Source organism: Homalodisca vitripennis, chromosome 2, assembly GCF_021130785.1.
Source record: "Homalodisca vitripennis isolate AUS2020 chromosome 2, UT_GWSS_2.1, whole genome shotgun sequence".
In the NCBI taxonomy this organism is placed as follows: domain Eukaryota; kingdom Metazoa; phylum Arthropoda; class Insecta; order Hemiptera; family Cicadellidae; genus Homalodisca; species Homalodisca vitripennis.
This window is the reverse complement of record NC_060208.1, coordinates 209,056,010-209,335,000: the sequence shown is the minus strand read 5'-3', so window position 1 is coordinate 209,335,000 and position 278,991 is coordinate 209,056,010. Positions and strand designations below refer to the sequence as shown.

General features: G+C 33.0%; 8 protein-coding genes across 11 annotated transcripts; 6 read left to right on the top strand and 2 right to left on the bottom strand.

The window, feature by feature from the left end:
* The first annotated feature begins 11,530 nt into the window (after positions 1–11,530).
* LOC124355370 (serine protease inhibitor 88Ea-like) lies at positions 11,531–30,018 on the top strand. The gene is made up of 6 exons (XM_046806486.1): positions 11,531–11,732; positions 23,536–23,826; positions 24,729–25,022; positions 26,117–26,252; positions 27,364–27,599; positions 29,575–30,018. The coding sequence occupies exons 2-6, from the start codon at positions 23,536–23,538 to the stop codon at positions 29,845–29,847; spliced, it is 1,230 nt and encodes a 409-aa protein (XP_046662442.1). The 5' UTR covers positions 11,531–11,732; the 3' UTR covers positions 29,848–30,018.
* A 20,880-nt stretch (positions 30,019–50,898) lies between these two features.
* Positions 50,899–128,070, top strand: LOC124355367 (cAMP-dependent protein kinase type II regulatory subunit). 2 transcript variants are annotated; one of them, XM_046806484.1, is made up of 9 exons: positions 50,899–51,443; positions 91,337–91,425; positions 100,944–101,022; positions 101,658–101,662; positions 102,643–102,749; positions 104,102–104,360; positions 108,997–109,155; positions 115,395–115,497; positions 120,472–128,070. In XM_046806484.1, the coding sequence occupies exons 1-9, from the start codon at positions 51,224–51,226 to the stop codon at positions 120,600–120,602; spliced, it is 1,152 nt and encodes a 383-aa protein (XP_046662440.1). In that variant the 5' UTR covers positions 50,899–51,223; the 3' UTR covers positions 120,603–128,070. The 2 variants fall into 2 exon arrangements, with proteins under 2 accessions (XP_046662440.1, XP_046662439.1); XM_046806483.1 differs by lacking the exon at positions 101,658–101,662 and having other exon boundaries at positions 100,944–101,027.
* Positions 88,758–89,301, bottom strand: LOC124355369 (V-type proton ATPase subunit F-like). Its single transcript, XM_046806485.1, has one exon. The coding sequence runs from the start codon at positions 89,215–89,217 to the stop codon at positions 88,822–88,824; it is 396 nt and encodes a 131-aa protein (XP_046662441.1). The 5' UTR covers positions 89,218–89,301; the 3' UTR covers positions 88,758–88,821.
* Positions 128,071–140,783: 12,713 nt separating the features above from the next.
* LOC124355366 (farnesyl pyrophosphate synthase-like) lies at positions 140,784–163,215 on the top strand. The gene is made up of 8 exons (XM_046806482.1): positions 140,784–140,990; positions 149,741–149,915; positions 151,421–151,561; positions 154,235–154,435; positions 155,570–155,725; positions 159,235–159,312; positions 160,561–160,698; positions 162,270–163,215. The coding sequence occupies exons 1-8, from the start codon at positions 140,890–140,892 to the stop codon at positions 162,462–162,464; spliced, it is 1,185 nt and encodes a 394-aa protein (XP_046662438.1). The 5' UTR covers positions 140,784–140,889; the 3' UTR covers positions 162,465–163,215.
* Positions 163,216–174,705: 11,490 nt separating this feature from the next.
* LOC124355365 (charged multivesicular body protein 4b) lies at positions 174,706–192,079 on the top strand. Its single transcript, XM_046806481.1, has 5 exons — positions 174,706–175,001; positions 181,891–182,068; positions 186,997–187,111; positions 189,629–189,770; positions 190,728–192,079. Exons 1-5 carry the CDS (start codon positions 174,821–174,823, stop codon positions 190,781–190,783), a joined length of 672 nt encoding a protein of 223 aa, XP_046662437.1. The 5' UTR covers positions 174,706–174,820; the 3' UTR covers positions 190,784–192,079.
* A 9,549-nt stretch (positions 192,080–201,628) lies between these two features.
* On the bottom strand, positions 201,629–235,479 carry LOC124355364 (bromodomain-containing protein 7-like). 2 transcript variants are annotated; one of them, XM_046806480.1, is made up of 12 exons: positions 235,125–235,479; positions 232,521–232,762; positions 230,018–230,147; positions 228,704–228,978; positions 223,515–223,798; positions 222,825–222,939; positions 219,002–219,164; positions 215,621–215,756; positions 212,566–212,846; positions 209,951–210,109; positions 209,451–209,656; positions 201,629–204,240 (listed from the first exon to the last, which is right to left on the bottom strand). In XM_046806480.1, exons 1-12 carry the CDS (start codon positions 235,192–235,194, stop codon positions 204,085–204,087), a joined length of 2,217 nt encoding a protein of 738 aa, XP_046662436.1. In that variant the 5' UTR covers positions 235,195–235,479; the 3' UTR covers positions 201,629–204,084. The 2 variants fall into 2 exon arrangements, with proteins under 2 accessions (XP_046662436.1, XP_046662435.1); XM_046806479.1 differs by having other exon boundaries at positions 219,002–219,185; positions 235,125–235,478.
* A 3,681-nt stretch (positions 235,480–239,160) lies between these two features.
* Positions 239,161–278,032, top strand: LOC124355362 (adenylate kinase isoenzyme 6). 2 transcript variants are annotated; one of them, XM_046806477.1, is made up of 5 exons: positions 239,161–239,364; positions 253,604–253,755; positions 268,057–268,202; positions 271,100–271,303; positions 274,770–274,907. In XM_046806477.1, exons 1-4 carry the CDS (start codon positions 239,328–239,330, stop codon positions 271,293–271,295), a joined length of 531 nt encoding a protein of 176 aa, XP_046662433.1. In that variant the 5' UTR covers positions 239,161–239,327; the 3' UTR covers positions 271,296–271,303; positions 274,770–274,907. The 2 variants fall into 2 exon arrangements, with proteins under 2 accessions (XP_046662433.1, XP_046662432.1); XM_046806476.1 differs by lacking the exons at positions 239,161–239,364; positions 253,604–253,755; positions 268,057–268,202 and having other exon boundaries at positions 271,164–271,303; positions 274,770–278,032.
* On the top strand, positions 239,358–241,308 carry LOC124355363 (V-type proton ATPase subunit F-like). Its single transcript, XM_046806478.1, has one exon. The coding sequence runs from the start codon at positions 239,620–239,622 to the stop codon at positions 239,992–239,994; it is 375 nt and encodes a 124-aa protein (XP_046662434.1). The 5' UTR covers positions 239,358–239,619; the 3' UTR covers positions 239,995–241,308.
* Positions 278,033–278,991: the final 959 nt, after the last annotated feature.

Below are 278,991 nucleotides of genomic sequence, written 5' to 3'. Positions count from 1 at the left end.
TTCCAGGACTCAAAATAGTTTTTGTCTTTTAATTAAACTAAAACGCGCGCGTTCATTTTTCTAGGCATAAATCGATATGTTTTACAAAATAGTACAAACCACATATCTCTATAAACTGTGGTTCACAAGTTATGAAAGATTGAATTTTAACTTTTTATGAAACCTAATTAACAAGTACCGTGATACAGATTGTCTGATTTTTTTTAGAAGTCTAAAACCACTTTATAAATAAGTTTTATAAAAACGTTATTCAAGTTCCATCATATATTGCTAATTAGTTAAAAATTATAGTAGCCAAGATTAGATAGTATAACGACTGGTTAAAAATGCACAATCTATATCTGCGTCAAAATGTTTTTAGGATTTAATTTGTATTTTAGATAAAAGAAATTATTGAAAGTATGACTATCCAAATAATGAAATAGTCTAAGATTTGTCTCGAAACACTGAGAAATACGTCTGACAGAAAATCCAACATATTGAATTCTAAAATGCCTCAGTAATAGTAGGCCTACAATAAATAAGGACTTCGCCGAAGATGATAATTAGATGCTAAATCGAAAATGAGTTTGCCTGTGTTTTCTAAAAATTTTAACGGTTATTAGTAGTATATTTTATTGTATTTTGTTCTTTTTAAGTTAGTTTTTTGTGCGTTAGTTGTAGTATTTTAATAAATTCAATACTTATAATTACATCATTTTTGTGGTTGAACAATTTATGTATGACCCATTGATTGGAATTTAATTTTTAAGACCATGAATAGAATTAACAAAACCTTGTTTTCCTATTTACTTGCAAATATGTTACCATGTTTACTTTAAAAATACGTCAGTAAAGCCATAGTCGCCTAAAAGTTACTGATAGTTAAATTAAACACAAAATGTTGAAGTAACTGAAGAAACTCTCGAAATGTACAGTTAACCCAATTAGTGTTAAACAGAACGTCGAAATCTTTTCCAATTTGATGTAAACCTCAACCAGAAGAAAGGATTTTATAAGCTCCCGACTTGTGCAATTTTCTTCCTGAAAGATCCCTTCCAAATAGTATGTGTTACCTTCCAGCACACGAGTCATAGTCAGTTAGTTCATCGTATGTTTAAACTCACGGAGTAACGAACTCTTAACTCAAGAAGTTGCTTTTCAAAACGATTACAAAATCAGTATTTTGAATTAGAACTTTATACAGAGTGAAAAAGTCCCGCACTGGCTTGGTAACTCCTGAACCATTAGAGATAAGCAATACAACTTGGTACCTCATTACTGCACCTGTAAATCTACTTTTTGAAGTGGCCCGCAAAGAGTAAGAAGAAAATCTTAAATAAGGTCGGGTAGTACATCAAATTAAAGGTCTTTATTAGTAGAGTACAATGCCTCAAATCCGGCCTCCAAGAGTTCACCTTTTACAAAATTACTGATTTAAAGTTTAAAATATTTACAATGTAGGTCCTGTTCTAGGTGGTTTAATATTCTTGTCTTGGCTCAAGTTGTGAAAGTTAAACTTAGGTAAATGAATACTGGACTTAAGAAATAGTTTTATGGTAGTAGACATCTAATGGAGAATGGTCTACAAGGGGTTTTTACCATAATCTAAGCTCTAGATGTAGACTATATCATTATAAAGGGGTTGTTTAGAAGATGAATGCTGAAAGTAAACACCTGGTATCACTTATTATAATAGAAAATTCTTAGTTTTAGGTTGGGCTTTGGACTTCACTTGATGATCTTACATTACACTTAAAAAAAAAAAATACATCTTGAGCTATACTTTATTAAATTTTTTTGGCGAAATCCTTGTAGACCATCCTCCATTGGTTGTGAAGAGTCGCTAACTACCTTAAAAACTATTTCATAAGTCCTGTATTCATTTACTAAGTCTAACTTTCACAATTTGTGCCAAGACAAGAATATTAAACCATCAAGAACAGGACCTACATAGCAAATGTTTCAAACTTTAAACCAGCATAAGTTTTTAAAGAGTGAACACTTTGTCGCCGGATTTGCGGCATTGTACTCTACTAACAAAGACCTTTAAATTGATGTACTACTCGACCTATGCTCTAATTTAAGATGTACTTCTGACTCCTTGCGGCTCACTCCTCTAACATGACAGAAATATGGTAGTTACTTCACAAAGTACATTTACAGGAGCAGTAATGATGTACCAAGGTTTATTGCTTTACCTGTAATCGTTCGGGAATTATCAAGCCCGTGCGGGACCTTTTTACACCCTGTATATTGTAAAATCAACGTTCATGTTTCTTCGATAATTTTGTTCTATGAATAATTTCTGATGACTTACTAATATTGTACCAACCACGCCCTTTTCGATCATTCAACAAAATAGCCACATCTATAACGCACAAGGGCGAGCAATAATTGGAATAGAAATAGGCTTTTATTGGAAACACAAAAGCCAATAACAGTGAATACGTGCAACACCACTGCCCCAGCGGATATCCGCTTATAATCTGGTGGCAATATGTTTCCGGTAAACGGGCTGCAAGGGTGACTTTTCTATTATCGCGGACAGTGGAGGGAGGGCGCATGTTGGTGAGGGGGAGGGGGAAGTCACGTGTCCGCGAGTGAGCCGCAAATTGCGCCAAATCCCACGCAAGTACGAGCTGCGCTGATCTGTGTGTGCGCGTGCCGCCGCTGTGTGGGGGGAGGGGGAAGTTAAGCGGCTTGGCGCGCTTGGACTCACGGACAGTCGCAGATAAGAAGAGATAACCACCCGTGGAGTCGGAGTTCACAGAAAAACGCCTTTAAAGTTGGTGCAATCTAGTTTGGGTTTGTAAACAATTTATTGTGCTATATCCATAGCCTTCAAGATAATAATTCCCTTGAATACATAAAAGGAAGAGCCATTTTTTGTCACTTGTCATGAAATAACAGATACATAATAAAGTAGAAAATCCTGACAATGTTGTAATCAGGCAACAATAAAAAAAGACTTGACCTAAAAAATGTGCATGCGTTGTATGTTCATGGAGTAACCAATTTTTTTTTATTTATGACTAGCGGAAATTATTATTTTTTACTAACTATAATATAAAGAAAATTATATGTTTTGATATTTTTCCTTTTTAATAAAAATAAATTTCTTTTAATAAAGGACTTATTCCCTGAAGCTATAAATGTGAGACCTTAACAAATTTCTCATTTTATCTTCACCTATTTCTATTTGCCCATGGTAACTTCTCTTGAAATTAAAGATATACAATAAAGCAGGAAATCCTTACAATGTTGTAATTAGGAAAAAAAAAGCTATACCTCGTATTCAAACTTTACAAATTTCACATTTTAATCTTCAGCTGTTTCTATTTGCGCCTAATTACAAAATGCCTAAATTCCTTCTTTAAATACCTATATTTCACGTGGTGTTGTAAGACATCTTTTTTCTGTATAAGGAAGTTAGCTTAAATAGCTAGCTACGAATGTAACATAAAAATATACTTTCCAAACCCAAAATCAATTACAGAGATTGCATCACCTTAAACATTTTTATAAACTACCCTTAATGTGTTGTGAAATATGGCTGTGATACCAATATTATTATGTATTATTGGTTTGGAGATTAATTTATGTAAAATAAATTGTATAACCTGCAACACATGTTCACTAATACACTCTTAACGCTTTCAAAAAGGTTATAACTCCATCATCTTGAAGTCTTATATATCGTTATAAACTGGTAAAATGGTCGTTAAAAACCTGAATTGATCCGGTTGAAATCAATTAAAAATTATGTTTGTCAGCATATCCACTTGTAATGATTCACTGTTATTGTTTACTTCTTAAAATGTGTTACAGACGCTTTATATAACTTCACCATGCAACATACGCTGTAAATGGCCTGAGCGTTCTAAAACACATTTACGTGTTGCCATACAATGAATGCCTAATAACAGATAGAACCATTCAATTTCCAAGCTTTGAGTAGTCACCATCTTGAAACCTTAAGACATACTGAAAATGTACAAGAACAATAATGTGATTAATATTGCTGCACTTTTCTAAAACACGTATCATTGTTGTGTATGTCATAAAATAATTTAAACACAAAATTTCAATGTTGAATGGTCGCCATATTTAACTTTTAATTGGTCAACACGGACTGAAAATTTGATCTGTCTTTGTTTTTTAGTAGAGTATAACTTATTTTTCAAATAATTATTATATGCATTATTTTTTATCAAAATAATTTGTATGTATCAAATATTTGTAGTATGTACCCAATAACAAGTGTATTAGCTTAAGAACTAAAACGTACGAATTCCATGTATCAGGCTAGTCGAAGAGGAAAAACAAATAAACATAAACCTTATGAAGCCTTCTATTAATATAATGAATTTCTAAGATATACTGCAAATGTATTTACATGTTTGAATTTTGTTTAAACTGTGTTTCTGATTATGGTTGATTTGAAAGGAAAACAGGATTCCGGGCATTTGCCATCGTTATGTGTTATAAGGATAGAATAGTAATAACGATAATTAGTTGTACAAAGATAACGTGTTTGAGCATTGTCTTTGTACAAGTTTTGTACGGTTCAATTAGAACTTACAACTTCAGTTACATTTAGAGACCTCTAGTTGACCTTCAAAACAAAGTGTCATTTAATAGGTATTCTTTTTAAACAGTTTTGACTTGCCGCAAAGTATCCAATTTCTGGGGGGAAGTGGGGAAATGTGTCATTCGTAAAATCTCCTCGATTTCTTATTTAAAAATTCCCAGAAGTGGATCTCTTTATTTACCTTTATAAAAAATGTGGAACTGGGATTTGAAATAATATGTTAACTGTTGAATTATGGTGGTTTTGGGGTCTGGGGAACAAGATCGTTGAAAATGTATATTCTCTCTCGAAAATTCCATCGTGGCCGTGGTCGTGATTTCAAAAGTCAGATTTCTATTAAATATAACAAATACATTCTTGGCGGACTTGTATACAAAATTGGCATATTGCAAATTTTCTTCTGGTAGTACTTAAGAAATATTCACAGATAACTTCATTGAACAAAAACCCTAAGAGGCCAAAATGGCCTCTATTCAAAGTTATGCTAACATTTACATATACACACTTACATATATTATATTATTTGTATACTTTATTTATTTAGCTATGCTATATAAAAGTAAAAGTAAAGTAAAGATGTCTTATTTTACCAGGCGAAGTCAGGGCTAAGAAGCCCTCTTTAACACTTAACCCGGGGACCAACGGCAAAGGTGACTTCCGAACCACCACCAATGGTCGGGCAGGCGGGCTGCTTGCAAGGACTGGATCTCTCAGCGGTCACCCATCCAAGCAGCAGCCACGCTCGACGTTGCTTGATCAGGTTATCTTGCGATAACCGTCCTACCCGCTACACAGCGCCATTGGCAAATTATATATATTATATATAACGTGGCTTTTGGAAACGATAACTGCCCCAAAAAGCCCAAACAAGTTAAAAAACTTGGTAGAAATTTATCTTATAAATAAATTATTCGACAGTATGGTACGCAATTTCGCGACATTTAAAGATGGCAGGCGTTTGAACAGTGAAAAAACATGATAACTTCGTTATTTCTAGACCTAGAAAAAAGTTTAAAATGCTCTGGATTGCTCGTATTATGTAATGGAATCTTTTTGTAATTCACGATTGTTTTGTATCTCGAACGGTTTTCGATACATCGATTATATATAAATCTCGAAAGAAATCGATTATTCACATTCCTGTTGTCACAAAATCCACCCACTTCTTCCTACTGACGCGTAAAGAGTTTTTAATTACTCGCCACATGTTCGGCGAAGCGACCGGTTGACAGACATGAGAGCAGAGACACCAGATACAATCAGCTGATATATTCAGTGACACTGTTGTGTAAACATGAACAATGCAGTGAGCATGCGCATGTCAGCTGACTAATTGATAGCCGAGGGGAGGGATGAGCAGTCACGTGACTCTCTACCCCTCCTCTACTTGTTTATTCACTACAGCTCTCCAATATCAATAGAGGGATTAAATTAATACGGTGATTGAAAACATTTCAGTGTGTGAATCTGTCACCCACTGTGTTTGGATTCTAACTGTATCTATGTAACTTATCTATCGTTTCTAAATTACTTTTAAGTGATTTTAAAGAAATAAATTTAACTAAAAAAATAGCTTTTTTAATACTACGGCAATTGCAGAACTCTTGAATATATAGTTTGTTATAAACTAGATAAACATTGTCATTTCTGTTGCATGTAGTTATAAATACTGTTGTTGTTATAACATAATGTTTTATTTGTGTTTATTAGCATCTATTTTGTATACTTCAGTATGGTACAAAGGTAGGTAGCTTATCATAACAATTCTTGTTTTTCGTTATCTTATCTATTGTATGCCAGAGACCGGTTTCGATGTGGAAACAGCTTTATCAGCCAGATTGTAGGAAGATATAAACATTTATTTCCTCTCCAGAATCGTCAATGATGTAAAACAGTAGAAATATTTTTAAACCGTAACTAATATTATAAATGCGAAAGTGCCTTTGTTTATTTATTTTGCTTTCACGCGTAAACTATTCAACCGATTGTACTGAAATGTCGATTGTACATGAGCATCTAAAGTCCCTCTGGGCTACGCCCCAGTGATTTCTAAATTAATTCCCACCTTGGTCTCTAAAGTTGCATACATCAAACAAATTTTATTAATTGAAAGAGCCTGTTAAATGTAATCAACTTTTATGTGTAAACATAGTTTTATGACAGATTGACCTTATGTGTAGTTAATTTAACCACTAATTTCAATTTGTTTACACTTATAAAGCGAGAGTAAATTTGATAGTAACAACACTTCTTATTTCAACCTTTTCTGCAACGCTGTTGAGCACATATTAAGGAAATATCAACACAAGAAAAGGAAACTATTTAGTCAAAATATACTTTTAACTGTACATTTTAGTGAATATTAAGTATGCAGTGTTAGTGAATACTGTAATGTAGATATAAAAGAGAAAGTTACTATCTCACTTTTACTGAGTTTAGCTCCAGTTCACCTTCGTCTTAGTGCAACGTCTGAATCTGACGCTGTCACAGACTTGACTCCTGGAATCTGGAGTCATGTTCGTCTGAAGAGATCCAAAAAAGTCGATGACGAAAAAGCTCGAAATGAACTCTTATTCTATAGAATAAGATCGCAGTAGGATTTTGATCGAGATACTAGCTATCGGAGGTTTTCTTGAATGAATTCCTCACTTCTTTCTTTTTTCGGTAAAAGGGGGAGGCCGATCCCTTTTAAGACTTATTCTGTCCGTCCCCATGGGCCACTGGCCTGTGTGACGATCTCATCAAACAGGATAAGGAGGAGAGTCTATACAGTACAAGGTCGATGGTACTGACAAAAAGTGCAACGGTCACATACAGTATTCGAACCTTCGCTATCTCTAACTCAAAACTCACAGTCCAACGTCTTAGACCGTTCTGCCATCGGCACTTCGATATAAGAGCGGTTCGTTCACTGTAACCGCGCATTTTAGCAATGTTATATGTTGTCACTCACTTAACTTCATATTATAGCAGAAAATATACGTTAATCTGGCCAATACTGGCAAGAGACTGTAATTAGTAAACAACTGATATCAGTTCAAGACTCGGTCAATTTACAATGGTCAGAGTTCACTTGAGGATTGACGTTGAGTTTTGGAATTTCCAAACGATGTTTGTTAGTTTAAATGTTGTCATAGGATATATACAGAAACATCTGGCTGGCGCTGTTTTTGCCAAGACCTTCAAAAAGAGGGATAACAATGTTGCATTTAAGAATTTTGAGCTGCTACAAAATTTCTAATTTTTAGGCTTAAAATCACATTGAAACATGAATAAAAAGTCATTTTTATGCCTAATAAATACATTATTAATTTTCATTTTACTACTCCAACACACTAAAGATTTATTCTGGATGCCTCAGACTTTTTAATTGCCTCTTTATTGGAAAAGAAAAAGAACATAAATTGAACAAGGTTATAAAGTAAAGGCAACAGCCTAGCATTTTAAATGTTAATCTAGGAATCTTTAACAATAAACATTCTGTTAACTAGGTTAACTAGTAAAAAAAGGAGAATTTTAAAAGTAATGGCGTAAAAACTACCGATTGTGATAATATTAATACAATATTTGGCAGTGAATGAAACAACGGACTGTATTCATTAAATAAATTAATAGGAGAGATTCTTTCTTTGGAAGAATGTTAACAATAAGGTAATACTAACATAAAATATATAACGCACCACGTCGAATCAACGTTAAAACAAATACATTCTTAAAATATTTCGGTCTGACTGTGGAGAAGCGTCTATTGTAAACATATATTAAGGCGAAACTGCCAATAAAACTATCTGCTTATAAAGGTGAGTTGCAGGGGCGGAGCTGTAACGTGTTTGCCTGCAGCTTGACTAATCATCGGGCGCTCTAAATGAAGATGGAATGAATGATTGATTAACCGCATTAGAAAATATTCACAATGAATGAAATGGACATAGGAAATGAAAGAATGAACAGGTAGTACTTGTATAATCAACTGACCATTGAGAATGATCTGGTCTTTTTGCATTCTTGACATTTTGCGATCTTTACAGGGTTGGAATGTACAAGATGTACAAGATTGCCACTACATAGGACAAGAACTACCTACAAAAAGAACAGGATACATGCTAATTATACACTAAAAACAACAGAGAGGGAAGACAAATAAACTCATTTGGTCACAAGAGAATGTCAAACAATAACTAAAAACTAACCACCATAAAGTTGCAAAGCTACGAAAAGTAATTTTGTTCTTCAGTTGGACACGATAACACAGTATGAAAACTAAAATACAACTGATGTCACAAATAATATCAAAACAATTAATATTGGCTCACATTGTTTAAGAGCAAGACTCAGACATTCCAATACGATATGTAATACATTTGCTGAAAGTAATTACCTAAAACGATCTTCTAATAACTTTTATTTGTATGTCTGAAAGGGTTTTCGCTGACTATTTGTTGACGATATCTTAAAATCTGGAACAGGGGAAGTATATCAATAATAATCACTCGATACCAAAAAGTTTTTAAAATAACTTTTGCTTGTATGTCGGGAAAAGTTTTAGATGATTATTTGTCGACATTTATTTTTAGTTCCACGGTCAGTCAAGATAATTTGGGCTATCCTACTAAATAGTAGGTTTCAATTAAATATATAAAGAAAGAAAAAACAATAGCAGAGTGGAAATCAATGGTATGTCAGTCAACGCTCTTTGTAGTTCCCACCCTAGGTCACAGAAAACTGGAGGCCTTATTTTCTGGTACTTAATTAATAATAATTTTGTCGACTTTGTAAACATTTCGTTCATGGTAGGTAAGTTTCATTCAATTGAATTTTGAGTTTAGCTCCAGTCCACCTTCCTTTTATTGCAGCGTCTGGTATCTGACGCTGTCTCAGACTTGACTCCTGGAATATGGAGTCATGTTCGTCTGAAGAGATTAAAGAATGACGACAACAGAGAAGCTTAAAACGGAACATTTACATCGCTGCAATAAAAGGAAGGTGAACTGGAGCTAAACTAAAAATTCAATTGAATCAACCATTCCTACCATGGCTATGTTATGTGTACAAAACTCGGTTGCTCCACCGTGCTTAGAGATCGTGTCTATCATATCGTAGTGTACTCAATTGTATACCTGATGAGACAATGAGACTACCACTTCAACTATTTATAGGAGTCTCTGATGTCGAAACGATGTAAGTGTCTCCAGGAGTCAAGTCTGAGACAGCGTCAGATACCAGACGCTGCAATAAAAGGTAGGTGAACTGGAGCTAAACTCAAAATTATTAAAGTATAATATCAATCGCCATCCAACAAAAAAGGGTTAATGACGTTCAGTCGAAATACATGGTTGGCAATTCACCATTATAGAATTCATTCTTGTCTAAGTACAAATCATGCAAAAAGACTCAGACGATAAAAGCCAAACGATCATTACAGCCAAATTTAGAATTAGGTGGAATTAGAATTCTTGTGATGAATACAAATTGACATATTATTTCACATACCCGGATTTTGCCACAATGTCATTGCTGTAAATAATTAACACTCCCTCGATGTGAATTTTAAAATGATACCCAGAAATTAATAATCAAACTAACTTCTTTAAAAATATGAATTTCCACTCCTTATTCTCAATTTGGATTTTCCTAGAGTGCTATATCAAGACACTATGACGTAGTTTTGTTGCGTTCGAAGTAAAACTATCTTTCTGGGGGAAAAGTAATGACGTTATCATTTGTATCGACCTTGTGATTCCTGTGACGCAAACTATGGTGAAATCTAAGCGGTAGACCACAGCTAAGTTTAGACTGGCATTTTTTGATGAAAAGATGGTTTGAGAATGGCATTTCTAGATTTTAAATAAACTAATAACATTGTTATTATGAAACTTTTGTGAAGTGTTCACTAAATTCCTAACGAATAATATAAAATTTTGAAAAATTTATTTTGTATATACGGCTAATAAATCATGCACACTTTCAGCTAAATTAACCTACTGATTGTAGGTTTTTAATTTATTTCAGGGAAGCTTGACTGCGCTTTTGAACAAGACAACTCATACCTATCAATGGCCTGTAGTAGAAGAAGCCTTACTTCTATTATCTTCTACTGATCTTTGCGCCATAGGAATAAAGCAATGAAACTAAACAAGTTGTACGGTACTGAAGTTTTATTGCTTTACCTGCAATCGTTGGGGTATTATCAAGCCCGTGCGCGACTTTCTTTTACACCCTGTATATTACATATGCAAAGTACGATAGTTACGAGATTTTGTTATGACATCGCATCATAGAAGCCTACACATACGGGCATATGTTCATCAAACGTGACGTGTTAACTAAACATTCCTTCTAGTTGAAGACTCTTGGAGCAATTGGAAAATGTTGTAAATAGTACTAAATGTTAACAAAACAATACTTTTCCAGATGGTTTATTTTTTGGACGAAAGAAACCAAAGGTCTCATCATCAGGCGACTCCACAAATAAATATTTACATTATTTTTATTACAATTAATATTAATACCATATGGTGTAAATATGCATATACAAAATTCCTTTTAGTACATATTATATTATAAGTTTGGCCGCCAAACTCAACCATTGTCTTTGATAAAATAAATTAGTAGTAAATCGAATAAGTCAACTAATATTTTACGACATGGAATAATTTCGAGACTAAACCCACTTTGTAATGTAAATGGCGAAAAGAGAGTTCAGTATTTATGCCAACATTACACAAACGAGCTTATGAAACGTCAGCCGCCAATTTATTGGAAAGATAACCTAAACAATGTGACGTTAGGCTACTATTAAATAGGTAAGGTCATATGATAAAGCGCCGTGCAAATGAGTTTCCGCCGATATGCAAAAAAAACATTCGTAAATTACGTCATTTCCAAGCAACGTTTCAGAGTGTGGCAGAATGTAAAACCGTCAAGTCGTCAAGAGGAGGAATACACAATCCAAGTTTTTCTGCGGCTAGGAAAAGCTGTCTTGATTAAATAGGCCGCGACCTCAGTGATATCAGATACAGAGGGCAGTCAGTAGCAGTGGTTGCGTTTGACGAACGACGCGACGCGACGCTTGATTGAGCAGGCCGTGGATATTGCTTCGCAGTGGCAGTAGCGGAAGACTTGTTTACGTCTTGCTTTGTCGAATACCATATTTTAAAACGTAAGTACTTCACGAAACTTTGTAGACTTTGTTCATTCAGTACTTTAGATTAGTGTCTAACCGGAAGTGTAATCATTGGGAAGAACAATAAATTACAAACTGATGATTTTTAATTGTTTTATTCTCTTTGTAGCGTATGACCTGGATAAACCAAAACTTTACAGCTGATTTTCCTAATCTGCTGTAAAGATTTGGATTTTTTACTTAGTTGTAAAGTTAGTTGATATGATTTTATTCAACACAGTAGCCTACCACGAGCTAAATAATCAAACAAAATGAATTTTTTAACAGTTTTTCAGATCGTAAATATTTTTTAACCTTACGTTTAATATTATCACGCTAGTTTGCTTACACAAAACGATAATAGTGTAATTCACTTCAGCAACACAGTTTTTGAAACAATTTTAAATTGTGTTTTCAAGAATTTGTATTATTTTATCACAGCTTAGAAATTTGTAACAAGTTACATGAAACAGCATTATACAACAGGAGCGGAAAGTTTAAAAAAGGCTTTTTACTCATAACATTAAAAAATATTGTGTAATTTTGAAATTTAAATTCTGTATTGTGTTTCAAAATATTAATTGATTCCTATCACGTAACTATAATTTTTTTTATTTACGGTACTGAGACAACTTACAAAATTAAATAAATTAAATTTCAACGATTATGGAGAAGGAGCTGTTCATTTTTATTCAACAACTGTGTCACCTCTACGTGCAGGTTCAACGGCGTGGATCCTATCTTTTATTTAATAGGTCAAATATGCACCTAATCGTATTTGGGGAGAGCGACAAATCCAAAAATACGTCTATCAAACTTTAATTAGTTTTGTAAAATTTCCTTAGAGTTTTTATTTCTTGTTTTTACTTCGGCGAACTTAAAAGTAGAGTTCACTTTACTTTCAATCGTACACAAGGAACAGTCGTACTCGTATTGCCTGATAGCTAAGCCACTTGTGGGGCTGAGCTGGAGAAATTTAATTTCAGTCTATCTGTCTGTCCGAAAGAGACTCAAAAACAAAATTTAGACAGGAAATTACCCATGAACCTTCATTTATATATGAGAAACACTCAGTTCGATCATGGTAAGTTACATGTCACTCCATTGGGTTTGGCTGAGCGTTAGCGAATGCATTGGCCGCCCATATCTTTCGAGTTCTCAGAATGTCCGCACCCTACAGAGACACCGAAACATTCCACTGCCTGCCCTACTCAGGGTTCCCGTTTTAGGCCATGAAATAGTAAGTGCAAAGTTCAGGGTTTTTAAAATGCCGGTTACGGCTGCTTGAGAAGGTGATAGTACGATCCTAGTAGTACAGTAAATCTGTCACGAAAAAGGTCTGTATTTGGGGCGACTTACCTAAGAGCTGTTTTTTGCGGAAATGGATAGAAAGGCATCCCAAAAGCTTAACTCCAAAAAACTCGGGATGGTTTGTCAAGACGTTTTTGAGAAAACTCAAAAAGTTTTTGGATTTGATATATCTCGGAAATGGTTGGTTTTTTCGGAAAACTGTTGAGGACAAAAAATGTTGGGGGCAATATTATCTACAACTTTTCTCATTGGGTCGATACGCTGCGATGAAAAAGTACAATTAATAGATGGCGCTAAAGTACCAAAAAAGCGTTTTTTTTTTTTATTTTTGACAGAGAAAAAAATTTTTTAACGCACAACTGTCAATGAGAAAGTTGTTCATCTCAAAAGAACCTATAAAATTGATGCATAAATTTTTATTTTCCGACTTACCGTTTAGAAGTTATAGCGTGACAAACCTGTCACGCCGTAGATTTCCCATTGCTTCCGACGAGGGCGATGTTAGTTCGGGTACATAATAAATCATTACTCTAAACTGAACAAATAATCTTTTTGTAAGTAGTGAATTGTTATTATAAATTAATATTTATTACTATTACTTTCTTCCAAAAATGTTCTTTTGAGATGAACAACTTTCTCATTGACAGTTGTGCGTTAAAAAAATTTTTTCTCTGTCAAAAATAAAAAAAAAACGCTTTTTTTTGGTACTTTAGCGCCATCTATTAATTGTACTTTTCATCGCAGCGTATCGACCCAATGAGAAAAGTTGTAGATAATATTGCCCCCAACATTTTTTGTCCTCAACAGTTTTCCGAAAAAACCAACCATTTCCGAGATATATCAAATCCAAAAACTTTTTGAGTTTTCTCAAAAACGTCTTGACAAACCATCCCGAGTTTTTGGAGTTAAGCTTTTGGGATGCCTTTCTATCCATTTCCGCAAAAAACAGCTCTTAGGTAAGTCGCCCCAAAAAAAAGTTACAGATTGACTGTACTATAGGATGAAATGATAAAATCCGAGTGGAAGAAGTGTGGTTCAGAAGTAAAGTAAGTACTTAGTAAACGTAGACATTTGATGTACAAGTTACAACACAATATACAGTATAAGGAAAAAGGATTATTTCCGGACATTTGAGATCGTTCAATGAAACAAAAAATCAGTAACACTACGTTTCGAGATCTAGTAGGTGGTTGGTAGACGAATGCAGACGTATTTGTGACCTGTATTCTGTAGTTCAGTTTTAATGATTAGTGTTGTGTATAGTCTTTTAAGTGCATGTTTTAGAGTTAGTGAAGTTGACACACAACATGGTGGTTGTGATTCCTGACTTAGGCGTGTCACAACGCTCTGGTATGATTTGTTTATTTTAACCTAGTTTATAATTATGTGTTAGATTAGTTATTTACCTGAAGAAGAGATCAGATTGCAGACCTCGAAACGTAGTGTTACTGATTTTGTTTTGTTTCACTAAACGATGGCAAATGTCCGGAAAATTAATTTTTCCTTCACAATCCTTCCATCGTAAAAAATTAATTTCAAACGAAAATTCAGTATAAGCTAATTTAATGAATGTAAAGAAGTACAAAGAAAATAATTTCATGTCATTGATTTTTATTTGCTAATAGTTTTCAATACTGTTTAATTTTTTTCCCTAGATCAACTATCGTTTTTCGTTTTTATGCAAACATATATTTCGTCTATTCCAGATTATTACGAGCGCCTTCAGCTCCACCATTGCTAGAACAAGCGGGTTAGTTTGTTTGTGCAATTTCTTTATCGTACAATCAAAGGTCAAATGGATTATTTTTATCTTCTTATCTCAACAGAGTTTCCTGGTTTGGTGTGTGGTTACGTTCGATTGTCTGTTAGGAATAGACAATCTGGTTTGAACCGGTGTGACTCTTTCGTTGCTAACAGCTTAATAAACATATAAGAGGATCAAATAAACTAACCATAATTCCAATAGTATCTTCCATCATTCTGCGGATTATCACTTCACAGATTTATTCCATTCAAAATTACTTATACCCATATTGCATAATACATTTTCATGCAATATCACTTATGGACTAACAAAACAAACACAAAGATGTAATAATTAACACTAGAGATGCAGAGTAGCATAACTATCGACGTTAGATCTAAAATTTGGCTGGCTCATTAACCTATCGGCAAGGACGTAGTTAGCGAGGGGGTCCAATGAGTCCTAATTCCCTCCAAATTTTCATCTTTTTCAATAACTTTATTATCAAACAATTATTATTATTATTTAAATAATTAAGTATTACTGACATGTACTGCTGAAAGATCGTTCTCAACAGAGTAACGGACCAATAACTTTTTAAGGGACAAAATGGGGAATGAGCTTGACTGCACTTGTACTTTCTGTCCACTAGAGGAAAATATCTGTCGTCTTGACCCCTCCCAATTTTTTTTCTAACTACATTCTTACCTATCGGCTAGTACCTCTTATTAAGTATCCTAAGCCTAATTGGGGTTTATACTTAATTTTGTCAATTGTACTATAATAACGACCTATGATGTAATTCAATATTGAATTTTCAAATCCACCACTCGAATTCCCTGAGTATGTGCTTTTAAATAAAACCGTGTATATTAATTTAATACTTTGTAGCTCACGTTTATTTATATTGTAAGAATTTGGTAGTTCATTACAGTTGGAATTGTGACTAAAGTATTATTTAGGTGCGGAATTGTGACTAAAGTATTATTTAGGTGCGGAATTGTGACTAAAGTATTATTTAGGTGCGGAATTCAAGTAAGCGTAGCCAGAAATTTCGTTCGGGGGGGGTCCGAAAACCGGGGGATCCGGGGGACGTTTTGTGTGTTATTTGCCAATGAGTTCACTGGTAAAAGGTAAATACCAAACATATGGAGCTTTAGTAACTACGCCTTATAGAAAGTGGAAAGACGTAATAGGCAAATTAAGCTCTCACAGCAACTCTAAGTACCACAAATGTTCTTGTATAGCTACAGAAACTTTAAGAAGATCGATTCTGGCCAAGTAGAAGGCACCAAAGTGATGTTGGATTCACTGGGATAGGAAAGAAAAAGAACAAAACAGAGCTTCACTCAAGCGTATAATTGACACAACTATATTCTGTGGAGAAAAATGAATTACCCCTTCAGGGACGTTGGGCCACTGACGGCCGAAAACCCTTTAGAAAAGGAGGGCGATTTTCGAGCGTTGCTCGGGGTACAGATCAAAAACTAACGGTCAGAGAAAAATGCACTGGAAAAACTCTACTAATTAGAAGTTCGGCTACTTTGGATTTCACTGATTGAGGTATTTGGAATGAGTTATAATGACGATTTTTTGTACCATTACACTGTAGACGAGTATATAATTATCGGAAAAAATAAAAAAATTCACTTTCTGTCGGAAATAAAAATACACCTGAAAAAACTCTAATGATAAGAACTTCAACTACTTCGGACTTCGGTCATTGAGGTAAACGTGGTATTTTTTTGATTGAGTTAGGACGACGACTTTTTGTTATCATTAAACTGTACTCGAGTGCCTATATAATTATCGAGAAATAAATCACTTCCGGTCGTTAAATACCGAAGAAAAGCTCTCTACTGATTCAAGTTTTGACGATTTTTGATTATTCACTGGTTCAGTGGTTGAGGTAAAAGTAGTAGGCTACTTATAATTATGTTTATGACATTGATTTTAGGTATTTAATTCAACGCCGACTAATAAATATATAATTATCGAGAAAAAAAAAACAAAAATAATCACTTCCGTTCGGAATATACTAAGGAAAATGAAATAATACCTAAGTCAGTCAAATCCAAAGTAGTCGGAACTTCTTATCAGTAGAGTTTTTCCGGTTTATTAATCGACCGGAAGTGATTTTTTTTCGATTTTCCTTCTATAATTATATAGGTATTAGTCGGCGTTCAATTATATACCTAAAATCAATGTTCTAACATAATTCTAAGTACCACTTTTATCTCGACGACTCAATCAGTGAAATCCAAAATCGTTCAAAATCTGAATCAGTAGAGGCTTTTCTCGGTATTTTCCGACCGAAAGTAATTTAATTTTTTTTCTCGATAATTATATATGTATTAGGTCGGCGTTGAATTAAGACCTAAAAATCACCGTTCTAAAATAATTTATAAGTAGGCTACTCATTTTTACCTTAACCAGTGAAATCCAAAATCGTCAAAACTTGAATCTGTAGACAGCTTTTTTCGGTATTTACCGACCGGAAGTGATTTTTTTCTCGATTATATAGGTACAGTGTACAGTTTAATGATAACAAAAGTCGTCGTCCTAACTCAATCGAAAACACCACGTTTACCTCAATCACTGAAGTCCAAATTAGTTGAAGTTCTAAATCAGTAGAGTTTTTAAAGTGTATTTCCGTGATTTTTTATATTTTTTTTCGATAATAATTTACACGTTTACAGTTTAATGACACCTAAAATTCAACGTCGTAATTAAGCAGTCATTTTACGTCCCCAAAAACGAATTTAAACGAAGTGGTCGCTAATTTAAACTGTTCGCCGTGTTACGGTTCAGGTTACTTTGCGACGTCACGTGGACCGCGCCCTATAGAAATATCGTTGATTACACTACACTATCCGAAAGGCCGAGCCCAAAAGTACTTTATGATTTAACGAAAGGACAATTATGTTGTTAACAATGGTCACTTCAATCAATTAAATTCAATCAATTTAATGTTTGTAGACATGAGTAACGATAACTCTCCTTTTTTCTCCTCCTCCATGCTTTATTTTTTAATATATCTTAAAATTTCGGGGGGGTCCAGACCCCCTGCCCCCTCCTTCGCTACGCCACTGGCGGAATTGTGACTAAAACCTCCGAGCGAGATATCACACGCGAGCACTGGCTGGTGCGAGAACAAATTCTAGAAAAGCCACCAACGTCAAGTATTCTCTGAGAAGAAAACCACAAGAGAAAAATAAACTGTGGTTTTCTATAGTAATGACGTTGTAGTACTCAAAACCTGAGAAAATCCATTTCATGCGTTGTGCAAGGACGTAGCACAACGAGGGGGTTCAAGGGGTCCGGACCCCCCAAATTCTCAATTTTTTAAATTGCTTTTTTAGTAAACAATTATTATTATTTAAATAATTCAGTATTACTGATTTGTTCTGCTGAAAGATCGTTCTCAACAAAGAAACAAAAACAAAATGGGGCCTTACTCTGTGTCCACTGCGGGAAAATATCAGTTGTCTGGACCCCCCATTTTTTTTCTGGCTATGTTCTTGGTGTTGTGCTAGTAGCATAGTAGTAAATTCAGCTGTGAATTATACTTAGGCTACATCTTAGATAGGACAAGACAATTGTTCATAGAAGACAATCATAAATGCGCTAAAAATCTCATACAAGGCTAACGATTCTATCTGTTAAAACAATCAATTTAAATGTAATTAGTTACTACTAACAATTTACAACGGTTTTCATTCTAGATTTATTACTAACGATAAAGCGCCTGCGGACGACTAAGATCAGCTTGTGCTGCTACCTGTGAGAGATTATATAAACTAACAGATGGGCTAAGGGATCTGCGCGCGCCGACTTATGGATGGGTTCTTTCCAAAAACATTCGGCTTTCCCTTAGAGCCCTTCATTCGGTATTCTCGTGACCCAGATAACAAGAACTGGAATATTTACTGATATATTCAGTCGCCTCGTGGTTATATTGAAATAAAAAGTGTTCGGATAGTTCAGTGCTTTTAACTCAATCACAGAATGACAGTGTCAATGTTTTGTGAATGGCTAGTAGAGCCTCGATCCATCTGTACAGTTGGAGGAATTTAGCTGTGCTCGTACAGCCCAAAAACTATCCTTTCAGCAAATAAACGCTATCTGTGCGGCGGGTTGCGTTTACTTGATAGCCGCTGAGATGAAGGCGCAACAATCTCTTTAACGAATTTAAACTCACGATTTCGTTTTGCAGATTAATTTTGACAAATACGTTATTTTCAAAAACACGTTAAACAACACTATGAAAACTGAAAAAAGTATAAGTCCTATTATTGCTATTATTTGGTATTCTCTTATTATTTAATTCCACCACAATCAGCACTGTCACGAAACAGACTGACTTAAGCGAGTGTGATGTGTTATTTAGGCCAATACGATTCCTGAAAGGGGAGTTTTACCCATGAGTCACAGGAAATGTTTTCGGGACGCAGCGCATAATGCTACCCCGCCACCCCGCCCGACTATCATCACACACACTCAAGGTCACGCGCGCAGCTGAAGTCCTCGAACTGTACTTTGGGTGTCGATGACTTGCTCTTCTGCCTGCCTGAGGAAATTCTAAAGCGTGTTCCGGTTCAAGATCTGTCGATTGAAAATATCCACAGCGAGACCGAACATTTTATTGGGTCAAACATGTTTCAAACCGTATATTCTTGACAAGGGCAAGCAATCGTTAAAAATAATGTAAGACATTAATACTAACTCCATTGATAAATGGGTATTGGATAAATGAATACAGCCTATAGCAGAGGTTGTCTACATGGGGGGTCGTGACCCCCTGCAGGGTCGCGAAAGGCCACGTAGGGTGTCACTAAAAAAAAAGAAAAATCAAATTAAATCACATTTATTTCCACAAATTACTGAAAAACAGAAGTCAATATTATGTTGATAAAAAAACAAATGTAGGATTTGGATATCTAATGGTAATAAAATATACAATAATATTCAAATAATACAATTCAAAATAGTTAACATTAAATAATTTAACGCTAAATAATATTGAAAAGCCTTATAACACAAAGAAATAAATCCATTATATCGAAATAAAGAGCATTTATGATTCAGTTGATTTTCCACCTAATATGTGTATAATTAAAAATAACATGGGAAAAGAGCCTACATGGGCCAAATGGCCTGTGCTCGAGTTGAAATTTTTAGGACTAGAATTTTATCTTGAGCAGTGTGTAGGTTAATTTCATAACATTTTAATTGAAAGAAGTTATCTGGAATAGAAGTTATGACTTAAGAATTTTGATAATTAGCAATATTGGAGAACAATTAAACGAAACAAATACAAATATTGAGTGAGGAAACATTAGTAAAAATATGATAATTACTTAGTGAAACGGATGTTTCTATCTTTAGTTTGGAGAGGAGAGGAGAGGGGACAATCCCGTCAGTCAGTTGTCAGTCAGTCTATGTCCGTCTGTAGTCAACAGAGATAAGTGACTCGGCCTGCTCACTGATGATGAGAATCAAAAACTTCTTGACATTTGTCTTTAAAAACAGCAAAATTACTTTTTTCAGAATTACTTTTTTTCCATATCGATCGTATGATAATGATATAATGATTTCGTAGGATAATATGTATCTAAATGGTTGTTTTACACCAGAGCTTGCCCATGCAAAAAAAACAACAACAAAAAACAGTGAACCCATTTATTATTAGGCATGATGATTTTCAAACTTGCAATCAGTTTACTGTTTTTAACATTGAGAGCAGCATCACCATCACTGAATATTGAAACTCATTTACCCTAATCGATTTTAAAGGGCTCAGTAGTTTTTACGAATAGATCATCCATGCATTCTCACATTGTGTGACAAGAGATTGGCTTTCAAAAAAGAATGTTTTCATCGATTGTTTCACTCATTTTATATCGGATGAAATACAACATTTGAGAACAAACGACAACGTTGCTCGATTCGTCAATTTGAAGAAAACTTAACTATGATTTAGTTTGTTTCTTAATTGATCCTTGACGTTTTCAGCCATATCGGAAATTCTTAGTCCTACCGAGTCATTTGGCAGTGGAATGTTTTTAACGTTAAAGCTTCTTGGGAACTTATCACTATCGGTGTATAATAGAACATTAGCCTATACATCGATGGTGATAAGTCGTTCTATTATACATCGATGCTTATCACTCGTGAAACCATATCAATACCAATAGGAGGTAGGCCTATCACTTCTGCTGCTATTGTATGGGGTTTGGGGCTTTAGGCAATTTTGACTCATATGAAGAATGAAGAGCATTACTCATTTTCCAATTTGAATCCTCAGAGCCTGACATTTTTGTTCAAAACAGCTTACCGGTTGTCCTTCCATCGGATCCATGATGTTTGGTTACCAGATGACGTAACATTTTCGATAATTTCTTTGATTCATCGGACAGTATTTCACCATACACTGTGGTTCATTTCCAAGAGGCGTGACCCAAACTGTAAATAAAACTCGTGTTATTTCTTGCACTTATTGTAAGAAATTTAATCAATAAAATGTTGAACTAACTCAAAACAGCAAAATAAACACGTGAAGATTAAGAAACTTTTAGGTTAGATCGGGCAGACCGAAGATCAAGTCAGCGGCACACTGAATTAGTTTCTAAAATCTCCCACAGGTAGCAGCACAAGCTGGTCGCGCTCGTCCGTATGTTTTATAACGTGGTCGAAAGGTACTATATCTTGATGTCGTTTTCACGTTATGTATTATAGGCTTTACTGCAATGCTTTTATTAGTGGAAGAATGAATTTAGATTTTATTTGATATTTAATGAGGGAATAATATAACATAAAACCACAGTGTTTTACAGAATTCTAGTCCTATTTATTTAGTGGTGTTGAACGATTCACACCCCCATTATAATAACGGTCGGGGGTCGTCTAAATTTTAGACACAAAAAGGTGTCGTTAAAGTATTTCTACAAGCAGTACATCTCCATAAGATTTTTCGTTTTAAAAATTAATTAAATACTAGAACTTCGACTTTTACTTTTGTACTTCCTGTTAACCCGCAAATGTTCCAAAATTTGGCCACAGGTTGTATAAACTGGATTTTTACTAGATTATTCGATTTATAGAATATGCTAAAGTAAGTAAACAAGATTACAAGTAAACAAGTAAAGAAATAATAATGTCATGCGATGATAATTTTATTTAATATAAACAATAATTAACTCCTAGTCAGTGGTGTGTGCAGAGCTGGAATAAAGTATGTTCGAGATTGTCAACATGTACATTAAAGTGATACAAACAATCAGTAACACTACGTTTCGAGATCTATAATCTGATCTCTTCTTCAGGTAAATAACTAACCTAACACATAATTACAAACTAGGTTAGAATAAACAAATCATAGCCTACAAGAGCGTTGTGACACGCAAAAGTCACGAATCACCACCATGTTATGTGTCAACTTCACTAACTCTGAATCAAGCACTTAATTAAATACAAACCACAACACTAATTATTCAAACTCAACTACAGAATACAGGTCACAATAGTTCTGTATTCGCTGATCAACCATCTACGACGGTTGATTAGATTGCAAATCCCGAAACGTAGTGTTACTGATATTTTGTTTCACTAAACGATGGAAAATGTCTGGAAAAATCCTGTTTCTTTCACAATCCTTCTATTGTCAAAAACAAACATCAAACCAAGGTATTCGCCATTTTATGCGACATTTATATACGTCATTTCTTATTTGCAAATTAAATGTTAAAGGGTTTGGTAGTTAAAAATCAACTATTTTAGTCTAACTCTGCATTGTTTTTATTTTACCATTTTCTTACTCTTGGAGCAATTGAAAAAGTTTTTAAATATCGTAGTACTAAAGGTTAATAAAACAATACTTTTCCAAATGATTTATTTTTTGGACGCGGCATTTCGAAACCAAAGTTTTCATCATCAGCCGTCTCAACAAATAAATATTTACATTATTTTTATTACAATTCATATTAAAACAAAACACCATACGGTGTAATATGCAAATACAAACATTTTGGAAATAAGTTATTTCTGCCAGTATGAAAAAATAAATAAGCCTACACTTTTAATGTTTGAATAAATTGAGAAAAAAGACGACTGGAATTAACAATAGGCCCTTCTTCATTGTTTATGAGTTTTTCTTTATTTCTGCTATGTAGTGCAATGTGTAGTGTTGTTTCCCAAGCATTTAAGTTCCACAATAATTTTAGATTTTTAATGTATGTTCTGTGTCCTGACTCGATGCAGTGCTTGGCTGCAGCAGATTTGTCAACTCTTCCAACTTCTGTGTGTGATAAATGCTCTTTAAGTTGTGTTTGTATTGTTCTTATTATTCAACATAAATATTGTCACAGTCATTGCATCTAATTTCATAAATACCTGATTTATCATAATTTGAAATTTTGTTTTTATGGTTTCTTAAAATTTGTTTTCAAAAATTAAACTGTTGACATATCTAATTTTTCATACTGATTGAAATATTTCCAAAATTTTGTATTTGAATATTAACACCGTATGATATTTTAATATCAGTTGTAATAAAAATATTACAGTAAATATTGTGATAAATATTTATTTGTGGAGTCGCCTAATGATGGGTTTGACGCCTTTGGTTTCAAAAGGCCTCAGCCAAAAAATAATTATTTGGAAAAGTATTGTTTTATTAACATTTAGTACTATTTTCTTACTGTGTATTCTTTCTCTATGATTATTTTAAAAAAATCTTCTGCCCAGATGTTTGTAGCTGTGCTGCTTCTGGCGGCGTATTTGCCTCTGAGCAGGCCACAGTGCCTGACAGCCAATGATGACGTGAGGCGGATTAGTGCAGACGCCCACCAAGCTCTACTGCAGGCCGAGCAGCATTTCTCTGCAGACCTCCTGCAGACAATTGGCAATCTCCATCCTGAAAAGAACGTTTTCTTCTCTCCGACCAGCATATTCAAGACCATGCTTCTCGCCTACTTCGTGTCCGCGAACCACACCGAAGCCGCCATCAAGAAATCCCTGCATCTGCCAGAAGACAAAGTGAGTTATGTGATCTAGAGGGTTGATTTATCGAAGGTCAAGGAGCAAAGGATTTTCACGTGTTATTTCTTAAAATACCTCCAAAATCCATACACTTTAAATAGAAAAAACATAAATGGCATAGATCAGCCGCTTTGAAAGCGACCTGCGCGAAGATTTCTTGCGCATAGGGGTAGGGAGTAGCAGGAGCTTTACCACGCCTACCGCTACCCCCTCTTTCACTACTCGATCTATTTCCTTTACAAGACACAAGTGGGAACCGAGTAGTGCTTTGCTTTCCTGCGTAGGTGTTTTGGAGCATCACGCTAAGTTTTGTTATTCTAGTTGTTGTGGAATAAGAAATATTAAAATCAAATATTATTATTTATGTTAAGAATAGTCCATTGCATCTATCTAATGTGTTAGTAAATTAAGAAGTATTTTAACAAACTTTTATTGTTAACAACTCCCCCCCTCTCTCTCCCTCTCACAATCTCTCCTTCCCTCCGCCCTCCCGTCTCTCAGTCTCTCTCTTCCCCTCTCTCTCTCACTCTTTCCCCGTACCGTTCACTTAACAGGTCGCTTTCAAAGCGGCTTATTTATAGATAGTTAAATTAATACATATTTACTCGATTGCTTTTAAGATGTCAAATTTATTTATAAACTTTACTTTTTTCGTTGTAAACGCCTATACCACCCTTAAACTAAGTTTTTCTAGCAATCCTAGTATAGCTCGACTTTCATTGTTTCTAAAAGTATGTCAATCATTAAAAAACATTAGTCTGTTATTGATCCCTTAAAGAGAGAATTATAAATTATTTAAGTATTCTTAAACTAATTAGGATCAAAACTGAAAGTGCCTTAAGTAACAAATTGATCGAGGATGGCGTATCAACGATAACGAAAATGTTTTAAAATTGTAGGATAAAATGGACATGATGGGAGCGTACAGCCTGGAAAGCTACTACCAGAAACTGCGCAGTATACAGACAGACTACGAACTCAGTAGTGCCAACCGTATATACGTGTCCAGGTACTTGCCAGTCAGCCATTGCATGAAGGTGCTCTTCTCCGACGAGATAGTCCCAGCCAATTTCCAAGATAATCTAAACCATGTACTGAAGAAGATCAACCGCTGGGTCGCCACTCAGACCAGGGATGTCATCAAGGGCTTCCTCTCTGATGATTCTGTAACTTCAGACACGGAGTTAATCCTGGTATGTCTTTTCTCAATATATAAATTTAATATAATCCACACTAACTTTATGGAACAAGATGCAACAGACGATACCATAATGATAAACCCTTACTAGTTTCTATTGATGATTCTTAAAGCAATTTACATAGCGGCTCTATAAGGTAACTTAAAAATAAAACTGGTTCAAAGGCATAACCTTGAGGCAACCCATGTCACTTATATGTTTTTCACTTTTGCAACACTCTTATTACATTATAAGCATAGACTCAGCTGTATATAGGACACTACCGATACCGATGCTAAAAATGTAAATATATTCATATAACAACATATTCATATCCATTGTTTAAAGTTTGTTGTTGTCGATGGGGGGTTTGAAGGGATAACAGGATTTTAGAAATTTGCCATCATTATATGATACCTTTTGTAACATATAACGATGAAAAATGTCTGATGAAATCCTGATAACAATATATATTATTGTTACTCCCCCAAATTATTTACGTATACAACGAAGCCAACTCGTCAGTCAATATTGACAGTGTTATGTCAACGCTAAAATTTAACTCATAAGTTCAGATCCTTTATGCAACAAGATAAATTTAAATTGATTGACTGAAACATTCAGTGGAAATAATCTGCAAATGACAAACGGAAATGGCTAAATATGTTTGATAGGAACACGTTACAATATATTAACTATTTTTATTATTATTCACTATGTTTACTCTTTAACTGTAGTAAGGTACACAATACTTTTGTGAAAATTCCCTTTATATCTTTACACTAAACCTCAAACATATCTCCAACATCTATACTTGCTTAAACCGGAAGACGTTATCGCATTCTTTTATTGGTCTTTTAGTATTCGACATCAGAAGATAGAGCAGTTCTCGACATTTTTCATTTCTGGTTCAGTAACTATACATTAGCAGATATACAAACTCCTGATGTACTGTCAATATTACCCGTTGTCAATGATGAACCAAAACAGGGGGATCTGGAGATAGGAATATTAGAATCAGTTCGCGTATTACTGTTAGTCGTGGAAATTAAAAAGGAGTAGAGTATAATGACTTGCACAGTTTTTACTATAAAGGCTCTTTTGTCCAGGTAAATGCTGCATACTTTAAGGGGTCGTGGAAGTTTATGTTCTACGAGGAAGATACCACAGAAGGAACATTCCATCTCAGTAACGGAAATTCTGTGCCTATTCCTATGATGTACCAGGAGAATGAATTCCGAGCTGGTAAGTCCAGAGAGGAAATAGTTTACATCCAGAACTGTTTTGTAGAACAAGATATCAGTACGCCACAGCACGTGTCGCGTACACACTTCGCTTATAAGTAGACAAACCGCTTACAAAAAGACACTGGGCGATTTTAGTTCACGCAGGGTGGGGTAAATACCCCTCCGCCGCTGTGATGCCGCCCGATCTCAGTATCCCCACCACTGCTCGGCACTCGCCCGCTCACTCTATCCCCTGACCTGGCCACGGCCACTGGCTAACCTTACACCAAAACGCAAGCTCCCTGGATACATCTATGGCTACTTTAGTCTGTTCAATAGTTCACGCTTGTATAGGCCTGCACACAAAAACACAATATACTTATAGAATAGGTAAGAAACTGATGTGTATACAAAATTATGCGAGCGAGACACGATCCACACAGCTGATAAAATCGAGACGAGGAGATGCGTGTCCTATTCCCCACCACTGGTGGGAGGGGGGTCCCTCCTGCGCGTGGCTGCTCAAATATTTGCTTCTGCGTAGGTTTCTTTGCGAGCGGTTGATCTATTCTATAGCATGCACACTGTCACATCTATAGCCCATCTCATTACTGACATGTCCTGCGGACAAATAAAGAGGCAGACAATCATAAGAAATGTTTAGATCCCCTCCGGCAGGCAAAATAGAAACTGTGTCAGCCTACTGAGTGTAGCCTTCGATGACGCTCTGACAAATTACATGGTTCGACATGCACCATCATAGAACCCATTCTTGCCTATCTAGAATTAAATTTTAATTAAAAGTTTGCATATTAAATCCTTCTCGGGATATCTTGCCACATGATACAAACACACATTTATTCACTAAGTTAGGTTTCATAGTAGTGTTCAAATAATAAGCTCACACACCAAGTCATCATGAAATGTTATATGTGTTGGAAAGAATGGAAATAAAAATGGAAAAGGCTATTATAATAATTATTATTGCTTTACTTTTTACCTGTTACACCACATAATACCTTAGATTTTCAAATAAAAAGTGACATTGTACAATCTGTGAAACTTAAATTGCATAGTAATTAATGTAATGTTGTTAAAATATGTCTCATTCTTGATTTGTATGTGAGCAGGGTTGGACATGGATCTTAGAGTGGAAGTGCTGGAAATGCCGTACGCCGGGGATGACATCAGCATGATCGTCCTGCTTCCACTGAAACCTTCCCCGTCGGCTATACCAGAGCTAATAAAGCTACTTAACAGCCAGACTTTGCAGAGGACTTTTAACAAAACGGCTTCCCTAACCCCTCATAGGATTACTGTCAACTTTCCGAAGTTCTCCATAGAAGAGGAGATCGAGCTCACACCGGTTAGTCATATTATATACCTGTACAGTTGTATCAAGTACCTATTAATGGTTGTATTGTGTTGTATTACTTTTGAATAACGTATATATATTATAAGCAGTCGTTACTCATTTATAAAATCTTTAAATCTCATATACCATTTAAAGAATAGAAGACCCTTTGTGCACAACTAACAGAATACAGTGGTAGGCCTAGTTGTAATTTTGAATCTTAAGCAACCAATAGAAATGTCCAAGATATCAAACTATGGAAACAGTACTATTATTGTATATCAATGTTAAGGAGCAGGGACATTTTTGAACTATCCAATTCCTGTTCAAATTAGAAATTTTCGACTTCATATTTTAAAAAAAACCTATAAAACGCCATTTAAAGAATTTATCTGACACACAATCGGCTTTCTTTCCGGCCATACTCCCAATGCTATACCGCCTTCTGTCTAACAATGTAAGTTTACCTGCGTAGACAGTATATTCCCAATTCTACCTTGGGGTTAATGCTCTACGGTTTTCAGCAAATTACTCATCTCGCATTTGCTGAAAGAATAAGAGATTGCCTGGATTACCTCTCTGACTCCAGGTGACTTTCGTGATCTAATTGCTAGTAAGTATATTTCCAGTATCGTATAGAAGCTGTCGACAGATGTTCGCAGGCGAAGGAAGTATATTCACAATACCACAGTGACTCTAGCCAACACTTGTGACGCAGTCCTGTGAACCAGCTACTCGGAGGCCAGGAATTTGGGGCATTTCGGATGAAGAGGTTTGTTTCATCACATTGTCTGTAGGTTTGATAAACATCTAGCCTACATAAGAGAAAAATAGTCAACATAACCTATGACAGCATATTTAGAAAAATATTCCTGCTCTTCTTCTTTGCATAACTTATTGGTACATACTCAGCAGGGATCGCTTGTTTGGGAACCCTTTCAGTTGAACCTACCACTGGGAACATCAAAAACCGATCTATCACTTTGAATGTGGGCAATCTTATGGATGTCCAGGAGCGGCACATCACTACCCGCTAATGTCGAGATTCTGGGGTGAAAGGGTAATAATAATAGATGCCATGATAGGAATTATGGGCTTCAAATGATTATAGGTGTATGTAGAATAGTGAGTAAGAGTTTTTGTCCAGACTTATTTTGTAGGCTCCAAACCGTTGTCAGTAATGCTGAGTGAAATGTAGGAGGACACAGCAGCAACAAGAGATGGTTTCACATGTGCCATTCTGTAATCTACGAGGGCTAGTTCCAAGAAATACTTGGCAATTGAGTGTTGCAGTGGAATCGCACATGCAGCCTTGCTGTAACGGCATAAAAATTGCAAGGATATCGGCCGGCCAAATCCAAAGTCCAGTTTGTGACAAATATACTTTTCCACGGCATGGATTTCTTCCTTTGAAAAGCTGGAGTCTGTGATGTAAACAAAATCAGATATGTCAGGTGAATACGTCTCTTCGTACTTGCAGGCAACAAGCATAGCAGAAACTCCAACCAATTGCAGCTTTTCGCTTGTAACCATGGTAACTTTCTGAAAAACATGTCCAGGATTGCAACCCATGTATGCAATGTTTCAAGGAACATGTAATACGATAGATCTAGTCTACTGCGGGAATTGAATGTTTGAGTTACCTAACCATCAGAGGTTCTTGCTAGCCTCAACCAGGGTGTGCCACCCCCTGCTTGCTCTGACTGGAGAGGCTGGTTCAGAGCTGGCCTCCCCTTCTTCCGGGGGGGGGGACATGACTTTGAGATTAGTGCCGTAATCCTTCCTCATGGATCTCGATAGGAGACGGCCCCTGCTCCATAACCTTATCCATCCTGAATATCGTGTCACTCCGGAAGCAGCGCTAAGGTTTTTATAGGACTAAGTGCAATTCATAAGCTTCTTGTCCTAAGAGAACAAAATAACTTATTGCTAAAAGGAAAGAGTAAACATTCTTTCGTCAAATGTTAATTGGTTCACCAATTTCCAGATATTAGAGTCGATGAATGTGGGAGACATGTTCCAGTCGACTGCTGACCTCAGCACGCTGACTGAGATCCCTAGAGGACTCAGTTTCAGCGGTGCCATCCACAAAGCGAAGATCCAGGTGGACGAGCGAGGAACTGAAGCCGCGGCTGCGACTGCTGTGATCTCAGCTCGTGTCGGCGTCGATTCCTTCACCGCCGACAGCCCTTTCGTTTACTTCCTCTACGACAAGCTCTCTAATACCGTCTTGTTCTGCGGAGTATTCAATTCACCTTGATACATTTCTGTAAATTGTGTAAAATAAGTTGAAATCTTATTGCTTGTATAGTTCTAAAATTAAAGTATTTCACGAGATTCGTGTCTGTAAACAAATGTAGAACAGAGCTATTGTAGCCTATCATTAAATAGTTAGTATTTATTGTGCTCAAACAACATTGCTTTAAATATACTTCCAGCTTATTTATTTTGCTAACCCTTGCCTTAAAAGGAAGTTTTACATAAAAGTGGAAGGCGAAGTCAGACCTCATACATGATCACTCAAATTACGTTCAAATACGTACAGTCTGAGTAAGAGGCATTGTCCTTCTCGAAATTCTTTCCCCAAGAGATCCTCAGAGATTATACTGACTATCACTAGGTTGGCCAATGCCTATAATAATAGATGCCATGATAGGAATTATGGGCTTCAAATGGTTATATGTGTATGTAGAATAGTGAGTAAGAGTTTTTGTCCAGACTTATTTTGTAGGCTCCAAACCGTTTTTAGTAATGCTGAGTGAAATGTAGAAGGACACTGCAGCAACAAGAGATAGTTTCACATGTGCCATTCTGTAATCTACGAGGGCTAGTTCCAAGAAATACTTGGCTCATCAGGTACACATATCTTCTGCTCACGTGACTTTCCTCGATCCCAAAGTACTCATAATCGGACGTCTAAAGTATCTGCATAAAACCTCAAGTATCCGATTACATAAAAGTTCATAAATTAAATGTATTAAAATATAAAACAAAACTTTCAGTTTCGCTATATCAAAATGATTACGAGAAATCGATATTTCTAATACGGTTGTGAACTGAATTTCATAAAATATTTACTATCTATATATAGAACGTAATAATATATGGAGTCACAACTTGCTTTGTTTCTCTATATACAACAGCTGTAAATAAACTTTATATAGTATTTTACCATCAATATATATAACGTAATAATATATGACGCCACAACTTACTTTGTTTCTCTATGAAAAACAGCTGTAAATAAACTTCATACAGTATTTACCACCGGTATAGAATGTATATGTGGCGTCGCAACTTGTTTTGATTCTCTATGTAAATCAGCTGCTAATGACAACTAGATCGGTTTATTGTCAGGCGAATATTACGTTGTTGTTTGGCGTGTTCTAGTTATGCATTATTTACTTTACGAATAAAGATTTTCCAAATTCATTTTATGTAGTATACTCCATGGTGGTTATAACGGAATAGTTTTGAAAGGGAATTTTAATTAAGCTACAACGAAGCATGTTGAATTACAACTCAACAACTAAAGAGTATGACTTATTGTTGTGATTGAAATACTGAATACAGTATACTTTACAAGAGAATGGCATTTTTATTATGTAAGCAATAAATATAGCAAATCCCTATATGCATGTATAAATATAGTGGTAAAACTAAGTGATAAGTAAAGTTTTTTTGTATATGGCACGTACGTATCTATACTTGGTTTGAAGATACAATTAAACATGATTTAGTTTAGGTTATTTTTTACGATATGTATTTTATATTAGAAATGTATTTTTATTTAGGACGAGCATTACTCTGTAGTATGTTATTTTTGTATGAAGTATGTATTAGAATAATCATCACGTTAGTATGTCTCCAAACAAGAAATTAACATGTGTATATACCTGTATGCGTATAAATAGGACAACAGAAAATCAAAGAAAATGTCTAAAATGGTACTTTGGGATTATACCGACTACACCCAGACATGAATCGTTATTTGACATTTTGCTTCTACTGATTACTAGATTAGCGTAGAACAATATTTCGTCAATATAAAACAGGAATTGTCTTATCGCAAACCCCTCCCCATCCTCAGACAGAGGTCAAAGTCGAGCGGTCTAGTAGATAAAGTGATTGCAGAGTCTCACCGCCCTTTCAGCTGTTGCGTCGCTTTGTTGTACTTCCGTGTTTTACCCCTACATTTCTCCAAACACAACAATTCAACAAAAACAAACATTACCAAACAAAAACTAAACTCTTTATTGAAAAAACACACAAAACTTGTTTTTATTCTTGATCACACTCCGCCACCCAAAATGCGAGTGCCTCCTTCGTTGCTGCCCCGCGCTGATGTCAACTGAAGAAAAACGTCCCTCGAGATAGTACCTATCAGAAAAATATCAAATTATAGAGGTGCTGATCAGAAATATAAATTGAATTGTAATGGAAAGACAATTATGTACCGTGCAAAAACTTAAATAATCATGTGATGCCGCGCGGCCTGCCGTAATCGGGATTCTCGAGAAAGATAAGATAACAGCGACAACAATACCGATCACAATACCTGGAAATGCTTGTTGATTGATGGAATGTTAGTTCTGTTACTCAACTACATCGTTTTATAACGTTCTAAGTTCATTGAAAAAAGTTTAAGCGTTGGGGGGCATATAACGGAATCTGACCCCATTAACAATTAATTGATAATCGTTGTAATTTTGTAATAAAAGAGTTGTTTTTTCGTTCTATCATGTTTGTTTCTATAAATTTATATTTTTGTGTTCTTCATACTGGTGTGGTCGGTATAATCCCAAAGTACCTCTAAAATACTACAAACAGATCTACAAAAACAAACAGAAAGTCGTTTAAAAACGGATGCACAATCTATTTATTCGCATACAAACTCTCTTAAAACACAATGAAAAAATATTTTACAGATAAATGTACAATCAATGAAGAAAATACAGAAAATCTGTTAAAATAAAATCTTGTTTTGAATTAATATTTTAATTTGGGTCATCTTATAAATTAATGAATACTAATTCTTTCTGAATCGAATTCAGTTCAAATTCATGAAAAATCTTCATTCTTCAAAGTTACTAGTTAATATTTACACATTCTTTATCTTTAAAGATAGTTTTTTCCAATAACCATTCAATGTAAATTTTTATCATCCAAAATATGTAACAATCTATTTTGTAGATGAACTTTAAAATGTTTAAAACTTCTATAATTTTTTTTAAAAATTTGGTTTAATTTTTCTTACTTTAAAGTGTTATATTCTTATTGTCGTCCAATTCATTTAACTTGTTATATACTGTTTATCTAAATTCTCCAAATCGGTATAACACACAAGTCCATTTATTAAGGAACATATTTAATTTTTTTATTTTTATTTATAAAATAACTTTTAGGACTCCTCTTAATTGTTTCTTAAAGTGAAAAATCCACTACAGTTCTATGAAAATTGAAGAAACAGCAATGGAATTTATAGTGAAGATACATTCAATTTGCGAAAATTCAAAATGTTTAAAAATATTATTACAAAATTCTATGATTATTCCCAACATTTATTAAAAACAATATTGAAAGTTCAACAAAATTTGTTTCAAAATCTCAAAATATTTCAAAATTGTTAAAACATTTTATGAAATTTAAAAGTGAATGTCCTGAATGTATGGAATCAATCAAATTCAATAAACTTCTTTCAAAAATGTACCAATCTTAAAAAGAGTATATTAATTTTATGAAAATTAAGTCTAAAAAAATAAATTATAATATTAAGTACGGTAGTCAAATTTAATGCTAATAAATGTTGAACGAAAACATAAAATGTCCAATTTATGATATAGAAGTATTTACGATAGACATTATAATAAATTGTAAAAAATCTCTAAAATAAAAATAACTAGTTTAATCATTTTTAAATGGGCAAAACTTAAGACAGTTTGTAACTCTATAAAAATTTTAACTTTGAAAGAATAAAACATTTTAATTAAGCAATCTTTCACACAAAATAAAAATAATTTAAATTTGAATAAATAATAATAATACAATCTAAATATTGAAAAATTGAAAGATATTGCTGGAAAACTTTCTCTTTCGAAATTGAGGGTTATTGAGAAGCTGTTTGATAAAACGTATAAACATTTTTCAAAAACTCCAAATTGTCTTAGTCTTAGAAATACAGAACATAATCAACTGTTAACTATTCAAAAGGTGTAAAAATTGCTAAAGTTTGAGGTGAGAATTAATTTTTGAACTATACAAAGTTTTAAAAACATCCTACACACTCTCCGGAAACCAAGGAAAATATTGTACATGTTAAAATCCTATCCCCTATTAAAGGTTACTTAAAAATATGTCTTTTCAAATTCAGACGACAAATTGTTAATATTTTTATATCATTAGAATCTTAAAGAAGTAAAACATAAGGATAAATTGGAAATATGTTAAAAAACATAAAAATATTGAAGGTCAATTAGTTTCCAATATGAGTGTGAGAATATATCTGAATATATTTGTAAATTTTATGTTTTTATTTTTAATCGATTTGAAAACAAAATTATGATCAAAATAATCATCCAAATAAAGGATATGGTTAGATTTTGTAAGATGTTTTCAAATAACTTAGACATAATATGGTTCTGATATATAACGGATCATTTATGGATATAACGCAAAAGTGATCGCAGGGTAAAAATATAAAAGCCTGTATGACTGTTAAAAATAAATATGATATGTATTTATGCTATTCCATATAATGTTGAAAAGCCCGAAAAATGCTGATAGACCAATACATGTTTAAATAATGAAATATTTTCTGGATTTGACTATCTAATTGTATTTAAAGATGTAAAATTGTTTGAAAACGAAGCTTATGTATAAGCTTATACAATGTTTAAGTGATTTTTATAAATCAGGAGATTTAGAAGACCATTTATAAATTTTTTAAATTATGAAGTTTTTAAACCAATTATGCCATTTCTTGATCAAACAAAAAACCTTTTCAATTACCAAAAGAAATGTAATCCTTATCCTTTTAATTCTGTTGTCATTTGTACGGATTTTGAAAGTATTTTAGAAAAATCTAAATTATAAAAATAAATATAAAAACTTTTACTACATAAATTCTTAATCATATTCCTTACAGTTTTACAGTATACTAGCAGTTACCCGCGGCTTTGAACGTAATTTCCTGTTAAAACATATACATATACATATTCATGTATGATTTTTCTATGACATTTCAAACGCTCCTGAGATCATTGTCAGTCACTCAAAGCTATTCCAATCTCCTGATCCATTTTAGGACCCTGACGTCGTGGAGTGAAACAATTTTATTTCAATTTCCCTTAAAAATTCCACGATAATTTGTTAAATTGTTCCGACAATTTGAGTAACAATTGAACTATTTAAGGCCAGTGTGGAGGAATCCTTAAACCGAAGACAATAGCAATTAATGATATAATGCATAGTAATGGTGATATAGTACATAATGATATACGGCATTCTGTGCAGTTTAGGAATGGAATTAAGCTTATCTTAGATAATATATATATATATATTAATATATTTATATACACTAATATATATATATATATATATATATATATATATATATATATATTATGTTGGTGTCCATGTTACTTTTATGCTTACTGTATGCTTTTAAGACTATAAATAGCAATACTTTTCAAAAGGTACTTTATGATTGTGTTGTAATATTATCATGTTTACATAGAACAGTTGATTGCTTTATGCCAGGTTCTTTTAATAAATAAAATGTATTTGCTGCAATCCATTTCTTATGGAAATTTTCACAAAACTTGATCACCAGCCCTGATGTCGTAGAGAAAAGTTATTCCTTCGTTGGTACATAATTCAGGACACTTCCTTTACAGAGATAAACTAAGTTGGTTATAAAGAATCAAGTTCCGCCTCTTTAATTAAATTCACTTTGTTATTTTCAATACCATTGTAGAGTTTGCCTTGTGCACCGATCAAGAAAAATATACCAACGGAAACCAACTTCGGTCATAGAGCGTCTTCTTTCGGCTCTTTTAATTTACTTTCGATCAAAAAATTTTCAAGTGACAATAGTGCTTTGCCTCTAAGAAAATATATAACTTAGTACTACTTAAACGTTAATGCGGTCAAAAAGAGTCAGGTCCGTCTGATTAAATTCATTTCCGGTCTAATTTATTTACTTGACCTATAAAATATATACATATGTTGGTTTTCAAGATCTCATTGGGCCAAAAAGCGTCTACTACCAGCACTTGTAATCTAACTCCGGTCTAAGACATTTCAAGTGTTATAGTCAGGCCCGTAGCTAGGCTGGGCAACCGGGGCATTGCCCCGGGGCCCCCGGCCAGGGGGGCCCCCAAATGAAGGTGGAAAAATTGAAAATGAAATTAAAGTTTATGTGAAATTTATTGATTACTGTAGGGTCGTAGGGATATTTCATCGAATCATCAAAATGTCTATATAAAAAAATATTTAAATAGTTTTCAATATAAAAATAATGGACAGATATTGTTCTCACAGAGATTTCGTAACAAAAATAGACAGACTAATCATTCAGCCTGTCAGTTGTTACGCAATTAAAGAAATGCAGTTTGCACTTTTAGTTCACCTTACTCCCCCATCCCCAAACAGTAATAAACTCGTCCTGACGTCGACGTGACGTAGACGGCTCCGTCTGCCGACTGCCTCTGCCACAAGCTGACAGACGACCAGTGAGAGTGACTACGACTAGTGAGCTAGTGACAGACAGCCCGGATAAGAGTTATGTTATGTTGATGGTAAACTAACACCAAAAACTGACGTTTTGGCGTTCGTCCGTTACTCGTTTTGTTACGGTGTTAAAGTGTTATACAATTTGTATTCTTATTCTTGTATTTGTTAAAATGAAAAGAAGCTATCAAAGTGGGGCAAAGAAAAGGCAAGACAAGAAGAAAAGAGAAGAGGATGCTTCAAAGTATTCTTCCACCCTATCTGCTTGGTTATGTCCTACTACTAGTACTACTACAACTAAAAGTACTAATGTCACATCTACATCTAGTACTGGAAACTAGACCAATAATTGGTGAGTGGTTTGAATTTAGATACGGTATTTAGGCCTAATTAATTAGCTTGGCCAATAACTATATAATTAATATCTTAAAAATTTAACTATGTTAAAATTAACTGTGTTAAAATTTAACTAGAGTTTGGATGTTTGATTGAGTTTAGACCACTGTGTCTGACTCAGACTGCAATCTATTCTAATCTAATAAGCAATGTTTGTTTGTGAATTTATCACTATTCATATATAGGGCTACATAATTACCTACTATTGTGTAGTGGTCATTTAATTTTTTATGGTGATTTTTTATGATTCCTTTGGTTTTCTACTTCTTTCTGTGTAGGTATTTTATTTGTTTATACATCACAGCAGCACAGCATGAATATCTATCATAGTAATTTTAATATCTTTTTGTGAATAATATGATGTAAAAAATGCACCACACTCGCTTGCACATTCATTATTTATGAGGCCATGTATCTACTCTTTTTATATTTTTTATATATATTTTTATATATTTTATATATTTTATTATATCTTTACAATGTTATTAAAATTGGCTTTAAATTATATGTTTATATGTAACTTAATGTTATTTTGACTTGCTATTTTTTATTGCAAGCCTCAGTCCCAGGAAATGAGATTGAAGAGGAAGTTTACAGCTCAAGATAACGCTGAAGAAAGTATTGATGAAGAAGTAACATGCCTAGGGCTAGGGCATCAACAAGAAAATTGTGCCAAACCTCCAACAAGTCCTACGTCAAGCAGTGAACTGATCGGCGTAAAATGATCAAGTAAGTAGACATGCCAAGTAACAGAATACTTATATTATATTTTTCAACATAACAACATATGCTGTTTTATCGCCCTAAACATGGAATCCCTACGATAAAATATTTCCATGGTTACATGGAAGTAAACAGTATTACTTCCATGTAAACATGGAATTACAGTAAGTCCCTATTGTTATGATCATGTTTGTAAAGAAAAAAAATACTAATGCATTGCAATCTACTTACAGGTGGAATGTAGCCGGGACGAATAAAATTAATGAAACTTGTTTAAACAACCGGAGAACCCCATTTTCCAGACCAGATCATCGATCCAGAGGTGAAAAAAAAACGAATTTATTGAATTAGGACTAGGACCCTATCAACCAGTTGGGCCCATTTCCATATGATGGAAAACAAGGTAGGTCCTTTTCAGACAATTATTTTACCCTGAAGTCAAAGTCTGGGCTCAAACTGAAAAGAACTTGGTTGTGCTATTCGTCCAAATTGGATTGTGTTTATTGCCAACCTTGCTGGTTGTTTCCCCAGAAAGGACCTGTAGGAGGATGGGATTCAGGATTAAGGGACTGGAAACATTTGTCTGATCGCATAAAGACACATGAGAATTCACAGCACCATGCTGATTCCTGCTTGGTTTATGAGCAATGGCGACGTCATGGCTCAATAGACCGATGCACTAGAAAAAGGTTTGAAGGAGGAGCGGAATTTTTGGAGGAAAGTTTTGAAGAGGGTCTTAGATGTCTCCCTTATGTTGGCAACATGCAACTTTTCCTTTTCGTGGAGACAGTTGGCATATCACTGATAGAAATAAAGGTAAATTTTTCTATCATTGATTGAATTGCTGTCAAAATATGACACTATCCTAGAAGATCTAATTACAAGGCCAAGTGGTAACTGTTAATTATCTCAGTCCAACAATTCAGAATGAAATTATTCTCTGATGGCTAGTGAAGTGCTTAGTGGAATTAAAGCAGAGCTTTTGAGTGCGCCTTTTTTTCTCCATAATTTACGACACAACACAAGATGTAAGTAAAGTAGATCAGCTAAGCGAAGTTTTTCGCTATGTAAAGATTGACCATGACCAACTCGGAAAACCTTGTGAGTTGAGAATTTGTGAAACGTTTACATCTTTCACAGCAGTTACTGACCAAACCGCTTCGGGGCTAGAAGACGTCATCATAAAATCAATTTCAGAAAAAGGCCTTGACATAACAAAATGCAGAGGACAAGGATACGATGGTGCATCGGTCATGAGTGGTGTGTATAATGGAGTACAAAAGAGAATCCAAGAACTTGCACCCCATGCCTATTTCATTCACTGTGCCAGCCATAATTTGAATCTGGTTCTTAAAAGATTGCCATTGAATGCAATCGAGAAATAGCACAATTTTTTGAGACGGTGCAAAATATTTACAGTTTTTTTGGCCACAGCATTGTTCGGTGGCAAGAACTAAGTCGTTTCTGGTTGTACAGAGAATCCGAAGGCTCCTGTTCCTAAAGACAAGGTAACATTAAAGACTTTAAAACCCTACACGTTGGGCAGGGAGATATGAAGCTGTGTACGCTTTAAAGGAAAGGTTCGGTGATGTAATGAAAGCCTTAAATAAAATAATTTTGACAAGCAAAAAGCCAAAGGAAAGGAATGAAGCTGAGGGGCTCAAAAAAAGGTTAGAATCTTTTAGTTTTGTTTTGCTCTTGACTGTCCAGTGCAAAATATTTAGGGCAAATAAACATTGCCTCAAAATCCTTGCAAACGGAATCTATTGATTTAATGACAGCGTACGATCTCCTAGGCAATGCTTTATTAATGAAAGTAACCGAACTTCGTTGGATCCCTTTGAAGAAGTCTGTAGTGAAGCAGAAGAAGTTATGTTCAAAATGGGGGATTACGATTACCCATGAATTTATTGGCCAACGTGCAAGAAAAGGTAAAAAAGCACTTTGATGAACTATTGTGAAGACCAAAGACTGACAGATTCCTAAAAGCCAATTTCAGAGTGACAATATTCTTCCCAATGGTTGATACTATAGTGTCACAAATTGACAACCGTTTTAAAGGCATGAAGCAAGTGATTGATGCCTATAAAATTGTTCACCCTTCTTTCCTGGCCTCATGTTCAGATGAAGAACTGCGTCTTGTGAAGCTGATAATTTTTGTAAGCAGATTTTCAGATGATGTAACGCCATTGTTCAAAGCTCAGATTTTATCAGTAAGGAATGCTTTTCAATCCAAATTAAAGGATTTCAAAGAAGTAAAAGAAGTTGCAAATCTCCTACTCATTGAAAACAGTTCCCTAGCATCAACCTACCCGGATGTACTAACAGCATGCTTTATGTACCTCACAGTCCCCTGTGACAGTAGCCAAAGCAGAGAAATCATTCTCAAAATTAAAACTCATCAAAAACTACCTGCGAAGCTCCATGTCCCAACAACGTCTCACTGATTTGGCTCTTTTGTCTATTGAAAATGACAGAGCCCGAAAAATAGATTTTGACCGAATTATTGGATGTTTTTTGCTAGTGTCAAGTCAAGAAGAAAGTCTTTTTAGTAAGTTCAGTTTGCATTCTCACTATCAAACTAGTTGGGCAATTTTAAACTTGAGAATGAGTGGGTATTACCACCATTGATCATATATAATTAATGGTATTACCAGTATTACCATAAAACACCATAAATAAATATACAATATTTATTGTGTATTTTATTGTGTATTCAAAGGTATTACATAATTAATGATAATTACTTGTATGTTTATCTCTACTAAACCTACATTTGCTTGGATGTAGGCCTAAGAAGAGACTAAAAAGTTTTAAGACATCAGCACTTATGTCTTTAATTTATTTATTATCTATTGTGAATAAAATTTGAAAAAATAATTTATGTTTTTCATTTTCCTTTCAGCACTATAAATAGAATACCAATCACAATGGTAAGCTGAAAAAATAATGGCTCTAAAAACCAAACTAATGGCACCAGGGCCAGGAGTCATACAAATTTGCATATAAAATCATTACCAGTTTATGACTTTACCGTAGACATTTGTAAACATAGTTTAAGCAAACAATTAAGTATTATAGATTTAATAAGAAAAAAAGGTAATAATAATAATAATAGGATAATAATAAAAAAAATGCACATAAATTCTAAGCCTAAAGATCCAATTACTGTATGCTTATATCTATTAATTAAAAAAAGTGCGAAATATATAACAAAGGGGGGCCCCGAATGGACTTTCTGCCCCGGGGCCTCCAAGGGCCTAGCTACGGGCCTGGTTATAGTCACATATTTGTCCCAACGACGAAAGTATATCGTACAACTAAAATGTCTCTGCGGTCAATATGAGTCTGTTCCAATCGTTTATATTCACTCCCGGTCTAATTTATTTACATATCCACAACTGAATTATACTGTTCCACTAACAAATAAAATGATTGCATGTGTTGATTTTGGAATCCAACTTAGATTAATATCTGGTGCTGAATTGATTTTGATGTTTCTACTAACCAAGAAATATATATATATATATATATAAGGGCATATGCTTCTGATATAAGGGGAATGTTAACGTTTGCTTTCCTTTCACTACAGTAAAAATGCCATACACAATGTCAAGGGAGCTAACCAGATTTTATTAACTTATGTGCAAACATTCACAGCTTTTTACAATAAGATATTTTTTATAACAGCGATTAAATGATATTTCCATTTAATTAGATGGTTTATTAATCATTGGTGCAATTTAAATTTAAAATTAGATAATAATAGTCCTAAAATTATATTTAAAATTAAATTTTAAATTAGATAATAGTCTTTGCAATCCGCATTACACTACTGATCAAGCACTTTATAATAATTTAATTTGTTTCTTCTGTAATTGTTAGCTCTTGACTAATAGGCTTCGGGAAATCCCATGCCGCATCAACGTACTATTTGATTCTTGACGTAGGAGTCTTGTAAGGATCTAGGATAACTTTTCGCCAAGGTCCACCAGTCTTCATTGGATGAAGCCAGTTATCCAGTTATAATTTAATATTTTCTCAAATTTAAATGTAAACTGTCCTCCCCGTAGACTAATGGTTGTAGTCTCAGCTCTCTAACTGAGAGATCACGGGTTCAAATCCCGGGGAGGGCCAATAATGTATAGACACGAAAAAGTGTGTGTAATTTGAAAATAAACCATTGCACATCGAAGCCTACATAGCTGTAGCTGAGGCTTAAAAGAGAACAAAAAAATGAAAACTGGTGTTTCTGCCTGTTTGATGAATTTCAGCTGAAAGTGTTAACAGCTGTAAAGTATCAGTTCACATTTTATTACGTGTCGTAGCGCAGTCTGCCGAATCCATTGTAAGACATTATAAAATCAACAACAATCTATAAATAAAAAATTTAATTAAATAAGCATTTAAATCTAAACCTTTCTTGAATCCACCTGAAGACACACACCACATTTTATCTAAATCGATCCAGTCGTTTAGGAGGAGTTCAGTGACATACACACGCACTCAAGATATATATTTAAAATATATACATTGATACTAAACATATATATATAGTCTAAATATAACAAATATACAATCCTACAAGCAAAATATAAATAATTCAAAATTTATGGTGGCAAGTATATTCTAAAAACAAAACCTATAAATTTCACTGAAAAAGTAGTTTTATATAAAAATTCTGAAATTTGTTACATTTCTGAGACTGTAAGGATACAATGGTTAAAATTAAAAACAATCGTGATTACTAACTACCATTTAACTGGAAATTGTAGAGGCGCAACTCATAATATATCTAAAACTCGCCTTCGGCTCGCTGGGGGCTACGCCCCCAGGCCCCCATGATGTACGCTTGCAAATTCGGGGATGAACGGTTAAATTCACGCTTGCAAATTCAGGGATAAGAAAGATTTGGTGATTGTTATAATTCGGACAAGAGGTCATGCCAGGAAATTCCCTGGGGGGGGGGTTTAATGTTACTGGGGGTTAAGACATCAGGGGGTTATCTGGTTATACCAGAAACTTCCCAAGGGGGGTTAAGAGATTTGGTGATTGTTAGAATTCGGACATGAGGTCATGCCAGGAAATTCCCTAGGGGTGGGGGGGTTAATGTTACCAGGGTGGTTAACACATCGGGGGGTTTAATTTACTCAGGAGGTTATATGGTCATACAAGGAAATTCCAGGGGGGTTTAATGTTACCTTCGCTAACGCTCAGCCAATTCAAGATGTGCTCCAGTAGACGTATACTAGTCAGTCGTTTACGAAAGTAAGGTGGTTAATTTTAACCAAAGTTTTGATTTAAAGAGCATTTTACGGCTTAACCGTTAGAGATACAACAAAAAGTGACCGGACCTTTCTTGTCGGAAATTTAATTTTGAGTTCCGTTTGTGCCCTCAGATTTGATCTACGACCTATGGTTTAGTCGGTACAACAATTGGCATAAAAGTCTGCACTGGTCAGCTATGGTGTAAACAGATTTAGTGTAAATAAATTAAAAACTACCTTTATCAGATTATTAAGTTGATCAGGGGGTTTAATTTAATCAGGAGTTCATCAACCCGGAAATTCCCGGAGGGGGGGTTAATGTTATCGGGGGTTATAAGAACGCGTGGTACTTTTCTGGGAAATGTGGGTCTGTGCTACGAGAACATGTGTACAGTAATTTTTATCAAAATAAAACGTTGATCAATGGGTTTACATTACTTCGGAAATTATCATTCCACGCCAGAGTTTTGACAATGAACTAATATTTCATAAAAATAAAACACACTCTGTCCCTATCTACTATTGAAGCTTCACTAACGCTCAGCCAACTCCCGATGTGGAGGGGGGTTTTAGTCACTCGTTAACGTACTAATACAAGGTCAATCTGGAACCAGCATGAATCGCACTAATTATAGTTGCAAAATTTAATACACCTAAAAGTGACGACAAAGAATTAGCCATTTTGAGCATTTATCAGGCTTACGGAAAGATAAACGATAGAAAGCTGCTGGGCCTTTTTTTAGATCCTATCAATAGCTACTTACAAAAAGTTTTACATTAAGGCTAGGGCCAACGGTTCGGCCACTATCGAGCACGAAAAGTAAGTATTTAAGTAAAATTTTCAATATAATCACGTTTCACGGCTAAATCACGGAAGATAGAGTAAAAGGTCACAAGACCTTTTGTATAGATCGCATTATTTTGTATTAAAATCAAATTTTTAATCTGGGCTAGAACTAAGATTTTGTCTGAAATAGAACCCAGAAAACAAAATCTCACGTAAAACTCAAAAAATCAAAACTTTAAAACGCGTTATGCGGCCAAACCGTTGAGGATAGGGCAAAATGTTACTGAAATTTTTTTGTAGATCACGTGATTTCCTAAATATGATTGTCAATTTGTTTTGAGCTACGACGAACCGTTTAGCCGCTATAAAGCCCGGAATGTAAATTTGTAGGCGAAAATTTCCAAATATTTTCAATTAATCGCGTTTTGCGGTCAAACTAATGGAGATATGGTAAAAAGTCACTTAACCTATTTTGTAGATCTCCTTATTTCCTAAATCTAACCTTTGTTTTATTTTGACCTCCGACCAATTGTTTCGCCGCTATCGACCCCAAAAACAAAGTTTTCACGTGAAAATTACAAAAAAATTGCACATAATCACGTTTTTCGGCCAAACAAATGGAGATAGGGCAAAAAGTCACTGAACCTTTTCTGTAGATCACGTAATTTGATAATTTGATGGGTCAATCAGATTTGAGCTACAACCTACCGTTCGGCCGCTATTGGGCTCCAAACATTATTGTAAGCGAAAAAATCTCTGGAATGTCAAATATTCGAGCGTTTTGTCGCTTAACCATGAAAGATAGAGCAAAAAGTCACTGAACCTTTTTTGTAGTTCACTTCATTCCTGACTAACGATTTTTCGTCAGATCCGAGCTAACTCCAACGGTTCGCCTGCTATCGGGCTTACAAAAAAGGCATACAAGTGTTAAAAATGCGCGTTTTTTTGCGAATTTTTTTGAGGGGTTTAATATTAAAAATTCCCGGTTTTCAGACTTTTCCTGTTGGTTATACGGCAAAAGGTACCTGCGTGCCAAATTTCAAGTTTCCAGCACTTCTAGAACTATGTTAGAATTTGTATCTATATATCAGTCAGTGAGTCAGTTACACATGCGGCTGTATAGTATATTAGATTTCCTCAAATATTCCATTTGTATATAAAACAATTAGCAAAACAATTAATTAAGTACCGTACTCGCAAATAATAATGAAAAATATATAAATGAGTTAATTTTTAAATTTTAGCTATATATATATATATATATATATATATATATATATATATATATATATATATATATATATATGAATTTGAAGACGATGATAATGAAGAAACTTTATAAAATTTTCGTTTGTAGATACAGTTTGCAGATTTATAGCTTCATCTGTAGAATAAATTCACAAACAGTTTAAAACAAAGATTTTGTTCATACTAATAATTGTTTGTGGTAAAATTTTAAATGGAATATTAGTAAGGCAACCAAATAATGAAAAATACATCTTTGAAACCACTTCAGGTAATTTCAGGACTATTGCATTTCCTTAAAATTATTCCTAATTATATCTAAAGAATTTTAACAAACAAAAAGATACAAAATCGCATAAATGTAAATTTATATTGATAATGATACCATTCTTTGAACCCGAAATATTTGTCACACATTTCGTTGTATCAATAACATAAATTTGTTAATTTCAATCAATTCTTTTGGATTGTAATACATTTCCATATATTTGCAGTAAACTTTCTTAAAATCTTGATACATCTCATACATAACTTCTAAAATTTCTCCGGAAATGTTTACACTATTTGTATCATAGGCTTCCACATGGAGATTGTACTGAGATTGGACTAATACACAGTAAAATTGTAAACATAATTGTGAACATGGCAATTTCTGGTATTTCTAACGTATAAGTAACAGTGATTGAAAATGACCTAAGAATTTTAAAGTATCTTTCGATATTGTTCTATGGAGAATAATAACAGATATATCCAGTCACTTGAATAGCGTATCTCGAAACCATTAGAGATATTTTAAAATGTGTATCTATAAGAGTTATTTCATGTTATTTTATTTTCTATGAAACCTTTTTCTGTGTTAAAGATAGAGAAGATACAACATTTGTAAAGACTGCGTGCGCGTAATACCGCTTTTATTACCGAGTTAAGTTTCAATCGGCTAAAAATTACAGTAATTATAGTGTTCTCCGCTGTTTCCGCAAAGTTACTTATAGCATACTGGGACACTTTAGCGTGGATTAACCCTGAATTTTGGCTAAGTACTGGGCACTAACATAATATAAGAGCTACGTGGACATTTTTGGAAGGCAAGGAACGATTCCCAAAACCACTTCACCATGCCGGGACGTTTAGAGAGCGGGCAGCCAGCTTTGAAGAAGTATGTGTTTTGTTTCTGCCCACGGCATTTCTTCAGCACGTCCTCGCTCAATCGTATCAGAGAAGAGAGCGAGAAAAGTCTATACCTGATTAATCTTCAAAAGCAACAAGTACTACAATCTACAAATACATCCAGCGGGTTAGAAACCTAGCAATAGCATAATGGCGAGCTGTTTGCTTAGTGAACCAATGAACGTTAACGCGCAAGCACGCGCGTGTGTATTTCGTTACGGGTGTGTAGCGTCGGTCAAGGGTAGAGGAGTCAACTGTGGTCGGCTTCGACAAAACTTGGTGGTGCTCAATAATTCCTATCCCTTCCACAACTCTAACAGTTTCCCTCACTACAGCGGCTTCAACCGATCTTACCCGAAACGCTCCTCGCAAATCATCGTAAGCGATTTCTGGTCTGTAGTAAATTGCATTCTTAATGCGATATCCCCATAAGATGATTTTACTGTTAGAATTCTGCAGAGGCAAAACTGGCTGTGGCATGCCCTGCCTTGCAGCCAAAGATTAGATAGAAATCCACGAGCCGCATTGCAACGCTAGAAATAATTCCCTCCCCAATTCTGGTAACTGGGATTTTAAAAAAAGGTTGCCTCCCCTCCCTATCAGTTGTTCTGGCATGCGTGTGTCGACCTTGAGTTTGACTGTTGTTGATTGGCTAGCACCCGACCGGTGATTCGCAACATGTTCGTAGTGCTGATTCACGGTGTATTGTCAGGATCCCAGTTCTCTCACTGAGGCCAACCAGCGGATAAGCACTGCTAGCCCCACGGGTGCTTTCGTGTAGCTGCCCCATAGGCCACGTCCTACCTTCAGTAAAGAGCGCGAGTGTCGCGAGTGTCTTTTGCGCTACAAGCGCTTCAAGTTACAAACAGTTTATCGCTCAGTGCGGACAACAGTGCCAGTCGCCCTTGTTAGTCGCGTCGCTTTTGCGTCCAGCTAGCGACGGCGATTTCTCGCCTTAGCGGATAAATCTAGCTACAATCAGTGTCGATAATGAAAGCCACGTTAGAATAATTCCTTTTTTTTCCTGTCATAGACCAAAAATAAATAGACTCATACAATATGGTAAAGACATGTATTTTATCAATTTCAATACAATTACTACGTTTACCGTTTTCAAATATTGTATGATTTTAAAAATATAACTTATAAACACATAATTAAAACATTCTTGAAGTTTGTTTTGGTTATTAAACAGTTCATGAAATAAAATAATCAAAGTTACACTAGCTACACGTATGTTAATTATTATGAACTTGAATTGTCCATAGGGACACATTTTAATTAAGTAGAGGAATTTAACACAAAATTCAAATAAGACTCGAAGGACTAGATAAAATGAAACAAACAGTCTAATGGTACACAAGTATTGTATATTTTCAATCCATCATGGTTTTCTACACAACAAATATCGTGATTTTGCTTTTTAAATATGATTGATATTTTATATTTCTCTACATTTCAAATGGTAGGATGTACTACAATAAAATTATAAATACATACCAAATGCATTGTTTGTATAATATTATATAATAAAAAAACATAAATGTATGATACATTTGAGTAATCAATTATCTGAAAAATCTCTCTTATAAAAACATTATTTTAGAAAAATTTTTCTTACAATCAATACAATTTGATACAGAAACTATATGCTGTCTAATTTACATTCGCCAAGGTCTAAAAGTACAAATGAATAGTTAAATAAATATGATATCTATACATTATAGAACTATACAATGCAAGAGATAAAAAAATAAAAATTCTCATGGGTACATTAAAGAAACAAGCCTAACATTCTTAATGCGATATCCCTATTGGAGTCTTCCATTTAAACAGTGAGGACGTTATACTTATTGAAATACAACAAACGTGTTGACCATTGTTATCAATAAAACGTTGATTTGGTGGTAAATAACCTTAAAGAACGTTTAAAATGTTATAAAAACTATTACACAGTAACAGCTTTAAGATATTGAAATATCTGGAAAGAATAGTTCATGGTGTTTAATATTCAGTCTTCTAATATGTTAACGCCTTTTACGGCAGGAGGAGCTGGAGCTGTTCAATATTTTCTGTATACTGAAAGGCCTTCATTTTGAACTTAATATTAGGAAAGGAGTAAGGTCCAATAATACATGTTATATCTTCGTTGTCTTATTTAGAAATGGAGAAATGAAGTCATTACAGCCATGTTCTTCCTAGCAGCTCAATAAAAAATACTTCTTACATCACAACGAAATGTTTTTTGTCATAGTTGGGGAAGTTCTGAGCAATAAACCAAATGCCTGGAGTCCATATCTGTAATGTTGCACAATGGGCATAGCGGTGATGTGCAACACCCAATTGGTGGCTATATAAAAAGTGGCCAGGAACCATCCCGTAATTGGTCACTATAAGTTTTGGCAAGCGCGGCTTTTGGAACGGCTGCATAAGAAGTAGTTTCCACTGCTTTCCATCGGTTAATTTTTCGGAATCCTTCAGTGGTTTTTATCTTCTTCTTTGGCCTTATTTGTTTTAAAGTGATGGTTCTTGATATGGTGACATGTTAGTTACTCTCTTTGCAAATCCACTATTTCATAGTCCATAACTTCACAGTATAAGGTAACCAATTCGCTATCTATCCTGTATCATAGGTTTCTCTGTGAGCATCAACACCTGCTGCCTATCTGGTGCTTCTGGAGAACAAAAGTGCGCTTTCTGGAAGTAATATATTTGTTGGGTTCTGCAATAAATCATAGAGTAACACTTCCATCTCTATTAATGCGAAGTTTCTCGTAAAAATTCGTAGATAAGGAGGTTAATACAAAAATAACATTAAACAGTCCTAGTGAATTCAATCTAAAGCACATGTTCGTCTTCGATCTGAGTTACTGGGGCCATAGATTGTGGCCCAAGATTACACTGGATAGTTCTGATTAATTGTCTTCAGAGAACGGACTTAAATTGCTGCTCTTCGTGGTAATAATCCTCATTTCTTATTATTAGGTGTACAGATAGGTTGGAAGCTAGAAGATTTAGATCTAGCTTTTATGACCACGAAAGTATCATGTGTTGGCCGGCTCAGACCATTTTTATCCTGGAGATGCTGAGGCCCAATGTGAACCGTAGGTAGTCGTCCACTTCTGAACAGTATGATATTTTCAGCAAACTTAAAAGTAAGATTACGGTGAAGGATGAGGATTACTAAGAGTTAGGTTACTATTTTAGTCTGAGCCTTCATCGCTATTTGTGTGGACTTGGCTGCCTTTATAATACATCTGAGTGCCTTAGTCTAGAGTCTATCAAAAGTCCCACATTTTATGGTGGGTGTGATAGGTGATAGAAGTTTTAAACCTTAATCAAGAGTAGGGTGAACATAAATTTTATAGGTAGAAGGTGAAGTTGCCGTACCGCTAGCACTAAGTTGGTCTTATTGAACAAATAAAGGAAGTTATTGATAAAGCTGATTTTCGTAATTTAATCCATTTTCGTTCCAATTAAGCACAAAAAAATATTTGAGAGTCAGTTTGGATTTGACAAACAACCATTAATAGCTTTGAATAGAAATACATTTGCTGGAGAATAATTTTTTCAACTGCACTGTTAAAACTTTGACAATGTTATTTATTGTTTCTGATATAGAGATAACATAACCTTTTACTAAAATATTCGTCTTATCTCTCAGGGTTCTTGTATCTTATCTTGGAATTGACGACTTACAGATGAGTTTCGTTAACTCAAAATAACTCAAAACTTTTTGTTTAAAGACGATTTCGAAATTTAGGACCGGGCTTGTCAGATATTCTGTGGACTCATTTGTTTTGATATCACTTAGGAACGTGATAATTTCTAGTTGAGAAAGGTTTTTGGTGAATATTTGATTTAAGCTGGATATCCTGGAAGTATTTATAACCTTAAAATCTGAAATTTAGTCACCAAAACAGGTGAAATAAACAGGTTTAGCATCCTGGTTTAGTTCCCCCAGTAACTCATAGGGGAAGTTACTGTAGACATGGGACACAAAACATCCAACACATCTTATGTTCCTTTAATTTGGGCAATACGGAAGGCACTAACATGTGGTCACTAATATGAGGTTTTTCTAGAATTTTTAACATATTTTGTTGTAAAGCACATATTCATCCAACATGAGTTAAAGAGTTAGCGTAGTTAACAATTAGTCGCTTTTTTGGATACTCAAAGTCGTCATTATCCGGCAGTGAAGTATTCTAAACGTCTTCCAAGTATCACACAGTATGCTGTGCAGCTCCCAAGACACTAACTGTAGAAATCGGAAGTTCTTTTGCTGAAGCACTCGTATGGACCTCCCACAAGGCAGTGTTCTTGGTCCCACTCTATTCCCCCTTAACATCACTGAATTATCAAGACACATCCCTCGGCAAATAACAACCATGCAGTATGATGATAGTATGAAACTAATCTGTAGCTACAAGGAAACAACTCACATTAATTATTTATTACAAAATGCATTTAATAAAGTAGAGCGTTTCTTTGAACCCCTCCCACTACAACAAATCTAACAAAAAAGTCATTAGTATTTTCCAAGAAAAGATAAATACTTTACATACATTAAAAAGTAAATTTCTTGTTATTTTGGACATGAGATAAAGAGACAAAATTTGTATTAAATCAAATATATTTTGTATGTTATTTATATTATATCAGTTATATGTTGCTTAGTCCATAAAATTACATTTTTAATGTTAAATAAGGGGTCCTTTTATTAAAAATCAAGGTAGATGTAAACTCTTTGTTGTCTGTGGTGAATACAATAAATACAAAATTAATAGTTATAATAATTTATAATATTATGCCAAATAAATTACTGGGAAACTTCAATAAAGATTACTAAAACACTATTTCATATAAGTTTGGTTTTGATATTGTTAGTAGTTTTAGTATAGTATTAATTAGAATAAGAGAGAATTTTTGGTTTCCCATGTTTAAAAACGTTCGTCTGCACCACCTCTCTATCCAGCCAGCCAGCCATCCTCCTGATCCCGGAACGGGTAGACGCCATCTTTGAAGTTAGGACAGATAGTTCATTGATAATTAAATGAAGAGGTAAAAGAAGATTATAGTGATATTTTGTGTTATTTTGTGTGTTGTTGTCAATCTTTGAAATAGTTGAAATACTTATTATCGAACAAAGGTGCAATGTTATGTGTTTAAGTGGCAGAAAAGGGGTTTACTCGCCTTTTCTTTTAGCCTAGTAAATTCACTATCTGTCGTCTGTTCTGTGTACTATTAAGGGAATTTGTGTGCAGTAACTTATTTTGTGGAGAACTTTTACTGAAAATTCCTAGTGTGTTACTGTTATAATGAATCGGCAACCTTCCGCGAAAAATAATGTGCCGGACGAATTACGTGATGTTTTATTAGAGTTTACAATTAGTTATCTTTTGGAACAACCTCCTGATGTTCTTGATTATGCAGTTGAATTTTTTACTAAACTGAGAGACAACAGGACGACCATAGTAAGACCACCACCCAGAGCAGCATCACCAGATGATTCTGTAATATCTAATGAAGAAGATGATGGTAAGTAATTGAGCTTTACTATGGATTTACCACAACCTTATCCACATTAAAATTGGCTCATTTATCCTAGGCTGTATACTAAGTTCCATAGCCTAAGTGCTGATTGACACTTTGATATTATCATTTACCTTTGTCATCTTTATTCTTCATTCCCATGGTATCTGCCAATTTAATACAACAATAATATAAATGCGAAATAATTTACAAAAAATGAACAAAATTATATAAAACATTAATAACAATATTCATGCAATATACAATGACATTTCTCTAATAATAAATATAGCTTAGTCTTGGAGAATATTAACAAGGATAGATATTACAAAAAACAATGCAAGCATTTGCAAAAGCAAAAAATCAGTAACAAATAATCGCAACAAGGGCATAGTTTTGCACTAACAATTAAAGCAATAACAAAGATAACCACAATTAATTGAGGGTGCATTAACAATAATTAATAGTGGAACATGATTATCAGAGTTTGTGGTTTGTAGATGTGTGCGTGTAAATGTATCTTCTTGGCACTTACGTTGCTATTAGCCTCTAGTGTAATTTTTTTATTGTAAAGGAGAGATTTTAGCAGTTCATTTTCATTGAAGTAACGTAGGCCTACTAAAATTTCAATTTACATGTCTTTCTACTGATGGAATCATAGGTTTGGACTCATTTAATTCAGATCGTAGGTAATACTTTGCAACCACTATAGGTCTACATAGGTGAAATATGCATATATCAATTCTCTAAAATAATTTTCTATGTTGTTTATACTATACGAATAAACAGAATAGTATTATTGCTAAATCACTGGCAGAAAAAAAGCATTTCACCATGTCATGCAGATAGCTGACTGTTAAAACATTATGTATTGTTTCTCAGCCTTAAAATTGGCCTAAAAAAAATATAGCAGTCGGCTGCAGTATAATAAGGGTTCATCACTCGAGTTATTGATATCATCGATATTCATGAGTAAAGAATCCTCGCTACAACTACTCAAACCAAATAGTAACACTGGAAAACTGTTGTTTCAGTACAGCTGGGCTGGGGTAGGGTACGATAAGCGGCCCGGTTTTTTTATATCGAAATTGGCAATTATGATATTACTTAATTTAATCATAACCATCGATATAATCAATCGATACTGATTGAACAATTAACTTAAATAATCTATATCAACAGCTGTAAACACTTTCAAATAATACACGTAGGGTAATATTTCAATTTTACATAAGTAACATTAAGTTAGATTATTAAAAATGGCAGTCAATTAAAAAAAAAACTGCACGACATTGCTTTGAAAGATGATAAGACATGTTTTTCGTGGCTTCAACATGTTGGACTCGTACCGATAAACCCATTATGTAAAATTTGTGGGAAAGAAACAACTGTAACTGTGAGAGGAGCAAGTATGGTCGTCTTCAGTTTTCCTAATTTTGGTTATAATAATTTGTTTGATCACTGTAAATATTAAATTTATATTTTAATTTAAAACATACAATTGTTATTGAAGACTATAGAGACTTTTATATCGATTGATAGTCTAGGATTTGAGATAATGTGAATATTAGGTATCGATGATTACATTCTTCGATATAAAAAACCGGGTCCGCTTATCGTACCCTACCCCTGGGCTGTTCTCATAACAATTTTTTTATTTTGGGTTACTCAGTAACCAGAACAGCCGAGGCCATTTCGTGTAAGCAGTGAGGCTAGGAACGGAAATTTACACTATGCAATGTTATTATGCGTTATAAGCAGATTTAGATTAGGCTATCGTAAATAAGTTATTAGTTGTACCAAAGTTGAACACAACCTCTATAAAACCGCTTATGTGATCTGAGCTTCAATTTGGGGTACTATCACGTGAGCGCTTGTTAAGGTTATCTTTAACTTTTTATATTAATAATACGTACATATGTAAAGCCTAATAACAAATAGTAGATAAGGACTTTGTAGTACCAAATAATTGTGTTGTATATTCAAATTTAAATGAACCTGTTTATAAATTTATTAGTTTATCAGTCTATGATACATTATAGTCCTAGTAAAATTTTTGTATACTAATATGCTACCACGTTAACAGTTTACAGCAACGCAATAACTCAACACGTTATTTTATAATACATATTTACAAACAGTATTTCCTCGTCTCTAGTGGCCATTACTCAAATACTATACACATGATTTTACTTTGTTTAAATTACTTTGCTACGATAATGTCAAACTGAATTACGTTATAGACTTTTAAGATTTATTATAGTGAAGCTATAGAAGCTATATTTTTATTGGCAAAGAGATATATGCAATTTAGATGATAGAAAATAATACAACTTTGTTTAAACTAAGTTAGAGCAGCATAGTACTTTACAATTTCTTAATAGTGTAATCATGTCTGACAGCATTTAAATCGTTATAATTGATGATTCGATATTATCGATCACTCAATTGTTGGTCACCTATACTGCAGCCAATGGACAGAGATGATTATGTAGATAACTTATTGTGCGCTTGAGTTGGCAGAAGGTGTTTCACAAATTAATCCATTGCCTTGTAAAATTGTCAAGAAGATTTTGATCATTTCCTCTAACATTTACTAGACCTAAAAATAGATTACACATGTTTCCTTGTACCTTAAATAGCTCCTTTCGTGATTAGTACACCTCTTTTTGCGTTAAGTTCTTTTAGGACAAAAAGCTTATAAATTGCACTTAGGTCTATAAGAACCTTAGCGTAATATCCAGGATAGGTATAAGGTTAGGGGATAGGGACCGCCTCCTATTGAGATCCATGAGAAAGAATTAGGGCACTAATCTCAAACATGTACCCCATGAAGAAGGGGAGGCCAGCTCTGAATAAGCCTCTTCAGTCGAAAGCAGGCATGGGGTGGCACACTCTTGTTGAGGCTAGCAAGAACCTCTGATACTTAGGGAACGAACCCTACCAACTCCAACAGTCATCTCCTGCAGTAGACTAGACCTATCGAATTACCCTTGTACCCCAGAATCTCGACCTTTGCGGTTAGTGATGTGCCACTCCCGGATATCCATATAGTTGCCAAGATTTAACTGAAACATCGGTTTTTGCTGTGGCCTGTAGTAGGTTCAACTGGAAGGTATAAACCAGTCAGAAGTGATATCTACTGGGTACAAAAAGCACACACTATAAAAAGTTCAAAACAACTCTTAGTAAATAATATTGGGTGTCTCTAAATTAACTAAGTGACCTATTTTCTTTGTATTAACACTTCCAAATAAAGTTTTTACAAAGTTTCATGGATACAGAACAATTTTGTTAATGTAGAAAACGTCTATACCACTTGTGCGTCTAAACACAATTAATTAGGTAGCTCGTCTATGGCGGATTCATTTTATCTTTATAACCCTTTAGTGTAGTCCTCATGTCATGGATTCCAAAACCTGAGGGCTGTGAGAACTTGCCTAACTCCTGATCAATAGGTACTGACGGATATGAGTGCCGCTTAACAAAATGTGGGAAAGGGAAGATTTAAAGTGATGAAAACACTATTTCACAATTCTGTCTTTAGTGTACAATTACATTTCATGTAAGATTTTCTTATTTATAATTTTTTGTTTTGTTTTATTGAAAAAAGTATTTTAGAATAAATTTAGGCCTAAATCATGAAACAATCTCAAAATAATTAATTTCTTGTTATAAAAAGGTTAATTTTTACCACTCAAAACATCATTTTGTAAAAACTGTTATCATTATTAATCAATTATTCCTAAAATAAAATACTTTATAATTTTCTAAAATATAAATCATATCTTTTATATCTTATAAAGAACTAAAGAATGAAATACTAATTGAAGGATTAACAACGGACGTTATTAACAATTACACCGTGAACGAAGAATTGGCTCTTGCCCACTGCATCTCTGAGGATATTTTAACAGTGAGACACAAATGAGTGCTGGAGTTGCAGTGGTATTTAACACATTAAATCCCAGTGATGCCATGTGCTGGTTGGCGTCGTGCACTCACACCACTAGTACTGACGTTGCTCAGGGGTTAAACCACTGAATTCTTTACTACTTAATACTAAATTGTAATTATTACCATATTAAACGTTTCTTTCAATGTTAAAATTACTAAATGGACTTTGGTTTCCAAAAATCAGTCTTCAAAGTATTGATTATTTGTTAATGTTTACAACTTGAGTGTCAGATTATTTGTAGAGCCATTCTGACTAATCGACACAATTCTTACCAGTTGCTCACATGTTTCTGTTATTTTTAGCTGGCTCAGATTCCCGCTATTTTCTTACATGTTTCTCTATTATTATTTAGGAGAATATGACATGTCAACACCATTGACAACTGTGTTGTCAGAGTACTTTTTATTGTAAAATTCTTTGTACAAAAATGATGCTATTTAGTAATGTTATTACTGTATTCACCTGTATATATTATATAAAGAGTTTCAAAGGAAATATTTGGTCACTACGACATGTGTCCATACCATTAGTTCCAATGATGCCATGGTGGTGTCAGAGTACTTTTATATAAAAATAGTTATGTTCATAAAATGTAATTATAATCCCAAATGAATGTAATTGGCCAGAACATTAAGTTTGGAATTTAAAGTGCTATACCCCGTAATTGGACTGGGCTTGAAGAGTAAGAATATATTTGGGAGACCTAAGAGATCTGTCTTAATAAATACTTTTTTGGACAGAAAATTAATAATGGGGCTACAATTTATGGACTATTAATAAAACCGGTATTATTGTCATAAGCTATAATTTAAAGATTATAGGTTTTCTTTAAAAAAATTATTAAAAGGTTTAGAAGAAGTGCTCATCAAAGAGATGTGTTCGTGACAATATCCATCTGGAACATTTTGTACTTGAAATAACAAAACTCCAGCCTAACACAAGAGCACTTGAGAAGATAATTATTTATGATGAAAAGGCATCTAGGTACATTAAGAAATGGTCTCACATATCTTGCACTTAAATTGCATCTTGGGCAAGTCATGTCTGTACAGTCACCTCATTGTGGGCAAGCCATATCTGTACAGTTACCTTAATGTGGGCAAGCCATGTCTGTACAGTCACCTCATTGTGGGCAAGCCATATCTGTACAGTTACCTTAATGTGGGTAAGCCATATCTGTACAGTCACCCCATCGTGGGCAAGCCATGTCTGTACAGTCACCCCATCTTGGGCAAGCCATGTCTGTACAGTCACCCCATCTTGGGCAAGCCATGTCTGTACAGTCACCTCATTGTGGGCAAGCCATATCTGTACAGTCACCCCATCGTGGGCAAGCCATATCTGTACAGTCAGCCAGCTGATCAGCCACGTTAGCAGGTACAGAGACTACTGAAGCATTACCTACGTTTGAAACGAACAGATCAAGAAACTACAGTAATACCTAGGCATTTTCATCGCGTAACTAAAACTTTGAAAAGTCGCATTTTGATCTCGTTGAAAACGTATAATGTTTTAAAACCAACAATTAATAAGTGTTCTTTACAAAAATGTAAGAAACTTATGTTACAGTTGGTTTCAGGAGAACATCTTCTGTAATTTGACTTATTAAAAAATATATAATATTTTAAAAATTGTTTTATTAAGTTAACACTGTTTATTACTAGTTAAGTAATATTACTTAGATGAACTAAATAAACATATTGTGTATCTAGTTAATATCCAGAGTTACATCTATGACTGGCTCTCGCTGTAAATTAAGGCGTTGTAAATGATTTTGTATAGATCCATAAAAACAAATAAAGGATTTTATTATTATTATGTCTATACTGTTATTTTGAAGAAAGGTAAGCATACATTTTTTGTTCTGGGGAAAGAAATAAATAGTCCGTTTATTGACATACATAGCTTAGTTCATACATCATATTTTGTAAAAAACTGTTTTACAACATTTTATTTATTATTTATGATTTTATGATTATTCTTCAAGGTTATTGCTTATCTTTATACCTTGAAAAATAAAATAAGTTGCAATATCTTAAGTAACATCTTGCATTTTATGGACAAACACATGGGTGTATTTTTGCATATATAACTAAAATATGCTTGGTAGTAAAAGATTTTTAAATAATTAATTTTTTTTTTAATTAATAAAGTAACTTTAGGTATATTCCAAATTTGTACATTGTATTTATATAGACTCCTGTTAAGAGAGTAACTTTATACTCTCATTCATGTGTTTCATTCATGAATTTAGGTTTAATAACTTGTACAAGAATCATATCAGCGACAAGCAGTTATATTAAAGTTTCAAAATAAAAATTATTTTAACTTGATTTAATGCAACTTTTTTGCGATGTTAATTCAGGAAGACAGGCAAACATAACAAGCTGGACACAAGAAACACATTACGTTTTAATCACTTAAACCATTAGTTCACCTTTTAATTAAAACTAATGTACTACAAATAAATGAAATTTTTGAAACTGTAAATAAGGTAGACCTGGTTATTTGGACTTCTAGAACATCAGGCTCGGTCCCGGAAACAATTATAATATGAAACAAGTAAATGGTTAAAAAGAAATAAATGCTTTCTTGCTTTAAAGTTTGTCTACTGTCCATTAAAATGACATAAACGTGTACCAACAAAGGATAGAGTTTTAACTGTCCATTAAAATGACATAAACATGTACCAACACAGGATAGAGTGTTAATTGTTGTCCAGCCTGCTAGCAACCACATTAGGCCAAATGATCTTTGCAATTCAAAGTAATTTGATAACATATTGATTTTCAATTAGATTATTCACACCATCATTTTAACGCTTCCTCAAATTTTATAAATGATAGTTCATAGGTATTGTGGGGAAGGTCTCTCATTTCAGCGTAATTGCTTAAGTAATAGAGTTAAGACTTCAAAGGCAATTTTCAGACACATGCTGCACTGTAATTACTCCGTTAACTTGAAACGAACGTCTTGTGTCGGAAAACTGTTATGGTGACAACCTGTTAACAGTTTTCCTGATACTCGATATTCAATCATCAGTGACAAGTGAATACTTTTACATCTTTCACATTTACACGTGTAGGCTTCATACCCACTTTCAGTTCATCATCTGTTGACTGAAACGGCTCTTCATAGTGAAGCTGAAATATTTCAACAAGTTAATTGTGTAAGCAATGTTTCAACATTGCGTGAACTAGGAAACTTTGACGTTAGTTAAGTGGTTATGGTTTAAACAAAATTTGGTACTTTCGTACTAACTGGAGGCCACTATTTTTGGAACAGTTTTCTTACCAGATATCTAAAAAATTACATTATTAGAAAGAACAGACTTTATTTGACTTAGTGTGAAAATTACATGTAATTATATTTCTGTTTTGTTTAGTAATTCCTATTATAACATTTGTTTTCAATAATATAAAAAACATCCTAATTAGTTAACACGTTATTTGATCAAACACTAGGTATAGAAGTATAATATTGTTGTTGTTTTGTTACAATTAATTGATTGTGAAGAGAGAATAAACGTTTAATTTCATTTTATGATGATCGGTTTTTTTTTTTGTTTTTTGTTTTTGTTTTTGCCTTCCAAAAGGAACCAATGTTGGCAAGCAGTAGGCCACTCTTATCTTTCAATTTCAAAAGAAACACACTTGTAAAGTGTAGTAACAACGTCCAAGCCTATATTTCAGATGAATTGTAACACAAAATTAATTCATGCTATTTATTAATTATTAATCAGATATTACATTTGATCATTTGTATTTCCAAGTTTTAAAAGAATATACATAATTACTTCAACATCTACTTCAATAATAATAATGGTTTATATTGTTTGAAATTGGTGTTATTTAATTATTACTTAATAGAATAGCAGTGTATTATGTACCTATCGTGTGATGTAAAAATATGTGTATGCAGTGATAGGGCGATACTACAGTAATGTGTAATTTATTTATCTTATAAGGTTTTTCGTTATCTATATTTGCCTCATTCTTTTTTTAATCTTGTTTATTTACTCCTATATTTATTCATATATCCTTTAGCTATTGATGAACGTTGACTAGTTGATTGCCTAGAGTAGTCTATTCAATTAATTAATTATTTATTTGTAAAGTACAGAACGTCAAAAGTATAGAATGTACAAAAATGATATAATTTATGTATGAAATACACAGTATACAGAGTGTGTAAAATGTCTGGCAACACCTTAATATTTTTTAAACCATAACCAACAAAATCTACAAACTTTGAAAAACAGTTTATTGCTTTCTTAATTACATTTTTATGTAATAACCATCGTCGGGGGGGGGGGGGTCGGCCCATGAGGAGTAACTTGGAAATCTTAAATGCAAGCCTAGGTTCTTTCAAATGCCTATATCATTTTAAAGGTCCTTATTATAAGAAGATAATGCCACAAACCAGACTTCGTAAACTTTATTCATTACAAAATGGCGACTGATGAAATAAGATCAATATTGAACATTAAACAGCCACTAATTTGTATAGGATAAAATATGTTTTAGGAATCACTCTATCAGAAAATAGAGCACTTTGAGTATTAAAAAGGATTTATTTACGTGTTGTTTCTAAGTATTAGAAGTATTACTAGTATAAGAAGTATTGGTTAAACAGAAGTGGGTGTGGTAAATAATTGATGTTGATCGATGTTTAAGAAATATATTTATGAGAAAAGATTATATAAATAGTGAGCTGCAAAGATACGGGGTTTCCTAGAATGAAACAATGCTTCTCGTGTCGTAGTTTATTTTTTCCAGCTAGAAGGAACAATCCCAATTAATGTTATAAATGCCAAAGTACCTTTGTTTGTTTGTTTTGCTTTCACGTGTAAACTGGTCATCCAGTAGTACTGAAATTTTACATGGACATTCTTAAGGTCCCTGGTATAAACATAGGCCTATTTTTATTTTGAAAATCCCTTCCGGGCTATGCCCCACTGGTCTCCAAAAGTGTGAAAAATCCCATCTTTAATTGAAAGATTCTCTTAAACTTAACTGTTTTATGTAAACTTTGTATCACAGTGAATGTATCATATGTTTGAATAATTTAATTCCAATTTTAAATGTGAGTCCATTTATGCCATATGTCCATATATGAAATCGGTGAAACAAGCCAAACTCAACCATGGCGTCAAAGATATAATTCATGTGAATCAGAAGGGCACATGGGCATAGCCAAAAATAAAAGCCATTTCCCTTAACATCTGACCCAAAATATGTCTACTTCTGTTTCAAAACTTTATAGAGCCTTATCATTTATATCATCATTAGAGTGTTTGCTAAATAACCAAGGAATTGGACTTTACGATTGCTCTACAATGGTCTAAAACAGCTCAATTGTTACTGAAAACGTTGTAGCTGGTGGGGAGATTGTGTTAAAATTTAGGAAAAGTCCTGTTTTTAGTAAAAAAAAAAACATATTTTACCAATTTGTCTGTTTAATGTTGATTGTCCTCATAGTAAATGTATGTATGTATTTAAAACTTTTAAAGGTAGCATGGTGGGCAGATCCATGTAACTTTGTAACTTCTTGAACATATGTGCAGCAATGCTTTGTAATCAAACCCGAGATATTTTTAGCCTGAAATGAGGTTAATTAATAAAATCATTTTGTCTCTGTGTTTGTATTTTGTGTTTATTTCCAAAATTACTAATATAATAATATTTATATTCATGTAATAAGTCCAATGATATTCAGTTATAATTTGTGTATAAATTTTAAATCAAAATCAAGGCTCAATGTATTACTGTATGTTTCATTGTGTGGTAGCTGTTGTTTATTCTGAGGTATCACATGACACTGCCTCTGCCGCAGTCACATTATACTGTGTGTCAGATAATTACAGTGACCTTGGGCCTGTGTTTCGGCTCGTCACTTACTACTTCCTACAAGTTAGTACTTGATGTCGCTTCCACTGCCAGTGTTGTTCCATTCAACCTATCATCGTATAACTTTGTCAGATGTCATCCAACAATATCATTGTCATTGAAGAAAACTTTTAGCAACGTCTGCCTGTGTGATTTTCAAGTTCTTAGAATATCATACTGTATTCTTTTAATGGTTTTATTCATCTATTGGCATAAAGGGTGGGATTAATGGAAGATTTAATGATGTTAATGTTATCTGTTACAAGCTTGAATGTATAATTCTTTGATTTTATCATTGAAATAAGGCAAGTCTGTATCTTGTATCACTCAGATTTGATTTTATCACTGAAACAAGGCAAGTCTATATCTTGTATCACTCAGATTTGGTTTCATCACTGAAACAAGGCAAGTCTATAATTATCTTGTATCATTCAGATTTGGTTTTATCACTGAAACAAGGCAAGTCTATATCTTGTATCACTCAGATTTGATTTTATCACTGAAACATGGCTAGTCTATATCTTGTATCATTCAGATTTGGTTTTATCACTGAAACAAGGCAAGTCTATATCTTGTATCATTCAGATTTGGTTTTATCACTGAAACAAGGCAAGTCTATATCTTGTATCACTCAGATTTGATTTTATCACTGAAACATGGCAAGTCTATATCTTGTATCACTCAGATTTGATTTTATCACTGAAGCATGGCAAGTCTATATCTTGTATAATTCAGATTTGGTTTTATCACTGAAACAAGGCAAGTCTATATCTTGTATCACTCAGATTTGATTTTATCACTGAAACATGGCAAGTCTATATCTTGTATCACTCAGATTTGATTTTATCACTGAAGCATGGCAAGTCTATATCTTGTATAATTCAGATTTGGTTTTATCACTGAAACAAGGCAAGTCTATATCTTGTATCGCTCAGATTTGATTTTATCACTGAAACAAGGCAAGTCTATATCTTGTATCATTCAGATTTGGTTTTATCACTGAAACAAGGCAAGTCTATATCTTGTATCACTCAGATTTGATTTTATCACTGAAACAAGGCAAGTCTATATCTTGTATCACTCAGATTTGGTTTTATCACTGAAACAAGGCAAGTCTATATCTTGTATCATTCAGATTTGATTTTATCACTGAAACAAGGCAAGTCTATATCTTGTATCATTCAGATTTGGTTTTATCACTGAAACAAGGCAAGTCTATATCTTGTATCACTCAGATTTGATTTTATCACTGAAACAAGGCAAGTCTATATCTTGTATCACTCAGATTTGGTTTTATCACTGAAACAAGGCAAGTCTATATCTTGTATCATTCAGATTTGGTTTTATCACTGAAACAAGGCAAGTTTATATCTTGTATCACTCAGATTTGATTTTATCACTGAAACATGGCAAGTCTATATCTTGTATCACTCAGATTGTTAAGTGCTATACAGGGTGAGGCAAACCACCAATGCGCGATGTATAGTGGCTGAACCAAGAAACCTACCATCTTTGTTTTAACGATAACCTCCATATCTCAACTCAAAGAATTCACCCCCAAAATAAACTATTTAAACTATTTAATAAACTATTTGTAATTTTTGACACCCAAAATAGTACTTTGGGGGTGGGGTGTGAGGAGTAGGTCTCGCTGATCATTTTGAAAAAAAGTTTGAATTTATTTCACTCTTGTTGGTTATACAGGGTGATCTAAATATCAAAGTTGTAGGGTTTCACAGTTTTGTTTACTGAACGTTACCTCAATAAAAAGTTTAGCAAATCGAAATTCTTATCCAGGGTTACCAAAGAAGTCTTTTTTAAAAATATGTTATAGTTGTCACTTTTCAACTGCACATATCCAATTTTTTCAAATTTTTCTAATGTAGAATATTTCAAACTTGAAAAAACTAAAAAAAATCTCGTAGCAAAGTATGTGTCTCATTACACCTATCAATGCTCTCATAAAAGCTAAATTTTGTATATTAGTTTGCCTTATCTGGGATGGTTAAGAAATGGTTAAGTAAAACCAACAATTTACAAACCCATGAATTCCTAATGGCAATTAAACGAGTTTCCATAATTTCAACTACTTAGATTCAGCAAAATAAACTTCTTTATTTTTTAAAATATTTTTTTACAGTATTATCATGTAATATGATTTATATAAACACAACTTGTCCTTAACAGATTTTCCTAAAAATATTTTTCAATATTTATAATATATTATATATAAACATTTATAAAGCCAAAGTCTTTCTGTAAAGCAAAATCGATCTACAAATGGTCTAGCAAGATTTGAAAACAAGACAACACACTGTACTTTAAAGTTTCTTTGATCTCTTTTTTTCTGTGGAGTCTCATTTTCTTCCTTGTAGATCTTAAAGATGTTTGAATAAAAACTATTATATTCTGTAAATTATAGTTTACTAATTGCTATGTTATCCTTTCACATATATAGAAAATCAAAGTAGTACCTATAAATAATATGGCCTTGTACCTTAGTTAACAAACTGCCTTTGTTTTTCAAAATTAAATTTAATTTAGTGACATATGATGTGGATTATTTTACTACGTCAAACATGTTGCTGCAAACCGTTTTTACTTATCTTTTTCATTCTCAACATAAGTATTTTTTTAACAAAGAGAAGTCAATAAATTTTAAAATAAGGACAATTTGAATTATACTTTGCAGTGTATTATTTCTTATGAGATAGTTGTCTATCAGATTTTATTTCTAAAAAGTATAAAAAATGCCCTAATTCTTATTTTGTTGTAAGTCAGCATGCACATCACAGCAGGAGGACAGTTTAACAGATACGTACTGACTGTATTATTAAATATTTATAGTTTATATAGTGTATCTTTTGCAAACATTATGGTATTTTGCAAAATTGTAAACACTATTTTATTGGTTATAATATAATCGTGGCAGAGTTTATTTTAAACAATTGGATTTGTTTGAAATATTAATGCAGAACAAAGATTGCGACCAAATATGTCAAAATGAAGTATTTAATACTAAATAATGTTTGGTGCTGCTTTCGGTTTTGGAAAAATTTAAACTTAAGAGAAGAAAGCTGTAAACGATGTTTATATTAAAATACTAACACTGGAATTAATTAAATTAAATTTGAAATCCATTAATGACTGTTGAGGTGATATAATAACTAAAACTTACTTTGATGGACTGTTTTATTCCTTTTAACAGTAATGTTTCCAAATAAATCACATAATTATTACTTTTCCACTTCCTCCAATGATGAAATGTATTTAATAATTAACATTTTAGGGTTAAATTTTTTAATCAACCTGAACTTTACATTTACTAATTACTATGTTTAATTTAGTCTTGGAACTGTGTGACATATCAAAATAAAAATGATCAACTAGCCATAAAGAAACATGCAATGTTTTGCAATGCCGAAGGTTATGGGGTGCGGAAGGTCCATGAATAGGGCAGGGGTCTCATCTAGTAATACTTATTTAGTCAATTTTGTGTGTCAATAAGAAGCTATCACATTAGAGGACATTACAGTTGCCAATTTCTCTTACTTGTGACTGACCTGATTACCTTGAAGTCCCAAGTTGAGGTCAACTAGATGTTATGTTGGTTCATTGACAGCTGGACGGCCCTAATTAAAATATTGTCAACAGTTACGACAGTGTTTTAGAAGTTTTTCGATTTAATTCGAGACACACTAAAGTAGTAGTAGTTCCTTCATAGTTTTTTGGTTGTATAGTTGATATTCTGTCTTTGATAACGATTCAACGAGACTATTTTGTAGATGTGAGGTTTTGATAAACATCTAATGGCGTATTATTGATAGAACTGTTGTCAAAACGATTACAATGTTTTTAAAAAGTTTTGATTTATAAAAAAATAGTTTTAGGTGATTAAAAGTGTTCTATACATAGATGTAAATAAATAAACAAAACACAGTATACTTGCCAATACCTGCATGCCAAATTGGACATTTTCAAAATCCCAAAAAAATTTAAGGATAATGAAATTTTTCAAAAGAAGAACTTCATGCAAAGGGAATATTTAAAGACTTAAATCTGTTAACTTGTCCATCGGTTTATGTGCTGAGATGCTTATTGTTTGTAAGGCAGAATTCCAAGCTCTTTTTTAAAAATCACTATAACCATAATTACAGTACAAGAAATAGAGATATGTTGCACTTTCCAATTCATAGACTTTGTTTGTTTGAGCATTCACCACAATATTTTGGAAGAAAATTATACAATAAGTTGCTTGCTGGATTTAAATCAATACAAAAAGACAATTAATTTAAAATAAAAGTTTCAGATATGTTAAAAGAAAAAATATTTATTTGTGTATCTATGTGATACAATAATTTAATAACATTATTAATATAAATACATAAATTTAAACATTTTATTTTTTACTTTTATAATTATAATAACATTTTACATATTTAATTGTATAACATTATACTTAATTAAACTTTTGAATTTGACGATGTTTCATAACTGATAGTAATTTTAAGTTCTATTTTATATCTTGACAATGTCACCTGTTCTTCCAGCTGTTCTGGATTAAAAGAATGTATGTTATGTAAACTGTGACAATAAAGAATTTGAGTTTGAAATTTGTATAAAATAAGCATTAGGGTATTCGTGTTTTAGACTGTCTAGTTAAATCTTTGACTGCCACTACCAACAGCCCTGTATTCTGCCATTTACGAGTATAATAAATTATTCAAATCTTTGTACATTAAGTTGTGTCGCAAGTTTTTAAAATCAAGGTAACATTTTAGTAGTGATAGGTTTTTTCCTTACAAAATGTTTCCAAAAAATCTTAAGTCATGAGAGATGAGAGAGAAATGGGCGGCAAGATCTTAGATCTGTCGACTCGCGGGTTTGTGACTGAAACTGCACCATTTCTCACCATAATTGACTGGTTTCCCGTAAAAGGAATTCATTAAATGGCCGACAAAGAACTACTTCCAGAACTCCTTAGTTAAGGACAAACTAACTTTCTTTGGGAGAATTTTGTAGACTAAGTTATAGCCCGATTTATACACGGAACACAAATAACAATTTTGATGTTTTTACATACAATAATTGAATGTGTTGTTGAAGTTTTATTGAATTATTTACAGTTTGTTTTTTAGAGTAAAACATAAGGAATTAACATTTAAGAAACATTGCATGATTTATTAAAAAATACATAATTGCTTGTAGATAATTTGAGTGATTGTAGTCTAAAGACTATTATCTATTGAGACGAGCTGTCTGGCTGATGTATTGTGAGATCAGTTACAGCTTATTTATAGTTTTCTCAGTCGTGTTTTATTGCATTCTAAGTTTATACTCTTTTATACTATTATAATAAGAATAAGAATATTCATTTTCTCTTACACACAAAAATAATTTGTTCAAACAAACAGAAAGAAATACAAAAATAATCATTACTTAAAGAAATTAAATTAAAATAAAATAGTACTCAGTACTATAAGCGAGTATCATTAAAAAAATTACCTTTTTCAAGTAAAATACAGGACATTTAAATACAATTGACTTCTTAATTACTTCTCAAGCCTGTTTAGAGGTTCCATTTTTATCTTTACATATTACATTACTGAAATTGGCCACGCTCATACATAACTAAAAAAGAAACATATCAGTGCTAAAATAATAGCATCAATACTCTTATCGTTCAACATCATTATACCATTTGTATTAAATTAACATTGGTGAAATAAAATAAAATTACACAAACATTAATTTTTTTATAATACATAAAAAACAAGAAAAAATCTATTTTATACTTGAACATTCATAAGACTTTCAAGGTTTTCAAAACGTAGTAACCACTCTTTAAGTTGTTTAAAAATAAATATTTACTATTTTATGTTTTTATATAATCAGGAATTTTGTTATAGAATCTAGGTGCTAGAAAATTGTAGGTTTTCATAAAAAATGTTATATATAAGTACAGTTTGTAATAGGCTTCGTTTACGAAACACTCAATAAATATGTAGTTTGGAATACAGTTTACAAAACACTGTAGATTGAGACCTACGTGAATGATACAGTGAAAGAGTAGTACATCACCTAGTATTGGTATCTACGGTACCGAGGCTATTTATACAAGCCTGGCACCCACCTGTCTGTCTATATATCCGTGTCACCTCGCTCAGATAACAGCATGTTGACACGATAAGCGTTCACCACTCTTAGTTTGTGCAACTAATTTAAAATTGATTTTTTTATTTCAAATGTTGAATTATAATGTATGTAAATAATGAGTTCAATGTGTTAAAAATAATTTTTGGAACCGCTCCGAAATGTTTAATAATGAGCATCTTGTAAGTGCTAATTTTATTGCTAAGAAAACATGAATGTAAGTTAAATTAAAATATATGAGCCAGCTGTTGTAAAATGACCTTGACTTTTACACCTGTATCTTAATTTGTACTCTTATGACATATATCTCAGTTTAAAGATATCATTTACACACATCCAAAGGTTTTTAGTTTTTTTTAATATTTTTATAGGTTATTCAGGGAAAGATTTCAAACTTTTTTGTACTTCGCTGTCAAGCTGTTTTAAAAGTATAAATTTTACAACAACAACAAATGTTTGTGGATGTGTATTAAATAGATCTTTAAAATCTCTCATAAAAATACTATTAAAATAAGGGCTTAAAACTGCATGAGGTTTGAGGTTTTGCAAATTGAGAAAATAAAGAATTTATTATTATTATAGGTTTAACTTATGGGTCATTGTACTACAGCCTTGGCTCTTATTAGACATAGGGATATACAAGTCTGGAAACATATACCGTAATGACTTTTTATTGATTCAACTTTAAAAAAAAAAACAGAAACTCTATACATTTACTTAAGGCCTAAAGTTGATATTAACCCAGATGTGCCTTAGCGTCCTACATGTAGTCCACATGACAGATGTTTACTTTGTAAATTTTTTCATGTAGTTTGTTGACTCTCTGCTAGAGTGCAGCATCGTACAGTCCTCCAACAGGTTCCATTGAGGTTATAGTCTACCAGCCATTTTAGTTGAGCACTGTGTTTGTCTGTAGATGGAGTTAAGTTAACCTCAAAATAAGTTATGGAGTCTTCAGCTTGCACCAACAATGAAACGTAAGTAATTTATTATCTATTTATCAGCTTTTTGTAATGAAAACTATTAAGTATGATAGAAAATAAACACTTCATTACATTGGTACAAAGTTATGAGTTTTTTCTTTCATATCAGATTTATAGGATGGCTGAAATTTATGGTGTCCTAAATGTAGGACAGTAGGCAAATATAACACATTACTTTATGGTGGTGAATTTTAATTTTTTATTGTATTATTTATATGTTTTGCTTATATTTTTTGTTATCATAATGTATATAAAACTAATTCTTTTGTTGGTTTTCAGTTTGTCATTGGATGATATTTTAACTCTACTGGAAGAAGAAAAATGATGAAATTCCTGTAGGAGAGGACAACGATATCAATATATATATATATATATATTCAGCCACCCAACAAACGCTAATGAAGATCTTACAGATGAGGATTTCTGGTGAGGAGGATATAACTACTATTCACAATCTCCCAGGTAAACAACTAATTGCACCAGCAGAAATATCTAGCATAGGCCTAGATTCTATATCGGACCTAACCACACAGTAGTAGGCCTACTGACATCGATTGCGAAATAGATGAGGCCCTGAAAAACAGACTAGACTTGATCCAGGCCTATCACAAAAAAATGTGCACGCTAGTACTCGAGGGAAAACAAATGCCAAAAATAAACTAAAACCACCTATTGGTGTGATGTCGATTTGAAGCCTGATGAGACTTCCTGGTCTAAAAGATATGACGTTTTACAATGACTTGAGTCCTATGGAACAGTTTTTTTTACTATTCAATGAAGGAATTATATCTCTTCTTGTCGATAAAACCAACAGGTATGCTGCATTACGTAACAGGACTTGGGGATGTGTCTGAGGATGAACTGAAAACTTTTATCGGGGTACTTTTGTTGAGTGGTTACGTTCAACTACCCCGAAGGAGAATGTATTGGGAAAGCTGTAATGACACTCACAATAAACTAGTTGCTAAACCTATTTCTAGAGATAGGTTTGAATTTATTTTGACCAATTTACATGTTTTGTGACAATGACAACCCTTGATAAGGCAGATAAGTATGCCAAAGTTAGGCCATTATTTGATATGCTAAACGAGTCATTTTTTGAAAACGCTCCTCATGTTGAGCACCACTCTATTGACGAGTCAATGGTTACCATACTTTGGTAGGCATAGCCTAAAACAGTTTATTCGAGGAAGCCTATACGTTATGGCTATAAAAATATGTGTTGGTGCTTCCACACAGGGATATGTGGTTTGGAAAGATCCTTAATCAAGGAAAGTCTCAAACAATTGACCCTGCATACAAACAGTTTGGATTAGGTGCTTCTGTTGTGCTAAAACTATTGTGATGTACTTCGAAAAAATGGTGATTTCTCTTACTTTTTATTCTTTGACAATTTCTTTAAAAGTTTGCCTTTGTTACAAGAGTTGAAAAAAAGAAACATTAGAGCAACAGGGACAATGAGAGAAGACAGAATAGGTGACCTGTCCCTTTAGAAGATGCTAAAACAATTAAAAAGAAAGAAAGGGACACACTACAATACAAAACTGAACCTAAAAAAACTCATTGTTGCTCGATGGAATGATAACAGTGTTGTAAACTGTTGGTTCAAATGTTTCTGGCATAGAACCAAAAGTTCAGGTAAAACGATTTTCTCGAAAAGAAAAAAAAACATGTCAACATCCCACAGCCATTTCTAATCAACCCAGTATAATAACAAAATGGGAGGTGTTGACAGAAGTGATCAAAATATGAGTCTATACAGAATTCAAATTAGGGAGGAAAAGTGGTACTTTCCCTTGATTTCTGATTGTATTGATAGTGCCAAACAGAACACATGGCAACTTCATCGAAATTGTGGAGGTAAACTTGATCACTTGATATTTAGACGCAGAATTGCTTGCAATATCCTTGAAAGTTACGGAAAGGGAACTAGTTCAAAATCGGGCAGACCATCAAAACAAAGTAAAATCGACTCAAGATTTGATCGTCTGGACCATAATGTTATCCCCCAGGACAGGCAAATACGGTGTGGACACTGTCATGCAAAATGCACAACTCGATGCCATAAATGTGATGTTGGACTTCATGTAAAAATGTTTTATTGTGTATCATACTAAAGTCTAGAACTTTCTTAATGCCTAAAAATGTTTAATTGTACAATTTTCTATCTAATGTAACAATAAATATCGAGTGTATGTATGAGTTTTTATCAATGCCCGTAACCATGTTACATTTGCCTACTGACCCTATATGTAGGACACCACTTTTTTTCAATGTTAGCGCTAATTATTACGAATTAAATGTCATAACTAGTTATTATACCTTTATAACAAACCTAAATAAACAGTCAAACAAACAAAAACAAAAAAAAATTAATTCAGGCATATCTGGGTTAATAAAATAATAAGGCCTAATTCATTATACAGGGTGTTTGAAAAGTATGGGTACGGCTTAATATTTTAAAAACCATAGGAGATAACATCTATAAATTTTGCACAGTGTCATATGGCTATGTAAATTATTTTTTCTTCCTATTACCATGACATGCCAACCATGGGGGGACGGCCCACAGAGGAAAACATGGAAATCTTAAATTGAAGCATGGGTCGAGTGATACCTCATTTGAAAGAGCTCACTTAGTAGAGTTGAATGCCGCAAACCGCATCTCAAAAGGTTTATCCAATCAGAAATGGCGGGTTGTTTTAGGTACACATTGTGAAGTACATTATGCGCTGCCATTTCTGACTGGATCGTCGTATTCTGATGCGGTAGGCGGCGTTTCACTCTACTAACCGTTTCACAATAAATAAAAACTAAAAAACATCGGTATTTATTGTGTTATAAACTTATGACATAATTTGCTAATTAATAAAAGTCAGTGAAAGCCCATTGGGTAGTAGAGTGAAACGCCGCCTATCGCATCAGAATACGACGATCCAGTCAGAAATGGCAGCGCATAATATACTTCACAATGTGTACCTAAAACAACCCGCCATTTCTGATAGGATAAACCTTTTGAGATGCGGTTTGCGGCATTCAACTCTACTAAGTGAGCTCTTTCAAATGAGGTATCACTCGACCCATGCTTCAATTTAAGATTTCCATGTTTTCCTCTGTGGGCCGTCCCCCCATGGTTGGCATGTCATGGTAATAGCAAGGAAAAATAGTTTACATAGCCATATGACACTGTGCAAAGTTTATAGATGTTATCTCCTATGGTTTTTTTAAAAATATGAAGCCGTACCCATACTTTTCAAACACCCTGTATTAGTGGACCATCTTAATATAACCTCTTTGGAGAATGGATTGTGGAAAATCTTCAACCCCCTTGTTATTTTTTTTGCAAAGTTTTGTGGGGTGACCTCAATCTATATGCATCTATGAATTTTTAGTTTAGTTAGTCATATTACTGATCGTCATGTAATCAAAAATTCAAATATAATTAGAAAACTCAATTCTGAAAAAAAATACTACAAATTGTACAAAATGAGGCAGATTAATGCGTATTGAAGTTTTAGTCTAGAATGTTTAAGCAAATTTTCTTAAACTATCCATTTATTTAGTATTGCATGTGGATTCAAGGTGAATTTATATTTTTCATTATTTATATTTAGAAATAGTTAGTTGAATTTCAGAAATATTTGCTATCAGTGTTAGGAATGGGAGAATAAGTTGTATGGAGTCAGGAATTTCTCAATAAAGACTGATGCAGAAAATATACTGTCTCTGCGTGGACTGAACCTAAAGCTCTTACTTGTAAGGGAAATAATAGATTTATTTATATATGCCAATAAAAATGTGTTCATAAAAATATTATTGATTGTTTCCAGTGTAGTATTAAAAGAAACAGTGAATTTTGATAATTTGATGACATGGTTTTAAACTATTCACTGTTTTATTTTAGTATTACAGCACTACCATCAACAACAACAAACTAAATTTAGGTAGATTGGATAGTTTAACCTTCATCTGACAGTTTACTATTCTTTGTTTGCAAACACTACAGTTACAGTAAATTGTTTGTTTAAAACACAAAGCAACCTTGATTACATGAGAAGCTGCTATGTATTTTCTCAGAAATCAGAAACTTCAAAGTTGTTGAATACATTCGAGAAGCTCTTTTATTATTGGAATCATTTATAAATTTAAAAACAAACACTCCAATTATATACTTTTTATTTTTTTATTAAGTATATTATGGGAGTGTTTGTTTTTTAATTTACTATTAAATACAGTTTCCATTTCAATAGACACTAAGTTCAATAAACTATACAGTAAAATTTGCTAGCCTAACAGGCCTACTTAAATTTACAAGTCATATTAGATTGTCCACATTATCATCTTCAAACCTTTCAATTCAGTAGTAGGCCTTACTTTTTTCATATTTTTTATAGTTGTTTTAAACTTTCATTAGGGCGTGTTGTATCTGTAGGACACTGGCAACCTATTAAAAAGTCAGAATCAGAATCAGAATCAGAATCATTTTTGATACACACCTTACAAGTCTTACACCTATATGAATTAGGCTAGATTCAGATTTCTCTAGACCAATAAAATTTTATCTTGTTCTTGTATTATGTTTATGTACATCAGATCTTAAAAGTTTATAGTGTTAGAGAGGGCTTCTTAGCCCTAACTTCACCTGGTAAAATAAGACATCTTTACTTAACTTTTTTATTTTATTTGTTAAAATGGTCTTAGACATAAAATTAAATATACAAGGTAAAGTAACAATATTTAGGCTAATGATGTGATTATTACATGATTCTCTATTTTATTCACTCGTACAATACACGACACAAAAATGAGTCTAATTTTCCAAGTTACCGTCTGGAGTTCTACAAAAAAAAAACAACATTTGCAGGAAATAAATTTTTGAAAAAGTTACCAGAAGAAATTAAAAAAGAGGACAATTTGTAATATATTTAAGAAAAAGTTAAAAGCATTTTTGACAGGTTTAGCTTTGTACTCTATAGAGGAATTTGAAAAGGGTATTTTTTAATAATAACAATTGATTTTTAGATTTAGTTTTGGATGTAGTCTTTATTTTATATTATTGAAACTTGACACTATTCTAATGTAAGAAATGTACTATATGTTTTTGAATAAAGAATATTTGACTATTGACTATTGACTATTACTAACACCAGTGATGACTGATTACTCTCTTCTACCACGAAAAATAAAACTTGGCCCAAAGAGTTATACCATATGATAAATGTACTTGGAAGAAAGCATTTGAGCAAGTCCTCAGCTTTCATGTCAAAAAAATAACTCTGGCAAGTCAAATATGTAAGTGATTGGTATTTTATACCCAGGACAGCTTACTATTTAAAGTCATACGTCACAGTTTCACAAAAGGAGATTCGTGTTTACTTACACAAAAATAATTTATTCAGTTTTTTCAGTATTAATAAGTTTGTTTGTTTCCAACCAGAAAGAAGCTGGATCGTTCAGGTGAAGTTTTCTTCAACCCATTAATTGCAGCTATATTTCTGTGAGCTAACAGGAAGGTTGTCTAATCTGCATACAGAATGCTCTTAGTGTTTACAAAAACAGACAATTCATTAATATATACTATAAAGAGGAAGGGTCCCAAAACAGAACCTTGAGGAACCCTACTTTAAACCACCAAAGGCTCTAATCTGAGATCCTGAAGTTTGATTATTTGTTTTCTGCCAGACAATTAAGACAGCAGTAGATCTAGTTCAGTGCCTAAGATACTATAAAAAAATTTCTCTATCAGGACAGTGTATGAAACCATGTCAAAAGCCTTGCTTGAATCTAATAAAACTCCACAAATTGCTTTCCTATTTTCAAATCTATATAACTACATCTTCAACAGCTTCTCTGGGCACACTACAGAACTATTTTATGACAAAATCTAAACCTTTGGTTGAAATTGATTTTGTTTTAACTAACTACTGGTTGTGGTCGCAATGAACACGAATTCATTTTGGGCTTTTAAGAATTATGTTTGAGGGATTTCTGACGAAATTCATTGTACCACTTTATCTCAAGTACACTAGTAGTGTTGTACTACACGAGTCTGAGTAGTCAGCTATCTCTGGACATTGTATGGTAATGTCTAGAGCCCGGCTAGAAATTATCACGATTGACTCACCACAAGACACCACTTAGAGTCTCCATGAATTGCAAATGGTTCACAACGACACCTTCGTGGTGCTAAACAAATCTTTCGACGTTAGACCTTAGTCTCTAACTCGTTTAGACGTTGGCTCGATTTTTATATTTGGCTAGTGCTTTATTTATCTGTGTATAAACGTGAGGAATGACTTTTAGTTGTAACACCACACCTCAAACACTATTACATTGTTATATGTGGTCAAAGAATCCAGGTTGATATTATGCATTCAAACATGTGTAGTTTTTATAAAAGGTATAATTATTGTTGAGTATTTAAATATTAAAGTACAAAAAGGTTTGAAATTTTTTTATGGAAAACTAAATATAACATCAAGAGATTAAAAAAAAACGTTTGGATACATATGCATATCTCATGTAATAACAAAAAATAACGCTGTAAAAGTACAAGAGGTTTAACATTGTTCTTATGGGACTAAAAATCAAGGTGGCCACCACAGCTGGCTCTGAAAGCTATTTACTGTAGATCCTTTTAGGATTTAAAATGATTTAAGTAACATTAACAAGCGTAGTTGTTTGAATATTGATATATAGTGAAATATTGGTTTGATTGTAATGCCGTTGAACTAAGTTCAAATGTGTTTCATGGGAAACTGTGTGAATGACATTAAGGCCAAGTATGGATTTTGTGGAGATTCGCATAAATGACATTCTAATGATTTAAACAATTATTTTCATTCAATACCATTATATGTATAAGCCATATATAGTCAGTGTGGAATCTCAAACCTTATTTTGAATTTCAGTGCTAACAAAGAAAATATTCTATTCCCTTTAGAAAATTCTGATAGATCCAAAAATCTACAAATAACAACTATATCTTTAACTTCATCCCAAACGTCATCATTCATAAAAATTGTTGCAATAAATAATAACATTATCACTGATTCATCTACCTGTGTAATTGAATATTATTCATCAAAGGTTAAACTGTCCATAGTTCAAATTGAAATTGTTATGGGTATATTATACAATAAGATTAGTTACTTACCAAAAACCAACTGGACTGTCATGATATTATATTTTCTATCTTAAATTGTTTTTTGTACAATTTAAATGTGACAAAAATTGAAGCAATATATCTAACTATCTGTTCATAGGATTTCTGATCATTTTTCTGTTTATCACAGTTGATTATTCTTGATTTCTAACTCTTGCAAAGTAGTACGAACAACGTTAATTCATTCCTAACCCTAATAAACCTGAATGAGTTATCTCTTAACTCAATCATCCTTCTTCCTATTGTTTCCAAATTGGTTGAGAAATTGTTAATAATACATTTGAAACCATTAATTACAGATAACATTCCACGATAGTAAAGGTTCACAGAATTGTGAATGATACAAGGCACGGGATTCAAAATTTAATTGCCTGAAAATCTGTGTTTGTAAGATTATTGTAAATATATATATATATATATATATATATATATATATATATGGGTAAACTCGAATATAGAGAGATGGAAATGTTTACGTAACGCAATTTATTCATACTCATAGTAAACAAAATGGATATTTGTCCACCGAGAACATGTAATGAAACTCCTTTGTACAAAATTCGGACATTTTATAAGAATTATTCTCAAAAATACTGACATGAGAATGTTTTATATTATTTTAATAAATATGGCTTAAGAAATATTTGTCAGATTATGTTTATTTTAGAACATAAATTTGTGAAAATATCAGAAGCTATTTTTTTGCAATCAATAACATAATATCTGATTGTACTACTGGAAATCTTGGTTTTAATCTCATAGTAACAATCAGAACTAAATTTGTGAAAATATCAGAAGGTATTTTTTTTACAATCAATAACATAATATTTGACTGTACTACTGGAAATCTTGGTTTTAATCTCATAGTAACAATCAGAACCATAAATTAGTTTGATTCCTTATTTTTGGCCATGTTTTTGTAAGATATCTCTTTTAAAGTTACAAGATTCAAGATCTTACCTTACTTTGTGATATAATCATTTACTTTAAGATACTTTTTATTTATACAGTCTTTTATTTATATAATCCCTTAAATTATTATGTGGAGATTGAAATTTAAATTATATAAAATTTCAAAATTTTCCAAAAATCTGTCACTATTTTACAGTCTCAATAGCTTATTTGTATGGAAGATATATATTATTAACATGAAAGTAATTAATTGATTGTCAACACTAGTCGTTTTAATCTATTATTGTTTTATATTCTGTGTATTACTCTATAATGAAGGGATAACAAGATTAGAGGGATAACAGGTGTTTCTGTTGTTGTGTCATTTAACGATGTCAAGCAATTGCCCTTAATCCACTGAGCCTTTCAACCGTTTTAAATAATGAACTTTAGACAAGAAGTATTCCCTAATAAACATAGCAAATATCAGTGTAATATCTATTGGTATGAGTATCTTCTCGGATTAGCAATTGTTACTTGTATGTAGAGAGGAGAGAATCACTTGTCATCCTGAGGTAATTTTCCCACCAGAGGCGGAGGCAAGCACAACAATATCCTCAAGGGTGAAATTCATTCTCGTGATACGCAAACAAACTGCGCATTTAGGCCTATTGTTACATTGATCTTCTGTAGTTTTAAATAACACTTTAAATTCTACTATAGGCTCAATAGCTGCCGAATGTTTTTGTTAGAAGTTGTTACGAATGTTCCAGTAGGTATGACAATGAAACAGCTATTTTATTTCACTTATCTAGAGGTAAAAAATATCAACTTTGCAAAGCAGATGAGGAAAGGAATTGAATCGATTTAATAAATGTCTGTAGATGAAACTTAATTTAGACTTTTATAGTTATTGTTACAGTACATAATTTTCTTTTTTTTTTAGTTCTGTGCCTCATGTACATATTGCCTCAAAATGTAAATTTTCACAAGATAGTTCAAACTTTTTATTAATAAATGTTTGCAACTTGTTTTTGGTTACCTTTTCCCACCACAACATATATTTAAAGTGGTTGGTTGAAGAATTGGCGAGATTTATGTTAATCTATTGGTGAAACAATTCCGTTTATTCCATAGATTACTCAATGTTTTTATTAAATTCCAACTGAATATTAGTATAAGTTCATAATTGTTATTGATAATGAAGTTGAAGCAACTTTAATACATTCAGTGACTAGATTTTTATTTGTAAAGTGGACCTTTTCATAAACCCTCACCTCTGTTGAGATTGTATTTTGTACAGTAACTGATTACCATTATTTAAAAATAAAATATCAATTACATATTACTAATTGGAATATTCAATTTGAACTAGCATGCAAGCTTGTATTCTCTGACTTCACTGTGTATCGTGCCAGCATAAAATACCAGCCTTGTGAAAGAATTCCAGCATTCTCTGATTGCCAAGGCAACAGAATTTGAATTGTTTTGTAATTCATTTTCAACTTGAAAATCTTATTTTTGTAAACACCCATTTGTGCTAAATAGCTTTTCTTTACTTTGTAGCCTTCTAAATTTCTGGAATATTACATTTGAACTAGCATGCAAGCTTTTATTCTCTGACTTTATTGCGTGTTGTGCCAGCATGAAATACCAGCCCTGTGAAAGAATTCCAGCATTCTCTGATTGCCAAGGCAACAGAATTTGAATTGTTTATAATTTATTTTCAACTTGAAAATCTTATCTTTGTAAACCCCCATTTGTGCTAAATAGCTTTTCTTTACTTTGCACAGCCTTCTAAATTTCCATATATATAAATAAAATCAAAAACATTTTATTTTGTAACATTTTAGAAATAGTATCTAAAACCCACTTTAGGCTTTATCAACGTTATAATTTAGTTAAAAATGCATATAAACCTGCGGCAGTGATAACCAGTTCATCCACATACTGTTTATCAGTGCAGGGTTTATCTGTGTCACTGTGTTAAACATGAGTGGGGAGTGTTGTCACATGAAACTTGTAATTGTCACATTATCTAAACTGTGTGCGAACGTTACCTCCTAATTACATCAAGATATACTGTGTTCTTTTTTTGTACAGTACACCACCGTCACGTACAGTCACGTGTGTACTTTCCTCAAACACTTTGTTTTCGGTATGAACTCGTTTATTTCGATCCACATTAATGGATTGTACAGGAAGTATTAAATGTTCCCTAAGTGAAGTGTAGCATGGCATTCATCTCACTAATGTATACCCTCACGACCGCTCCATTTATAATGCAGTGTTAATTTTTCTAATGCGCTCATCTGGTGATTCAAAATGTTTTGAAAAGGACTTAATTTGTTGTTTATCCAGGCTAGGAGGAGCTTGGAAATAAATGTTTTTGGTTCCAAAACTCTTACATCTTTTCACACACCTGTTTCTCCACATTCTTAAATAACAAACTATACCTCGATGTCTTAATTAAAGCTTATAGAAAACTATAAATTATGGCAAAACTTTTGACCAGATTTTTCCTTGCTGCACTAAAAAATAAACGTTTTGAAGTGTTATTCTTTATTTTATTTTGAACTTGGATCAATTCAGTTATATAAACTATTGTTTCTCTTGTTTTAATTATACTATGATGTTAATTATTTTAGAGCAATTCAAGTTCTTTTATGAAGTTTATCTAAGTACTCATCTAAACATTTATGACTACATTTTTAATAATATAATTATTTCTTGAAGTGTGCTGTTACGAGAAACCTAATTAATGTAACTATTAACCAAAAAGTGTGTTTTTGTTTTATACTTTCATAGCTGGACAAAAATTACTATTTTCATCATAACTTCCAATTACTAAAACAATCAATTTTTAATTTATATTTCTTGTTTAAACATAACTGATAGAAATAGTTTTGTAAATAAATTGATAAACAGTAGATTTCTGTTTTCTCAGAGCAGTAGGCCTATCAGAGTTTATATTGCTTCAAATGAGCAGTCAGCTCGGAATCTACACTAACCTGGCAAGGTTTCCCATATCAACTGAAATCAGTATATTTTTGGAACCAGAACAGCTTGCCTGCTTCAGCTTGGAGCTTATCTTCATCACTGAGGTTGTTCGTAAATTCTATTTACAATACTGAGCTTTACACATATTTTAACTTTTCTATAATTAATCTTCATCACAATAATTATATTATCATGTTTCTAGAAAAAATGTGCCTAAAATAAATATAAAAAAAACTTAAGCTATTGATATATACATTTTTCAAATATTTTAAATTAAATTATTTAAAGTTATGGTTAAGTTTAAAATTTATTTCAAAATTGACAATATCTCTCTGGAAATTTTGCCATTTGTAGGTAATTTTATTAAAATTATACCAATTAAATTATAGTGTTCATCACTGTATCAATTGCGTTTTACATTACAAAGAAATTATGTCTTTCTTTATAGTCATGGGATATACATGGATATTGTCATTATAAAAAAATAAATAAAATCATAAAATGTGTTTCCAATGTTAAAAAAAGTGATAGAAACTGTTTTGCTATGGATAACCTCTGTTTCTCTGACTGTAATCCTGATGAACAGGTTTGGTGCAAAGTAATAATTGTCGTACTGTACGGAGCTGATTTGTTTGTGTGTGGGTGCTGCAGTGCTGTACCTGTGTGTGCTGCAGTAATGTACCCGTGTGTTCTGCAGTACTGTACCCGTGTGTGCTGCGGTACTGTACCCATGTGTGCTGCAGTACTGTACCTGTGGGTGATGCAGTACTGTACCCGTGTGTGTGCTGCAGTATTGTATCCGTGTGTGCTGCGGTACTGTACCCGTGGGTGATGCAGTACTGTACCCGTGTGTGCTGTGGTACTGTACCCGTGGGTGCAGTACCCATACTTAGCTGTTACCGTTCTTGCTTAGGTCTCTCTCTTGTATCACTAGACAGAGGAGAAAGTGTACTTTTCTTGTAAGTGATAATTTCAGTCCATAATTCAGTATTTTTATTACTTAAACCTATAATGCTTGTTTATTGTGTTGTACTTTTCTCTTTATAGTAATACTAATTTCAAAAGAGACCCTATTTTTACCAACTTTAACGTACTGTTTGTAGTATGAATATAAAATAAACCTCTTTTTAATAAAATTTTCATGGGGATTTGAAATACAGTTTTTAATTATGTATTGGGTAAATAAATAAGTATTTATCAAAGTAAAAATTAAAAATTAACTATTTAAATAAAATCATGTTTTATTGGGTGGAATTTTTTGTAATAATGTTATAACTCGTATTTATAAGTTAGACTTAGAATTCAATAAAATTCATACCATAATATAGTGTTTGTCAAGGTTTCCATCGTATTTTACCTAAAGCAAAAATTTCATCTTACAATTATTTATCAAAAAGTTAAGAGATGTTTAGTTTGAGCTATTTATTTAGACACCTTTGGGCTTTATATTTATTTAGTAATTAATATAATTAAAATATTTATTTTTTTAAGAAAATCATTTCTTTTACTAAAATGTCCTTTTTGAATAAAAATTACAACAAAATTTAAAATTTAAAAATCGATTAGAAATTTACAAGTAATATTTGTAATTTACAAATTACACACTCAAAAGAATTTACAGCCGTGCATTTGCAAAACTATTTGTTTATTTTGGTGGTTCCAAAATAAACACTTCTTCTGAAATCAAAAATTCAATTTTTTGGAACATTATTATACTAGTCTATTAAAGGAAAGAAATTAAATAAATTGTATTAATAAGAAGCTGGAAGTCACAGAACTCACGATGGTATCATAAAATACACTAAAACTAATTATATTTAGTTTTATCAATAGTAGCAGAAGAGACAGGAAATGTTAGTAACAGCCAATGAATGACAGCCAGACTGTTCTGGCTTGGAAACCTGTCAGTTACCTGCAGTAGTTCTTTCTCTAGACTTGTTGTAATTGTTTGTTTGAGGAAATGGTCTCAACAATGACGAGATATCGAGTGAGAGTGAGCGGGGAGCGTCGGCTGTAATCATATAACCGCCAAGTGCGGCGCTGCGCGGCGCAGTGGCTGAGTGGGTGGTGAGATGTGGGCAGGCAAGTTGTTACTGCCCACTTGTCCCAGGCTCTTAGTGCCTCATTCTTGGGTCTAACTTTGATTCATTGTCCCTGATGTTGTCGGTAAACTGGTTAGTGAAAGTTTTGTGTCACACTGTCGTGATGGCCATCAACTATCCTGTCACACCCGTTTAGCAAGAAATACTAGATTCATAGGTCCATTGTAAACATAATTATCAAAATTGTAGTAAAAAACCTATTTAAAAGTACTGTAACTTATTTGTTTTAAAATAAACTAAAATCTAAAAATGCAGTACTGTACTTCTAAAAACATTCCGGGAAATTGTGGCATTACATCTACAGAGAAAGAATTTTAAAATCTATTTCTATGTCTGAAACCAATTAAATAATTTTATCCAACATTTGGGTAAGCCTGTGGAAGGTAGTAATAATTGTGTATATTTTTTTGCCCTTTCTGAACCCAAATTGGTGTCTGCTCTTGAAAGCAGATTGTGTTTGTTTACAAATTGAAGCATCTGCATAAGTATTAAAAAGCTTTTCAACAGCAGTTATATTTATGAGTTTTAAGAAAAAACTCGTCAAGAAAATAGGTATTCATGATTCCAAATTTCATAATTATTACAGAATAAATGGATTTTTTAAATGTTCTCTCGCAATCTGAAATGTGATTTTTGATTAAACTTTCTGAATATATATGCCATAAATCTGCTGCATTAAAATTCAAACTAAATTCAAACTAAATCAAAACAGATTTTAGTTTAAAAAACATTATACTCAGTAGATAAATTAGAGTATCATTAGCATTGTATCTCCCGTGTATTATCACCCCCTCTCCACGAGTCCCGTGTATTGTAGAACTTGTATTATTTTGAAATTATTATTATAAATATAACGTCAGATTGTCATATTATACTATAAATTACATTTAGTTCATTTAATTTAATTAAAACATAACTGTATCATTTGTTGTTAAGTTATATTACTGTTATAATTGTATTATGATCTTGCTAAAACCGAATCTTAACCGTGTCATTAATGTACAACCCCCCCCCCTCCGTGAGACCAGAAATTAAATATTAACTACCTAAATAAAATCATGATTTATTGGTTGTAATCTTTTGTAATAACATATAGCACTTTGAAGATATTTATAAATTTGACTTAAAATTCATACCATATAGTGTATGACAAGGTTTCCATCGCATTTTTGGTCCCACCACAAGGCTGGTGAGGCCAGAAAATGAGGCCAAGATTTAGGCCGATTTAGGTGATCAAAGTAAACTAAACAATTTCATTCAAACAACAACACAATAATAAATATTTCCGAAAAAATAAAAACTCACATAATGTAAGAAACTTAAATAAGTAGACAAGCACTGTCAGAACGGAACGTATGGAACTGGAACTATCTTGCGAAACTAGCTACGAGCCTGGAACGTTCCGGTCGGAACGGTATGGCACACCTCTAGTGGGTAGAGATGGGCGTTATCTAATGTAACAGGATCAACAACAGTGTTGCTGCGCGGACACAGTTGTCCCCGCAACGTGTTGCGAGAAACTCCCTGTTAATTTGACACCCGTAATGACAGCGAACAATGAGTTGTTCGTTTCATTGCCGGCAACGGTAGGCTTGACCTGGAAACAGTCTGAAGCGGAAGACTCCCAAAAAGGTGTTAAAAATATAATTTTTTAAATAAATTGTTATAATTATAAAGAATTTTATGAATAATGTGAGATTAATTTTGAAAGTTTGTTCTTACCCATACCAAATTATAGTTTTAATAATCTCAAAATACATTATAGTAGTAATGAGACTAAGCAGATTTAACGGTAGAGTTTAAATACGTTATTATAGTAAAAAATTCCATGTTTTCGTAATTTATTGTATTTCAATAATGTTCTATTAAGCAACAGCCATTGGAGAATGTTATTCAAAAAACGTTACGCAATGGATAGACAGATGATCGTTCCGCAAATTTTAAATCAGCAACGGTTACTGAAATAAAACGTTGCCGCAACCTGTTGTCGGCTGGCAGATAAACGCCGCAACGCGTTGCCGCTAAATAACGACAATTCCCGTCTCCAGTAGTGTTGGTTTATCGTCGTTAGTGTTCTGCCGCTGTGTCGCAGTCAGCCTTCAAACATGTGACACTCCATTGGACAACTCGGCCACCGATCGTCTCGGGCTTCGGCCACTGCACGAGCGGTAGTGAGTGACTGCGGTACAGACGGTGTTTTCTGCGTGAGTTTCATTCAGTCACCGAAATGGTCCTCCGAACGAAGTTGTCCAACTACTAATCTTTAGGGGAAATTGCATTTTGAAAGGCGTTTGTTAGATAAGATGGCGCAGACATAAAATGTACAGTGTTAACTCTTGGCCCGAACAGGCCTAGAATTCGGTTCGGTGAATATTATAATTTGTTTGGTGGTTTTGAGTACACCAGAGTGGTCTGTTGGGTTTTTACCATACATGATAAGACACCTTTTGAAGAAAATGGTGAGTCTGCAACAACAAGTAAAGCCGAGAAGGGGACATTTGTTACGACACGATGCACAGCAGTACAGACAGAGCTGGGGGCTGTGCAGCAGGAGAAAAATGTCTGAAATTGGCGGCGGACCAGCGGCACCGTGCGATTCCTAGTGATGGGAGAATCGAATAGTATTCGAATACAGCCCGGGTATTCACATACTTATTACCTCAAAAAGAATTCGAATAAATTTGAAATCAATACAATGTCTCTGGAAGAATCGAATTCAGACCTAAGGTATTCATTCGTTTGGACAAATAGTATTCAAATGAAATATTCAAGAGCTGTATTCGTATTCATATACAATTATTCGTTGGAGGGTTTATATATATATATATATATATATATATATATATATATATATAAATAAGTAATTACAATTTTTAAACTTGACCAATGTAAAATTAATTGTACAAATATTCAATAAAATTAATAAATACATTTTTAAACAATAAAGACAAAAATTAATGTTTATTTCATGTTGTTTTGTACAAAAAATATAATTGATATGGTTGAGGTTTTTGGGTTCAATCTATTTCTACGATCATTGGTGACAAAACCTGCAGTAGAAAAGAATCTTGGGACTGAAGTAGCGAGTAATAAACAAATCACATTTTTTCTGAAGTTCAAAAATCATGGGTGTATGACATGTTTGTAGGAGGCACAAAAAGGCAAAGATGGATTTTCCCACCTTTTGGCAGGACAATCCTAAATAACCAATAAACAATGGGTTACGGGAAGGAAGTAAGACAAGTCTAGACTTGTATGTTAGAAATACTCAACGCAGATAAAGTATTCGAATACAAAGGTGCTTTTGAATACACCGTATCCGATTCTTTTAAGTATTCGATTCTCCCATCACTTGTGGTACCGCATTGCCTTCTCATGTATGTCGTGGCCAGTGTCGATCATTCTCGTGTACAATATAAACATTGAACTTGAGATCGGTGCTATAACGCTCGTAATGAGACCGAGGCCTCGGCTTGTCTACGGACGATTCTTCCTCACCAACACGTTCCGACTTGACGTCAGATTACTTAAGTTAAAACAAGGAAAGTGGTGTTATGCTATAATATCACGGTCACATCCAAACCTCGACTAGAGTTGCTGCGATTACACTGGCAAAAAGTTGCGCAGGTTTTGTGTCCGACGGTAATAACCGTTAAGTCTACTGGCGCAAGAAATCTCGCGAGCGCTGCTGCAACCAGTGTCGGACAGTTGTCTGCATGCAAGAACTGAGAGCGGTGTCGGCTATTAAAATTTCAATTATAAACATTCCAGACATGACGTCCGTATGTGAACAGACTCCGTATTTACTCCCGCAACAACCTGCGATACACCTGCAGCAAGTACTCGCGACAGTTCTCGCCAGTAAATTGCTTATCTTGGCCACATTATGCAACAGTAGTTAGTTGCACAAAGTTTCTCGCCACTTTACCTGCCAGTCTAAACGCAGCTTAATATTGTCACCAGTCAGCTGATGGACAACTGCAGAATCTACCACGCAGTCTGCGGACGTGCTCCACGCAGTCTGCGGACGCACACCTGCAGAATCTACCACGCAGTTTGCGGACGCACACCTGCAGAATCTACCACGCAGTCTGCGGACGCACACCTGCAGAATCTACCACGCAGTCTGCGGACGCACACCTGCAGAATCTATACCACGCAGTCTGCGGACGCACACCTGCAGAATCTACCACGCAGTCTGCGGACGCACACCTGCAGAATCTACCACGCAGTCTGCGGACGCACACCTGCAGAATCTACCACGCAGTCTGCGGACGCACACCTGCAGAATCTACCACGCAGTCTGCGGACGCACACCTGCAGAATCTACCACGCAGTCTGCGGACGCACACCTGCAGAATCTATACCACGCAGTCTGCGGACGCACACCTGCAGAATCTACCACGCAGTCTGCGGACGCACACCTGCAGAATCTATACCACGTAGTCTGCGGACGCACACCTGCAGAATCTACCACGCAGTCTGCGGACGCACACCTGCAGAATCTACCACGCAGTCTGCGGACGCACACCTGCAGAATCTATACCACGCAGTCTGCGGACGCACACCTGCAGAATCTACCACGCAGTCTGCGGACGCACACCTGCAGAATCTATACCACGCAGTCTGCGGACGCACACCTGCAGAATCTATACCACGCAGTCTGCGGACGCACACCTGCAGAATCTATACCACGCAGTCTGCGGACGCACACTTGCAGAATCTACCACGCATGTCAGTTATCGTCGTCACAGTGGCGTGAACGATAGACGGTAGAAATCCCGCCAGTTCTCCGATCATCTGAACAATATCCCCGAGACTTATTGTGTCGTAGTCCATGACTAATCTAACGAACATGTTATGACTTGAAACACGGCCTTTCCTGTCTTTGTTTATTTTGTAGTTGTGTTGTGGTAATGGGGATGAATCTATTCTTGTATTATCTTGAAGGGCAAACAAAATATTTCAGAGCCAGTAATTGATAACATTAGTTGTGCTCTTTGGGCAACTATGTAAGGTACTCTTCTATACTAGCGTCTATTTTCTAAAGCATTCTTCATTTGTTGGCCGGCAGTGGTAATTTATTCAGAACTACGATACTTTTGGGGGACTGCAACCAGGGCTGCTACCAACGATGGTCATCTGTAAAAACGTAAATTGTGCATGAATTTCGGGCTCCCGAAGAACGTGCGTGAATTTTTATAATTTCCCTGGAACTTTTACTAGAGATAGATCGATTCCGATATTCGATACTCGATACCGCGGCTCTTTCCACTCGATATCGATACCAACAGAAGTGCTTAAAATACGCTTGGAAACTTACGATTTCACAGTGTGTGGAAACCGAATCTCGAATCTAAATAAGTTAATTCGCGGATGACAGCTGATCGGCAGCAGTACCGAAATTACCGATTGGTAACACATTTTTTACTACAAGTATGTAAAGATGTAGGTGGTTAACCAAAATAACAAATTATCGCTGTTTAACAAATAATATTTTTTAAAATTAGTAGTCTCTATATTTATTTTGGCGCATCGCCACAAGTCTACTGCGTCTATTCGTGGATAACTGATTGGCAGCTAAAACGCTTGTTTTGTAGTTCTTTGTGTATAAAAACTATTTAAAAACACACAGTCACAAAATAACTTTATTTATAAACAATATTTTAATTGTCAACGCCAGTGTGTCTGCTAAAAATCGCTAATTTTTATTTTATTTTCATACGTTGTACTTTGTGTTGTACATAAATAGAATCTCAATAATTATGTATCCATAATTTGTTTTAACAGAATATATTTTGGAAGTTTATCTTATAAGCTATCATTTATATTATTAGCGCTGTGTTGTTAATTGTTTATTCTCTTTATTTTCACAAACATCACATAAAGGAAAGTTATTAGGTATATACAATGTTACGTAGACACATTAAAAGACACAGAGATAACTAAGGAGCGGTATCGTTGAATCGTTACCGAATTTCGCACATGACGGTAGCGAAGTTATTCAGCTTCTTGGCATTTCTTGCAAATACAGCTGGTGGCAATAAACCTTCATCTTTCCACTCAGCTCAGGGGTTAAATACAATATTACAGTTGTTTGTTTGACTTGAAAATGGACTAGGGAATCGGAAATTTTCGATCGGGAAAACCTTGAATGAGAGAAGAGGTTTTGTGTGACACACTGAAGTTGTTTGGTCTAGTTGTAAAATAGCACAATTGGAATGATTATCATCTTGAAACGTTTTATTAATTGATACTGGCTAACGCACATCCAAGAATGTGTACTAAGGCACTCTGTACCAAGTTTAATTTAAATCAGTTTTTTTTTGTTCTCTACTAAGGACAAGAAGCTTAGAAATTGTACTTAGTCCTATAAGGACCTTTGTGCTGCTTCTGGAGTGACAGGATATTTTGGATGGGTAAGGTTGGGGGTAAAAGCCGCCTCCTATCAAGATCCATGAGGAAGAATTTAGGGCATTCTCAAATCATGTCTCCTCGGAAGAAGGGGAAGCCAGCTCTGAACCAACTTCTACAGTCAAAGCAGGCAGGGGGTGGACCCTTATGTCTAGGCTAGCAAGAATCTTTGACACCTAAGGAACGAACCCCAACAGTCATTTCTTGCAGTAGACTAGACCTATCGAATTACCTCTCAAGATCCATGAGGAAGAATTTAGGGCATTCTCAAAATCATGTCTCCTCAGAAGAAGGGGAAGCCAGCTCTGAACCAGCCTCTACAGTCAAAGCAGGCAGGGGGTGGACCCTTGTGTCTAGGCTAGCAAGAATCTTTGACACCTAAGGAACGAACCCCAACAGTCATTTCTTGCAGTAGACTAGACCTATCTAATTACCCTTGAACCCCAGAATTTCAACATTTGTGGTTAGTGATGTGATGCTCCTGGACATCAATAAGGTTGTCCAGATTTAAGTGACACATCGGTTTTTGCTGTGCCCAGTGTGGGTTCAACTGGAAGGTATGAACCAACCAGAAGTGATCCCTGCTGGGAAAATAATAATGGGTTTTAATCAGTTAGAAATAAAGTAGTTTGTTATCGTGTTGATAGCTTTCATTCACTATACTCTTATCTTTCTTTCATATTTACCTTCATGTTTTTTTCTGTATGTATACTTGGATGGGTGTTGGTTCATCAGTGTGATATTTGGTGCATACAAACTACTGAGTACTAAGAAATGTTGCTTTCTCTGAGCCAACCTTTATTTCACCACAAACATAGAGTAGAACAGAGCTAGGTGATATCTGGTATATCTTCTGTCGCGTTGAACATTCCGTCGCGTGCTCTTTTCACGATAGGATCTTTCGTTATATCGTACGGATGGTCTTTGGAGGGTATCTCTAACACTGCGGGGAGAGTCTGTTTGTAGGCGTTGAGTACATCACGTATCTTGTCCGCAGCCGTTAACGTTATCAGAATAACTTCAATGCTGCCCCGTTTGGTGAAATCTCTAAAGGCATCCTCTATTTCACTCTTTTTTGTGTCTTTATAGACAATCAAGAAGTTAGCTTTTTTGTCTCTGATTTCTCCTACTCCTGCGAGCAAGAATCCGACACAAGTGTCTTCGTCACCAATCACTGCTATCAGTCTGTCCGAAGTTGATGGTTGATGTGTCATACGTCTTGCCATGTTATAAATATTACTTGAAATTTGATGTGTGCTTGATGTGTACTTGAAATTGTGAACTTGAATATTTGTAATACCATGGAAATGTAAAATTAATAGTGGTGAATTGCTAATTTATAATTTAAACATTCAATTGATAATTAAACCACGTTTTCTTGAACAGGGAGAATTTCAGTTAGTGATTTTTGAAATCACTTCAACATAGAAAAATTTAAAATGATTTCGCAATATTAAAACTTGAAACTGTATTTCTAAGTAAATATGATAAAATATAAAGTTTAGGGACACCAGCATGAATACATCTAGACAAACTCAGATCTAACAAGGCTACAAATTGATGCCATCTTCCTTACCATTTCATGTTTTTGAAATGTTTGTTTACTTACTCAACATTCATTTTAAAACACGGTCAGTACCTGGTATTCACAAACAGAAAATAAATCCCCTTATATTATCACAATCAGGGGTAACTAAAAATAAATTATTTTAACCACATAATGTGACGCCTTGTACTCAATGATACTCATTTATTACTGGTAAAAATTACATACATTGTCACATTGAAAACACAATATTGTACATTTCAATTTTAAGAGCAATGCAATCCTCCAGTTCGTCCAGATCTTTAAAAGAAGTAATATATTAAATAAATAAAAATCAATTAATTAATTAAAAACTAATTACAACACAGATCAAAGAATCCCCAAGATTTCCCAAGATCAACAATAATTATTCAATTCATGATTAATCCCAAAAAACTCATCCACTTCATAAAATGGGTGTTCCAAAAGGAAAAGTCCAATTTGTCTTTTGAAAATACCAAATAGCAGTGATATTAATCTATTTGGCAGTACATTCCATAATTCCACAATGTTTGTAGAAATTTCTCTTATGTGTAGAAGAATGTTTAAGGAGTCAGCTGGCAAGCCTTTTCTAAATGACATGCTGGTTAAATCCTTGATGTAGTCTGGGCAGTTGTGTAGATTTTCTCTATTGCAAGAAGGGTCCTTTTCTGTTAAATCAATCTGTGGATTGGCAGGGTATAATAGTTGAGCCTTATCGTGTATTACAAGGAATAATAAAAATGTTTTCCTAAAGAGGGAACCTCCACGGCTAAGTAAAACACATCTAAAAAAGAGGTATATGGTTAGTTTTTAAAAAAATTTTGACTCATAAAATTATTTACTAATAATATTATATTGTTGGAGGCATCTAGTTTTGTGATAGTTGTAATGTTTATGTTTAATGTTTCCACACTATACCAACAATAATATTATTTATATTATTTTACTTGTGTTCTTATACATATTGATGATAAAAAAGAATCTGTATTCTCTGATTTAAAGAAGACTAGCAAAAGTACTAGTTTGGTTCATTACTAAACATTTTTTTCAGAAGACAGTTGAATCACATAGAATAGTATCTGAAATTTGCTGATTGCTCTTCAAATAAAATTTAAATCTTATTTAATATTGTTACAGTTAATTTATGGAAAAAAATCAATATAACTATACTCATTATAACAACTTTCGGGACTTCTAGCACAATACTGTAGATAAACCGCTTACAAAGAAACCTGTGCAGAAGCAAATATCTGAGCAGTCACGCGTAGGAGGGGCCCCCTCTAGTGGGGGGGGAGTGGGACAATCATCTACTCATCTCTGTTTTATCAGTTGTGTAGATCGTGTCTCGCTCACGCCATTTTGTTTATAAGTGTACCTGTTCTATAAGTGTATTGTATTTCTGTGTGTAGGCCTATACAAGCGTAAAATATTAATTAAAACACTCTAATGTAGCCATAGACATATCCAGGGAGCTTGCGTTTTGGTGTTAGGTTAGTTGCTAAGTGGCAGTGGCCAGGTCAGGGGATAGAGCAAGCGGGCGCATTCCGAGCAGTGGTGAGGATACTGGGAGAAGGCGGCATTACAGTGGCGGAGGGGTATTTACCCCACCCTGCGTGAACTAAAATCGTCCAGTGTCTTTTTGTGAGCGGTTTACCTATAATAGTTTAGAATACAGATCGGCCAAATATTTTAAGTATTTAGCAGCTAAATTAATGAGTGCCATAAATTGGTACAGTTGCCATTTACAAGTCTTCTGATGTTAACGGTATTGATTGCAGAACCCCCGGTACCCCGATTTAACACCAGGCGGAAGTCGGTGTTTGCAGAAGCGTATGACCCAGAAGCTGACGACGATGACACACAGAAGGTGAGTGCTCACAGTCATCAATAAAACTTGATACAATAAAGAAAATAGTGCAGAGAGGAATTAGAAAATTAAAGATAGGTTGTTTTGTTTGTGTTTTGTTACATTACTTACATTTTATTAATTTCCAAGTTAGAGTAAGTAAATATTATTGTACCTTTTCAATACACGTTGGTCATGATATACATTAAAATATTTGAACATACTCCAGGTCATAAAAAGAATGTTTGACCTAATTGAAAATTTACCCATGATATATACATAAATTTAAAAACAATTTGATACATTTAACTTATTGAAATTCAAGTTTTTATTATATGTCATAATACATTTCTGTGTCTTCCATTTATTGTTCTTCCAGTATTTGTAACACTTTTGAGTACCTGTGTCACTACATTATGGGAACTAATATTGTGGTTCAGCCAGCTGAATTACTAACAAGTCCTTTCAACGTAACATTTAATGTTTTTACAAAATACTTTAACCAGTTGAAAATATAAGGCGTTTTTTATGTAATTACCAAAAGTGTTTCGAATCAACTAGATGGTATAATTTTTTGTACAAATCCATTACTTTCACATCAAAAACGTATTTTTTTCTCAACAGAAGAGCAATGTAAATATGTTTTGTATTGAACATAAATCAATAAAATAAATGTAATTGTTACTATTAAAACAGTGTAAAAGTTGGTATGTATTTTCAGTCTAAAACAATGATTTTTGCAAATAAATAAAGTGTATATTTGGAATGTTTTTCCAAGACAGCTTTTGTGCAATAAATGACAGTTAAACAAATGCTTGCAAAAAGTGCAATATTGCCCTTGATGTTCATTCAGTGGCAGGACAGCTGCAGTAGCATGTGGCGCTTAGTGGATTAAATGAATATTTGATTTCTCTCCTGCTACTAAGAATAATGGGGTTGAAGTTCTAATGGCAACAGTGGTCTCTTTGTTTCATGCATTAGCGAATGTATCAATGCAGACAATTTAATTATATATCCTTGAGAATGAGTTCCATGTGTTTGTGGACCTCAGATTGCAATAACAGATATTAAAAAAAATTCAAACATGCTAAGTGATAAATTTTCTTTAACTAACTTTAGTAATTAGTGTATAGTATTTTGTCACCATTATTAAAAACGTTAATCTTTTTGTGAACTTAGAAAATATATGAGCTCATATGGAAACAAACCAGGATTGGGGTTTTATACATTTTGCTTCCAATACTCGCCACATCATCATCACTCTAAAAAAATATTATGTAGAGTTTAGTGTCATAAGAAACGATAAAATACTCCCAAAGAACTCAAAGTAACTCCTAAGAAGTGTGTTATAGAATACTTGTCAGATGAGCTTGAATTCAAGATTATTTTATTGAATGTTTGCAAAAAATGTCTAATTAACAATTAAAATATAACAAAGCCCAATATGTGTTTTACTAAATTTTAAACGTCTGAAAATGTATTGCAATTGAAAAAGCATTACTGTCTTACGTCTCCTTAGCTACACATAAGTTTACGGTTTTAGTAATTAGAAATATTTTTTATAATTCTTTTGTCTAAAAGAAGAGTTGTTCCCATTTGTGCTTGGATGGTATACAAATCGGTGACATTTTGTAGTAGTGTTAGTTTGGCATAGCGTAGTTATTGATCTAGAAGCTATTTTTACTTGGCAATTGTTGTGCATTGATTCAGACACTGTTGCATGGTGTTGTTCCGCTTAATCTCCTCTCAGAATGTTCTATTAGCCTATTGTATCAGTTCACCCACACTTGTGTCAATGTGATTGCACCCAACAATCCCAACACCTGCTCCCATTATGATTGCTCACTGCTGTGTAAATGTCAACGTGAATGTTTCAACCTTCTTTAATTATGTAATGCTGAAGGTCATCTATCAGAAGTGATTCCTCCGAGTCAACGTATCACAAATCTGATTCAGACACTGTGTTGAATGGTGTTGTTCCGCCTAATCTCCTCTCAGAATGTTCTATTAGCCTATTGTATCGGTTCACCCACACTTGTGTCAATGTGATTGCACCCAACAATCCCAACACCTGCTCCCAGTATGATTGCTCACTGCTGTGGAATGCCAACGTGAATGTTTCAACCTTCTTTAATTGCATAATGCTCAAGGTCACATATCAGAAGTGATTCCTCCGAGTCAACTTACCACAAATCTGATTCAGACACTGTGTTGAATGGTGTTGTTCCGCCTAATCTCCTCTCAGAATGTTCTATTAGTCCATTGTATCGGTGTATTTACCCCACCACCCTGCAAATTCATTAATATCAGTGTGGTTGTATAATTTCATAGTAGATAACATTACTATCAGGAACGCACATTTTTTCAATTCATGTGACTACCCAAATATTTATTAACACTCTCTTAACTTTGTGTAGATAAGGCCATCCATCACTTAAACATCATGTATACTGTCATGTTGTCTCAAGATATAAAATAAATTGAAATCTGTACACAAACATCTTTGAACTGACATGGGTCTTAAATTAAACTTCTACTAAAGAGTTAGAACATTGTTAAATTAAGCAATTATTAAAAACCCCTATCCTCAAAACTGAAAACGTTTTACAATGTAAAACTATCGAATAACAGATTTTAATGTATTAAACTTAAGTTTTACTTCTTATTTTTAGAGGAATTGACAAAATTTCATGTATTGTATAATTTTTAACATTATTTGAATCGAATTAATTGTGTTGCACATAAAATCACGTTATATGAAATAGAAGAATGATACACAGTGGTTATTTTTGTATAGTTTAAAAGAAGCTTAAAAAGGATTTTATATTTCCTTTATGTAAACCTGTTTTGTTTTTCACACAAGATTTAACAAACAAGTTTGAGAATATCGTAGAAGTTTGAGATCAAAACAAATTAATTGTTTGTCATTTCGCATTAAGTCAGGCTCACAACTATGTTATTAATGGTCCGTCGTCGTTCCCCTTGTTTTTGTTTTCATCGTCAGTTCCTGCTACGGTGTAGATGTAATAAATTACAGCATGAAAACTGTAATTTCCTGTCTGCTGATTTTGATATTTACAGTTCATTCGCATTAGTCAAACTTCACTTTTTGAATAAAAAAGTCATGCAGAATACATCACATATGTTTAATGGTGATAAATAACGATATGCAGTCAGTTGTTATTAACTGCTTCAGCCGTTTGTGTGTGTTTTTAGGACCAGGAGTGTTGGAGGTACATATGAGACCTATAACTTACAACACAAATGTATAAAACCTTTCTTTGGGCCGAATTTAAATATAAATATACTATTGAAAACAGTTTTATAATATAAATAAGTACTTTATCTTCCACAATATTGAAAGTGCAACACAATTCCTAAAATTTATTCATATTGTTATAACATTATATGTTACTTTTACTGCTTTTTGAGTAAAACCATTTAAGTATATATTTGTGTTAAGGTCAGTATTTTCACTTATTTTACAATTTTGCCTTGCATGTGAAAATACATTGACACACACAGTTGCACAGAATATTCACTAAAACTTCCTCTTTGGCTTAGAACTCAAAATACCTTGACACCACTAAAACTTCCTCTTTGGTTGGACACGAATATTGACACACAGTTGGACAGAATATCCACTTTCCTCTTTGGCTCAGAACACTCTAAATACATTGACACACAATTGGATAGAATATCCACTAAATCCTTCCTCTTTAGCCCAGAACACTCAATACATTGACACATACAGTTGGACAGAATATTCACTAAAACCTTCCTCGTTGGCTCAGAACACTCTATACATTGACACACACAGTTGGACAGAATATTCACTAAAACCTTCCTCGTTGGCTCAGAACACTCTATACATTGACACAGACAATTGGACAGAATATTCACTAAAACCTTCCTCGTTTGGCTCAGAACACTCAATACATTGACACACACAGTTGGACAGAATATTCACTAAAACTTCCTCTTTGGCTCAGAACACTCTGTTAGCTCACTCAATACATTGACACACAGTTTGGACAGAATATCCACTAAATCCTTCCTCTTTAGCCCAGAACACTAAATACATTGACACACACGGTTGTACAGAATATTCAGTAAAACTTCCCCTTTGGCTTAGAACACTCAATACATTGACACACAGTTGGACAGAATATTCACTAAAACTTCCTCTTTGGCTTAGAACTCAAAATACATTGACACACACGGTTGGACAGAATATTCACTAAAACTTCCTCTTTGGCTCAGAACACTCAATACATTGACACACAGTTGGACAGAATATCCACTAAATCCTTCCTCTTTAGCCCAGAACACTAAATACATTGACACACAATTGGACATAATACCCACTAAAACCTTCCTCTTTGGCTTAGAACACTCAATACATTGACACATACGGTTGGACAGAATATTCACTAAAACTTCCTCTTTGGCTCAGAACACTCAATACATTGACACACACATTGGACAGAATATCCACTAAATCCTTCCTCTTTAGGCTCAGAACACTAAATACATTGACACACAGTTGGACATAATACCCACTAAAACCTTCCTCTTTGGCTTAGAATACTCAATACATTGACACACACAGTTGGACAGAATATTCACTAAAAGTTCCTCTTTGGCTTAGAACACTCAATACATTGACACACACAGTTGGACAGAATATTTACTAAAACTTCCTCTTTGGCTTAGAACTCAAAATACATTGACACACACGGTTGGACAGAATATTCACTAAAACCTTCCTCATTGGCTCAGAACACTCAATACATTGACACACACAGTTGGACAGAATATTCACTAAAACCTTCCTCGTTGGCTCAGAACACTCAATACATTGACACACACAGTTGGACACAATACACACCAAAGCCTTCCTCTTTGGCTCAGAACAATAGCCTCACACTGTTTGATACACATCGGGTTAGGCCTATTGATTTCCAGTGTTAGAAGAGTTCCACTGAGCGTGAGATCAGCTGACTCAAACTGTTTCTGTAAAGACAATCATGACCAACACTTGTAACCACCGACATAGTTTACAATAGTATTGACAATTTGAGAAATGTTAATTTTTAGCTTGATCTTCGTATTTGAACTGTGCCTGGGATAAACATATGGATGAAATAGTATACAAAATTAATTCTGAAAAATATTAAAGAGGAATAATAATTTTGTTTTAATGTATTTGGTAATATTTTTATTTTATGATAAAAGCAGTAACAATAATTTTAAATTTTAAACAATGTGTCTCGGTATAGTATTTCTTTTCAAAACTAAATGTTTAATAATCTACAGCTTGTGTATTGTGTAATGTATGATGTATGATACACAAAATAATTTAAATTGTTGATGCAGCATGTACTATACAGGGTGATTCAAAACTAAACGGCAATCTCTCGAGAGCTTATTCTATAGCTAAAAACAAGTAAAAAAGTTTATATAAGAAAAAATTAAGAAAAAAATGACCTTTATTTAACATTTATGGAAGTAATCTTACGTTAAACACAAAAATGTGTTATTTCTTTGCACCAATTCTTGTGTTTTACGTAAGATATCTCTGAAAGTATTGCATTTACAGCTCTGGGACGAATTTTAATAAATTTGTCAGATATAAAAAACATAAAAAACAATCGTATTTGTATCTTTGTAACTACCTTTACCATTTTTATACGGCCTGACTTCACCAAGGGTTCTGAAATCCGGGCGAAATCTTTCGCTAGGCGTAACTCGCTAACGAAGCGTTTCCGGGCATATGGTTATATGAACTTTTTTACTTGTTTTTAGCTATAGAATAAGCTCTCGAGAGATTGCTGTTTAGTTTTGAATCACCCTGTATAGCACTATGAGTAGAGATTTGTAAGGTTATAATACAACCGTACATATAATTAGGTATTGTGGGAAGAGTTGACTCAATGCGGATGTTGATTCACTAAGCGGAAAGTGAATCAGAGCCAAACTCAACATTCACATTAGAGGCTAGTCTAAACTTAACGTAGGTTATCCTACAAGAAAACCAACTACTAAAGACTAAAATAGAGAAAATAATTTTTTTTAAATATTGTATAAACTTTAGGCCTACTGATTTACTAGGTAATATGAAGTATATACAAATGTTTAAATATTGTATTATTTGATAGATTTTTACTCCTTTAACCCACTTTTACTACCGTTTTTACTAACTTTTATCGTGGTGGCTATATTAAGACAAGTTTCTGGTTAAAGGCTTGGCAGTATGTAGTTAGTAATTTGCCTGGTAGTGAAAGGAGATAATCAATTGTTTGGAATTACTTGTGTGTATGTAATTTAATTTAACCTTTTGCTCCAGATTGAACTGTTTTGTTAATATTATTTTAACTATTGAATAATAAATTGATAGAAATGGCAGAAATGAATAAAGATTATTTCTCTATTGTTAGTTAGTTCTGACAAAAGATAATGCCAGATTGAGTGAAAATTGTACATGTGTTGTATCCATTTACTACTCCTAACAGGTATAATGAGGAAGTAAAAAAATAAATTTAGAATTTCACCTTATCCAGCTTAGTTTATATTTAGTTTTATTGCTTGTAGTGTATTGGATATGTGTAATGAGTTGCTACTACATTATGAGCACTACCCAGAGGATGTTTACTAATATCAGGAGCAAGCATGAGCGATATATTGCCAGACATTGTCTACAGTTGGCAGCAACATCTTTCTCTCCAGTGCTGCCAACACAGCTTTATCATAATTAGTGATTACATAAATAGAATGCTACTCTTTGGACATGATAATTACGCAATACTGTACTAAAATTAAACAGTTGCACAACAATTTGTGCGCTGAATTTTATGAGCAAATTAATGTAAGTATTAACCCTTTTACCATCAACAGCCACTTTTTTATGTTGAAAACTAGGCCTATACGTTGACATAAATGGCCAGCCAGGGTACATTCTTTACTTTTCTTTTGGACTTTTTTTAGTATTCTGTTCTGTTAAAGTTTTACAATAAAAAGGATTTATAAATGCTTATGACTAAATTATTGTTGTGAAAAATAATTATTTTTGCATAAAATCGTCACTCTTGAAGAATTGTGTAATTTTTTAATTTCTGTATTTATTAGTGTTCTAAACATTTTAATACCGTTTCTAATATTAATTTCATTTAGAGAAAACAAATGTAACTCTTACTGTCTGTACGGTACTTATAAACAATACGTGAGAGTGAGAGGTAAAACTGCAGTGTTTTAAACTGGGTTGGCAGTATGTAGTAAGTAATTTGCCTAGCAGTGAAAAGGATGTAATCAATTGTTTGGAGTTACTTATGTGTAATTTAATAAGACTTGTCAAATATGTAATCTTGGTGAGAGCAAAATAAATATATATTTCAGCCTATGAATATTTTATGCACTGTTATACTCCAAGGTCGTTAGCAATTAAATTGGTTAACAAAAAACAACAAAAAATACAAATTGATCCAGTCATTTTGTGAGTATAGTTTTAAATATTATGTCTCTGTTGATGATATCAGGTCCAGGTCATTTGGTTGGCTCATTTAACTCTTATTTGGAGCAATCAGTTAATTTGTTATTTGAAATAAATCCAAAAATTGACCTTGAAGAACCTTGTAATAGGAATGTAAAGAAAGCAGACATTTATCACTGGATTGTACTGGTCTCCTTATCAGTATTGTACTGGTCTGGTCTTATCAGCTCAGGGCTGTTATCTGTGTTACAACAAGTTAACTACATTGATGTTTAATCATAATTGAGGCTATAGCAGTTAAATTCCTGTTTTACTCTAGCACATTACACAGTAAACGGCCTATCTATGTAAATAAGGTCAAAGCACTTGGGAAGCAGTATAGCCAAAGAGTATTGGTTATGTTATTACTTTAATTCCTGTTTCATTGGCTCCATTTTTAAAGTTTGGGGATTGTAAATATATCTTTTGGAATGTCTAATGGTGTTTATGTATAAAAAAGGAGTAGACTGTAAACACTGAGTTTACTGTGTACTCAGTAAAAATTGGGATTGAGGCTTAATGTTGGCTGCAAATATAAACCTTCGTTTTAAGTTATTTTCCATTATAAATAACATTGATTCTACCATTATCTCAATTAATAAAACCATCAAGATTTTAAAAGTCGGTAAAAGTAAAATGAATCTTTAAACCGTGTACTGACAAAATAAATATCTCCTGTATGGGAGGTTGAGAATTAATTTAATACATTTGATATATTTAAATTTGAATCTACAAAAACAGCTTACTTTGCACTAGTGAAAGTCATCTCAGGTATGGAATAGCAGCATGGGGAGGCACAACTCAATTTAACTTATTGAAATTCCTCAAAATTCAGAAGACAGTAATATAGTTAATGGGCAAACTAAGACATACAGAAAGTTGCAGAGCTACTTTTAAAGAATTAAATATACTGACAGTGACTTCTCTATATAAGCCTATTCTGGAAACGATATTGTACTTCTTATCAAGATACCTTCCTCATAATGGTAATACCTCCACACAGATTAGCTGTGTTTGAGAAAAACCCAACCTATGTTGGGAAAAAACTCTAATGCTCTGCAGGGAGAAATATAACAAAATCAAGACGGCCACATGAAAATGAACACAGCAATAAAGAACTGGCTCTTGCAAAAAACCATCTACACAGTGGAAGAATTTTACTTGTGGAGGCAGACATATATGGGAATAATATGTGTTGTATTCATAAACATTTAATACCTTTAAATAATAATTTACTAAAAAGCATATAATTTTCTTTAATACATTATAAGTAGATAATTTATATTATTCTTGTTTATAATTTTTGATATTGTTTAGTATTACAGTTATTGTCATCGCTCACAAATATCATCATGACAAATTACTTTACTTACAGAGCACATGACGCGTATTATATATGTAGCTGCCATAACACTGATGGTACTTTAAAGGTTAAAGTATACTCGTAACTCTTTCCAATATGTATAAACCCCCAAATATTCTGAGTGTTTCCATAATTTTAAACCTTACAAGACAAACATCATTATAAACACAAACGTTAGTTTTTAAAACTGTGCGTTTGATTTAATTAAAATCAGTTGGAAATTATGTTTGCAAACATATACTTATAATGATTCAATGTAATTGTTAAACGGCTGCCATTTTGAGACTCTATGATTTGCAGAAAAATTAGTAAGAATGATAATTGGAAGTGCCTGACAGTCTTACAAAAAATGTCAATTTTGATTTATTTTGTGAAATGCTTCATATAAAAATGTTGCGCAAGTGAGAATGGTTGTCATGTTATTGATTGAGACTAGCCGACAACGCCTAACAATATGTAAGTTCTATCTTAGCACTAAGTTTTGTTTTAATCGACTCGGTTTCACTCAAAATTTTGTATGCCCACTATATGGAAACCTTATGAGATATCAAACAACATGGAACAAGAAACATTATTATTAATGATAGTTTTCATTTTTGTTACTAATAATTCTGTTGTCAGAAATAAAAATAAATTGTTTTGTTTCAGGTTGTATTCCCCAAGTCTGACGAGCAGAGGCAAGGGCTGGCTGAGAGTGTCAAGAAAATATTATTGTTCAGGTCTCTAGATAAGGTGAGAACGAATTGTTCAGGTCCTAGATAAGGTGAGAACGAATTGTTCAGGTCCTAGATAAGGTGAGAATGAATTGTTCAGGTCTATAGATAAGGTGAGAATGAATTGTTCAGGTCCTAGATAAGGTGAGAATGAATTGTTCAGGTCTATAGATAAGGTGAGAATGAACTGTTCAGGTCTATAGATAAGGTGAGAATGAACTGTTCAGGTCTATGGATAAGGTGAGAATGAATTTTTCAGGTCTCTAGATAAGGTGAGAATGAATTGTTCAGGTCTATAGATAAGGTGAGAATGAATTGTTTAGGTCTATAGATAAGGTGAGAATGAAATGTTCAGGTCCTAGATAAGGTGAGAATGAATTGTTCAGGTCTATAGATAAGGTGAGAATGAACTGTTCAGGTCTCTAGATAAGGTGAGAATGAACTGTTCAGGTCCTAGATAAGGTGAGAATGAATTGTTCAGGTCTATAGATAAGGTGAGAATGAACTGTTCAGGTCTCTAGATAAGGTGAGAATGAACTCTTTAGGTGTCTAGATAAGGTGAGAATGAACTGTTCAGGTCTATAGATAAGGTGAGAATGAACTGTTCAGGTCTCTAGATAAGGTGAGAATGAACTGTTCAGGTCTCTAGATAAGGTGAGAATGAAGGCGATATTCCCAACCAGTTTTAATAAGTCATTTACTAGCTTGTAACATTTATTTACTATTACAAATTTTAATAGAAAACAGGTGCCTTGTTATAAAATATAACTATGAACGCCTGTGTAAGTTATTTAATTTTTTTGTGCCTCTAATTTGGATTTAAGAATATTATTTTCTTTTTCTTCTTCTTTTGTTTTAGCCAATTCATTTTGTAATAATAAAATATTGGTTTCCACTTCATTTAAAAAAAATTAAAAGAAACTCATTTTTTTCATATACTAGTTGGTTGATTTTTTCGAACAGTTCGACAGATAGTGCGACTTGCTTCTGAATCATCCAAATATCCTGAGTTTGTTTCAAAACTGTCCTCATCCTGAAATAAAATCTGATTTTTGTATACAATTTGTCAACTTTATCTATGGCGGAGAATTCGTTTTTGAATTTAATTCTTTTTTTGTTTGGAGTTCGGTGTGTTTAGGGAGTACAGAATAAGGTAGCAATAAAAGAATAAAAATGTTTGTCACCTAATTAGGGAATATTTTAATGATTTCTATTTACTTTCCAAGTTGTTTAAATATTCATGTAAAATTTACATACTCACTTTTAAAAAAGGACCAATTTCTAGAATATTTATTATTGTATAACTATTATTGAAGTGCGTATAGAATAATATTTTATTTCTAGAAGTGAACCTTTGAGTGAGCTATTTAGTTTAGCCTACATGTTTTCAGTAAAATTGTACCCTAGTAATAAAAACATCTATGTGGTATTACTTTGAGAAATATCCAGAAAGTGGTCTGATGTCAGTCAAAGAATGAAGTAATAAACTAGGATGTTGAGTGGCATTCAGATATATTGGTTAATCTTCTGTTAACACTTTAGGTGCCTGGGTGCCTCTGTAAGATCGATATATTAATTACTAGCACCTAGAGGTTTAGTTAACTGCAGATGTAACACTGGCTGGTACGTTGCAGGAACAAATGCACGAAGTGCTAGACGCAATGTTCGAGAAGAGGGTGAAGGAGGGAGACTATATAATCAAGCAGGGAGATGACGGTGACAACTTTTATGTCATACAGACGTGAGTTTACTCTCCAAAATATACATTGAATAATATACAGCATGAATGTTCTATTATGTTAAACAAAATAATCTTGCATTAGGTTAAGTTCAGTGCCATTGATGTCACCGGTACATAGCAAAAATCTTATAACCTTCTTTACGTTTATGTCATTGTATATGGATCAAAATAAAAGAATGTTTGTACAAATTGTAATTTTGTGATCCTTACTAATGTTGTACATATTGGAGATCATAAGATAAATTTTAAGCATTTGAAAAATAATCATAAATCGAAATAAAATATTAGAAGAAAGTATCCTGTGTATGAACAGTTTTTAGTCAGATTTTTTCAAGCACTTAACGCAATACTCCATTGATAACTTTAACTCCCCTCCCCCTCTCCCAACGTAAACAAAATCATGTTTTGATATCTTTATTTTTGATGTTAAATATTCTTGATAGAAGTTTGTCCTGTGTTTGTATCTGAAAAGTGCAATAAAGTAATAGGAATTATTATTTATGATCAATTCAATTCTGATTTTGTTAAAATTTCTAAATAAATGACACAAATAAAAATTTTTGTTTTGTGCCAAATTTCTTAGTTATCAAAATTGTATTGCCAATAATGTATTAATGGAAGATCACCATAAAAGAATTTGATGAGTGCCTCCCCTCTAGCAAACATTCTTAACTATTTTGAATGTGCCGAAAGATTCTACCAATTAACCTAGAAATATTAACCTAGTTTCTTTGTTTAAAGTTTGTTATTGACTATGGAAGGTTTGAAAGGATAACAGGATTTCGGACATTTGCTATAGTTATCGGTTATAAAAGGTACAACATAATGTTTTGAGGATTGGAATCTATCCTCTTAGTCAGGTGAGGGAGATATTAATACATACAAAAATAACAAATAGAAAGAAGTAAAGAAGGGAAAGAAAAGGATTCAAGCTGTTTAGAGTCTGGACTGGGTTTGTTTTAACTCCTTTCTGTTCTTTATTTTTGTATATATTCAAGATTCAAAATTTTATTCATCATTAAACATACAGTGATGCAATAGATTTTGTAAATAGAAATATAACATAATTTTGATGTATTAATACCTCCCCTGCCTGACGAAGAGGATAGATTCCAATCCTCGAAACGCTGTGTATTATTTTTGATAATAATAATAGGTTCCTTTTATAACCTATAACTATGGCAAATGTCCGAAATCCTGTTATCCTTTCAAACCTAGTTTCCTTGTTCTGCATGCTTTATTAAAAAGTTAACTTAGGTCGAACTTTTGATCACACGCTTATATTTAATCGTAGTGTTTAATGAAACATGTAACCTGTGAGAAGTAACCTTGCACAATGTTGCCTGCCATAGAGGGACTTACCACGCGTACGTGAAGCTGGACGATGGGACTCAGAAGCTGATACACACGTACCACGACAAGGGCAGTTTTGGGGAGCTGGCACTGTTGTACAACCAGCCTCGGGCAGCCACCATTCAGGCAGGCTCCGAAGGCTCTCTCTGGGCCCTGGATCGTCAGACTTTCCGCCGCATCATTCTCAAGAGCGCATTCAAGAAGCGGAAAATGTATGAGTCACTCATCGATTGTGTGCCAATGCTCAAGACACTCCAGGTACAACTTAAGTTGCTTGAAATTTATTAATTCTATATTTGGTACTTTAAATCGTTTATTGCTATGGAAATGTCAGAAAGTGAAATCAAATACAATGAATGTTTTTACCAAGTCATTGCCTAAACACTAGTCTTTACTGTATGATTCTACTGTAGATTTTCATAGCCAAAACTGCGTTTTGTGCTTTGTGTAAATAAAATTGAACCGTTTTAACTTTTTCTCATCAATATTCGTACTGATGCAAGTTAAGTTACTTCTATAGATTGAAGGCCATATGCGAATAGCAATCAGTTGTTTTTCAAGCACTCTTGCTCTCAGCAATCAGAATTATGTTTGCAGCAGAATTATTACTAGTACAATAAAAATTATTACAATAAAAATAACACAAAACATTGGAGTATAATTATATTGAACAATAGTAATCTCATGTATAATGTGTTTTAAAAGTTTAAATTAAAAAGCAATACTTTTCTAATAGATGAATACCACCTAGGAAGACGTAGGAGGTAATATGAAAGTATGTGTTGTACGTATGAGTCTGTGTGTTGACGCTACTACAACACTGTGAAGTAGAGATAAAGTTATCTCTTGCAGAACATTTAAAACTATCTAATATCAACTACTTGGTGTTCCAACATGAAACAGAAGTTAAAACTATATTTAAAAAAATTTTAAATTTATAATTTTTATTTTATTGTTCTAATATTGTTCTGTACATATATATATATATATATATATATATATATATATATATATAATAAAGCATAATATCTTTGCTGCAACCCAAAAATACTAGGTTTAGGCCTCAAGCTTTTCGCAATGCAACAGCTGATGTATCACTTGTGTAGTGCTCCTAAGAAAAGAACACTACATTTCAAAGATTGGAATCTGTCCTCTTCTTCATGTGTTAGAAAACCTTATACATAATTTTAACCCAGTCAAATCGGTGTGTGTGTGTGTGTGTGTGTGTGTGTGTGTGTGTGTGTGCACGTGCGTGCGTGCGTGCACACTGATTATCCCAAGATTCAGTCAGTAAAAGTAAAATGAATCTTTAAACCTAGTACTAAGGAAGTAAATGTCTCCTGTATGGGTGGTTGAGAAAAATATGATTGTTATTGTGGAAAAGTCTACTTGTCTTTTTTTACAACAGCACTTATTGCAAATCTAATTAAAAAATTAATACATATGATTATTTCACAGAAGTTTTCACAGTTTTATAAAGCGTTAGGTGGTGGAATCAATATTCAGTTGGGATGTTTTTTGTCAATTAAAAAAAAAATATATTTTCTAGTCATAGTTCTCTAAGAAACCCTTTCTGAAGATAGAAAAAGATTTTTTTTATTATTTCATGAGGATTTGTAGGCCTTTAAGTTATAATTCAATGACACCAGACCTAAATTGAAATGTTTTAAGATACGAATATGTATACAAGAACGTGAGATACATGTATGAGAATATTCTGTTTTATTATTTATAAATATTTTATATCTTTAAATAATCATTTATTATATATCACGTAATTTTCTTAAATTATATTTTGTTTTAAAAATGTCCCTTTTTACATCATAATAAAATCACTTCCTGAAGCTTATACGCATACTAAAAAAACATAGTTTACTATTATATAGTAGACATTATTGACATTAGTGTAAATCATTTATATTATATACTTGTTTATATTGTTTTTTACTTACATACACACACATACATATATATGGACAGTATCAAAGTAAAAAAGTTAACAATAGAAAAAGTTGTCCTATTGTAAATTTTTTTAATGAATTCATAACCAATTATTGATTTCTAGTTAATGGTTTTTTTTACTTGTAGTTATTAGGTTTTTTACACCTTTTTATATTCTTTTAACACAAATATACAGATAGCAAAAGTTAAATATCCGTTATTTTTCAAACAATCCATCATCAATATTACATTTCAAACAAAGAATTGTGCTAAACTAATAAAAATTGTTACGTATTTAAGAAACACTTTGTTTTTCAATTCAATATGCGCGTTGGTGGTTGAACAGTGTAAATAACATAGGCTATTTAGTTTATTATTATCCATTTTACAAAATGACACACTATTGCAAATGACTGTTTGAAACGGTCAAAGAGTATAAGGATTCACATCAAGGGATTCCGATGTATTGAGTTTTTGTTATTTGAGCAGGCAATATCAATAATAAAAATAACATTTTTTTTATGTACCATGTGCTGGGATTATACATGCTGTGATATCAAATTAAATGCATAATTTTATCTGACATACCAACCTATTGACTATCTATTAAAATTCTAATATTTTTACCCACAGGTACTGAATTAATTTTTCATTTTCCAATGAAAATCATTTTGTGGGTGCTTAGGGTCAATTAAAAATATTAAACAACCATATAACATGTTAAAATCGTTAACATGTTCCGTTAACATGTTCCGTTAACATGTTATATGTTAAGTATTTAGTTGCCTAGCTACAATTGGATTTATACCAGATCTACCATTAAAATATAAAAAATTGTTTCATTCACTTGCCTTAGCGAATCCCAAGTTTTTGAAGGTCAGGCAATTTCTTCATCACCACTTTCACTCAAAATTTCGTCATCAAAGTTCCATCACTCACTTCATTTTTACTTTCATTTGTATGTTCTTCACACCATTACTACAACTTCCAGAAAAGACTACGTCATTTTACCGTAACAGTGTCTAATCAAAACCATCAACAGATGAAACGGTAAACAACAATTGATTTCGAGAGTCGATCAGCTTTAAAAATCTAACATGTTATATTTTAATCGATATAACAGTATATAGAGAAATGTCAAAATAATCAATATCGGAAATATATTTTGACTCCAAAATTATAGACTTAGCATGATGGGCAGTGCCTGTTATCGGTAGTTACGCCGATGTTAAACTGATGATGAGTAATATACGTCATTGGTAGCCAGTGGGTTAAGTTGGCTACTATAGTTTTATTTTAATTTGTCTGACTATTATACAATACCTCATGTAAGAGTGATTTACGATATTATACAGTGTTTTTTTTTTGTGTTTTAACGAAGAAAATCTGAGTTCTTATTCTATTGAAGAACAATCGACTTTGTAAGTGAATGTGTTAAATGGATTCAAGAGACAGTTCATTTGCCTCTAATGACGGTTAGTTCAATGCTCTCTAAGACTAATGGCTGTTCTCGGATCATTGAGTCTTTAACTGGCCATGACTGTGTTGTATTCCCTTTGTATAAATATTTTATTATTCCACTTTACTGTTTTCAGATCTTTAAAAATATAAAATTGTTGCTCGGCTTATTCAATTTAGTTTATTTACCATCTATTAATTTTAAAAATTATTATTTTGAAATCTAAAGTGGGGGCTTGTAAAATTACTCTACAGTCTGTCTGTCCGTTTGATAGCTCGAGAAAAAATTAACCTATAGACTTGAAATGTTGCATGAAACTTAAGTTTCTATATAGGCAACATCGAATTTTATGATGGATGTCATTCCATGGGATTTTCCTGAGCATCAATGAACAATTTTATATTGGTCTTATGGTTAACCGTGATGGAGAAAAATCGAGATCAACGTACAGACAAACAGATTTGTAAACAAACCGATTACATTCGTGTACATGTGACTTAGTAACACATGTGACCTATTTATCTGCAAGATATCTTGATAAAGATTTCATACGTAGACCGTAAATGTTGCAACTTCATTTCTACATAGACGAGAATGAGTTCAATTTTGGTTGTTGTATATCCATGGGATTTGGTTGAACGTCATTGAAGCCTATCACTCAAGTAGATTGGTCCGGTTTCTTTTTTGTCTGCTGAGGGGTTGTAAAAATGTCTTTTGTATGATTGTCTGTCAGGCTGTCTGTCCACAGGATATCTAGAGTATGAAAACACCTATAGGCTTGAAATATTGCTTGCAAATTTCAACAAAGCCTGTTACACAACATGTGATCTAGCATACCACCACCTTGTTATATTAGTCAAGTTTAAATGTTTCCAATAAAAATTTCTTTCTTGTTATGGAAAAGTTGCAGTTTCATAAAAAAAAATAGTTAGGAAAGGTAATGTGCCATTACGTGTAGTCAAGTAGTCAGCTGCAGTCGAGATTAAATTATAACTAATCTCAAAATGTTGTGTAATTTCATCTCCAGGTCAGTTGTACGATTTGTCACTGCCAAATAGATTATGTCTAGTGAACAAGAACTATGTGAAAACTATATGTAACTCACTGTATGCTTCCATTTAGGATGTTCCAAAAATCCTTATGACACTGGCGAACGGTACAAAAATGAGCAGTATGTTGGTTCTCAAATGCAAAAAATTTCATTTTGTAATGTACCGAAGATAAGTCTGAACATAAGTGGAAATTTTACCACCTATTTTATCAGTTCACTATCCAATCCACTTACTGTTCTTCTAAGACGTAAATTTCACCATTTGAAACCAGAAGCCATTTATGCCTTGTACTGCATTGGATCATCTTTCAGATAGATAATTTTTATTACAACTGTTGGTCACTTTTTATTACAGCTTTTTTTTTTAAGAATCCTGCATATTCCGCTCTTAGTTAGGTAAATGATGACAGCTGTATGACAGAACCTGTGTTTGTCTGTGACAGTCGTACGAGAGGCTGAATCTGGCAGACGCTCTGATTCCTCGCACCTACGAGGATGGAGACCTCATCATCAAGCAAGGGGACGCAGCTGACGGTATGTACTTCGTGGAGGCCGGAACCATCAAGATAACCATCTTCAATGAGGACGGAAAGGAAGTACAGGTAATTTTATGCCTTTCAGATGTGTAGTTCAAATAGTTATCATAATGATGAGGATCATCTGTATGGCTGGAATATATGATTGTCATTGTAATTTGTGTGTGATTGGAAAATTAAATTTTTTTTATGTACTTGTACGTTGTTAGCTAAAAGATGGTTTAAACCATTAAAGTCAAGTTTACAGTTGAGCTATAAAATACTTGTGTGACCCTTACCTAGCCAAGATGTAATTTTCAGAAATTGCAGTCACAATTTACACAAACAACTACAGTTGAGCTATAAAATACTTGTGTAACCCTCACTCAGCTAAGAATATAATTTTCAGAAATTAGCAGTCACAGTTTACACAAACAACTACAGTTGAGATATAAAATACTTGTGTAACCCTCACCGAGCCAAGAATGTTGTTTTCAGAAATTAGCAGTCACAATTTACACAAACAACTACAGTTGTGCTATAAAATATTTGTGTAACCCTCACCGAGCCAAGAATGTTGTTTTCAGAAATTAGCAGTCACAATTTACACAAACAACTACAGTTGTGCTATAAAATATTTGTGTAACCCTCACTCAGCTAAGAATATAATTTTCAGAAATTAGCAGTCACAGTTTACACAAACAACTACAGTTGTGCTATAAAATACTTGTGTAACCCTCACTCAGCTAAGAATATAATTTTCAGAAATTAGCAGTCACAATTTACACAAACAACTACAGTTGAGCTATAAAATATTTGTGTAACCCTCACTCAGCTAAGAATATAATTTTCAGAAATTAGCAGTCACAGTTTACACAAACAACTACAGTTGTGCTATAAAATATTTGTGTAACCCTCACTCAGCTAAGAATATAATTTTCAGAAATTAGCAGTCACAGTTTACACAAACAACTACAGTTGAGATATGAAATACTTGTGTAACCCTCACTCGAGCCCAGAATGTTGTTTTCAGAAATTAGCAGTCACAGTTTACACAAACAACTTACAGTTGAGATATAAAATACTTGTGTAACCCTCACTCAGCTAAGAATATAATTTTCAGAAATTAGCAGTCACAGTTTACACAAACAACTTACAGTTGAGATATAAAATACTTGTGTAACCCTCACTCGAGCCCAAGAATGTTGTTTTTCAGAAATTAGCAGTCACAGTTTACACAAACAACTACAGTTGTGCTATAAAATATTTGTGTAACCCTCACTCAGCTAAGAATATAATTTTCAGAAATTAGCAGTCACAGTTTACACAAACAACTACAGTTGTGCTATAAAATACTTGTGTAACCCTCACTCAGCTAAGAATATAATTTTCAGAAATTAGCAGTCACAGTTTACACAAACAACTACAGTTGTGCTATAAAATATTTGTGTAACCCTCACTCAGCTAAGAATATAATTTTCAGAAATTAGCAGTCACAGTTTACACAAACAACTACAGTTGTGCTATAAAATACTTGTGTAACCCTCACTCAGCTAAGAATATAATTTTCAGAAATTAGCAGTCACAATTTACACAAACAACTACAGTTGAGCTATAAAATATTTGTGTAACCCTCACTCAGCTAAGAATATAATTTTCAGAAATTAGCAGTCACAGTTTACACAAACAACTACAGTTGAGATATGAAATACTTGTGTAACCCTCACCAAGCCCAGAATGTTGTTTTCAGAAATTAGCAGTCACAGTTTACACAAACAATTACAGTTGAGATATAAATACTTGTGTAACCCTCACTCAGCCCAAGAATATAATTTTCAGAAATTAGCAGTCACAGTTTACACAAACAATTACAGTTGAGATATAAAATACTTGTGTAACCCTCACCGAGCCCAGAATGTTGTTTTTCAGAAATTAGCAGTCACAGTTTACACAAACAACTACAGTTGAGCTATAAAATATTTGTGTAACCCTCACTCGAGCCAAGAATGTTGTTTTTTCAGAAATTAGCAGTCACAGTTTACACAAACAATTACAGTTGAGATATGAATACTTGTGTAACCCTCACTCAGCTAGAATGTTAATTTTCAGAAATTAGCAGTCACAGTTTACACAAACAACTACAGTTGAGCTATAAAATACTTGTGTAACCCTCACTCAGCTAAGAATATAATTTTCAGAAATTAGCAGTCACAGTTTACACAAACAACTACAGTTGAGATATAAAATATTTGTGTAACCCTCACTCAGCTAAGAATGTTGTTTTCAGAAATTAGCAGTCACAATTTACACAAACAACTACAGTTGAGATATAAAATATTTGTGTAACCCTCACCGAGCCAAGAATGTTGTTTTCAGAAATTAGCAGTCACAATTTTTGTGTTTGAAAGTTTTTATGCATTGTATTATTTTGTTATTTTTTATACATTTAAATAAGTTTTTTCAGTATTTTTATTTTACTTGAACTGAATGTTCTAGGTAAATAATTTAAAACTAAAAATTTGTTAGATTTATGTGCTTGTTGTTTTATTTTAAACGTTGATAACATTCTGGAATTAATTTTTTTATATTATATTAATAAAAACTGTTGTAGATTTATAATTTTTCTCTACATAAGAATTTTATTTTTACAAAATATGGAATTGTAGAAAAACATGTAGATTTTCATGTGGCTCGCAAAGGACTAAACACATTTTCATATAAATATTCTATTCTATTCTATTTTATTTCTAACTAACATCATATATAAATTATTACATTGTTGTTAAATGCATATTCAGGAGACCGGTGCTATGGTAAGGTGTACTTATTTTACCCTCCCTCCTCCATCTCTCTCTCCCTCTCTCTCTCACACACACCACATCACATCACCTTCCTCATGCAGATGATTGTGTGACTTTACAACGTTGTATTTACATCAACATGCTGGACAACTGTTAGTGTGTGGAGTGAAGTAGTTTTGGTAGAAGAGTAACTTATGATCGAGTAGTGGTCACAATAGTCAATTATATTGTCATTGTTCACAACAGTAATGTATTCAGTAAGTAAACACCGTAACATATTCAAACTACATTTGCGACAATACAACTATTCAGTCTTCTCTTGGCATCACTTATAGTATTTTTGTTTGTTTATTTATTACAAAATATTCTTAACAGTACAAAACGGTAACCAATTTGTGCAATTTATAGTGAGTTATGAGTAATAGAATGAGCCAATGTTTCATAGATTCCTTTTTATTCCAAGGATGCACCTTTAGTTATTATTATCATTCGTTAAAAAAAACTAACATTCTAAATGCATTTTAATGAAATAATGCACTCTAAATAAAAATAATTAATTTTCTAAATAGATTTTGTGACAGTTTGTAAATAAGGTCTTTAACCCTTAGAGGGCTAAGAGTTGATCCATCAGCCTATAGCTTTTTTTCATAGATAAGGACCACTGGTAAAAAGCGCCAGCTGTTTTAGTTTTTGTTACTTGGACCTAGAAATTATTGAAATAAATAAAAGCATTTAACCCTTCAATGGCAGGTTGCTGTGCCCTAACTGGTAGGCTGTTTTCGGTGATTGCAGACATTTTTTATAAAATGTATAAAAAATAATTTTTTCTTTTTAACGTACCTATATTTGATATCACTATTCTTACGATGAACTAAAGAACACTGTGATATATAATGCACATAATAAAATAAATATTTAAAAATTGGTGCGATAAGTCAAAAATAAAAGTTCTAGTTGTGATATGATAAAATAGGTTATGTGTATACCTAGGAAAGATAGTTAGTTGTGTGAATAAATTTAAAATTCCAAGGTATTGAAAATGTCCCAAATTGATTCTACTGTTTGAAAATGTATAGTTATATATGGTTTTATATGAAAACATTATTTTTATTTTAGAAACTGTGAACATAGTAAGAAAACAATTTTTTGCAACCATGGAAACATAAATTTTACAAATTTATAAAACAGTTAAATTTAGGACAACAGAGTTTTATAGTATACTAAAATCTAGTGAAAGATTTGGTCTACAAAGAACATATAATGAGTTGATGATTATCTTGCATTTTTCATAGAGTCAGCTTAGGATTACTGTGGAATTCTAGCCAAGTTCTCTGGTGCCGAGAAATAGTGGATAGATTATAAAAGTTGAAATAATTTAAACAATTAATATGTTATTATATAATAAAGTATACTCTTCTGATGCCTTACATAACATTTTGTCAATTGTGGTTCACGGAAAGTAAAAAATTATAACAAAAAAATCTTTGCTAGACAAAAATAAAAGTAATGTAAAGTTGCCTTAGTTCGTCTGACCTGTCGTAGTAGTTTTTGACATTGCTAAAGTTAAGTAGTCTCTGCAAAAGCTTTAAGATATGTATTTTATTTATTTATAGCCATAAAATATAACTATAAATAAGTAAAAGCCTAATAAAACTAATATTGGATCTTATTAGCAATATCCTATACAAGGCTACAACTATCTTCAAATAAATAATCTTTATAGAACTTCACTAATTATCAAAATAAATTGTTCAATATTCATTGAAACTATTTCAATTAAGCACTAATCAACGCAATATTGCCTTAGAAAAAGCTTAAATAAACGACAATGCTACTAAGGAAATTACTAACCATCACTTTTGTAACATTATTCTGTGATGTCACAGTTGACATAGAGAAATAAAATGACATTGCAATGTTCAGCATTTCTTCCCATCTCCATTGGTATATAAATCACGTTGATAACAGCCCGAATATATGACTAGAGCGAGAACAACAAATTAACAGAACCTCCGTTGATGCCAATTGGGAAATGGCATGATTAATGTTTTTTTTTTTTTTTTTTTTTTTTTTTTTTTTTTTTTTTTTTTTTAACTTACACATTTAAATAAAATAATAATTTAAAGATGTACATCATTATAAAGTGTAAGGTAAGATGAACATCAAGAAAAGTCCAAAGGCCAACTAAAAATAAAAACCTTTTATCGTAATAAGTGATACCAGGTTTTTCCCTTTATTATTCATCTCTGTTAAATAACCCCTTTATTAATGAGCTATGCTTATGTAATATTATTTTTACCGAACTCCTTGTAGACCATCCTCAATTGGATGTGAAGAGTCACTTAAAAACTATTTCTTAAGTCCAGTATTAATTTACTAAGCTTAACTTTCACAACTTGAGCCAAGGCAAGAATATTAAACCATCTAGAACAGGACCGATATTGTAAATGTTTAAAACTTTAAACCAGCGTAATTTTTTAAAGAGTGAACCTTTTGAGGTCAGATTTGCAGCATTGTACTCTACTAATAAAGAACTTTAATTTGGTATACTACTCAACCTATGCTCTAATTTAAGATTTCCTACTGACTCTTTCCGGGCCATTCCCCCTGACATGACAAAAATTATAGTTACTTCAAAAAAGTAGATTTATAGGTACAGTAATGATATACGAAATTTCATTGCTTTACCCGTAATCGTTTGGGAATTTTCCAGCCCGTGCAGGACTTTTTAAACACCCTGTATGATAACTTAATAACTATTAAAAGTGACTATAGTTCCCTTTTCAAAGCTTGTATGTTAAAGTAAGAGTGAAGAAACAAATTTCTCTTTTCTCTTTTAATAAGAAAAGTATTTATTCTGCAAATAGGACAGAGACAGTAAGCATCACTTCATTAACAACCAGTAATATGGTACTCAACTGTAATACCATCAAATTACAGGGGTTCTGTTTATCAATTGTTCTGCTTTCCACAGTATATTCAATGTTTTAAATATTTAATTTATTATAAAACAAAGACACAGATAAAATATTGTGATTTTCCAAGCGAATTTTAAACACCTCTTCATTTTATTTGTATATTTTATGATAAAATACATACTTGGAAAATATTGTTATCGAGAATCCTTTATATCGCTAAGTATCAAGGTATTCAAGTATGGAGTATCGGAATCGTCCATCCCTAATAGAATAATTATATCTTCATTCCTATTAACAGGCACTCAGCTGTTTTTATAACGGAAACTCCAAGGACATTTCTCTACAAGTAGCTCTTGTTGATGTTATTCTACTTGAAAGTTAAAAAGGAAGGAAAGAACATATTCAGAACTTGATTTTCCATTTTAATACTATTTTAATTCTCCAATAATTTTATTGGAGAATTGTGACTTTTCGTTCATCAATTATTACAAAGTAGTGTATTCCAATAAGAAGAGCTCCTCCTTCAATGAAGTGAGATCGTGTTTTATTATACGTTATGAAGTAAACTCGCAAGGTGTGATGTGTTGAAATATTTTTGTCGTTGCAGGTAAAAGAGATCAAGAAAGGCGGGTACTTCGGAGAGTTGGCTCTGGTCACCCATAAGCCTCGAGCCGCGTCTGCGTACGCTGTTGGCACCACCAAGTTGGCATGTGAGTTCTGTTGTCAAGCTTAAAATATATATTCAAATGTATATTCAGTTTAAGATCTCAACTCCTCATCAGTGTATGGTACTCTGTTTAATCTAAACGTTTTAATTATCTTTAGATTTTTAAACTATATTTTAGAAGTTTAATATTATTTAACAAATAATATTATATGCAAAAGACACAACAGCAATTCCCAAATCCACTTCTAGTATTGCCCTTCATATGTTGGTTGATTCAAGACTTTCTTTTTTTGAATTATCAAGATGGTTTACAGCCAATGGTTTAAAATTGAATTCTACTAAAACTCAATTAGTTGGTTTCCAAACTGTTCAAAGCCAGAACCATCTTGAATTTAACTTCAATTTAGAGTCAACGCATTAAGGTTTTGAAATCAACAAGGTTTTTAGGAATCCATAAGAGACTCAAATCTAAAATGGACTGAATGTTTTTCAAATTTTGGGAAGAAAGCTTAACCCTTCAATGAATTGCGACGTACGTGTTACATTTACGTTATTCCAATGAGCTCACACCGCGACGTACGCGGTACGTTTTGTGACATTCGATCGTTCGTTCAGCAAATAACTGGTTATTTTTAGACTAATATATTCTAAACGCATACTCGTTTTAAAGCTACTGAGTTGAAATATCGAATGGTTAAGTTATATATTGATTTATTGTTATCGATTCCGTTTAGCAAAACAATCGATAGTGGGTCAGCTGATGACAAATAGTCACTGCGCAGTTCAAGTGCTGCCGGCTAAAATAGTCGGCCCGCGTGGGATGACTATTTTTATAACAAAGAAAAATATAACAAAGAAGTATTGAAACCTGCAGTTGTTGTTGAATACAACAAAAATATGGGTGGAGTGGACTTGAGGGACCAAATGCTGGAAAGTTATTTGATGGAAAGGAAACGGGGCACAAAATGGTATCTGAAAGTGTTCAAACGATTACTTAATATAACAATTCTAAATTCCTATGTAATCTGGAAGGCCAAACACAGACCATCTCTCTTTTAGATTAGGTTTGATCAAAGAAATTATCGAAAAATATCAACCTGGTGTTCCTAAACAAGTACATGGTAGGCCATCAACCGAGCCACCTCCGTCTCGTCTTACAGAAAGGCATTTCATTGAGAAGATTCCTGCTACTGGGAAAAAATTCAAAAGAAGATGTGTGGTGTGTAATAAACATGGAAGGAGGAGAGACATAGTGTATTGGTGTCCAAATTGTGAGGCAGGCCTATGCCTTGGAGAATGCTTCAAGGTTTACCACACTACCACTAACTTTTAGTGTAAGTAACCATGTTTTGTTATATCTCGGTCAGGATAAATGATTAAATTAACTTATTTTATCACTAAATAGGTTTTTTCTGTTCATAGTTAATGTAAAAAATTATATAAAATATCCCTATAAGAGTAGTTTTATAATTTTTATTGTCCTTATAGTAAAAAGAGTCAAAATAAAGGATAACGGGTAAAAAAGTGGTGCATACTGGGTTGGACTGGACTTTTAAAAAAAATGCGTTGAAGGGTTAACTCTGCTTGTTTCTAGATGTCAATCTTAAGAAATGATGTTGACTTCAAAACAAAACTTATTATTTATCATGCTATGTTTGCTTCAGTCATGCAATATGGCATTGGGTTGGGGAAATTCTGGCAGGTTGGCAGACACTTTCAAAATCCAAAAGAAAAATTTAAGGATTATGACATTTTCCAAAAGGAGAACTTCATGCAAAGGAATATTTAAAGACTTAAATCTGTTAACCTGTCCATCAGTTTATGTGCTGAGATGCTTATTGTTTGTAAGGCAGAATTTCAAACTCTTTTTTGCAAATCATTAGAACCATAATTACAGTACAAGAAATAGAGATATGTTGCACTTTCCGATTCATAGACTTTGTTTGTTTGAGCGTTCACCACAATATTTTGGAAGAAAATTATATAACAAGTTGCCTACTAGATTTAAATCAATTGAAAAATACAATGAATTTAAATAAAAAAAATTTTGATATATGTTAAAAGAAAAAAATATTACTCTATTGATATTACTCTATTGAAGAGTATCTATGTGATACAATAATTTAATAACATTATAAATATAAATAGATAAATTTATACATTTTATTTTTATGACTATTTATAATTATAATACAATATTGTACATATTTAATTGTATGACATTATACCTAATAAATTAAACATTTAAATTTGATGATGTTTCATAACTGATAATAATACGAGGGTCCTCCAGAAAGTAAAGAACGATTGCGCATCACGGGCGGCGCAGTTCCCCCACCACCGCGGTAGATAGCTTGTTCGTTAGCCACACCTTCTGCCTCAGTGTGAGCTGAGTAGCGGTACCGTGAGGTCACGTTTGCATCTCCTGTGAAAGTTTAAAATGGCGGCGTTAATTGAAAATCCCGCCAAGTGTGAACTGCGTAGTGTGATACGGTTTCTGAATGCACAGAATGTTCGACCTATTGAAATTTATAGGCAAATTAAGGCAGTTTACGGTGACAATGCGATGAACGAGTCATCAGTGAGAAAATGGTGCATTCAATTTAAGGAAGGTCAAACTAATGTGCACGACGAGGAACGAAGTGGAAGGCCGTCACTCGTTACTGACGAGTTGGCAGCGAAAGTTGATGGAAAAATTCAACAAAACCGTCGTTTCACTTTGAGTGGTCTAGTGGAATTTTTTCCACAAATTTCAAGGTCGCTTTTGCACGAAATAGTGACTGAACGTCTTGGTTATCAGAAAATGTGTGCTCATTGGGTGCCTAAGATTCTTACTGATGTCCACAAGACTAAACGGATGGGAGCAGCTCTTGAGTTTTTGACTCAGTATGACGAAGAAGGTGATGCGTTTCTTGACCGCATCGTAACGGGTGACGAAACTTGGGTTTCCTATCGAACCCCGGAAACAAAGCTCCAGTCAATGGAATGGCATCACTCGAATTCACCAACAAAAAACAGGAAAGAAAAACCAAATTTGAACACCAGGAAATTGATGGCAACAGTTTTTTGGGACCGAAAAGGCCTAATCCATGTGGAGTTCATGCCGAGAGGCGAAACAATCAACTCAGAGGCCTACATCGAGACCTTGCATCGGCTTCGCCGCGCTATTCAGAACAAACGACGCGGAGTGCTGTCGTCAAAAGTGGTGCTGATCCACGACAATGCTCGGCCTCATTGCAGTGCACGAACCAAAGCAGAACTCAATTCTTTCAAATGGCAAATCTTCGGACACCCTCCGTATAGTCCAGATCTGGCTCCGAGTGACTATCACTTGTTTCCAAAGTTGAAAGTGTTTTTAGGCGGAAAAAACTTTTTGGGTGACGAAGACCTCAAAGAAGGAGTAAAAACGTGACTTCATTCCTTGGCGGCGGAACAGTATAACGTCGGTATAGAAAAACTGGTGCCACGCTACAACAAGTGCCTTGACAGTTCCGGCGATTTTGTAGAAAAATAGAGTAAGTTTATAAGTATTTATAAATAAATTTTCATGCTCTTATCTTTTGTTTTTATTGACTTATAACAAAACGTTCTTTACTTTCTGGAAGACCCTCGTATTAAGTTCTATTTTATATCTTGACAATGTCACCCGTTCTTCCAGCTGTGCTGGATTAAAAGAAAGTATGTTATGTAAATTGTGACAATAAAGAATTTGAATTTGAATGAATAGTTTAAAACTTTTTCATGCCACTTTTGGGAGGTGGGTCTGTTTGGTGATTTGTACCACACGAGAGAAGTCACATGAACATGGTTGGTCACATGTTTGCTAAATAACAATGCTCTTTTATTTTTAATTTTTAATTTCCAAAATCCCTTGGATCTTTTGTACCTGTGATCTGTGATTTTTTAGGTACAAACAGGAAATAACAGCACTAGTTGTAAAGATTTATAATCACTTGAGATATATATATACATATTTTGTCAGCTGATTGTTACATATTGTAACAGATTCAATTCAATCTTTTCTTGACTGTTTCTATATGTTGTACTGTTTCTTCTGCCAAATAAAATGGAAATAGACATAAAAATATTAGAGCAGGAATAAGTTTGTTCCCTACCTATGTGAGGTTTTATTTCTAAAACATAGTTTAGAAGGAATTTTTAATTTTATACAAATAAACAGCGTAAAACATTTAATTGATATTCAAGATTTTTACTATAGTGCTGCTTTTATGTTAACACTATTTTTTCTTTCAGTTGGTTATTAAATTTTTGTCATTCACTGATATCTAGTAGTGATTTCCTACTGGAAATGATTTTCTACTAGAACTTTTGGAGACGGTCTGATGTCTGTTGCAGCCCAATAGACACTTAAAACAATGTCTACTCTTCAACTTTTAAAAATTTTATAAATACTCTTCCTTTCTTTCTGGAACTTGATTTATAAATCGTCAAATATTTCCTCTTGCAATTCACTCCTTACTATATAATATTTTAATACTAATAATCTGAAACGTAAAGAAGATAAATATCTAGACAATTGATCGGTAAAATTAGTATCTCAATTTTCAACAAAAATGAATATATAAACAATAAGTAAATGTTCTTTATCTTTTATTGCAATTTTTTCAGCAACATTTTGTCCCAAATCTATATATTTTTTTTATTTCCACTAACATATACACTGCATAAACAACTGCTGAACTTCTGATTTTTCTCAAGCAACAAATACAGAACTTTAGTTCAATCGTCTACCATTTCTAATCACTTTAATTCATTTAGAAAATATATTAAATCACTTTCAAAAAGTAATTTTAAAGCTTCAAAAATTATTTGATATTTTTTTACTCAGATACTACGGATAATCCACAATGTGGATAAACCACCCATGGATAGGCAAGAGTTTTACTTTATATGTTCTTACTAATAGAGTTTTCTTATCCTGTGACCATCAAAATGTATTTTGTTTATTTTTCACAGCAATTAGGAATCATAACTAATACACGTGATTTTATTACAGTCCTAGATGTTGAAGCGTTTGAACGGCTACTTGGCCCGTGCATGGAGATTATGAAGCGGAACATAGACGACTACGAGAGTCAGCTGGAGAAGATATTCGGCTCCAAGCACAATATTACCGATGTGCGATGAAGTCGCAGTCTCAGCCCCGCGTAGACACCCACACCACTGACAGACAGTTCCGGTTCAAGTTTTCACCAAATTAGTGTCATCATATCAAATCTGTTTAGTTAAATGTTGGATTACCGGTCTCTGACCACTGTTTGAGTTGATGCCTTTTGTAGCGTCTTTTTCGTGTAGGATGGCGTTGTTCGTGAGGAAAATGTTTTTGGACTTAATGTCCGTAACGTTGAAAATAAATTAATTTTACAAATTGTAAATAAGTTTATTTGTAGTTTTATCATAATTTTTAGTTGAAAATTATTTAAAACAGGAAAGTAATTTAGAGGGAAATCTTCAGTAGGCCTATCTGAAGAAAAATGGACAAAATATTTAGATGGAATTACGATCAGACTTGTTTCTTGCCTTATGTAAACATTTATCTGATTTTTCGGTAAATATACAGTATAACTTCATTTATCTGAAAAAAATAATTGAACTATTGAAACTATTATCAGACTAAAAATATGACAATTAGAAATATGATTTTAATTTTTTTTTATTTCTAAAAGAAAATAATACAAGTCAGAACGGGTATGAAATGAATTACATATTGAGTGAGTGTGCTGCCCTGTGTAGTCTTGTTACTATATAATTTCAACCGATCCTTAGAGAGGTCGTTAATTAATCGACTGGTCACCATAGAAACTAAGAAACCTACAGATTTATGTGGAATCTGAACTACTTACACAGTAGTCTGAAAGTTTGATACTTCTCTAGTAGTGTTCATGGTGATTGACGTTTGTTAACATGTAGACGTTAGAGTCAATCTCTGTCATATCAAGTATCTAGCTAACGTAGTAGCTTTAACTTGTTAGCCTGCTAGTTAACAAACCCCTGAACCACAGATGCTGTCCACATTTCACTAGGAAAAGTAGTGCATGCATTAGTAATGATATTAAATCTCTCCCTGTGATCAGTCCAAGTGTATGCAGTTTTATTAATTTAATAATAATAATAAAACCTTACGTACAAAAGTGTTTATTTCTCAATAATGAAATAACTATACTTGTTTACTTGAAAGACCAGTGTGGGGGCACATACTAGGGTGTCTGTTGCCCGCATTTTTACTGAATTTACTAGATGACTTGTTACTCGCTGACAACAATTATATGTCAAAATTTGCGTTGAATATACTGTCAGTTTTTTTATTCTGGTAATTATTATGTAACCAGTAAAGCACGTAAGAGACAGCACGGTATTTTCCTGAGAGAAAATCGTCTTTGTAATTCATTTAATCACTACTCGCTAGTACTTCGTCAGCTCACATCGTTCGATTGGAGTTTTAGGAGAGGAGGCCAAATCTTTGCAAGAATCACCGCCCCACGTTATCTCGGCAAACACTCACATAGATATACAATTGATTTATTTTCAGACGACAACACCGTGCAGAGAATGTAATCATACTCTAAAAATATGTTTTTGTTGGTTGAATTATTGTTAGATGATTTTGCAGGTTCAGATAAATGAAGTTTTACTCTAGTCACTTTTGAAGTTGTCTTCGATTTCCTGTGTTTCTGTATTTTTCAAAATAACTTCACTTTACAAATTGCCTCAAGATCAAATTTATCACCAGCGTTATGAGCAAAACAATTGCTAAAAACTGTATTTCCTTTAAAAAAAATCCAAAAATATTTTCCGACCATCCAACAAATTTTAAAGCTTTAATGTATATTTTGTTCAAGTCACATTACACTATGGGTCAACAGGGCAATGCAACAGTTGTAGTGTAAGTTCTTCCTCTATTTAGGTGCTAACATGAGTAAGCATCATCTCGCACGTCTACACCGTAGAAACATTCTTGGCTCACGTGCATCGTAGCTTCATACTTGCTGAGCTGCTTTAAACCGTTTGGTTCATTTATTAGGGAAACAAATTCAGCTCTGTACTTCTGCGTACTTTTATAAAAAACATGATATCATCTCATTTGTATTTGTTAAAAAGTAGTGAAAAAGTATTGTTATTTGTGTACGTGCAACCTGCAATCTGATAACGATAAAAGACTATAACAATAATACCACAGTGTGATTCCTAGGCCGTTGTATAAAACGTTGAGTTTTCCATTTGTAATTGGCCTCTGTTCACATTCTCAATGTATTCTGCCCAGCAATACATACATTTTTGCTATGAACAGTACATTTATATTGTGTTAATCAGTGTCTTTTAGTGTTACATTTTCAGATAAATGATAATGCAAATTTAAATGATCAAAGTGAAAGTGAAAACAAGTATATTGTTTATATATAATTCGTGTTTGTAATGTTTGTATCAATGTGGAATAGTCGTCGTCTTCTGCTTGATGTTAACCAGTATTATATTTTTATTCTAAACGATGAATGCTTTAATCGCAGTTTAAATAAAATGCAATCGCTGGATTTTGCGAGGTATATTCGACAGGACGATGTGGTGAATATCTCAAACTACCAGTTACGGCCGTGACCTACAGAACGATCTGGTCAGTTAAAAATATTAACGCCTTTCGGCCCAGAAACAGAGTGAGTACTCAAGATCCTATATAGAGCCGCAGTAATGGTGATAAAGAAAAATATTTATTTGTGATTATTTCTGAGTTACGAGAAAGTGTATTGCTTGAAGTCTGGAGCAAATAACGTTGAAAATAAACGTACAAATTCAATATTAGGGATAAGAGGATTCTCAAATAATTAAAGATATTTTTTACTCGGGTTTTGCTGGAAAGAATGTAGAATTTATCTCGAATAAAATAAAAATTCTAAAATGATTTGAGATTTGTTCGCTGACAGTTCAGTGAAGAATGAATTCAGCCGTGAAAACAATGGATACTATTTTATAAACGTTAAATCTAGTCATGATTATTCACCTAACTAAATGTTGTTATCAACTATTATATTTTATTTATTTGTTAAAGAGTTTAAATATTTTATTACTTGAGAATAGTGGGTGTGTGGTACAAGTGCAATTCTCATGTATTATGTGTCTGTTTTTTATGTTGTACCTTGTATTCTTCTAATAATTATTTTAAGTAATCATCACATATAATTTATGGTGTTTAAAATGTAAATGGTATAATTTAACCTTTGAATATGTGGTATTGGCTGCTTTGATTTTATACATATTTTGAACTACTACTTAGTAATAGATTTTATTTTTTCTCACAGCTACTCATATAAATAGATATTGTAAGTGAATTGACTTAGTCTGATCCGTATTACGCTGTTTGTTGTTTTCAGTCAAGGTCAGATTATGTAATGAGAATATATATAGACAATCATCCCACACACCTGCGACTTCTGAGTTGCTGTTAGCTTATGTTGTTACAACTCCTCGAGCGCTGTTGTTGCTTAGTTCCGTAGTGTGCCACTCTACTTGTGCGGAACTGTTATAAATACTGATGCACAAATATTCAGTAGTGGTCATTTCAGTTTTGGCTGCTTCCCTATAACAATTTCCTGCATCGTTTTGTAAATACATTTCAGTTGAGACGTCTCCAACGGCATTACTTTTGGCAGCCGCAGTGAAAATTGTGTTTCATCCTAGCCTGTAAAATTTGTGTTGTATGTATCAATAAAGTATAATATTTTTACAAATACCCGAACAAGAGCTTTATAGGTGATAAACTATCGGATCTGTGAGCGTTGAAGTGGACTGTTTTCAATTTTTAGTCTGTGTCCTTATTTAACTATCGGAACTACGTTGTTTAGCTGAACAGTATTACATTAGCACCAGTGAGTTGTTCCAAATGAGTAAGCTGCACAAACCAATGAGACGAATGCACAATAGCACAAATTTTATTTGTTATTCGTTGTTTTAGAACGTAATGTTTACTGAAAGTGAGAGAGAAAAGTAAATTGTATTTAAGTTGTTACTATTGTACATATTTGTATTTCCAGTGTTGTTGTCAAGAACATGGTTGTATGACAAATGGAAAAGAATGAGATGAGCTTTGTTTGAATGAGACAAAAACATATTTTTTTAGATTACAGATTTTAGTTGGTTTACATTATATCTAGTAAATTTATAGATTTTAATTCTGTTATTTTTTAAAATGTACGTTTATTTATTTATTACATATTGGATTATTTGGTATATACATATAAGCTCATGATGTTAATTCGTTTGTGTATGTGGATTTATTGTTTGCTATTGATTTTTTGCTTGGCATAGTTCAAACAATGAGTGTTTTCTAAAAATAATGAAGATCATTATTTAAAATATTAATTTAAAAGTAGTTGCGTTTCCAAAACATTACAGCAGATTAAAAACTTTATCGTTGCACTATTTTGAACTTTCATTTGAGACGAGTTTGTAATGTTCTGTATCCGATTGTCTCCCAAGGGTCCAAAAAGCATTGTACGTATCTCAGCCGAGACTGTCGAGTGTGCGTGCGTGAGGTGTGAAGTTATCGTGTTGTTGTGCCATCTCTATAATCAAAATACGTGTTAGAGTAGCTCCGTGTCTCGTGACTGTTCAGCACATTAGCTGCGTGTCCGTGTCACGACCTGTACCTCCCGACAATGTTTAAATCTCTGTTTTTAAGTTGATCTTACATCTGAACTGATTTTTTTGACAATGAACTTTAATTTTGGTATGAATAATCCAGTTTACAAAGTTTTAATTAAACACGTCTGTAGTTATGAAACAGCACGTATGAGCATTCAGAAAGTGCATTATTTTGTTTGGTGTAATGAGAGAAGTAGGGAGAAGTGCATTTGATATACGCATTGATTCAGAGGCAGTGCGTTTGATATACACGTCGATTCAGAGGCAGTGCGTTTGATGTACGCATCGATTCAGAGGCAGTGCGTTTGATATACGCGTCGATTCAGAGGCAGTGCGTTTGATGTACGCATCGATTCAGAGGCAGTGCGTTTGATGTACGCATCAATTCAGAGGCAGTGCATTTGATGTACGCATCGATTCAGAGGCAGTACACTTAGTGGTTTCCAGTTTCTATCTAATAATAGGCCACTCGAAAATACATTTTGATTGTAAAGTTCCTGGGTGTAAATGTTTTGTGGTGAAACCTGACAGCAGTCACAATGAATTGTGAATTTGCCATTACAAAAACTCTTGTTGGTGTACGAATATTGTTAGTTTGTGAGGCAGCTAAATATAATGATTGCTGATATAGTTATTCTGTGAGTCCAGCATTGGGTTAATCTAATTTTCTATTTCTAGTTTCTGTTGGTTGTATTTAAAAAATTGAGATTGTAGCTTTTCTTCATTTTAATAAATAGCCTCTCAATATTTTTAATTATTATGAACATAAAGTTAACGTTTATGTATTTTTTTCCTCACTGTCATTTTCATTATGAATTGTTTTTCAAATTCCCTTTTGGAAAAGGCCATGATAAACTTTGATTGTGCTTCGAAGCTCATCATATTTATATTCCTTGTCAATATTTAACAATTGGAATACTAATTTCATCACAAAAATGAGTTGCAAAAATAATTGTGACAGCAGTCGGTACGAGTAATTTAAAGAGCAGTCGTATGATTCTATAAATAATGACATCCCTCCTCCATCATACTACTTCTCTCACTGCACTGAACCTTAATTCACTTTCTGGAAAAACAGGCAGTAAGATCAGTCTAGTTTACGATTGACTCGTTTGATTGATATCGGCAAACATTGACAATTAAGAAAGAGAACATTCCATTTCTATAAATATTTTGAAATGCAATATAAATTAAATCTTCAATTACTAATAATAGATATAATTTTATTAAAATAAAGTTACTACTAATCATTGTACATAGTGAAAAGTGTAATTAAAAATTTTATTAATTTTAAAAACTGCCTCATTCTAATAGAAATGCTTTAAATTGTGTAACTAAGTTTAGGTTAGTTCAAAATTTCATCTGACATAGCTTTAAATGGTGCTTAATTACAGTTTTATAGTGATGTTTTAATACAGATTTGACTAGACCATAGTCATAGTTCTTAGTGACAAAATCTGTACAATTTTGAAGCATTGATAACTAGTATTTCTTATCTAACGTATCACTCATGTTATATCAGCCTTTTGATGTTCACATGTAAATTTTAATTGTTTAAGTTATTTATTGGCAGTTGTTATTTATTTAGTTCTTAGCTAGTTTTTAAGAGCGGATCATCTTCTAAACAGAATTGTTATATCAGCAGAGGATCTAATTGTTTAATTCCTCTTGAATAAAAAGAGTTGTACAGCTTTATAATTCGGTTCGGTTGTTGTGTTTTAGTTGGGTTACTAACTGCCTCGGTTATGGTTTCCATTGAGTGATGACTGATCTGTTCAGTTATAATGTGCCATCATCAGATCTGCCCATCCTTTGGAATCTGTTGCTTGTTACTATATTTTATCACATTAGTGTTAGTGTAGAGTTTTCATATTAGTTAGTTCTTGAATGCCTTTACTTACAGTACCTGTGTTGATTGGACCCAGGGTGGCCGATGGGATAGGACAGTCGGGACAACCGCTTAATATGTGTGGAGATGCTGCAAACATACGCAGGCGTTTGTCGGTTTTTCTTTCTTAATTCAGTATGTTTTCATTTAATCTTCATTGACATTTTAGTCTTCCTTGAAAAAATGTGCTAGCACAAAAAAAGCTTATTACCACAAATAATTTTTCGATAAAATTTAGACAATAATAATGTAAAAATTTAATAAAATCTATTTCTATAACAAAACTTCAAAAAATCTATTATTGTACTGGAATATTTGTTTGTATTTCTTTAGTAATCCTTTCAGTGCCATGTATTTTTCCAAAATATTAGTCAAAGATACTAGAATCTTTTTAAGGTGCTGTACAATATTATCAAGAAAAGCCATAACTTGTTATTTATTTGTCGAATTTCTTAATTCCTTACTAATTTTCAATATGTCTTAACAACTGTCTACAAAAATTAGGAAATGATAACACTTTACAAAGTCACTTAAGTGTTTGTGCATGGTTGATCGTTAGCTATTGTGATTAAGCTAACTTTATATATGTTTAAGGAAACAGTTTATTTCATAGATTTAAAGTCTGGAAAACTATTTGATGCATTTCCTTAAAGCACCCAGCTACGTACACGTAGGTACTGAAAAGGTTACTTAATCTCTTAGGGAAAATTTATAATTCCGAGGTCAGCACGGAGTGGCCACCCTGTCACGATATCCCTGATCAATTCAAGTGTAAAATATCGCTACGCTTAAGCTCCGATGTTGTGTTCTCTTCCGTCAGGGAAGTGCTTATCACATGCCTGTCGCGGAGATACAGATACCCAAAGTAATAATAAGTATAAGGCAGTTACGAGATATATTATAAAGTTTTGTTGTTAGCAGAGGTAGTGAGTGTTAGCTGTACCCCAGGTCTCACACATCACTACGTACCGTACGTTACATCATCAGTTGTAGTATTTATGTATATTATTTCACATAGTTTCTCCTGTACAGTATGATGCGTAACAAAAAGATAATAAAATGCTTTAAACACTCGCCTTGCTTGATTTTAACCCTTTTATGACTGAGTATATGCATAAACAGAATAAAATAATGTATTTGTAACTAGCTATTTACTGCGGCTTCGCACGCTTTGCCTGTATATGAGTACTTCTGGTTGAAGTGAATTATATTTCCAACGTCGAGTTGCCACGATCAAGAAAATCTGTAAAAAGTGTATGTTTATAGCCATTGTGCACGTACATGTACTTTATTATAAAGTGGTCTAATACTCTTAAGCCTTAAGTTCAACCAGAAATTGATTTTAAAAACAAATATACATCAAAACTTAGCCCCTTCAAATAATGTTTGGCTATTTAATATACGTAACTGTGTCATAATTGCAGTTTATAATGTGCAGGCACTTAACTTTTATATTTTGCAGAGCCGCCTTGTGGCGAGTTACATCAATGGGCATAGTATATAAGCCTTCTACACGGAAAAATACATATACGAACAAATTTTCATAATGATTGGTCAAATAGTTTACAATTCTATAAAGGACATACAGACAAACATTCATTTTTATATGTATGGATGTTAAATTACATTAGGTTGGAACTTCGCTCCCGTAATATATGACATAAAAAAATGCTTAATTCGAATGTAATAATATAGTGTAAAATTTGTGTGACAATAATTTACTCTTCTATTTTTATTTCTGTAAATAGTGCTACTGGAAATATTTTGGGAATGTGAAAGTGAACTAAATTCTTCAATTTTATACATGCAAGCTGAATTGTTTTGATAAGGAATGAAAATTTTTTTTTAATATGTATATTTTTTTCTTCTTTTTTATCTTTTTAGTAAAAAAGTTATAAAGTTTAATTTCCATGTAATATGAACCTTTTTCCAGCATAGTCAGACGATGAATGGGGTATTGGCGCTTCGTTTTATTTATAGTGTAGTAATCATAATTAGAAAGAGCTTCTGTATATAATTGAGGATTTTTCCTAACAACATTAAGGTTTCTAAAATGTACAATGCACGAATAGTTAGGATTGTATGTGTTTAACAAAATTCTCTGCACAAGTCTCAATAATTTAGTGATAACTCAAGAAGTGACCACCTTGTTTAGTTCTAAATAATTTACAAAAAAACCTCTTCAGTATCTAATTAGCAAACAATGAGAAATTTTTTGATACAATATTATATATTTTATATAACCCTTTTGACAAGTTTTAATCTACCCAATACGTTTTGTTCTACGTGTGTTTTGACGTACTTGGTACGTTCTGTGACACCAAATAGAAATTAGTACATTTTCCAAGCAATTTCCAGTTTTGATCATTAAAATTGCCTTAGACGTAGGGAATTATTATTAGTTTACGTCCAAATTCAATAAAACTAAGACCCGTCCAGTATATTATAGTAATTATTAAGCTTTAAAACTTACACCCATCCACCATCTCGAAACATACAGTGTCCTGTAACTCTGGACAAAGGTATACAACGTTATTGCTCAGGTCAAGGAAATATGGGTCTCTGATGCTTAGTTTCTCATCTGTCTGTCTGTATGTGTGTTTTATAAAATTGTATATCTTAAAAAGTAATAAAATGAATTATACTAAATAGAGTTAAAATTGTTATCATAACAAGGCCAGTTACTGAAAAGAGTATCATGAAATTATCTTTAGTATTTTCAAAATGGGGGGCATTGAAACTTTTAAACTTTAAATATCTTTAAAAAAAAACTAGCATTTTTTTCTCAAGAATTTACAGAATAATATTTGTAAAAATATTAAATTTAAACCTATAATTGCTTTTATATGATTTTTATTTGCAAAAGACTACAATATTAACTGATATATAATTGGAATGCCAGCGTTGCTAATTATGAGAAGCTGCTTGTGTTGTGTTTACTACTTCACAATAGATGCTGTGTTATCTTAAACTTTTTTATGTATATTTTTTTAATTTCACGTTCTAAATCTTGCACAACCCATTGATAAAACATTTCATCATAGGTCATTTTATAGGTTTGGTCCATATGATATTAGTGTGCTCAAAATGGATTGTAATTTTCTGAGAGTGAGCAAAATGCAACCTCCTTCAATAGTCTGTAAAGTTATATGATTGATCAATTTGTTAAATATAAGTAATATTTTTGTTTCAGGTTGTCTATAAAATTAAATCATCCAGAAGTTGATTTTAGAAGCTGTTGTGAAATTTCCTTGATTTTTAATCCTCAGTTTTTTGTAAAGTTCAGATTTTTAAATGTTAAAGCAATTTAATACACAAAATATTTTGAGTTTCTATTTCTGAACAATAAAAATATTAAAAAAAAAAAAAAAACTGAAAAGATTCTGGATTCACATTAAGTAATGTTATAATTTTTATTTGGAATTCCACTTTTATTTCATTATTTTCCAGTTAAACTGTTTCAAAAGAATATTTATTTATCTATTAGTTGATTTTGAAATAATTCATAAAGTATTAACTAAATATACATAATTAACATTAACACTATTTTCTTTTTACAAAATTAATTATTTGTTTATGTATAGGAAACATAAACATACATTTGACACTTCATAAATTAGACATTCAAACACTAAACACTTGATTATGGAACTTCAAAGATAATACACACCTACATTATTATTTATCGATTTTAAATTATAATCCAATTTGTTACTAGATATTATATTGCATAATTCAAAATAACAGATTGTAAAAGTTTATCAATGAATCCCCATTAACGTAGCATGGAGAGCGTGAAATATAATTCTGTATCAGGGCGCATGGTGAAAAAATAATTTTTCTATTTATACTTTTTTGGTGTGTGGGAGTGCATATTAAATTTAGATGCATTACATGAGGTTTAAAAATAACGTATCAATATTGTTAACACGTTCATGACATGTACCCTATTGGGTACACACCAGGCTTTCATAAAGCGCATTGTGCACCCGATGTGGTACATGTTGCTTTGTTAAATTTGATCCTGCGCTTAAATAAATATCTCAAATTTTCGTGTAAACGATTGCTTCATTTTTAGGTACCCCCTGAGGTAAATGGTAAAATATTTTAAAAATATATTGAAATAATTTTTTTGTGTAAAATTGTGAAGCCAAAATTTCTTTTTGTTCTCTTAGGACAAGAAGCTTATAAATTGCACTAAGTCCTGTAAGAACCTTTGCGCTGCTTCCGGAGTGACAGGATATTCAGGATGGGTAAGGTTAGGGAGTAAGGGCCGCCTCCTATCGAGATCCATGAGGAAGAATTAGGGCACTACATCTCAAAGTCATGTCTCCCCGGAAGAAGGGGAGGCCAGCTCTGAACCAGCCTCTCCAGTCAAAGCAGGCAGGGGGTGGCATACCCTTGTTGAGGTTAACAAGAACCTCTGATAGTTATGGAACAAACCCCACCAACTCCAACAGTCATCCCCCACATTAGACTAGACCTATTGAATTGCCCATGAACCCCAGAATCAACATTTGCGGTTAGTGATGTGATGCTACTGGACATCCATAAGGTTGCCCAGATTTAAGTGACACATCGGTTTTTGCTGTGCCCAGTGGTGGGTTCAACTGGAAGGTATAAATTTATATATATATGTTAAATTTGATCCTGCACTTAAAAAATTATCTCAAACTTTCTTGTAAACGATTGCTTCATTTTTTAGGTACCCTCTGAGGTACATGGTAAAATATTAAATAAAAACATATGAAATAATTTTTTTGTGTAAAATTGTGAAGTCTACATACTTTTCTCGTTATACATAGACGTTTTACATAAAAAAAACTATCACAGTTTTTTGTCATTACTGAAAAATTCAACGGTATATAAAAAAGTCCGCAAATTAGCCGTCGTCGTGAACGTGTTAAGCGAAAGTGTCATTTTAAACTTACTTTAAAAGAACACTTAAAATTTATTCATGTATAAATCAATAAACATTTTTTATGAGCTCTCAAATACGTTTCAGATAGTGGTGAGATTTGTGATTCAATTTCTTGGTAATTTATTCATTATAATTCATATTTTCTTCTGTTCTCTTTTCTATAACTTCAAGAGATACTTCAGACCTACTGTCAATATCGTACAGTTCAACTTTGTCCTCTGGATGATTTAAACCTTCTCTTTTTATAGGTGACTCCTTGATCATCTTGCTCTTGAAAATCTCCTTAAACCATATATATACCATATAAACCATATATCTCTTCTCATCTCCAGATTTAGCTTTTTCTCAACACTACTCAGCAAGTTTCCCAACTATGTATGATCTCTTTCATCCTTTATTTAATAATTTTTCTTTTACTTACTAAAATATCAGTAATAATTGTAAAAACAAATTTTTAAAAATAAAATTTTTTATTACTTTGCGTGATTATAACAAATGCATACTATTTTAGCAAATTAACTTATGTATTTAGTTCTTAAATCTAAGTTCATACTATTGACACCATTTATATTCGTATATTTATTCTTGTAATGTAATGTGCAAATGGTAAATAAAGATTGTTTTGAATTGGAATTTGAAATCTTACGTATTGGGACACATGGCATAAAAATTCATGCAAAAACTTAAAAGTATTGAGGTGCGTGGTGTTAAAATGACTGCACAAACAAACAACTATCCTCACTGAGAAAATGCCTGATTCGAAGTGTACATCAGAACAACATGTTCTTGGACTTGAAGCAACTTGAAATTATCACATTTATTTTAGTCAGCTTGGCCCAGCATTATTGTGAAAATAATTATCTAGTGTTCAATGAAGGTAAAACAAAACAATTGGTTTGGAAGACACAAGGATGCTGTTTCTGGAGTTCCTGGACTTGAACAAGTGCATTCAACGAAACATCTGGGAATCACCTTAGATGAGAAACTTACCTGGAATAACGATATTGATGAGTTAAGCTATCAACTCAACTCTACTACTTTTTGCTCTCAAAACAGTTAAATCATTTAGTACTCTTGAGGCAACAATGATGGCTTATCATGCACTTTTTGAGTCACGTATTAAGTATAGTATAGTCCTATGGGGAAATAATTCTTACGGGGAAAATCTGCAAAGAATCATAGTTCTACAGAAGAAAGCTCTGAGAATCATAGCTAACTTACTGCCATGTGCCAGCTGTAGATACACTTATGATATACTGACTGTTACATTCTTGTATATACTTGATGTCATTTTACTTGCATGTAATTTTGATACCAGAAAACTAAAATTTTTATGGATGGCCTACACGACATGCAGAAGACTTCATTATTCCATCCCACAGAACTGCCCTGTTTGACAAGAAACCATATGCGGGGGCAAAGATCTTTAATCTACTTCCTGCAGAGCTGAAAACAATGTTAAGGTGCTGAAGACAATGCTGAGAAAATGGCTTGTGGAGAGATCAATTTACACAATGAATGAGTTCCTGAATTATTTTTCTGATTTAATGACTATCAAACAACATTGTTTGTGTTCATGATTCTTATAGATTAATACTGTAATTTTTATTGACACTAATTTTGTGTTTGATCAAAATTCAACAATTTTGGAACAAATTTTGTTGCCACACGTTTGAAAAAATTTCATGGATGAACCAGATGATATGCCAACATCATCAGTGACTTCTTTGATCGTAAAGCGACAATCGTACATAACCATTTCTTGCACTATTTTTACATTTTCATGGGTTTTTGATGTGCGGGGGCGTCCAGAACGTTCGTCATCTCCAATGTCCTCACAGCCATCTTTGAAACGTTTATACCATTTTATATCCTTGTTTTACTCGTAGCAGACTCAACATAGATCTGTTTTAACATCTCCCACTCTTTGTTACACATTTCATTTTTCACATAAACTTTTATACAAACTTTGTGGTTCCTTTTTTTACAAAATCGCTGAGTTATAAAACACATTTAACCTTAGCAGCTGCCACTGAAAAATTAGACAATGAATACAACGTTGTCTTCGTGAGCATGAGTACGAACATAAAAAAATTTTGACACATGGACTCCATCCTGTGAAACTTTTTGAACACACCTCATATATCAATCAATCAATCAATCAATCAATCAATCAATCTTTATTCACATATACATTGAGTACAGTGGTGCGTCAACAATTATTAATTAATACATCTAAATTTAATAATTAAAAACATGAGAAGAAAAAAAAAAATACATCTTTATATTGTTTCTTTGTTATCTTGGTGTTTGATTTCTCCAGTCCAGGAATTCTTGAATTGAATATACAGATCTGTCCTAAGAGCCAGTTCCTCAGGGAAGTCCTTCAATTTTTCTTCTGGCAGTCTCCTCAGTTCTTCAGGCAACTGGTTGTAGAAGGCAGCGCCGCTGTATGAGGGCTTCTTCTTAACGAGACTGAGGTGGTGTGCTTCAAGTAGGAAGTTTGCGTCTATGCCTTGTGTTTATAGTTATGCTGGTCTCCCATCCTGGTTTGTCCTGATTTCACTACGTAGAGGATTGCCTCAAGTATGTAGAGGGAGACTATTGTCATTATCTTGAGTTCCTTAAAGGCATCTCTGCAGGTTTCACGCGAGCCTAGTCCATTCAGTGTTCTTATGGCTCTTTTTTGAATTACAAGTACTGTTTGGAGGTTTGTACTACTTGTTCCACCCCAGGCCAATAGTCCATATCGTAGATTTGACTCGAACAAAGAGTAATAGGCAGTTAGGGCTGTTTTTTTATCACTAATCTGTATCATTCTTCTAATAAACAAAGAGGTTGGAATTTAACTTCTTGCAGAGCTGTTTTATATATGACCTGTCCATGAAAGGTTGTTGTCCAATGTTATTCCTAAATATGCATTCGAGTCTACCGTTTTAATGTCTGGCAATCCTTGGTGTTGGTTTGGAGTTGGTGTGAAAATAAGTTGATGGGTTTTGTCTTCATTTAAAACTAAGTCATTATGATAACAGTACTGCTTTGCCATGTTGTAAGCTATATGTGAGTTTATTTCCATTTGTTCTTTATCTTTGGCTGTAGTGATCAATGCTGTATCGTCAGCAAACATGACTGTTTCACAAAATTCTTCAAGGTATTGTGGAAGTCATTTGTTAACAGGATGTAGAGGATAGGGCCAAGAACGGATCCCTGTGGTACACCTCTATTCAATGGTAGGATTTCAGATTTAATTTTGCGTAGGACATAATTTTCTTTGTAAGTAATCTCTACCAGTTGTTTCCTGTTTCCAAGGTAGCTTTCAAACCATTGAGCTTCTTTTCCAGTGACACCAAGAGATTTGAGCTTTTCAATTATCAGTTTGTGATCCAGAGTGTCAAATGCTTTACTGAAGTCAAGCAAGATGGTCGAAGCTATGTGTCCTTGTTCTAGTTTTGTCTATGATGCTTTTCGATAAGTTGTGTGACTGCACTTGTTGTTGACCTGTTCTCAATAAAGCCATGTTGCCTTTGGGTAAGAAGATTATGATCTCTTAAATGTTTTAAGAGTCTATTCAAAACAGCTCGTTCAAGGATTTTTGAAAAAATTTGAGACCAGTGATATTGGACGGTAGCTGGCTGCCTCTGTAATTTGGCCCTTTTTTTATAGTTAGGGTAGACTTTAGTTTGTTTTTAGGCTGCTGGGAAAAATACCTTCATTTAAGGATTTGTTTATTAGGTTCGTAAGTGGGATGGTAAGTTTCACTTTTGCAATATTTAATTAGTTTAGAGGTCATATCATCTATGCCGGCTGATGTTTTAGGCTTCATTATGTCAATTATTTTGCTTATTTCCTCTTCAGTGGTATTTGAGAATTGAAAGTTTTTGAACTGCGTTGTTTGTTTGTGAGATTTATTATTTTACGTTGTTTTTTCATTTTTATTTGTTCAAGTGTTCTTTCTGCAATTGTTGCAAAAAAGCAATTTAGGTAATTGGCAATCTTTTCAGGTGATTTGCAGAGAGCTCCTTCAACATTCATTTTTCTCAAGATATGCGTTTCCACATTTTTCTTTTCTTTCCTGATTTATTACCCTCCACAAAGCCTTTGACTTATTTGGTGCTTGCTCTATGAAATCCGCATTGTGTTTTTTTTCCTTAGATCTTTTAGCTTAAGATCATAGTCTTTCTTTCTAAGAGCTGTGACTTCTTTATCAATTGCATTTCCAGTAATGTTTTTTGTCTGTTTAGTGCTTCTAAGTAGGATCTTTTTAGATCTTCGCTTTCAGCGTCCCATAGTCTTTTTGCTTTTGCTTTCTTTTTCTTTATTGTTTTATATGGGCATACAGAGTCTAGTGTAATTTTTATGACACTGTCTAGAGCTGAAAAAGCACTTTCCGTGTTTTCTTTAGATGTGACATCTGACCAATTTTGTGTTGCTAATAGGGCTCTTATCTCTTCCATATTATGTTTATTTATGACCCTTTCCTTTGACCCCGTTGCTGTATGGTTTTCCATGTCTGTCATTATACTACATACTTGGCTGTATGATCTGACAGCCCTGTTTCTATCACACAGTTTGTTATCTGTTCTGTAGTTAAGTTTGTGCATATAGTTGTCAATCGAAGTCTGGCTGTGGTGTGAAATTCTTGTGGGGGGTAGTTCTAGTCTGTTTATGTTGAACCCTCCTAGAGCTTCTATTACTTTTTGATTTTCATGGCTGTCAATCAAGCTATCCACATTTATGTCACCCATTATGACTATCGGGCTATTCAAATTGTGAATGTTGTCCCAATTCTGTTGAGATTGTGTCTAACGTATTTTCCAAGTTGGAGTGTGGTGGTCTGTAGACTCCCATCAGGTATAAGTTGCATTTTTTTAGATTTATTTTTCAGCAAGATAGATTCACATACCATTTCTGTTTCTGAGTCGGAAATGGAAACTATACTGACCTTGCATTTGAATTCCATGTTCCTGAATATTGCCACCCTCCCTTCCTGTGTTGTGTTCTAGAGAAGCCTCCAATGAATTTATATTCTGGTATTCTGATATTTTCCAAAATTTCACTACTGAGTCCATGTTCCGTTACAATGACAATATCCGGTTTTTTGACTGTGCAGAAAATGGGTCAATCGTTCAATTTTGTTTTTTAGACCCATCTATGTTTTGGTGGATTATTTTGATTTTTTTTGCCTATTTTTTGTCTCCTTTTTTTTATTGTGGTAGCTTCTAAAAAATTATGGGAAAGTGTGTTCTGTGAAGGAGCTGGACTCAGTTTGTATTATTCAATTTTATAAGTGTAGTATAATATTCAATATTGTTGTTAAAAAAATCTTCTAGTTTTTTCGTCACTTGCCCTAGGTTTTAGCATGCATTGGCGGTGATCGGCTCTGGTGTTTAGGGCCCATCCTAGGCAAGTCAACAGGCTTTTTAACCAAGTGGATTGGTGCTTGAAGGCTTGCTGAGGGTTGCTTGTTTACCAGCGGTTTAATTCTGTGTGTTCAGCTGATAGTTCTTTTTCCTCGGGTTTTTCCTTGAGAGCGTTGGCTTTTGCAATCTGAAGGGACACGCTGAAGTGGTTTGCAACTGGTCGTCTTCTTAGTCAGTTTTTTGGTCAGTGTTTGTCTTTCTCTTTCCATTGGGTGATTGGTTGTTATTGTATCAAGGAAAGGGGTATTATCTTGCAGGGGGGTTTTGTTAATAGTTAGGTTATACTTCTCGGTAAAAGTATCTTGTGCATTGGGTAAGTAAGAGTCCTGATGGTGCTGTATGTTAGTTATCAGAGATGTCAGATAAGCCTTTGTTTTCCTTTCTTGCTCATAAAGTTTTTTTGTGAAAGTTGTGAAAGTTCATCCTGGTTTAGTTTATGGTCAGCAATAAGTCTATTCTTTATCTTTGATTTCATTTTCTAACTCTTTTTCTTTTTCTTCGAGTTTGGCAATATTTTCTATAAGTGTAATATTACTTGTCCTGATGCTTAGAAGTTCATGTGTCAGCTCTGCTACTTTACTATCTAAGTGAGACACTCTTTTGTTTAGAGATAAGTTTTGATTTTTAAAGTATTCTTTTTCAGATTCGCATTGTGTTAGCAATTCTTCTTTGAAAGTGTGCTCACGGGTTAGTTTATCTTTTTAAAAATCTGATTTCATCTTCAAATTCTGAACACTTCCCCCTTAATATCAAGGAATTTGTTTTCGCTATACATAAGTTTTTCTTCTATTTCAGATTTTCATATGTTGATTTAGTTTGCTTTAAGTCATGTATATGTTTGCCTTAAAACATGCCTTTCTTCCATGAGTGCTGAAATGTGATTGTTTAGTACTCTATTTTCATTACTCTTGTCATTAATTATGTTTTTGAGTTCGGAATTTTTCTAATAAAAGAGCATTTCCTACCTCAGCTGCAAGTGACAAGGAAGTTTCCAGGTCCGTTTCCTCACGTGAGTGATAGTTGTTAACTTTTTCTACAACCTGTCCTATATTGTTTTGATCAACCTGAAGAGTGATCTCCTACATTCCCAAAATATATACTTCCTGGAATCTTTAAAGTTCAAATAAACATATGAAGATCCATAACAATGAAACAAATGATTAAATATATATTGATTTTATTATTCTCCTGACACACTTTGAAGTAAAAGGTTTATTAACCCTAGAACTGACAAAGTCGTAATTTACTAATTTTTTCCTGCCGTGCATATGCATATCACAATTTAGTTTTTTTTGTAGATATTTTGTTTTATTTAATCACTGAGAAATTAGTTAATTTAGTGTGTGTTGTTTACTTCTGTGATATTTTGAAAATCTAATTGGTACGCCTCTTTCTATTAAGTTCAGTTCATCTTCTAGTTTTCCTTCAGATGATTCAACTTTGTTTATGTATTTTTCTTCTGTGACTGTTAGCTCTTCAATTTGTGCTTCCATGCTGGTGGCATTGGCATCTTCTATGATGTGGATTATTAATCTTTAAGAGATGGTCTTCATGTAAAGGCAGTCCTAGCCTCTGCATCTTGCATACGTTTCAAGATCCGGCTGTGTAAACAAATTAAGGTTCTGAACTTTAAATTTTATGTCATCTAATTACGATATTGTGATTTGCGTATAAGGAAGGTGATATTAACGGGTATTGGTTAGTTTAGAGTCTCTGGCTGAGCTTAAAACCCTAATGCCAAGTTGAAGACTTTATTATTGAAGTTGTCTATTTCAGATCTGCCATCATTAAATCACAAAAGAAATTTGCATTTTTTGTGTCTTACAGTAAAACTTCATTTATAGTAGCTGTCCATGGGTGATAGCCTTAAACATGGTAAATAATGTCACCAATTAAAAGCTGCTTGGCCTTGTTGGAATGATTTTGTCAATGTTGTGTTGTTTATAATATTCCTATTAAGAATAATAGGAAGTCATGTCTATAAAAAAATTTTAAGTTAGTTACTACTTCATTCTAGAATGCACTGAATGAGTAGTAATACTAACACAAAAGACTTCAGTTGTTCTAAATATGTTACAGATTTTGAAACATGAAAAAAAGGGTTTGTAATGTGTTATCATTTAATAATAATTGCATGATGCTCTGTTTCAGCGTTAAGTGCAAGTGAATAGGAATTAACTTTTCAGTTTGGAGATCGTTGTCAACAAAGTGTACAAATACTCTGATACAGGGATGATATTATGGCTATAGACATGCACGGAATGAACCCTGCAAAGCATGTACATGTACATTAATTAAAATAACCATATTAGTATCACAAAGAAACTAAATTAAATCTTGGACATTGAAATCAAAATTTAACATTTTTTTCTTTTTGACTGACTTATAAAAGATTTAGGTGCAAAATGTGCTACAGATTTGTTTAAATTTGGTGCATGAAACTACATTGAGTGTTAAATGTAAAAAAGATTTCAGTATAATTATTATTTTCTATAAGGTGTCTAAAATATCTTAACACATAGGCATTTAGTTTAAAATTATTAAAAATTTTAATCAAAACGTTTACGAGCCAATATGTTTATTATATTTGAGACAACCTATGTCTATAGTAATTTATAAAAATTTAATACATATTTCACTCAAATATACAGGGTGTAATTGAAATACACAGACAAACTGTAGGAGGTTGTTCAAGGGTCAAAACAAACCAAAAGTTTCCTATAAATGTACGTCCTAAAACGCATTGTTTTCTGTCTGTCCGGTTTGTGATTTTTACAATAAAAATCTTTTTCTAAACAACCATTAAAGGTAGAAAGTTAAAATTTTTAACATATGCTAATGTAGTAAAGATCGTAAATTAAAAAAAAATTTTAGTCAACAAAATTCAAAACAGGGCTTGTTAAAATCTTGATGAACAATTTCTTAAAAACTACTTCCTGTAAAAGAAATGTTCTAGAATCAACAAATTTTATATATTTTATTCAAAAACAAACGGTACCTCATTTACTGAATTAGCTCAAGAGATAAAAAGGTTGTGGCATTTTCTTAACCTAGTAACATATCATATTTACAAGTTTTTAATTAATTTTCTGAAACTTAGAAAAACTTGAATATATGATATGTTACTAGGTTAAGAAAATGCCACAACTGTTTTATCTCTTGAGTGAATTGAAATAAATGATGTACCATTTGTATATATATATATACAATTAAATGAAATTTTCCAATAACCTTTTATAAAGGGGTTGACCGATTCCAACATGTTACCTTAAAACACAAAAATATGTACCTTTCAATGGCATTCCGAATTATCGTAAGTAACATTTTCCAAATTAGCGACACTTTTGGGGCCAAATTACAGTTGTAATCATGCTCTAAAACAATCAACACCCTATAACCAATTGCTTCACATTAAAGAGAGAAACTCAGTGTTACTATCAAACAGTTTTTAGTGCACAGCCAGACAGACAGACGGATAGACAGTAACTGACCCTGAAGTGATAGTGAGCAGAGAACTGGCAGTCAGTCTGTCAGTGATCGAGAGACAGAAGCATGAGGCATACTATGTGGAGACTAGTGCACTCAGTGGTCAAGTCACACCAACACTCTCAGCTCCGCTTCGCCAGCACCTACCTGCAGAAACAACGGCTCAGGTACACAGTGCAATCTATTGTCTCTACCTGATTCAAATTACCTGAATTTTAGTTGAAAATGTGTGTTTTTAAATAGCTAAATACTGGAATTTGTAGTGACTGATGTTTCTTAAACTCAATGAGGATTTATTCAATTAATTTAACACCTTCGCAGTAACGAAAAGTATTTTCACAAAATAGCAAAGTGCACTGTCACAGTCAATCTATTAATTGTTATTGATAAAAGAACATAAATAGGAAAATTATGGATTTCAGACATCATTATAGGTTATAAAAGGTATAACACCAGGTGTTATACCTTTTATAACCTATAACAATGGCAAATGTCCAAAATCGTGTTATCCATTCAAACCTTCTATTGTCAATAACAAACTTTAAACAAAGGAGAGAAAACTTTTAAAGTGTGCATATGATGTCAAACTTCCACGATTAATTTTGTTAAGGAAACAATGTTTCAGATGATGTGTTTGGATTTTCCCCCAAACATTATCTGAAATTTCATTTTAAATACTTACGATACCAGAATTGAATTTAACTTGAACCAGTACACTTTGATTACCTGTGCTCTATGCTGGTATCCATGGACGCTGACAAGGTATTAAATTATACTCCTTCAATTTTTGTTAAATCTCAAGAAGATGATTTTAGGTTAAATTAAAACTAAAATTGCACAATTTTTAGGATGGTTTGTAATTCCTCTTCCCACTTTTACCTTAATCGCAATTTTTAAATGCTGGTGGTTATAATATCTAAGATAGTTTTAACAAATCTCAAGAAACCAACTTTTAAAAAATTGAGGGGAATAATCAGAATGGGTTGTTATTCCAGAGGATTAACAAACTTAAACTTAAACTATAACTATTTGAGATACAAAACCAATAAAATAAATTTTATACTATTCCAAAAAGCTGAAGTGTTATTTCACTAAAAATTGAGTAGTGGGTTGAAATTGTATTGATTTATTGTTGTATTTAAATTTTAGGAAATATACAAACTGGGAAAATAAGGCTTATTTTTCTGGTTCATAACAGTTCACTTGTAGGCAGCAAAAATCTAGACAAGTGTTTTTGCTTTTGAAACCTTTACAAATAAATAAGTCTCTTATTTGGAATTCTAGTTTTTTAGGTTACAATATAAAAGACAACAAGATATAGCTCTTTAATCTTTGCAGGCTCAAAATGGTTACTTTTAATTATTACTTTTTATCAAATAACGGAAGATCTATGATATTTTCTTGTACGAAACTTTCATGTCTAACAAGAAAACAGAATTTCTAGAGTAAATGTGAAGTTTTGCTGACTCGGTGCAGTCTAAGTAATATTCAAGTCTTTAGAAAAGCATAAAAATAAATTTCATTCTTAGACTATGGCTAGGACTATGTCAGAAACTCGTTATCACCTTTTGTTGACCACTTATCTTTTTAAGTTTCTGTAAAAGCTTTTGTGATCATGGAGCATTTATACCTAATAGAAAAAATAAAATTCCATGAAATAATCTAAATGTTTCACAATAAATATTGACATTCTATTCAGCATAGCATTATATCTGACAGAGGTGGGAGGGTTAACTACTGGGAAAGTTCCATTGTTTGAGTTGAGAGCTGTTGACTTGGGTGAATGGTAGAAACCAACCATTTTGGTGGTAAAACGTTTTGTTGTAGAGAATGCTGTGTGTGGAAAAAGGTTTCTTAACATTTGAACTTTGCAGTCACGTCTGTGATCATATATGTACAGCATTTACAGAGGATTTCAAACATTAGGTCTGTGTTGGATAAGGCAATTTTTCAGCAAATCACCTTGCCAGGATCACAGGTACAATTACCAGGTGTATTGTATCAAGGGAGATGATTGGGTTGGTTAAAGAAGATGGTGCTTATTGGGTTTGACTTGAAGAAGACAGGCGTTTACCAGAGATTTCTGGATTGTCAAAAGGTAGTGACTAGGAAATTTTGGATAGAGAGATAAGCTTTCAGAATGTTCAGGATCCTTGGGATCTTTTGAAGGCAAAATAAGCCAGGGCGGAAGTTATTGATGAATTAAGATTGTTGATGTATCTGTTAATGTTTTGTTAAGTGTGATGCTCATATTTTTAGCCATTGAAGATATAGAATTTCTTTATGGGGAAATTCTCCATCTGCCAAAAGACTTTATTTTACAAACAGGCTATCAGAATAATTTGTAATATTCCTTCCCGTGAACATTGTAAACCACATTTTATCAAACTTGGAGTTCTTACATTGCCATCTATGTATATTTTATCTGTTTTGTTGTTTGTGAAAAGTAATATAGGTAGTTTTCAGGATCATACTACTGTACATACAGCTTGACTCAGAAGAGCTTTCAGTATCTGGGTATTAAATTTTATAATGTTTTACCATGTAATATTCAGGTTCTACCTTTGAACTTATTCAAGCAATGTGTAAAAAATATTATTAAAGAACTGTATCTACAGTGTAGAAGAATTTTTAGGGTTAAATGACTACGTCTAAAAATAGTGTAGCCCAATGTAAAAGCTTTTGACCTTTGTCATACATTTTTAAAATAATGTGACCGACCAATAAAGCTTTATTGATTGATTGGTTATTTTTAGGTTGAGGTTTTTTCACTATACTCAACTCTTGATTCCTCTCAAGATTGGTAGGGTTGAGGTAAACTCTAATATAAAAGGCACTGAACATTGAAAGATCGTAGTCAAAAAATAAACTCAAATTATGGAATTAAAAAACACTATATGAAGAACTAAAATGGATTTGAAAGCCACTCTTTTAAGCTAATTCTCTTTGTAGTCTCCAATACATTGAGGCATGTATCACAGGCACACAAATCTCCAAATTTAATTATGTAACTGTTGGGTGTGGTTATGATTTTTAATCAGTAAAGAAATTCAATATCAGATACCGTACGATTAAGATGAGTCTCTGATAAAAATACTTGTAATTACAGAGCTCATGTTAACATCTATCATTAGTGAACCAATGACTTTGATTACTCATTAGTCTATTTTTAGATAGGGGAAATGTATGTTTAGCTAAAAATTATTGGCAATTCAGATTGTCTTGTTAACTTAATATATATTTAAGGCCACGACTTGTGTGATAAGATTCTTTCCTCTTCACTAAGGTTGTATTATTTATAGGCATATTAATTTCCTTACTTACTTTAGTTATAATATTATCATATTTATTTTTAATTCATTATTAATTTTTATGGCATCATGAAATAAGAAAAATACAGATAAAGAAATGTTGTATTACCATAGCCATGTATTACCAACCATGAGTACATAGAAAAAATAATAAACCAGACAAATTGAACAATAATTATCTAGACAAAAATACAATAAAAGGTGTATTTAACATTGTACATCTATTATTTGAAACAAGGTTGCACTTTATAATAACCAATAAAACGTTTATTTTTGTTAGTAAATTAGGATTTATCTAAAATAATAAATAACCTTTCATTTTTTGTATTATTTTACCCTTCTAACAGAGCTAAAAGAACTACACAAGTACTTACTTTGCTGAGCTTGTATCAGATCCAATACCACAGCCATGTAAAAACAGAGTAATAATAATATGTACTTTTTAACATTGCTTGTTATCTATTTTATACAAAATCTTTAGTTGTAAAGTATTATTTGTAAAACATTTGCTATATAGAGTATGAGTCAAGTTTTATAAAATATGTATTTAACTTTAAAAATAGAAGAAAAATCAATTGTATATTATAGATATTACAATGTAGTAAAAATTAGTCAATCAATATCAAATGGAAAATTTTAAAGAAATTTGGATTTTAATAACATTTTAAGAAATTCTAATAAATATTTATTACCGGTACATGTTTAATATTCACAATTTAACCTTAAAAAGTATTTATCGTTCAGGAATAATTGTATTTTAATATTTGATCTCCTATAACAAGTGCATTCTTGAACAAGGGTAATTAAAACTATGACAGTGCTTATAAAGCAAGAGAATGTAATAATTATGATTACTGACATAAATAACTTCTATCAACTATGATGATAACGTATTTTACTGACAAAATATAGTACTTTGATAATACATATTTTATATGAGACCACAATTCAAATCAGTTAAAAAAAACGCATTGCACAAAGAGTGATATTGTTTTATTAGACAGATATTCAATTTACCTTACACAGGACATTGATTTTATTTAAATAATATTAAGGTAAGTTTTTGCACTATCATTAGATCATTTTGCTTGTATGATCATTGTAAGGTATTGCTTAGTTTGGCTGACATTGATTAATGAGAGATCCTGTTTACAAATAATCAGCTGATAGCTCCTTATTGATGGATTCTGTGGGCTGGAAAGATAAAACCACAATTAAACTCAGCTGTTGAGAAGGCTCTATTATGCGTATATTGGTTTTGTAACTTCATTGAGTCCTCCAAACACATCAAACATCTTTCTTGTCATCAAACCTATTACATTATGTATCAGGCTATTTCAAACATTAGATAGCCATACACTATGTTGATATCTCCTGATTAGAGCTTATACATAATAATAAACATTGGCAGCACTAAAATTTTAAGGCTCATTAACAGGATAAAGAAGCTAAAGTTCTGAAAGTTATGTAATTTTTACCTAATCATTTATGTGTCAGAAAATTTATTACAAAGACTGTTATTGATCCTACATGATTGCCTTGGTTTCAAATGAAACATTGCTCTTACAATTCTTCTCTGAGTTTTAAAAAACATGTTTTAATCGACAGAGTTGCCCCAAAACCCCACCCAATAATTCAAGTTTAAAAATGCAGACACATAATTTTATTTATCAAGTTGAAATTGAAAATTTTAATAAGTTCTGTAAGGAAAGATATACAATACATAACTGTAATATTTGTAATAATATTGACAACCTTTGTAATACATTTTCTGAGACATAAATTATTGCGTAAAAATCACATTGCTTTCAGAACTTCAGCTTCTTTATCCACAATCATGAAGTAGCAACAGAGTATATGACTATTTTATACAGGATTTCCTTCATTTTTATATATGAACAGGGGACATCTTATTCAGCCTTGAAACTCTATAATCACTACCAAATGAGCTAAAAAATGACAGTCCACTAATGTTTTCAAAATCCAAAAAAACCACCTCATTGGTAAGTTATATAATTCTATGGCTGAACTTTTAAATGGGCATGAGTAAGGTAAAATGTTTTTTTTTTATTCTATGTAGTATTAATCCAAACCCACTTTTAAATGTATTTCTCTCAAACCTCACTTTTAATTAATTATATTTATTAATGAACAAGGATGTAAAGATATGAAGTTAGTAAACTATATGTGCTTAAAGCCAAAGTTTGTTATTGAAGTAACGATTATATTGACTGCAGTGTTGTTTAAGAGTCTCGATTTTTATTGCACACTTCTTGGAGAATCTGTAGGTCATTCAGAAGATGTATTCAGTTTTAAATGGTGAGTTATGAAGAAAACTACAGTGTAAAAAATACTCCCAGGGACCCCCTTGCATAAAATTTGTGAAAACTGTACATTGTGATTAATGTTTCCTCACTTATAAGCTTTATAAAATTAAAATGGATGTTAGTTCCATTAAAATGATGTACTACCTTTGTATTATCAATCAATAAGTTAAAAGTTTACTTGAAATCTTGATTTCAAAAAAATTATTGGCTAAAGTTTCAAGTAATGCATTAAATCAAGTGATAAGGTCTTTGCTGTGGAGAATAGTACAATTTATGGTAAGACAATATATACATTATTTTCAAATAATTTCATTCCACAACTAAACATTCAAACAATCACTATATAATGAGTAATCTACAAAAACATTACTCTTAAAAGTATACTACCTTGAATATCTAGAAGCTGTACAAAAATTTCACTATAATTAACGAATCATAAAATATAACCTTGATCTGTTACAGTACTGCAATTATATAACGTGAGAAAAACAGAATAAAGATAAACTCATGTTCCAATAGTTCCAAGAATAGAAACATCTGCTTGTTGGTCCTTATAGAAAAAGCGCGGATTGACGCAGTGTTATTGTGTACAGTTATCAGCTGACCTGAAGACCTCTCCCGGTTTTGGCTCAGTATCATTAATTGGCTGTCGTGATTGTAGATGTGCTACTATGCAGGGATTGACCCTGTGCACTTCATGCGTCCTTCGTTAACAATGAATTATTGTCTTTAAAAAGTGACCGGTCAATTATTTTAAGTTGAGTATGCCACCTATCATGCCCTTTAATGTGAGATAATCTATCAAACAATCAATCTCACTGGTCTATCAGTACAATCACCAATTTCTCAATGTTTTGTTCAATTCAAACTACGATTTACACTTATCTACATTTGTTTTGTTTACGACCACTACGTATTTCATTAATAAGGAAAATAATAACAATTTGTTAAATTCATTATCGGCAATAAATATTTGAATATTTATTTATCCATTTGAAAATTGTATGTAATCAACTCTAAGATGATAGAGTATATTATAATGTGATAGAGATGATAGGCATATTTTCAGAAGTAAAAAATATGAAACAAAATGCATTCAAGATTGTGAAATGCACATGATGTATAAGAATAGTGTCAGGTAAAACATAATAAGAATACTGTCCAATAAAAACACAAATTTGCTGTTGAAATACCATTAAATCAATTATATTTAATTGATGACAAAATAGTAAAAAAAATAATAGTTATCTCTTAATTCACCTTCTTTCCAAAAATTCCTCAAATGAATAAAGTACTAGGTTCAGCAGGTAAAATTTAAATTTCATTTTAATTTTTTTAAAGTTTTGTTCTTTACTTTTCACTTTTGGTAGGTTTTTAAAGAACTTATGTCCCATAAAATCAGTTTTCTTTTTTAAAAACTCAAGATTATGTTGTGGGACATTTCTGTTATGGCTTATGTTGTAACGAAGACTATTAACTAGAATTGGAGTGTTGTTTTCTTCTTGTTTCACATAAAGAACTGTTTCTAGAATTTCTTTCTAACATTCTTGTTTGATTGGAATTTTATATTTATACACAAGTTATATGGGTAAGATAGTAAACAAATTACGCAAACGGTTTTTTAACGATTGCACCTGCTCACAAAATTGTCTCATTACATCAGCTCTGTGTTTTGTGTACTTTACTCTAATTCATTTTCTGACACTGTCACAGACTTGACTCCTGTAATCTGGAGTCAGTGTCTGTCTGAAAAGATCCAGTTAGATTGAAACACCAGTGGTACAACGACAAGAGCACTTCTTTATCTGGATATTGCAATTCTTCTGAACACGTCACATATGAGGTACATAGATTAGGGGAAACCTAATCACATACCCACTGTGTAGACAGTGAGTCAGCGAACTGAGTCCTTAAAAAATGTGCCTTTTGCAACACAACGACCAATTGGCTCTAAAAGATGTAAATCATAATTGTCAGAAGGAACGTTTATGAGTCGTTTTTCTTCTGAAGCAATTTGTTCAAAACGATTCATTGCTATATGACCTCGGTGATGTGGCTGATAAGAAAGCAGAGCCATCAGTCAATACAATTGACTTAGCTGTGGAACTGCCAGGGCAGAGCATTGTTTTGATATCAAGAGACACAAGGCTAGTAGTCATGTAGTTATCTCTGAATCTCATCAGGTGCACAATTGAGTGTACTACAATGGACAACATGATTATAGATGCTGAGCAAGAGGTGAAATGGAGTATTATTACACAAAACATTTGTAAACCTCTGCCATCAATGCTTGTTCTACGCACGTCTTTGTAAACCAACTTTCTTTACACCATGCTTCTTTCTTATCTAGCCTCGCTGTGTATACTTTCTTATTGTTTCTCAAAATGAAGACGGGCATGAAAAATAGTATTTTGACACCTAGAATCACCAAATATAAAAGCTAGCAGAAAACAAATTTTTTTAACAAATCATTAGTTTTGGGTCTATAATATCATCACAAGACTTTCCTGCTCACATGGAACTGTGTGATGTTAGCCAAGCAGGAAAAGTGTACCACACAATCTCTGTACATCTAAACTCTCTTCAGGAAACCACAGAGCATTGGAAAAACATGCAGGGACTCCTGTTTAGTTACTCACCATCATGAGAAGTGAAAAGTTCTTTACATGCAATTTTTTAGATACAAATAGCTTCATTTATACTATGATGTTATTTTATAAAAGATTACAGTATTATTGGAGCTAACTTAAGACAAGATTATTTCTTCAAGAGTACGGTTCTTCTGTCAGATTGTTTTCCGCAAGAGGCAAGTTATTCAATATGGTCTTTATTTTTTAAGGCAGATACAATTGGTCTTGATCTTTGTTGGCAGTGCATTGAACAATCTCACCAGCAAAGGTGACCTCCTAGGGGAATGTTCTAGGGAATCAAGTTGTTTATCTCTATAAGCCAAGAACAACAACTTTGTCAAATTTCCTTATGGTGTAGACCCTGTGGACTATTGTGATCATGTATCTTTCTGTGTGTTATCTGCTGTAAAAGTCATCGAATCACCAATAGCAGTTGTGGCATTCACGATTGATTACTGAACCCTCCACTACACTGCCTGAGCCAGATATACCAATTAGGCAAACACTGAGGTTGTCCCCACCTTCAGTATTGGTCTCCTGCAGAGACAATGGTATTCACTTTTCTATACTGTAGATTATATACTTCTATGAACAAATTTTGGTTTGATTTAGTTCCAGAAGCCTAATCAATAATGATATTTACCTACAGAGATGCTGCAGCCTCCATCATCCTCAACGACCCAGTCCCTTCTACTGAGTACTCCCAGGACCTGCAGCAAGATTTGGAGGAGTTTAACTCCTTGTTTCCAGAGATAGAACGGGACTTGTCAGAAACTACCAGCCGCTATGCAGATGCAGAGATGGCCAACAAGTGGTTCCAAAAGGTGACCTATCTAACAATAGCTTCAATATTTGTTAAACCTATTCAAAAAGATAAGAAATCGTTGGAATGTTTCTAAAGATGAATCTATTTCTATCTATCTAATATTTTATTCTTTAATTGACATAACCCATCGTTAATTTTGAACACGTACTGCTAGTGATATGAGGTTTCTTATAATCGTATAAGAAAGGCAAATTAGCAAAAATAATTTTGTCCGGGAGAGCAACAACCTTTTGAAAAGATACATAAAAGATGTCTGAAGTTTTTTTGAATCTTATTGGTGTATTGAAGGAGGAGCTCTTCTTATTGGAAAAACCTATTTTCTATCAAAGAAAACTCTCAATTATTCAATAGTTTTAATTTTCTCACACGAAAATTATTGGATAATTGTGACTTTTCTTTTATAGAAAATTATTGATGTAAGATTAAGACAGTGCTCAATTTGGGATGGAATACACCAGACCATCATTTCAGTATCTCTCTCTGAGACAAATAAAGAAAGCCCTTTTGTTCATTGAGCAAAACTTAACCCTGCACCTCAAAATGTATAAGAACAGTATTTTGAGTATTTACAATAATTTCAAAAGTTTGTTGTAATTATGAACGCATACCATTAGTGACGAAAAGAAGAGCAAATCAACAAAAAGCACTTTCCAGGAGAACGTTTTGAAAAGTAATTGAATAGAGTATACCATAATGATATGTTTTATTAGCAAATATCCAAAGGAAAAATTAGTTGTATTGGAGTGAGTCACATAGTAACATCCGAGTCAGAGTGGGTAAAGTCTATATTGATCCTACACTCTAGAAAATAATTTGAATGATTAAAAAAAGTCCACTGTCAACAGTTGCCTTATATTCTTCTTTAACATTCATATCATTCTATTAAATTGAATCATTACATATTTTCAAAGATGCATAATAACACAATTTAATATCAAAGAACAAAAATTATGTTGGTAGAAGACAATCATGTAACAATTAACTTAACTACAAGTTTTTTCAATGACTGAATTGTTCTACGATTGGTCATGCACCGTCTCATTGTCGGTTCTCTTACAAAGGAACAGGCAGAACTGAGAACCGGAACCGACTAATCCCTAGTTCATAATTATATTTTGGAAAACTCTGTATATGTATCTTTCATTTATGATAGATAGATAGATAGATATCTTTATTGATCTTTAAACATTTACATGCAATGGATCTCGTCACAATATGATGCAATTACAACTTGCAAGTTAAAACAGATCAAGAATTACATTCAAATAAATATACATTACATATAAACAATGGTAATCAATCGTGCAGTAAATTCATAGTTAAATCACGGGCATAATACCGTTGAATCAAAGCGATAGCTAAAAGCAATAGTTAATAAGTTAAAAAGTGGTTTTTAATAATATTAAGTTTACTTATACAGTAAACAGTAACTTATACAGTATGACTATGCAGTTCCTTTTTGAGACCTACAGGACAGTACATGGATGACCAATTTGCCTGCAGGTGCTCCAGTACAACATGACAGGAGGTAGCAAGAGCCGAGGTCTGGCTGTGGTGCAGTCCTACAGGATACTTGCGGCTCCGGAAGATGTAATTCCGGAGAATGTTCGGCTTGCACAAATCATGGGCTGGTGCCTTGAACTGGTAACTCAGTCGCTTGATTAATACCAATTTACTCTAAAGAGTTTTCAAAGTGGTCTTATAGCCAATTTTTCTTTTGATAATGAACGTATGTTTTTATCAATGCTCATTATAAATTTTATATAAAATAATTTGATAAATAAATAAAGAATGTATTAAAAAATATTTTTAAAAAGTTTGTCACTTTTTTATAATTAGGCTATTATTTATATCCTACCAAACTATTTAATTACTATAAACGATTAATGATTATTAACCCTTTCAAATTCAAAATTTCTCTATTCCAGACATGTATAGGTTACAAGAATAGCATCAAAATAAATTTATATATTCCTATTTACATGAGCATATACAATTTTGTTTAACATTTATAAAATAAAGGAATCATCTGTGGAGATAACTAGTGAAGGTGGCCCTGCAGGCTTCTATACAGTTAGTTACAGTAACTATACTTATACAATTATACATATTTTGATGATTATATACATTTTAAAAATACCTAATTTATTAATAATTACTCATTCACACTGGGCGATTACTCACTGAGATGCATCGGAATGAAGTTTAAAGAAGAACTGATTGATATGAAAATGTTCTACACATAACGTAGCTATGGTAGGAAGGGTTGATTTAATTTGAATGTTGCATTTAACTCCAATTCACCTTTTTTATTGCAGCTTCTGGTATTAAGTGCACTCAATTGTGCACCTGATGAGATAATGAAACTGTCACTTCACTTATTTATAGGTGTCTCTGATGTCAAAACGATGTAAAGATTCATTTTTAACTTCTTCGTCACAGATTTTCTTTGGACCTCTTTAGACAAACATGACTCCAGATTCCAGGAGACAGCATCAGATACCAGATGCTGCAAAGAAATGAAGGTGAACTGGAGCAAAATTCAACAGTCTAATGAGAGTGTTATTGTATGCTGATAGTGTGTCTTTGGTGGAATGCATTAGACTGAATGTTATTTAAGGTGTTTAATACCAGTGACAAAAGGTGTGTGTAAAGGATTGAGAAGCAATTTTTAAAAGGGAAGAGTTTACATCAGTTGATCATATCATGATCTTGGATTACCTGGTTTTTTACTTTTTTGACTTTAAACATTTTAAACAGCCACCGTTATGAAATGGGTTAAAGTATTTTGTTAATATTTTATTTTCAAAAAGGTTTACCAAAGTTTAACACAATTTTCAAGTTTCATAGCTTTATGTTAACTAGTTCAAAAGATATAATTTTTTTTTTATAAAAACTACATACAGACAGACAGAAAACTAAAGGTTTTAGGACATACCACCATATGCACTTTTTTGCTCATTTTTATGTTTACAACCAAATCCTAAAGTATTGGAACACTTTTACTGAACACTCTGTAGAAGTGTCAAAAGCTTCAGTTCTGACACTGTGCAGACACGAATTAAGAGTAGCAGTAGATTGATCTTACTTCTATCGTATTAGTAGTCTGCGTATTAAGAGAGGTACTTGAGCTTAATCACAGCAAACACGTGTTCGTACGTTACTTAGTGTGAACAGATTGTCTATGGAGGAATACTTCCCAAGGAGATTTCACTTTTATATTGTTTATATCTCTTTAGCAGGATGTGAACAAGGTTTAATAAATACAACTAATGCAACTTACATCTGGACAACTCTATGGATTCCAGGAATAGCAAATGTCAAGTCATTACATGCAACTGCAACACCTGCAACAATTTTTTATAGCGTCACCACTTGATTTAAATGTAATATTACATTGTTAAAATTATAATAGTGTAATCATTGGATCCTTTTCCTCTATGTGTATGCTCTCATAAATTCTCACATTGTTTACGGTATAGCTATTTATGGAGTTACCACATCATATAATTTAGATAAAATTCTAGTTAAACAAAAGCAAGCTATTAGAATTATAAAAAACTTGAAGAGAAGAGATTTAGTTAAGCATATTTTTAGGGAACTCCAAATATTTACTGTCTACAATCTTTACATATTTGAATCTGTAAATTACGTTATTCATTTCTGAAACCTTGCCTCAGTGGAAAGAAAACATCAATATATCTAATGATTCTTATCACTTTGAATTTTATAAAAAGAAAACCTCATACATGGGGAAAAAGTTTAAAATCATTTACCGATTGAATTGAAAACTCGCTACAACACTAATAATTTCAAAACAAAACTTAAAGAGTACATACTAAATAAGCCTCTATATTCATTCCAAGAATTTTTTGAAAGGGATAATTGATTGGTTTAGCTCAACATGCGTATATGTATTTATGTATGTATGTGCCTGTGTATATGTATTTATATGTCTGTGTATATGTTTATAACAACTATTTATTACCATAATATATAGAATATTTTATAAGTTGATGTTAGATGGTTGTTGATTAACTATAACGTTCTTGATGTGACTCTATCCATTCATTGTACCTTCTGTGCATTTGTTTGTGAATAAAGAATTTCTGAATCTGATCCTTTTCCTCATGGTTTCTTCCTTCTAGTTTCGTGTGGTGTCACAATAAGAAGTGATACCTGAAGCTCTCTATAATCCCTTCAGAAAAAATCTCTACAGTTCAGAGAAAAGTGTGCTGAAAAACGTATCATGAAGTATTGTCTACTTCACTGTCACAGGTATTAGTGACCAGTTACCAGTTACTGTACCTGTTACAGCTCCACACCAGCCTGGTGTTGACACAGGATCTGATAGATCAGGCCAGGGAGAGGCGAGGTAAGCCTTGCTGGTATCTTCAGAACCCGCGCCAGGCACCGGATGGCGCAGCCCGGCTCATCGAAAGTGCCGTCTACAAGCTGCTCAAGAAGTACTTCCGCAAAAAAGAGTACTACGTTGACGCTCTTGAACTTTTCCACACGGTATGTTCACTCTGGGTACTATCAAAGGGAATTTGTACATATCCACGCTTTATCCTCTCGTTACATTTCAAAAATCCTTTACCCGCATTATTACTAAATCAAATAAAACCGTTCATTCCTGCCCACTATTTTTAAATTTACAAATACTCCCTTTATGAAATCCTTACATATATAAGGTATTGAAACTATTTTTCATAAGAAGCCCAAACCCTCACACGTAATATTAGATATAATTTCAGAAGTTTGCTTGTTCCGGTTCCAAAGCCTAATTAAACTGTTTTCACATTTTTTTTACTTTTAATGCTCCAAGATTGTTTAATCTTATTTCCGTTAAAATGGATCATCCAGAACCATTAAATTGTTTTTTAAAAAGTTTGAAATGTTTTTGTTTTTGTTGGATAATTGCAAGTGCTTTCTGAGAATTATTGAATGAAATAATGAATAATGTGTATATTTTATTACCTTTTATAGTTAATTCAAATTAATCTTTTTTATTTTTTTACGTCCATGACTTCTTTTATAGATTTTGTATGGATTTCTTATTAATATATTATTTATGTAGTGGTTCAATCCTTTTTTGACTTTTACTGTTAGCTTAATCTGGTGTGCATCCTTCTTTTGGCATTTACCTATTGTATGTTCTATTTTATTTCACAATTATTGAGTTTTTGTTTTAAGTTCTTTTTTATTGTTAAGTTTACATTTAGTTTGTTTGAAGATTATATTATTATCTAATTATTTTTAAGGTTATAAATATTTTATGACCAATGGTTTTATATTGTTTGATGTTTTTGTTTTGTTTCAATCTCTTATTTATTTATTTCAACGGTACAACACCAATTTTACAAATATTACAAGTAGATCCGAATGAAACCAACAATAGATAACAAGTATACAAACAAAACAAAAAACAAACAAAACAATATCAAGGTATTTTAACACATAGGAATTAATTCTAAAACAGAGAATACGTAGCTCTTGTAAATTTAGTTAATACTGTTAATTAAAATCTTTTTTAAATGAAAAATGAAATGAATATATTCCATTTCTTACATAAATAACTGGCACATTTTACTGAAACCAGCTGAACACTTTTACATTGAACTAACGCCAAATTGTTGCTTGTTTAATCAGGTCGGAGAGAAGGCTATGTTGGGGAAAGTGTTGGACATGGAGACAAGGGGAGACCCCACACTAAGTCAGTTCGATATGACGACGTATAACACCATCTCCAAGTACAGGAATGCCTACCACTCCTTCAAACTGCCTGTTTCCCTTGCACTGTACATGGTAAGTTAGTTCACACACTATCAATGTGTCTAATGTGTTCTAAACGATCACATCATTTGTACTCCCTCTAATAGACGTTGTATGTAACTACAATATTTATTATTAAGGTTTTTGAGAAAAAATATTTTAAAATGTATTTAATAGCTACGCACACATTCAGCCTTATCATTTGATTATAAAAATATTTAATTTGGCTGCGACTGTAATAATTTTATATGTATTATGGGAGCTTTTCCAAAAAATTGTATGCCATGTAAATAATACTGTAGGAAATAAATATAGTTTAATGATAGTAGATTATTTTTGGATTTCATGGAATTAAATTGCAAAGTACACTATTGTTTATTGTTGCTACTGATACATCTACGAGTGTAAGTCAGATATTAACTGGACATTCCAAAAACATTTATTAATAGAGTAAGTACAAATTTTAACACGTCTTATTTTTCCACCAGTCACAGACTTGGGTCTTAGAAAGCGTTTTTCAGCAAACTGCATTAAACTCCTGCGTTGTCCCTCCTAGGACAAAAATGTAATAACCGTACGTTGTTCAACCTCTGCTCAGGCATGATGCTACTAATAGCCTGTCTGTGCCCCTCCCCTCCCCCCTCTTGACATCCCCATCCAACATGCAGAGCCGGATTTAAGCATAGGTGTGCATCTAGGGCCCCGCACCACAATTACAATTACAGAATAATGTCACTGTTCCTGTTTTATCATCATAGATTGTACATTGTGTCTACATACTTGATTGTGAATGTACAGGGCTAGTGTATGATGGTGACATTGGGAGCAGAGCAGCGAGTTGGCGTGCTTTTAAAGTATCTCTCGCCTGCGTGAGTCCGAGCAAAGGTTCATGTTGGTGGCTGCTCTGGGTTTAGTTAAAAAAATGAACAGGCTGGAGACAGGGCTGTATGCCATTTTTTGACGATATGTTAGGTGAAGTAAAAACTAGTGAATCTTTACAGAACCCTAGAATTGACATGAACACAACCGCATCATTGTTGAAATCTATAAGAAGCCTGATTCAAGGTAAACGGGAAAGTTTCGAGGAGTATGTGCAGAAAGCTTTCTAATTAACTGACTGTCTAGAATATGAAGTTGAATCAAAATGTAAACAGAAAACAAATGTACATTTAGCTCCTCTTACTGTTTACAAGCTCTGGAAGTTGATATACCCCATCTTATACATTCCAGACCTAAAGCTTCATTACCGACTTATTGATACAAGGTTTAGTTCCTTAACAAATTGGACATGCCCTCTAATAATGAAGTATTAACACCAAGTAAAACTTAGTAGACAGCCACAACAAAGATCTAAATAAAGAATTGGACAGCAAAGTTTTACAATTCAATAAGTTTTTAAACCAGTTTCAAAATGAATATGAGAAAAGTGAAAATCTCATTAGTAAACAAAGGTGAGTGTATCAACTTATGTTCAATAACAATGTAAAAGATTGTTTCCTAATGTAGAAGTGGCAGTAAGAATGTAAATTTCCTTGATGATGGCTAATGTCTCTGCACTTAGATTATTCTCTAAGCTGAAGCTGATCAAGAACTCCGGATCTCTATAGCAGAAGACAGGCTAAACAGTATTTGAGATATTTGCCATCGTTATATGTTACAAAATGTATAATACAACAATTTGAGGATTGGAACTACCCTCTTTGTTAGGTGGGGAAGGCATTAGTGCATACAAAAATAAAGGAAAGAAAAGTGATTAAACATACTCAAAGGCTACTTGGAGTCCAAATCAGGCGTTGTCACTGAACACGATAAAAGTTCCAAGCACAATTCGAGACCTAGAATCAAAATCACACATCACACCAGCACAAGCTACAATGGTCCAAACTACTTTACTGATTGGTGATCAGTAAACTACAAGGATGCACAGGAGAAAAGTTATGGTTAGATTTGCTTTATGGAACTAGAGTGCCAGAATTATACAATTGTCTATTTTGTTTAGGAGTTTAAGACAGGATCCCTGAACATGAGTGAAAATTATTTCAACTCCACTGGCTGTTCGTATACATTCCCACAAGTATCACTTGTTTTGTACTATGTTCAGGTGTTTAACAAAGGATCCCTGAACGCGGGTGACAATTATTCCAACTCCACTGCCTGTCCATAAACATTTCCACAAGTATCACTTGCTTTGTACTATGTTCAGGTGTTTAACAAAGGATCCCTGAACGCGGGTGACAATTATTCCAACTCCACTGCCTGTCCGTACACATTTCCACAAGTATCACTTGCTTTGTACGATGTTCAGGTGTTTAATATAGGATCCCTGAACGTGAGTGACAATTATTCCAACTCCACTGCCTGTCCATACACATTTCCACAAGTATCACTTGCTTTGTACTATGTTCAGGTGTTTAACAAAGGATCCCTGAACGCGGGTGACAATTATTCCAACTCCACTGCCTGTCCGTACACATTTCCACAAGTATCACTTGCTTTGTACGATGTTCAGGTGTTTAATATAGGATCCCTGAACGTGAGTGACAATTATTCCAACTCCACTGCCTGTCCATACACATTTCCACAAGTATCACTTGCTTTGTACTATGTTCAGGTGTTTAATATAGGATCCCTGAACGCGGGTGACAATTATTCCAACTCCACTGCCTGTCCATACACATTTCCACAAGTATCACTTGCTTTGTACTATGTTCAGGTGTTTAATATAGGATCCCTGAACGTGAGTGACAATTATTCCAACTCCACTGCCTGTCCATACACATTTCCACAAGTATCACTTGCTTTGTACTATGTTCAGGTGTTTAATATAGGATCCCTGAACGTGAGTGTCAATTATTCCAACTCCACTGCCTGTCCATACACATTTCCACAAGTATCACTTGCTTTGTACTATGTTCAGGTGTTTAATATAGGATCCCTGAACGTGAGTGACAATTATTCCAACTCCACTGCCTGTCCATACACATTTCCACAAGTATCACTTGCTTTGTACTATGTTCAGGTGTTTAATATAGGATCCCTGAACGTGAGTGTCAATTATTCCAACTCCACTGCCTGTCCATACACATTTCCACAAGTATCACTTGCTTTGTACTATGTTCAGGTGTTTAATATAGGATCCCTGAACGTGAGTGACAATTATTCCAACTCCACTGCCTGTCCATACACATTTCCACAAGTATCACTTGCTTTGTACTATGTTCAGGTGTTTAATATAGGATCCCTGAACGTGAGTGACAATTATTCCAACTCCACTGCCTGTCCATACACATTTCCACAAGTATCACTTGCTTTATACTATGTTCAGGTTGTTTAATATAAGATCCCTGAACACGTGAGTGACAATTATTCCAACTCCACTGCCTGTCCGTACACATTTCCACAAGTATCACTTGCTTTGTACTTAGCAGATTTCAAGAACTGGAAACTTTGTTCACATATATTTGCTCATTATTTGACAGGTAAAGGGATACTTTGAAATAGTATTAAGATTTACAGCAATTTTAACCACTTTCTGTTTCCAGGCAGGGATCAGGATCTCAGAGTTGCACAGGCAGGCACGAACCATCCAGTTGGAAATGGGAAACTTCTATCAAGCACAGGTAACAATGTATAGAAGAGTTGCCCAGAATTAAAGAATGTGTGTCCACAATATTATTTCCCTCGCCTTGGAACATTCTTACTTCCTCAGTCTGAATGAGTCTTATTGCTCTGAGGTTAAGTTTATCATCAACACTGAATAAGAAATTTTTAGTGGAATAGAATACTAACCATTGTATTTTATAATAAACACGCTTAAATTTAACATATTTTGTATTATTAACATTGGTTACACAACTTAGTGAAGTAAATATCAATTTTTTTAATCAAAAAAATCTTAGCAATTTTTAATTTTTAACCCTCTGGCTAAATTACTTAAGTAATGAGTTTATCCAAGAAATTCACAGTTCAGATGCAATTTGACATATTTTGTTTTGTTTACGATGAGGTCTTCTTGTAAATCGATTTTTAAATATCTCGTGATAATGACAGTTCCCTGTTTAATTATTTTTAAGACACTGTTAAGGGTTCAATCTAACTGATAAGTGTTAATGCCATTCATCGGTATAGCACAAGATTCGAGAGGGATTTTCAGTACTCAAGACACAGACTAATGTTATTGGTAAAAACACCTATGTACATGGGTGGGGGGGAGGAAATGTTTTATTACTACCTTCTGACCTAAAGAGTAAAATAAACAAAACACATTCAAAGGCAGTCTTGATTACCTGCTAGAAAAAATATATTATAGTTTAGTTGCGTTTTTGGTATAGGTCAAAAAATTGACTATAGAATGTGTATACATAATTTTATTTATAAGGAATGATGATATATTCTAAGTTGAATATTCACTGATAATTTGTGTAAAACTACTGTATTTATGACCAAAGTTTATGTTTATGATTTAATTGTATACTATTACAACATCAACCCTGTTTTTACAGCTATTGCTGTGTTTGTAAACGCTCATTGTGACAATAAAGTATGATGGTGATGATGATGATAAAGCAAAATATATCTCACATAGTAAAAATAAACAGTAGCTGTAGAAAATAATTTATTTGTGTTTTATGCATTACCTGTTACATGCCATATTACATACTCTTGGCATACTGTATTTACATTGATCTGCTAGAAATGAAATTATGTTTTTAATAGGTAATAATAATAATAATCTATCAATAGTAATACAAATATTAATCTGCTAGTCTTATTATTTGAAAGTCCATTTTGAAAAGTCTTTTGAAATGTTCTTAAATATAAATTAGATTTTTCATAACATAGAAAAAAATTACAATTTTGCCTGACAGTGTGATTTCTTCAACTGCTACGGAGGTGGAAGATGGCATCATAAGCGGCCCGGACACGACATCGAGGATGGACGCTGCACTTGGCTCATCGTGGTGGCTCTGCAGCGAGCCACTCCCACCCAGAAAAAGGCTCTCATTGTTAGTCTCTTTGGTTCAGTAGCTTCACCTGGCTAGTAACAAAAATCAATAGCTTTTGACTGAGTGTCAGAATCAGAATCAGAAAAATCTTTATTCAGTTGTTAAACGTGGTGTACATGAATGGCATCACATGATTGAGAAAATAAACGGTTAAGTTTACTAAATATGATTTACATTAGTATCTAACTAAATATAATACAATATAATTTTAACGATAGTAACAATTATTGTGAATTTTATAAAATTCAGAAAAGGAGTACAACGGTAGGTTAGTCAGGTAGCTTTTAAGTTTATTTTTTAATAATTTATCATTTTCTATTAATTTTACATTGCTTGGCAGTAAATTTAAAAAATTTTGCTCCTTTGTATTTTGGTTTTTTACAGAAAAAAATGTAAGTTATGTTGAGCTACTGCCATATTATTTCTATTTCTCGTATTATAACTATGGTTCTCACCAATTTGGCCTAAGCTATGAGCACGATTCATCATTGACATTATAGTTTCATATATATATATGCACTGTAAACTGTCACGATACGTAGTTGAGGAAAGTGATCCTTCACAGTTTCATTCTCTTGAAGTTTTAAAATGACACGAATTACTTCTTTTTTTTATCACTAAAACTGAATCTAAATTCTTTATTGATGTGGATCCATATAATGATATATCAAATATAATATGTGAATGGATATATGTAAAAAATAAATCATTATTAGAGTTTCTTGTAAGCATAATTTTGACATTCTGCGAAGATTATATAAACCAGAGTTAATTTTTGAAACTATTTATTCTGAATGTTTATTCCATGTCAGCAAACGGTTTAACGTTAAACCCAAAGTGTAAAAATTTAGTAATGAAAAAAACTAAGTAGCTTGTACATAATATACAGATTTGAGTACCTTTAACTGGTGTATAATAAGAATAATTTATTCACACAATAGAATTCAAAAGTTTTCTGTGCAAGTCAAAACTTCAGTATCAAAAGTAATTATAAAAAAGCAACAGGACAACTGTTTACAATAGAGCATACAATTTAAAAGTAAAACACAATAAATTCTTGTAACAATTTTAAGTTATTCCTACTACAAAAAAATTGGTCTAATCAAGACACATAGGTATCACGAGAGCCTCGTGGAAACTGTAGAAAGCTTTCCCAATCAAGTAAGCCTTTCAATAATTTTTGAACTGTTTACATTTGTTTGAATTTTGATTACATTTGGAAGTTAATTGTAGAATTTAGGACCAAAATAAAAAATTGAGTTTTTGAACAGGTTGAGTCGGAAACGGTCTGGAATTAGGTAATTTCTGTGCCGTGTGTTATGATCATGATTTAAATGTTGAAAAAGATTTTTATTTTGAAAAACAAACATTGTCGAATGAAAAATGAGCAGGGAGGCCAAGGTAAGGATCCCTCTAGATCGAAACGCTCTCTACAGCTCTCATCTGGTCTCATTCCCCAGACGATCCTCAACGCTCTCTTTTGAACAGTGAATACTCTATTTAAGTTGATGAAACTAGAAAATCCCAAAATATTATTCCATACCTCAGCTTTGACTATATATGTTTTGCAGGAGAACTATGGAAAGCGCGATGAAGAGAAGGTCAATAGAGTGAAGGAGCTTTACGGAGAGATTGGAATCCCACAGACGTACAAGTTGTACGAGGAACACAGCTACGAACTGCTTTGTAATCAGATACAACAGACGTCGAGCAAGTTGCCCCACCACCTGTTCTTCCGGTATCTGAAGACCATGACAGGTCGATGAGCACGTCAGAAGAACGACTACTAGCCATAGTAGAGTTTCATCTAGCTATCCAGAACAGAACTTTAGGACAATTACTACAGGCATATTTTTTATTTAAATATTTTTTTTAATACTTGAACATGTTGCTCAACAAAAGAAACCATTTCCAATTTTTCCACTTTGCACCCATACATCTGGTTAGAATTAATAACTTAAAATTACCTTCAGAATTAGGTAGTACTAAAATTTGTACTAAAATTTACTAAAATAGTACTAAAATTACAGTGTTTTATTTTTTAAGATGATCCAGTTCATAAAAATCGCTGGACATTTATGCTCTGAATCTCATTAGTATTAATTCCACAATAACAAAAACTTTTAGATTAAATCTGCTAATTTTACTTAATTACCGATAATGTAAATCTCGCTTTCACAAAAATCTGTAGTGTATCAAAATTTTATTATTTCCCCTGAGATTGGTATTACTGAGATTCCACTGTACAAAAACATTATATTTAGCAATAACTTTATTTTATTTTTTGTGATTTAATTTTAGGTTTAAAAAAAATGGAAATATTCAGCTTAATTTGCCTGTCTTGGTACTGCTAACAATTACCGTGAAGAAATGGAGACCAAGTCCACACCTAACTATTGGGTAGATCAGAGGATTTTCTTTGTTTATAGATTCTATTTCTAAGTACGTTTGTTATCATCAGGATTTATTTGTACAGAAAATATTTATTAAGATTATATTGTTTTGTATCAAAACATATTTCATTTGTTTCCTTCATCCAGTGGTTGATGTCCTTACTTAAATTTTAAATACAACCAAGCAGAATTTTGTTTGCTATTTCGGTACTGTGGTTGAAAACCCAACTAATCATAGTAGTTGAATGCATATCGTATCCATTTAATCAAAGGCCAATATCATCTACCAAACTTATGGAAGTAACACCGTGAATATTTGGAATAGTCGTGAGATTTGTTGTAAAGAAAATTAATGTGAATTTTGAGGTTAGCTCTAGTTGAATTTTTTTTATCTCTTCTGAACACGATTCCAGGAGTAAAGTCTGTAACAGCATCCGACCCCAGTCGCTGCACCAGTGGTTAATTTCAGTGGGAACGCAAGGGAACGGCGTTCCCTTACCTCCCAAGAGTGCCGGAAAGCAAGGGAACGCTTTTAAAACTACGAGTACAAGTTTTAGTTAAAAAAAATTGTAGGTAGGATCAATATTATGCTATGCTTTGTTTGCGAGTGACTCGTAAGCAGATAGTAAGCGCCCGTACAAGCAGTTGTGAGCTGTGCTGTGATGAGTCTTGCACGGAATCAGGCAGGAGGAATGTGACGGGCGAGTCATCCTAGTTCGCGCATGCGCGGCTGCGCCTCTCAATAACAAAGCAATACCCACCCCACCCCCTTCCATTCCCCCTCCATTCCTTCACCGCGCCACCGCCCCAGTGATCACAAGTGTGTTGACTAGTTGACTTGACCTCGGTGTGTTTCGCGTTTAAGTTACAAGTTGCATCGCATCCCATCACGCTTAAGTTCGTTTTTGAGGTGCAGGTCGTTGATTGTGTTCGTGTTTACGCTTATTAGTGCTGGTGCAGCTAAATAGTTTCCTAATTGACTATGACTACCAGAAAAATTGTTGATTTCTTTAAACCTAACCCTAAGAAACAAAAAGGTTATGCGAATAATGAGAACTGCAGTTCGGAAGCATTGACTACAACTTCAATTGTTGATCAAGATAAAAAAGAAGACGCAATCGGGATCAATGAGGATAATTGCGATTACCATTCCCCTTCGACTTCCTCGTCGGTCAAAATAGTATCCAGGTTGGTGGGTTTGGGATCTGATGCAGACGAAGCTAAGGTTAGTAATGAAAATAATGATTTTGTTAATAGGGGTGAACAGCCAGTTTGTTGGTCTGAAGAACAAATTGTTGAATTTAAAGCTAAAAATCCATGGTTAATTGTGAACAGAGAACTAGGTTGCAACGTTTGCCGTAGTGTGAGTACTCTAGGTGCAGAGAAAACGAAGGGCCTAAAGATTAGCGAAGAGTGGGTTTTAGGAACTGTTACCGCTTATGGAAACAATAAAAAAGACCAGCAATCCTCTCTTAGGAAAAAGATATTTTTACACCGTGGGTCTCGAGCTCATTCTTTAGCTGAAAAAATACTCATTGAAGCTAAGAAAGATACAATGAAAAAAGCTGTTGCTTCTATGCATAAAGAGCAGCAGATTGTAACTGAGCGCATTTTACGCACGGCTTATAAGCAAGCTAATCTAAATAGGCCATTTTTTGAGTTTGAAACTGAAATTGATCTTCAAATAATGAATGGCTTAGATATGGGGCGAATCCTACATTCAAATGTTGCTTGCTCCAATATAATTCATCATATTTCTGATGAAATGAAATCAGACTTGATAAAAGGCCTAATCAAGTCAGACTCTAAATTTTCCCTGCTTTTGGATGAAGCCACTTCAGTTTCAAACAAAAATGCTTTGGTGGTTTATATCAGAACTGTTCTAAAGGGAATGCAAAACCCTATGACAGTGTTCTTAACACTTTTTGAGCTAAATAGCACAACATCAGCTGGTATATTACAAGAACTTTTAAATCAGTTACAAGCATTAGGTCTAAGCTTTAAATTCATGAAAGACCATATGATTGCTCTAACTTGTGATGGTGCTTCAGTGCTACTAGGCAAGAAATCTGACCTTGCTATACAGCTTACTGAAACGTTCCCCAACTTGTTCATTTGGCATTGTTTGAACCATCGTTTAGAGCTTGCCGTGCACGATTCCATAGAAGAAGTAGCTGGAATCAATCATTTTAAGATATTCATGGATAAAATTAGAAACATGTTTAGTTGTTCACCGAAAAACAGCAGGGAGTTGGCAGAAGTTGCTAAAGGACTAGAGGAGCAAATGTTGAAAATCGGCCGTGTTTTAGATACTCGTTGGGTAGCCTCCAGCTTAATGGCGGTGAAAGCAGTTTGGACAGATTTTAAAGCTTTGTACAATCATTTCATTGAAGCATCTGAAGACAAACAAAGGGACTCGAAGCAACGTTCAACTTACAAAGGGCTTTGTAGTACATTATCTTCTACAACTTTTGTACACAACCTGGCATTGATGTTCGATGCTCTAGAAGAGTTATCGGATTTGTCCTTACAGCTTCAAAAATCAAGCCTCAACCTTATCCAAGCCCACAGTGATGTAACACTGTTAATCAAAGTGTTTGAAAACCGAGTTGAAAACATGGGTAGACGTTCAGTGGAAGCTAAAATTGCTATTGACGATTTGATGTTTCAAGATGTTAAACTTTGTGTAAGATCCAAGATACCCAGTATTCCAGAAAAACAGTTCTATCGGAGCCTCGCTAACAACTTGACTTCAAGGTTGCTATCATCATCTTCAAATGCGGCTGAACACTACACCAAAATCATGAATGACATCAAAGTGATCCACCCCATGTATTGGCCAAAAGACTTATCCATCACCTACGGAGAATGTGAGATCCAGCGAATCTGCGATAGATTTAAGATTAGCAGCTCTCAGGATATAATTAGAGACTTCAGACACTTCAAGCAGGGACTGAAGCCTATGTTAAGTGGAGAGAAACCTACTATTCTAGAGCAACCGCCGTCGTTTAAGAAACTGATTTCCATCATAAATAGTATTGCAGTGTCTAGTGCTGAATGTGAACGTGGGTTTTCTGCAATGAATCTAATTATGTCTCCTCTTAGATCTTCACTCTACATTAGCACTGTTTGCGATTTATTGCGGATCAGGCTCCTAGGACCTCCTGTGGCTAGATACAATCCCGAGCGACACGTCAAAACCTGGCTGGCGAAGGGACACCATTCTGCACTTGACACCAAGTCAAAACAACGAGGGCAGAAAACTTACCATGAAGACAGCATTGCATTGTGGGAACTTTTTTCCTAAATCTGTTTTTTAAATATCTTTCAGAATTTCAGAACATTAAGTTTTCATTAAAATAACTAGCCTATGCCTAACTTATAGGTGTGTTCTGAACTCAAGTTTCTGAGTTCTTTTTTGTACTTACAGTTAGTTTTGTGTATTGTTGTTTTGTTTCTTTTGTAGTTTTCACTTTAAAATATTAACAAACAACTAAAACTAAGTTTACCAACAGTCTTGGCATTGCCTTACAATATTATACTACAAATCCGTACATATTTGTTATAATAACTAATAAGCAAATAAACAAATAAAATAATCAACCTTAACTTTTTAAAACTACACTAAATTTTAAAAAATGAAACCGTGTTGTACTCCACTCTGTGTGTCATTTATTTTGTGTGTAATTAAACGCTTCCTTTTCCTTTCCAAGAAGTTGGTTTATTTTGAATGTATTAATATTGTTTTGTACCCATAAGGTATGCAATTTTTTTGTAAAATATGCAAACTTGTAAAAAAGTTGTTATATTAACAAACATCCATTTACATATTAATATGTATTATTATTACTACTGTAATGTGTATAAATAAAACTGTGAATAAGGCTCAATTTGTTTTTATTTTACCATTCATTAAAAAATTAATATTGGCAAGCTTCATTGATTCAAACAAAATGGTCAATGAAATCAAACCAAATATTTCTGGGAAATTTAAAGTAGGCAACAAGGTGTTAATGGAGTAGAGTAGAGTAGAGAGTAAACTCAATAATTTAAATTCATGTTTTTATTTTCTTACATCCTAATCAAGCACCTTAAAGAAAATAAACAGCATTAAAATATCACTTGGTATTTTATAAAAATGAATGTATTATTGTGTCTGGGTGGCCTAAAAACCAAGGTTTACAGTTATAATTTTCAAAAGTTTTCCTGGGTGAGGGCCCCCCTCCTTCCTGGGGTGTATTCCATACCCACCGGTCTGAGCTTCCCGCTTTAAGAGTTCCCACACCTAAAATTTTTGAAATTAAGCACTGCGCTGCACTAAGAGGAAAGTGAACCAGAGCTAACCTCACAACATGTATATCGAATCAACCCTTCCCACCATAGCTGTGTGTAGAATATTAGTATTTGCAGCTAAAGAATTAATTATGTTATATTGAAAACACCCAAAATTGTACATTTTTTCCTAAAGATAGCAAGTCTATGACTGTAGTTTATTGTAGCCTCAATTTTAAAAAAATACTCAGAACCAATGAATAATAATTGGTACACATTGCATAAGTATTGATAATGTTTTTTTTACTTGGCCAACAAAAGATCCAACAAAGTGGCAAATTGAAATACTGTTTTTAATGAGTAGGGGCTATGTAAAAGATTTTAGTAACAAATATCAGTAATTACTGAAATTGCTTTATTCAACAATATGAACACAGTTATAAAAGAACAAATTTCAATGAAATTATTAATACCAACCAGTAACTTGAGAGTAATATTTTAAAATAAATACATTTTTAATGTCGATAGGGAATTTTTTTATGCTGCGCTCTAGTATGAAAATTATATATAACTTATTATAACATTTATTCATAGTAAACATTATTTACATAAAATATGAAGATTTCAGAAACAAAAGTATTAAACAGCTGTTTGCTTCTTTTTAAAATTTTGACAGATGGGTTTCCATCATATATCACAATTGCTTTGTTGAATAATGCAAATATATTGTCCCTTCACGTCGTTTTTTTATAGAATTCAAGATATTGAACTTGATCTTGATATCAGGAGAAATTCAAAGGTTTATAAATATTTTTGTATAATTATATTTATTACTCAGTGTTGATATAACAAACGTACATCTACAATTATGTGATCAAATTATAATACCTTAGTCTCTAATATTCTTCAAACAAAGTTTTCTTCATGCAATAAGAAATGTAACTGCATATTTTTTTTTAAAGATAACATTCTGTGAACGTATTGTTTGTCAGTTGCTTTAATACGTTCACTCTCACAGCCTTTCTGTCTAATCCAAGACCAACACAGCACCACTTGGGACCCAGAGTGTTAAGAGATTATCTCTATAAATAATTAATGAAACTAATAAACTTGCTTAATTGATAATGAACTGAGATGAAACTTATATTGTACAAGATTGACAATACATTGATTGATGAGATTGAACACATAATATTATACTAATTCATGTTTTATGATTAAAAATTCTATAATATCGAGATTTTAAATAATTATTGAGAGTGTAACATATAATCCCATATCCAAATAAATTTTATGAAAAAAACACCTACGACTTATGGAAAAAAATATTTGACTGAAATAATTTCAGTATATGTAAATATACATTTTAGTTTTTATAGACTCACACCACTGGTGTCATATTACCTAGACATATTGCATACACAATACAATATTTAACTAATTTAATGTGTAATCTATGTTTCAATGGTGGTATAGGCTGGAAAATTAGATGCAAATATACGTATACCGTGTAACAAAAAATTTTAATTTCTAATATTAAATGTTTTTTTTTAATACAGAAATTTCTCTGAGCTTGTACAAAACTTAAAATTCAAACACGTGGAACAAAAAGATTTTTAAGGTTAGAGAGTAGAAAATTGTAACACAAACTAGACATTAATTCATAAAAAGTAATTATGTAAAAAAACTTTCCTCTAAAATATTAATTTTTTATTGCAAACAACTATGCAATAGCTAGATAATAGTTTGTTGTGATACTTTTTTATACAATTTTGATCTGTACTATTTAAATAGGAATTTTACAAAATAATAATAAATAAAACAAAATACTTTGTTAATTAATACATAGAAAATAGTAACATATGTTATCAATTATTATGAACAGAATAATACTTATAAAATAGGTAACCAACTTTATAAGATAAAAATTGCTTACAAATTATAATTAAAATCCTTCAATGCAACAAAAAATCCGTGTCAAGTTTTGTGGTGTTTTTGAAGCTCGGATGATGGCATACAAATAATATTTACCTAATTTAATCTAAAATTACTTTTTCACTCATATTGGTCTAAAATAACACATATACAATCATATTTGCGATATTTAAGTGCAAGGAAGATGGGCACGCGTCAGTGAAGTAGCCTCGTCTCTCTCGTTGGTGTATGTTACTATGCCTGCGCCAAGAAATTGTAAGAGAAGAAAAATGTTTGCTGTATTGTTGAATTCACTTGTTGAGTTCACAGTTGAGTGTACCCCATAAGGTACACGCGATATTTCACTTTCATCTTTCACGCGATCGGGTACACACCGGGCTTTTATAAAGTGCGTTGTGCGCCCGATGTTATACACGTTGCTATGCATTTCATTATTGCGTTTTTATTGTTTGCCTGTATTGGTGGTTTCTCAAATTTGATATTGTGCTTAAATAAATAGCCTACCTCAGACTATCGTGTACCCCGTCGGGCGCACGATTGCTGAATTTTTAAGGTAAATTTATTTTTTAGATACCCCTTGGGGTACACGGAGAAAAATTGAACAAACATAATGAAACAATAGTTTTTATGCAAAATTGCGAAGCCTACATGCCTTATTCTTTAAACTAAGACGTTTGACGTATAAAACTGATTACGGGGTTTTGCCATTATTATTGAAAAATTCGACGGCAAATTAAAAAGGTCCGGAAAAATGCGACGTCGTGAACGTGACTGTAAATAACAAAACACTTGTTTGACGACGAAACAATACTTATGGCATACTTCCGATTCATCACTCTAACCAGTTTCGTTTAGCACTCCTCCTATTTAATTCCATAACATATCTCCTGTGTACACATTCTTAAAATCTCGGTCTGTTGCATTCCACAACAGTCCATGGCCTGCTTTTAGTTCAACTAATTGTTTGTCCTCGGAAGTTGAACACTTTGACATCTCAGTTAACTTAAATGAAATAATACTCACTATTTAGAAAACACACCGTCGCCAAATGTAAATAACACTTAGATACAAAACATTGAACAAAATTATAATAAAAGAAAATAATAAACACCAAATAATGCACTGTACTAGAATTCTCAACATGCCTATGTCGCTGCTCTCGGAGGAGTCGTCTGTCACATCGCAATGCAACGCACAGTCCCTGCCGTAATCGGCAACGAGAAAAACAGCTGCGCCTGTTCCCACAGTTTTAGTCACTGCCTACAATCGCTGAGCAAAATGGCAGCGTCATTCAGCAGCTAGGAAATCGGGCCTTATGCGAGAGTTTAAATTCTTTCTAACATTCTCGTTATAGATTTGTTCTCATTTATATTCCACATCACAGACCACGCCTACTAAATTCAATTATTTCAGTTACATACAAACCAAAAACATATAATACATTACATTATAATAAACATCTTTACTTTAAAACCCTATGACCGGTCATAGTACAAGATATATTTAAAATTATTTTCAAACACTGTATTTCTTCGGTCGTTCTATTGATCGTTTATTTGAACTATTTATCTGCATTTCCAAAAATATTAGTATCTTAGCGGGTATTTTAGGCTTGAGAATTCACAGGTTCTAATTTTTATCTAATCATCGTTCATTACATTTATCATTACTGATTAAGCCACACAGTCTCAGAGTACCATTTATTCAGTCCTCTTCCGTAGACTAGTGGATATAGTCGCGGCTCTCTAATTGAGAGATCACGGGTTCAAATCCCGGCGAAGTCCCATCAGACAGCCGAAATGACACAGACAAACCAGCATATCCAAGAGCTGAGGCTTAAAAGAGATAAAAAAACATTTCTTTAAAGTTATGTTTGGCATAATTTGCTCATTAACAACAACCCAGCTGGTAAATATTGTTATGAGTTTTCAGAAATATTAACGCAATACTTAAAGTTTAGATCCTTCAATACTTATTGAAATTTTTCCAATAACTTGTTTGATTCGTATATTACATAAGCAGATACATTTTTATGCTTATCTCAATTGGCATTACTTTTGTTTCATATAAAGTTATACTCTGAGCGACCCTGTCCTTGCAAGCAGCCCGCCTGCCCGGCCATTGGTGGTGGTTCGGAAGTCACCTTTGGCCGTTGGTCCCCAGGTCAAGTGTTAGAGAAGGCTTCGTAGCCCTAACTTCGCCTGGTAAAATAAGACTACTTTACTCTATTACTTTCTCAAACATTAACTTTTGATTCCGCGATATATCATTTTGAGCTTTCTTCTTCTTCAAACCTTTCACATATAATTTGAAGAAAATATACAAACCATGACTGGAACCAAAATCTACCACGATCCGATGTTTCTATTTGAAGGAAACAACCCACTTTAATACAATTTCATTAAACAGAAGGAATCTTACTAAATCTCCATCTCCTACAACTACCAAGGAGTTCCAGATTTTACCAAACACACCATCCTCTTTGGACCACCTCGCCAGAGTATTCAAGCTACCGTCGTTAACTTTGAACTTCTCTTTTCTTCATCTTAAACTGTGAGCTCATTCCTATATTAACATCCTTAATCTTGCTATCTTTTCCAAATTATTCTATATGGTCTTCAGTGGCGATCATCAAAAGTCAACAGTGTACCCATACCGCGCGTGGTCTGATTATGTATAACATCTCCGTCAAGGGAGTAATCATAGGCAATGAATATGGTTTATACGATAGTAACATTATTGTATATGAACAAACGCTCATCATCATAGCATTAACCCTAAATACAATTAGAGCGTTATTTAGGTGGTCTCGGAGCTTTCATAATTTGTAAAATAAATCAACAGAGGTAAATTGGATTCGTCACACCAATCATTGTTCATGTACACTAATCTGCTGTACAATATCATTATGAAAGCTGGTAGATAAAAGTAGTCAAGATGTACATATATCTTCCTGTTCGGATACACCAGAGGAAGCTAGAAAAGTACGAAATGACGCTATTGCAAATGTGACAGCATGAAATTGATCAGTAAGGTAGTAATGAAACTAATGCAACAGGTTGTCCGTTATACTGTATCTTTATAACTTTGCAAGTGCTAAGCTAATGGTGTAAAAAGATTGAGGATTAAGTACTTTTGAGAATGAAGAACAACTTTTCCAGTCAGCGAGAGAATATTTCCTTAAGTGAATCATCAATAATGAGTCGTGGTTTATTATTTTTCACTTCCACTTCGTGGTCTATACAGTTCAAAGTATTAAATATGTCCTCTAAATTTAATAAACATTGTCCCTGTCTTGGTTTGTCATGTAACTGGTACTATTTCTTCGTCATAGTGTAGCTTGTGCATACGAGTTGGGTTTTCCAGTTAGAGTAATATTTATGTATGATTTGAGGTAGTATTTATTCGCATTTATGTAACTCTGATTCATATCTCACTTTCTCTCCTTGATATTCCTCTGTCTCGTATATTCAGGACATTATATATCATCAGTATTATATTTCCTTACAATGCAAAGAAGATATAAATATAACTGTTTTACTGATAAAACAATATAGTTTAATTTAATATCTTTAAGCGATGAATTGTCTTGAAATGTACTTTTAACCCAATTTGTATTTTTATGCCATCAAATGGCTTATTTGTAAGCCTAAAACATAATTGATTCGAATAGGATTTTCTTCATTCTGTAACATTTTTTAAATGTCAACATCGGTTTCAATATTTACGAACCGTATCACCTCCACCCGGTTCGCGGGGAAAAGACGCTGTATGTCGTTAGACATACGACGAGTCATTGATATAATTTGCTGTCATACTCGTTTTGCACTTAACTTGTTAGTGTTTGTCTTTTTTAGTAATGGAGGTAATTTTATCATGATAAGTAACTACAATTTGTCCAACCTTTATAGGATTCCTTGTTTGATCCTTAATAATATAATGATTTGGTATAGCCCCCTTCTTCATACAATCGCTTTTTGAAATCCTTTCTTACCTACCATCTTCATTTTGTACTGTAACATCAATGCCATTGTCTGGGTTGTTTTGCATACCTAAACCTACTTTACTACTTACTGTCTAAATTTACGATGAAGCGGTTACAAATGGAACTAACGTATGCGGTAAAACAGGAAAGCTAGTGTCATATTTAGGTTGACCAATAGCTGCCTTAAACACCACAACACGTCAATTTAGCTTTGTTATGTCAAGAGTGTTGTGTCTACTAGAAAATAAATTCTTATCCATATCCTCACAGTTCATTATTCTTAATATCGTAGATTGTAAGACTCCAGTTAAGTTGAGAAATATTGTCAAATGAGATTTATTCATAGAAATATTATTTATAAACAAAACTATCCCTTCTGTAAAAAGATAGCGGACCTTCTGATCAGTATAATTTTGTACAAGTCTTAAGCATACTACTTTATGAAATTTTGATTTTATGTCAAAGTTTGTTACCTTATTTTTATTCTAACAAAAGTGCTCAATATTGATCAGTTTGTGCATTAGAAATCTATTGAACGATGCAATAGATATTAACATTTCTCTGAGGATTGAATTTTCTCAGCGGAACAGATTAATGTCTCTTATTCTTAAGGACGCAAATTCACAAGATTTAAACCAGTCAATTATTTTGATTCCCGTGACTATGAGGAATGTTAATTGTGTTTTCAATATCAGTATGTTTAGTTTAGAGTTTAGAGCAGCATCGTCAACAAGTAAAGAGAGAGGTGATAGAGTATGAATTGCTTTAGTCGCACATGAATATTTTACATATAAACGTTTCCAATATTTAGCATTGAGGCACATCCGTTGGTATCCTATGAACATTATTTATTTTATTTATAATAATTAAATAGCATCGAGGCACATCTGTTGGTATTCTATGAACATTAGAAAGACTGGAGTTTATTTCCACTGACGAAGTATGATGTGTCACATAACAAGATGATTTAATTGTAGCAACTGACATGTCAAACTATTATAACTCTAACAGCTTTCGCGTGCCTAAGTGTGGGATATAATAAATGAAAAGATATTTTGTGAGATGGAAGAAACTGATATAATAAATAGTTTAAATTATTGATGACTTATTTAATAGAAACTTATTATTTCTTATCATACTTATTATTTCTTAGTCAGTTTTCGTATGTTGTAGATTAATAGGTTATTTGTATTTAAATGAGAACTAAGCTACGTCTAAAATATATTAATACTGCTTATATCAATTACAATTTCCCCCTTTTTTTGCAACTACAAGTAGGAAGTCTTCTTGACTTTTGGAACCAATCAGAAACTGTCTGCCACTTTGACGTTCCTGATCGCTGATTGGACAATGAACAGGTGAATTTTGTATGTGGTGGACTAGACTAAGTGGTGACTGGTGGTAAGTGGTCACCAAGATAATAATTTTCGTTCTAGTAGAGTGGTTTTATGTGATGTTGAAGGGTAGCTGATAGATAAGTAGTTTAACCTGAAAACAGCCAATTTTTAAATATATACATTTAATATTGAAAATTAAAATGAGTTTCTTAAGCAAAGTATTTGGTGGTAAGAAAGAAGATAAAGCTCCAACGACAGGAGAAGCAATTCAAAAGCTTAGAGAGACTGAAGAAATGTTGGTTAAAAAGCAAGAGTTCCTTGAGAAGAAAATAGAACAAGAACTTGCAGTAGCAAGAAAAAATGGCACGAAAAATAAAAGAGGTAATATTATATTCTTTTATCGAACTTTATTGAGGAAGTAATTTCTTAAATCGAACTAGGAATATGTTACTTTCTAGGTTATAATAGCCAGATGAGTCATCCTATTATTCTGTGAATCTGTCAGTCAGATTCTTTGGCATTAATCTGCTATTTGATATCATATTTAACTTATAATTGGGAATTAATTATATCTTCATTAAAGAGAAATCATATAGTATTTTTTCCTTTCATAATGCACTAACTCAAGGTTAGATATCATAATAGGCTAACATTGATTGTTACAGATGCTTACTGGTGACATAGAACATTTAGTAAGAATTAGGTTATTTATAGGTTGTAATGAATATATTGATTTGAAATTCTAAAAAGTAATTGTAAATTAGGTTACTAGCCTATATGTAGTTTTATGTGGTGTTGTCCATTGATTAATATAGGCTATCCTAAGTAAGCTAAATAGAAAGAGCAGACGATAGTTATTAGTGTATTAAGATAGTACACTTTTATTTAGCATAATATCTGATAAAAAATTAGTCAAATTAACTGCATTATTGTCACACTGATCCTAAAATAGGATGTAAGAAGTTTAAAAGCTTTATATACCCTTTGATGGGCTGCAGTACAATGAGCCGATACCACCACAGTTAAATCAGCGAACCAAATTGTCAATTAAACATAATGGATAGGGTATGATAAGCGGACCGGATTTAAAAACAATATTGTAGAATCACAAAACATTTTATGCATTGATATTATCAACCATTACTGATTTAATGGTGTTATCTGTAATAACGTAAACACATTTAATGATTGTAAATATGACCTATATTTAATAAGTGACTTCATTTAAATAAAAATGTTTGTTAAGTTTAGAAAAATAACCAAATTGGCATTGAAAGATGACAATTTAAAGTTAGGTCAAAATGAGTGTTTTACATATTCCGAGAACTGTGGACGAGCTTGTACTTGCAATTAAAAAAAAATTGTATCTTCATCATTTATAGTGTAAATGAAAAGAAAATTAAAATTAATATTAGAAAATTGTTCTGATTTTAGAAAAAAATATAAACCAAGCTATTTGTGTAGCTTAAAAAATATTTTTGATAATTATTTAAGTGTTTTACAAAAATTGCATTTTATCTTAAAAAGGGTGAGTGATAATCAAGTTTAAAAAAATCATCTACTAAAAGCATAGAATCACATGACAAAATAAAATTCATGGCATTTGTATGCTTCACAATGAAAAAAACCTTTTTAAAATAAAAAAATCTTGATTGTACAATTGTTTTTAATTTGGAGTTTTTAACAAAAATAAAGCCTGACAAAACAAGTAGTAACTTTAGTAATAACTTTTAAAATAAATATCTTCTGCTTGATGTGCCCAGTAAAAATATAGAGCTGGGGTATGATTTTTACATCTATTACTATTCACCTTTTGCAATCACAAACCCAAAAATCCAATGGTTGTTGTATATACATAAGAATGTGTACAAATTTCGTTCTCCACTGAAGTTAATAATCAAAGCATAATCTGAATCTGTACTTATCCTTTTTGTGCCGACTTCATTGTCTGACAGAATTAGTGAAATCTCAAATGCCTGATACTGATTTAGCTTGTGAAAAACGCTGTTGTAATTGTTGCCTGGAAGTAGATAAGCTTTCTTTTCTCAGCAAGTAAAAAGATATCTTTTCTACTCTAGACTAACAAAATATATTTCTTGTCTACAGTTGTGATAGTGTTGCCACGTCCAAATTACAAACTTTCTCTAAGAAGACGTTTCACTGTTCTTCCTATTCCATCAAAGGGAGATTTTTCCTTTAATGCTTTCAAATTAAAGTCTTTCTGATGGTGACACAGATTTTAAAAGTTTTTGTATTGCGCTGCACAACCGTTAGTAAAATAGTGCACACTTTGAAGTTGGGGAAATTTTTTATTACAAAATTTAGCAACTATATGGCAGGCTTTTCGCAGGTGTAAATTACCACTGGGTAGAGTGAACAGCTGTAGTGTGTCTAGTGGTAGCCCTGGACTTCATGCTGGATAACATTTGAAAAGTTTTCACTGAAGTCTAATAACACAACTTCATTGGTCTTAAGCTGTGTATTTGGAATTCCAAGATATTTTGATTGACACTTTGTTATAAAAGAATGAGTAAGAGGTTTTACAAGACTTTACACAAGATGTTATACACATTCATGAAAGCGAACTGTAACTGAAGCCTGCTGTGTTCAGTCAGTAGTTACCACAGTTAGTGCACTGTATGTAATTTCATCTTCTTGGTCCTTTTCTTAAAATTTTCCAAGTAAATGTTTCCTAAGGATTTCACCTGATGAGCCTTTTACTGCAGTGTTGAAACATACAGTCTCTTTTGTTCTGTGAGCAAACTAAGTAATCCATTAAATCATAGTACGTTTCTTCAATGTAGCAAGCATTAAGAAGCTTGGTACATTTTGATAGATTACATAAACGCAAATAGAATGAGAGCATACTGGTACATACCATTTGGGGTGCAGTGAACAAAATTTTGAAATTCCAATTTTTGAAGCAGAGTATTCAAACTTGAAAGCAGCATAATGTCCATTAAAGTTACAAAGCAATAATCTTTTTTATAACTTTTTAGTTACGCTAACTTTGCCTTTTATCCCTGGCATAATACGAGAAAATTCATCATTTTTGTAGAAATTTCCTGACTTCTTTTTAGTACTGAAGTATTAGTCCACTCATTCAATCTATTATTAGTGGCTATATAAAGTAATTGTAAACTGTAATTCAGCCATTCCATGGAAAAGTGCAAAATTTAAACTATGTTTTTATCCTTTCAGTTTTAGTACTATTTGTAAGAAAAAAATCTAAGCTGGCAGAATCAATAACTATTTTTATATTTATTATCATTTTTACATATTTTTTGCACTGTTAATTAACATGTTCTTCTGAGTCTCTTCAGACTGGTGGTAGGTGATTTAAAAAAAATTAAAGAAGAACACCTTGATCAGCTGTTTGCTAACATTTGCAGGGAAACCCTTGTTAACTTTACTTTACAGTGATATGCTAGTTTTGATCAAGTTGTTGATCAGAAACTTGGAAGTTTACCTCGTTTTAAAGGCTCTCCGTAAGTCCCATCTGTAACAGGAAAGGTAAGAAATCTTGTTTATTTGAGTAATATTAAATGAGAAATTCAATTAAACAATGAATTTTGTGTTAAAAATGTACTCTTATTTAACCTCAAAATATAAACTTCTCTTACTTTTCTTTGTATTTATATTAAAAATTGTTCTGTCCGTAACGCTTTTTTATTATGGTTTGGTAAAGCTTTCAAAGTATTTATCTTTACAATAAATTTATTTACTGCAACCAACATTTTATATAGGCCTAGACCTACCTCTAACAGAGAAAAATCTGTACAAATTGTATTATATTTCGGTACTTTGGGATTATACCGACCACACCCAGACATGAATCGTTATTTGACATTTTGCTTCTACTGATTACTAGATTAGCGTAGAACAATATTTCGTCAATATAAAACAGGAATTGTTTTATCGCAAACCCCTCCCCATCCTCAGATAGAGGTCAAAGTCGAGCGGTCTAGTAGATAACGTGATTGCAGAGTCTCGCCGCCCGTTCAGCTGGTGCGTCGCTTTGTTGTACTTCCGTGTTTTACCCCTACATTTCTCCAAACACAAAAATTCAACAAAAACTAAACTCTTTATTGAAAAAAACACTCAAAACTTGTTTTTATTCTTGATCACACTCTGCCACCCAAAATGCGAGTGCCTCCGGCCATCAGCGCGGCGCAGCACCAAAGGTTTTTTTGTTTTTTTTTTGTTCAACGAAAGAAAAACATCCCTCGAGATAGTACCTATCAGTAAAATATCAAATTCTAGAGTGGCTGATCAGAAATATAAATTGAATTGTAATGGAAAGGCAATTATGTGCCGTGCAAAAAACTTAAATAATCATGTGATGCTGCGCGGCCTGCCGTAATCGGGATTCTCGAGAAAGATAAGATAACAGCGACAACAATACCGATCACAATACCTGGAAATGCTTGTAAGTTTGTAATTTTGTAATTAAAGAGTTGTTTTTTCGTTCTATCATGTTTGTTTCTATAAATTTATATTTTTGTGTTCTTCATACTGGTGTGGTCGGTATACTCCCAAAGTACCTATATTTCTATATAAACCCAACAAACTTGTTTGTTTTTAGATATGACTTCAAATATAGAGAAACATTCTATGGAAAAAGAACAAGTTAGTTTTGCATGTTCAAGAATGCAGGGATTGATTGAGACTTGATCAGGAAGCTTGGAATAATCACTTGAAATCAGATGCAGAAAGAAAGAAACAATAAAGGGCTAACAAGAAAGAACTAGGTAGAACGGCAGGTAGATCAACAAATTCAGGTAAGATTGAGATACAATTGAAGTGCTTAAAGGAAACAGAAAGAAAAAGAAAATAATAGGCAGAAACAGAAGACAGAGACAAACCACCCCCATGAACTTGATGAATATGACACCTTTCCTCAGTCAAGTTACGTATGGTTTGACAGAAATGGTTACGGTGCTCAAATGTATACATATTCTGAAGAAGAAGACCAATTAAAACTCTTGTCTCAACCTGTGTCCAAAAATGAAGGAAGTTTGTTCTCATGGAATTCGTTAGTGAGAAAAAGAGAAGTGAGACAAAAGTATGTGAGAATTACACAAACCTGTGTCGATAATGATGACAATATTGAAGTTGTGTAAATGACTATAATTAATGGAATAAACAATGAACAGTTATTTAAAATTGACAACTCAAAGTCTTAAATTGTTGCATTTATGTAAATATGTGGGCTATTCAAGTCTCCAGAAATAAAAGAATCAGAAAATCAAATCCTTTATAAATTTGAGAAGTCAATTGAATTATAGCTTTTATAATTTAAGAAGACTCCTTAAATAAAAATATATAAACTTAGAGAGGGTTTTAATTAAGTTATAATTCTGTAAAGTATTGTGTACTTTAGTTTGGTAATTAAAAATAAAATTTATCGTGCCTTTACTATGTGTTTTATTTATATAATCCTCTGGGTCCCGTCCGTAAAATTACATTGTTTTACAATTTTTCCCCTTTATTATAAAGTTGCTATAGTTCAATTTGACACTAGTACATTATCAATTAAGCACAAGAGTTATCTAATAGATATTATTTGAAATTGAGTGAGCATCAATATATTTCATAGAAAATGTTACATGAAGTTGAGGTTCTTTTTCCCGAGTCTCTTTTTCGTCCTGTCCGTAACAGACCTTTAATTTTTCACAGCTGATTTGAATAGTTTTATGTGGCACACAGATTGCAATCAGAATTGACAGATCTAACTAACAGCTTACAGCACAGTTTGATTTCAAACTATGTGTAGGATTTCTTAACATTTAATTAAATTTGTCCTTCAGAGTGTTCCGTCCATAACAATGGAATGGCTGAATTGATATTTTAAAAACTACCTAGGGTCAGTCCTATTTGTTTTCAAATATTTTTCTTGTAGGCTCTACAATAAATAAGCTGTGTAAAAGACTAAATGTATTTTTTCTTGACTGAAATAAAAATAATATGTTTATACGTTTTATAACTTTTTGAGAAAAAAGATTATAACTTACCCAGTTACAAACTAAAAATATATATAAAATATAAAAAGTAAAGTTTGTTTTTTTAAATGGATTTTATTTATTAAAGCTAGTAAAACATGTATATTTTTATGCGATTCTCTGCATTTGGTTGATATGATTTTTTTTAATACCTAACAGATATTGCTATTTTTGTAAAACACCTTTAACGTCTCTGAAAATACTTAAAGAATTAATGAAAATATTTCTTTTAAGCCACATAAATATAGGTAGCTAGGGTTTAAATTTGTTCCTGAAATCAGCATAGCTTTCTTAATAATATTGTAAATTTTCCTTACTATATATTTAAACTACAAATCCTCATATATTTAAACGAAGATACAATTTTTGTTTTAATTTAAAGTAAAGCTCATTATGAGTTCTTGGAATACTATAAATTGTATTTTAATCATGACTTTACTTTAACAATCTGACTACTTACCGGTGATTTAAAAAACTACATTATTAGAAGGAACGGACTTAATTCGACTTACTGTGAAAATTACAAGTCATTATGATGGTCGGTTCTTGATTTCTGCCTCCCAAAAGGAAGTTGTGTTGGCAAGAAGTTCAGTCTGTCCCTATCTACTATTGTTGTTATTAGGTTTAAACTATACTTAAGTACATGTTATAAATATAAAATGTTTAAGTTTACATTTACAAGCGTTCACGTGATCTGAGCTTGAAGTTAGGTACTATCTCAACGGATGTTTTTATTTTTTCTCCAGAAGTGCAGGGTGCCCCAGAAACTGAACTGATGGCCAGGGGCATTTCTGATCAGTACTTTCTTGACCTCAGATCACGTGCCAGATCGTCCAACGTGATCTAACGTCAGAAAAGTTGGACGATCAGATCACGTGAACGCTTGTAGAGGTTATCTTTAACTTTGATACTACTAGTAACATATTTATTTTCTACTTATATAGCGTATTGACAAGAAGTATATAGAGACAGAGTGGCCTACTACTCGCCAACATTGCTTCCTTTTGGGGTGCAGAATACAAGAACCGATCATCATAATGACATGTAATTTCTGCAGTAAGTCAAATAAAGTCTGTTCTTTCAAATAAAATGTAGTTTTTGTAGGTCCTCTGTAAAAAAATGTTTTTTAAATAGTGGCCTCCAAAGTACTTGTAATTTTACTATACAACGTTAGAAATTAATATTTTACTGTGTGATATTTTCTCCTACAATTTATTTTATAGCATAATATTCTGAAGTACACTGCTGAAGGTCATATTGCTTTACAGCGGCTATCCAAGCGTTGAAGAGAAAGAAGCGTTACGAGAAACAGCTGCAGCAGATTGATGGCACACTGTCCACCATTGAGATGCAGAGGGAAGCTCTGGAAGGAGCGAACACCAACACAGCTGTTCTCACCACCATGAAAAATGCTGCCGATGCTCTCAAAGCAGCACATAAACACATGTAAGCAATGTTACCTGTATACTAGTTCACTGACAAAATATTCAGTTGTAATTCTCTCAAGGCAACGGTGTTACAGTACAGTAAGTGTAACACCTAATATCTTTGAAATTGTTACCGGTAGCTCTGAGTGTTTGAATATTATTTCTTTTTAAATACCTGCCATAAAGCATTGCAGTCCCAAACATAGATTTTTGGTGTGAGATTAAGAAGGCGGCAGCAAAAGTAACATGGATGTTTTGGTAAAATTATTTTATCAAAAGTAATGTACTAATTTTTACATATTATTAGCTATCTAATGAGGAATCAGAACTTGGGAGTTTACTGTGTACTTTGTTGTTAATGTAATTTCACAATAATTTTATTTGGGTAGTTAAAAATTTTATTTTGTCATTTAAATTTGTTAAAAATCTAATTTGTAATAAAGTGCATTTGGTTTACTAAATATTATTAGAATAAAAAAAAATAAATTTGTTCAGTAGACTCCTGTTTCCCCTGAGACAAGATGAGCACCCTGAATACTAAAAAGATAATTTACCACAGTAAATTATTATAATATAGTTAAATTTAATAAGATGTAACACAAAACAAAGTTATTGCTTTAAAATAAATATTTTTATTATTTGATCACACACAAAAATGGTAGAGTACTTTTGAAAGAACTTAGATGTTAGTTATAATACTGTCCATGTAAACCTAAGAACTAAGAAATGTTTCGGTTTGAATACGAGACATGTTTTCAAACACGTTTGAAACAATTGCTGAACATGTTTATATATCCTTAGTAATATATGTCCACCTATATATTACTCATTTAAATATTTCTATTATTACCCTTACTACTGTACATTTACAAATGCATATTATAGCACCTATTGTGTAATAATAGAAATGGGGATGCTTTTATGTTCGATGTGAAGATCACAAACATTCTGAATGGCTGAAAAAAAAGAGAAAACTGACAGCTCAACTGTACTTGCTTTCATGTTTGTCCAAAAGTTTATTGCATTCAGTTGTTGCACATAGTATTGGAAGCATATACCTGTCCCACGCCATTTATAATAATTTCAAACTTGAACACATTTTTTGTATTTAAATGTTTTGTTAAAAATGAATTAGTAGTTCATTTGGGTATGTTTTAACAACTGGTAATAAAAGAATAATAATCATATATTTTTCCTCTGCATTCTTATTATAGCTGCGGTTCTATTTTTTTGGCCATAGCCAGGTTGTTTTCACAATGTTGAAGAATTGACAACTTAGCATCCATATTTCTCTGCAAATCACACTTTATAAAATATCAATTATTGCATTTCTGAAGGTCTTCTGAAATGTTGAGATTATGGCTGTTTTATCTTATTCGCTGTAAGGCTAGAGATTGTGGCTGATTTATATGATACTTTGAAAGACTAGAGATTGTGGCTGTTTTGTCTGATCCACTGTGAGACTAAAGAATGTGGCTCTTTTATCTGATCCACTGTGAGGCTACAGACTTGCTGATTTATATGATACTTTGGAAAACTAGAGATTGTGGCTGTTTTGTCTGATCCACTGTAATACTAGAGATTGTGGTTGTTTTATCTTATCCATTTTAACAACTAAACTGATTTGTCTGCTTCATGGTTTTAATGGTGATAAACTAACAAAGTCACAGTGTTGTAAGTTTTGCCTAGGCCTTAGTAATGGCTAAAACTGATTTTATTAATAAATGTTCCGTTTTTTCCAAGTGTTGTTATACAGTTAAGACAAATTTCTGTTGTGATGATTGTCGTAAATGATTGTGCTGGAATTAAAAAGTTTCTCCTTAATCCTGTATCAACAACTGTATTACTGTGATAGTTTTATAAACTGTTTTAAAATTTTAAAACCAAACTATAGTTTAAATTTAAAATACTTTTAATTTAATTTTGCTTTATTACATTTATTAATCATGCTAATAATAAAACTAATTTTGTTTCAGTATATTTTTATTTAATTTTTAGTAACATAATATGTTTAACAACAAATGTTTGAAAATTTTTATCTAGCAACTATTTTTAATTAAAAATAAACTATTAGGATTTTTTATTTCTGTAAATTAGAATACAGTACAAATTTTAAATGTGACTCACAAAGCGTAATTTTTATTAATTCCATACAGACACGCTCTTTCTAACATTTATATACAACTTCGATTGAATAAAAACCCCACAATTAAATATTTGACCTGTTATTTCACCTTTTAAATAATATAATGTAAAAACCAAAAGAGGCCTAACTCGTTTAAACCCACTTATGGTGTTTATTTTTTTTATGTTTTATCGGCTAGCCCTTAACCTTATGTTAGAACAAAAAGGTCATTATAGTAACAAATTAAAAATCTATTTGTATAACTGACATTAGAAAATTGCAGTAATATTGTTAGTAGAGCAGGCTTTAAGTTTTGGTGTAGTGCAGTACTAGCGACAATATATAAAAAGTGTTTGTAATCAATTACAATATTATTGTATAAACACAGTATTTCATGCGACCAGGTGGTACAACTGTATATTACCATCACTCAAAAGGTTTTCAGAAAAGTGTATTGGCACTCAATCTGCCAGAATAAATTGAAACTACTTTCAAATAGTACATCAGTTATCTATTAGTAATTACTATGCAGAATACTACAGACCCACTGCATAAGTAGTGTAGACCAATGGGTTAAGTGATAAGCTGATGAAAACATTACTAGCTTTTGAATGTCTGATTACCAAATGTAAGATTAAACTAATTGCACATGAGTCAGTTGCTGTTACAGGGATGCTACAGGTCAGGGAAATCAGGGAAGTCAGGGAAAAGTCAGGGAAAAATAAACAGGACTGGAAATCAGGGAAAAGTCAGGGAATCCGGTCTCAAGTCAGGGAAAAGTCAAGGAATTTCGACGTTGGTCAGGGAAAAAATATAAAATCCCTTTACACAAATAAACTTACTGCCGCCGTGCCGAGTCCAAGCCTGCAGACGACCGCTTTTTAGCCTCAACACCGCTTTTTTCCACCCATTAATTGCCAAAAACCCTGGGGATTGCGTCGAAAAAAGTCAGGGAAAAATGAAAAACTTGGTCTGGAAATCAGGGAAAAGTCAGGGAATTTCATTATTGGACTCCTGTAGCAACCCTGTGTTATGTTCAGAAATGGTTCATTTGGAAAATGGATTCACACCCTATCACATAATTCTTTAAAACCTACACACTCCGGCACAAAACTAATTCAGGTTGTATTTTTAACTTCTTTTTCTGAAATATTAAAAAATCAGAATAGATATAGACATGTTGTTTGTACCTTGTATCAAAAGAAATTATTGTTAGGGCATTTCTAGAGGAGAAAGCAATAATAGCATATTTTTGCCTCGGCTTAAAGATCATTTATTTCAAATGGCAAACACAGTAGATATTATAAAAACCTGTTTAAAAAAGTAAAGTTTTATCTGAATGAAAATTTAATCAAAACTGTTAGTAAAATATAAACTGTCAAAAGAGTTCGTTAATCTGCTTAAGGGGGATTTTGTATGTTGAAATTTTGTAAGCTGTTAGTACAATATTTGCAAATTAAATATAAAATTATGAATCATTTTTAGTGCAGTACTACTAGAAGAGAAATTTTATTTTTCAAGACTTAAAAAGTGAATAATATTTTTTTAATGTGTCAGTATAATGGACTTTTATTATAAACGGTTTGCTGCAAACATTTGTAGAAGGCCTTTACTTGTGATTAATATATTGAGATAGTTGAAAGGGAGGTGCAGATATAAAATTAAAAATTTTATTTATTGAACTATTTAACAAATATTTCAATAATTAAGTACAATGACCTTTGACTGATGAATTCAAACGAAGTTGCGTTTTCATGGTTTAATGCCACAAGCTATTAATCAGTAAAAAAAAATAATACCAATATTATTATTTCAAAATCATTTTTAATTAGCATTTAAAAATAGTGTGAAGATTTTGTGTTAAAAGATTTTTTGATCAACAACAATTTTGCTATCCAAAATTTAAGAATTTGTTGTATTTTTTGCAGTTTGCAATAATAAACATTAATTTATTAATAAAATAATTTTGCACAGTGTAAAATTTGAAAAAGTACAAATGTATATGTAGTCTCAAATAATGGTAATGATGATAAAAATCTACGTCTTTGTGGATCTTCATAAAAAGTTAGTGATGAAAACGTTCCAAACTTTTTGCATTGTTTTGATAAAATACATTGTTGCTATGAAATCTATACAGATTTGGACTCCAGATTCTAGGAGTCAATCTGTATTAGAATTCAGATGCTGCTGTACTAGGCAGAAGATGAAGTGGAGCTAAACTCAATGCTTGAATTGAATTAATGTTTTTCACCATAACTATGTCAAGAGGCTGTACATTTTGAATTTTCAGAATTTTAAGGAAGTGGAGTTAAATAGTTTTAATTATTAGGATTTATTGTAACTAATTGTTGAATTTGAATGAGACCAATGCTGCTATATATACTAGGCATTTCTGTTTAACCATTTTTGTTTAACATAATTATTGTCCTATCTTTTTTAGGCTGCACATGAAGTAGGCCTAATAAATATAATTTGCAGATCTTTTCTGAAAATCCTACATCCTGTTAAATATCTGCTTAAAACTTAGCTGTTATTTGTGTAAATGATATAATTTGACTAGTATGTATAAATTCTTATTATTTTTGTTTCACTTACTCATTACGAGCTAGTGTATAATATAGAATAAATTGTATTTTATAATTCATGCATAAAAGATTTTGTCCAAAACCATACAAACCATAAACACTTTTGAATGGGATCTACAGTATTTTCAAGAAGTTTTTTTTTTTTTTAACACTGTGCTGTTTTCATAAAATAACTTAGAAAATATGAGTGTTGTAAATGATGTTATGATGAAATATTTACACTATTTGGTGTTGCAGGGACGTGGACCAGGTGCATGACATGATGGACGATATAGCCGAGCAACAAGATGTCGCCAAGGAGATATCAGAGGCCATCTCTAACCCTGTGGCCTTTGGCACAGATATCGACGAGGTCAGTAGACGTCTTGCAAGTAACCACCTTATCACCGTTGTAAAAACAATGCATTTTGGCTAAAAAAGATCGTGTTAATTAATAATTTACACTGTCTGCTGACCTAGGCGATAAACTGTGAATTCACTTTGATAGTCGGTGGCACTTTTGTCAAGAAGCTGTTGCAATTAGTTTTAAAATGTGCCATATAACAGCATTATGCCAAAAACTCTTTCAACCTCCTGTTGGTTATTTTACAGGAAGCTTTGCTATAAAGCAACCCCTTTGGATTGAATTTAGTAGTGTGTAATCTATATTCAAATTTCACTAAAAACATCCCCAGAATGACTTCTGTTATGTTATTGGTAACGATGTCGTGAGTGAGATTTCAAATTGGAAATCGCTTGTATAATTGAACTTTTCAATATTGATGTGATGAAAGGTACACAAGTAGTATGTTGGGCTTAGAGATGGACTAAATCAGAATGTACGTGTAACCGTTACTTCTGATACCGTTACTCAGAGATACTGAGTACAAAAACTGGATACTTTAAATCAGTATTTTCGTACTGGTAAAGGTTTAAATACTAGATACTCTAAATCAGTATTACCCATCATCTCACTCTGGAATTCCACCCCTTCCATAAACTGTTTGAAAAGAGTTTCTGAAAAGTTCAGTGCTCCTAGCGGCTAAATGGTTAAGCATATCAAATTAACACCAAGAATAACAAATTCTTAAGATGACATGTTAACCCTCCGGCTGGCGCGCATTTGAGCCTTGACTGGCACCCTGTTTTGAAGCTTCGTGCAGAGTTTTTAATTTTTTATCCTGTACAATTAATTATTGGAAAAAACAAAAAAAACTTTATACATCAAATTACTCTGCAGAATATGTTGTACAATATAAACATAATTATAATTTGACTTGCCTAAATAATGGTGGATGTTTGATGGTCAGAACTCAAAACTTTTTTTTTTCAAAAAACACTTTTTTATATTAAGTCATTAAAAAAAAACTCAAAATTAATTTTATTTAAAAATCTAAAATATGCATAATGTTCACTTAATTATGCACAAAAAGAAAATACATAGTTATAAACACTTTTATTTACAAATGAAATTACAATTGAAAAAAACAAGACTATATACAAGCACTAACAGTTGCCGAGTCGCGTCACGCGGAAGTAGTCGGGAGCTTTTAGCGGCCAGTAAAATAACAAATATTCATATATATATAAAAGTGAATACATTATTAGAAGGCTTGGGATCTTGTGATTAAAGTGATATAACTTTTATGCGATTCGAGCGGTAATTATCGGAACTATGACGTAATTAGTAGACGATGTTTAATGAGTCGTATATTACGACTCTGCCAGTTCACGGCGGGAAAAAATGAGTCGTAATTTACGACGTTGCCAGCCGGAGGGTTAAACCTAAATCCATTAGAAAAATTGATTTTCCATAAGAAATTTCAAAGTTGACCCCCTTATTGGAAAAAGGCAATCAAATTTTAAATACGTAAGTTCCCAATGTAAAGTTAGCTGTAAAATTAATACTTTCTGAGAACAAGATTTTTATATAATAGTATAGGTTGAAATGGCCTGTTAACTTTAGTCAACTGTTCTGTGTAAACATTGTTTTATAACAGCACAGTCATATGTGTAATTAATTTAATCACTATTTTCAATTTGTATACATTTGGTCTTAAAAGCATAGAGTAAGATTAATAATAACAACATTTCTTATTTCAATCTCTTCTGCAACCACTGTTGAGCACAGAGTAAAAAAATTCTGATGAGAAAATGAACTTTTTATTATATATAGCACAAAAAGAAATCATCATGTATTTGATAGTAACCTTGCAACCTTGTTAAGTCGGATTCGAATGTAACGACTTAACAAAAATATTTGTTTATTGTGGAAAACACTTAAAAATACAAATCACGATCAAGTATAATACAGTATGTACAGTTCAATTTTTCTGACAGAATTTTTTCAATTTGAGTTGCGTCAGCTTCGAACGCTGTTTCTGTGTTCTGCGGTTACGCATCCTTTACAACATGAGAAGCTCGGCTGGTATTCATGGTGTTCTTGTTTCTCGAAATAAACCATTAACTCTCCCAAATGAGATGCTGCTTCTGCATGGCTTGTAACTGATCCTCCCTGTTACCGGCAACTTTATCGCAACAACTCGCAATGCATGTAATTATTGAGTTCTACGAACAGTCCACTAATAAACAAAAATCTGTCCCACAGTCGACGTCTAGTCTGCACCGACGGAAAAAAGCAAATTAAAAATTTTCCTGAACTGATCTGGATTACCCAGAGATCCGACATAAAGGGGTCCGAACTTAATGAGCTTGCACTGTAAAGTTAAATACTCTTTTATTTTCAGTAATAAATATGCTATCAGTTTTTCATAACTAATCTGACTACATGTTCATTTTTGTTGTCAAGCTTCTTGTTCTGTGTCAGAAATCAGAACAATTTTCAACTCTGAGTGTATTCTAGAATGTAATAGATCAATGTATGTTCTAGGATGAGTTGGAGAAGGAGCTCGAGGAGTTGGAACAGGAAGAGTTGGACAAGGAGTTGCTCGGCACCGGTCCTACGGCAGACCAGTTGCCATCCGTGCCGGCCGGGGAGTTGCCGGTGCCAGCTGCCCGAGCCAAAACCTCTGGTATGTACTCTGATACTGTCAGTCGCAATGAGATATCCTTTGTTCATGTAAACAATGCAGTTTTTAAATTTATGCGGTGATTGATCGTATTACAACTGTGGTGTTGTATATGTTATTAAAAAATAGTTGCATTATTACGAAGCGTAAGAATTAATTTACTTATGAATATCAGTTTTGTTAGGTTTTAATTTATCCTGTCAACCCACAATGTCCTTGAGTGACTCTGAATCCAGTGCATACGCAAGTATATGTTTTTATGACTCCTCATCACGTAAATACTCACTGACTGTTGTAAACACAATATTGTATTCAGCTATTTCTGAGGCAATACTTGACACTAGTAGATAATTTCCTGCTAAATTTTTTAGTGTTTGGTGGTCGAACAGATTTTTTTCTTATAAGTTTTAATTTTTTCTTTCTGATAACTAAAAATTATATTTGAGCACATTGAAAAATGTAAAAAATGACCAATTAACATGTTCATGCTGATTTTTGCCAATTGTATTTTACTTTAATATGCAATATTTTGCGGGTATATCTTTCGAAGAAACCAAATTTTGTACTGGTATAAAATGTGCATTGCAATGAGTTGTTTGGCTTATTAACAGCTATTTAGGATAACTGAAGGTTTTAGTGGATTTTTGTATGTAGCGTATGGTAGGTCAGAGTAGTAATGCATTTACTGCGGCCGAGTTTTTAGTTTTATTTAACTTTCCACATTACGGACAGTTTATGGTTCTCTACAGGGCCTTTTAAATATTCCAGATGGACGTACAATATTTACGAAACAGCTGCTACCGCTACAATTGTCAATCTAGAGATGTACTGAAGTGGTAGTAAGGCGTAGACCTGTAAAGGCTCAATGCGATCAGTCCACCTGTGTGCACGAAACAATAGATTTACTGTAAAAGAGCAATATCACATAAACAAATTTTAAACTAGTTTTTATTTTTTCAGCCAGAGTCGAAGAAGAGGATCCGGACTTGAAGGAACTACTTCAGTGGGCAAACTAGGTGCATGACAATATCGTGCAAACTGTATATTATATGAAATGGCCTTTGTCAGCTATTGCTTAATTTTACTTGTTCTATTATCGCCTCTCAATTTATTTATTATATCAATATTAAATTTTATAAGATCACTTACAAAACGTATAAATACACCTAAATAGAAGGAGGCATCGAAATCTTTTCACTGCATCGGGTTGTATTTGTAATAATCTACGATGCTTGTCTCTAGCGCTAGATGTAAATCAAATTTACTTATAGTGGTCGGGGAAACAAAGTGTTTTAAGTTAACTGTTTGCTGTTAAAAATGCCAATTTTATATTTTAGTTTTGATACTGTTATGTTAGTGTAGGTGTGTCAAACCTGTAACGTCTAAACACATTATGCTGTATTAATTTGTCTAGATGTTCTGTGATATTTTTTATAAATATATGCTTTTTAGTACCAACCATCTTACCAATGTATTATCGTGTTAACTCCATTCTGCTTCTTGTCACAGCCCTAGTAAGGAATTTCTTGACATAATATGTTTTATCTTACATAATAATTATATCCATAATTTGTTAAATCCTTCCAGTTTTTTATTTTAATATTTCTGCATGTGAAGTATTAAGAGTTTCACGAATTCTGATACTGAATTACTTTCTCGTATTTTCAATATTTCTGATTTTGTCGTTACACAAATTAGGATTTCAAGTTTTTGTGACGTTATAAAGAAGTACATTTTTATTTATTGTTTTAAGATCCATACATAGTGTTTATTGAAAACTACTGTCTTAGTCAGTTCAGTCATATATAGGTAGCTGAAAGTCTGTCTCTAGTCATGCGAAAAATCGAATGTTCTTAACCTTCTCTTTCTGTATGTTTGAAAATACGATTCCTAAGCATATTTACATCTATGTGGTGTCAAACTAATAGGAATGAAAAAAATAACATTGGAAATTGCCTTGCAACTCTGTTATTCCTTCAAACTATCCAATAATCAAAAATCATAATATGCGAAAGGTGTAATTAAATTTTTAAAATTTTCATCCATAATTATAATCAAACTATAATTTACATTAACAAAATAATACTATCTAAATATTTTTTAGATCAAAACTAATATTGTCGTAATACCTTATGATCATACAGATATGAATAAGCTTTTTTCGAGTTGTTAATTGTTTAGATTCATAGGTAAAAAATCAGAAAAGTAATGTCTACAAACACTACTGTATATCTTGTAAATATGAATGTGTACATTTGGTTCCTTAGTGGGAAATGGTATTGTTTGGAATTAAAAAAGTATTTGTACATTTACTCTGTGTTTATATTTATGGAACGTTACAAAACTCCTAGCTGAACTAATGTGATTATTTGTCACTGCTTTTGCACTGATACTTGGGACATAGTATTCAACTGAAAACCAGTCCCAGCTCTCACCAGCAAATAATAATTCTTCATGTCGGCATTAAGAGAAAGGTTCTCGAAAGAGATAGATTTTGCTTCATTAACCCTCTAAGTGGCAAGCGCCGTCACAGCCATCGCTTCACATTTAAGGCCGTTGCTCCGCAACCATCCATTATTTTTAGGCCTAGTTTGAACTATCGTATTCTCCATGAAATTTCCTATACATATCATATAGTATAGTGTGTATTCATGTTACTAATGTTTGCTGGCTTAAATGATTCCGACGGTTTTCGTTTGACCGGGCGGCAGACGAGGGAACAGCTGTCTACTCGTCTCGTCACTGTTTTGTTTGGCGACTTTGCGTACTGTTATTGTCAGTATATTATTGTTTATCGCGTTTGTGTTACCGGTAAATGTTTAGGTTATTCGTTCGTCATGGAAAATGTTGGGTTACTTTGGGATTATACCGACTACACCAGTATGAGGAACACAAACAAATAAATTTATAGAAAAAAAAAACATTATAGAACGAAAAAGCAACTCTTCGATTACAAACTTACAATGATTATTAATTGTTAATGGGTTTCCTGTGACGCCTAGAAAGCAGCAATATCAAGGATGAGTGAGTTTAGTGGATTTCCGCCTTCAGCAGCAATTGCCGACCGCAACGCATATTTTAGATGTAGGCAACTAGTCATGATCTTGTAAAAAACGAATGGCCCCCTCTTCGCTCCTGGGTAAATCCCAAATTCTCATTGTGTCACCCATCACTAATCTATCACACACTCGACAGACAGACACTTCGGCACGAAAAGTACAAGAATGTGGCGCACCAGCTGAACGGGCGGCGAGAATCTGTAGTCACGTTATCTACTAGATCGCTCGACTTTGACCTCTGTCTGAGGATGGGGAGGGGTTTGCGATAAGACAATTCCTGTTTTATATTTACGAAATATACTGTGTTATGACAAACTAAGCCACTATTATACTAAATAGGCCCTAGACTATTATTATTATAGGTCCTACACTACTGGGAGGAAAAGACAAGCCCCTTCTAGTGACTTGGGAGTAAAAAAACCAGTTTATACATAGATTTAGTTTTTCCCATCTAAGTTTTTTGTTCTTGTAAATAGAAAAAAATGTATAAGAAGTAATTTGTTTAAAATAAAATTGTGTATATTCTGTGAATTTGACATCATTTTGTAGCTCGAGTAGTTTCAAAGTGACGGACAGTAGAACTTAAAAATTATTTTTTCTAAAAAAATTTTTTTACACATCTACAATGATATTAATCTGAAAATAATGGTAAGGCACCAAATATTATATTTATTCTTATTCTATAGCTCATAAGGAAAACAAAAATATATAATGTTGTTAGGTTATCACTTAGATAATATTTTCTAAAAATAAGTTTAACGATCACGGCAATTTGCCCAAAAACGGCCTGCCACTGAGACCACAAATGACCGCCACTTATAGGATTAAAAATAAGGGCAGTTGAGATTATGATATGGAAATCCATGTGTGACACTTAGAAGCTTGGTTCAGAAAGGTTTTAACACTTCTATCTCCAAAATCTACTATTATCTGTTAACGGGTCCACACTTTGTTGCGACTATCTGTCGCGTAGTGGTCCTTTTCATACATTACTACTTTAACCCAGACTCAAATTTCCGTACATTTATTAATTAAGTCCACAAATGATCTGTTTGGAATGAATACTTTATACTTCCGGCTAGCTCTGTATAAAAGGTAAATTTGGATGGAAATGAATAAATGATATTAAAATTGTTCATAAAGCAAACTCTATTTTAATTTAGAAAATATTTATATCAAACAATTCGGGTACTTGCCCGAGCGTCACTCGTTGCGGCCGAGTGGAACTGAATGATTTTGCCCGAGCGACACTCATGCTCTTTCTAGACGTTAACGATCATGTATTTGTTTATTTTTTTGCTAGATCGCAGTTTTGTGCCCTCGTGTATCGTTATAAGCAATTATTCCGTTTTGATTTGTTATGTTTGCACACTGGAACCACAACTAATAGCTTGTTTTGTTATTGTTTACATTTTGCCATATGCTCAATTTTCGTCACTTCAATGTTCTGCTTACATTCTATGTATCGTGTTCTAAATCTTTAGTGTTTAACTGTTTATAGTTGGTGAATGAGTTTTTAGTTCTTCCACTACCTCATGGAACAAGACAATTTGCGTACTTCAGAAGTAGACAGTGATACTTGGTCAGTGATATTGAGATATCAAAGAAACTCAAAGACTGACACAAAACTGAATTATAAAAAGTAAATGAATGATCATTGTATGTAATGTAAATAGTTTTTTTTTAATTATCATTCTAATAACAACAATTGAATGTAAAAAAAAGTTTTTAATCTCCCAGACAACTAATTTAGGAGCTTGTCATAAAATCATCAAAAAATGAAAAATTGAAAGTGATTTTTGATTGTTTTGAATAAAAAAATTATTGAAACATATACACACAAAAATTAATAGAATATTCACAGTTACTTTATTTTTTTACTAAACAAATTTGTAATTATACTGAAAAAATTAATAAAAAATAATTTTGGAGAAAGTAAGAAACACTATTGTAAGGCAACCAAATATACTAAAATGTCCTGAAAAATTGACTTATTTATCTGTATCCAAACTCATTCTATTAGTATTTTTGTACAAGCATGCATTTTAGCCAAAATCAATTCAAACATTCAGTCCTAGAGAGGATAGGTTAATTGCTTCCTCAATGGGTAAATCCACAATCTGACCTTAATGTTTCTGTGTGACTTTCCTTGTTATCCTATTCAGAGAAGATGGATGCTGTAATGTTACTGGGTGACTTGCCTTGTTATCCTACCGAGAGAAGATGGATGTTGTAATGTTTCTGGGCGACTTCCCATGTTATCCTACCGAGAGAAGATGGATGTTGTAATGTTACTGGGTGACTTGCCTTGTTATCCTACCGAGAGAAGATGGATGTTGTAATGTTACTGGGTGACTTACCTTGTTATCCTACCAAGAGAAGATGGATGTTGTAATGTTACTGGGTGACTTACCTTGTTATCCTACCGAGAAGATGGATGTTGTAATGTTACTGGGTGACTTACCTTGTTATCCTACCGAGAAGATGGATGTTGTAATGTTACTGGGTGACACCTTGTTATCCTACTGAGAGAAGATGGATGCCGTAATGTTACTTGGTAACTTACCTACTGAGAGAAGATGGATGTTGTAATGTTACTGGGTGACTTACCTTGTTATCCTACCGAGAAGATGGATGTTGTAATGTTACTGGGTGACTTACCTTGTTATCCTACCGAGAAGATGGATGTTGTAATGTTACTGGGTGACTTACCTTGTTATCCTACCGAGAGAAGATGGATGCCGTAATGTTACTTGGTAACTTATCTACTGAGAGAAGATGGATGTTGTAATGTTACTGGGTGACTTGCCTTGTTATCCTACCGAGAGAAGATGGATGTTGTAATGTTACTGGGTGACTTGCCTTGTTATCCTACCGAGAGAAGATGGATGTTGTAATGTTACGGGGTGACTTACCTTGTTATCTTACCGAGAGAAGATGGATGCCGTAATGTTACTTGGTAACTTAATTACTGAGAGAAGATGGATGTTGTAATGTTACTGGGTGACTTGCCTTGTTATCCTACCGAGAGAAGATGGATGCTGTAATGTTACTGGGTGACTTGCCTTGTTATCCTACCGAGAGAAGATGGATGCTGTAATGTTACTTGGTAACTTACCTACTGAGAGAAGATGGATGTTGTAATGTTACTGGGTGACTTACCTACTGAGAGAAGATGGATGTTGTAGTGTTACTGGGTGACTTGCCTTGTTATCCTACTTAGAGAAGATGGATGCCGTAATGTTACTGGGTGACTTGCCTTGTGTGACATTACGGTTACTGAGTGACTTTCCTTGTTATCCTACTGAGAGATGTATGCTGTAATGTTACTGGGTGGCTTACCTTGTTATCCTACTGAGAGAAGATAGATGCTGTAATGTTACTGGGTGACTTGCCTTGTGTGACATTACGGTTACTAGGTGACTTAACTGTCCACCTAGAACCAAACCACTTGTCTATTTATTATTTTTTCCTTCTACTCTCTTTCTCCTCTCCAATTTTGAAAGTTTTATCCCTCATTGGTCGACACTTATTAAGTTTCCACTGATTGGTTGGATCATGTGACTTACATTTAGAAAGTGCATGACTTCTTACAAAAGTCTGGACTATGGTTCCCACCAGATGTTTTCAAATCCCTGGTGTTTCCGTTCCACAGGAATATTCGTTCATTCAAAATATTGTTTCTTTTTTTTCCTTTTAATTTGTGACAAATTCGTTTGTCCTGCTTCAAATGTTTGACCAGGAGTAATATAACACTATGGTGGTTCCAGAAACAGAAAAATCTACTATGTTTGTGGTGAAAGGACGATATTATTTTTTACTCTACCCACACTGGATGCAACACGGTTTGAATGTTTCGTAAAACAGTTTTAATTAATGATGCTAAACCATATTTTCAAACACATGAAGTAAACTAGAACGGTGTACAAAACGAAAATATAGAATTAATTTTGTTGTCTGTTATACATTATGGACTCAGTGCGTTTAAATACACCCTGAAAAGTGCTGTTGTAAAGGTCAATACTTGTAGATACAACTTGAAAAAAAGGAAATAGTAAAACATCAGGAATTTGTGCCCCAAAAAGTTTAGATCTGTGACTCCAGAATTATTACGGGCCAAACAAGCAATACATGCAGAGAAAATATAAAACCACTATTGGGAAAAAACATTACACCTTATGCATAACCTATTTGAAATTCAACCAACAATTAATTATAAATCTTAAGATTTCAGACTCTAAAAGTTATTGGGATATTATAGAACCCCATAATGACTTGTTCTGATAATTAATAAGTTATTACAAAGTCAAATTAAAAGGCTCAAAAATTATAAATATAATAATAAGACAAAAGAATATTAAAAACAACAAAACAATATGTTTACACTATGACTAAAGGTCCAAAATCCTTATTAGAAAAGTTGAATTTTTAAGTATTTATTCAGTGAGATCATGGCAAAGCAATATAACAGTGTCTTTTCTGCTTCTGCATCATATCATAAAACTAGTACAAATTTATATATAAACCGTTTTATAGTCATGGGATTCATATAGAACAACAAAGAAATATAATTGTAAATTGCTTAATGATAAAAAAGGTTCTTAAAAAATAATTTTACAATCCCACATTGCTAAGAAAAGGTGTTATTAGAAAATGTACTACCCTTTTTTTTAAATACTAAATTCTGAAATGTCTAAACTCAAAAGAAAACAATCCTGTAAACCTAGTATTAAAATTGGAATATGACCCAATTACAGGTTTTAGAGAAATAGACATTTAAAGTTAATGAGGGGTAAAACCAAGTAGAAAATTCAGTATCTTTTCCACCCCAACTGCGAATAAAGCTTACAATTTGAAACTTTATAAACTAACGTGAAATTAGACTATAGAAAAAGTAATCTGAATTTTTTTATTTTGCAATTGTGTGGCCAAAAGATTTAACCCTGGACAGCCAATTAATGGCAGTGGCAGTGTTGCTTATGTACAAAATAAACTCTCAAAATGGGTGCGTGTCAGGAACGTTATATAGATTGCCACTCCTGAATTGATTCAAATCGGCATATAATGTCGACCTGACACGCACCCGTTTTACAGTTCTTTTAGTACATCAACAATACCACCACCATTTCAAACAGAAAGATTTGCTGATTTCAATGGTGAAATTTCTTTTACTGTTTAGGCAACAGTGATGTCACGGTGACGTCATAAACTTACCAGAACGATCTAGCAATTTGAAGTGGATGTCTGATTTGTTCTTTAGATTTAGTTAGAAAAGGCATTTATTTTGTGAGATACTGTTAATAATTATAAACGAGTTTATTATGGATATTTGTAATTCATGGGTATGGTTTAAGCTTTATTTTAGACTCTTATTTCAAAAATAAATTTTGCTGATTTTTGACATTAGCAGAGCTTGACCTAGTCCTAGTCAGAGACCTGTCTGACAGAGTGTAGGCCTTGACAGTAACATCTAGGTTTCCTTTTATGCTTTCTAGAACCCCAAACTAAGCCAATATTTCAGCAAAAGTTCAAAACTAGTATTAGTATTTATTTATTGTAAAATGATAATCAATAAAATATAATTTACATTTTTAATTTTGATTTTTGAAAAGAATTTTGTACTCATAATAACAAATTTAGGTATTTCTCACCATTTTTCAAAAATTAAAATATTTAGAAATTTGTTATTCATTTATTTATTGTTTTGTAGTGTATATAATTCTTTATATTTTGGAAACCCAGTGTAAAAATTATATTTTTTATAAATTTTTGAAAATAATTGTCGTACCCATAATAACAAATTTAGTTTTTCATTGTACTGTTTGTGGTTTTAAAAATATGTTTAATTTTTCTTCAGGAGAACCGGGATACCATTTTATATTATCATTATCACCCTGTACCAGTCCCCCACCCATGACTTAATATTAAGTTTATATATTTTTTTAAGTCCCCCCAAAAATAAGTTTATAGTAAAAATGTTTTTTTTTTTTTAATAACAACCAAAAAGAGTTAAACTTGGAAGTACATAATTTCTCTGTGCAGACAGTAAGAGCTCAATGATACTCCTCTGTGAAAGCTATAAATTGTAAATCAATAAAAAACAACAAAAAAACAGCTGAGCTGTGAAAAATGCATGTTGGCTTCACTAAAGACAAAGAATTTTCTCTTGTAACTGAACAGTCATTTGCTTGTCAAAAACATTACCCTGTAGCAGCAGTTTTATCTGGCTTCAAAAACAATCCCCTATTGTCTTCAACTTGGGTATACATAATACCATAATTTAATATTTATAAAAGTTGCAATATCTGTAATAGAAGTTTATCTGTAATTCAACCTTACATTTTAAATCTGTGAGCTTTCCTAACGATCAATCTGTACTTAAAAATAATATTTTTCAGGCCTTGATACTCATTTATTACTGGTAACGATTACATGGCAATTTGTCATATATTGTCACATTGAAAACACATCATTGTTAAGAGCAATGCAATCCTCCAGTTCGTCCAAACCTTTAAAAGAAGCAATACATTAAATAAATAAAAAATCCATAAACAAATTAATTAAAACCCCTTTATAACAAAGATAAAATAATTTCATAAGATCAACAATAATTGTTTGATTCATCATTAATCCCAAAAAACTCCTTCACTTCATAAAACGGGTGTTCCAAGAGGAAAAAAGTAAATTTTTCTTTTGAAAATACCAAATGACAGTGATCTTAATCTATGTGGCAGTGCATTCCATAATTTTGGTCCAAGAGATAATGTTGCTAATGAATATTGTTTGGAAGTATATATTAAAGATCCGGGTTCGAGTCCTGGCAGAGCAAGTACTTTTTGTGATTCAATATTTATTGAAATTAAAAACTACTAAAATGTTTATTCTAGTAGAAATTGTAAAAAGAAGCGTGGACTCAATATATACCTCTTGCCTTACTTATGAACAAGTCCTTGAGAAGGATCAATTTTCAAGGTAGTCAGATGCTGCAGAGATAAAACCTTTATTTAACCAGTGCCCATGATAGTATAATAGATAATTATAAGTCTGTATCAGTGCCTAAATTTTTCTCCAAAGACTTTCATATTAGGTTTTTATGTCATGCCACAACTTTCTGTAGTAGCTAATTTTGTAAGTCATATTTTTGGCGGGTATCGGAGCACAGTTGTGTGTGTGACCTATAATAACTAAGGCCCTAAGTGCACATTTTATAAAATGAATACTTGTAAACCAACAACAATGCTAAATAACCTATTTTCATTATTAACTTTCTTTGTACATTCAAACATAATTTTGCAATGTTACTGTTCTTAAAGTACTTTCACCATATACGTCATCATCCCACAATAACAATATTGTTGGTTTTCATGTCATAATGAAGAAAAGACTGACTCTATTACTGTTCTTGATGAATATGCTAATAAAGAAGTTTGTCTATTGTCTAAGAAACGTAATAGGTATCCATCTACTATATTCAAATATTAATAGACAATTTAGTCGTGTTACATGCTGCTCTTTTGGGCCATCTGTTTCGCTTATAACTAATGCAACTTGATGGCACAAAGTTAAGTGACATTGAACACATTTGTTGCCACAGTCATCAAGTTAAATAAATAGAATAGAAAGCAAAAGAATCATGTACCAGAAGACTCATACAAATGAGGCCAAAAGGAGCAGAATATTTCATCCTCTCCGATAGTCAGGCTGCACTAAAGGCGTCAAAGCAGTTCGGAAATGCAAGATTGCAGGAAGAACGGTAACTCTCAGTTGGGTGCCAGATCATGAGGGCGAAACAAAGAAGCAGATACCCTTGCCAAAATAGGTATAGAATCCCTTATGGTAGGGCCTGACCCAGGATGTGGAGTAGTCTCCTACAACAAAGTGCTTGTAAAAGATTGGGTAGAGGATTAGATCCTTTACCGGAGTAGGGCTTCAGGATTAAGACAATCATAAGTTTATCTCTCCTTATGCTAAAAGGTGGGCATCTCTCCTAGAACAAAGAAAGGACGATAGCAGAGATGCTGACAGCACATGGCGCTCTTAGAAAACATCTTATGAAGGTGGGTCTTGGTGAGACTGATAAATGCATACTCTGCATTTTAAACACCTATGGTTAAACTGTCCTGCCATATCTAAAAGTAGGAAAAATTCCTAGGCGCATATCTTCTCAGCCCCAAGGACATCAGAGAACATGAGCCCTCAAATTCGATTGGCTTCTGTAAAAGTGTCAAATTTTGAGGTCAAAAACATAAGTAAGAGAGGCCATCTGTAATCACTTAATACAATCATAAAATTATTCGCGATTACTTGGTCACTGGATCTAACTGTTTAAAGAGTACGGAGGATGGTTCATATTTTGAGTGCTCTTATTAATATCATGACCATAGTTCTCTGAGCAACCAAATAAACTTAATGAAGTGGAATAAACAATCTTGGAGCATTGGAAAAAAAATTTAATTTACTATCACTGGTAAATAAAGACAAATTTCCCAATATTTATTTATTTTTATTTATAAAAATAAAAAAAAATAAATACTGGAAAATTTGTCTTTATTTACCTGTAATAGTAAATTAATGAGGTGGAACAAAATTATGAAAGGATTTGCAGTTCAGTTAATACATTTAATCATCTGACGTGTGTAGGCTTCTTTATTGTGATTATAGAGAGTGTGAGTGTCCCACTTTCCAAAAATACTTCCGTTTTGTATTTCCACATTGTCACACAATTTTTGTAACATAACATCTACATGGATCCATTTGTCTGAGTAAAATTAAGGTGATATATTTTGAAAGAAAGGACAAACATATACTTCAGACAATTTATTAGACATAAACACAGTTTTAAAAAACAAAATTAAATCATGATTTAAACTTATAAAAATACACTTATATTAGGTAAAAATATGTACATAAATCATATATACACAAATAAAGACAAAGAAAAACACAATGGCCCTATACATACACAAAAAAGTATGCAGTCAGCTTTTTATATCAAATAGTGTATTACTGACGGAAATGTTTAAAACATAGATATAAAACACAAACGAATTTGTAACAATAATTTGTAAACTAAATTTTTTTTGACAGAAAAGTTACTACTAATTTAAAAATCAACTGACTTTGTTTCTTCGTGGTAGGTTTTTTCACAGTGTATCCCATCATCTTAAAAATACAGGGTATTAAAAAAGTTTGGAAACAGTATTATACTTTGTAGCATAATATATAAAATAAGAAACTATCCCAACCATTGAAGACAAAAACTAATGGATAGATCAAGTTTCCAAGTTTTTAAGGTCTTCATAAGATAAAAATTGATGTGGAAAAATAAATGTAAAAGATTTCTGAAAATGAAATGGCCATTTGCCAACATTGGTTACCAAACAATAAACCATGTACTAAGAGATGATAGTTATGAAAATACTTATTAAAAAATTTGGAATTCTAGAGTTTAAAGTTATTATCTGCTCCCTTATTTAGGAAGGTGAAGGGACATTGAAGGCATAAATTAGCAGTTCCTAAAGTCCTTCACTAATCTGCAGAGTTCGATTTTGTAGATCTATCAAGTAGGAGATTATCTGTTTCCAAAGTCTTTTCATATCCAATATATGGAACATTTCTAAGTATTACAGTACTTAAGCTTACAGTCACTGGAAATCATAATATTGACAATGATATAAATAAATAACTTTTGTAAGTATTTTATGATATTTGAGTGCTATCAGCTCAGAAATGTATAGAACGTTGTTCTGAATAAAATGGTTGTCAGCAAGAGTAAGCTTCATACTCATAATTAATTTAATATTTGACAATAGTTTTGACAAATACTAGAATTTTTAACTATAATATACCAGATTCATTTACACACTTTTACTAATAACACTGTTTTTCAGTTGAATCAGAATTTTTTTAATTCTTTCCAAGCTATAAAATGACATCTATAAAAAATATAATTCTACAGATTAGTTGATTTCTTAATCGTCTACTTGCACAATTATTGGTCAATGGAGAACATTTAAAATAAACTTTAGACATCTTTAATTTTATAACATTTTCACTGCAGACAACGTCATTTGACGTCGCACATGGAATTCCATAGACTGCCGACGTCTTTTGATGGTACAGACTTTTACAGTAATAAAAATGCATTTTAACGTATTTAGACTATGGCATTGATAGTCATTCGCTATTTTCATGTCTTTTTTCTTATTCTATGGATTATGATATATGAAATTTTGTTTGCAGTCATCTGGAATATTGGAAAAAGGAGTTTGTTTACAACTGTCATGATGGCCGTTTTTTGTCATTTTGCTAATTTGTTGTGTACATAGTTATTGTTTTGCTTGCTATTATTATAGTTTACAACGATTGTTTTGTGAGTAAATACAATGAATCGTGACAGTATTGAAGACAACCAAGTGCTAGAAGAGTTACTCAGAGTTTCAAGTGACAGTGAAAGTGATGATTTATTCCAAGACTACACAGATAATGATCCAGATTTTACTATTGATGGACTTGTTGACATTGATTTTACTCAAAAAACAAATATCAGCATAATAGTAGTGTTTTATAAAAAATTGGTTTATTGTTTATTTTCCGCTCCTGATGAAGATTGTAATGATGTAATGATAATAACAAATGGGTTAGGCCCCCAGACCAAAAAAAATTTTTAAACATAAGTGGATTTCAATTGTAAATATTTGTAGCTATAGTGACAGTAATGAAAATACTGAATACAACAAATAATAATGAGAAATATATTTTATATTATAGACTAGTACATAGCGATGTTTTTTGGTCAACTTTTTATTTTGTACAAAAAACATTGTTTTTAAATTTTAAAACTTTTCGTTTGAAAATATGTATGCATGAGCATTTGACTAGAAAAAGGAAGAACTCAGCTTAAAAAAAAAGTGTAAGTCCCATGGTTTTTTTATAATTGGTTAAAAAATAAATATTTAATTAAAAATTATTATAACAGGTAGTGTAAGAAAGTTGTCAAAATTAGGAGGCGGCAGTGAAAGTGATAAAACAATTCAAAGGTCTATGTCTCGTTAAACTCTCTAAAAATCTTGTACATTGAGGATATCTTATTAGAAGACATACAAAAGTATTACCTTTACATTATCTAGAACAATTGATTACCTTTATTCCTTTCAGTCAGCTCTTAAATGTCTATAAACGTAGTGAACATATTAAAAATTAAAAAAACTACTACATCCTTGCAGATGTAGATTTCTGAATTATTTATAAATAAGTTTTTAAGACTCTGAGAGCATTTCTTCGATGGTCTTGTCGTCGTGAAGGGGAAAGTTGGTCAAGGCTGTATCACTCTCCAGAAACTCCCTCAGCTCCGACTCCAAGTCCACTCCCACCCCCTCCTCCTCCCCTCCACTGCTGTCTTCTGATGTGGACTTCTGTAACAGTTCAGCATGCTCTAGTAAATCATGCTTTTACGCAGACAACACAAGTCTAAATATTAATGCATCCTCTTGGAATAGCGTTGTAATCAAAATAAATAGTAATCTAATTAGTCTTGCTGATTATTTCACTGAAAACAATAATCCTTAATTAAAAAAAAAAAACTAATTATATGATGTTTCAAACAAAAAACTGTAAAATTAATGAGCCACGAATTAGCACAGGTGAGTTTAAAATATCCCAAGTAGAAAAGGTGAATTTTTTTGGAATTAATTGTGGACAAAATTCTTAACCCTTTCAGTGCCAACGTCCAACTACACGGACGTACATAAAACGTGCAAGAAGAGCCAGCGACCGACTACACGGACGTACGTAAAATGTACAAGAAGAGCCAGCGTCCGACTACATGGACGTGTTTTAAAATATTCGTAAAAAATACAAAAAATATCTAAACAATCCTAATTTTGTTTTAATTGTATTTATAAAGATATAAACTAATAAAAAACATTCAGTTGAATGTATTTCCATTAAATTAGTGTTATAAATCAAACAAAATACAAGTGGCTGTGGACGTTGCTAGTCTGAGTCAGCTGTCGTCTGTTGTTTACTAACCAACTACGCAGTTTCGCCGATTGCGCCGAGCTAACTTGTTGTTGTTTCGTTTATTGTTGTCAAATGTTTACAAAATGAAGCGTAGTGCATCACCTCTTAGTGAAAACACTTTACGGAGAGTGTTAGAAGACGATAGTGATGTAGTTGTGATAGTGAAACGGAGAGTGAAGAGTCTTCTAGTTTAGGTTATGAGAACACAGACAGTGACCCGGATTATCACCCTGAGTTGCCTTCAACTTCAAATACTAGTAGGCCTAGACTAGATAACTTGTTATTTAGAGCAAATGTTCATAATGATCTTTCGTCATCTGAGGATGATGCCCCAGACATAGGACTTGACTTTGAAAGTCCCCCTAGACCTAGGCCTAACCTACAAACAAGGCCAAGAGGTCGACCAAGTAATGTAGTCCTATATCAATTGTCTGAAACCTCCTCTTCAGATTCTGAGGATGGTATGGGATGGGATGAGGTGGAAATGGATGGGAATATTGGTTTTTGCCACCAGTTTTCATTTGATGAGCTAACGGGTCCAAAACATGCACCTCCTCGTAACTCTTCCCCCTCAAATTATTTCAAACTTTTTTTTACAACAGCCCTCCTAGAAACATTTGTAAAATATACCAATAAGTATGCCACAGAATATATAAATAAAAGTCAATTGAAACCACACAGCCGGGCAAACTCCTGGAAACCTGTGTCTCTCTTAGAGATGCAGGCCTTTTTAGCAGTGCTAATAAATATGGGTATAAAAAAACAGCCAACTATTTACAGCTACTGGTGAACCAGTTCTAGTCAATTCATTCCCTGGTTCCCAAGAATGTTTACCAGGAATAGATTTCAAGCAATATTGAGATTTTTGCATATGGTCGACACCGTTCCACTTGCAAAACCAGGTGAGCCAGATTATGATGCGTGCGCTCGGTTCAAACCACTGATTGACCATGTAAATAGGGTTTTTAAATTTCATTTTTCCCCCGGTCAGAACCTTGCTATTGACGAGAGTATTATAAGTTCCAAATCGCACAGTCAGCTGAGGCAGTACTTACCAAAGAAGCGACATCGGTGGGGAATAGAGCTTTGGATGCTATGTGACTCGGTCACCCACTACTGCTTGAATTTCTTTGTCTATAAAGGGGCGAATGGCAGTGACAAAGATGAAATTAAATCTAATGGATTGGGCTATTTTGTTGTGAAAAGGCTTAATGGAGATGGCTGGCCTATTAAATAAAGGCTATCACATTTTCTGTGATAATTTCTTTACTTCTCTAAAGCTTGCTAAATATCTTTACAGTAAATGTACATTTTTGACGGGTACCATGCGTATAAACCGCAAAGGACTTCCTGATTCAGTAAAACCTAAGTTCAAAGTGGGAGAAAAGAAGTATTTAAAAAAAAATGAGATGACTTTATTACATTCAGAGAAAAGCAGTCCCAGACAAAACAAGTATTAGTTTTACAGATGGCACAGTTGAAGATGAAAAAAGGAGCAAAAAATTTGGAAATCACATCAAAATTACTAATAAGCCAAAAGCCATAAGGAGATATAATCATTTTATGGGAGGGGTTGATGGAGGGGACCAAATGTTAAATTCATACCTCGATGAGAGGAAAGCACTCCGGTTTTGGAGGAAAGTTACTTTTAATATCTTTGGGCGCATGGTACTCAATTCTTATATAATTTATAAGAAAAATACTGACAAACCCCTTCCTAGGCTAGAGTACACTGTGGCACTAGTAGAAGAACTTTCCACTGAATGGCTGGCCCTCCAAGAAAGGAGGCCTATGTTGTATACTTCACCTGGAAACAGCAGGGAGGGTAATGCGGCTATTAACGGCAGTGGTGATCCCGATTGGACAATGTTCTTGAACAAATTGGCAAATAAAAAAGAACTTAATTGCTCTGTCTGTAGTAAGAAAAGTACTCAGGCTGGAGGAAAAAGGAAAAAGGCCACATTTGCTTGCAAAACATGCAAAAGGGGACTCCACCCATATTGTTTACCATTTCATAAGTGTTAATTTTTTTCTCATTCAAATAAAAAAAAAAAAAAAACAGTAGCAGTCGTGGGACTGCCGATAGAAGTGAAAACGGAACTATTAAGTTGAGAGTAATTAACAATACGTTATAGTAGCAGTACATCTGTAATTGTGAATGTGACGTGTTTTTAATTTTCCAATTTTAAAATCCACGAAAAAATATTATCAAATAACTAGAAATCTATTTTACCACGCTAGTAAGATAAATCTTATACCGTAATAATACTCATTTCATGATGAAGAGGTTAAATATTAAAAACATAATTAAAATGAATAATGCTAAATTTTAAATACAAATATTCGTACAAATATTAAAAATGTTTAAAAATATATTCGTTGTTTTCATTATTCATTTATCTGTATAAAAATATGTTGTAATTGCTCAATATTAATAGTTAGTTAAACATAGAATACAAGTGAGTAAACTCCGAGTGAACAACAGTGAGTTGAACACAGTTGTAAATAATACAGTTATTGCTACGGTTAAAGTATATAATTGCAATAACAATTAAACCCACAATATTTTTAAAACTAATAAATTAGTTAAATTAACTTGGTTCTTTCGTAAAGGTATTTTTATTGCACAATAAACTAATTTATTGAGTTAATACGGTATCAGTGAGCCAATGCGCCAAATACAGTTCCGGCAGAAACGTTCACTCATCACTTCATACGCTACTACAGGCTAAACTAAACTTCCAATAAAAAAATGATTAATTACAAAAAAAATATTCATCTATTTTCACACACAACTTTCTCGCTGACAAATTTTGTCTGACCAAAAAATAAAAAAAATTCTCACTTACTACTTTTTTCTTGTCATTGTAAACGCTATGTAAAATGTAAACAATAATCAAAATTATTTCGAAACTTTTTTAATATTTAAAAATGTAACCAATAGATTGCCAATATTAAGAGCTTTAATTTGACGCATCTTACAGAATTGTACGACATTGGCTTCACTTTTAAATCGCGAGAGGAAGCCGTAAAGGTCACTGATTTTCGCAGTCTGTTTTCATACTCCGCCGGGACAGTTTTAACACAGCGAGACTGACTTTTTCATGCAGGTTAGTAGTCCGCGGCCAAGTCTACGGTTTAAAAAACACAGCGAGACTGACTTTTTCATGCAGGTTAGTATCATTAGCATGTCGGTGACGCGAACCGAGGATTTTACCCTCTACCAAAACGCTCAACGCGCCTAAAGAAGTTTTCACTTCAAAAAATTTAAGTAGGCTATAAGTGTTTATTAATTGTGTAATTTTAAACTTGAAATAGGCTATTTTTTCTCAATATTTACCTAATACATAATTTTATAAAGTAAAAAACAGTGTTTAGCAAGATGTGCAAAAAATCCAAATACATGTTATTTTTGAAAAACAATGATAAAACCTTTATTTTTGAAGATAGATGTAAAATTTTTGTGTGTATGTGTTAAAAAGTATGTGGAGGTTCAAACACATACTCAATTTATAGAACAAGGATTTTTTACTGGCCTTATATTTACACCAAACTGAAAAATTCATCATAAGATTTTATGTAAGTAAAAGTTTTTTTGGTTTTGTATTTTTAATGCATGTTGTAGTAAATTTATTTTTCAGTATTAATTTAAAGCACATTGTTTAGAGCAAAACAAAACAAAAAGTAACAATTTTCATCCATAAATAACAAAACTGTGACAGTTTTTGCAAACTGCTGAAAAATTGGCAATTATAGCCTGGCTCTTCTTGCATAAGCATATGGCACTATGCCTGGCATTTCATGCACGCGCACTAGGGAGAATGTCTGGCACTGAAAGGGTTAACTGGGACAATCATGTTGATAAAGTTTTTCAAAAATTATCCTCCGGTTTATATGTAATGAGAAAATTAAAATGTGATAATAGAACTTTAAAAACGATTTACTTTTCTTACACACACACACACTCCATAATTAGTTTTGGCATATCTTTATATGGAGCATCATCTTCCAAAAATCTTGATTCAACTCTAAAAGTAAAAAAAGAGGCAATAAAAATTATATAGAACCTAAAGCCACAAACCTCAGTAAAGGGAAAATTTGTGGAACTACAGATTCTTACTGTTTATGGACTGTATGTTTATGAAGTTATATTGTCAGTGAGGTCAAGAATCGGAGAGCAAATGCTTAATGGTACTAATCACCAGTACAACACAAGACAGAGAGACAAACTGGCCACTCCTTCTCATCGTTTGGCACTTTTTGAAAAAAAAGCAATATGCTGGAGTTAACTTTTACAAGAAAATACCTGAAAATATAAAATCAGAAACTTCTTCCTCAAAATTTAAAAATAAACTAAAAATGTATTTAATAAATAAAACCCTTTATTCATTCAATAGACTATGAGGATAATATACCGTTCGTACTCTATTTTAATTTAGTAAAAGATCCTAAATACATGGTCTTAATTTGTAAGTTTTTAACACCATTCAATTGTATTCATGTAATACGGTATGAATAAAGAATATTTTGATTTGATTCAACCAATTAGTAAATTTGTGAGAATTTCCTTGACAACACTGACGTCAAGTGAGGAGGTACTCACGTCCACAGTGGCGGGCAGCGATGGAGATGGCGGGTCAGGGCTACGGGTGGCGGACTGGGGCGGGGCAGGAGGCGGGTCAGTTGCCGTCCCCACACTGGCCGTGTCCGGGGCGATACCCATGGCCTTCCTGATGGCCGGGATGGATACCACAGCACCTGGAGGAACCTGTTTGGCTAGCTGCGTCAGGCTCTCCGTAATTTTCTCAGCTGTAGACAAATAAACAATTAGTTTCACCTCAGTAAATTACAATAATTTAATTAACAACATTATGGTATTTCTATAGGCACTTACCAAAACGATCACTGCTTATTATATGTAGCAATAAATTTAATAATAGATAACCAGTTTGAATTTCTTTCTTCTTTAATCTTTTGTCACGAATGTTTGACGTAATGACAAATAAATTTCAGGAATGACATCATTTACTAACAATATCCTTCCGATTATTCACAATATAAATCTAGATTTCCCTACAATCGAGCGTGAATTGTCAAACACACCAAGGTTGAGTTCAGTGTCCGAGGGTTGCATGATGTTGCCGAGGTGCTGAGGTGGAGGCGCGCTGAGTCGGTCGTTCTGCACTTGCTGCAGCTTCTCTAGCAGAGCGGTTGTCTGGTCCAGCCGTTCCTGCATGGCCGTCTCCTCCTTGCTACCTTTCTCTGTGAACAAAACTTAATTTCAAAATCATTTGTCAAGAATCAGTAGACATGTTTACATGCTCAATGCTATAAAACAAAATAAAATACATCTGCATAACTAATTTCAGAAATCTTTGTTTATTTTATAAACTGGTTGAATTTAACACATCCTGCTTGTCTAATCAGAGCAAGAAATGATTTGAAAATGCTTTGATGGCATTTACTATTTGTGTTGCTGCACTAAACATGGAAAGGCCGGTTCACAAACAGCATTGCTGGTGTTAAGAGTTTTCTGTCTGCTTGGTTGGTTCTATAATGCAGACAAGCCTGGGTAGCCATTTTAAATATTTCCATTAGATACTGCAGTGGTGTAACTAAGGGAGGGAGGAGGGAGATACACCCCCAAAAGCTGTAATTAAAAAATTTTTTTTAACTATCTACATATCGAAACATAAATTAAAAACCAAATATTGGTAAACTCTTTATAAATTTTCGTACTTCTTCAGACATAACACTGAACATTGTATAAACATTTACAAAATTTACTTACTAAACTAACTAGAAATATAAACAAGAAAAAAGAAATTAAATTGAATAATAAACTGTGAAAAATACCTCACAGCTGATGTTTCATCACAAATAGCAAAGAGTAAAAATACCAATTTTTAGAAATTTACGAATGTTCAAACCTAGAGGAAATTTTGATTTTAACACAAGTTGATGAGCAGTTTCTTATCTTCTCAAATTAAATCTATTTATATTTTCATTAGCCTGCAATGCGACATTATTGATGCCTTTTAATTTATAACAGTTTTCAATTTTGTCTTGATTATGTTCCCTGGAATGTACAGCGAGGGGCTTGTCATCTCCATAAACAATACTGTAACAGTGACCTGTCATTCTGAAACGAAGAAGGTTAGAGGTTTAGCCAATATTACCAAATTTACAATTTAGCTGATATATTATATTGCTTGAATTGCAATCAATAGTTCCTTTAATTATATATATAATATATAATAGCGATTCAACTTGTCTGAAATATTGCAGTTAAATGTTTGACTGAATTTTGATTTATTCCATACACCCCAAGTGTGGGTGCCCTTAAATCAAATTTATTCTCCCCCAAAGCCAAGTCCTAGTTATCTAGTTAACTCTGGATATACAATGCGTATGCAAGCGCTCTTGTGACTCATGATTACGTAAATATTCACTGATCACTTAGAGTTGTAAAAAGGAAGGTTGTCATCAACCAACTCAGAATAGAGTGGTTTCTTTCCTTGTATATATTGTACATATTGCGAATACTGGAATGTTTATTATTTGACTTCTAGGTAGAATATAACAAAATGTAACAAAATTATGGTCTTGAATAGAAATATTGTTATGATTCGCTGTCTGTTCCTCCAGAAAATGGAAAAACTACATTGTGTATTTTCAAAAACTAATATAACATAGACGAGGCAAAGAATCGACTGAGATTTGTTACGCCCCGGCAGTAAGTAAGTAAGTAATATAACATATACAATGTTTTTGGAAAAATGTACTTCAAACCATATATTGTTGCAGCGTAAAAATTTGGAACAATATTAAATTTTGGATTGTTTGCTGAACACACTAGTAGATCTACAGTATAATATACTTCAGATGCCAAACTTTCATAATTTCCTCATTGTTAATTATAACAAAAATTATTATTAATTTCTTCTTCAATTTCAACACTTTGATAATGTCTTAACGCTACCCATGCCATAGACGGATATATTAGAATGGTAGACTTTGACTAAAACACCAAATAAAGTTATATCCAGTATTATAGATTGTCTCTTATAGAGTTTTTCAGTTACAAAACGCCTTCGAAATGCCCGGTGCACGCTTCGTGCTTATCCCAGTTGCCAAGGAAGTATTTATAAACGACCTTCACTCTGCGGCAGGGTGACGGGAGCGCCCTTTGTCTAATTCTGACCACCTGCTCTCAGTTCTAGGTCTCCTACGAAGCCATAACCAAACATATCCGTGGCGTGTTATGTGGTAGTGTTATGATTAGATTGATATATTTATCTTGTTTTATAATAAAAATGTAATTAAAGTTTTCAGTTTAATTACATTTCACAATGAAATAAAAATTTGTTTGACATTTTTTGTAAATAGTTTTTTTTTTGTTATCAATACAAATGCCAATTTTAAGTAAAATGCCCCGTTTCATACTTTTTTGCTTTTACGTTGTATAATTTAGTTATAATAAAAATTACCTTTGAACTAAAAGAAACCAAATTTTTTACCTGTCTTGGCGTTATAGGAAAGTTAATGGATTTATTAGTGGCGTTCAAAGGGTTAAATTTGGAGTTAAAATTTGAGGTAAAACAATTTATTTTACGCTACAAGTAGACCTAAAATACTGTGTGCTGCAACAAATAAATGATTATGTCATATTTGTATAGTGACAATCAAAGACCGCAATGGTGACTACCGATTCCTACCAAAGTAATCTAGGAAACTAGTCTCGATGCCGAGGTCTGCCAGTGTCTTGAGCTGCGTCACATCCACCCTGACGTCACTGAGGGCTGCAGCAGGTGTGGACTGAGTGGTGGGGGGTGGTGCAGGTGTCATGAGCTGCCTCACTCTCTCCTCTTCCTCCCGGAACTTACGACGCTCCTCCAACACCCGCTTAGTCTTGCGATGATCACCTCCCGTCAGCAGATCCAGCAGATTGTCTACCATCGTCAACGTGTAATCGCAATCTTTGGCGAAGTTCAGGATACTGTGCGACAAACAACCCAATATTGAAGTACAATGCCCAACATTCTTTAACAAGAACCAAAACAAATGTGCTCAAATCAAAAAAATTAACTGAAATGTTTACTCTTCTTTTAACGTAACCGTAATCCAGTGAAAAAATGTGAGATCGTGTTACGCAATCCGCTATACTTGCGTGAAAAATGTGGGAATTTGTAATGAGACTTTTAGAATATTTTTGTTAAAACGTTTATGATATTGGTTGATTCCATGAAAACGGCTTTGGAAAGGTCCGAATTATCCATTTTGGTTTGTAATTTGCTCTGGTACTGTCTGTAGATGATGTGAAATACTACTGGAAACGAAAACGTCTCTCTTACACTTTTGTCTGTGTTCTGTAAATAGTGTTGTGTTGTTTGTAGTTGTATTTTCAGTGGTTCTCATTGATATATAGTGAAATTTGTTGATTTATAAGTTTGAAAATGAGATATTTTTTATTGTAAAAATTATTTTATATCTTTCTTAGAACAGAAAATGAATGCCCGAAGGCAGAATATTACAAATTATTTTGTCTGCTTTTTAATCATATACGTTCCTGTCACTTGTTCAATGTCTTGCATAGAGTTCCACGTCTTGAAATATCAATTATACAGAAAATAAAAAATATCTTAGAAACAGTAAGCTAATATTTATTGATTACTAAATCAATAGCAGGAACTTAAAAATAAAAAATATTTACAATTGAGACGATTTACATTGAACAGGGAAAAGTTTTTTTTAACTAAAATTGAAATAGATAATTATGGTATCAGTTCTCCTCAGCTTGATTAAAAGCAGAGGATCTTTAATAATTCAGGACGTAATTGTTTGTATTATAAATCAATAAAGATAGAGCACTTTAGTAAGTCCGATCAAACCAATTATCAGTTTCGAAAATACAAAATTTGCATTGTTAAATTTTTATGGAATCTCGACCAGAATCGTGCAACTGTAGGAAAATTGAGATCATTTGTGGATTAGCTTTCTATATAGGCACATTCAGAGTTCAAAAGTGTAATAATAATAATCAAGTATTAATATTTCAAATTTGTTTTGCTTGAATCAGCTAAGTTTATATAATATTCTTCTTAGTAAAAATTACAAGGGCTGGTAAAGTATTACCTCAGATTAGATCTCACAACCATGTCTTAATTATAGACATTGTAATATGATTTATTAAATGTTCAGTTTAAAACATTGATTTTCAGGTTAAAGCTAGTATTATTAATCAATAGTTCGATTATTTATTTCCTTTTGTTAACCTATGTTTCAATGTTAACATATTGTTAAGGAATTAATTATGTAAAGGCGGTTATTTAAGTTATAACAAATGTATAATCTTGACTTAATAAATAATGTTTCATTTCATGTAAAGATTCTGTTTTATCGTCTCTGACTAGCTAAGGATAAAATTAGGGCTTAAAATTATTTACCAATAGCTCAAAGTTCATTGATAAATTTTTAACTGACGTTCACAAATAAAAGTATTTATTTTTTTATAATAATCAACTAGGCCAACAAAATGGAAACTAATTTACTTTGAGTAGTAGTGAGAAAAGAAAATGTTATTTTTTCCTTACTTATTTTTTATACTTTATTTATGGGGAATAAAATACAAATTTAAACTAGGTCAATTCTACTTATTTAACAGAGAGCTCTATTACCAATGGAGGGTCTATAGGTGAAGAAAGAACAGGAAATTGAGTCTAACAATGTGGTCTAGTCCTATGACCTGTGTCCAATTGATGTTCTCGACTTACATTCATGACACATTATATTGAGATTATTTTTGTTTTATTGGTAATGTTTATCAAGAGTATTATTTAATATACAGTGCATAGAAACAATGTCAATGTAACTTAAGATTTAATATTATTAGACATAACTAAGAGTGAGATTAAGATATTGTATTTCAATGCTATAATAAAAAGTACGTAATGACTCATGTAAGTTTTGCAACAGTAGAAATAAAAGTCAATACAAATTCTGAGGCATGATAACCAGACGAGAAAACAATTGACATTACCGTTTTTAAACATTTAGTATAATTACTGGATGTGTGACAGATCAGCAACAAGGGAAAAAAAATTTTAACAAGTGGAAGTTTGCGGCAAATTGGTAAGGGCGGATCTAGTTGTTCACGTAACATAATCATCTCTACCGTTAGAAATAACTACCACATGTACGCCTTAAAATGAATTTAAAACTAATCAAATTAGATACAATTATATTGGATGAACTGAAAACATCATAATGAATACTAACGAAATTCGTTTTTTATAATAAGATACATTAGATTTTCACTATATTGGCTTGGGTTCAAGATTATAGGAAAATTAGGATTATAGGATTGTAGATAGTTCTTTATCAAAATCTGTTTTATATGTTTCTTGAACAAATTGACTGGCATAGTTTCAAAGAAATTAGGTAGTACATTATAAAATTTAATCCCTTGGTATTGGAGACTTTTCTGAGTTAAACTAAAGATACACTTGCTATTAAGCAGCCTATGCTTGTTTCTTGTGTCATGATTATAAACTGCAGATAATTCCTTTAATCTATCTAAATTGCTTCTAACAAACATTAAAATGGATAAAATATACATGGACGGCAATGTTAGTACCCATAGTAGTTTTTAAATATAAGTTTCTAGAATTGATAAGGATAAGAAATGACAAAGACCCTTAATATTATTATATGCAAACAAAAAAACTAAAAAATAGAAGATGCAAATATCTACAAAAACAGCTAAGATATTACCTTTCAGCATACTGTGCAGCGGACTCGTCTCCATATGTTTGGTACACCAGATCTGATTCTTCCTTTGACAGGTTGGCAAAAGTGGAGTCGTATGATGGTGCATATGAGCCGAATGCACCGTAATACAGAGGCTTCACTGCATCACAAAATATTTATAGCATAAAAATCTTTTACATCTGTTAATCAGTAATAATTATTAAGTTCAGAAATAATCAAGAAAATAATACCACAAAATAACACTGGATTTTTTTCAACTTTTTTGTAATGATATGAGATTAAAAAAAGATTTTCCTTTCTACTGTTATTTTTTATGTATCTTACTGAGAAAAAACCCACCAGTCAAAGCATTAATTAGCTATGTGACAGTATCAGTTTGTTTCCACATGTATTGAAAACCCCATTATAAATTTTCCTGAGTCGTAGGTAAGTTTGTGAGTGGTTTAAATGTTTTAAAGAAATTTAGCTCCATTTAACCTTTTCTTTCTTGCAGTGTCTCAAATCTGACACTGTCCCAGACTTGACTCCTGGAATCTGGAGTCCCCGTCCATTTAAAGAGATAAAAAAAGAAGTCGGAGACGAAGACGTTAAAAACAAACTCTTTTCATTTTTTACTCATCAGAGACACCTATGCCACAAAAGATCTCTACCTGGTTAACCAACCAACTGCCACCCACCCGGTGTAATTTAGATGAGATTGTCTCATCAGGTGCACCACGACGTATTATACTAGATCCCAAAGCATGGGAGAGCAACCGAGTTTTCCTACACATAACATAGCTATGGTAGACGTATGCCTGTTTGGAGAAAACTTTTTACAAACCAGACTATAGAAAGAATGAAGACTAGAATGTCATATTAGAGCAATCTATTTATGGGAAACTTAAGGAATCTTTCTAAGAAAAAAATATATACAGCATTTCCGTCAGTTCCTTTTCATAGATATTTACAAAATTTTAATGAAAGAAAAAGAATTATTTAGGAAATCTTTAAAAGATCTCAACAGGTCTAAATCTACAAGTACTATACATTGCAGTTCCATCACTTAACTTCTCACATGAGATCATATTTTAAATGGAAACAATCAAATTGGATACACTTGGACTGGCGTAATCAAACCCACCAATCGTGTGTAATATTTCCACCTGAACAGTTGCCATTTATCCAACAAAAAATTGTCTATTACAGTTAACCCATTGCGGATCAACGACGTGAGGGTGACGCGGAGCGAGGCGTGGACCAAAAGCACAATGACGTGACCCTCACGCGGATGACGTGGTACGGATGACTCATTTATTTTGAACGCTTATCGCTGTTATAAGTCTCGGAGATTATTTATAGTCCGTTTTCCTGGACTGGTTTCCTATCTTATCTCTGGTACCTGTCCACAAATACTCCCCTCGTTATCGGTCAATAACGTTTTTATTTGCGACAAATTGTTTGTCTCGAGTCGTACAGTCGTGGCGTTCGATTTTCCTTTGTCTCGTGTGCGTGTACGTAAATAAAATGGGTGATAATTTACGATCATCTGAATTAGATAGACTATTATTAGAAAGTGGAAGTGATGAAAGTGATATCGATAGTGTTATTGAGGATGGAGACGATTCTATCACGCGTATAATTGTTTCCGTGACTATCACACCAAAATCCACTACTAAGACAAAGACAGTCTCAATATTTTGTAAATATTAGATTAGTTGTTTCTTGAATTGACAGTTTTATTAGAACATTTTTTTATTGTGTAAAACGTTTGATCCGTCCTATATCAAACAGCTACAACACGCAAAAAACTTAAGTAAAAATGTTATGTACCTGTATTTTTACATTTGTTCTAGTATAATATACTTGTCTAATATGATCTGTATAATGTTTATATAACATAAATAACAACATAAACAAACAAAATATGTATAATTATATACGCTGGCCTAATTAGCGAGCGCGCTAAGCAGGCAGGTAGGCGTGCAAACACTGCGGGTGCTGCGTTGTAATACGGATTAATTCGTACTCTAAGGCCCGCGCGCGCGCCGTTTTCACGATCCGCAATGGGTTAATGTTATGCTAATTTTAACGAAGACCTCATCCTTTCAATAAAACTACATCCAGTGGCTTCATTAGACATGGATATGCAAAATCCATGGTTAATAACCAAATTCCATTAGGTCAGATATCTCCAAAACTACCCATGAAAAGAAAACTAATACATGTAATACTAATTAGCACATGCCACTATAGATTAGAATATATTTATTGCGTTGACAATGTACATTACATTGTATTGCAATAGTCAATGATAATACCAATTTTCATGGTATTTATATTAAAAACGAATTAAATTCTCTCACTTTCCATACAGTTGTATACAAACACAAATGCAGACTTATTTAAAGACTAGAAAAATTAAAGTATGCATTACATAGATTAAATAACAAGTGTAGTATATATTATTTAAAACCTAGACAACAATGAAATTAAATCGTATTTATCTGCAATTTGAAACCACTTTTGTTTAAAAATTGAAAACCAGTAATCCATCTTTCTGTGATTGACTTAGTAACAGTAGGTATGGAATAAATTCACTGATATTTTAACCTATGTTTCTTTTAAGAAGAGATCCAATTTTCAAAGTTGGTAAAGATGTCTATTCCCCTGGTTTTAAACCTCTTTGCCAAACACAACTATTTTTACTTAACTACTACTATGGGTAGATTGATTTTATGGTAACATTTTTTAAATATTGATATGTAGTTAAAACTGTTATCAAAATTAAGTATGAGACGCTGATTTACTATAAAACTCATGTGCATTAAATACGTCTTAAAAGTAGATTTCTCAATAAAAACTATCTGCTTTTTAAAAACTGTAAAAACTTAAATAATCAAACAGCCCTCTCCAAGGCATAGTTCTTTAGTACAGAACCATTTTAGGGCTGAGTACCAAAATCAAAGACATTAAGCAAAATAATAGTTGCATGAACCTATTTTTAATCCGTAATATTTAGTTTTAATGAGGTATTATAACATAATACTTAAAATAAATCAGCACACAAGCAAATAAATAGTCAATGTTCCAATTATAATGTAAGGAGTTTTGGCAGAGTCTATTTGACCTTTTTAAGCAACCTTAAACATGACAAGCCATTTTATAGCCCTATATTAATCTATATTGCCTGTTACGTACCAAGCATCAAAAATGTTTATTGTTGTCACACATTAAGTATTAACAATGTCACAGGATTGGCATGAGTTGGGCTACAACATTTGTCACATTTAATTATAACTAGTTTCTTTTAACTAGATTAAGATTTCCTTATAACTAGATAGAAATTTCCTTATAACTAGATAAAAATTTCCTTATAACTAGATTAAAATTCAATATCATTACCAGTCTTAGTGATGTTCCGACGGTCCTCGCGGAAGCCCTGCAGTGCACCCGAACCGTGCGGTATCTTGCCAATCAGCTGACCTAGACACACCGGCCGCTCGTTGCTCTCTGGGTCCAGCCCCTCGCCCGGCACCAGGATCGCCAGCGACGTTGTTCCGTCCTTCTGCGTACGCAGGAATCCCATCTGCATCAGCGCATTCACATGCACAACCTTACGCCCAAGCCTCATGCCCATACAAGCGTTAGCTGTTGAGTGTCCAGCTACATAACCTACTTATACTGTTGGATTTATTCTATTTTGGCCAAATTGTTATTTTTTGTATAGAACATTAACTCAATTGTTAAGAGTTAAGCCTATAAAATATACTTTAAAATTCTTACTGATTCCAGAAATGAAGTGTCATGTCGTATATATTTAATGAATGTAAATAGAAGTCGTTTGACAGGTACTTGGTCTTCCGATCATATGTTAGTTTGGTTATTTAAACGCATATGAGACAGAAACGGCCAAGTACAATATAATTGAATCGTAAAAAGTAAGGGATCTGTGGTGTAGTGGTAGCACACTCACCCGGCAAGTGAGAGATCCGGTTTCGAGTCCCGGTGGAGCAAGCACTTATTGTGATTCAATGTTTATTGAAATATATACATACATACATATGAGATAGCAAAAATTGTAACCCATTTATTAGATAGTGAATTGTGTTGAGAAATTAACTAAAATTGTTTTATGATTTAATTTATCTATTGCACAATCCCTTGTGCCTATACTGACCTTTAGATTACTTTTACAAAATTAATTATGAAAAGAATATACACTTGAATACTTAAATTTAAATACGATTTGAACATTATTTAACACTCGTACCACAAAAAAATTTACAAAACACTCAGTAGAGCTTTTCTTCTCGACTGTATATAACATGGACACTCTGTGTAAGCTAGAAAACAGAGGCTAAAGTGGAAATCCTGAAACCTGTCAGAACTTACTGGTAGAAACATATTAATTCAGGCCTGTATGCTAGTCTAATTGTATTATTCAATGGTATGACTTATCAAGAAAAAGCAAAAGCATAGGCCGTTTACAAAGTCATGCACTGATGCTTACTAAGCCGGCAAGGGTTGTCAGAATATGTTATAATTAGAATAAATAAAGGGGAACAAACAATGAACAGACAGTTTTATGAACAAAAACTTATAACTACAAACGAGGTAAGAATATTAACCACTCTTCAGAATATGAAAGATGGCATAAAATTATCTTCACACAATATACCTGTCATTTTTTAATAGTAAAAAATAGCCTAGCTAATATTTCAAAAATTCTGACAACCCTCAATTAGATTACTGAAAAATGATATGGTCTCTCTATGCACAAATACAATTTTGAAGCTCAAAACTTTCAGATAGTCCACAATGCTCTCTTTGACTCTGAATACTACACCTCTGCTGCTATGTTTGTTCAAAATATGAGAGCCATAACGTATGTTCTGATATTTAAAAGTAAACATTTAAATAAGGATAACAATTTTATTGTATATGATTGAAAATTAAGCTCTAAACGCAATTTTATTCGCAGTTCCCAGACATCCTGAGTCTCTAATAAAAGTGATGAAACAGCTTCTTAATCATATTTTCGTAGATTCTGCCATCAGTGAGTTTGGTTAGAGTTTTTCTATCACAATCTCTCGCAGTTATGTCTTTTGACGATTGCAGCAGAAATGTCTGTGATCGTGTAAAGGCGTTTTCACGAGTTTCTCATTCACTTTTGCCCTTATTCCTTGCTATGAACGATAGTGCACCATTTCTGAACATAATGTACTACAGCCTCCCCCCCTCCCCCCCCCCCGTAACTAATTATGGCCTCAAAAAAACCGAATTAGACCATACTTCCCAACTGGCAGCATTTGGATTGCAGCATACACAAACACACACTTTCTCGGCTAAATGTAGCACTATAATGGTAGTTATAACCTCTCACTGCAACAAATATGTAAGTTCCTTTCTGTACAGATCTCAATGTAAATTATACATCCTACAAAGTATTATTGGTTCATTAACTTAGGGTTTTATAACTTCTAAGAATCCCTCCTTACGTGAGAAATCTGTGGCGAAAATCGAATTTGGTGAAACTCAATATATTATCACCAGTCATAATCAATATACTGTATCTTTGACAAATTTCAAATAATTACATGTTATATACAAAGATATTTTAATTAATTCTAATTTAATTAAATTCTCTTAAGCTCAACTTTGATTAATAGTGGTATTGTAATCCAATCTTCAATTTTCTACAGTTAAATTGTTTCCCTTTATTTAAATTAGCAGTAATTTTGATGTCTAATGCTAAAAATTTTAAAATCTTATCTACACATATGGACTGATTTGTTCTTGCTGACAAAACATTTTAATTTGTAGACTGAGTCCTTAATAGCTTATTTATACAAAATTACAAAAATAGAAAAGAATAATTATTTTGAAGCTAAAAATTTATAAAATATCTCCTTTTTGGCTGGTTTTTGTTGAACTTGAAACAGGTTTTCAAATTAATGAAAATCGAGGTACAACACGGTTTCACACATCATAAACTAATACTTCTTTGTAATGCTGGTTTTAGTGGTATTTTACGGTAAGGGAACCCTTGAGGGACGCAGAAACCTACATCACAATTACTGCACTGGTAACGTAATTCTCTTTGAACACATTATGCTTCACAAGCTACAAATGTCAATGTAAGCTCACACAATCTAGTGTCAAAACAGTGAACTGTTATTTATTTAGCCGTTTTCCCGCTTGTTGAATCGTTATCCGTCACAGTTAGAAATAAAATGGGCCGTTGTTGCATGACATATAACTTGTCAGTTGTCAACGATGAAGAGGGGTTAAACTAAAAAATTTTATGATTTAAGTTCAAAATTACTAATGATTTCAACTATTAAAGTATTAAATTCGTCTACAAATACAGACTAATTTTTGCTTGTTAAAATAGTGTTCCATGCTTCATCAATCTATAGTAGTTGGCATGATCAATTACTATCTATTACTCTTTGAAATTTTTGCAAAACTAGACTGATAGCAAAGGACAAATTTGCCCTTGCCTAAAGTAAAATTCCCTAATTGTCAATAATTTTCCTGTTCCTTTTGGTGATAATTTCCTGTTACTTTATTTACTTAATTTTTTTACACTACCCAAGTATTCGAGAACTTCATACTGTTCATCTCTTGTTTTCTTTGCTCATTGTAGCAATTATACTCATTTCTTGCAACACCACATTCTGTCCCACATATCTCTCCTGGCATTGTAAATCGATTCCTCAGAAATAATTTACAAACTTTCATGAGATAAACTAAACTAAGAAACTCATACTATTATAATCATATCTCTATCAAAACATATTTTAAAAATACTTTTGATATAAATATAAATGCACCTATTTATTTTAACTAATTGAAAACTAATAACAATATTTATGTTTTCAACTAATTCTACTTATACAGTATTTTTGACACTTGAAACAACGATAAAAATATATTTAAAAATTAAATCAAGTTAAAAATGTGAGGTAGTTGCAAGTAAGAATATTTTTAAATCTATTTAGAATAATCAATTACGTATCAGTGAAAATGCTCTACTATTTGGAGAGATTACTTATGCAACATCTACAGCATTGTGTGCAAACAGATTTTAAAATATAATAAAAAGAATGGATGACAGCAAGTTAAGAAAATAGTAGCGGTTCTTAAACAGCAGTAAGCAGTTACAATGTGGTTAAGAACCTGGTTGCAACAGGTTATTCCAAAAATTTAAAGTCGAGGATACCTTCGTGTTGACTTTCTTGAGATCCAGCCTCTGCCTCACTTTCTGGGCAGCTTTGCGGGTTTGCTCCAGCACCTCTTCTGCGGTCAGATCGTCGGGAATGGCTTCGAACTTGCTCCTGTAGCAAACAATGAGTTTAGAAAACACGCTACACATTGTTCAGATCTTATTAAACGCTGTTCACAAAAACATGAAAAAACTAAATAATATCATTAATTAAAAGAAAATTATTAATTTTTTGTATATCCATATCCATATATTATATATATATATATATATATATATATATATATATATATATATATATATAAAACAAAATTCAAATTTTTAAATTTCAAGTTTGTTGATGAAAATCATATAGCTAAACAATATGTGACACAAATATATCTATTCATTTTATGTTAAACTTAATTCTTAATCTAGGAAAAAAAACAACATAATTTTTTTCTTTTTGCCATTTATGTGGAAGTAAATGTAAGAGCTTTGAAATTCATAGTACTTAACATAAAACAAAAATTGTATCTGACAAAATAATTAAAACTGTTTATAGCGTATATTTAAAAACTTGTTAATACAATATTTACATCTCTAGAAAATGTTTTCAGAAATATCAAGATAATTATCACTTAAATCGTCGTCACTGCTCACATCCATGCCATTCGAGTTTATTAGAAGGAAACAAATTTAACTCACTCAGGGAGATAGTTAGGTCCACGACGAGCCGGTTGCGCCGGCGCTGGCGTTTCCTCTTCCTCTTCTCTTTCGCTGTCGCCACGTATGCCACCTGTGCCCAACTCCACGCCCAGTTGATGAGCTGGTATCTGTAGTATCCACGGTGACGTAACGGCCAGAGCACGTAACTTCTCCTCACACACCAGCTTGAGCCCCGCATGTAACAGACGCTTGGCTGCCTTATAGTAGATTGTCTCTGGGTGGTTGTAGATCATCGCATTCCCACACATCTGCTTGAAATCATCCTGTAAAATAGATGTCCTCATTTGATAAGAGTTTTAAAAGACATCCAGAGTTCAATTTTAATTAAGTTTAATAGTCTTTATAAATCCTATTAGGAGACTGTGATTTAAAGACTGGTGTATTATTTAGTAGATCAATATTAACTAAACATCAAAGTTCACACTGTGTCCATGCATCATTTACACACAATTAACGTCTTGAAATATTTAAGCCTAGCTATGGAGAGCTATCTTCTTTCAATGGATGTAAATCCAGATCTGTTGACTGAAGATGGCTGAAATTTTAACCCTTCGCACATCACTAATAAATCCATTAACTTTCCTATAACGCCAAGACAAGTAAAAAATTTTGTTTCTTTAAGTTCATAGCTAATTTTATATAATTTTATATATATAACTCAATTATAAAAGGTAAAAGCAAAAAAGGTATAAAACAGGCCATTTAACTTAAAATTATCGTATTTATTGATAAACAAGAACCATTCACAAAACTATTTTTTTTTTTTTTTAGGCGAAAAAAAAACTTAGGTCATCATCGCTCGCTTTACAAAACTGTATATTTTAAACAAATTTTACTATAAAACAAGGTAAATATTTCAAAGTAATTACAACACTACTACACGATGAAGAATAATAACGAGATACATAGTAGACATGCACTCGTGACAACCGAGAAAGCAATAATACACACCACGGACATGTTTGGTTATGGCTCTGTAGGAGACGAAGAACTGACAAGCAGGTGGTCTGAGTTAGACAAAGGGCGCTTGCCTCCCCCTGCCGCAGAGTGAAGGTCATTTATAAATACTTCGTTGGCAACTGTATTTGGCATTTTGGTCAAAGTCTACAATTCTAATATATCCATCTATTGCGTGGGAAGGGTTAAGTTAATTGTATAGGTGGTGCTTCGATGCGGAGAGACTTTGATGTTAGTATGACACAGACTGTGTACACTTAACCCTTCGACACAACGGCCGTAACGCCGTACGTCTAGTGTTTAACCGCTCAGAACTCGACCCGCGACTTACGCTGTACGCATCGCGGCACGTTCCCGATCTCTTATAACGAATATATTTCGAGGTTATTTTTCGGTGTAATACATCTCGAGCTTATCACATCCGTTGGAAAGAAGATAAAAATGAACTATCGGTGTATCGATACCAATGTATCGAAAGCCGATTCAACATTGTTAGTTTATAGTAGACGAAATAAAAACATTGATCAAGTTGGCACTCTGCCTGTCATGCTGTTTCCTATAACTTACGCAATTGACTATGAAACAACTTTGTCTGCTGGCCATCACGATGTTTATTGTTTGTATGTAGCTGTTTTATTTGATTGGTTTAATGTTTGGCTATTGTAGTAGACATAATTAATAAGAATTTGGGGGTGTGGAACTCTGAAGATTATCCCTTCATAGCGCCGTAAGCGCTGATGCGCGCGAGGATCGACTTTGCTCTGAAACGCCGTAAAGCGCGTAGACGCGCAATATACTTTGTTTTTACTACTATTTTGCAGTCTGTTAGTTCGGAGTTTGTCCGCTAGACTGGTGAGGGGTGGTATGTGTACAGTAGTTGTAAGCGGGGCTTATGTGCCACATCCACGTGACAATCTTTGTGTTTATCGATCGAGACTTGGCTGGAACCGGTTTTTTGTTGAACAGCTGGCAATTTGGTAGTATTGACTCAACGCCGCAAGCGTAATTTATGCGTACATCACTGCCTCGCCCGGGCAGCTCATTGTGTTCTTCTTCATATCCTGTCGAAAGCATTGCGAATAGTTGTTCGGTAAACTACCTGCGTTAGTTTTATTGTGTTAATATGATCATCTTTTTTATGAAAGTTTATATATTTACTAAACTTTTGAAAATAAACAGTTTTCTTGAATGGCTGATAAAAGTTACTTTTTTCCTCGGTAGAAAATATTTTTTACTCCTTATATTTATAATTATGTATTTTGGCTCCTTGTTCCGAAATTCATAACCTTTAATATTTTTTTTATTTATATTTACTCCAATAAGTGTTACAAATCATTTTAATTTTACTTCTAATAAACATCTGAAAACCATTTTTTAATTAGGAAAAATAACCAACCCGTTTAGAGGACTAAGAATTTGGAAAATATTTAGTTTTTCAAAATTTTTGGCATGTAAATTTAAAAATTTTTTTTAATAATATGTATTAAATATGTAATATACTTATTTTTCCTATACTTTAAATACATATAAGCACGCAATGTCCATCATTTATATACATAATTAAAAAAAAGAGAAACTGTAAGTTATTGGTAAAATTTTATAAAGGAGCTGGAACAGCTAAATAGTAAATTCATGTGTATTTTGGGCAATAAATATGATTAAAAAAGATATTATTTGTTGCAGTTTCTGTTTTTAATTTTTGTTAGCCCTAAAAAAAAGTAAATTAAAATTAGCGTTGAGAAAATCTAAATTTTAAATTTTTTTATAATAAATGAGCGCTAATTCCAGAGTTTAGCTGCAAATTTGTTTGGCGCTGCTTTAAGGGTTAAATGCTAGAGAACTAATCTACTGGAAAAGGAAAAGAGGTACCTAAATGGTACATAAAAAGTCTTCAGTGTATGCGTTAAGACATTACAATTCTGAAACCTCATACATAATTTTGGAAGTTCAATACACAACAATATTGATCATTTCCAACATATTAGATTATAGACCTAGTAAAATAAAATTTTGGAAAGATTTTAAACAAGAGGTTACCATGACCATTTTTCAAGGCAGACCCATCCACTGAGCCTCCACCAATGCGCCTAACTGAAAGACATTTTAATTGAAAAGCTTCCACCAACTGGGAAAAAAGCAAAGCCTCAAAGGAGAGATGTGTGGTTTGCTACAAACATAGCAGAAGAAGGGATTACAATCTACTGGTGTTCCCAATGTGATGCTGCCCTATGCCCTAGAGGACCTGCTTCAAGACCATATCACACAGTTGCAGAAATTTCTAATATAAGGTACAGCAAATAAACATCCAGTAAGCATGTCCTTAAAAAGTGTTGTAATAGTTATTTTGTACATTTTTGTTTGGGTATACTTATATTTTAAGCAATACAATCAACCTTTTACGAAGTTATATGCTTAACAGAAAATCATTTTATGTATGTATATAGGTAATATTGTCCTACAAAACTGTGATAAACCAAGAAATTAAGTGGAAAACCACTTAGGGGGTGTTCAGTTTACAAATTAAATAGTGCGTTGGAAGGTTTTAACCCTTATATCGTCACAGACGCCTGACAGGCGCAATATGGCAAACTAATCTCCCAAACGGCAATAGACGCGGTACTGGCGTCATCGACACAAAACAGCGTCTATAGCAAAAATTTAAGTTCCTTTTATATCCGTTCAATATGTCACTAACGTGTATGGCGTCAACCATGTGTGTGGGTTATTGTTGACCTATGTCAAGCGTCAAAAATATAGCTGTCGCGTTACATTGTTAGAAAACAATAGACGCGGTTTGTCTAGACACTCACTCCCCTCCCCGTCAACACGGCCCAGACGACCGTACAGAGCCCAACGCGCGCTTTTGTTTGCAGTTTGGGCTTCAGGTAGTGGCGCTGTTCTAACCATCGCTGAGTCGGTTTTCCTTCGTCGTGTTGTTTTCTGTTATATATGGATTTTTCATTTTTTTGTTTTAACAAGTATTGATATCTTAGTTTTAGAATTCATTTAGCGTTTTTAGGTTTCATTTTTGTTGTTTATAGTGTACACCTATTTAGTGTTCAGGTACTTTGGGACTTTTATACCGACCACACAGTATGAAGAACACAAAAATATAAATTTATAGCTAAAAAACAAACATGATAGAATGAAAAAAAAAAAAACAACTCTTTAATTACAAAAAATTACAAGCAATTTCCAGGCCAAATTGTGATCGCGGTATTGATATCGCTGTTTATCTTAATCTTTCTCGAGGAATTTCACGCTGATTACGACAGGCACGCGGCATCACTTGAATTTGCGCTGGGTACATAATTGCCTTTCCATTACAATTCAATTTTATTTCTGATCCAGATCCTTAGAATTTGATATCTTTTACTGATTAGGTACTATCTCGAGGGATGTTTTTTCTTTCCGTTGACATCAGCGGAGAACGCATGGCACTTGCATTTTGGGTGGCGGAGTTATGTATGCAAAGAATTATAAACAAGTTTTGATGTTGTTTTTTCAATAAAGTGGTTAGTGTTTAGTTTGATCATGGTTTGCTTTTTATTGAATCTTTGTTGTTTATGGAGAGAAATGTAGATGGTTAAAAAACACGGAAGTACAACAAAGGCGACGCACCAGCTGAACGGGTGGTCGAGGACTCTGCAATTCACTGTTATCTACTAGAGCACCGGCTCCGACTTTGACACCTCTGTCCTGAGGATGGGGAGGGGGTTTGCGATAAGACCTAATTTCCTGTTTTATAAATTTTTGGGAAACCACCCCGAAAATATTGTTCTACGTCTAATCTAGTAATCAGTTAGAAGCAAAATGTCAAATAACGGATTCATAGTCTGGGTGTGGCTCGGTATATATTCCAAAAGTGAACGGTGTTTCATTAATTAGTTGAATAAATAAAATGTCTCGTAACATTGGACGATCCTGAGTACAGTGACTTTAATAATTTTAAAATTTTTACTTTTGTATACTTACCATAATTAATATGAAAGTAAAAATAAAAATGAACTTTACACATTTAATTTTTTTTTTTTTTTTATATATATATTGTGCCTGTTTTTGCTGGAAAGTTCGTGAAAAGATATAACTGACGTTATAAGGGTTAAGAACTTATATCAAATATTTACATAAATTATTTTAACAGAATCTAACTTATGAAAAAGTAAAAAAAACTATTTCCAAGTGATAAATTAAGACCACATGACACTGACCACATAGTCCTTGAGTGTACCGTAGCTGTTATCCTCTATCTTCTGGTGCATAGTGCTAAAGTCCATCGGCTGGTGGATGATCTGAGAGTATCCGGGCGCGATCTGGTCTGTGACAGGCCAAGCAAAAAACTGCTGAGGGTCTTTCTTCTCCAGGCTCTGCTGGAGGTTATCCAGGAGCTTCTGGAGAGGACTCTTAGCAGACATCAGCTCCTGCCGCTGTCTCAGCAACTGCACGCACAGACGCGGCTCGCGGTTACTGCCAGGGCTGCCCAACACTGCGCAAAACGTCATAATGTCTTGTTTGTACAAGTTGTTTAATTACACACAAATGACTGTAACTATGTAATTAAACCCCACCTTTATTTTTAAAAAATTATGGAATTATATAATCATGCGTGGCCAACAAACATTAACCTTTTGAATTTTCATCCCAGGATGCAATGTCAGATCCATTTAATATTTTACCTATGTTTCATCCTATAAATATTATAAACGCAACAGTTTGAGAAGAATGGTGTTTGACTATTCGTATATATTTAGATATAACAATACAAGAAAGAGAGACTTTTTTTATTCACCAGTATTACTTATTATAATATACTTATTCAAGAATTTTACATTTGTAAGAACAAAAATCATGTTGTTGTGCAGGAAATAGTTATGAAAGTTCATTTTCTAACTTGTGCTATAGATGACAGCAGAGATGAATTCAAATAATTTAATTTATTATGGATACTTGAAATTAGTTTCCTTTGACATTGTGAACTGCACTTCCTACGGGTTAATATGGTAAATTCCTTTTACTAGCATAATATGTACAATCAAAACAAAATCTCTTTCTACAACTTCCGTATGAAAGTGCTAGAAAAACTATACCTTCCAAAAAAGCCCCAATAGCAGTGACACCAACACAAAAAAGCCTTTATAGAATACCCAAAATTGAGAAACACATTTGAGAGATCCATAGTCTTAGAAAGTGTCTCGTCTGTGCCAATGAAGGCAAGCGGAAACGATCTGTGTTCTTTTGTGTCCTGTTCCCAGGCAAACCCAGTCTTTGTCACTTAAGTGCTTTGGCAAATACCATGGCAGGGTAGCCACTCTAAAGCTCTTTTTTAAATCCCGTTTTCTTGATAAAAATGTAACATTTTCTAGTCTATTTTCAAAATAAAAGAAAAACAACTGTAGAACTGTATTTAATCCTTACTCCAAGGGCTATGGTTATGGATATCTGCTAACTAACTGTATGCCATTCAATAGTTAAAACAAACAACCTCTACTTTGTCTACTTGCAATAATAATAACAATAATGCTTACTAGGAGTGTCCCCGACATCTGGTGTTTTGTCGACGGCAGCTCTCTTAGATGGGGGCGGCTCCTGAAGTGACTCTTCACCCACACTCACATCATCCTGACTGGACTCGTCTCGCAGCCTCTTCCGTTTCTCCTGGACAAGATACGACATGTAGATCTCAAACATTCTGCACGGATTATACACATGAAAACTTACTGATCCACAAAACATAAATGGAACCCTCCTGAGGTTACAAACTGGATATTAATCTTTCACTGTTTATAATCAACAATATTTTACATAATCATTTTGAGAGCAAAGTTTCTTTATGCCGATGTATAAATAGATTTTGAATACAATGTAATTACCCTACACAGAGAGATATTGCCATATAGAAAAGGGAAATATTTTGTGGACTCTAATTGTTTTAAGTTTATGACTTGCAACAGTACCATGGTGTTGGGGAGATCAAAGTGCATTTATGGGCCCAACATTCACCCCATCTGATATATAGCTTATTATTTCTCTTATCCAAAGCCTGATTGAACTTTTTTAGTACTGTTTCATAGTTATCCTTTTCTCCTATTGAAAAGTTGCTTATCAATTTTTTCCTAAAACCAAGGTTTACCAGAAAATTTTAACAGTTAGCATTTGGAAGTCATGCTCAAGGCCGTCTTGGCTTTTAATTCACTTGGATACTCAATACGATGCGCTTTCCTCTCCGATCTTTTCAAGCCTAAAGACTAAGGAAATTATTTTGTATATGAAATAATAGCGATGGAGGCAACACTTTTCAAGCCTAAAGACTAAGGAAATGATTTCGTATATGAAATAATAGCGATGGAGGCGACACTTTTCAAGCCTAAAGACTAAGGAAATGTTTTTGTATATGAAATAATAGCAATGGAGTACAATGGATGTTGAGTAAGCCATCAGATCTGTAGCCCTGCAATAGGGGCAGGACTCGCTTGTGCCCGGCGGACCTGTGAGTACTCGCCTTGACACAATGTCTGACCTCACATCAAAACACTACTCTCCATCCTTTTCTGAACAAATACTTTATAAAATATAACTGCCATAATATTATATACAGGTTGGCGCATATGTCAGTTTCCCCATAAATTGGGATATTTTGTTTCGATAGGTTGGTAACAATGTTAAGTTGGCAGCAGTACGGAGTAAGTTCATTGTTGTCTATTCAAGTGGCTAGTGTAAAGTGACGCTCTTTGGACCTGTTTTTTGATTGAGTGTTTTTAAAATGTTCACAAACCAACGAGTTTGCATCCTTCAGTTGTGGTGGAAGCATAAAACTACTGCTATAATAATTGAACAATTTAGTGGTAAATATCCAGGTGTCACAATACCCCTCTCGACAGTATATGCGGAAGTTAAATAAGAAATTTGAAAACACAAAAAGCGTTTTAAATGCCCCCAATGACTAATTTGCAATGAAGAAAACCTGCAGATAGTTGCTTAAGCTTTTTGTAGCCAGTCCTGGTAAATCGACTCGTAAGGCACCTGCTGAACTATAAATATCAAGAAGAAGTGTACAAAGGATATTAAAGCAATAAAAATTTAAGCCATACCGTCCATCTTACGAGGATGATTCCGATAGGCGATTGGAATTCTGTGAGACAATAATTATCCTCTCAGAGGCTGATCCAAATTTCTTGTGATCAATTTTGTGGTGTGATGAGGCATGATTCAAACTAAATGGACCCGTTAATCGGCATAACTGCGTGTACTGTTGGGATGTAAATCCTCATAACGTAATCCAAGCAGAAGTCAATGTGCCTGGTGTTATGTTATGGGGAGATATTTCAAGTACTGCACTGATAGGTCCTTATTTTCTTCAAGGAAATGTTAACTCAGAAAGTTACTTACGGTTGCTGCGAGAAGTAGTAGTTCCCGAGCTCAGAAACAATCCTGTTTACAATATTAATTCTCTCATCTGGCAACAAGATGGTGCCCCAGCACATATCGGTATCCAAGTTTGAGATTTTTTTTAAACACATTTAATGAATGGATTGGTCGCCGTGGTACAATCAACTGGACTGCGCGCTCGCCAGACCTGACTCCATGTGATTTTTCACTGTGGGGTATTATAAAGGAGACTGTGTATACTTCAAAACCACAAAATCTTGACGAACTCAGAAACCTAATTTGAAATGCATTTGAACTTGTTAATATTAATAAACCTTTATTGCTAAAAATTTGTGATTCTATTCTGTCATTGTATGAAGTGTATACAAAATCTTGGTGGATATTTCGAACAACTGTTATAACACTGTATGGCAATTTGTATGTAAGTAATTTCATATACAGTAATGAATTTGTTTTCTTGCCTAAAAGTGTTCAATTCAACATCAATTCAATTAACATATAACGCCTTTAAATTTCTCTTATGAGGAAACTGACAAATGTGCCACCCTGTATTACCACCCTGTATTTATCAAGAACAAAACAGACCACCAATTAAAATACAGACACTATTAGGCGTAAAAAACTATATCAATCAAAAGATACCTTATGATGGTGTTTTTTCTTTTTGTCATGTTTGTCTCTATCCTTGTCTTTATCCTTTTCCTTCTTCTTTTTCTTCTTCTTAGCTTTCTTGTGAAGTCTGTCCTCCGGCCTTCCTGGATGCAAGGATCCTACTGACTGCATTGACTCTTCGTCCCCACCAAAACCAGGACCATGCGAGTCGTTACTATGTTCTGGTGTGGAAGAGCTGCCGACTTTCAGAATCAAACGAAGACCAGGTTTGTCTGTAATCATTAATATCAATATGAGTAATATTTCGGAAAAGTTCAATAATTTATAACGTACTGATTACAACATTTTAAACAAAATTAATGCCTTTTATACTATTATTGTATCATAAAAACAAACAATAGTAATAAAAAACAGAATTAAAAATACCAAGGTAATACAATTTTTACTCTCCGAAAGTCTCTTTACTTTGTAGAGGTTCACAGTAACTTTTAGTGTTTTGCTGAGGTTCTTTTTATTTAATTCATAAAAATGATAACATTTATGTTAGGCTTATGTATAAAGTGTAACATACTATTTTTTGAGAATCACAAAACATATACTTGTTCAAAATATTTTTAAATACATGTAAGTTAAAAAAATGTTTTAAAATACTTTTTTACTTTTGTAGTAAGCCTAACATGAGTTTCCGATTCTTTCTAGACAAAAATGGTACTTCGGTATTATTCAGGGACCATTATTTTTTTTAACAGTTTATCTTGCTGGAAAGCTAAAAACCCAACATTATTAGAGAGAACAGACTTTATACGACTTACTGTGAAAATTACATGGCATTATGATGAAAGTTTTTGTATTCTGCCTCCCAAAAGGAAATGATATCAGTGACAAAAAAAAAAAATGAGGTCACTCTGTCCGTAACTGTTATTTGTTATTAGATTATACATATGCACATAAAAATATAAAAAGTAAATATTGACATCTAGGCTACAACTCTCATATGATTTGAGCTTAAATTTAGGTATTCTCTCGAGGGATGTTTTTCTTTTTTCACCAGAAGTGTAGGGTGGCACCGAACCCACTGAAGCCCAGAGGCATTTCTGTTCAGTACTTTCCCAACCTTAGATCATATGGGATAGTCCAACGTGATCTGATGTCAGTTGGATGCTCTGGGACGTGATCTGAAGTCGGATAGTACCGTTTAGAAATGCCCTTGGCCATCAGTTCAGGCTTCAGTGGCATCTTTGGCAAAAATAAAATATATCCTTCGAGATAATACCTAAATTCAAGCTCAGATAACATAAGCGCAATGTAAAGGTTATGTTTAACTTTGGTACTACTAATAACATATTTATGACAACCTAATCTAATTAGCCTATACTTATATTATACTGCAGCTAGAAAAAAGTGAGGAAAGACCTAGGATAATAAGAAATTCCGCATCAGGGAGCAAATACCTTAATATAGGGAATTCCATAATCTTCCTAGGGTACCTTAGTCCTGCAATACTGATGTTTAAAAAAAAATATTGAAATATATGAGAATTACACTAAAGAAATGGAGTTTGGTTCATGAAGCCAACAAAAACTTATCTAACCTACCTGTCTATCTCGCCTACCCGAGGGCCAACAACTGTACCTGAGAGCCTACTATCTTACTCGAACTTATCACCCTGCTAGAGCCAAATGCACTAGCCGAGGTCTTACCATTATACCTGAGAGCTAAACGCTACTCTACTCAAGAGACATATGGCCAACCTGAATGTTTACCACCAAAGAGAAATTTTCTCGCTTTAGGTCAGAACATATTTTGGGTAGGGTACGATAAGCGGACTCAGTTTTTTATATCGAAGAATGTAATCATCTATACCTAATATTCGTATCTCAAATCCTACACTATCAATCGATATAAAAGTATCTATAGTCCTCAATAACAATCATATGTTTTAAATTAAAATATGAATTTAATATTTATAGTGATCAAATTATTATAACCAAAATTAGGAAAACTGAACACGACCATATTTACTCCTCTCACAGTTACAGTTGTTTCTTTCCCACAAATTTCACATAATGGGTTTTTCGGTACGAGTCCAACATGTTGAAGTCACAAAAAACATGTCATAATCTTTCAAAGCAATGTCGTTTAGTTTTCTAACATTGACTGTCATTTTTAATAATAAAATGTTTCTTGTAAATAATTAAAATATTACATTACGAGTATTATTTGAAAGTGTTTACAGCTGTTGATGTAGATTATTTAAGTTAATGGTTCAAAATAATTCAGTATCCATTGATTATATCGATGGTTATGATTAAGTAATATCGTTTGCCAATTTCGATATAAAAAACCGGGTCCGCTTATCATACCCTACTCCATATTTTTTTACCTTTTAAGGAATGTTTCACTTTTATTCAATTAGTGTTACAATCCTAGTCACTTATTAAGCACTTTCAATTCGAGAAATGAACAATGAGAAGTGAGTTTTGTAAACTAGTAATACTGATCCATCAAAACAATTCTTATTGTGCTGTATGGTTCTTAAAACAAACCCTGCAGTTAAATTAACCAATATTAAATGCTAATCAACTAAAATATAATGAAAGTTCTGAATAATATAATTGTATTAAAATAACAAACCTTCGTTCCTCTCCCTTTTGTGTTTTTTGTGCTTTTTGGGCCCAAAATCGTCTTCACTTACTAATGCCATTGGAAATCAAATCATTGTCTCAAAACAATTCCAAATACATCCATTTTATTTTGTAAATTAAATAGTTCGATAATTTGAGCACTATAAAGTTTTAACTTTACACAGTAAGAACGTCAACAACCACATCATCGATAACCAACCACTTTAAATTTATACTTCCTATTTCTAACAACATACAACAAAACTACTAGGTCTAATCTGAAATCTCAACACCGCAAGCCTTCCATTAGTCATTCACTCAGTCAGTCAGCCTCAGCTCATTCACCATCACCACCGCTGGGAAACAACAACGTTTTTAACGCTCACTTTGTTGACAGACAGCATAGAAGCACCTACCGGTTCATTTCATATTGAAACATTAACTGTTTGATATTACACCATATGTATATAATTCACTCTACATGTATGGTTATCGTTTAATTAGTATGAAGTTAACTACAACCCTTGGCAAACATTTATTATATATAAACGTACATAAGTGAATTGTACACAAAACATGTTTCCGGCATTAAGCCAGTTGATAGAATGCAGTCCTTCCATAATCAAGAATACATACAATACAAAATAACTTCTGACAAATCAAACAATATCTATATTCAAAAGCTTATTCAATTTATATTATTGTGCATAGTCGTTAACTATAGGTGATGCTTTTGCTGAATGCCCTGCACCAACGCAACGTCGACTATTAATTGTTGACGTGAACAATATGTTGTTTTATTGCCTCTTACAATTATTCTGTCTATATTATCAGCCTAGATTTTGTTTGTCAATCTACAGGAATATTTTTAATTTGTGGTAGTTACGTGGTACAACATTTATTTGCGTTTACTGAGTGTCATAACTTTTACTTGTATTTTGGTATATATATATATATATATATATATATATATATATATATATATATATATATATATATATATATATATATATATATATATATATCTTAATTTCCTGGAAATGGAATTCAACAGAGCGTCTAAATAATGTGTTGTTGTATGTAATTGAGGTCAAAATTACTTTGCAACAAATCACTGTTTTAGAACTGGGTTAAAAACACCACTATAGAAAATATGTTCCTTACATCAACTATAGTTGACATTGGTCAATGAGAAAAGTAAGATGTTTTTTATACACTGCAAGGTACGCCATAGACCGACGTTACCTATAAAAATAGCGTAAAGTGAATTTTATGAGTGGGAAATTATGTTTTTCTTTACTGATTTATTTATATTAATTGTTGTAGATCCTAACTGATGAAAACAATTTTAAGTTGGTCTTTACGGAAGCCTATCTTATCATCCTTGTATTTGGTGTAAGACAAGTCTAACGGGGACCGGTTAGGGAGAAACTGTCAACTATAGTTCACCATCGGAAAAACGTAAACCACTAATATACCCTATCAGATATTACAAACAAATTCTATGCTGAACTAAAGTTATTCATCTGTTTAACTAAAAATACAATCTGATTCCCTCAACTCAGTATGGATTTAGGAGAAACAAAGGATGCGCCGACTATCTACTAAACCTAATACTAGATATGGAAACAGCTCGAACTTTTAACGAAACATTAATATTAACAAGTCTAGACATACCATGTACATATTATAGTGTAAATTTACCATATCTGTTTAAAAAAATGTACATTTATGGAGTTCCCAAAAAGTTTTTAGCGAAGAAAAGTTTTAACGGAAAGACTTATGTTTAAAACTATCACAGATATTGATGATACAGATGTCTATACCTACAACTACTGATCAACATAAACCCTTACTGGAACTGTAAAAAGACTCCACTCTATATTGAGGCCATAGATTCCGTGGTTAACTTCATCCCAGACTTTCCTGAAATAAATCAGAAAAAAATTCAGAACTACTGTTGGGAAAATTCCCCCTCAGCTAGCAAACATTTCAATACAGATTAATGATACAATAGATGACAACATTTTAACTAAGAAAGAAAATTCCCCTGAAGTTTTCCAACAGATGGTTAACCAAATGATCAAATTAACCTATAGAGACAGAATCAAAATATTTAAAGACGGGTCTAAAACAGGCGAAGGAACAGGAGCAGCAATTTTGATACCACAAATGAATGTGGAAAATAATATAAACTTTCACCAAATGCATCGATTTATACTGCTGAGCTTTTGCTCTGTACATGTGCTTTCAGCTTATAAATAATGTCCCCAACTGTGACATATTAATCTGCACTGATTCTCTTTCTGCCATAAAATCACTACAAAGTGCATGTGTTGGCATAACAGAAGATAACATGTCCCTAGAAATAATAAAACACTGTGTAGACTCCAAGAACAGAAAAATCTTTTAGTGGATACCTAACCATGTAGGTTTGAAATAAAATGAAATGGTTTACAAGCTCGCAAAAGAGGCAGTGGTGAATGGAATATCTGTTCAAGACATGGCCCTTCTATTATCTGATCTCAAATCGTTCCAAAAGAGGAAGACACTTGATGAAAAAACAACTTGTTGCCAAAATACAACAAAGGCCAGGTGGTATAGGAGTATACAACCTATCAGTCCTTTACTGCCATGGTACCAATATATGAGACTTAGCAGAAGGGAAATAGTAAATATAATCAGACTAAGAATAAGACGTGTCACAGTGAACAAGACTCTTCATCTAATGAAACTTTATTTCACTCCTCTGTGCTAATTACACTGCAGGAGTGAATGAGACTACGGATCATCTACTAATGAAATGTCCACAATTTGACTATGCAAAGATCTCATGTTTCCAAAAAAATAGAAGAATACCGGATGACGATACCCCAGAAAAACAACAAAAAAAATTATCCAGTTTTGACGCAACATTATATAAGGAAATAAGTCGATTTCTGACAACCATAAAAAGAATCATATAGCCTAATCGAAGAATAATGATCGAAGCCAATCACAGATGAAATCAGTGCAAACATTGTTTAAGTGAAAATTAACTTCAAGATGTAATTCCACGTCAGCCGTAAGGCATTTAGACAAGAAGAAAAAAATATTTACGTTCTTATTGATTTATTTAAACTTGTTGTTTAAAAGCTAATTATCTTGTTTCGGGGTTTTAAAATTTAATTAACACATGCAATAAAATAACATGCAGTTTGACTTTATCCAAAGCTCTTGTTATCAATTCAAACTACCGATGTAAAAACTTAATGCGACTGATAAAATATAGCCAGTCTGTAATTTTTTCAAAAAGGTTTTAACTTCTTTATTTCGAGTGGCATGCGATTAAAAATGTTAGGTATATTATATTATAAATAATGCATAAACATGTTTAAATTGACCGACAATTTTAACTTAGATTCTCCTGATGTGAGTTCTCCAATTTAATATTTCATCTAAGGTAATTCCTAGGCATTTAAAAGAACATAATGTATCAGTGATTTCACAGATCCCACAACTTGACAAATGATGAATCAAATATAAAATGAAAACTCTTAACATCAAAATTAATATATTTTGATTGATTATTACTAGTTTACCTGTAAAGGGTAACAGTTAGCTAAAACTTTTGCTGTCAAATGATAATGTATTTCATTAAAAATTGTCTTCCCTTCATTTAAAGGTTGTCATACAATGTATTACATGAAAAGTAACGTTAGATGTTTCTTTGCACAACAACATAACAGAAAATACCTATCACCAACCTGACTTCGTTAAATTGATTAACATATTGCTAAACTAATATAAGATTAACTAACATACATTTGATGTAAAGAACGTATAAAGTTGATAAAAATACTTAAAGCAAATGAAATAAAAGTTTTATGAAAAAATGTATGAAGAGTGTTTTATTTTTTTTAATCGATGTTTAGAAAACATCGACCCACAAACATTGATGACATAAACATCGAACCTCAAACTTCGATTGGAAAAATGTTTTCTCTATGTTGACGTCTCTATTCTTATACTTGTTTACTGCTTGTTTTCTAGTTTGGTTTATGGTTGGTCTTTGAAAAAAGAAGTCAAGTCAGTGTGGTGAATGGTGGTAGTAACAAACAGTTTCAGAACGTTAAGATTATTTTTGTGGTGTCTAATTGAATACTGAACTTTTCAGAGGTATCCTAATATTCTACAAATAAAATTAAATTTATTTGGAAGAAATAATTCTGAAATGACAGATAGGAAGTTACCAAATATTTTAATTACTGGTGTGTTGACTTTACTATTTTTGTAAGTGTAGTGTAAAATAGCTGAAATAATCGTGAAGAGAGCAACAGCTTTTTGAGGAATTTAATCTAAATATGAGCAGTTTGATAGATTAGATCTATAAGTGCATGGCATAAAGGTGTCTATATTAATACATTATAGTTATTAGTTGTGATATATGCTATAACATTAAGAAATAACCTCAACTGAATACAAACATTCCTTCAACTAAGAGGTTAGAAATTACTCTAATTATAATGGCTTTACATTCTGGAGCAAAAGGAAAACTGATAGCAGTTATTGGTGATGAAGATACTTGTGTTGGTTTTTTGCTTGGTGGACTTGGGGAAATTAACAAAAACAGACATCCCAATTTCATGGTAACTAATAAAAACACCAGTGTCATTGAAATTGAAGAAACATTCAAGCGATTCATTAAAAGAGATGACATAGATATAATTCTGATTAACCAAAATGTGGCCGAGTTAATTCGTCACACTATTGATGAATATGTGCAACCCATTCCAGCTGTTTTGGAAATTCCCTCCAAAGATCATCCTTATGATGCTAGCAAAGACTCTATCCTGCGCAGAGCTAAGGGAATGTTCAATCCAGAAGATTTACAGCACTAAAACCTGTCTAATTGACTGTCCTAATATAAATAAAACTAAAGCTATAAAGTCTAAATTAACAAGTTTTGTTTATTTTGAATTATGCTTAGAATTAAAATTGAGAAGTCCAGGAAATTCAAATAAAAAGTTATAGTAAGCAAGAGCAGAGTATGAAAAGTGAATCCAGTTTTTATATTGCCAATTACAGTTATTCATATACCCTATCAGATAACAGAACTATCAATCAATATCAACATATTGAAAAAATTAAATAAAAGTTATATGTTTAAAATAAAATGGATTTATTAGACACTTACAATAACAATCTCATAAATAATTGAGAAATTGGTCATAATCATAAATCAAACGATACAGAAAAGTTAATAACATATCCTTGGAAAATAATAAAAATCTTAAGGAGTTTTAATAAGCTTCCTACATTTGTTAGGCTATTCAATAACGATTCAGTATATAATCAAACTTCGACATTATATAATAATTGTATGCAATAAGAATTATAATACATTAACAACTCAAATAATGCATTAAAATATTCAATAACAAATTTAAAAATAACATTACAAAATAACAAAACGAACTATGGCCTGGACGTACACATCAGAAAAACGTTACAATATTTATAGTTTGCCTGGATAACAGTGAGCTACCGCTTTTGTAAAAAGGAGGAAAGGATTCTCCACATAAGGAGAAACTAAACCCAAATGTATATCTAAAAATATCTCACAAATTCCTTGTATTGATTGCCATTTTCAAAATCTAAAACAAAATGTGTTAGGCTACTTCTAGATGTTTATGGTTTACATTACAAATTAGTGTAACTAAGTTTAATAAGTTGAAATCATATTTTAAGTTAAATAAATTGTAATGTGAAATTTTTAATTGGATAAAAACAACCAAATAATTCGATGTATAAATCAACCAAATAATGAGTGAAGGCCGCTTATTGAAGTCTATCCAAAATCTTATTTAAATAATAGAGAAGCCATAACAACATAACAAACACATTGAAACCAACCAAACACAGTTAATCATCTTGAATGCTGTTTCGCTTAGTTTTATAAAGTTTACATATCTTAATTAGAAAATGTCATTTTTACATAAAATATATGCTTTAAAACTAAATGGGTTTGGTGCAAATTTAAGTTAATTAATTGTTCCAAGTTTATTGATCAGTATCTGCTGATTTATATATTAATTACATAATTACAATATTACTCAATTACAGCTCTGGTTCTAATTAAGTAATATTGTTTATTAATATTGATCTAAAAAACTGGCTCCGCTTAATCATACTCTACCCGTAAGCAAATTTAACTGATATTCTTTTATACTACCTTACACTTAATATTATAATTTAGGCTAGTAAACTCTGAATTATAGGCCAGCCTATAACTTGTCTCAGATGGATTAGCGAGCAAGCTACATATAAAAAAAAAATCATTAAACCTGAGGTGATAATGATAATAGATTATTATTATGAATGGTCTGTATAAAATATTAATAAAAGGCTTAAAAATATAATGGTAGTAGGTTTAATCTATCCCTTTGACTATAAGACATTGCTTTTGAGTTGTTACATTACCAATGTTTCATTATAATCAGACAATCTATATAAATTGGTCACGTAACACAACATCTATGGATTATTTGTGAGCAGTTTTAATTTAATCAAAAGTATTAAATTTTCTTAAAAAGTTTTAAAACTGCTTTTGAATGAAAACATGAGAAAGGTTCAGAAGATGGAAGTTTTCAGCTAACTTTACACACATGCGAACTTATGAGTAGGTTTACCCTAGATCTGGAACAATGTTAAAAATGTGAGAAGTGGCCATCCCAACAGTCAAATCATCTACACTTCTGATTGTCTCGAGTACTGAGTATAAAAAAAAAATTCAAACGAATTGCATTATTAAAGGTACATTTAAAATTATATACAATAGTTAAGCTATGTTTTTATATCTAAAATTAAGATATAAGATATAATAAGATTACAAAAAAAGAAATATTGTTTTACAAACAAGTAAATATGCATATATATTATATATATATATATATATATATATATATATATATATATATATATATATATATATATATATATATGAAATATTTGTTTATGCAAAATCACACACACACTCAGGGTGGTTGAAAAGTAACTAGATATTATGAAACTGTTATAAATTTATCAAAGAAACCAAGTACATGTATTTCGCTGCACAAGAAAACATAGGAATAAGTTAAATCTCAATGTAGGCTCCGGTATTGTTAATTATTTCCTCAAACGACCAGGGCTACAATGTACACTTTTCTGAAGGAAGATAATTGGAATGTTGGTGATAACTTAATGAATTCTATTTTCCGATTCCTCCTATTTACGAGGTTTGGACTTGCATAAATCCTCCTTAGCGTAGCCCCTCAAAAAAAAAATCACATGGGGTAAGATATGGACTTCTTGCAGGCCATTCGTGCAGTCCACGCCGTCCCAGCTAACGCCCAGTAAATGTTTGGTCCATCTACTCTGGAACAATTATTGACACTCCATCTTGCATAAAATTGAGGTCATCAATGTCTTCCCATTGTGATATCGTAGGCCACACACAGTCTCGAAGTATCTGAAGCGATCAGCATTCATGGTGTCGCACAGAAGACTGGACCAATGAGCTTTGTTGCAGTCACTGCACACACACACACACAGTCACTTTGGGGCGAGTTTGGAACTTTTCAACCGTCATTTCAGGATCGGCATTATGTGGCACCCAGTAATGGCAGTTATGACAACTGACAAAACTACCAATATGGAACACGACCTGGTCACTCCACAAGATATTTTCAAACAGTTGTAGCTAATCTTCATGCCAACCGTCATTGCCAACACAATCTTCAAATTTTAACTCTTGTATACAGGGTGATTCATGAAGTTCTCCCCCCCACTTCTACAGCACATTGTACTAGTAAAAATAATGAAAAAATGTTATATAAACATAGGTCCGAAAACGCTATCGTTAGCGAGTTACAGCTAGCGAAAGATTTCGCCTGAATTCCTGGGTAAAGAGTAAAATAAAGCCATACTGAACTTTTGGAAAGGTTAATTAAGTAAGAAATATCGTGGATTCTTATGTATTTTTTTACCTGATAAAGCTAATAAAATAGGTTTCAGAACTGTACCTGTAGTAGTTTTTGAGGGATTCAGGGTTTAAATGCAAAAAATTGGGGGCACGAAACAATCTTTTTTTAAGTTTGATGTACAATAACTTTGTTAAATTGGTAATAAATACATAAAATCAACAAACATTAATTGTAGAGAATTTAATTCTGAGAAAATTGATAGCCTATAATAAAAGTCTAAAATAAAACAGAAATAAGTACCAAAAATTGATTTTATTCAGTATAATACATTACTAGCTGTAAAGAAAATACCGTACGGTATTTAGTTAAAATAAAACAAAAAACAAAATGTTTGTTCCTTAATGATGAGAAAAATTGAGGAAAACAAGATTAACTGTTAAATAAATCTGTTTGTAAATAAAAAATATCATGTTTTTATTATGTTGTATTTTTTTTTTAAATAAAAATTTACATCAAATGTTCGAAAAATAAATGAAGCAAACATTTTTCCCATTATTGTTTACTAATCATCGAAATGCAGTTTTTTTGTTTTATTAATTTCTAAGTTGGTAACGCACGAATAACAGCTGATCAACAATGGTATTCTATACTGTTACGTTAGAACTGTGTATTAGTGGTGTTTTGCAAGCTACAGCAGGAGATCGGGTTCTGTGAATCGTGTTATTAAATGCAATTTTTCTGTGAGTTATAATTTGATTGTTTTATTCAGCGAAAAAATGCCTTACTTATTTACATCAGAGGAATACGCTGATATGGTTTTTTATTTTGGGTTACTGTAATGGTAATGCTAGAGCTGCTGTAGAAGAATATGAACTACGTTACCCTAATAGGAGGATTCCAGATACCAAAACAATTTCAGGAACTTTTCGTACTCTTCGGGGAAAAACAGGAATCACTACCAAGAACCAATTATGAACGAGCTGTCCAACTTGATGATGATATTGTTATTAATGCTGTTCATCGCAGTCCAGGTGTAAGTACACGACGTATTTCTAGGCGGATAGGAGTTTCGCAGTCAACGGTGTGGAGGTCACTTAATCGAAACAAATTTTATCCCTTTTCATAAACAAAAGGTTCAACATCTACAGCTAGGGGATGGTCCGCTTCGCTTGGAGTTTTGCAACTTTTTGAATATTAATAATCAACTCTACAGCGTATTTTGTTTACGGATGAGGCACAATTCACTCGGGATGGTGTCAAAAAACTTGCACAATGAACACTCATGGGGCAGAAGAAAATCCACATGAGGTAGTGGAACAGAACTTTCAACACCGATTTAGTGTCAATGTCTGGTGTGGCCTTTTGCACAATCGGCTGATTGGACCTTTCATATTACCTGGACGCCTAAATGCTGAGTTCTATTTGCATTTCCTTCAAGAAGAGTTTGCCGCAGCTGTTAGAGAATGTTCCTTTACATCTCAGACAAAATTTGTACTTCCAGCATGACGGAGCACCTCCCCACTTTTCACGTGTGCCGTTTCTGCTTACTTAAAATCATCAATTTCCTGGACACTGGATTGGTCGTGGAGGGGCCTCACCCTTGGCCACCAAGATCACCAGATCTATCTCCAATTGGATTATTGCATCTGGGGATGGATGAAAGACATTGTATACAAGACAAAAGTGAATTCTCGTGATAATTAATTGCCCGTATTATGGATTCGGCTGTGCAGATACAGGGAAGTCCTGAAAAATTAAGAAACGCAACAAAAGCAATACACAAACGTGCTGCAAAATGTATTGATAATGATGGCCTCATTTTCAAACATCTATTATAAAAAAGTGCGTACGGTTGGCCCAAACTGATTAATTTTGCTTAAAACTAGTAATGAATACCATTGTTGATCAGCTGTTATTCGTGCGTTACCAACTTAGAAATTAATAAAACAAAAAACTGCATTTCGATGATTAGTAAACAATAATGGGAAAATGTTTGCTTCATTTATTTTCGAAACATTTGATGTAAATTTTTATTAAAAAAAAAAATACAACGTAAATAAAACATGATACTTTTATTTACAAACAAATTTATTTAACAGTTAATCTTGTTTTCTCAATTTTTTCTCATCATTAAGGAACAAACATTTTGTTTTTGTTTTATTTTAACTAAATACTGTACGGTATTTCTTTACAGCTAGTAATGTATTATACTGAATAAAATCAATTTTTTGGTACTTATTTCTGTTTTATTTTAGGACTTTGATTATATCAATTTTCTCAGAATTAAATTCTCTACAATTAATGTTTGTTGATTTTATGTATTTATTACCAATTTAACAAAGTTATTGTACATCAAACTTAAAAAAACATTGTTTTCGTGCCCCAATTTTTTGCATTTAACCCTGAATCCCTCAAAAAAATACTACAGGTACAGTTCTGAAACCTATTTTTATTAGCTTTATCAGGTAAAAATACATAAGAATCCACGATATTTCTTACTTAATTAACCTTTCCAAAAGTTCAGTATGGCTTTATTTTACTCTTTACCCAGGAATTCAGGCGAAATCTTTCGCTAGCTGTAACTCGCTAACGAAGCGTTTTCGGACCTATGTTTATATAACATTTTTTCATTATTTTTACTAGTACAAATGTGCTGTAGAAGTGGGGGGAGAACTTCATGAATCACCCTGTATAATAGGTTTCCATGGGTGAAAATTTAGTTTCTTAGGCAATGCTTTACTACTGTATGCCTTGTTAGTTCACATAATCTGAGCTTGAATTTAGGTACTATCTTAAGGGAAGTTTTTCTTTTTTTCACCAGAATTTTTGGGTTGGCACTAGCCACCGAAGCTCGCACTGATGGCCAGGAGATTTTCAATCTGTATTTTCCTCAGATCACGTGCCAGATCGTTCAACGTGATATGACATCAGAATGTCATAACATATAACAATACGTCTAGTATCATATTTATGATAACCTAATCTAAACCTTCTTAGATTATAACTAGTAGCTGGAGACAGAGTAGAAGTTTCCTTCTTGCCGACATCTTTTCCTTTTGGGAAGCAGAACACAAGAAGCGATCGTCATAATGCCATGTAATTTTCATAGTTAGTCAAATAAAGTTTATTCTTTATAATAATGTAGTTTTTTTAGGTTCTTGTTAAGTAAAAATCTTAAAAATTAGTAGCCTCCGGATAATACCAAAGTACCGAAACTTTAAACAGTTCACTGAGTTATTGTCAAAATGATTATATACGCACACAAAGTCAATATTTCAATGTATCTGAAAGTACATGTTTTATATTGAAAAATTTTATTACTTGAAGTTTGTTATTGATAACGGATAATTTGAACAAATATAATATGCTTCAAGGCTTGAAACAATAATATTTTTATGTATTATCAGATATTAAGACAAGTCTAAGTTAATCATGAAACAAAAAATGTGAAAATTAATCTCATTACAATTTTGAGATATTGCAGAATTGAAACATTTTACCAATAGAATTGATGGTTTTACTAGAGTCAAGCTAATGACTCTCTTTTGTTATGATTATTTTTACTATCCCATCAGTACTGTCACATGAAGATTTGTAGTATCTTTTATTAAGTTCATGATTTTTTAATGTATCATGAGATATAGTGTATAACATGAAAATCAACAAGTTAAAAAAATTGTATCAATATACTATTTTCAAAATAATTTTGTTTATATCTAACAAGGACTTATTCTTAGCTAAGCTGAAATTTTAATTTTATTTGAAGTAAACATAAAATTATGAGGAGTTACTAGTCTTGCATCAGGTGTCAGATGGATATTCTGTTAGGATCTGGAGTCTTCCAGAAGCCTTCAAGAGTTTACAAATCTAACAAAGGGGACTTATTAACCAAGTACGAGAACACAAACGAAACAATTCACCTACTATATGCCTACTTCCTGCTGTAATTAAGAACATTGCCAGAAGGGAAACATAGAAGTTCATATAAACATTTTCTGACAATCACTTTAAACAAGTCACCATGTCGTTAATCTTACCAGAAGATTTCTTTATATATTATCAGTGGGTAATTTTTCATGGTACTGACAGGGAATATTTTTCTACCAGCGTGTTCTTTCTTTGTTTGAAGTTTGTTATTGACGATGGTTAGTTTGAAAGGATAATAGAATTTCAGACATTTACCATTGTTATATGTTACAAAATGTATTTGTATTTTTGTAAATTATATTGTTACGTATTTGCTTAAATGGAACACTCAGAATACTGAATACAGTAAATATTTATTTGTCTTATAAATACATCTAAATATAATATTTACAAACTTAAAATTAAGCTGGCTTTAAAGAAAATAATTGTTTATAAAACTGTCACTATTTATACTGCCACAATACCTCTATTAACTGTATAGTCTATCTATTTACATAGGACTCTTTTTTAGGACAGTCAATAATTACTAACACAATTCCAATTACTGTATCTAGATCACGATTATTACCACTAATTCTGCCACTTCACAAGTTCATTTCTAAAACTCCACTGACTTACTGCGTCGCTACCGTTCCTTATATGGCTATTGGCACTTCGAGAACTCAAGCTTAATAGACAAGTTGTGAGGGGTCATAGTGCCCTCCTACACTTTTATAAGGAGGGGTGGCCAGTCCAGATAAAGAAGCTGACCCAACCCACTGAGCGCTCTCTCTACAGCATAGCTATTCATATATTATCCTTTTTATTATTATCAGGGATATTGAATGTTCGGTCATATTCCCTTGTATTAGAGGTTGACCTGCTTATCTGGAACATTCTCCCTCATTCTTGTAACAATATGTATTTTGTAATATTATATGTTACAAAATACATTTTGCAATATATAACGATGGCAAATGTCCGAATTCTAATTATTATTTCAATATGTTCAGTTGGTTTATAACAGAAAGTGAACAACTTTTCAAGAAAAAATAGACTAGTAGACAATATTAGTCCTTTATTTCCAAATGTTAGTCTCAAATTATGTAACATTCCACAATAAATACTTTGAAATAATAATAAAAAGCGGGGTTTTGGTAGCTTTTCCTTCCTTATTTTATAATAACTTTTTTTATAAAAATATTAACTAAAGTAATTAAAGCAACATGGTAACAAAATGTGGCCAAAGTTTTTCACTTAAAATTGTCTTGTGATTTAAAAAAAGACGTGTAACATAATTTTACTTTATTTGTTTTTACAATGTGTGTATGAAATATTTAGTTCATTAATGGTTTGAATGCGGATAAACTATCCAAAAAGGATAATATGTCAGAATAAAAATATTTACACCTTATTATTGTTAGTTGGAAAAGAAATATATATAGGGAAATAATTCAGTTACAATTTTCTCAAAACCTAGTTTTGTGTTTTACACCCCATTTTCTATCAATATCATAAATTATGCTTGTGGAGGAAAAGAAACGCTACATCCAGTGGAAGGTTTGCACAGAGGAGTTGAAGCCAGAATAGAAACGAGGAGGACATTTTGGCATAAAACAAAATGAAACAGATGACCATTAGATACCCTGCATATTTAGGGCCCTACACCCTAGAGAGCATACAAATTTATTCCCTTCAATACTACAAAAAGGAGCAGATATATTGTTACCCATCAGTTGTAACTTTTAGGGCAATTTTATGGGGATTAATTGTTGGGAGTTAAGTGATAGTGTAACATAATTGCATCTGCTCAGAGTTAGAATTAGAGAAATTGTTTCCATTAGGATTTTTTCTTCTGATCATATACAGTCTTAAGGCTATTTGTCCTGGTAAATCAAATGGTTCGTAATGATTGTTTCTATTTGGTCATCAATAACAATTTACTTGCTTTCCTGACATTTCTTTATTCAATGGATAATAGAATATAATTTATTTTACAAGACAACAAAAAATACACTTTTGAAGCAGGACAAAAATACAATAACAACAAAGGAACAGCAACTAACACCAATTATGGTCAACAAAAGTATCAGAAAAATAGATCAGTATAATATTACAAATTTAATAATAATTAATCAAACATTTTCAATAACCTCCCTTTGATAAGTTTATGCAATTTTACGTAATATTTTCTGAAGAGAGTTAGAATAATTGTAAACTGTTATTAAATTTCCTAAATTGTGGGCTATTAATAAATAAAATTGAAATGCAAATAATAAATTTAGACAAATTAACAAATATGATATGATATGATGATGATTGATATTCTAATGATTTATAATGATCTATAATTTAAGTGTAGAATGTATTGAAGATATGCCGCTCGATATGCGACTTGAAAATGGCATAATAAGCAGTCTTCGCCTTGTCTTGATTGCAGACGTGAGTGAGTCTCCTCAGTACATATAGGGCTGAGCTGTTTGCTGCATAGGTTTTTTTATATGGTCAGTCCATGTTAATTTGTTGTCAATTGTGACCCCAAGGTACTTAACTTTTCCAATTTGTTCTAGATCTGGTAGCATGCATACCTCTTCTTTTGCTCTTCCAATGATTAGCTGCTGGCTCTTTTTTCATTTAATATTAGGTCATTTCTCTCGCAGTATTGTTGTGCCATATTGACAGCAATGTACGACTCAACCTCAATGTGTGCAGGTGTTCTGTTTTTCAGTAAAAGCACTGTATCATCCGCATACATTAGTGTTGAGCAGAGATTATTTAGGTAGTCTGGGAGGTCATTGACAAAGATGATGTACAGAACAGGTCCCAGGACTGATCCCTGTGGGACTCCTCTCTGTATGGGCATTGGTTTTGACTTGATTTTCTTCTTTACACCATCTGCAGTTCTAGTTATTTTTAATGTGACACCGCTAGCTATGACTTCAAGGGGATCATGAAACAGGATAATTGAGCAAACTTATCTAATGCTGAAATCTTAACTAACATTCCTAACTTCAGTAAATTAAAAAATTATTAACTCCTATTGGGACATCAATGGAAACCTTTATTTTGATACACTCATTAAAAACAATGTCAACAGTCCAAACGGCAAAACTGTTGTATTGTTATTGATGCAAGGCCTTAATTAATTCATCATTTCATAAAAAGAGTGAGGTGAAACCTATACAATGACCCATGTCACTAAAAATCGCTGGATTCAAATCCATGACTGATAGATTACATAAAATTCCAATACAAACTGAAGTGAATGTTGAGTTTAGCTCCATTTAACATTCTCTTAGTGCAGCGTCTGGAATCTGATGCTGTCACAGACTTAACTCTGGGAATTTAGAGTCACATTCTTTTGAAGAGATCCAAAACAAAAAGTTGGTGACAAAGAAGGTCACAATAAACTCTTTACATTATTTTGACATCAGAGACACGTATACTACAAAATATAGTGTAATCTAGGTGAAGAGGTATTCTCATCAGGTGCACAATTGAGTGCACTACAATGTTTTAGACACAATCTCTAAACACGGTGGAGCAATCGAGTTTTCTAAACATAATGTAACTATGGTGGGAAGGGTTGATTCGGTGTGAATCTTAATTTTAGCTTAAGTTCACCGTCCTCTTAGCGCAGCTGATGCTATGTGAACTGGAGATGAACTGAACATTCACACTGAATCAACCCTTCCCACCATAGTTACTTCATGTGTAGACAAAGTAAAGGTTTTGATAAAAAAACTACCAATCATTAAAAAAAAATATTGTGCAAAACAATGGATACAAAGCATGTGGTCATTGATTCATTCACAAATATTGAAGAATGAAAAGAAAACATGAAATAAATTATATTGAATACATACAATCAGAGTATCCCGAAAAAATCCACAAAATAAGCAAATAATAATTATTAAATTATGAGTATTAACTACAATTTAAAATTTGTATTAATCTAAAAAAAAAGTATTAGCCAGTAAAGCAAAATGGGTATTCAAATTTATCAAAAGTGGAGTACATAAATTTGCAATGTACTGAACATCAAAACCACTATATTGAACAGACTTGCAGATTCTTAAATTTAAGTTAATACCTTCACTAAGGAACGAGTCATGTACCAACTTTAGGACAGCCGGATAGTAGTTGTAATGTTTGCCCATTGCAGTCAATGATTAATGAACACATAAAAATATATATAAATATAAAAAAAAAATATTTTGAAATTTATAAAAATTAATTCTAAAACATTAATTAAAAATAAAGATTTTTGACAGAAAGTCTATTATTTTATAAACTTTAAATTATATAAATTAGTTATAAGGGTTACTCTGAAAGTTTTGAGATACAGACAGACAAGACTACTGCAATAATCTTATCATTCTTATCTGATTGTCCAAGTACCAATCAGTACCTGGCACTAACTTGGGTTTATCAAGTGTACTGGCGGTCTGTTCGGGAAGATCAATTTCCTGAAGTCATGGAGTTAAGAGATAATTTTCCGACTGTGAGTTTTAAGTTGATTTGTCTCAAGAGGAGTGTGTCAAATGTCTTAAAATTGCCTTGGTTCTGAAGCATCATCCTGTGCCACTGTTTTTAGGTGATATTTGGAATTTTGCCATATTTCGCTTCAAAAAAACAAACCTTTGGGAAGGCTTTCACTCAAGTAAACATTGATCGGGTGTGTGCTATGATCATATACATAGTCATATGATTGTGACAATCCGACTCTGTTAAACATATATTTTCAGAATTGAAGATTTTTACAGTGTACAGCTTATAAATTTTTGAGACAATAAAATTCATACTTTTAAATAATAAAACTACAATAGGGAAAAATGTACATACATATAATACTAGATCACATCGACAAGTTGAACAACATAGATTGTGTTTTTTCGAAAAGAAAACTTCTTTTAAAGGAAACAAATTTTTTGACTGTTTACCGCAAAATATTAAACAAGAGAAAAATCTGAACAAATTTCTTAAATCATTAAAAAATTTTTTAATAAAATCTGCATTTTACTCAACTGAAGAGCTACTTACTCTAAGAAACCATTGAAATACATTGTGCTTTTCCCCTTTTCGTTTTATTCAAAAGAAAATTGTTAATGACTACTCTAATAGAACAGGTATGAAAGTTGAAAGAAGGTGAAAACACTTAATTTTAATATTTTTTATTTGTAGGCTCAATGTTTGTATGATTGTTTGTAAAACCTGTATTTAGAACTAATGTTGTTCTGGCCCGAAGAAGGGGAAAACCCCTAAACTAATCTGCACGAACCTAGTTAAGAATGTTTAATTTTGTGTATAAAGAGGTTCTTGTTTTCTGTTTTATCTCATTTGTTTTTATTGTTCACAGACATTGTAAATGTTTAAATTAAAACCAATTACTTTGTTGACACTATTTCTTGTACGATATGTACATTTTTATGAAATAAAGATGTTTGATTGATTGATTGATTGATTGATTGATCATATACTGCACTTATTTAACGATTGAAGCTTCCCTAGGGATTGGGTCCGCAACAGTGCGATTAATCTGGCATGACTTTAAAAGTCATAAAAATTGTTTCTGAATGGGTATCTCACGATTTGACAGATATACAAAAAGCTGAATGTATGGGAATCAGCCAACAGACACTCCAACCGCTTAATGATAGTGGTAATTGGATTATTTCCAAAATTGTCACTGTCAATGACTATCTCACTTTATGACGTTCCATCTCATGGAGAAAGTCATGAATGGGTGTGGGGGACAAAAGCGAACCTTCCAAACAATGGTCCAGAAACAACGATCGGTGAAGAGAAAAAAAGCACACAGTTTTCTTCAAGAGTACTGGACAGGTGAAGACTATTGAGTTGGAAAAACAAAGAACTGTCACAGCAAGTTTTTATTTTCAACAATTCTTGCCAAAAGATCTTCAGGACTTAAGACATTAAACGTTTAATTTTGCACCATGACAATTCTTCTAACACTGCCGCAAAACCTTGTTTTGGCTGAAAATGGCATGAAAACAATGGAGCACCCCATTATTCACCCGAACTTGCTATGTGCAACTTTTGGTCGTTCTTAAATCCGAAGAAATAGTTGTGCTGTCGTTGTTTTTCTTTGGAAGCTGAAATCCATGATCAGATTCAAGAATATTTTGACTCCATTCCAAAAATTGAGTGGCTGTGTGCTTTCAACGAGTGGAAATCCGACTTGAAAAGTGCAATTTCGCTGGATGGGATTACTTTGAATACACCTAACATTTGGTAAATCTAGCACAAAAACTTCATATATCTCATTACTTTCAGAGTGACCCTCCCTCATATATAGAAATATAAAATTTACCCTTATACGTGTTTTGAAATAAATACATACAAGGGTAAATTTCTAGAAGCAGTGCTTGATTTCTAGAACTAGAGATGGTGCAAGTGTACCTTTACGGAATTACCACAAGAAAGATCTTCCAACAGAAAAATTTGAAGATATGAGGTCTCAAAACACTGGTTTTACGCATTTATGGAATTAAACGTTTATTCTCTCTTCACAGTCGAATCGCAACAAAATAACAATATTATATTTCCACTAACAGCAAAACTAACTGTATAGGTCTTATTTTAACTGTCATTATCACTCTTTTATTATCAACAGGAACTCCTGGAGTGGGGAAGTCTACCCTCTGCTATGAGTTGGCAAAACAAACTAACTTTGAGTGGCTGGAAGTGGGGAAAATAGCCAAAGAACACCAATGTTATGAGTCCTATGATGATGAGTATCAGTGCCCCATATTAGATGAAGATAAGGTCAGTATCATCATATTTGTAGTAGGAATTTTATGGCAGCTTGTAGGAATTACTTTCTTTCTTTTTTTATTCAAAATCAATCAAAAAAGAAAGAAAGTAATTCCTTGTTAGTCCATATTGTATTTTGGAGTACTATTGTTTATGAATCTTGTCTCTAATACACAGCTTAAAACAGAGATAGAGTTATTTAATTTTCTATATTTCAATCTCTAAAATTGAAAAATCAATATAAATAATAAATATGGCTGATTTGTCACAAGAAACAGACATCTCTCATTATACTTTGAATGCATGAAGAGGAGGGAGTTTATAGTGAGATATTGGTAGAAGAAAGCTTTATACCTAATACAGTAGCTGAGAAGTTGACGATTGAAATCTTGTCAAAATTGTTACACGCAGAGATACAGTTTGATTTAGATACGAATACTCGTAATTTCACACAGTTAGTACAATGTAAATCTCTTAGAAAGCAGTGTTACTCGACTTGCATAGTCTCTGAATTGTGCAACAGGCCTACATACTCACATCAGAGTGTTTTGGATTTATGTTTAAAACCTAAAGCGAATGATATTTAAGTATATTATTATTTATAATTATTTATAAATATATTAACCTCAAATTTAATGATATTTAAATGATATTTCAGTTAGGGAATTTGAGCATGAAGGAAGGAAGAGATTATTCCCTCATGTGGTCTTCAATATTTTTGTGGATTTCTTTTCCTCCGTGTATTCAACCACGGCAACCTCTTTCTAACTTTGACTGCTCTACAGTTGCTACTGCTCTATATTCATTTCGAGTTGGGTCTTAAAACAAGTAGATGTGTATTTCTAACTCTCCATAAAAACATGCAGGTCCTGATAAGATACTGCCAAAAATTCTCAAACATTGTGATTTCTTGATCTCTCTTCAAATAACTGTATTATTTAACAAGTTGTTGAAGATAAGTATTTTTCCCCTTTAGGCTCAAATTTAGCTTTGTAGCGCTCATTTTCTAGTCTGGTAGTCAAAAATGAGGTTTCAAAGTACAGACTATTATTCCAAAAAGTTGTTTAAAAGCCTTATGCTCAATCAATCATTCTTTTCTTTCAATGTGTATGGATTTTTACTTGAAATGTCTAATATTTCTAATTTTCACTAGACGCTTGCAGCTTGATAGTGTTTGTATATACTTTGCTTAGACTTTTGATAGTATTAACCATCAATATCTGTATAAGTTGTAATCCCATGGAATTAACTTCCATGCAAACCCAACCCTTAACTGCCACATCCGTGTTAACTTGGGCGATCCCACTTTGCGTTCAACTGCCACAACTGTGTTATCAGGTGTCAAACAGCTACTTCGCTACACAATGTCTGGCAGCTGTAAGATAATACAGATTGACTTCTAGTAGTGTTTATTGAACTACTACAAATCCACAGTAGTGATTTTAATTGCTACTATACTCTGACGATTAATTATAAAAATATTATAACTCAAGCACATGGAGAAGTTTCACCTGGATGTTGTTGTTTTCTAATTTTTTTTATTGGCCTTTTGAAGTTGCTATTGTAATTATTTTAATTTTCTGTTTTGATTGTGGTTTAATTAGTCGGTATGGAAAGTATTATTTGTGGACGTTTATCAATTTTATATTTGTCCAGATACATTGTTGTGAGTTAGCAGTTTGCAACTTTTCTGAGGACAATGGCGATCAAAATGTGGACTCAATTTATTAACCATGGTCTGATGTTATGAATCAGGAGATTCTGGCGGCAGTTTGGTAAATGAAGGTGTTGCTGAAATTGATCATGGTAGATGATAGACATCTATGCTGACTGTAGATAGCTCTGTACCTAGCAAATAAACCCGGCAGTACCAGGTGACAGCACCATTAAAAACTCAGCACTTAAAGGGTTAATGGAAATTTTTGAACTATTTTCACTTTTAGCTTATGGGTAAATAACAAGTTTTCAAGTTTGATGGTGCTATAACAGAACTATTCATGGCTGCATCAGGCATACCACAAGGTCTTTTCTTTGACATCTTAAATAATATTGATTTTTCTCTTGGGTTCCACTTTTTGTTTGTCACAGATTATAAAGGTTTTCTGTGCTACCTCTACAATTGATAATTGCCTCATCTTCAGTGTTGTCTGCGGGGCATCACACAGTGATGTGATCAGTATGAAGCTTAACACAATGAAATGTATAGTTATGACCTCATGTGCATTACATTAACAACCTATTCTTCATGACTACACCTTATGTGATACAACCCTAATCAGGAAAAGTAGTGTTATGGGTGTTATTTTCTCAGTCGACATGTATATCTTCATATTGACTTTGTGTAGGGCTTCTAAGGCAATTGGACTGATTATAAATGCCTCCAAGCACAGTATCACCATAAAGGCGATGAAGATCCTGTAAATATCTTTGGTCTGCTCTATTTAAAGTATAATTTTAGCCATATAGTTTTGGTTATAGTGATTGCCTAGAAAAGCTCCAGCGATAATTTTTGACAATCATCAAGTCCAGCAACTTTTTGTGGCATCGGGCAGAGTTTTGGTTTACAGCTTGTCACTGAACATAATCTTTTTAACTCCTTCAGGCTTAAACATGTACTTAATTTTGTATAAACTGATATGGTTGTGTAAAGAATGAGGATTAAAAAACACAAACAAAAGTAAAATATAACTTATTGTTGTTTATGTCACAAACTCTAAATATCACAATAAACTTATTTGGAATCCAAAATTATAATCAAGTTTAAACTTCTCAATTTTTTTTTGCCATACTTTAGGTTGTGATGTTATGAAATTAAAGAAGCTTTTCATAATCTTAATTGCAGCACAATCATTAATTACTTGTTAAAAAACAATTATTTATCTGTGAGGTTGGCCTTAAGAAGTTGTGAATGTTGAGTTTAGCTCCAGCTCACCTTCCTCTTAGTGCTGCATCTGGAAGAAAATAGTCTCTTAGTCTTGTTTTTTGAAGAATTAAAAAAAGATCGACGATGAAGAACCTCAAATGAACATTTTACATTGTTGCACCTAGACTACTATAATAAGGTAGCCTACTTGACTCACCAAGTGTACAATAATTGAGTGCACTACAATGTTTGACATGATCTCTAAGTGCGGTAGAGCAACTGAGTTTTCTACACATAACGTAGCTATGGTGGGAAGTAAAAGTAGCTTGTAATCAGAAAAAGTACATTAGAAGCCCTACACAAAGTCAGTGTGAAGATACACATGTTGACTGTCAATCAATCAATCAAAATTCTTCATTTACATGGACATTGAGTACAGTAATGGTGTCGTTGTTGAAAGATTTGTACATTTCATATCTTAAAATTGTATATACAATAGCTTAGTTGAAAATATAAATAGGTAACAGTTAGAGTTAAAAAGAGATGATGAAGCTAAGTTTATATTTGGTACAGAAATGTTACCATAAATAGTCAGGCATTGAAGAATTCTTCTAGGGTGTAAAAAGATGTCTGTAGCAGCCAGGTCTTGAGCAATGTCTTGAAGTTCTTGTCTTCAGATCTTCTGGGAGTTGTTTGAAAAGTTTTCTCCCCATGTAGGTAGGTTTCTTTTCAAACAGGGTGAGGTGGTGTGTGTTGGCAGGGCATAGTCATATGCGTTTCTAGTGTTATAGTTATGATTGTTACCTAGGTGGTCAGGTTTCTGAGCTATTGTATAGCAGGTGGCCTCACAAATATACTGAGAAAATAACACCCTTAATACTGCTTTTCCTGATTAGGGTTGTATCACATAAGGTGTGTAGTCGCGAAAGAATGGGTTGTGAATGTAATGCACGGGAGGTCATAACTATACATTTCATTGTGTTTAGCTTCATACTGATTATCATACCACTGTTCGATTTTGTAATCTAGTTGTCTCAGATGTCGAAATGATGTAAAGAGTTCATTTGAGGTTCTGCATCGCCAACTTTTTTAAATCTCTTCAGATGAACGTACTCCAGATTCCAGGAATCAAGTCTCTGTCAGTATCAAATTCCAGACGCTATACTAAAAGAAAGGTGAACTCTAGCTAAACTCTCATGGTGCGTCAACCATTCCCACCATAACTACCTTAAGTGGTTATTTATTTGGAAGAGCTTATTGAATGCTCTTCTATCAAATGGATACTACAACTTGCATAAAGTTTAACTCTTTGTAAAAAACGTTCCTCTTTTGAGATAATTTTTTTGAAAATATTAATGTTAAGCGTATGCTAGTTCTTCATCTTGTTTTTCACTGAAACTATGATGGTCTGTAAATGCTGAAGAGTCATCTTCTATGTCTAGGTGGTAATCTTATTTCTATTTTTTAGTAGATGGTAAATACAGTCGTGAGGACTGTGATGTTCGTTCAGCTGTCATTAGTTCAGTTAACATAATATCAAGAGCAGGATGATTACTTGAACTTGTTGAAGTCGTCCTTCTGGTGCGACCTGAGTACATGTTGTTGCGCATAGGCCCTCCAGCGAAGTTCTCCTGGGCTCCTCAGCCATGTCCATAGTTTCCTTCTTGATTCTGATTCATTCCCCACTGCTGAGATGGGCCACTCCAAACCTGGTTATCCCCTGGGGCATCCCAAGGGTTGGCTCCATACCCGTTACCACCCCATTTGTTTTGAGTGGCTGGTGGAGCTGGTCGGTTGTTCCAGGATTCTGAATCCCCTCTTCCCCCTCTCTTGTTAGCAGCTCCACTATTAGTACCTCCCTTTACTCAGGAAATGATTTCCTTAGAAAGTGCTTTTCTTCACCACTTTCATCATGGAATCTCTTTTTCATTCGTGTTACAGTCACTTTTTGCTGAAGATCCTTTTTTTTAATTCCTCTGCAGCCTTTTTTAATTCTTCAAAAAGATAATCCCATGTATTTTTCATCAGCTTGTAATTCAAAGTATTCCAACTCCTTCATACTGGCATTACAACACTCCAGTTCTGCTAAGGGATTAATTAATTCTATTCTATCACTACTTCATCTTGTTTTTATCGCCAAGTGATCAGATATTTTAGCATTATTTTTAGAATTTCCCATCTTCCAGCGCTTGCTGAATTTGTGTTTTCAAGCTTTTTTACATTTCTAAAGTAGAATTTCATCTCAATACTAGTGTCTATTGCATGTGTACCACACCAATTTGAGGTGTGACCATAGCAAGGTGTAAAATATGCCTGGTGGTTTTCTATTCAATTTTTTGTTTTCCCACATTTAAACTTTCCAAACATGTTAGAGGCAGTGTCATGGCCATACCTTCAGTAGATAAATTCAAATCCAACTGGAATTCACTCTGTACACTTATTATTTGTTATGTTATTTTCTGCTTTTGGTTTCTTTCCTGAGTCAGGTAGAAATATTTCATAAAATTTCCAGTCTTTCCTCTCCCTTTCTTGACACAAAACATTCTAAATAATGAAAACTAACTGCTCTTTGTGAGACACATCTGTTATTACATCTATGATTATACAAGCAGATTTGATTTCCTCAATACACTTACATTCCTCATTACATTAAGCTCACCTTCCTGATGAAATTAAGCTCAATACATTTTTCAGCACACACTTTTAAGAACTCATTTTTTCCTTCTCCAAAATATGCTGAAATCTTTAACATTATTCTCCATTTCTGTTAATATTTTCTATATGCTGATCGATATCTACATTGTACTTTCCTACTAAAAGGAGGGTTACACAATATTTTTGTAGTGGCTTTTTAAGATGAGTCTGTATTCTTAACACTTCCCTAATTCAAAGTGTTGAGTCAAATTTATTTTGCCCAAAAGTAACATCAACTAAAGGTTTCAAAATTGCCAGTTTTCCTTTCTGCCTAATGATTTCTTGAAATTCTATCAATTGTGTCTTGCGGCTTCATTGAATGTAAAGATACTTACATATGACGTAAATAATCAAGCGATTAACATTGGACTTAGGACTTGTAGTGTTTTTCATTCGTCACTAACTTAATGATGTAACATTGATTCAGTCTTTTCTATTCGGTCATGACATTAAAAAAGTGAACATGGTATGCAAAAAGAGCAGTTGCTTCAACGTTTCAAACAAGCCAATCTCGTTTTACAGATGATCTCCATTAGTTGATGTTTGTTCCTTGAGGAAAACACACACACACACACACACACACACACACACACACACACACACACACACACACATATATATATATATATACACTACATAGGACTGGGTATTGGCATTCTTGTATTTTAATCTACTAAAAGTTTTAACTTCCATGTAACTGAGAAGCAAGGTTCGGAATTAAATTATTAAATTAATCATCCGTTTTGCAGATTTTTTTTCAGTTAATGTAAAAATAGTGTTACCAACAAATAAAATTAATTGCTACATGTGGAACCAATTTATCTGCCGGATGACGCGATTTTCCGAGAAAGCGAGGTTCTCTTTATTTTGGTGGAGTAGGGAACCTGAATCCCCTTCTATTCCTCTATCCCTACTTCCTTGTCAGTTCATCTCATCTCATTTACCTGAAATCATCGTTAGTTTTGAGGTTATGTTCGTTTAATTTCCACCCGTTGGCTCAGAAACGAGTGGTTACATATCCTGCAGATCCAGCCGAAGAAATCGTTGTGAATAAAATGTTATATATTTTGCCCCACCAAAAAAGAAGAGTGACGCATGTGTATTATAACTGCCATTGTCATATATGCTTTGATCACCAGGCCGACTCATAATAATAATAATAAAACAGATAAAAACTAGTCTAATATATTTAAATTTACTTATTACTTATTCCTAGTTATTAACTCTTTACTTATTTACAGTAAAGTTCATAAATTCATTGTCACTTGACTTTGTTCTGATTTCATCTTACTATATGCTCAAACACTTTTCACTTAGAGCATATAATATAAAGTAAATAATATAGGTAAAATATGTAAAACTTGTTACTGACTGCTTATTACTTTTACACAGTTTTAGTTTTTGAAGTTATTTTATTTATTAAAAATGGAAAACTCCTAAATAGCATATATACAACTATATATATATATATATATATATATATATATATATATATATATATATATTTCAAATTGGTGAGAGAGAGAAAAAGTTACTTATTTTTTTCAATACTTTTAATAAAAGTCAATGTACAAACAAACAAATTTGTTGCAATATAATTATTACATACACTACATAATTACTATACACTTGTAATTATGTTTCCCCGTAGTAGTATTGTAGACTAATGGTTGTAGCTGCAGGCAAATCGGATGGTTACGAATCTAGGGTTGTATGTCAAAATGTAATCTAGGGAAAGCACTTCAGGTTACCATAAAGCAGCACCTAAGTCTATTGCAGCATATAAGCGGAAGCGAAACGGAGCTAAACTCAACATTCACATTGAATCAACCCTTCTCGCCATAGCTGTTATGAACAGTATTACAGTTATTACCGTAATGAAGTACGTCACAATTGTAGTGTGGTGACGACTGCGGCATCGTAGTAATTTTAATAATGTGAAATAACTAAATTACATCATCGTTGTTTTCAATAACTACTATTAAATCCTCATAGTTGTTTTGTGTGGATTTGACGTTGCAGCGTACAGTCACAAGAAAGAAAACTACGGTTAAGTTACTAATAGTTATTCTGGAAACGCCGAAACCGGGTGATTGAATGACCACAAAAGTGGCCATGTCTGCCATTGAATAGCTGCAAGTATTTGTTATCAGTACCTAATTAAAACAATGATCAATTATTACGAGTGTGTCATACAGAGAAAATACTACGGGAGAGTGCAAGATGATCAGAATTGCATATAGTTTACATTATAATTTTTATGTATTTATTGTCTAAGCTATCTAAAATATGCTTGTTTAAAAATGAAAACCATTTAAAAATTGTATGTAAGATTTAAAAAAAGAACTAATACAAAACGTAAAAAATACATTTTAATGAGGTAAGATTTTTTTAATGTCAGGATAATAAGTTACATATTTAATGCTTTTGGCATATTAAAGGATTTACAGTGAATTGTCGTGTAAGACTTTTAAGAGATGAGAAAAAACTTCGAGTGCAAGTTATGTCTACCATAACGGATTGTACTGGTATGGATTGTGATTGGGATGAAAACAAGTCCGACAAACACCTTAAATATTCTGCTTTATATATTTAAGAATAAGCTCAACTTAACGAGCTGAATCAGTTTATTTTAAAGTCATATCGCAGTGCTGGACAAAGTTTTACTGCTGGATTCTAAATGAGAACGCTATTGACAATTTATATAATAATTAAGTTTTATTAAAAGTATTTGTCATGGGAATAAAATAAAAGAACTATTTTACCGTTCCCTAAAGTATATGTATATTATATATGTATAATCATCGTTATATGATTCATATTTTATGTTTTACAACTTAAAACCAATATGAACACACATTTCGTTGCTCATGACCGGTTAGTCGGCAGTTGATGATGTGATGAACGTCTTATTATTTATGCAATAATAACGAGAATTTGTTTTGAAACGCTTCAGCTCACCAGATATCACACTCAATGCTGATGCTAAACAAAATATAGTTTGAAAACAAAAATGGACAACCACAGAACAAGTGAACTTCGAAGCCTCATGGATAAAATCCTGGCTGCCAAATTAATGGTAAACGAAAATAAAAAAAAGTTGTCCAAAGTTTAAATTTTGTAGTTTAATTTGTCAACACTCAACACTGTCAGACGACAGTCAACCTGTTGTGTTACATTGTTTGTTGTTGTTTTGAAACTCCCGTCTCTGCAAAAATTGGGTTAGGTTGATTTAACGATATATGTTTCAAGATATCAATTAATAAAGTTTGTTACAATAGTTCAAGGAAATATTCTTCTCAGTTAATGGTTTGCCAAGACTAACATACATTTACACTTGTGATAATGTAACCTACACAAATACAACAGTTAACTTATTGCAAAGGGACGAATTAGGCCTATTTAATTTACATCTTTCAAGTGATAATATCCAGTAAGTAACTAATTTTATTATAGTTTCATAATCAAGGTAGGAAACTATTGAATATTGTAACAATCAGTAGCCTATTATTTGATAACTATAAGAACTGCAGCTAACTTTCAACTTTAACTTATGGGGGTAGGGTACGATAAGCGGACCCGGTTTTTTTATATCGAGGAATATAGTCATCGATACCTAATACTCGCATCTCAAATCCTAGACTATCAATCGATATAAAAGTACCTATAGTCCTCAACAACAATCATATGTTTAAATTAAAATATTAATTTTATATTTACAGTGATCAAATAAATTATTATAACCAAAATTAGGAAAACTGAAGACGACCATATTTACTCCTCTCACAGTTACAGTTGTTTCTTTCCCACACATTTCACATAATGGGTTTTTCGGTATACCAGTCCAACATGTTAAAGCCACGAAAAAGCAACGTCGTGTAGTTTTCTGAAATTGACTGCCATTTTTAATAATTAGAATTACTTAAGTAAAACTTAAATATTATCCTACGTGTATTATTTTAGAGTGTTTTACAGCTGTTGATATAGATTATTTAAGTTAATAGTTCAAAATAATTAATCAGTATTGTTTGATTATATCGATGGTTACGATTAAGTAATATCATTATCCGATTTCGATATAAAAAACCGGGTCCGCTTATCGTACCCTACCCTAGGTGGTGTGCCCCTTAACAGAGTTGATCGTCTGAGGGACCTTGGTGTTATTTTGACCAGTTCACTAAGTCCTTCTGATCATATTGCGTCCATCACTTCTAAGGCATATGCTCTCCTTGGCTTTATTGGAAGATCGACAAGGGGCTTCAAGTCTCACGATTCAATGCTGGTTTTGTATAAATCCATAGTGCGACCAGTGCTTGAATATGGATCTGTGATCTGGTCCCCTTACCAACTGGGCCACGTAGAAGACTTGAAGAGGGTGCAGACACGTTTTTTGAGGATGCTGGGAGCTCGTCTGGGCTACGCTTATATGGAAACGCCTGTTCTCCAACTGGAACAGCGTTTTAATCTGCAGTCACTGTACCATCGGCGCATCATCTTCGATCTTCTCTTCCTGTTCAAGCTGATCAACGGACTGGTGGACTGCCCTGCTCTCTTGGAAATGGTTGACTTGAGCGTCCCTAGGAGAACGAGATCACGGACTGTCTTCTGCCGCAAATTCCTGCCCATGAACGACGCATGCAACAGTGGCGTTGCAAGAATTCTGAGGCATGGTGGTGTGTGGTCCAGGCAGGTGGATTTCTTCCTGGGGTCTCTTTCGCCTTTCAAAGAAAAAATAAAGCAAATTGTTAATTAATTATAGGTCCTAATACTCAGTAACTTTGTTGTGATGTAACTTGTTATTGTTATTCTCTTGTCTTGTTAAAATTATTTATTTTGTTACTAGTCTTTGTTATGTTTGTTACTGTATTGTTATCTTATTGTTTTGTTAATATTATGCATGTTGATATTCGATTGTTCTGTTAATACCATTTTCATTGTTACATTTTATTGCAATGTAGTCTTGTTAAGATTGTCTTGGTAAATTGGAAGTTTTGATTGCATGTTGTATGTAAACATAGTTTTAAGTTGTTCTTATACCTAGATAAATAAGTCATTTTATTAGTCATAGGCTAAATGGTTATGTACTGTTGGAAGAAATAAATAAATAAATAAAAACATACATGTACACTTGTGATAATGTAACCTACACAAATACAACAGTTAACTTATTGCAAAGGGACGAATTAGGCCTATTTAATTTACATCTTTCAAGTGATAAAATCCAGTAAGTAACTAATTTTATTATAGTTTCATAATCAAGGTAGGAAACTATTGAATATTGTAACAATCAGTAGCCTATTATTTGATAACTATAAGAACAAATAAAACTAATTAATTGGCTGTTAAGTCTAATTTCAGTTTATCATGCATAAATACTTCCTAGTAGTTCATGTGTCTGATCCTTTAAACATATACAAGGTGTTTGAAAAGTCTGGGTACGGCTTAATATTTTACAAACCATAGCAGATAATATCTATAAACTTTGCACAGTGTCATATGGCTATGTAAACTATTTTTCCTTGCTATTACCATGACATGCCAACCATGGGGGGACGGCCCACAGAGGAAAACATGGAAATCTTAAATTAAAGCATGGGTCGAGTTATACCTCATTTGAAAGAGCTCACTTAGTAGAGTTGAATGCCGCAAACCGCACCTCAAAAGGGTTATCCAATCAGAAATGGCGGGTTGTTTTAGGTACACATTGTGAAGTACATTATGCGCTGCCATTTCTGACTGGATCGTCGTATTATGATGCGGTAAGCGGCGTTTCACTCTACTAACCAATGGTTTCACTGATTAGCATTTATACAAAATAAAAAAAATGTAATGAAAATATTAAGTGGTAAGTTAACTATTTCACCAACAAAGAACAATGGTAGAACTTAATTAATTCATAAACATAAAGACGACGAATTCATTTTAATTTTATTTATTATGATAAAAATTTATGACATAATTTGCCAATTAAAAATAGTCAGTAAAAACACATCGGATAGTAGAGTGAAACGCCGCCTACCGCATCAGAATACGATGATCCAGTCAGAAATGGTAGCGCATAATGTACTTCACAATGTGTACCTAAAACAACCCGCCATTTCTGATTGGATAAACCTTTTGAGATGCGGTTTGCGGCAATCAACTCTACTAAATGAGCTCTTTCAAATGAGGTATAACTCGACCCATGCTTTAATTTAAGATTTCCATGTTTTCCTCTGTGGGCCATCCCCCCATGGTTGGCATGTCATAGTAATAGCAAGGAAAAATAGTTTACATAGCCATATGACACTGTGCAAAGTTTATAGATTTTATCTGCTATGGTTTATAAAATATTAAGCCGTACCCAGACTTTTCAAACACCTTGTATATTGTAAACAAAAACAACACAATTTCAAAGTAATACCAGCCTCTTACATTAATATTTTAGTATTTATATGACTACTAATTTTGAAGATGTTAAGACTTCAGATACTCACTCAGTGCATGCTACATTATCTGTTGGTGCTGGTCTTTAGATGGTTAAAATGAATTGTATAAATTGGATAGTTGAAGTAAAAACTTTACTAGGCTACTACAAATAACAAATTCAAAAATATGAAAGTTAAACCTTAAACAAGCAATAACGTTTTATTACTGAACTATGGCAGTATACTTTCCTTTTCTCAATGATTTTTTTATTTTGACAAACTGTGTGTTGGATAAACTTAATGTAACTTATTTGTTAGTAGGTTATATCCTAAATAGTTATCGATATTGGAGACTGGAAGAAATGTTCTAAGTGTACAATTTGTGTCTGAAGATTCATTCAAAATGGTAGTATTCCTTACGTAGGATGTTATGGTTGGATGAGACTGTTCTAGTTTAAAAGAACCACTTCACATTAGGCCTATTTGTTGATTTTTCAAGTGAAAAATTAAATAAAACTGAAGAAAAGCCTAAAACTAAAATATTCCTTCTTGAAAGATGAAACTCCCTTTTGGGTAGGGTGGATGGCTCTTGAGTAGAATGTTCAGCAATAGTGTGATAAGCTCTTGGGTTGGGTGCAAAGCTGTCGGGTACAGTTAGCCTTTGTGTAGGTGAGACAGTTAGGTCAGTGGGCAGAGTACGATAAATGGACCCGGTTTTTATATAGCTTATTACAATCGTCGTTACTTTATATATCAAATACGAGAACTATCAATCAATATCAACATATCTAAAATGCTAAAAGTCACAAGTTTCAAATTAATAGAAATAGCTTCAACAATTACGTAATGTTATAAATAATAAAGGAACCATAACCATTAATCAAACGATGAAATTAAGACAGGTGACAGGAAAAATGTCCTATACAGTTGGTACAGATGATTTAGTTCATTCAAATTAATTACTATTGATTGATTATATCAATGTGTATAATAATTAAATATCATTTGATAATTTCGATATATAAAACTGGGTCCGCTTATTGTACTTTAACTAGGTTAGGTAGCTTCATAAATAAAATACCATCTCTCTACTGTTATTCTCATGTTTTTTACAGCAATATTTTGGTTAAAATATCAGTATTTTAGCTCTAAGATGGGAGGTATGGAGATTAACGAACTGCGTACATTGAGGTATATTCTCCCTCATGTGGGAATTTTTCTTATTAGGTCTTTACTCACTTTTTTCTCTGAAATTGTTATCCTTAACATGTGCAAAGCGGGACTTTAAACATTTACTAGTGGGTTTATAAAGGCTGTCTTATAATAAGCGGCCACTAACACAATCAAATCATTGATATTTATAACATCTAAACTACCGAAACCAAAATATCAAACCAAATTACGCTATAGATGTTTTAAATTTAAGTAACTTATCTGATCATCCTTTTTTATATAAAAAGTACAAATTTAACCTTTATAATGTTTTTTTAGCTGTCTTAGGCATTTTGTGTGAGATCTTTTAGAATTTTGGTCTTATTACTAAAATTACTGATAGGTAAAAAGACACAACATTCTAAAATAAAATTGTCACTACAATAATTTGCATGATTCAATTACATTGAAGTTGATACAGTAACTGCAGAGTATTTCCTATTGTACTTTTATGTTGTAGTATTAAAGACATTGTTAATTTTATTTTATATTATATTGTTGAGCATAATATACTATATAAATAATTTATTCATAAATACTTGTCAATTTTGTAGTATATTATGCTGAACCATATTAAATATTAATCTGTGTAAAATAAAATCAACAATGTCTTTGATACTATAACATAAAACAGCAGTAGTTAATACTCAATAATTGAATGAATTGTTGATTCCATCCCAGAGTTTCCAACACCAGCTGAGGTAAGGATAGTACTGATCAGAAATACCCCTAGTCCTGGCCATTCAATGATGGCTTCAATGGTGCAATTCCTGCACTTCTGGCGGAAAAAGAAAACCATCCCTTGAGATAGTACATAAATTCAAGCTCAGATCATGTAAGCGCTCGTAAAGGTTAAATGTAACTGTTTTATCTATAATATGTGTATATGTACCTACTTATGTTGTGTAATAACAAATAGTAGATAAGGACAGAGGATTACTATTTTAGCTTCAGTCAGTATTTTTGATTATTACTTTTAGTTATTTTGCGTTTCTGATAGCTTTAATCGTCTTAAATGTTATGCTTTTGAGAGTTCTTTCTAAGTTATTATTATAGTTAGAATTATTGTTGTAGACTAATGAATGAAGTAAAGTTTTTTCAATGATTAAGAAATCAATTGATTTGTGCATGTTGCAGTTGTTGGACGAACTGGAGGGACGAGTAGCATCAGGGGGTAAAATTGTTGACTATCACAGCAGCGAGCTGTTCCCTGAACGCTGGTTTGATGCAGTATATGTGCTACGAGCTGACACGAAACACTTGTTTGATCGTCTCAAAGAGAGGTAATGCATATTTCTTGTGTAATGAACCAGAGTAGGTCTGCTATTGTGTACTGCTGGTCTGGCAAATCTTTGACTGTGACAGTAAATAGGCTTACTATAGTGTAATCTCAGCTGATTCGTATCTACCTGTTACAATGTAAAACAGCAATAGTTTTCTACACATAATGCAGCTATGGTGGGAAAGGTTGATTCAATGCTAATGTTGAGTTTAGCTTCAGTTCACCTTCCTCTTATGTGCAGCATCTTTTGGATCCCTTCAGACGAACATGACTTCAAGACTTGGTTGCTCCAATGTGCTTTAGGATCGTCATCGTAGTGCACTCAATTGTGCACCTGATGAGACAATGACAATACCTCTTCACCTAGATTGCACTATTTTTTGTAGTCTGGGTGTCATAATGTCGAAATGATGCAGGGGGGTTTCGATTTGAGCTTCTTCGTTCTTCGTCGCTGACTGTTTTTGCATCCATTCAGACGAACATGACTTCAGATTTCAGGAGTCAAGTCTGCAACAGCATCAGATGCTGCATGTAAGAGGAAGGTGAACTGGAGCTAAACTCAACATTTGCTGCAATAGTTTGTGTGTAACTTTTGTGTGGGACTTGTAACTATTCCAGTAGTGTATATCTTGCTGATAAACTGGAGGGGTTGGCGTGTTCAAACCAAACAGGATCTCACTCATAAAGGGCTCATAGTATTTTTTGTGAAGTTGAGAGTGACGTGAGAGGAGAGTGGCCGCAGAAGAGTATAAGCAAGAGACATTCTAATTTTTAAAACACCTCATTCTAGTGCCAGACTGTTCCCTGGTGGGAAGGGTTGATTCAAAGCGAATATTCAGTGTACCTCCATTTTACCTTCCACTTAGTGCAGCGTCTGACTAGTCACAGACTTGACTTCTGGAACTGGAGTCCACGTCCATGTGAAGAAATCCCAAAAAGTCGGTGATGAAAACATTAAAAACGAACTCTTTGTATCGTTTCTACATGAGGGATACCTAGATTGCAAAAGAGGTCTATCTAGTTTACCCAGTAGTACAAATCTGGTACAATTCAGATGAAGAGATGTTCTCATTGTCTCATCAAGTGCACAAATGAATACACTACAATGTTTTAGACATGATTCCAAAGCATGGTGGAGCAACAAAGTTTTCTACACATAACGCTGCCGTGATAGTGTCAGACACTGTACTAAGTGGAAGGTGAAATGGAGCTAAATTCAATACACATTGAATCAACCCTCACCACCATAGAGCTATGTGTTATGTCTAGCTGTTCATTTGTTGCACAAATATTCCTTGGCTAGATTGCAGCTTGTGGTGTTCTTATCAGTCTATAAACTCTTAAAAAAAATAACAATATGGTAATCACAGATTTAATTGATCAGGTTCTTTCTGACTGTCAAGAGTAAATATGGTAGCAGAGTCTTGGAATATTAGGGAAATCAATAGTCAATCATTTGTAGACCCTTCCAACTAATAAAATCCAGATGGGTTGAAAAATCTTGACTTGGTTTCATAAGCACGTTAAACCTTAACCTCTTCATGGTTTTTGACGTAATACTATGTTCATAGCAATTGCGTAAAAGTGTGCTACTGACTTAATGTTGTGCATCATTATATTTTTCGTGTTTCATTTTGTTGTCTGCCGTAATATTGTGTAAGAAGCATGTGTATGGAACCACGTGTTGTGTGAGTAACTTTCTACTAGATATCAGCACTTCCGTGGTCCTCTGTTATGAGTGTTTGCACCTTGGTGATTTCGCTGTTATTACACAGTGCAGACAGCTACTGCGTGTTGTAGCATGTCACCCATTCTGGAGTGTTTTACGGTTTTACTTCTAGTGTTTATTGTACCATGAAAATATCCTACACACAAATAGACAATTGGCTTCATTCGAATTAAAAAAAAAAAACTAATCTAAACAAAAACAACTTTTTGGCTTCAATAAAAAAATAAAAAAATTCGAAAATAGGTACTAAAAATAACTTTTTTGCATAAAGAAGTATATATCTAAACCTGTCTGTAAAAAAACAGCATAACAACATACTTTAAGGTAAAAAAAAAAACACTAAGGGTTACACTATGTGAAGGGTAGTGGTAGTTCTCATTAATTTTCACAGAGTTTTGCAAGGTGTGTCTAATTTTAAAGTTAATGCATGTAGCAGTAAAATGGAATATGCTTATAGATTTTCATAATGAATGTTGTTTAATGGGTTTTTGTTATACAATGCCCTATAACCAAATATGTGTAAGCAAATGAAATAACCTATGTTTTGACAATATTCTTATTAGATAAAAAAACACCTTAGCGTGGTCGAAGAATGTACTCAGGTAATTTATTTTCATATAATAATGTGCAGCTAGTATAAGACGTGTATTTACAAGCCATGACATGTTAATTTATTAAAGTTCTTAAACTTGCTTACGGATCAAAAAGTACAGATAACTGAGTTTGAAATTAACCAGAAACTACCCAGCAGAGCTACAATAATGGTAGTTACATTAGAATTTAGCTTGCTCATTTCAGTGTTTGGTCACATATAGCAAATAATTTAGAACAATAACTTCTAGTTTTTATGTTAATAACAACGAAAAGAGTACTGTTTGATTGATGGTATACCATGTACATTTATTTCACATATATTTTGTTGATATTTGGTAAGGAAAGATTAAAGTGTATGTTTAAATGGACTGCATGTCATTTCCATTAGATACAAATTTATAGGAATAAAAAATAAAAGAAACCCATTATTATTAATGTTTGAATTGGATTACGTTTTTAATTTTCTTAAACTTAATAAACTGTTTGTATCATATTAGAAATTCCTTTGAAACCTAATGGGTTTCATATGTTATTGTCAAGTAGTTTTCTTCGGTTACAACACAGTTTTTTTACAGAGGTTATACCGGGAAAAAGTTTGACGACAATATCCAATGTGAGATCTTCCAAACGGCACTTGAAGAAGCACAAGAGGCATACCGAGCAGAAATAGTTCATGAGCTACAAAGCAATACTGACGATGATATGTCTGCTAACCTGAGCACAATCAACAACTGGATACAGAAGTGGAAGCAAGAGCACCCAACTCATTAATACCAAAGGTACTAATTGTTGCAGATTTAGTAACTCATTAGTTTATTTAAGAAGAGAGTTTTTGTACACCTTAACCCTCTGATGTGGTTTGATGTATGGTTACCTCGATGTTCACGTTTGCCCTAATGTCAGGAGCATAAAAAATGTCAATTACAGGTATTAACCCCGGACTGATATGGCTAAATTGTCAGAATGAAACAGTGATTTTGGATTTTTTTTTACCATGAAGATTCACATGAACTAGAAAATATGTTGTTGTAACAGAAAAGGTACATGTCTGTATACGAGATATGTCAAATAGTAGTGGAAATTTTCATTTTTTTAAGAAAAAAAATTATTTATCATTTACATTAATGTTGTCACATTTAAAATAGTCCCCATTAGATATTTTGCCCTTGTACCTGCACTTATTTGAATCCTTGAAACACTTCTCAAACTCGAACTTTGGTATAGTCTTTAGCTCTTTGAGCGATGCACTTTTAATGTCATCTATGCTTGTAAAACGACAGCCTTTTTAGGTTTTCTTTGTCTTTGGAGTCACACAAAACTGCTTGAAAAATATGGAGGCTTGGGCATCGTTACAGTACTGTTTTTGGCCAAAAGTTCATGACCAAGCAATGAAGTGTAATCATGTACATTGTCATGGTGCAAAAACCATGAATTGTTTTGCCACAGATCTGGACGTTTTTTCGGATTGCTTCACGTAAACCACATTGATCTTACGGGTAGTACTCCTTATTGACCGTTTGACCTTGTGGCAAGAATTCATGATGCACTTTACCATTAAAATCGAAGAACACAGTGAGCAACCTTCGCGTTCGACTGCACTTTTCGAGCCTTATTTGATTTTGACGATCCAGAATGCCTCCACTAGTATGATTGAGTTTTGGTTTTGATTTCGTATTGGTAAACCCATGTTTCATTACAAATTATAACACGTTTCAGTAATTCTGCATCGTCATTGACTTCATGTAGTGTCTTCTGAGCAACTTCCATTCACCTCTGTTTTTGTTCAAAGTTCAACAATTTTGCACCAAATTTTGTTGCTACATGTTTCATACAAAAATGATTCAAAAAAATTTCATGGCATAAGCCAATAGATATGCCAACATATTCAGCGACTACTTTGGTCTAATACAGCCATTTGATCGTTCGTAACCGATTCATCCACTTTTTTCAGGTTTTTATTGTGTTGTTGATGAGCTGGGACCTACAGAGTATTCATCATCTTTAGTGTCTTCATGGCCATCTTTGAAATGTCCATACCAATCTTAACCATTGTTTCACTCATAGCAGACTCAACACAGGCTTTTGTTAACATATCCTACACTTTGTTACACTTTATTTAATTTTTCACACATTTTGTTACAAACTTATTGATCCATTTTTTTAACAAAATGAAATTGCCTGTGTTCATAAAACACATCCAATTTTAGCAGATGCCACTGAAAAAATAAACAACGAATACAGCTGGAATTTTATTACACTTCAGGAACATGAGTACCAACATAATAAAACAAACATTGACAATTGGACTCTTCAAACCTACAGAACTTAAAAATTCCTGTCACTTTTTGAACACACCTTGTATAATAAAAAAGCTGTAAAAGTTAAATATAATTGTTTTATACCAAACTACTTCAAATGATCCTCTGATATACCCAATGGGTAGTAATACCCAAGTAGTGAAATTTATTTTACTATTTTTTCCATTAATGTCCAATTGATTTTAATTTTGAAAACTGTTTGTAAGCTAGATAAACAAATTTAATGTATAGACCAAAAAAGGAATTTATTTCGTAATAAAAAATTACTTTACAACATTTTTATTTAGAATATGAACATAAAAATTTGCAAATAATTTTTTAGAGAAAATTGTTTTATGAATTTTGAAGTTTTTACTTTAAAAATTGGTTGAATAGTTTAATCAAAATCCATTTGTCTGTGATTTCTAGTAATAGTTTCATGGCAGCTATGGGTCGTCATTCCCTCTCTTGTCAGGCTCTCCCAGCCCATCTACTTACGTAACGACAGTAAAGCCTCACTGGCACTTCCCAGCTGTTCTTGATTCTCACATAGCATGTACTTTATAACAAACTGCTCAAATACGGTTTATTGTTTATTAACTTCCATTGTATGGCTGTATGAGACCCAGAAAACTACATCATTATTGCAATTACATTATTAAATAATATATCATTGATTGTATTTTATTTTAACGATTCAAAAAATATACTCCAATTTTTATTTATACTCCAAATTATTGAAGTAAAAACTCCAAATATCACAATGTAATACATGGTATGTTATTACTTGAGTATTGAGTATATTTATTTTCCAAAATTTACAACACATGTCTTTAAACATTGAGTTTCTGTTGTTTCAACACTTAACTGTTTGAAAACTCATCCATCATCAATATGAATTCTAAACGAAGATTTTACATAGCCGTATATATTACATTGGAGTTTCTCACTAAGGAATGGTCGCTTCTTCGGCTCACTGGTCTTTAACACGTAGACCATGTTATATTTACAATGCTGAATGTTAGACTATTGTGTAAGATAATATAATCTGTCAGCTGTACTTCAAGTGTTGAAATTTCAATAGAAATAACTGAAATCTCAGAAGTACAGAAGAGATAATAAAATATTATGCTTATACATTTATGTTATCTCATTAGCGATCTTTGACACCTAGAATTAGTTTATCTCTCCTACTTAAGGCTTAGTGAAGTAATATACACCAGAAAAAAAGCAGTGAAGAAGAACATTACTGTCAAGTGGCTCAGTCAAAAGTTGTGCCATTTTATACCTTTTTAAAAGGTGTAAAGTGAAATTCTAACCCTCTAAAAATTAAAAATCAATAGAAGATTAATTTGTACTTCTTAACTTATCCATTTAATTGGATATTAAATACCTATTAGATCTGAATCAAATAAGGAAAATAAATTACGACAAATTCTTTAATAGAATTTTTTAAGGTTCTGGTTTTCTTCAGTTCAGTATCCTATTAGTTTATATTACATTACACTTTTAAAATTTTAAACACAAATTATCTTCCAAATTTATTCGGAATGTTAGGCCTAACCTCTTTTTCATTTTTTTTTTCTGTATCGTTCACTGATGGACATCCATTCTAACTAGACCTACTGTTTGGCATTATTTAGACAAAATTTTATTATTGGATAAACAATAATTGGCTAAGGAAGGAATGTATTTGTAGTAATAACAGATAAGCGAATAGCAGAACGATCTAGTGACAATTTCAACTATATAGACGTTGGCCAACAGCTGACAAATAACAAATAAACCGTATCGGATCCAGGAGTGAACTAGAAAAGAGTAAGCCATTTAAATTTCAGATTTTTGAAAGCCAAATTCATTTAAAGAAGTGAGATATTCTGTTGTTCTGACTTGTTAGTTTGTAAATTGTATGTGTTAGTTTTCGTCATAATATCTTTTCCTGTTTCAGATTGAACTATTCATTGAAGATTATTAAATTTAAAAAATGGCAACAAATAATATACTACTGCACCGCCAGGAGCTCACCATATCACAGCAAATTGAAGAATTAAAGAACTGGCACAGACAGCAACAGTTTAAATTAATTTCTGAAAAGTTACCTGGTCAGAAAGACACTTTCAAGGAAACAGCATCAAGAAAGTCAAAGGATAAAAATATACCGGAGACAAAAGTCCATTCAAATCAAAACGACAATTCATCAGTACAACAGAACTTCGATGAATTGCCAATTACTGTAACAAATCCTAATTTCATTGATATCCTGGAAAACAACATTCCTACAAATGAAACTGGATCAAGTAATCCAAATGACATGCTGCCCAAAAGAGAAGTGAAACCTAAATTCAAGTTTTTAAAAAGAGGAGAAGGAATTGCCAGATTTCGCATGGGTCCTCAAAAAATCCCAAAACCTAAACAACAAAAAACACTTACTCTTAATCTACACAAAGACGGAGAAAAACTTATTGATAGAGATTTAGATTCAGGAAAGCAAGAAGATGTATTAGAGAGAAAACCTATTTCAAATACAGTTAATATTGAAACACTTGAACCACCAGATGTACAACTTAAGTTTAAAGATTGGAGAACTATATTGAACAGTGGAAAAGCGGAAGAGATCATTGATAAGGCTATTGATACAGACCATTTAGAAATCTTTCAGTCGAACTCTAGCCTTGATTCCTCAAAGGCATCAATAATGGAAAAGTTAATAATCCTTGGTAGGAAACAAATCAAGGAAAATGAAGAGTTGCGTGTTTTTGAACAATTAGAACAAAAAATGTTAGATTCTAGTTTTTGTTCCACATCTTCAAACATAGCAAAACTAATGGAAAATGCTATTATGTCTACACCGGAGAAGAAATCATTCCCAAAGCCTAGTGGTTTAAATTCAAACATCCAAACAGATAAATTTTGTAATGTTCCATCCATTGATACCAAGCATAAAACTGATGTTCAGAGAACGAATGAACAGAAACGGCCAGATCCAATATGGATTGGTCCGGAAAACATAAAAATTATAAATGAACAGTCCCTAAATGAATCTAGCACAGATAGTTTTGAACCAAGTTTACATGTAAGGTTTTCTGATAAAGTTGACTACAAAAGCTTCATAGAAAATTCTCAGTCTCCAAAAACCGTAGATCAAAAGGAGACATATGCTGTTGCAGACTTTGACGAAAGTGAGGAGTGGAAAGAAAATAGTGATGATAGTAGTACTACATGTTGCAGCCATTGTAGTACATCATACAGTTCTTCAGAAGACGATGTGAGGGCCATCAGTCCACCATGTAGGCCTCCTTCAGTGAACAATATTCAGAAATATCCACAATGTAAACAGCCAAATTATTGTTGTAATGTACAAAACGGCAGAGAAATCATAAATAGTCAAAAAACAATAGATGATACAAACCTTGCAGCAGACAATCCAAAGAAAACCAAACAAAGCACGCTTGAAAATGATGTCGAACAAATTGAGCCTATATTAAATGCTAAGGTAAAAGAATTACTAAATGAAATAGAAAATTTTAAAGCAGAAAACAAGAAACTGAAAGAGCTAAGAGAAATGTTGGAAAGAGAACGTAAGCAGTTTTTACAAGAGAAGAAGAAACTGTTGAAAGAGGTGGAAGAAGAGAAGAAAACAAATGCAACTTTTCTTGAAAATGAAAAGCAAAAGTTAGCCAAAGAGAAAATGATTTTTGAAAAATACTCCAAATCGTTAACCAAGAATCCAACGAAGGAAGAGAGAAAAGAAATATTAGGGTTAAAGGAGCAACTCAATGAAATGAAAGAAGAGTTGAACAAGAAAGAAAGTCGCTGGGCAGCTGCACAAGCTCGTGTAAGAAATCAGGTTAAAATTTTGGAAGAAGACAACAAGAAATTGAAAGAAGAAGTACAGGTTTTAAGAAAGCAGTCAAAACATTTAGAATTTTTGTCAAGAAAAAAGAAAGAGAAACCATTCAACAACACAAAGCTTATTCATGCTATTAGTGACCACTTATCTAACATTGCCATTCCAGATGAAGAGGGAAAAGGCTACTTCAATCAAAAGTCTACATCTTACAAAATAGTAGAATGTGATACAGTTGATCCAAAGTCAATAAATACAGTTAGAGTGATAAGAGAATCTGGAACAAAACATTCCTCAAAAACAGTACAAAACAAATGCAAGGAACTGATAGAACTCCCACAAAAACAAATAGTTCCAAGTGAGATAAGTAGAAGCGAAGTAAATTCTGTATCAGTACAAGAAAAGGCTAGTTCTAGACCAGAAGCACATTCTAATCTAAGTTTGGAAAATGCTACACTCAAAGTTACTTCAGTTGAAGGAGGTGTAACTGATTCTGTTAAGGAAACAATCAACCAAGATGGAAGTGTACAGAAAGTTTATCCAGATGGGAGGAAAGAAATGGTGTTCAAGAACGGTAACATAAAGAAGACTGACCCTCTGACGGGTAACGAGAAAACTATATATTTTAATGGTGATGTTGAAGAAGTTTTAAGAGACGGCACAGTGAAATACTACTTTTCAGAGTCAAGGAGGTGGCAGACAATATTTCCTGATGGTTTGGAAGTGTGGGACTTTCCAAACGGACAAGTAGAGAAAAACCACACTAATGGTATGGTGGAAGTTATCTTTCCTAACGATGTTAGGAAAATTACTTATCCAGACGGCTCAGAGGAAATATTCTATGCTGACGGCACAACACTCAAGACTGATGCTAACAAAAGAAAGGTCCTTTGTCTTCCAAATGGTCAGAAAGAAATCCATACAGACGAATGTGTCCGGAGGGAATATCCGGACGGTACAGTGAAGAAATTGTATCCAGATGGAACAACGGAGACAGTATATTCCAATGGTAGAGTGCGAGTGAAAGACAAGCATGGCAATTTAGTCATGGACTCTGGAAGTTTTAGTGATAAGGAGTTATGAATGTGTTTTAAATTAGTTTGTTCTAGTTGATTTACAATGAAAGTATGTTATAATTTGTTTAGATAAAAACTATTTATTAAGGTTAAACAGTTTTTTATTTTACTATTTAGACTTGTTAGTCAAATGCATACTATTTAAGTAACTGCAATACATTTTTTGTACTTATTGTAAGATGTGTATAACTGTTGTATACTAAATCAACTAATGTAAATTATGTTTTGTTTAATTTTGTTTTAAATATTTGAAAAAAGAAAACTGAATTAAACAAGCCAAAATGTTGATTTTTTTTGTAAACTGCTTTCAAATTCTTAAAACTGCTTGTTAGGAGGTTTCAGTTGTATGTAATTTAAAGACTTGCAGCATAGCCTAAGGGCAAGGTTGCGGCTCTCCAATCAAGAAGGCACATGATTTCCGGGGAGGTTAATACAAATTTGGTAACAGGTTTGGGATGTTTATCCTTAAACATATGGCATAATGGGTTAAGATACAGAAGTACCTATGGCATAGAAAGAACCTCCTGTTTTTAAGTGTGACATGTTTAATAAAATTCTGGAAAATACTAAACAAAAAGAATTGTATGCTGTAGGATAGGGTCAACAGCAATGTCACACTTGTCACAACTCCTTTAAAATGTCATCATCATACCAATCATCCCACTAATATTATAAATGCGAAAGTTTGAATGTTTGTATGTTTAGAGGTTTGTCCTCGAATCACGCTGAAACTGCTTTAAGGATTGTGCTGAAATTTGGAACAGGTATAGCTTTTGGTCTGAATTAACACTTAGAGTGCTTTTTACCACCCATAACACATTCATTTCACCAAATAAAGTCGAATTCAAATTGAAAAATTAGTTTGTTTACATTCGAATGTTATGATAAGATAATTATAATATTTATGACACATAATAATTCAAAGTTAGCTGACCCTAAACAGTTGTTGGCACTTTCAGCTGAAGTTCATCAGTGGCAGAAACATATGTTTACATTTAAATTTTAGAAAATCTTATAAATAAAAATAATTCGCAAAATGTGTTGTTAAGCGCAAATCTTGATAATGGCTGGACCAATTCGGTTAATTCTATTTGTAAAATGTCCATTAAAATCCGAGGAAGGTTTTTATGAAGAAAAAGTTAAGAAAAGTTACCTGGAATATTTTGGAATTCAGAAAAAATTGTAGTTTTTACGTTTCATAATTCTAATTAAACTGGCACTAAACAGCTATAGTTCGACAAACTTTC

Bases quoted from the DNA above. Each gene is read 5' to 3' on its own strand.
- LOC124355366 (XM_046806482.1), top strand. From the start codon at position 140,890: ATGAGGCATACTATGTGGAGACTAGTGCACTCAGTGGTCAAGTCACAC. The intron at 140,991-149,740 runs GTACACAGTGCA...ATTTACCTACAG, and splicing joins CTGCAGAAACAACGGCTCAG to AGATGCTGCAGCCTCCATCA. The intron at 160,699-162,269 runs GTTAGTCTCTTT...TATGTTTTGCAG, and splicing joins CCCAGAAAAAGGCTCTCATT to GAGAACTATGGAAAGCGCGA.
- LOC124355365 (XM_046806481.1), top strand. From the start codon at position 174,821: ATGAGTTTCTTAAGCAAAGTATTTGGTGGTAAGAAAGAAGATAAAGCT. The intron at 182,069-186,996 runs GTAAGCAATGTT...TTGGTGTTGCAG, and splicing joins AAAGCAGCACATAAACACAT to GGACGTGGACCAGGTGCATG. The intron at 189,771-190,727 runs GTATGTACTCTG...TTATTTTTTCAG, and splicing joins TGCCCGAGCCAAAACCTCTG to CCAGAGTCGAAGAAGAGGAT.
- LOC124355370 (XM_046806486.1), top strand. From the start codon at position 23,536: ATGTTTGTAGCTGTGCTGCTTCTGGCGGCGTATTTGCCTCTGAGCAGG. The intron at 23,827-24,728 runs GTGAGTTATGTG...TTAAAATTGTAG, and splicing joins TGCATCTGCCAGAAGACAAA to GATAAAATGGACATGATGGG. The intron at 26,253-27,363 runs GTAAGTCCAGAG...GTATGTGAGCAG, and splicing joins GGAGAATGAATTCCGAGCTG to GGTTGGACATGGATCTTAGA.
- LOC124355364 (XM_046806479.1), bottom strand. From the start codon at position 235,194: ATGGCATTAGTAAGTGAAGACGATTTTGGGCCCAAAAAGCACAAAAAA. The intron at 222,940-223,514 runs GTGAGTTAAATT...TGTTTGCTACAG, and splicing joins GGACCTAACTATCTCCCTGA to GAGCAAGTTCGAAGCCATTC. The intron at 210,110-212,565 runs GTAGGAATCGGT...TTTTGTTCACAG, and splicing joins TAGTTTCCTAGATTACTTTG to AGAAAGGTAGCAAGGAGGAG.
- LOC124355369 (XM_046806485.1), bottom strand. From the start codon at position 89,217: ATGGCAAGACGTATGACACATCAACCATCAACTTCGGACAGACTGATA.
- LOC124355363 (XM_046806478.1), top strand. From the start codon at position 239,620: ATGGCTTTACATTCTGGAGCAAAAGGAAAACTGATAGCAGTTATTGGT.
- LOC124355367 (XM_046806484.1), top strand. From the start codon at position 51,224: ATGAATCGGCAACCTTCCGCGAAAAATAATGTGCCGGACGAATTACGT. The intron at 91,426-100,943 runs GTGAGTGCTCAC...GTTTTGTTTCAG, and splicing joins ACGACGATGACACACAGAAG to GTTGTATTCCCCAAGTCTGA. The intron at 104,361-108,996 runs GTACAACTTAAG...TGTCTGTGACAG, and splicing joins CAATGCTCAAGACACTCCAG to TCGTACGAGAGGCTGAATCT.
- LOC124355362 (XM_046806476.1), top strand. From the start codon at position 274,806: ATGGCAACAAATAATATACTACTGCACCGCCAGGAGCTCACCATATCA.